General features: G+C 44.5%; 4 protein-coding genes, 3 long non-coding RNA genes and 1 other non-coding gene across 34 annotated transcripts; 5 read left to right on the top strand and 3 right to left on the bottom strand.

The window, feature by feature from the left end:
- Positions 1-16,213: 16,213 nt before the first annotated feature.
- Positions 16,214-16,347, bottom strand: LOC146397433 (small nucleolar RNA SNORA35). The gene has a single exon (XR_014825405.1). It is a non-coding gene; the product is annotated as a small nucleolar RNA SNORA35 (small nucleolar RNA).
- A 19,989-nt stretch (positions 16,348-36,336) lies between these two features.
- Positions 36,337-113,055, top strand: RAF1 (Raf-1 proto-oncogene, serine/threonine kinase). 12 transcript variants are annotated; one of them, XM_021069348.2, is made up of 19 exons: positions 36,337-36,624; positions 69,241-69,359; positions 82,568-82,800; positions 86,914-87,026; positions 89,623-89,725; positions 90,031-90,188; positions 92,121-92,219; positions 94,402-94,555; positions 95,143-95,202; positions 98,334-98,361; positions 98,472-98,599; positions 99,083-99,200; positions 106,891-106,975; positions 107,715-107,891; positions 109,056-109,102; positions 110,784-110,902; positions 111,288-111,419; positions 111,539-111,673; positions 112,013-113,055. In XM_021069348.2, exons 3-19 carry the CDS (start codon positions 82,594-82,596, stop codon positions 112,154-112,156), a joined length of 2,007 nt encoding a protein of 668 aa, XP_020925007.1. In that variant the 5' UTR covers positions 36,337-36,624; positions 69,241-69,359; positions 82,568-82,593; the 3' UTR covers positions 112,157-113,055. The 12 variants fall into 12 exon arrangements, 8 of the variants coding, with proteins under 8 accessions (XP_020925007.1, XP_020925008.1, XP_020925006.1 ...); XM_021069349.2 differs by having other exon boundaries at positions 69,241-69,375; XR_014823829.1 differs by lacking the exon at positions 95,143-95,202 and having other exon boundaries at positions 109,056-109,674; positions 110,764-110,902.
- On the bottom strand, positions 112,951-147,533 carry MKRN2 (makorin ring finger protein 2). The gene is made up of 8 exons (XM_021069355.2): positions 147,442-147,533; positions 129,207-129,335; positions 127,428-127,606; positions 125,981-126,285; positions 125,016-125,230; positions 123,064-123,174; positions 114,554-114,698; positions 112,951-114,393 (listed from the first exon to the last, which is right to left on the bottom strand). Exons 1-8 carry the CDS (start codon positions 147,465-147,467, stop codon positions 114,256-114,258), a joined length of 1,248 nt encoding a protein of 415 aa, XP_020925014.2. The 5' UTR covers positions 147,468-147,533; the 3' UTR covers positions 112,951-114,255.
- Positions 140,858-147,508, top strand: LOC146397432 (uncharacterized). The gene is made up of 2 exons (XR_014823845.1): positions 140,858-145,226; positions 145,986-147,508. It is a non-coding gene; the product is annotated as an uncharacterized LOC146397432 (long non-coding RNA).
- Positions 147,534-151,435: 3,902 nt separating the features above from the next.
- TSEN2 (tRNA splicing endonuclease subunit 2) lies at positions 151,436-213,063 on the bottom strand. Of its 13 annotated transcripts, none has more exons than XR_014823834.1 (15): positions 213,023-213,063; positions 210,760-210,845; positions 206,580-206,795; positions 205,150-205,231; positions 196,762-196,798; positions 191,977-192,493; positions 190,786-190,863; positions 187,139-187,189; positions 184,548-184,686; positions 177,152-177,188; positions 175,931-176,042; positions 175,074-175,163; positions 174,392-174,527; positions 157,213-157,817; positions 151,436-151,532 (listed from the first exon to the last, which is right to left on the bottom strand). XR_014823834.1 is itself a non-coding variant. In XM_013981990.3 (14 exons), exons 4-14 carry the CDS (start codon positions 206,766-206,768, stop codon positions 174,468-174,470), a joined length of 1,392 nt encoding a protein of 463 aa, XP_013837444.2. In that variant the 5' UTR covers positions 206,769-206,795; positions 207,406-207,446; positions 210,760-210,845; positions 213,023-213,063; the 3' UTR covers positions 173,541-174,467. The 13 variants fall into 13 exon arrangements, 4 of the variants coding, with proteins under 4 accessions (XP_013837444.2, XP_084845630.1, XP_003132420.4 ...); XR_014823836.1 differs by lacking the exon at positions 151,436-151,532 and adding an exon at positions 155,580-155,715 and having other exon boundaries at positions 157,673-157,817; positions 212,525-213,063; XR_014823839.1 differs by lacking the exon at positions 151,436-151,532 and adding an exon at positions 155,580-155,715 and having other exon boundaries at positions 157,673-157,720; positions 174,397-174,527; positions 212,525-213,063.
- On the top strand, positions 159,364-169,656 carry MKRN2OS (MKRN2 opposite strand). Of its 3 annotated transcripts, none has more exons than XM_084989515.1 (4): positions 159,364-159,657; positions 167,289-167,338; positions 168,291-168,453; positions 169,315-169,656. In XM_084989515.1, the coding sequence occupies exons 1-4, from the start codon at positions 159,440-159,442 to the stop codon at positions 169,340-169,342; spliced, it is 459 nt and encodes a 152-aa protein (XP_084845641.1). In that variant the 5' UTR covers positions 159,364-159,439; the 3' UTR covers positions 169,343-169,656. The 3 variants fall into 3 exon arrangements, with proteins under 3 accessions (XP_084845641.1, XP_020925005.2, XP_084845640.1); XM_021069346.2 differs by having other exon boundaries at positions 169,247-169,656; XM_084989514.1 differs by lacking the exons at positions 159,364-159,657; positions 167,289-167,338 and having other exon boundaries at positions 167,709-168,453; positions 169,247-169,656.
- Positions 213,064-213,113: 50 nt separating the features above from the next.
- Positions 213,114-230,128, top strand: LOC146397431 (uncharacterized). 2 transcript variants are annotated; one of them, XR_014823847.1, is made up of 2 exons: positions 213,114-213,478; positions 223,554-224,841. It is a non-coding gene; the product is annotated as an uncharacterized LOC146397431 (long non-coding RNA). The 2 variants fall into 2 exon arrangements; XR_014823848.1 differs by lacking the exon at positions 223,554-224,841 and adding an exon at positions 229,415-230,128 and having other exon boundaries at positions 213,160-213,478.
- A 7,847-nt stretch (positions 230,129-237,975) lies between these two features.
- LOC106505677 (uncharacterized) lies at positions 237,976-246,609 on the top strand. Its single transcript, XR_002337659.2, has 6 exons — positions 237,976-238,132; positions 238,657-238,735; positions 239,300-239,401; positions 241,691-241,785; positions 242,913-243,007; positions 244,368-246,609. It is a non-coding gene; the product is annotated as an uncharacterized LOC106505677 (long non-coding RNA).
- Positions 246,610-258,927: the final 12,318 nt, after the last annotated feature.

The raw sequence follows: 258,927 nt of genomic DNA, 5'->3' as shown, positions 1-258,927 counted from the left end.
GTTTTCTGGATTATTTACAAAACAGAATGGTTTAAAATAAATTAGTAAATAGGTATATTTGAAGCTAAGTAGGGGTAATAGTAACGAATACACGCAGAAGAATACAGTGTGAAAAAAAAGAGCTTTCCCACACTTTGAATGCTTGATTTCACAGTCACTCGGGAGTTGGTCCACTTTGTAGATGTAGAAACTGAAGCCCAAAGATGTTAAAAGGTGAGAAGTCCAGAACTTTCCTCCCAAACTCATTTAAAAAGGAATAAGTAGTTACAAGCTTATTTTTATAGGGGAAAATAAAGCTGTTGTCTCCAATAAAGAAATGAAAATGAAAACTGCAGGAAAATAACTTATTTTCTCCATTAAATTAACATAACTATTTTAAACCATAATCCCTCACATAGGGGAGGCAGTTTAGAAACTGGCAGTCTTTACCAGTACTTAGTGGCAGTGGAAACCAGTAGCCACTCTTTGGAAGAGCAATCTGGCAACACCTAAAAGGAGCTATAAAAGTGTTTCTACCCTTTGATCTGGCAACCCCATTTCTGAGAACCTATCCAAATAACATAATTTGAAATTTGGGGAAAAGCATATGCACAAATACAGCATTATTTATGATGGCAAAAAACTTAAAACACAGGACAACTGTTAGGTGGCAAAGGAAACAAACATAAGTAACATTAATGCCTCCATTTAAAAAGAGGATAATTTTGAAGCTTGTGGCGTCATGGGAAAAACTGCTGTGTGATATTATATGGAAAAAAAAAAGCACCTACAAAATGGCCTGGACACTAATCAAGCTTGTAAATACATATGATCCAATTGACGTGAGGTAGAAGTGGCAGAAAGAAAAAATGTTAGGGAAGTGGGAATGCTTTTTTTTTTTCTTTTTCTTTCTTCCTAATTTATTGAAGTACAGTTGATTTACAACATTAGTTTCTGCTGTACAGCAAATTGATTCTGTTATATATATACATGCATACTTTTTCATATTATTTTCCGCTATAGTTTTAATACACAATGCTGAATATAGTTCCCCTCTGCTATGCAGTAGGACCTTGTTATTTATCCATCTCATATACAATTGTTTGCATCTGCTAACACCAAACTCCCAATCCTTCCCTCCCCCACCCCCAGGGAATGCTTTTTTCCTGTTTTGTTTTTTTCACAACATTTTCCTCCCGTTTCACTTCCACTCGGAATTAGTTTTTCTTGTTTTCCTTTTTTTTTTTTCTTTTATGGAATAGCTTTCTCATATCAGTTGGGTATGTAATGCTTACTTCAGGAAATTCAGAAAATATAAGAATAGGAAATACTCTACTCACAAAGAAACAATCTCTGGTAACATTTTAGAGCAGTGGTTCTTAAACTTGAACATGCATCAGCTGGAGGCCTTGTTAAAGCCCCATTGCTGAGTCCTGCTGGGAATTTCCAATTCAGTAGGTGGGGGTGGGGCTCCAGAATTTACTTTTTTAACAAGTTCCCAGGTGCTGCTGATACTAATCGTCCCCAGACCACACTTTGAGGACTACTGCCTTAGTGGGTAGCCTTGTAAAGTCTTTCTGTGTGTCACATGTCTAGGTGCGTCACCAACAAACGACCATTTAGGTTGTTTTTCCAAGAGCAATCTTTGCTGCGTCCTTAATTGTGAATAACCTGAATAATTAAGATGCTCATCATTATGTATTCATTAACTTAATTATTAAAATTATTAGGATTACATTTCCAAATCTAAAAGTGGAATCGGGTCAAAAGACCTGTGTGTTTTTCAAGCTTTGAAAACATTGTCCAGGACTTCCCGTCATGGCTCAGTGGTTAACGAATCCAACTAGGAGCCATGAGGTTGCAGGTTCCATCCCTTATCTCTCTCAGTGGGTTAAGGATCCGGCGTTTTGCCGTGAGCTGTGGTGTAGGTCACAGACGCGGCTCGGATCCCACATTGCTATGACTGAGGTGTAGGCCGGCAGCTACAGCTCCGATTGGACCCCTTGCCTGGGAACCTCCATATTGCCACTGGTGCAGCCCTAGAAAAGGCAAAAAAAAAGACAAAAAAGAAATAAAACATTGTCCAACTACCACCATAGAATCTAAAGTTTGTCATGTGCTGTGCAAATTTATCATTTCATTAATTGCTAAAATCATTAGTTCATTCAGCATATATTCACTGAATGCCACTTTGTGCCAGGTACCTTAGGGACTCAGAGATGAACAAGACACAGCAATCCTATGAGGGAGAGACTATTACTAGTTCCACTGTTTAAAGATGGAAACTGAGGCCCAAAAGATGACTTGCCTATGAAGATACAGCGGGTAATTGTACCTCCAGGCTGCTTGGGCATTTGCACAAGAAAGTCACTGTCAGCTCTGGGCAGCCTCATGCTACATTGTTCCACATGGAAGGGAATATTTTAATTTAGGGTGGCAACTCTTTTCCCTTTTTTTTTTTTTTTCCATCACGCCCCTGGAAAAATCAAATGAGGAAACATCCTGGCATAGAGCTTAGGAAATAAAGCTCATCCAAAAGCTGCCAGGACTAAAAGCTAACAAAACTTTCTCAGTTGTGTTTGGTTTCCCACTCTTCAAAAATTAGGTAGAACTGATCTCCTTGAATCCCAAAGTTAGATTTGTTAGGAAAACTTCTAACAAAAAGCAAGATAGATGTGTGTGGACATGTAGCAATTCTGTGAGATCTTGTTTTGCACTTTCCTAAATAAATGCTAATTACAACTGTTAGCTGGGTAGCTTACTGGTTAAGTGCAAATGCTTTGACTTGACAAACCAGAAAGTTTTATAATAAATAAACTATTTTTTAACTCTTTAAGCCCCAGTTTCCTCATTGGCCAAGTGGGTCTGAGAATACTTTTTTCTTCAGAGATCTCTATGTAAGATCTAAAGGATTCTGGGATAGTGGTCACCATCTGTCCCCCTTTTAATTCACGAATCTGACCCAGGCAAAAACCAGATGGGTCCTGGAAGCTGACATTGAACTCCTGAAAACCCAACCACATAGTAGGCCCAACTGCACTGGCTGGGTTGGATGTGGCAGCTTTGCTAGTCAGAGTAATATAGCTTCAAGTTCATGGTCTCCAAACATTGACATTCTTTTCCATCCCGAACAGGAAAAAAGACCAGAAACAGTTCACTTTTATGTGGGGCAGACAACAACATACATTTACCATCCACCTCAAGCGATGTTAACTCTCCTGCCCACTGCCGTAAATAGTCTGAAGGGACTGGACCATCTGGACATTCTGCAGATCACCAGTGTTCCATTCTGCTGTTGAAATTGTGTGAATGGGGCCAGGCAAACAAGACATGGTTCCAGAGAGAAGGAGGGAAACCCTATAAGAATTCAAGGACTCCAGGAGTTCCCGTCGTGGCTCAGTGGTTAAAGAATCCGACTAGGAACCATGAGGTTGCGGGTTCCATCCCTGGCCTTGCTCAGTGGGTTAAGGATCTGGCGTTCCTGTAAGCTGTGGTGTAGGTTGCAGATGCAGCTCAGATCCCCGCGTTGCTGTGGCTCTGGCATAGGCCAGTGGCTACAGCTCCGATTGGATCCCTAACCTGGGAACCTCCATATGCCACAGGAGCAGCCCAAGAAATGGCAAAAAGACAAAAAAAAAAAAAAAAAAGAACTCAAGGACTCCAGAATATGGCCAATTAATGCTATTATGTTTCAGGGGCTTACCACATCAGTGGGTTTTTTTGGAGGGGCGTTGGTGGGTGGTCTAGGACATGCTGGACCACCCCTCTGAAGTAAAGGGCATCTGGTTGCATCTCGTCCTGCCCACCATTCAGCAGGAGGCGCAGCACTCTGCAGGCTGGAATCTGTGAGTCTGATCTTGGGAATTCTGATCCAACCTCTTTGGAAGGCCACCTACTCTGAGCAGGTCCCGGGCAGAAAAGAGCTCAGCAGAAGATCCAGGCCGTGCTGCAAGCAGTTCCTCCTCTGGAGCCACATGGCTTGGAAGAACCTACAGTATTAGAGGGAAAAGATGCCCCATTTTATGGCAAATCCCAATGAGTTTGTCACCATCTGAATGCCTCGAGTGCTGGAGCGAGGCCATTCAGTCTGAAGCAGAGAATAGTCACCATTTGGGAAAGTCCTCCTGGGGTGGGTCCTGGCAAAGACAGAGCACTTGACTGTGGAACATTAAGTGACCATGCCACCCAAACGCCTCTCACAGCAAGGATCTGTCAGCCTCACCATGTCATAAGGTCAGGTGGGCTTGACAGCCATCCAAAGTCAGATGGCACGTCTGGGACCAGGCACAAGGAGGGCAGAGGCACAGGCAAGCTGCACAGGCAGGAGGCCGAGACCCTTGCATCATCTACCCACACTCCCAGAGTGTCAGCCTCATTCCAAAGTGACCCTTACAGGAGTTCCTGTCATGGCTCACTGATTAGCAAAACTGACTGGCATCCATGAGGACACCAGTTTGATCCCTGGCCTCGGTCAGTGGGTTAAGGATCCGGCATTGCCCTGAGCTGTGGTGTAGGTCGCAGACGCAGCTCGGATGTGGTGTTGCTGTGGCTGTGGCCAGGGGCTACAGCTCCGATTACACCCCTAGCCTGGGAACCTCCATATGCCTCGGGAGCGGCCGTAGAAAAAGGCAAAAAAAAAAAAAAGGTGACCCTTACAGACAGTAATGAGGTGGAATCTTCCCAGTTGTCAGGGCTTTGGGCAGGACACATGGGCATCCACTCTGTGGACAAGGGAAGTGATCTGAGGTAAGAATCAGTATAGACTGATGGGCAGTAGCCAAAACAGGAAGGATAACTCTTAGAAGATTGGAGATAGGAGTTCCCTTGCGGTGCAGCAGGTTAAGGATGCAGTATTGTCACTGCAGTAGCCCAGGGCGCTGCTACATTGTGGGTTCAAAACCTGGCTCTGGAATTTGCACTTGCTGCAGGAGTGGCCAAAAAAAAAAAAGATTAGGGACAAAGAGGTCTGGGAAAGAAGGATGTGTGTGGATGTGTGGACCCATAGGAACAGACACAAAGTGTGAAGACTGCACCACATGTTGGTGTCCACGAGAAAGTATTCGTCACAGAAGACATACTAAGAAGTCAAGTGGAAGGAATGAGTCATTGAGGTCAGCAGTCAGCTTCTGGCATGGGTCACCCAGTTTTGTTTTGTTTTGTTTTTTCAGGGCCACACCCATGGCATATGGAAGTTCCCAGGCTAGGGGTCAAATCGGAGCTGTAGCCATCGGCCTACACCACAGCCATAGCAACACTGGATCTGAGCCGCATCTGCAACCTACATCACAGCTCACAGCAATTCCAGATCTTTAACCCACTGAGTGAGGCCAGGGATGGAACCTGCATCCTCATGGATAGAGCATCAGGTCTTTAACCTGCTAAGCCACAATGGGAACTCCTACGTTAGTTCTTTTTTTTTTTTTTTTTCTTTTCTTCTTTTTGTCTTTAGGGCCACACCCACGGCATATGGAGGTTTCCAGGCTAGGGGCTGAATCAGACCTGTAGCCACTGGCCTATACCACAGCCACAGCAATGCCAGATCCAAGCCATGTCTGTGAACCATACCAGAGCTCATGGCAACACCAGATCCTTAACCCACTGAGTGAGGCCAGGGATCAAACCTGTGTCCTCATGGATACTGTTCAGATTCATTTCGTCTGAGCCACAACAGAAACTCCATATGTTAGTCCTTAATACTTTCTGAGTTGTGTCCTTTCTCTCTTGCATACATGCAATAAATGTTGCCTGAAAGCTAATGTACCACCAGGCTCACTTGAAGACCATTGGCCACAAGCTGCTTCCTACAGACCCTCCACCTCACCCCCCTTGCAAGGTTCCAGCCCTGTTGGGCCAAAGGCACTGTCATTCCCTCCTATTCCAAATATCTGAGCAGAACAGGGCTCTAGATTTCTAGAGTCATAGGCAAGATATCCTGCTGGGAGGTAGGTTCACATTTGATTTCTGTTCTTTGCCCAAGTGGATTTTAGCTCTTTTCAATCCAGCAGTCTCTAGAAAACTCTATTCTCTGCCCAAATGGCATGATCAGCAAAACACTGAGGAATGACAAGGTTCCTCTTAGAAACAACTGCTCTCCTCTTGTCTCCTGACTGGGTCTGGCTTTCTGGATATGTGGCAGTGATGCCATGATGGAGGGGTCAACTGCACCCAGGCCACATTTGAGTGGACTGTGTGGCCCCCAGCCTCTGGCCGAACTGACTTCCCCTCTGCGAGGGCCATGTTCTCATAGGCAGCAAGGGTGATCTGTAGTGAGGGAAGCAGAAGGAATCTAAAAATCTGCCCTTCCCCTTCATGCCCCCTCCCTGCCGCCCCGCCCCTGCCCTGTTCTGTGGATGCTGTTGTCAAAGTTTGTGTGTTAAAGAATTTTTTTTTTTTTTTGTCTTTTTAGGGCCACACGCAAAGCGTATGGAGATTCCCAGGCTAGGGGGTGGAATCAGAGCTACAGTTGCCGGCCTATACCACCACAGCCACAGCAATGCCAGATCCGAGCCATGTCTGTGACCTATACCACAGCTCATGGCAACACCGGATCCTTAACCCACTGAATGAGGCCAGCGATTGAACCCTCATCCTTATGGATACTAGTTCAGTTTGTTAACCTCAGAGCCACGACAGGAACTCCCCCATATTAAAGAATTTTTGTATTAAAAATGCATGAGGAGTTCCCGTTGTGGCTCAGCAGTAAGGAACCTGACTAGTACGTGTGAGGACATGGGCTATGGTGTAGGTTGGCAGGTACAGCTCCAATTCAACCCCTAGCCTGGGAACTTCCCTATGCTGTAGGTGCGGCCCTAATAAAAGACAAAAAAAAAAAAAAAAAAAAAAAGCTTGAGGAGTTCCCTGGTGGCTCAGGGGTTAAGGATCCAGTGTTGTCACTACTGTGACTCTGGTTACTGCTATGGTACAGGTTGGATCGCTGGCCTGGGAACTTCTGCATGCTGCAGGCATGGCCAAAAAAAAAAAAAAAAATGCTTGATAGCTCTGAAAATAGCTAGAAAAAAAGAGATTCAACTAACCAACTCAGAAAATGATACTGTTCATGGATGGAACGTTGTCTTCTAGGATCCACCTTAAACCCAAAACCACGAATGGGTGCTGCCTACAATACATCAGATAAGCATATCTGGGTGTCAGGGTGTAGAGGTGAGAATGGCTTTTTTCCCAGGACTCCAAGTGAACCCCTGGGAGAATCTGGGCTTTCCATCCTCACATTTCAGGGCTCTGTCAGTCTCATGCATCAGGTGCATGGTGCCAAGAGACCAGCAAGCAAGACAAGGCATCACCCTCCCTGGGAGGTGAATTTAATGTGACATCAGAAGGAGACAGGTCTGTTGTTTCACAACAGGACAGAGAAGAATGCATTTGACATTCCAGATGACCCTCTTGAGTGTTTCTTGTTTCTTTGGCCAATTTTAATGTTAAGTAAATGCAGCAGCCATGACTAAGACGAGCATGGTGACCAGGGTCTCAGACTGGGCCACCTGGCTAGGAAAGCCCCCAAGGCCAGCAGCAGCCAGCTGACATTTGGGTCTAGAATAGGTAGTCAAGGAGGGAGGTAATGAATATACCCACTGTAACATGAGAGCTGTAGCTATTCCCACTAGCCAGAAGTAGTAGCCTGGGAAAGAGATGGATCAGAATCCCAGAGGAGGAGTTCCTGTCGTGACGCAGTGGTTAACAAATCTGACTAGGAACCATGAGGTTGCAGGTTCGATCCCTGGCCTTGCTCAGTGGGTTAAGGATCCAGCGTTGCCGTGAGCTGTGGTGTAGGTTGCAGACATGGCTCAGATCCTGCGTTGCTGTGGCTGTGGCGTAGGCTGGCAGCTGCAGCTCCGACTAGACCCCCAGCCTGGGAACCTCCATATGCCACGGGAGCGGCCCAAGAAATGGCAAAAAAAAAAAAAAAAAAGAATCCCAGAGGAGAGGTTCTCAGGTGGCATTAACTTATTTTGTGAAGCAGGAGATCCAGATGATATACGGAATTGTAGCGAATGCTGTGGTGTGCATAGATCTCCTGTAGCACCGAGGCACCAGTCTCCAACTCCAGGAGTCTGGCCCTTTCATGGATGGGGCTGCCTTGTCCAAGGTGAGAACCCTTCTTGGGGCAGCTCCAGCCAATGAGAAGCCAAAGCAGGGGTACAAGGGCCCAACCCTCTGTCATCAGTTCAGGATGGCTCTTAAGGTCCATCCCACACTGTTGGTGCTGCTGAGAGCACTCCCCAGTATAGCTCCTGCATGCAAACCTCCTCCTCAGAGTCTGCTTCCCGGGAATCGGACCCAACCCACCTGCAATCCTCAACCACACTAGTTAATATCAAGCCATTGCCAAGATGGTTATACCAACTTGCATTCCTACCAACAATGCATGAGCATTCCATTTGCTCAACATCCTTGCCAAATCCTGGTATTGTTAGGCTTTTTATTTATAGCCAATCTGGTGGGTGTGAAATGGAATGTCATTGTGGTTTGAATTTACATTTCCCTGATGACTAACGAGGTTGAGTACCTTCTCGTGGGTCTACCGGCACTTTGGATTTTCACTCTTTGGGAATAACCCCTGCACCTTTGCCAATCCTGGTTTCACAGACCCCCTGACTTAATGCTGTCTATTGAGGGCAGGGTGCAGGATTAAGTCCAGGGAGAGCGGAACTGGCTTTCCCAAAGGCCGGCAATCCCAAAGAATCCTTGGTCCTCCTCTGACTTGACATCTGAGCTGAGTGACATCTGAGCTGAGTGACATCTGATGGACTGTGCCCTCCTCCCATCACCTTCCACTCTTGGCTTGCTTGATGGTGCACGAACCTAGTATTCCCTGCCCCTCTGGCTGCCCCTTTCTTGTCTCCTCCACGGGCAGGACCTCCTGCAAAGGCTGAACTGAAATTTTGGGGTTTCTCAGGGTGCCTTGGCTCTGTTCTCATCTTATTCTGACCTTCTGTCTCTCTGCCAGATCCACTCTCCACCCTTCTCCATTCTGCTCTCTGCCTCAGGAAGCTGAGTATGTGGACACTTGGAGGGGGCTGCAGGTGCCCAGGTGTAAGTAATACAGACACCAGAGTGGGATTGTTCATTCTTTCCCTGAGTGGGTTTTGGTTATGGCCACATAACAAGGTACCTCACAGTTTAGAGGCTTCAGAATGACACCATTTTATTTTCTCTCACGATCCTGTGGGTTGACTGGGGTTATCAGGGGCCAGATCTGGTCTCAGTGTGGTGGTATCCACTGGGGACTCAACTGGCACATCCAAGATGGCGCGCTCATGTCTGGCAGCTTGGTGGGGATGGCTGCAAGTCTGGCTTCAGCATGACTGGGAAGGCCACAAGTCTGTCCCTTTCCAAGTTGTTTCAGGGTCTCTCCTTCTCCCTAAGGCCTTTTCTTCCTGTGGTCTTTCCGGTACAAGGGAGCCAGACTTCTCACATAGCAGCTCAGGGTTTCTCAAACTGCAAAAGCTGAAGCTGCCAGGCCCCCTTAATTCGTGGGCCCTGAGCCAGTGCCACGTCACTCTGCTGCCTCTTGTGGGTTAAATAAGGTCACAGGAGCAGCCCAAAGACATCGCAGGAGGGGACTGCAGGAAGGCACGCACAGCAGGCAGCCTGATTCCTTTGGGGTCATCTTTGGAAACCAGCCACCATCGTCTACTGCCTCATCCCCAAGCCTCCTCTCTCATGCAGGATGAACCTTTTTCCCCACTTCCCATAACCCCCAAACTCCCACCCCGTTTCAGTCTCGGGGGCCGGCCTGAAGTCGGGTTTCTCATCCACTTGTTGATGAGGCATTGGGCATGTCTCCTCTTGATCTGAAGACTGCGGACTCAAGAGAAGTGATCTGCCCCCACGTACCCAGCATACAAAGGTGAGATGGGAACTGCACCCTCACAGTATATGCTCCCTTCACATGAGGACACACAGCAGGCTCAGGTCCATCACACTTCTGGAGTCCTGCTGGGTACAGTTCTGCCCCAGTGGAGGGAATGTGTGTTGATCAGGGTCCAGGGCTGCTCCCTGAATGGTTCTGTTGGCTCTTGGCTCCAGCCTCTGAGTCATCCTTATTTTCCTTAAGAAATGGTTCAAGTTTGCCTGATCCCTGCCCTAGGCAGTTGGGAATCTCCAAGCCCACTTTTTGTTTTATAGTGTTTCTGTTCCTTTCCTTTTCTAATTTTAATTTTTAATTTTTTAAAAACTTTGGCCCCCTCCATCTGTGAAAATATGTGTTTATATGTATGCCTGTACACATACATGCAGTTGGCCTTCCATAGCCACAGACATTCTGTATCTGCACATTCAACCAACCATGGGTTGAAAATATTTGGGAAAAAAATTCCAGAAAATTCTGCTAAAAGCAAAACTTGAATTTGCTGCATTCCAACAACATTTTTTTTCCCCTGCAAAAAGCTTCATTGTTGGGACTTCCTGTCACGGCTCAGGGGTTACAAATCCGACTAGTATCCATGAGGATGCGGGTTCAATCCCTGGCCTCCAACAGTGGGTTAAGGATCTGGCATCGCCCATGAGCTGTGTTGTAAGTAGCAGATGTGGCTCAGATCTGGTGTGGCTGTGATTGTGGCTGTGGCTGGCAGCTGCATCTCTGATTCGACCCCTAGCCTGGGAACTTCCATATGCCATTGACACAGCCCCCACCCCCCCAAAAAAAGAGCTTTATTGTTTCCATTGGTCCAGGGCTTGGGACCTCACTCCAGAGTGGTTAAAGAGCTGCCTAGCAGCTGCAGCAAAAGCCATGCCACCAGGGGGTTATCAGATGGGCTGTCAAAGACCACTGGCCCCAGAGGTTCCTAGTCGTTTTTCTTTCTTTCTTTCTCTTTTTCTTTCCTTCTTTCTCTCTCTCTCTCTTTCTTTCCTTTTTTGGCTCCCCTGCTACATGTGGCATTCCCCAGCAGGGATCAGATCCAAGTCATACTTGCAACCTAAGCCACAGCTGCAGCAAGAATGGATCCTTAACCCACTGTGCTGGGGTGGGAATCAAACCTGTGCATCCCAGTGCTCCCCAGATGCTGCAGATCCCACTGTGCTACAGTGGGAACTCCTCCTAGTTGTTTTGGAAGGTGATCCTTTCCTAGATACCAGCTGGGCCCAGCTGGGGGGCAGACAGGCAGTCTGTGGAGGTTTTGGTCACGTGGTCGCCCCTCCTCTTGATGAGTTTCACCTGCTCATCCAGGAAGTGGCTCTCCCGGAAGTCACAGAGAGGAGGGTCTGTGCGGGCGGAACCCAGCCCGATTCAGGTTCTTCTGCGGGAACATGGGGGCTTCCATAGCATGCAGGTTTTACCCTATTCATCTTGGGGTGGCTTTGGCACGTCCTGGAAGCGAGTGTGGGAGACAAGCCACTTTTGCACCTGCAGGAGACACTGCTGCGCCCTTGTGCTTTTCTTCCGCCAGCTGGCACTGGAAGCGGCCCAGTCCTCCTCAGCCCAGTGGTTGAGGGGAACACTGAAGCCCAGAGAAGTGGGTGTGGGTGGCCACAGGGGCCGGTTGACCAGACTGCACTGCGGAGGAGTAATTCTCACGAATCCGGAAGCTCATGGTTGATCTGCAATAAGGAGCTAAGCCCAGAAGATGGTGTTGGCTGGTCCCGGAGCCCAGGATGGCCCAGAGGTTGGTGCTGAAGGTTGTGACTGGAAAAGAGTTGGAGGGTGGGCGGAAGCTGGGACAAAGCTAGAGACACATCCATGGGCCTGCCCGCATACTGCTCCTCCAACAATTACTTCCATAGCATTTGACTTGTATTTGCAGCTATTTGCATAGCATTGAGGTTATATTAGGGAGCATAAGTAATCCAGAGAGGACTTAAAGAATATGGGAGGGTGTGCATAGTTTATATTGCAAATACTAGGCCATTGTGTATAAGGGAATTGAGTATCTCTGGATTTTGATATCCTTAGGTATCCTAGGATGTGCCCCTCGTGGATACCTAAGGACAGCTGTATATATGCAATGTCTGTTCCTCTCAGTCCAAATTACTTTGTGAGTTTCCTATATACCAAATGATCTGCTCTTAGATGAAAGCCACACATCAGCCCCAGTCAGACCGTTTGGGCCACATGCACGCTGCCTTCAGAGATTCTTAGAGCCTTTGACTGAGTACCCTGAAATGGTCTTGTGTCTACCTCCTTGATCTGATCTTGACCCCAAGACCACAGTTGACAGGCAACACCCTAGAATCAGTCTTTGCCACCAGGTTTCTTCCCTCCCCTGGCTTCTTATTTTCTTTGAGGATCTTTATTGGGCTGCAGAGGTAGGGAATGAGAAACAGTTTCCTTTTCCAACCCATCAAGCCTGAGGTGAGACTGTTTCTTTTAGATTGCTTTGGAATACGGAACAGTTCTTTCTTTAGCTCATCCTTTCTCCCTACCTCAAGAAATGAACCCGCTGGCTCTTTCACCATTCTGCCTTGAAATCTCCTCCACCAAAGCAACAAGACTATGAGCTATATTTTCTCTTTTCCATGTTATTACAGGGAACAATTTCACAAAATTGTTCTGCCAATTCTGAAGTCGGGTTCTTTTTACTCAGGCTCCATAACAATTTCCTCACAATCTTCAGGTTCCAATAACAATCTCTTCAAGGCCTCCCCACCACTGCCCACTGCCCTCCTGTTCCCAAGCCCATGTCCCATGTTTTGGGGGAAGTTTATGGAAGTCACTCTTGGAGGACAACATTAGATTACTTTGGTTGTCTCTGGCCGAATAGCAGTTCCTCCAAAGTTTAAAACAGCAACAATTTATGATCTTCCAATTCTGTGGGTGGACCGGCGCAGGTCCCCATAATGTTGGCTGGGGCAGCGATCCTCTGGGACCTCAGCAGGTCTGGACCATCCAGGACTCACATGGCTGCATCTTGGTGGGGACAGCTTGGACATGGAGCTGAGCCCTGTGCTTGGAACTGGGCATGTATTTTTTTTCTCTTAATCCTCATGGCACTTCCTGGTAGGGATTGCTTCCTCATTTCATAAAACTGAAAGCTGTTAAGTGACTTGCCCAAGCTCATGGGACTAGACAGGAACAAAGCTGGACTAGAATCTAGGTCTACCTGACTCCAGAGTCTTTGCCTCTTTAGTCTGCTGCCTAGGCATCCAAGTCAGTCAGTGAACCAGGGCAAGATTGCTTGAGCTGAGGAGCTTCTGAAATTTGTGGAACACAAAGTGAAATGCATGAAGCACGCAAATCTTCCATGGAACCTCACTGATCTTCACACATGGGCACACCTGTGCAGCAAATCCCTAGATCAAGATATAGAGCATCCCCAGCTTCCTGCTAGGGTCCCTCATGCCTCCTCTCGGTCTAGACTCCTCTGACTTGTGTCCTCATCCATTAGCTTTGCATATTCCTCAACATTGTAGAAATGGAATCATAGAGGATGGGCTCTTTTGTTTGACTTCTTTTGCTCAACATCATATCAGCAAGATTCATTCTTGGTAGGCACATAGCTGTAAGTAGTTCCTTTGTATAACCGTGTGGCATTCCATTATATGAAGACACCACAATTTATCTACCTGTTCTCCTGGGAATGGATACTCGGGTTGCATCCAGTTTGGGGCTATTATGAACAATGCTACTGGGAACATTCGTGTATGTTTCTGGATGGACTTAAGCACTTGTTTGTCTTGGGAATATATGCAGGGGTATGATATAATGCTAAGGTAGGTATAAGCTTAACCTTACTAGAAGCTTCCAGTCTTCTAAAGTAGCTGCTCCATTTCACTTTCCCGCCAGCCATGGAGGAGAGCTCCTGTTAGCAGATGGGGAAGTAATTCATGTCTCCTCAGATCCATCTTTTTAAAGTGTAAAATCCAGTAGTTTCAGAGTACTCACACTTGTACAGCCATCACCACTGACCCAGAACCTTTCATTACCCCAGAAAGAAGCCCCATATTCATGAGCAATCGCTCCCATTCCTTCCTTCTCCCCTCCTCACCCCAGCCCCTGGCAACCACAAATCTACTTTCTGTCTCTATTTGCCTGTTCTGGACATTTTATGTAAATGGAGCCTTACAATAGTAGCCTTCTGTGTCAGGCTTTTCTCAGCATAATATTTTCCAGGTTCATCCATGTTGTGGCATGTGTCAATACTTTTTATTGCCAAATAATATTTTATTATATGCTGATACCATGCTTTGTTTATCCATTCATCAGTTGATAGATATTTGAGTTGTTTCCACCTTTTGGCTACTATGAATAATGCTGCTATGAACATTGGTGTGCAAGTTTCCATGTGGACATACATTTTCAACTCTCTTGGATAGGCACCTAGGAGTGGAATTGCTCGGTCTGCCTGGGTCTTAAAGGATCTGGGGGGAAATGCTCCCTAGTGAAGGAATTCCCATCATAAAGATAGTCCACCTCAGAGTTCCCACTGTGGCACAATGGGATCAGCATCATCTCTGGAGCGCTGGGATGCAAGTTCAAACCCAAGCCCAACACAGTGTGCAGTTGGCACAGGTCACAACTGCAGCTTGGTTCTGATCCCTGGCCTGGGAACTCCATGTGCTATGGGGCAGGCAAAAAAAAAAAAAAAAAAAAAAGAAAGAAGGAAAGAAAAGATAATCCACCTGTCATCTGGGCCTCATCATCCTCTACACTGCAGAAGACCATTCTCAGCTGGGGGCATCTAAGCTCATCATGATCAGTAACAAAGATAAAATCTAGACATCTTGGAGACAGCATGCATGACATCGTCCCAGGATCATTGTTTGTCAAAGCAGACAAACCTGAAATCACTGTTCACTATTTTCCACTTGAATGAACTAGGGCATGATTCTTCTCTCAGCCTCAGTGTACTTATCTGCATGATGGACACAAGTAACACCTCTTTTTACAGGTAGCTCAGCTTTTGGCACATGGATGCTGACCAGCATGAGGGGCACGGACCCAGTAAGGACTAGTCCCTTCTCCCCCTTTCCTTCTTTCAGTTGATTCTTCCTCTTTCTGAAAAATGTGGTACAAAGAGAAAACAAAATTAACTTTAGGCAGGAACAGTGGTTCTCAACCCTGGCTATGCATTCAAATCACACATGGGGAATCTTTTTTTAACATACCAGTGGCCAGACCAGTGGTCCAGTGGTTCTGATTTAGTTCATCTGGGTTAGTCAGTGGGCATTTATTTTTCTCAAAGCTCCCCAGGTGATTCTAATGTACATCCAGAGCTGAGAGCTACTATGCTAAAGGATTACCTGTGTTTAAGAGGCTAGAAGAAGGGTATTCTTATCAAGCATTCCTTTTTTTTTTTTTGTATTTTGTCCTTTTAGGGCTGCATGCATGGCATATGGAGGTTCCCAGGCTAGGGGTCTAATTGGAGCTATAGTCAATGACCTACGCCAGAGCCACAGCAATGCTGGATCTGAGCCATGTCTGCAACCTACACCACAGCTCACGGCAATGCCAGATCCTTAACCCACTAAGCAATGCCAGGGATCAAACCTACAACCTCATGGTTCCTAGTCAGATTCGTTAACCACTGTGCCACGACGGGAACTCCAGCACCACTCAACCTTGATGTGGAGTTCCCAATGTGGTTCAGTGGGTTAAGAATTCAGCTAGCATCCATGAGGATGTGGGTTCAATCCTCAGTCTCAATCAGAGGGTTAAGGATCTAGTGTTGTCATGAGCTGTGGTGTAGGTCGCAGACATAGCTCTGATCTGGTGTTGCTGTGGTTGTGGTGTAAGCCCGCAGCTGCAGCTCTGATTTGACCCCTCGGTTGGGAACTTCTGTATGCCTAAAAAAAGGAAACAAACAAACAATAACCTTGGTGTGCATGAGAATCATTGCAGGATCCTGAAAAATGCAGCTTCTGCCCAGCATATCTGGGGTGGGCCTAGACTATTATGTATTTGTTTTTTTTTTTTTTCATGTATGTATGTTTTATTTGCTTACAAGTCATTATGAATATTTCCACAAAACAGTCATTTGTTGCTTTAAAACTGCAAGGATAAAGTTAAGTGCAAAACTTCTGTTGGTCCAATTGTCACTACTCCAATATTGAAAATGTGGCTAAGAGTGAAAAAAATTGCCATTGTCTTTAATTCTTTCCTGATGGTAAAACATGAAATATGGCTTTCATGTGGGGTAGGTGAGGCAGGTGCTATTACAAGCTGCTATTAAGCTGATTCAGACATAGTCACTGTTATCTAGTAGTAGCAGATGCTGAGCTGCTTGATTTGTCTCTCCATCTCCTCACTTTTCTTTGTCAGGGTCCCAGGACCCAGGAGATATGTACCCACCTGCATGCAGGAGTAGCCCACGGCATGACTCTCCCAGCTTTGTGGTGGGATTTGCTTTTGCACTGCTTGATGCTAGACTATTATGTATTTCTGCCAAACTCCCAGGTGACTCTCTAATGCTGCTGGTCCAGGGACCATGCTTGGAGGAGTGAGAGTCCAGAGAGATATAACTTCTATTTTGCAAGGCACAGAAACTTGGGGAAATTCCTTCTTCTTTTAGACCTTCCAGTTTATCAGCTATAAAATGGGGATAATAATACCTGCATCACAGGTAACTCCCAGGAAGTTTCACAATAGTTTAGAAGTGGGCTGTTGGGAGTTCCTGTCTTGGTGCAGTGGAAACGAATCCGACTAGGAACCATAAGGTTAGGGGTTTGATCCCTGGCCTCGCTCAGTGGGTTAAGGATCCGGCGTTGCCATGAGCTGTGGTGTAGGTCGCAGACTCGGCTTGGACCTGGTGTTGCTGTGGCTGTGGTGTAGGCCGGCGGCTACAGCTCCAATTGGACCCCTAGCCTGGGAACCTCCTTATGCCGTGAGTTCAGTCCTAAAAAGACAAAAAGACAAAAAATTTAAAAAAAAAAATAGAATAGAAGTGGGCTGTTGGAAGTCACTGTGCCTGGCTATGAGAAGGGGCTGATTGAATGTTCTCTCTCTTTCCATCCCATCGCCACCCAGCTATAGCCCTTCCTGCATTTAGGGCTCTGATCCTTTTCTTAACAGTTAGCATAGTCCTTCAAGGAGAGTGGGCAGCTCAAGAGTGGCTGATGACTTGTGCAGAGAAATACTATGTGGAGGCGGGTGATGGCAAGACAGGGCCCGGGGATGGGGAGCTGCCTTCAATCTAACTATCTGTGTGCTCTGCAGAGAAAAACCTCATTTCATTTAGAGATGATGTTGGGAATCAACAGTTGTTATCTCAAGGCAAATGGTTTCCAGGCCAGGAATCAAATCTGAGCAACGCCAGATCCTTAACCCCATGAGCTACCAGGGACTCCCCCGACTCCCGCAAAAAAATTAAGAGAAGAAATGCTACAGGGAGAAAATTTTTTTCTTACTGTTTTCAGAACCTTGAAGTTGGACGTCCTGTTCAAGAAGGAAAGTACTAAACTAGTAAGTAGCCCTAGAAGTACAGACTTTGGAACCAGAAATTCCTGGGTTTGAATTCTGGTTCCATCAGATGCTAAACTGTATGGCCTTGGGCAAGTTGCTCTCCCTCTCCTAGCCTCAGTAAACTCATGTATAAAATGGAGATGACAATCCCTACCTAGTTAGCTAGAGCCACCTCCCTCCAAATATGGGTATCTGTGACTCAGGCCACCTCTCACTGTCAGCTGCTGGGTGTCAGGGTTCCTCTGGGGACCAAGGACCACTGAAGCAGGGGGCCAAGAGAGCAAGGCTGCAGGCTGGCAGCCTGGGCTAAAGGGCTATGGAGCTGATTTTAGTTGTTATTGTTCAATTTGAGCCAATATTAAACTCTAAGGGACTTCATAAAATCCTGGGGTTACATTTCTTTCAGAAAGTGCATTATATCTTAAAACTGCAGCCTCTTCCAGCCACAGTTTTGCATTCTCTTGATTGCCACAAGCCTTACCCCTTGGCGTACTGACAGCTGCTGACCCCTGAAACCAGCTAGCACCCCCCTCCCCTGCAAATCTTTGCCTTTCCTCTAGAGTCCAGAGGTGTCAGATGATGGCAGGCCCTTCTGGAGTCATTGCTGTGTGTCAGACACTGCCTCCAGCACTTTCAACATGTTTATCCTCATGTCTGACCTATGACGTAGATGCTATTATTAGCCTTCCTTTCAAGGGTGAGGAAACAGAAGCACAGAGAAGCTAGATGAATTACCCAAGGTCACACAGCTGGGAAGTGGCAGTGCTAGAGGAGGGGCTGGCCCCTGAGTGTGTGTGCTGTTAATCCCTGTATATGCTGCCTCTGCCACAGACACTGAGTGCTGGCTTCTGTTTGTTTTTCTCAACCAATTGTTTTTCTGATAATAAAACTGATACATGCTCATTAAAAACAAAACAAAATAAAAAACCAAAACCAAAAAACAGGAAAGTTTAAAGAAACAAGTAAAAAGTGTCTCAGGCTTTTACTCCCTATCCCTCTCCAGAAGCAGCATTCGGGGGCAATGTCAGCAGATGGTCACAATAATATATAATACAAGATGGGATAATTTCATCTGTACATAATAAAAACCTACATTGATGAGAGAATGATCTAGAGCTCATACTGGGAGCCACCCAGCTGGGTTCAGGTCTCCCAGCCTGTCCTCTGACTGGGTGAGCCTAAAATTCAGTTTTCCCTTCTGCCAAATGGGAACCTCATAGGCAGTCCTAAAAATTCAATGAGATAATACAAGAGAACGTAGCATGGTTCCTGGCTTTTTCAGGAATTTAAATTTTTAGGAATTTGGTTGTGATTATGATCATTCATTGGGGCTGATGTTTGCCCCTTAGGTTGTGGGCCATAGGCCAGGGCCACATCCATGGACCAGGGCCACGTCCATGGACAGGTCACACTTTGGCCACAGAGAGAAGCAGTGGGTGAAGGCTGCAGATGATCTGAGGGCTGAGATGAGCTAGCATACCAGGAGCAGTTTAGAAATGGAGGTGCAGGGGGCCCAGGATATGGATTGTGTACTGGGTAGGGATAAAGGCTGGGGCGCCTGTGGAGTAAGGACCTAGGACCCAGCCCTCTGATGAGGAGGACTGTCTGCCCATGACAGCATGCACTGCGTCTCCAGTCCAGATAATCACCCAGGCCTGAAACAAGCCCTGCAGTCTCCGCCCTCCAAGTAAATAGGTGTTGCTATTCTAAGCAGCCCTGTGGTAAAAATACTCGCTTGGCTTTGGAAGGATTTTTTTTTTAAGCCGTGAAAATAACAGGGCAGTAGGCTGACTATTTTAGGTTGGGGCCTTTGGCTCTCTTTCAAAGTCTCGGCCCAAAGGAGATCTTTTTAGAAACAGGTCGCCCTGCACACTTTGCACGCATTGATCGTCCGGTGGAACAAGCCTGGATGGAGGCATCTAAGAGGCTCTGGGCCTGTGCCCAAGCGGCAGAGTTGGAGAAATTGCCGCCATTGTTTATGCAGGGCTGTAAACTGGGACTGCCGGCTCAGTCTCTCTGGGGGCCCGGAGCCCTCCTTCCACCCGCCCCACCCCCACCCCCTAGAGTTCGCAAGGGGCGAAGCCAGCGGTCTGCCTGCTTCTCTCTCCACTTTGGGAATCCCGGGTCAGGGTGGGGTTGGAATATGGGGAATGTTCCCCACCTTCTTTATAAATCAGCGGAGCCAGGGAGGAGTTTGCAGTAGGGCTGGGGCCTGTCGGGCTGGGGCCTGTCAGTCTGGAACCCGGACAAAATTTTCCATCCTCGGTGGACCAAAGGATGACATTAGGGACTGAGGAAGACACTCTGGAGAAGATGGCCAGAGACGGAATAGCAATAACCTGAGAAAATTAAATTTGAATCTTGACCAGGGCCCTTACCAGCTGTGTGACCTTGGGTGGTAACTTTACCTCTCTGATCCCTTGTTTTCCTATTAGTGAAATGGAGATAATGAAGCAAACCTTCTGGGAAGATGAAAGAAAATAATGTATTTGAAAACATCTAGCACCTATAGAATGGCCACTAAATCTGGAAACATAGAGGAATTTTCAGAAAAAGGTGTTTATTGATAATACATAATAAAATTTTCTCTATTTCCAGACTTTAAGGTCACCCTTAAAGTGTAATGGTTAACTGCCTGGGTTTGATTCTTGGTTCTGCCGTTTGCTAGCTGTATGACCCCAGGTAAGTGGTGTAACTATAAGCCTCAGTTTACTCAGCTATAAAATGGGGATGACATAGTGCCTACTTCACAGTTATTATAAAGAATTAATGTTAATCTATATAAAGCATTTAGAATAGTGCCTGGAACATGGTATCATATAAGCGTGAGTAATTTTTTATTTTTCATTTTTTATTTTTATGTATTTATTTATTGTTGCTTTCTAGGGCTGCACCTGAGGCATATGGAAGTTCCCAGGCTTGGGGTCGAATCTGAGTTACAGCTGTTGGCCTATGCCATGGCCACAGCAATGCAGGATCCTAGTCATGTCTGCAACCCCCACCACAGCTCACAGCAACGCTGGATCCTTAACGTACTGAGCGAGGCCAGGAATCTAACCCTCATCCTCATGGATACCAGTTGGATTTGTTTCTGCTGTACCACAACAGGAACTCCGAGGTCTCTTTATTAAAGCAATCCTTTGCCCATGAATTCACTTGCAAATATTGCTTACCAGTGTGCCATTTGACCTTTGATTTTGTTGAAAGTCTTTATTACCATGTTGAAAGCTCACTTTTATGTGGTTCAATGTATAAACCTTTTCTTTTACCGCTTCTGGCGTTTATATAATGCTTAGAAATGCCTTCCACGCACTGGGAAAAAAAATTGTTTCCCACTCTTTCCTCCAGTATGCCTGTAGTTTCATTTGTTACATGTAAAGCTTTCAATCATTTGGGTTTTATTTCAGAGTAATTTACAAGGTAGAGACCAAACTTTCCCCCCTTTTTCCTGGTGTTAGAAGAATAGCGTATTTTTTTCTATATGCCTGGCACTTCCACATTTATCATGGGCAACTAACTTTCTGTCCAGTTCTCCTTGAGTCCAGTTTTAATACGAAAGTTTGGCTTTAGTTTAGTGTATCTGTTTCCAAGGCTGCCATAACAAAGTACCACAAACTGAGTGGCTTGAAACAACGTAAATTTATTCTCCCAGTTCTGGAGGCCAGAAGTGCAAAATCAAGGTGTCAGCAGGGCCATGCTCCCTTGGAGGCTTTGGGTAGAATATTTCCTTGCCTTTCTTTTGGCTTCTGGAGGCAGCTGGCAATCCCCTGCACTCCTTGGTTTGCAGCTGCATCACCATCCTCCCACCCCCACCCCCACCCCACCCCACCCCACCCCTCTCTGTCTCTGCTGCTGTTGTCACATGGCCTTCCCTCTGTGTTCCTCTGTCTTCTCTTCCTCTTATAAGGCTGCCGCCAGTCATATTGAGCAGTGCCCACCCTACTCTATTATAACCTCACCTCAGCTTGATTACATCTACAAAGATTCTATTGCCAAATTAAAGCCACATTCACAGGTTCTGGAAGGTTAGGGCTTTACCATCTCTTTAGGAAGGACACAGTTCAACCCGTAACATTTGGTGTGTCAAAAATATCTAACCTTTGTAAATCAACTATGCTTTAATTAAAAAAAAAGACAAAACCAACAAATAAAAAACAGCCTAGGGGAGAAAGAAGAAGGCTGATTCTAGCATCAGCAATAAAGTACTGTTTTTGTCACAAAAAAAAAAAAAGAAAAGAAAAAAGGAGTTCCCATCATGGCTCAGTGGTCAACGAACCCGCCTAGTATCCATGAGGATGCAGGTTTGATCTCTGGCCCTCACTCAGTGGGTTAAAGATCCAGCATTGCTGTGAGCTGTGGTGTGGGTTAAAGACTCAGCTCAGATCCTGTGTTGCTGTGGCGCAGGTCAGTGGCTGTAGCTCCAGTTCGACCCCTAGCATGGGAACTTTCATATGCCGCGGGTTCGGCCCTAAAAAGACAATAAATAAATAAATAAGTGTCCAATCCTCAGGTGGAACAGCTTAAAATTTAAAGAATAAATCATAAAGAAAAACATAAGTATGCAGATGAAAGACTTTTGTGGCTTAAAAAACTACCAGGGCAATAGGAACCATAATAACAAAAATCAGTACAAACAAATGAAAGAGCTTAAAGAAAAAGCAAACAAAAAACTAGGAACACACATTTGCAGTCAATATATAAGAAACTGATTTATTTATTACCTAAAATAATTCACACATATTGATAAGAAAAAATTGCCAATATCCCAATATCAAAGTTCATGAACCAATAAGGCAGAAAACAGAGAATTTATTTATTTATTTATTTATTTATTTGTCTTTTGTCTTTTTAGGTCCACACCCACTGCATATGGAGGTTCCCAGGCTAAGGGTGGAACTGGAGCTACAGCTTCCAGCCTCTGCCACAGCCACGGCCACAAGGGATCCCAGCCACATCTGTGACCTACACCACAGCTCATGGCAACGCTGGATCCTTAACCCACTGAGCAAGGCCAGGGATCAAACCCGCAACCTCATGGTTCCTAGTCGGATTGGTTTCCTCTGCACCATGAAGAGAACTCCAGAAAACAGAGAATATAGATATGGCAAAATATTCACCTGCTGATTGATGGATGATATAAACTTAACATGGTGATACAGTACTTTTCTTTTTCTATTATTCAAAAGGGGAAAAAATAATATCTTAGGCTGGCAAAGAAATGGTGAAACTAGCAACTTCACATACCACCAATGGCAGCACTCTTTCGGAAAATAAAATTGGCAATCCAGATCAAGGGCCATCAAAATATTTCTTCCAGTTGAACTGGTAATTCTACTTCTGGGGTTCTATTCTGGAGAAATCTTCTGAAGTATGGAAAAAGCTATTTGAAAAGGTAGAGAAGGAGTTCCCGTTGTGGCGCAGTGGTTAACGAATCCGACTAGGAACCATGAGGTTGCGGGTTCGGTCCCTGCCCTTGCTCAGTGGGTTAACCATCCGGCGTTGCCGTGAGCTGTGGTGTAGGTTGCAGACGCGGCTCGGATCCCGCGTTGCTGTGGCTCTGGCGTAGGCCGGTGGCTACAGCTCCGATTCAACCCCTAGCCTGGGAACCTCCATATGCCGCGGGAGCGGTCCAAGAAATAGCAACAACAACAGCAACAAAAAAAAGACAAAAAAGAAAAAGAAAAAAAAAGAAAAGGTAGAGAAAAGGAATATTTATTAGATCCCTGCTAAATGCCAAACTCTTTTCAAGCTTATCTCATTCACTCTCCATAACCTCCCGAGGTCTGCATTCTTAGCTCTGTTTACTGGCAAGGAGACCAAGTTTCTGTGAGGCTAGGCCCTTGTCTAAGGTCACAGAGGCAATAAGTGACAGAGCCGAGCTTCCCTGAGCGTTGACCCCGTTCTAAAGCCCCTAGAGGAGTTCCTGTTGTGGTGCAGCAGAAACAAATCCAACTAGTAACTATGAGGTTGTAGGCTCTGTCCCTGGCCTCTCTCAGTGGGTTAAGGATCTGGCGTTGCTGTGAGCCGTGGTGTAGGTCACAGACGTGGCTCAGATCCTGCATTGCTGTGGCTGTGACATAAGCTGGCAGCTGTAGCTCTGATTCGATCCCTAACCTGGGAATCTCCATATGCCATGGGTACAGCCCTAAAAAAATCATAAATAAATAAATAAACAAAGCCCCTGGATTCTCAGCTCCCCATGGTGCTTGGGAGGCAGAGCACCCAGCCCTTCCCTCCCCTCCCTCAAGCTCACTCTTCTGTTAAGTGTGGGAGGTGGAGGGGAGGGAATGTGCACTCAGGGTCTCTAAGATTTCTCTAAGTTCTGGGCTTTCGTGAGTCTATTTATTGCTTTAAGTAAACCTCAGGAAGAATAAATACAGAAATGAGTAAGAATTGTGCAAAAAATATGAGACACCCTTCATTTTTCCTTTTAGCTTTGGGGCTTTCAGCCAAGATTAATCTTTGTTTTGGATTTTCATTTTGGGTATACTGGTGTTTTCTTAATTAAGATTAGCTACTTGCCATGTTTGAGTACCTATTTATTCATTGAATAAATATATTATAATGGTTAAAAATGCAAGTTCTATATATGGGAGTTCCTCATAGTGTTATTGTGAATTTTCTCTTTGTTGGAAATTATATCAAAATAGTTATTTTCTTAAAAATAGAGGGAGGTGGAGTTGGACTGCTTGAATTCTGCCCAGAGCTCATCTGCCTTTAGAGGTATGTTCTTGCCCAAGTTCCTCACTTGTGAAACAGAGTGGCAATGGCACCTGTCTCATAGGGTTGTGAGGCTAGGGCCTTGTCCAAGGTGACAGAGCCAGTAAGTGACAGAGCTGAGCTTCCCTGAGAGGTGACCCCATTCTAAAGCCCCTGGTGGAGTTCCTGTTGTGACGCAGCAGAAACAAATCTGACTAGTAACTATGAGGTTGTGGGTTTACTACCATATGCCTTACTGAATTGTGCCTGATAGCTCTCAATCACATTAGCTAGCTGTTGCTGTTATTATTCATTTCCTTTCTATGTGAACCAATTTGCTCTGGTGTTGTTTGGCTTTTGAAGTTGTTTCTAAAGAAAAGCATTGACTTTTCTGATGGAGCAAATGTGGACAGGCCACCAACATTACCAGGAGGAATCCGAGGAGAAGATAAAACTGCAGTTACCCAGAAATTTCCTGATGAGGAAATGAACTAAGAGAAAACAATCCCTAGAATTTTAAATGTGCAAACCATATTTGAGGCTGAGAACAGGGCTGCATGGATGGCCTGATTTCTACCAATCTGGTATTAGGAGCTTCTAGCTGAGGTTGGCCTCATATCATCTCTAAGTCTTTCCCTTTTGGAAACGTAGGTGAAGGGGTCTAATTGGAAGCTGGTTGCCAGAGTATCCTGTCCCACCTACTGAATAGAGAATGCCCCTCAGTTCCCACCTACTCAAAGATATGAGGCCAATGTCTACTTATAAAGAATGCAGATATGGCTAATAATAATAATACCAAAGTTCTCATAACATGGGGAACCCAGTCTGGCAGGGATGGCCAGTTGGCCTCTCCAGTACCAAACCATGAATCCACAAGAGACTTGGAGGCTGGCGGGATGAAGCAGGTCATCCAAGGGCACAGAGCTGCAGAGAGCTGAAAGGTGCTGGGTGACCTCTCCCTTCAGTTCACAGGTGGTCGTTCGGTTCACAGCCGCTCTGGAAGTGTGTGCAGATCCCCCCAGTGAATTCCATGTTCCAGGAGATCTCTCTGCAGAAGAAGGAAGAGAAGTGGCCTTAAGTGAATATCAATATTGCCAAAGAGGAAGTCAGGTAATCCCCATGAACATCCATTAAGACTCTGTTATAAGGAATGGAAAAACTAACTCATTGGTTTTAAGTTCAGAAAAAGGTAATGTCATGCTTCATGGAACTGAAAAGCCCAAGTCCAGCTGGTTTCAATGCTCAGCAGAGGTCAGGAGGGACCCACAAGGTCTCAGGCTCAGCTCTCACTATACAAATGTAGATGAAACAGCCCCAGTCTTTCCTCAGCCCAGCGATCAAGTCCAAGGGAAAGCTCAGAAGACCTGTTTGGGACTTCTTTAGAAATCCTGAGATTCACTTTGATTGGATCCACTTGGGTCATGTGTCCATCCCTGAGCCAATCACAGTGACCCAGGGTGTTTGCTACTTTGTCCAGGCCTGAGTCATGTGCTCTGGGAAAGGCTGAGCCCTGTATAGACTGTGGTGTTTGAGTTGTATGCACGTAGTTTCATTTGTTCCTCCCTCTCCCTCAACTGCACAATGAGCCCCTGAGGGCAGAGACCACACTGGGCATCTCTGCATCTCCAGTGGTGAGCTCAGGGCCTGGGCCCCAGCATGAGGTACTTTCTCTCTTGGTAAACAGTCTTGAAATAAACTGAGTTGTAGGTAATGGAGAATGAACTGGAGAACTGAGATTATGCATGTGATGTATGCAGAACAAAGCAAGGCAGGCATACTTTGGCCCTGGCTTTTTTTCTCCCTTTGAGATCAGCCAACCCAAGCCAATGAAGGAAATTGTACCCATTTTAGACTCTGGATGATGGTGACAATGAAATTAGCTGAAATTAAATTTTTAGTCATCCACTAAGCTTTGTTTCTTTAGGTTTGCTCAGCGCTGGAGTCACAGTTTCTCTTCTGTCTTACTAAGTAGTGAAATAAGTGACTATTAAGCACCAACTGTGTATTCAGTGCTACACTCTTTGAGATTAAGGTGGTAAAATATTACAGGAGTTCCCGTCATGGCGCAGGAGAAACGAATCCAACTAAGAACCATGAGGTTGCAGGTTCAATCCCTGGCCTTGCTCAGTGGGTTAAGGATCCAACATTGCTGTGAGCTGTAGTGCAGGTCACAGACATGGGTCGGATCTGGCATTGCTGTGGCTGTGGCATAGGCTGACAGCTATAGCTCTGATTAGACCCCTAGCCTGGGAACCTCCACATGCCATGGGTGCGGCCCTAAAAAAGACAGAAAATAAAATAAAATAAAATATTACGAAAATAAATAATAAGGTTCTCATTCCAGAGATTGAGAGAGGCCTGAGACACTTCCTTTTTTTTTTTTTTTTTTTTTTTTTTGTCTTTTTGCCTTTTCTGGAGTTGCTCCCACAGCAAATGGAGATTCCCAGGCTAGGGGTCTAATCAGAGCTTTTGCTGTTGGCCTATGCCAGAGCCACAGCAATGCAGGATCTGAGCCGCGTCTGCAACCTACACCACAGCTCATGGCAACACCTGTTCCTTAACCCACTGAGCAAGGCCAGGGATCGAACGCACAACCTCATGGTTCCTAATCAGATTCGTTAACCACTGCGCCACGATGGGAACTCTGACACTTCCATTTTTTGAAGCTCCTGATATGTTTTTTATTTAAAATTTTTTTTTCCATTATACTTGATTTACAGTGTTCTGTCAATGCTATATTTTAAAAAAATAATGCCAAAGAAGCTATTAAAAAATAGTGATTATGGAGTTCTCTTGTGATGCAGGTGGGTTAAGGTCTGATGTTGTCACTGCAGTGGCTTGGGTCACTGCTCTGGTGAGGGTTCGATCCCTGGCCCAGGAACTTCCACATGCCACAGGCACAGCCAAAAAAAATTGGTGATGATATATTTTAAATGTTTCTATTCAACAAATAGTTTTGTTGAATACAATTAATATAATGCTTTTCAATCATAATCCCCCATTACAAACATAATGCAAGTTAATGATGCTCTTTACAGATAATTACAGAATTTATTTTAAAACTTAATTTATACTTGTAGCTGATTGTACTTTTCAAAGATGGCTGCAACAATATATCCCATCCCAACTGAGTTTCTGTAACCTTGTCAGGCCCCTTTCAAGAGAAGGAATCTGTGTCCCTTGCCCTTGAACCTGGGAGGGCTTGTGACTGCTTCAACCAGTGGAGTACACCATATGTGACCCTTGGTGATTAGGTTGTTAGAGATGGTGCAGCTTCTGCATTGTTTGCTGGCACTCTGAGCCCCGTAGGAATTTCAGCTACCCTCAGGCCACCATCCTGGAAAGGCCAGGTGGAAGTGCTTGGTCAGAGAGTCCTGGCCAATACACACACACCTTCCAACCATCCCCATGATCATGCCAGACATGGACTAAAGAAACCATCTTGGAAGTGGACCTTTCAGCCCCAGCTGGTCCAGCCCCCAGCCATTCATTTCACCTCCAGCCACTGGAGTCCTTCCTCCTAAGGTCCCAGACATTGTGGGGCAAGCTGCTTCTGCTAGGCCCTGTCTGCGTTCCTAACCCACAGAATCTGTTAGGCATAATAAAAGAGCTTGTGTTTTACACCCCTAAGTTCACAGTGTGGCTTATTACACAACAGTAGTCAATTGGAATAATAGTCTGCCACAGATGGTGGGTCTGGGGATGAGGCTCCAGGTTAAAATCTTATGATGAGTAGTTTCTCTTTATTCTCATCACTGTATCTCTGTAACCTGGTTTGGGGAGAAGTGGTAATTTTTAAGATGGCTCTAGGGCCATATAACCCTGCTGGCTCCTCTCCAGGGTCATCTTTGTAATTTCTAGGGCCCAGTGTAAAGTGAAAATGTGGGGCCTCTTGTTCATGAAGCAGCGAAAGTTGCCATTAAAAGTACTAAAATGTTGGACTTTTTTCCTTTTCTCTAGACCTGTCTTGGCGCTGTGTATTTGTTATTTAATGTTGGCCTCTCTGTGGTGCAGGGACACTCAGAGCGTGAGTGCAGACCCCAACAGGGGCTTGGGTGTCTCCTGGCTGCAGGAGTTCCCCCCAGGGCTGGAGGAGAAGGACAGCAGAGGTTGCTGCCTGGAGGAGGGGATGGGTGTCTGGGCAGGACATAGTGCAGGCTGGGAATGAGGAAAGTGCTAGAAAGGAAGGGAAGCAGCCAGCTGAGAACCCCTGAGAGGCAGGAGCAGAAGGCACAGTGGTGGGTGAGCAGAGGCTCCAGGCCCCTAAGTGCAGCTCCATTGTCCTACCAGAGTTCATTTACAAAATGCAAAATTGAAGATGGCATTATCAAAGGTGATTTATTATCCATTCCTGTAGCTATTTTATTTATTTTCTTGTTGTCTTTTTAGGGCCACATCCATGGCATATGGAAGCTCCCAGCCTGGGTGTTGAATTAGAGCTGTAGCTGGTGGCCTACGCCATAGCCGTAGCACCCTGGGATTTGAGCCACATCTGTGACCTATGCTACAGCTCACGGCAATGCTGGATCCTTAACCCACTGAAGGAGGCCAGGGACCAAACCTACATCCTCATGGATACTAGTTGGGTTCGTAATTGCTAAGCCATAACGGGTACACCTTAAAAATTGTTTAAAATTTCATTTATTTATTTTTTGGCCACACCTGTGGCATGTGGAAATTCCTGGGCCAGGGATCAAACCTGAGCCACAGCAGTAACCTGAGCCATAGCAGCAGCATTGAGTGCTTTACCACCAGGCCACCAGGGAACTTCCTTATATATATCAAAAGTAAAAAAATGCTACCTGAATTTTAAACTAGTCAATATATTAGGAAAATATAAGGAGTTTCCATTGTGGCTCAATGGTAACGAATCATAACTATATTATGAGGATATAGGTTATCCTCATAACGCTATGAGGATATGGGTTCAATCCCTGGCCCTGCTCAGTGGGCTAAGGATCTGGCATTGCCACAAGCTGCAGTGTAAGTCACAGACACAGTACAGGTATGGCATTGCTGTGGCTGTGTCATAGGCGTAGGCTGGCAGCTCTAGCTCTGATTCCACCCCTGGCCTGAGAACTTCCATATGCCTTGGGTGCAGCCCTAAAAAGAAAAATAAATAAATAAAAATATTAGAAAAATAAATGAGTAATTTAGAAAAAAAAAAAGAAACTATCAAAAATTTGAGACCACATAGCATTAAACTTCAAGTGCTAAAACTGAGCACAGGGGGCCCTGTGAGACTACTTCGATGTCTTGCTCACACAGCCCACCTTGCCTCTCAGGAACATAAGATGCTTTATTTTATTTTATTTTATTATATATATATATATATTTATATATTTATCTTTTCTAGGGCCGCACCCATGGCATATGGAGGTTTCCAGGCTAGGGGTCTAATCAAAGCTGCAGCTGCCAGCCTATGCCAGAGCCACAGCAACTCGGGAATCTGAGCTGCGTCTGCAACCTACACCACTGCTCAGGGCAACGCGGGATCCTTAACCCACTGAGCAAGGCCAGGGGTCAAACCTGAAACCTCATGGTTCCTAGTCGGATTCGTTAGCCGCTGAGCCACGACGGGAACTCCTCAAGATGCTTTAATAAGGATCTCAGCTTGCCCAAGCCCTGTGAGGTGGACGTTATTATCCTCATGCACAGATCAGAAAACCTCTCATGGAGTTCCTATTGTGGCTCAATGGGTTAAGTACCTGACACAGTGTCCATGAGGACATGGGTTTGATCCCTGGCCTTGGTCAGTGGGTAAAGGCTTGACTACAAGCTGTGGTGCAGATTGCAGACATGGCTCAGATCCTGCATTGCTGTGGCTGGGGCTGTGGCTGAGGCTGTGGCTGGCAGCTGCAGCTCTGATTTGACCCCTAGCCTGGGACCTTCCATATACCATGGTGTGGCCCTAAAAAGACAAAAAAAGAAAAAGGAAAAAAAAAAAAAAAACCTCTCAGACAGGTGCATTGGCCTATTTGCCTGGCCCAGTGTCTCACAGTTAATAGGAGAAGGAGATGGGAATTCAACATCTAGTTCCAAACTTTGTGCCTTTTCTGCCAGTTGAAGCAGTGAGAGCCTGAAAAAAGGCAGCCCAGTGAGGTGTGGACTGAAATAGAAAATGCATGAAAATTTGAAGAAACGACAGAACACTGAAGGCTGCCGATGCTAGGGAGGCTCTGTGGAGACATGGCCCTGGAGCTGGGATCAAGAGTAGGGAAGAGCATTCAGCACAGGGAATTGCATGAGCTGCTTTGACAGGTGTGCTAGGTTCCCCAGGCCTAGGAGGAAAATGGGCGCTGTGCTTAGTGGAAGGATAGATGAGAAAACTGAGCCTGAGCTTATGCCATTTTTGGATAAATTTGATCCTCAAGGTTTTGGAAAGAAAGAATTAGGGTGGTAACTGGAAGAGGGAAAGGGATATTTGAAAGTGCGGGTGTTTTTCAAGACCTGGAAGACTTGTCTGTTCAGGGCAGAAAGCAACAAATCAGGAAGAGGTGTTGGAGAGGGGATGAAGAGCAGTGCTCCCTGAGCACCTACTGCGTGCCAGGGCACCTACTGTGTGCCAGGACCTCTACCTCCCTATTTTGTTTCCTCTCAATAACCCTTGTAGGCAAGTGTTTCTACTCTTACATCACCCAAGGGAAAGGCCAAGCATCCACTGCAGGACTGGGATTTGCTCTTATATTTGCCAGACTTCAGAGCCCATCCCTACTCCTCTGCAAGGAGAGGTGGGGTTGGGTTTACCAAGGAGAAAATAGGTGTTCTCCTTATTGGCTGCTGAAGTAGGAAAATGGTAGAAAGGAGGCAGTGAACAGGGGCTTCAGGTCTTCTGCCCAGAGGTGTGGTCTGGGGCTGGGAAGAAGCAGGTGGAAGGCAGGCAAGGAGGGAGGTGGTGGGAGAGGCTCTCTGAGGCTGTGCTTTGGCCTCGGTCAAAAGGCCAGTGGGGAATTTCCCTTGCCCTGTCACTGCAACAGCTCTGGTTGCTGCTGTGTGCTGTTCCATCCCCTGACTGGGGAACTTCCATATGCTATGGGCATAGGCCCTCTCCTGAAAGATAGGCAGGTGGACCCCCTTTCATTCACTGTAGGTGGGTCAGCATTTTATCTCCAGGCTCTGTAGCTGCAGAGCTGGAGTAGGAAGGCTGTGGTCCTGGGAAGTGTGGAGAAGCCGATCAAGCATCTGGGGGCCCAGGCATCCCTGAGGGCGCAACCTCAGAGTCCTGGGGGGTTGGTGTCCTGGTGACAGGCACGTCGAATGTGTGGGTGGGGAGACTGTAAACAGTGCAGAAGGTGGTAGGGCTGTTGATCCTGCTCCATCTCTTATTCCCCTGTTCCCAATGTCTATTTCCAGTGTGGACCATTCCATTTGACCTCCAGGGTGGTTTTTGTTTTTGTTTTTTTAAGTTAAATTTTTGAGTGGGTAACATCACATGGTTCAACAATTTAAAATTATAAAACGTTCAAGAAAAAGAAAGAAAATGAAATGAATAAAAAGCAGATATAAAAAATAAACAAAAAATAAAATTAAGGGAGTTCCCTGGTGGTGCAGTGGTAGGGACTTGGTGCTTTGACCACGGTGGCCTGGGTTCAATCCCTGGTAACTGAGATCCCACATTAGGCTGCTGCATGCGGCCAAAAAATAAGTAAATTAAATTAAGAAAAAACAAACAAACAAAAAGAAACAGAAGGAAATAAACATTATGAAAAGTTAGCTAATTTTTCCACTCTGGTACTTCACCTACCTGGGTCCCACCCTCCCGCTAGCCTGATCATCGTTGGTGGCATTTTGTACGTCCTTCAGCGCTAATTTAAGCCTTTACCAGCAAATGCTTTCCTTCTCTTTCACAAAAAGTGGCATACAGTTCACACAGTTTTGTCCTTGGGTTCTTTTTTTCCTCCTTCATTAAGCAGTATTTCTTTGCACATATTTCCATACACATATGATTTTACATGTTTACATGTTTACGAATCCACTGTAAGGAGTATTTCTTTGCACATATTTCCATACACATGATTTTACATGTTTATGAATCCACTGTAAGGAGAACTTCTGGGGCAAAAGGTTTATGCCTTTATAATTTTGACATTGCCAGACTGACTTCCATAGTGACTGTTCCAGTTTATAAGCCCCAAGTAATTGACAAGAGGGCCCAGGTCTTCATTTGCAACTGGTTTCCAAGATGACTGCACTAGGCTTTCCTGCATGTGACACCATAGCATGGAATGTGGTCAACACCCCAGGAGCCAGCCCCTCACCGCCCCCATTGGGACTGCCCCCTAATGGCTTGAGGGAGGCTGACCCTGGCCAGACAGCCTTTGTCCTCCAGGCCTCCCTTCCACCATTTTCTCCAGGCTCTCTGCCCCTGCTTTAGTTTCCCAGGCATATCATGCTAAGTCAAAGCTCTAGGCGCCATATTGTTCCCACCTTCTGCTCTGCCTTCCCTCTCTTTTCAGTCTGGAAAATTCTGACTCCTCCTTTAAGACTTAGCTTAAAGGTTGCCTCTGCAGAGACTTCCCTGACCCTCCGTGGCAGAACCGGTCATTCCCTCCCTCCCCTGGGCGCCCTCGCATGGGACTCAGGCAGCTCCCATTAGGGCACATTTGGATCAGCCCGTGGGTTAACTGTTTGTTTACATGGCTCTGTCTCTTCAGCACTCAGCCCAGGCTGGGCCCACACTTCAAACTCATCTGTGTCTAAAATTAGACTCCTGGAGAGGCAGGATGGCATGGAAAGGGCAGGCGTGGGAGTCTGACTTGTCTGACTCCAAGCTCTGTCCTCTGCCCATCATGCCAGCCCCAGCTCCCCGCTCCTTCTCTGTGCTCTGACCACACCGGTACCCTTTCCTACTTCATGGCCCTTTATGTGCTGTTCCAGCTGCTTAGAATGCTCTTCCCTGGGCTTTTTCTCACCTTCAGTGCCCAGCTTAATTATGATCTCCTCCTTTTTTTCTTTTTGGCCACCTCCTATGGTATGTGGAAGTTCCCAGGCCAGGGATGGAACACACACTGCAGCTTGGGTTGCTGCAGTGACAACACTGGATCCTTAACCTGCTGCATCACAGAACTCCAGCTATCACCTCCTAAGAGAGGCCTTCCTCGGCTCCCGAGTCTAAAAGCACATCCCCTCCCATTCCTTCTCTAGTCAGTCCCTTCATGGATGTACCTCAATCCTGAGTCTCAAGTGGATATATTGGTTTACTTGTTTGCTGCTTGTCTCCCCCCACCCCCAACCCAACTAGATACTAAAGTCCTTGTGGCTAATTTTCTGCTATGGGCCCAGGGCTAACACAGGGCCTGGCATATATTAGGCTCAATAGACTCTTCAGCAACTGGATCAGGAATAAGCAGATGAACAGGTTCCCTGCTCCACCACTTCCCAGCTTTGTCCTTGGATTAATTATCCTCTCTGAAGGCTTCCTCATTTGAAGATTAGGCCTTTCAAGTTGTGATGTGGATTGAAGACTCTGTGAAATGCCTGATCGCATAAAGAGGCCCCATAAATGGTAGCTATTATTTGTGAACTTTTTCATTCCTTCATCCAAAAATGTACCCCTTTTTGCCAGGCTTAAGGACCTTATTGCCCATCTTTCAAAATAATTTTTTACTGAGGTATAACAAATGTACAGAAAACTATGTACACTGATTTCTACACACACCCACCCACCCATGTAACCACCTCCCAAATTAAGAAGTAGAACAGTCCAACACCCAGGAAAGGAAAGTTTCCATCTTAGTCTCCCCTCATCCCCTTCCCCCACCAATGGACACCTCCCATTCTTTCCCTCTTCTCTTTGACCTGAGATCATGGCATATCCATACTTCCTTTAAGCCACTTCTAACTCACTTCTTTCTCCATTTCTGTTCCTCTTCTGAGATCTTTCCTAACAACTCTAGTTCTCCTGACCTCTCCTTCCATCAAATCAGAGGTCCCCAAAGTAAGAGACATGCAACGCAGTGGAGTGCAAGATGGTCCAGCAGTACCACTCCTAGGTACATGCCTGAAAAAACTGAAAACAGGTACTCAGACAAGTACATGTACATGCATCCTCATAGCAGCAGTGTGTACAATAGCTAAAAAAATGGAAACAGCCCAAACGTCCATCGATGGAAAATGGATAAACAAATTGTGGTCTATACTTACATATTCAGCTGGAATGCCGTACTGCCCCGTGCAGTATGTGGATGAACCTTGAAGACAATATGCTAAGTGAAAGAAGCCAGAACAAAAGATCACATAGAATATGATTCCATTTGCCTGAAATATCCAGAACAGATAAATCCATAGTGATAGAACACATATTGGTAGTTGCCAGGGGCTGGGTGGCGATGGGAGGGGTAGAAACTCCTAACTTTGTAGTGATGGAAATGTTTTGAAACTAGAGGTGGTGGTTGCATAACGTTGTGAATGTACTAAATGCCACTGAACTGTTCCCTTTAAAATGGCTAATTTCATGTTATGTGTACTTCACCTCAGTAAATTATTTTTGAAAAAATGAAGAAGCCACTCTTACTGGTTGGCCAAGGAGGTTTGAATGAGGAACAGGGTCCTTAAACTTTCTGTGATGTGCTGGGCAAATACCAGCTGGAGGAAGGATTGGCCTAGGGGTCAGCAAGCATGGCTTTGCTGCTCTGACCTGAGTAGTAATGATATAAGAGAGAACTATAATAATTACAGCTAACACTTCCATAGTGTTTAATATGAGCCGGGCACTGTTCCAAGTGCTTTACATCTTGAACTCACTAAATCCTTACAATTCTAAGAAGTGGGTAATAGCAATTTTTCATTAGATGAGGAAACTGAGAAACTGAGGTTTAAGTGACTTGTCCAAATCACAGATGAGGAAGTGGAAGAGTCCAAATTTGAACCTTGGCTTTCAGCCTCAACCCCCAGGCGCTGTGGGAAGTACTTTCCATGTTTTATCTCATTTAATCCTGTCAGGTAGATATCACCGTTATTATTCCTAGTTTAAAAAAAAAAAAATCCCCTCATGGTCCTTCTGTATTCAGTACCTTCCAGTCTTTTCTGTGCATTTACTTATATATATATATTTGTGTATTTACATATACATATATGTATTTACTGGTATTTATATATATTTATGTTGGCCCACATACACCTGCCATTATCTCTTCTTACTTCATCTTCATTTTCCTTTATACTGTACATATGATCACCCGAATTTATTATTTACATTTTCTTTTGGTTTCTCATCATCACTAGAAGACAGAGCTTTTGATTATTGCTGACTTCCCAATACCCAGGACAATGTGTGGTACACAATAGGCACTCAATAAAGATTTAAATGAAAGAAGCATTGTACATGGTACTGGGTAGTTTTGTATGCCTGTATTTGAATAAATAAAATCATTCTGTACATGTTCTTTGTAAAATTTAAAGTCTTGGATTAAAAAAAAAATTAGTACATGGATATAGACATCTTTATCAGAGGGATAGCCTGTACCGTGGAGGGAGCAGACTTTAACCTGTTTCCTATTTCATTTTCCCTAGTGTTATCTTTAACTCAGAACAACATGGCAAAAACATCTTAGCACATGCCTTTTTGTGCTACGCGTATTTTTCTAGAATTAGTGCTATAAGTGCACTTGCTGTGTATACGCATTAAGATATCCAGAGATAACCCAAATTGCGCTCCGGATATCCATTCCCTCCAGGGCAGAATGAAGGTACATAGCACGTTTTCACGCATCTTGGACCAGGCTAGATATCATCAGTCTTTTTAACTTTTTGCCAGTCTGATGGAGGAAAAAGGACCCCCAATTTACAGATGAGGAAATTGAGACGCAGAAAAGTTTAGGGACTTTCCCACATGACGGGTAGGCGGCGGAGTCGCGATTTGACAACAGATGTGTAGGGCTCCAGGGAGGACGCGCCAAAGCTAGACACCGTCCTCTATGCTTCGAGTTCTCAAGCACGTCTGGTTATCTCTGGACTCTGTGATGCCGGCAGGCTGGCCTCCTCTAGGCCTTAAACTTCTTCGGGGCAGCTAAACTCCAGCCCCTCCCAATTGCCTCTCCGGGGACCAGACGACACCCGACCTACAGCTCTGACGGCAAGGAAATGGCGACGAGCGCGGTTAAGCGGCCACGCCCCCTGAAAGGCGGGGCCCAAGTTCAGGCCAGAGCGGTGGATGCCAGAGCCAAATTGAAGTCGCCTGCCGAGCGAGCTCGCGCAGAAGCAGAGAACTGCTGGCGCCGCAGGTCGAGGGGAGGAGCACCGAGTGGAGGGCTCGCTAGCCGGGGCCGCCCGAGAGTCTCTTCATCGCGGGCGCTGGGGCCGCCATCTTAGATGGCGGGAGTAGGACGAGAACGAGCGTGAGACGCGAAGGCTTTCTGCCGCTCTTCTTGGGCCCCAAAGAGGGCCAGCTGGCCGGGCTTTGGGGCGTGTGCCCTGAGGCGCGGAGCGCTTGTGCAACGATGCGGGGGCTGCCTGGGGTCCCGTCCCCTGGGCTGGGGACGCGCCGAATGTGACCGCCTCCCGCTCCCTCACCCACCGCGGGGAGGAGGAGCGGACCAGCCGCCACCGCTGCCGCCGGACGGCTGGACAAGGAGGCGGCCCGGCTCCCTCAGGTAGGCGGTAGGGCCGGGTCCTGAATGCCGGGGATGCCGGGCGGCCTGTTTGAGGGGGCCGAGTTCCCCGGCGGCCCGGCCTGCGCGGCGCTGACGGGGCGGCCCCGCGGCTGCGGGGTGGAGGGCCCGGGCCAGGCCCCTGTCACCCCGGCTGGTTCTGGGCGGGCGGGGGCCCCGGGGCCCGGTGTCATGGCCGGCGAGCCGAGTTCCCACAGCCCCACTCAGGTTTCCTTGTGTTTCGGGGAAACATGCCAGTGCCACCCCTGTACCCGGTGCACATTCCTTGTATTTTGACCACGGGAAAATCTGCCCAGAGCTGCCTCGGGTCTGTGTTGTCACTCAGTTGGGCTCATTTCATTTCTTGCCGCGGAGTGGGGGACCCAGGCTTGCATCTTCTCTCAGCGTCCGTCACTCAAGTGACAACCCTTTTCGGGGAAAATGGGAGCAGTCGGGGAGGAGAGGAGGAAATAGGTCAGCGCCCCACCACAAAGACCTAGGGGCCTCCGGTTGGGTTTCAGGACTCTGCGGGTTACTAATGAGAGGTTTGGGATGCTTAGACTGACGGTTGGCCCCGGGAGGCTTTGGAATGAAGATCTAGGGCTGTCTTTTGTGTGAAGTTAGAAGCGCCTGGACGCTTCAGTTCTGCAGCTGCAGAGGCTCTGCAGAGCTAGTCGATGCCGAGAGGCGTTTGGACCTCAGGAGAGGTGAGGCAGCGGTGTTCATTCATTGTTCTCTTCCAAGGGCTCTGGGTGTGCCCTCTGGTATTTTTTCTCTGGTGCGAAGAAAGATAGGATCTCCTGTGTCTCCTTGAGATGTGACCGGTTTCTAGAGGATCAGCCAGTCTCGGGAGGGAGTGGATTCAGCGCACGTTCATTGAGTATTTCTGCATGCCTTGTTCTCTTTGGGCTGAGTGGAGGGAGTCCGCCCTCTGTTTGCTCGCAAGGCGTGAAAACAATGCGCTGTGATTAGGATGGACTTACCAAGTGCCGTGGGAATTTGGATCTAGTTTTGCCTGGGGGAGTTGAGGAAGCTTGTACACTGGAGGGGATTTTTGTGCTGAGTTTTGGACTGATGAGTAAGTGCTTCTCAGGTGAGGAGGAGGGGGAGAGCATGCGAGGCCAAGGGAACAGCTAGTATAAAGGCAGAGAGATACATTAGAGTTGGGATGAATTTGGGGAGAGCAAGCAGTCTGGGGTGCAGGAAGAAGGTGGTGAGAGATGAGAGTCTAAATCAAAAGTTGGCTAGATTGTGAAGGATCTTTCTTTGTTGAAGGTAGTGAACTAGTTGATTTAGTTGGGATTATTTTGAATGAGTATTGCTGATTCTTTTTGCTTCCTGCTACTTTCCCCCTTCTCTTGATGATGTTAAAGCTGATAGTAATTGCAAAACCCCCAACCCCCCCCCCCACAAAGATTGACTTTGTTATACCCAGTTAAGAACATTTTGATGAGTGCTTTATGTCACATGTTTTGCATTTACACTGTGGTCAAAGAACTAAAGTCGTATTCCTAGGGATTCTTGCGAAAGATTCTTCTAAAGTTATACTTGCTCACAAAAATGTTGACTTTATAAATGTACTACCCTCTACTAATACAACATTTTAAATGGTTGTTGACAGTGTAAATCATGCTCCACAGTCATATAGAAATTAGCAGTTTATTTGAAATACCTGAAAAATTGTAGAATGCAAGTATTTTTAGTAAATTTTTCTGTGGTAAACTGTTTCTTTGGATTGATTTTGTGGATTCTAATTCTGTTTTAAAGTCTTTAGCTCTGTGAACACAATTTTCCCCCAAAGAGCTGTGTTGTTGTGATTGATGCCTGTGTTAAAGTGATTATTATGATATTAGCAGACTTCAGCTAGCAGTTCCTAAATCTTTCCTGGGTTGTAAGGATTGTGTACCCCTTAAGAATATTACAATTCTTTTGTGTTGCTTTCAGTTATCACTTCAAGGGCTAAGCTGTGTAAAATGCAACAGAAACCTTTGACTCAGCTGAACACTGGATACTTGGAGAAAATTAACCTGATACTGTTTCTGTTGTAAAAGCTTATCTTTTAGATATGTGGAGTTTGTGATTATAAATTGTAGTGGAATTAACTTAGTCTTGTTAAACTCTTGTCAGTAATTTAAAAAATGTGTATGCCATTAAAGTAGAAATCTTGAAGGGTTCTCTTGTGGTACAGTGGGTTAAGGATCCAGTGTTGTTGCTCTAGTGGTGTGGGTTGCTCCTTTGGCATAGGTTCCATCCCTGGTTGGGGGAATTTCCACATGCCACGGGTTGGGCCAACCTCCCGCCCCGCCCCCCACCAAACAAAAACAAAGTAGAAGTCTTCATTAAAATATGTTAGAATTTATTTTATGGGATTCAGTGTTGCCAAAGAGAACAGTGAGAAGCAGATTAAGCTGGCTGTTTATGATGAAAAGTATCTAAAAAATGAAATGGAGAATGGTTAAACATAAGGTATTGTATTACAACTGCTTTGAGACTAGTTGCTTTTAGTTTAAAACATGCTGTTTGTGAAATCCAAAGTAGGTAGGTGGCTGGCTCCGAAGATTAAACAACAACTTCTTGGAAATAAAATTTGACTTTTCCAGAAGCAATGGATTACTTATTAAATGGAAAATATAATTAATAACTTCAAATTACTATTTCAAATGCCTATTAGTAGTAGGTATATGATTCTATCACATTTTAATTATGGATAAAACTGTTAATAACCTACTGCCTTAAAATAGAAAAATGTTATATGGGGGAGTGCCTTTATTTGCACGTTAACATAATAGAGCACATATTATAATCCTGGTCTTGGGAAGAGCTTGTTAGCTGAATAGCATGCCTTAATGTTGACTTGCAGAAGAGAATTTTAAGTAATGCCTTTGAAAGACAGTGGACTAATGTGACAGTTGGGGGTTTATGGAACCACAAAATTGAGCTTAAAAGATCTTTTGTTTTTTAAATTGTCCATGTTGTGGAAATCAGTTCTCCAAAACAAATGCCTGTAGTTGGAAAATTGCTCACCTTGACTAAAGTAATTGGGAAATCAAGGAACACTTGGGATCATTTAGGATGAGGTTGTTTAGCATTTAGGTTGTCTTGTGTGTGTTAATGGATGTGCGTGGATGTATAAGAATTCTTATTTGCTAAACTGACTAGGTTGAAAATGTGATACTAGATATTCGTGTTACAATTCAGTTAGTATTTCTGGTATGAGGCTTAACTACTTTGCTTCTAATCCTCAAAACAGTAATGGCTGCATATTTTATGCTTGCCGTAAAGTTGTGAGTAAAAATTCCTTAATTACATATCAAAGTTTTCATCTTTAATTTTACAGTGGTTTAGTCATTCTGTTCCTCCTTCTCTCCAAGAATACATGTATAGCTCTCAATGATTTTGGTAGTTAACTTCAGATCTGTTAGCCTTCCTTCTAAAATTACTCCTAGAATCTCAGTTTAACCAAGGAAAATGTCAAGTGGGTGTTGTTTCTTTGTTATTGGTTTTGGCCCAGGCTATCTCAAATCTCTTTGGCAAATCACTCAAGAAGTGTGTTAATTGCTTCACATTCCAATCAGTATACATAGCTTTTCTTGAGGAACACTTGACACATAGTTTTATTTTTAGACCAGATTCTAAGGGATTTTACTGGGTGGGGATTGACAGTCTTAAAACTAGTTTGGAATCAAAGCCTTTGTGATGTAGAGATTGTTTACATTTTTGCTTAATGAATGGGAAGCTGCAGACAATCACAATCAATGTTTTGGGGGAACTGAATATGTCTAATTGCTTCTGAGCACCCTTGTGAACTGTACCGCTGACATCTTTCTTTCTACTTGTTTGGTTTCATTTACTATCATCCAGTAGCAAAGAATAAGTACATCTTGACTATTTTAGTCAAGATATTCTTTCATATTTATTTATTTTCTTCCAACCTGCTAGGGAAGGCAAAACTGGTCTGATTTATTTGAAGCTACTTAATACTAGGCATCACTTCTGGACAAAGTATTTACCTTTCTCCATCCATGTACATTTCTGATGGAAGCGTCAGGCTAGTTAGCATTTAACTAGGTTAATATGTCTTTACATTTTGACTTTTCTGTTTCTTTTTGTCTTTTTAGGGCAGAACCTGCAACATATGGAAGTTCTCAGGCTAGGGGTTGAATCAGAGCTGCAGCTGCCAGCCACAGCCACAGCAACGTGGGATCCTTAACCCACTGAGTGAGGCCAGGGATTGAACCCACATCCTCATGGATCCTAGTCGGGACCATTAAATGCTGAACCACAAAGGGAATTCCCTCAGATAGCTTTTAACACCTATCTTTTACCTAGTTTTGGGGTAGAAGAAATTTTGAACATGACTCTTATTCTCTGTGGCAAATTTAATTATGAAGCTCAGAGAGTCTGGGAGAGGCATTTCCTTGGATCCAAATAGATCATTCAGAAAGGAGCTCTTATTTGCATTTTCAAAAGTTTATTTACAGTAGAAAACACTGGAAATAGTTAAAATATCCACCTTACTTAAAGTGGTTAAGTAAACTGAGGTAGCCACTCAAAGGGTGCTGTGCCTTTCATTAACTATGGCATGTATGAAGCATTTATGACATGGTAAATGCTATATCTGAATGGCAAATGTTGTGTTAAAAAACACAAAACTTAATACAATGGAATATTATTCCATAATAAAAAGAAATGATGTACTTATACATTCTCCACCATGTATAAACCTTGCAAACATTATGTTAAATGAAAGAAGCCAATCAGAAAAGACCCCATGTTGTGTGATTCCACTTATATAAAGTGTCCAGAATAGGCAAATCTGCAGAGACAGAAAGTAGATTAGTGGTTGCCAGTGGCTTAAGGGAGTGGGGAATGGGCAGTGACTGTGATAGGGCTTTCTTTTTGGGGTGAGGAAAATGTTCTAAAATTGATTGTGGAGGTATTCGAATGTACAACTCTGAATATAGTGAAAGCCGTTGAATTATACACTTTCAATGGGTTTTATGGTATGTGAGTTATATCCCAAGCTGTTTAAAAAAAAAAAAAAAAAAAAACCTCAAAATCTACACATAGGAGGAAAACACATGTAGATGTTAGCAGTGTTTATTAAACACAAATGAGGGTAATGTTCCTCTTTATGCTTTCCATATTGTCTGAATATATTGCTTTTATAATAGAAAAATACATATAATAAAGTTAAAATATTCATGGTATGGGCCCTTATGTCCCTCCAAACATTCATTTACTCTCAGATTACATTGACAACTGTATCTTTGAGCTTTTTTTTTAATTAATTTTTTTATATTAGGAAGCACTTAAATTTTATTCTATGCAATATAAAACATTATGCATAGATTGGTACATAATTTTTTAGTTCGTACTATAGGAAAAAAGACAATGAAGAAAAGGTTTATAAATCTCTCACTTTTATAAAAGTTGCCCCAGCAACCCCTTCCATGTACAGCCATAAACTCTGACTGCAACATGAATTATACCTAGGATTTGGTATTTACCAAGATGAGTTCTGGATGGTCTTTTAAAAATACACAATTATATCATAGAACACTATGGCTTCTACAAAATTTGAGACACTTTTGAATAGAAAACTTGCCTCCATAATATAAGGAAACAAGAATACTCTTTCCATAGCATCAAGTATAAAAAATCTTCACAGTCTGATTTACCTTTAACAAAGGTAAAACGATTCACTGATACATTTCATGAATTATTTTGATGCTTAGCAGTTCTGAAACACAAAATAAATTCTGCGTGAATTCTTTTCTGTTTGGGTTTTCCAAGGCAAGACATAAAAAAAATTTTATGGCCTCATCCAAGCCATATGGAAGTTCTTGGGCCAGGGATTGAATCTGAGCCACAACTGTGCCATACAGTGCAGCTGTAGCATTGTCAGTTCCTTTAACCCACTGCTCCAGGCTGGTGATTGAACGTGAACCTCCGTGCCTGCTGCACTTGGATTCTTAACCCACTGACCTATGGTGAGAACTCGCGCTTTAAGCTTCTTTCAGCTGTTTTCTATTTCCTCCAAATTAGTTCAGGCTTTTATTACTATATTTGCCTTGACTGTTAGAATCTCTGAAATGAACTCCTTTTTCTTATCTCTTCCCATGCCAGTGCATTTTCCACATTACTGCCAAATTTCACTTTTTTTTTGGACCAAACCTGTGGCATATGGAAGTTTCCAGGCTAGGGGTCCAATCAGAGCTACAGCTGCCAGCCCCAACCCCAGCCCCAGGAACACAGGATCTGAACCCTACCTGTGACCTACACTGTAGCCTGTGGCAATGCAGGATCCTTAACTCACTGGGCAAGACCAGGGATTGAACCTGCATCCTCACGGAAACAGTGTAGGGTTCCCAAGCCACTGAGCCACAGTGAGAACTCCCAGATTTCACTTTTTTAATGTGTAGAATCTTTTTTTTGGTAGCCCCATGGTGTATGGCCCCTGGGCCAGGGATCACATCCGAGCCACAGCTGCGAACTAAGCTGCAGCTGCAGCAACGCCGGCTCCTTAACCCACTGTGCTGGGCAGGGGATCTGAACTAGCATCCCAACGTGGCCCAATGCTCCCAAGGTGCTGCTGATCCCATTGCACCACAGCGGGAGCTCCTTAATGTGTAGAATCTTAAAAATTAAGTTTTATTAATTTTTGTATTTGTAACAGTGATATGCCTCAAAATTCAAAGTATATAGAAAGTTAGACTGTGCAGAGTAATTCTACTTTTTCCTGTTTCCCAGATACCCAGCTTTCATAGAGGGAAATATATTATGGGGTTCTTATGTATCCTATTTTGTGATGATACAAAAATATTCAAGTGTAGATGTGTTGGCCTTGCTTCCTTTGGCAAGTAGTCCAAGAGTCTCCATTGCTTTTCAGACTGAATACACAATTTCCTTGTCTTGCTCATGTGGATTCCTCTTAATTATCTTCATTGGAATTCAGAAGCCATTCTTTTTAGCACCTAAGTAGAAGCAGGCTGGCGTGGTGAAGGGTGAATAGGGCAAGTTGCTTCCCTTGGTGACCTTATCTAATGAAGAGAGATGGACGTGTTTTATCTGTTCCTCTTTTAAGAGCTATTTTGAACACCATCTTCTAAATATCATTTCCTGATCATTTTCTCTTCTTGCTCATTATTGTTAACCCTGTCTTAAACCCTTTGCATTTGTTTTTCTTATGGCTGTTATCGTATAGTCATTTGTAAGCTTATTCCATCAGATCATAAACTCAAATTAATGCCTTCTACTGGTACAATTCCTTATTTATTGATATTTGTGAAAAAATGGAGGTTCCCAGGCTAGGGGTTGAATTGGAGCTGTAGCTGCCAGCTTATGCCACAGCCACAGCCATGAGGGATCCAAGCCATGTCTGTGACCTACACCACAGCTCACGGCAATGCCAGATCCTTAACCCACTAAGTGAGGCCAGGGATCCAACCTGAAATCTCATGGTTACTAGTCAGGTTCTTTAACCACTGAGCCATGATGGGAACTCCAATATTTGCGAAAAAATTTGAGAGGCTGAGGGACCAGGCCTGTGCGCTTTGGAGAAAGCATTGCATCTAAATTACAACATTAAATACTAATGTTTTTATTTGTTTTGTTTTGTGAGGCAATTAGAGAAGAGAGAGAAGATAGGTGTGGAGAAAATACAGGAGCAGGCAGTGGGGGGGGGGAGAAGGGAGAGAAAAAAAGAGAGAAAGAGCAAGAGGAAGAGCAGTACTAGGTTTTATAATAAGACCTTTTTACAAAATGTCCCTTTTTCGGCTGCCCCTTGGTATGTGGAGTTCCTGAGCCAAGGATTAGGTTCGATCCTCAGTTGCAGCCTAAGCCACAACTGTAGCAAAGCTGGATCCTTTAACCCATTGTACTGGGCCGGGGATGGAAACTGTCCTGGTGCTGCAGAGAAGCCACCAATCCCATTGTGGCACAGTGGGACCTTTTATTTAAATTTAAATAGTTTGTGTACATACTTTTTTGGTACTATGCACTGTAGACTTCATATGTTTTTATTACAGTATTTGTTTACTTCTCTCATCTTTTCTCAGAGAGCTGTATATTAATCATCTTTGAATACCCAGAGTTTAGCACAGTGACTGGCCCCCAGTGATGGAAGTTCAGTTTGTTGAATGGCTGGGAATGATGTTTATTGAATTGAATTTTTGTGTAGGTGTTTTATATCTCCGGCTAGACCAAAGCTCCTTAGAGGTGAGGCATGTCTTGTTTGTTGTTGCTTTTTAGGGCCACATATGGGGCATATGGAAGTTCCCAGGCAGCTAAGGGTCAAGTCACAGCTGCAGCTGCTGGACTTTGCCACAGCCACAGCAATGCAGGATCTGAGCTGCCATCTGCGACTTGCACCATAGCTCATGGCAACGCTGGATCTATAACCCACTGATCGAGGCCAGGGATCAAATCTGCATCCTCATGGATACCTAGTTGGGGTCGTTACCCACTGAGCCACAATGGGAACTCCGGTGAGGCATGTCTTATTTATAAATCTCAAGTTCTTAAAACTTTGTCTTGAATACATAATAAACATTAATTGAATGAGAGTCACAGGTTAATCACCTGTGGATTTAGTTCCTTCCTACTGTCCATATACAAACAATGCTTATAATTAAGAGGATATACTACTTAATAAACTCATACTCAGAACATTGTAATTTAGGACATCTGTTACACTGAGGGGATTACCTTGCTTAGCCTCCCTCTCTGTTGGTCATTATCTGTAGAGTGCTCTGGCTTCTTACTGCCAGAAGAATTGGATCAAGCTGCTTTTGCCATACTGGCTATTTTCTTCTGCATTCATGGAGGAAAGTTACAGCCAGAGAGAATGAGGGGATAAATGGTATTCTTGTATCTTCTTTCATCTTAGTCTGGACTGGGAGTAGAGAAGTGTGCATGTGAGAATAGCGATCATGTCCTTCCTGACTAGTATTTATCTAGCTGATAATTTTAGCCATTTCATAATGCATAATGGGCCTCCTGAGCTTTTTGGGGGGTGGCAGTGGTAAAATATACATAACATAAATTTTACCATTTTTAACATATTTAAATGTACTATTCAGTGGCATTAAGTACATTCATAGTGTTGTGTAACCATGATCACCGATCTGTTTCCAGAACTTTTTCATCATCCCATAACAGAACCCTGTACCAATTATATAATAACTGCCCATTCCTCTCTACCTCCAGCCTGTGGTCAACTCTATTCTACTTTCTTTCTGTGAATTTGCCTATTCCAAGTATCTCATGTAAGGAGACTCATACAATATTTATAACTTTTATCCAGCTTATTTCACTTACTGTGTTTTCATGGTTCATTCATATTATACAGTATATCACTAATTTTTGTTACTTTCTATGGATGAATTATATTCCATTTTGTGTGTGTGTGTGCATATGTGTAATAGACTTGGGTTCCACATTCTGGCTTTTGTGAATAATGATGCTATGAATATTGGTTTGTAAGTGTCTGTTTGAGTTCCTGCTTTCATTTCTTTTCAGTGTGTATACCCAGGAGTGGAATTGCTGGATCATATGGTAGTTTTGCTTAACTTTTTGAGAAACTGCCAAATTATTTTCCACAGCCACTGCACCATTTTATATTCCCACCAACAATGTAAGATGAGTCCAGTTTCTCCACATCCTTGCCAACACTTACTATTTTATGTTTTTCTTGATAATAATTATTCTTAAGGATGTGAAATGGCTCTAGGCTCTTTTCTTATTGCTAATTAGATGGAATGGGCAAATTAGAAGCTTAGGAAGTTGGTTGTATTTGCATCTGATGGGACTTTTTCCCTCCCTTATAAATGTATTTGTATATAATGTTCTTCAAAGAGATAAATTAATTACACATTTAATGACTCCTTTTTTGAAAAAAAAAGTTTTTTGTTTTTTTCTATTTATGGCTGCACCTGTGGCATATGAAAACTCCCAGGCTAGAGGCTGAATTAGAACTGCAGCTGAGGCCTATACCACAGCCCCAGCAATGTCAGATCCTTAACCCACTGAGTGAGGACAGGGATTGAACCTGCATCCTCACAGAGACTATGTTGGGTTCTTAACCTGCTGAGCCACAATAGGAACTCCCCCCAAAATAGATTTTTGATAAGCTGGTACATGTAGTTGTTGTAGTTAACTTCTTTTTTCCTTCATACTCTTTTAATCTAAAATGTATTCATCAATCTGTAAATGATGATTTCATTTAACCTTGGATGGTAAGATACATTAAGTGAAAAAAGTAGGTTACTAAAATAGGTACAAGTAATACCCAGTTTTAATAAAGAAAAACATTTATAGGAGTTCCTGTCGTGGCTCAGTGGTTAATGAACCTGACTAGCATCCATGAGGATGCAGGTTCGACCCCTGGCCTTGATCAGTGGGTTAAGGTTCCAGCATTGGCCGTGAGCTGTGGTGTAGGTCGCAGATGCGCTCTGATCCCAAGTTGCTGTGGCTGTGGCATAGGCTGGCGGCTGCAGTTCCATTTTGACCCCTAGCCTGGAAACCTCCATATGCCATGGGTGCGACCCTAGAAAAGACCAAAAAAAAAAGAAAGAAAGAAAGAAAAACATTTATATGTGTTGGTCTACCAAAATGTTACCCCTTCAACTTCAGATACTATAGTGAAATTATCCTTTATTGCCCACCTCTTCCTCTACTCAAACTACAAGTGACCTTTCTATGCGATGAATTTTTAGTTTTCTTAAGAAGTTACTTCCCTTCCCCCACAGTCACCACACCAAAAAAAAAAAAAGCTTGTTGTAGGCTGGGCTTGTCATTCTGAAACCTCTTAGCACATAGTCTTTGATAAATGATGAATTTTTTTTTCTTCTACTTTTAAAAGTCTTGAAAGACAGGAGCTGTTTTTCTGAACTTTATATTCTTCAAAGCAGCTAGCAATTGAAATAGATTCTTAGAAATTATTAAATGATAGTGCTCCTCATTCTTTTCCACTCATTTATGTGCCAGATCGCAGTATAAAGAAGCATTCTAGTCCTTTGGATTATATATATCAGTGCTTTTATGTGGTAGATAGTAATTCAGTTATCTATAAAAAAAAGTTAGGATAAATATTGTATTATATCCTTTCTCCTTTAATATTTTATTTAGATACCTGAGCATTTAATGTGCAGTTTACTATACTGGATAATAGAGTATAACAAGATGTAGGAAATACAAGTAGTTCTTTTCTTTAAGGCATTTGTACTTTGGTATATAATTACATAGATTACATTTTAATATTTTGTGTATTTAATCCTGTGGCAAAGTAGCTGGGTATAATTTAGAGCTTGAATGATTAATGGTTTGATTTATAGAGAAAACTTAATTGTTTTCAGAAAATTATTCTTGAAAAGTTGATTTAAAATATTTTTTGGAAAACAAATGATACTATTGGTTTTACAGGTACCTATTAGTTGACTCTCAGGTACCTTATTGTAATTCTTACAATAAGTTCTTAAAGCAAATAAGGTGCTTACCTTTGGGGGTATCTTTAAAGACGAGGGAATCTTTCTGTATGAAAGCTGTTGACTCCAGAAGGAGTTATAGGAGAAATGGGTGATTCGGATGGTTATTTCTTCAGATAGTTTTGGCAAGTCATAAACACGGAGAAGTACTTTCTATCTTGAAAATAAATCCCAGTGTCTGTCCAAGTGGGAGGTGCCAGTGTGCAGAATAGTACACTTATTTTTCGTATCTTTATTTTTGAGGAAATAAATAAAATTCACTTAATTTTTCTATCTTTATTTTTGAAGAAAGCTAATGCTATTTTTAAATCACTTGTTGATTATGCAGGACTTGCCGTTAAAATTGATGCCTTTTATGTGGAACAGAAATTAGTGGTACAAGGTTAAGCCAGTGGTTCCAGGTGTTAATTTAGCTGGGTGAGATGTCTGGGTGGTTTTTATTTCCCTTCCTTTCCCTTCCACCATGTAACCATTTTTTATTCCATTATTACCTGGTCATCAGAATGATCATACTTAAATCATATTTTATTTATGCATTGTATATTTTCATATTTGTGTTAATGGTATACTTACTTTATAAATGTCTGTTTATTTTAAAATGAGCATTTGCTGCCTAAATGAAGAAATCATGATTGATGTGGAGATGAAAAGTAAAACTTAGGTTAAAAAGGAGTTCAAAATGGCTTAAAGTGAAAATAAGGAAAAAACAGTTAAAAATAAAATTGGTTCAAAATGGCTTAAAGTGAAAATAAGGAAAAAACAGTTAAAAATAAAATTGGTTCCAAATGTCTTTCATTGTGGATTGATTGCTTTAACATAATTGTTTGAACTAGCTGATTTTTAACTTGTATTTTAAAATTAATCTTTTTTTTAAAAAAAGTTAGAATCTTTATTAAATTTAGGCGGCTCTGCTTCCTAACTCTTAGAAGAGTAGAGTATCACATTTCTTCATGTGTGTTTATGCTGGCCAGTCATCTAATGAAGTTACCAGTTTGTGGTCAGAAATTGGGAAAGAGGAGTGAGGAAACTGAAATTATTGACACACACACCACCTTGCAGTGCATCAGAGTGCCCTTTTGGACTGTTTAGGAAACTGTAGCCAAGCCATTTCCAAACTGAACATATTATTGTTTCCTAGCTTGGATGAGATGACATTTTATTTTTAAGTGAGTGTTCTGCAGAAACTTTTTATGTGTGAGGGTGCTTTTTTTTCTCCAGTATCATGTGACCGATTGAATTAAAAATAAAAGGGGTGGGGGTGGGGAGACAAAGCACTTACTCCTTAAAGGAAGTTTGGAGTAATACTGAGAAATTGATCACCCAGTCTCTCCGATGCACCAAGGCTGGATTGAGCAAAGGAATGAGCTTAAAGGAGAAACAGTGATGGTACCTTATAAGTACATTAAAATGAGGATCAACTATGTTTTTGCTCCTCCACAAAAGGTATTTTTTTAACAGAGCAGGTAATGTTAGTTACTATTCTTCACACTACTCAGTATATGTTCTTGTGAGATTTTTATTGTAGTTGAAGAAGGTGAATCTGTTCTTTTGTCATTCTCAATTCTCCCAAGCCTTATAGTTTGACCATCTCACAATTGTGATTCTTTTGTCTAAAGATAGATTTTAAAAAAAGCCCCCAAAGATAATAGTTTACTTTTATTTACTTATGGCCTGTGGAATTTTCCAGGCCAGGGGTTGAACGTGTGCCACAGCGAACTTTGGCATAGGTTGCAAATGTAGATTGGATCCTGTGTTGCTGCGGCTGTGGCATAGGCCTTAGTTGCAGCCCCAGTTTGACCCCTTGCTTGGAAACTTCCATATGCCGCAGGTATGGCTGTAAAAAGAAAATAAAAGAAAAAAAGGATGCTTAGAATTTTATATGGTAGGTAATACTGGGAAAAGGGAGATTAGTGGAAAGATTTTTTAAATGATTTATTGGCTTTTGTAATTTTATTATTGATTTTTGTCTTTTTAGGGCCGCATGTGTGCCATATGGAAGTTCCCAGGCAAGGGGTCACATCTGCAGCTGGCCTTACCACAGACACAGCAGGGCGGGATCTGAGCTGCGTCTTTTTTTTTTTTTTTTGCCTTTTAGGGCCACACCCATGGCATATGGAGATTCCCAGGCTAGGGGTCTAATTGGAGCTGTAGCTGCCAGCTTACACCACAGCCTCAGCAATGAGGGATCCACGCCTCCTTTGCAACAACACAGCTCATGTTAGCCCTGGATCCTTAACCCACTGAGCGAGGCCAGGGATTGAACCCGAATCCTCATGGATCCTAGTCAGGTTTGTGAACCACTGAGCCATGAAGGGAACTCCAGCCACATCTTCCACCTACACCACAGCTCACGGCAATACTGGATCCTTAACCCACTGAGTGAGGCCAGGGATCAAACCCATGTCCGTGTGGATATTAGTCCACTGAACCACGAAGGGAACTCCTTGTCTTTTGTAATTTTATTTTTTTTTAATTTTTTTGATTTTTAGGGCTGCACTCACGGAACATAGAGGTTCCCAGGCTAGGCATCGAATTGGAGCTACAGCTGCTGGCCTACACCACAGCCACAGCAATGCCGATCCAAAGCACGTCTGCGACTTACACCACAGCTCATGGCAATGTTGGATCCTTAACCCATGGAGTGAGGCCATGGATCGAACCCAAAACCTCATGGTTCGTAGTCAGATTCATTTCTGCTGCGCCACAATGGGAACTCCAGCTTTTGTAATTTTAAAGGTTCATTATACAATTACGTAATCAAAACTGAATAGACCCAAGTCTTTGAAATAGTGTTAGTATTCTCATCAGAATGGCTATTGGAGTAATTAAAATTATGGGATAGGTTGGTTTATTTCATTGCTACCATTCCTCCTACTCTATACTCTCAACGTGTTTTCAAATTTATCAGGAAGGTTCCAGTGTTAGAATTTTTTTTTCCAGTGTTAGAATATTTTAATTAAACTGATTAAAATATAAACTGACATCTTTTGATAAACTTGTGTACCATAAATAGTTAATAGAGCTTCTTTTAACTGTATTTTACTTAAAGAACAGTGAAATAGTATATTTTATATTTTTCTGAAGCATTGTCTCTGTAAGTTGTATATTTGGTTTATTTCTCTTATCTTTGATATTAAATCTTGTTTAATCTCTCCTCTATCCTAGAGAAATAAAAATAAGTTTTTTGAGGAAATGATAAGTCCAAGTAGAGAGAAAGGTGTTTTCCAAAAAATTGCATGGGTTAATTATAGATAATTTAGAAGTGTGCTGATAATACAGTTTCCAAATTATAGACTAATGAGTAAAAACATTGAGAGTTACTACTCCATGCAGGTTAGGCAGAGGATCCCTGGGAGTATGGAGATGGTTTGCAAAGAGCAAATGAATGAGACAGCATATAGCTAGAGTTATTCACCAAGTAATGTGAGAGCTAAGCAGTTGATCTGTACTTTGAAAACTGGGACTTAATTTTGGGACACAGTAATGGTAGTGGTTAAGAGCTTTAGGCTTTAAACTCAGAAAAACCCAGGCTAGAGGTTTAAGGGCAATCTAGAAAAGTTCACAATGGTTGTATATCATGATAATAGATAACATTCACTATCTGAGCCCAATACTGTGTGGTTCACATACATTATTTAACCCTCACACTTTATAAAACATGCCAAGTAGAGGAGAGTGAAATTCAGATAAGTCATAAATTTGGATGTCACCAAGTAAACAGCTGTTTAAAACTATACATATACACACTTTATGTATTCAGGTCATTTATGTCCGTCATAGACTTAAAGCTCTTGCTATAATTTCCTCCTCCTTTTTCTGCTTTCAAACCAAGGAGAAGTTCACAGCAGTTGGATAATACAGTAGATAGGGCAGTGCCCATGTTATTTTGATGTATAGGAATTCCTTTGTTTTGAGTTATGGTCATAATCAGTGAGTCATGGTTTGTAGTTGAGCAGTCTTCTAATTATATAGAGATTTATCTTAAGTCCTTATCCATTGCTGCAGATTATAAGTTAGCTTTCTGAATAAATTTTTTTTTTTTTTGCTTTTTAGGGCCATAGCCGAGGCATATGGAGGTTCCCAGGCTAGGGGTCTAATCGGAGCTACAGCTGTCAACCTATACCACAGCCACAGCAACTCTGGAACTGAGCGGCATCTGCGAACTACACCACAGCTCACGGCAACACCAGATCCTTTACCTACTGAGCTTGGCCAGGAATTGAACCTGCAACCTCATGGTTACTAGTCACATTCCTTTCTGCCGCACCACAGTGGGAACTCCAAAAGAATATATTTTTGATACATTCTCTATTCTATATCATTTAATGGTGAAGAAGAAAGGCCATGTGAGAAAAAGTAGTAGATAATGAATTTGAACTAAATCATTTTTTTAGAAATGAAGTAAAAATCGTTTAAATAACAAAATATAAACTGCTTATGATAAATAAAACATATTTTTCTTTCCTCCACATATAAATCTGATGCATTACTTATAAGCAATATTTATTTCCATGTGTAATAATAACAATGTTAAATAATTACTTTTTTTTAAATCAGTGTTTTAAAATAGGGCTATAATTTAGAGTCTGAGGACCTGAAATTTTTTTTGTTTTTTGTTTTTTTTTTGCCTTTTCTAGGGCTGCTCCTGCGGCATATGGAGGTTCCCAGGCTAGGGTTCTAATCAGAGCTGTAGCCACCAGCCTACACCAGAGCCACAGCAACTCGGGATCCGAGCTGCGTCTGTGACCTACCCCACAGCTCACAGCAACGCCGGATCCTTAACCCACTGAGCAAGGCCAGGGATCGAACCCTGAAACCTCATGGTTTCTAGTCAGATTCATTAACCACTGAGCCACGACAGGAACTCCTGAAAAAATTTTTTTTTTTTTTTTGCTTCTCTTATTGTCACTAAACCTTTGAACTTCACATTCTATCTATAAAAGAGGTAGGAATAATACCTGCTTTAGCGTGTTTAATTCTAATAGTCCTATGAAATAGTGGAGAGGAATAAACTAAAATTCTGTAAAATTGTACATTCTCTTAACTGAAGTAAACTTTCTGCAATCAGTTTCAACCACAGAATGTATTGCTACATACTCAGAAACTATATTTTAGGTAGACTGTTTAAGAATTTCTTTAAAACCTCGTTTTATACCAAAGTGTTGGATACCTTAGGTATTTTTGCTCTCCCACTTTACTGTTTTAAAGTGCAATAAAACATTATGCCTCAGATAAAGCTGTAAGGTGAAAGATGGACCTTAAGCATAGGACTCAAATCACTTAAAATTGTATTCTAAGTATACTGGTAGTTACATTTTCATAACTATAGTCTTATCAGATTTGAGTTGCCCTGGGGCTCTTTAATAGTACTTGGTGTGCTGCACCCTAACAATATTGTGCTTTGAAAACATTTTTTATAGCATCTGGTAAAGTTAAAAAGCAAAAACAACGAGCCCGCCCAGGGTAATTAATTTCTTATTAATTACTATTTTTTATTCTGATGCTCTGTATTCATTTTTAGAAATTCCTGTGAATGCAGCAATTCACTGAAATTATTGCTCAAGCTGGGTCACAGGGTGAGAAGGCTGGAATGAACGTATTGAGTTTAAAATGGCTTTATTACAACCTGGTATTCTGGATTGTGAGTACTTCAGAGTAAATTATACAAGTATCCTTTGTAAGATCAGTTCCCAACAGCTTGTTAGGAATTGTACTAGGAAATAACTTGATTTCTCTAAATATATATATATATATATTTGCTTTTTAGGGCCTCACTTGGAGCATGTGCAAGTTCCCAGTCTAGGGGTCGAATTGGAGCTGTAGCTGCCAGACTACGCCAGAGCAATGCAGGATCTGAGCCACCTCTATAACCTACATCCCAGCTCAAGGCAACACTGGATCCCTGACCCACTGATCAAGGCCAGGGATAGAACCATCATCCTCATGGATACTAGTTGGATTGATTCCACTGTGCCACAGTGGGAGCTCCCTAAAATTTTTAAACAAGTCACTTTTCACAAACATGGTATGGCCTGTGTTTACTAATCTCTTTGTTTGCATATCCAAGAGTGTTCCTACCTGTTGTAACAGTTTCCCAGTCACATGGTGCTTTGTGTAGATTGGGGCAAGAGGATTGTGGAAAGAGTGCTCAGGCTTCTGCAGATTCTGGAAATACAGTACAGCTTTTTGCCTTAGCCAACAGAATGTGAATTCTCTGTGAATGCCTGGGAGTTGAGTGGTAGGTATTGTTTGTGCTCCTTCTGGGCATTCAATTTGTTGCCTGAGGGCAGAAGTGCAATATTATGGGGAGGATTTGTACCTTGCTTTACCATTGTTTCGACTTTTTAAAATTTTTTAATGGCCCCACCCTTGGCACATGGAAGTTCTCAGGCCAGGGATTGAATCCATGGTGCAGCTGCAACCTCTACACTACAGCTTTGGCAACATTGGATCCTTTAACTCACTGTGTTGGGGCAGGGAATCAAACTCACACTTATTCATCGACTGGAGCTGCTGCAGTCGGATTCTTTTTTTCTTTTTTTGTCTTTTGTCTTTTTAGGTACGAGGTACATGGAGGTTCCCAGGCTAGGGGTCTAATCAGAGCTGTAGCTGCCGGCCTACACCAGAGCCTCAGCAACTCGGGATCTGAGCTGCGTCTGTGAACCACACCACAGCTCATGGCAACATTGGATCCTTAACCCACTGAGTGAGGCCAGGGATCGAACCTGCAACCTCACGGTTCCTAATCAGATTCGTTTCTGCTGCGCCACTATGGGAACTCCTGCAGTAGGATTCTTAACCCATTGCCCCACAGTGGGAACTCCTCCCAACGCTTAGATTTTTAAAATGATAATCTTATTTCTTGAAAGTTTAGGATTGAAATCACTGGCTTTCTGCTTCTGTTCTCTTTCTTCAGAGCTTTCTGCTTGGCATATAAAAGAAAACTCGGGACTTCCTGTCGTGGCGCAGTGGTTAACGAATCCGACTAGGAACCATGAGGTTGCGGGTTTGATCCCTGGCCTTGCTCAGTGGGTTAACGATCCGGTGTTGCCATGAGCCGTGGTGTAGGTCACAGACGTGGCTCGGATCCCGCGTTGCTGTGGCCCTGGCATAGACTGGTGGTTACAGCTCTGATTCGACCCCTAGCCTGGGAACCTCCCATATGCCGCCGGAGCGGCCCAAGAAATGGCAAAAAGACAATAAATAAATAAATAAATAAATAAAATAGGTTTTAAAAAACTATGAATTTGCTGTAAAAGTTGATTTTTTGCTGACATTCCTGTATTTGAATTACTAAAAAAAAAAAAAAAAAGAATTTGAGAAATTTATCATTTTAATTATCTAACTAGCTATGGCCTGAAAAACATGTTGAGATTCAGCAGTCCCCTGTTTTTATTCATTGAGAAATTGTTCATCCTTTTACTAAAATGGAGACTGATTTTTAGGGCTATAGCATTGTGGTCTATGCCATTTGACCTATAGCAGATACAGAGGAAGTAGTGACTGCTGTCTGATTCTAGAATTATTTGGAAACCTGATGTGAAAATGTAGCACTTTTCCTACATTTTAGCTTTTCCATGTTCTGAAGTTGTTGGAAATAGTAACAAAATTTTGTTGTTTTTCCTTCTAATTTTGCTGATTGGATTCATGGTTGACAACTTATGTATATGAGGAGTATTTTAAATTAACATCCAAGAATCTAAACTATAACTAATGTTATTTGATTATGCATAAGAAAGCATTCTCTTTTTTCTGTCTTTTTAGGGCAACACCCCTCCGGCATATGGAAGTTCTCAGGCTAGGGGTCTAATCAGAGCTGTAGTTGCCGGCCTACACCTCAGCCACAGCAACTCGGGGTCTGAGCCTCATCTGCGACCTACACCACAGCTCATGGCAGTGCCAGATCCTTAATCCGCTGAGTGAGGCCAGGAATCGAACCTGCGTCCTCATGGATACTAGTGGGTTCGTTAAATGCTGCACCACGACTGGAACTCCAAGAAAGCATTCTTAATTTGGGGCATGTATCCCCAAGATTTATTAATTATTGTATTTCCTTTGAGGTGAACAACTCCCTCCTCCCATCTGAAATCCTCTTTCTGCACATTCTTTTGCATTCTACATGGTCTTAGGCATGCTTAAAAAACACATTTCTACCTTTCTTTAATAGGGGCACTGTGATGTAAAACCACTTTTTATTTTCAGGAATGTATGTTTAGAACAAGTTGATGTGTGTATTTAGGTGGAACATGGTTACAGTTCACTGAGACCAAGCTGGTGAACAGGAATGGTGCTCGGTTTTATTTTTAAGGTAAAACAACTATGAAAGAAAATGCCAGATAATACTAGTAAATCAAACTGTGGAAGCATAGTAAAATTCCATGATGGCTTCAGTTGGTTTTTATCTGTTTGGTTTTTGTCTGTTTGGGCTCTGTCTGATGGAGCTGTTATTAAGTCAGTTACTAGCTGACTGCACTTGTACTGTGCCAGTTCTACAGTTGCAGAATTCCAGTTCCATGTGTCAGTGTTCTAGTCCTAGGGTATAGCCTTTCAGCATAGTGTGGTTCACAAATGGCTGCACTGCTGATTTCTGTTAGAACTCAGATGCCCGCATTTGTTATTCATTCAGGAACTATCTGAAGGGCCTACTGTATGCTAGACATTGTTAAAGGTGATGGTTTTTTTTTTTTTTTTTTTGCTATTTCTTGGGCCGCTCCCGCGGTATATGGAGGTTCCCAGGCTAGGGGTTGAATCGGAGCTGTAGCCACCGGCCTACGCCAGAGCCACAGCAACGCGGGATCCGAGCTGCGTCTGCAACCTACACCACAGCTCACGGCAACGCCGGATTGTTAACCCACTGAGCGAGGCCAGGGATCGAACCTGCAACCTCATGGTTCCTAGTCAGATTCGTTAACCACTGCGCCACGACGGGAACTCCAGGTGACGGGGTTTTAAGGTGAACTGAACTTAGCTTCCTGGAGTGTACTATCTAGTTGGGTAGGCAGACAATAATCATTGGGCAGGCATATGTCTAATATAATTCAGAGTATTATATTAGGTTGTGTAAAGTATTATGAAAACAATTAAGCTGAGTAAAGAGAAGAATGATGGGGAGGGGCAGAATACATTTAATCAGGATGGCCAAGGAGGTCCCCTTTGAGGAGTGACATTTGAATGGTAACATGATTGACAAATAGCTAGCAGCAAGAAGGCCAGTGTGACAGAAATAGAGTGAACAAGAGAAAGAAGGGTAGAAGATAAGGTGGAGAAGGGAGACAGAGTCCAGGTCATCAGGTAGGGCTTGTAGGTCGTATGAAAGAATTTGGGTTTTATTTTGAGTGTGATAGGGAACCAGTAGAGGATTTTAGCAGAGAAATAATGTGACCAGATTCGTGTTTTAAAGTCACTGGTAGAGAATAGATTTAGAGGGATTGGGAGTGGACATGGTGAATCTGGAGTAATCTAGGCAGGAGATTATGGTGCTTTAGCTTAGATTGGTTGGGTCAGGTTACAGTAGTTGGATTTTGGAGGGTCTGACAGGGCATAATGGATGATTAAATGTGGTGAGTGAGGAAAATAGAGGAATCAAAGATAATATCTAGGTTACTTTCTAGTGTGAATAAATAGTTATTACCAATAACAGTAGTATAACTGTCAGGTCGTAATAGCCATCATAGATTAGGTGCCCACTATGAATCAGACATTGAATTTTGCATTCTTTGTAGTTTTTCATTTATTTCTCACAACTACCTCTTAAAATATAGTTGTGCTTATTTTGCAGATGTAGAAATTAAGGCTTAGATGTGTTTTGCCCAGGTCCACACAGCCAAGAAGTTTATTCATCAAAAGTCTCAGACTTCAAAGTGCATGTGCAGCTTAGTCATTCAACATGTACTTGTCTAGGAGTTAAGTAGGTAGAGGTTATCAAAGCTGAGTCACTGTTCTCATGGATTTTTGAGAATTTTAAAATTGTGTTAATTTTTTTTTTTAACCATAATAGTCTATACAGTTTTGTTGTCCAAGTGTGTAGGAGGGCCTTGCTTATCAGAATGTTGGATTTTTGGTAGCCTTAATCTTCTGGAATGAAGCTTTGGCCTTGCAAATAAGTCTGTACTGAAGCCTTTTCATTACTCAGTCACTAGGTTCTGGTTCTTTCTCTTCCTGTTGTGCTCCTTACTACGCAGGCTTGATTATCTCTCTTTCTTAAGTCAGATTATTAACAGCAAATGCTGAGGAGTTAGGGGAGTCAGTAGAGGTATAGACTGACTCAATATCAAGTCAGAAGTGGCACTGGCAACCAGAGTGCAAGAAGTATCTAAAGAATAGAAAAGACACAGAACTCTCTTGTCTATTACATTCATTATCACTATTGTTTTTGAAACTTTTCCATCAAACTACCACCGCAATTTTAGATTAAATACCTACTCTTTAAGCTTGAAAGTTCTTTGAAGTCTTTCTGTTTTTTTTTTTTTTTTTTTTTTTTTTTTTTTTGTCTTTTTTGTCTTTTTGCCTTTTCTAGGGCTGCTCCAGAGGTATATGGAGGTTCCCAGGCTAGGGGTCCAGTCGGAGCTGCAGCCGCCAGCCTACACCAGAGCCACAGCAACGTGGGATCCGAGCTGTGTCTGTGACCTACACCACAGCTCACAGCAATGCCAGATCCTTAACCCACTGAGCAAGGCCAGGGATCGAACCTGCAACCTCATGGTTCCAAGTCAGATTTGTTAACCACTGTGCCACGACGGGAACTCCAAAGTCTTTCTGTTTTTTTTTCTTAAATCTTTGGTTTTTGAGTTTTACTTCATAATAGGTATATTATAAAAAATATATATACGTATATTTTTTGTCTTTTTGGGGCTGAACCTGCAGCATGTGGAGGTTCCCAGGCGAGGGTCAAATTGGAGCTGCCCACCTACACCACAGCCACAGCAAAGCCAGATCCAGAGCTGTGTCTGTGACCTACACCATAGCTCATGGCAACACCGGATCCTTAGCCCACTGAGGCCAGGGATTGAACCTCTGTCCTCATGGATACTAGTCAGATAAGTTTCTGCTGAGCCACAATGGGAACTCCTAAAAATATTTTAAAATATTAGTTAACTTATTAACCTCCCTCACTCAAGTCTGAGTAAAATTGTTGTTTTAGGAAAATCTATATATATTCTGTCAATAACCAGAGATTACTCATTATAGTGACTTATAAATCATTAAGAGAAAGTTCCAGTGTCATCTATTTGGAAAGCTAGGGAAGGATATTCTCTATCGGAAAATTTTAGTATGTGCTGGGTTTTTATGGCACTAGAATCATCACAAGATGTTAGAGCTAGAAGGATCATTATAGGTCATCTCTTCAACTCCATGTTTTGTAGAAGAGGCAGGTGACTTGAGGTCCAAAAAGTGTGCCTTATTTTTGCTCACTTTTATAGTTGGTTGCAGAACCTGGATTTAAACTCAGGTGAGGCAAATTATGTAACTTTTTGAATCTTCTCCTTAAATGAGATTGAGAATATTTACCTCAGAGTTATGTGGATTAAATAAAATAACATATAAACACCTATATGCTCAGGACCTAGCTCATAGTAGATGCCTAAAAGATGCTGCTGGTTTTTGTTTTTCTCTTGTCTCTCAGATCTATTCCTTTAATATTATTTTCTCATATTTCACTTTCTGGAAATTATATTTTCGTGGTCCTAGTGATGGATGTGTTCCAGAACAGCAGTTGAAGAAGAAAACTTCTGGTGTCATGTCCCTTGCCTGCTCAAGGATCTTGCTCTGAGATTGCTGAAGAACAGAGATGCAAGGGTTTAGGAAGACCCATGTTGCTTGCCTGATTTGTCATGTGTGTATGGTTTATAAACAGTGGCAGTGTCTGAGAAACTTGAAGTTAAATCTGTCACTTGAGTTTTGATTATACCTTTAAGAGTATGCACAGTACGGCAGTTTAAGGATATTTCTCTAAGCTCTCTCCTTCAATCCCTTGATCTTAGTGATTGTCTGTCACCTGTAAATCAGTGAAGTGGATACCTCTTGTTTGTTTCTGCTTCCCCCTTTTATTTTAACTGTATCCCATATTTCTCTCTGAGGAACTGTCAGCCCTTATTCCCTATAACATAGCCATTCAGTTTTTTGGTTTTTTTTGTTTGTTTGTTTGTTTGTTTTTGTCTTTTTGCCTTTTCTAGGGCTACTCTTGCGGCATGTGGAGGTTCCCAGGCTAGGGGTCTAATCGGAGCTGTAGCCACCAGCCTACGCCAGGGCCACAGCAACGCGGGATCTGAGCTGCATCTGCGACCTATACCACAGCTCACAGCAACGCCGGATCCTTAACCCACTGAGCGAGGCCAGGGATGGAACCCGCAATCTCATGGTTCCTAGTCGGATTTGTTAACCACTGAGCCACGACGGGAACTCTGCCGTTCAGTTTTAATTGAGACATCATTAGCTCTGGTGGAGAGCCTGATTAGCTTTAACTCAGTCAAGTCCAACCATTTGGGCATAATGATTGTTCATAGTGACACACTGGAGGCCAATGAGATGTGAGGTCATGTTTGGGGTTCCCTACTCTGAAGAGCTTCCCTGAGAAATACTGTTTACCTGAAAGCAATACAAGAAAGTTCCAAAAAGCAGAACTTGAGTTTGCCACATGGCATAACTATTTACATAGCATTTACATTGTATTAGGTGTTGTAAGTAATAGATGATTTGAAGTATATGGAAGGGTATGTGTAAGTTATATGCAAATACAAGACCATTTTATATGAAGTACTTGAGTGTCGTTGGACTCTGTTATCCTCAGAGGGTCCTGGAACCAGTCTTACAGATATCTAGGGACGATTATACCATATTTTATTTATTCACTCATAAGTTGATGGCCATTCAGACTCTTTCTTCCTTTTGAGTATTAGAGTAATGCTGCTCTGAACATTCTAAGGTTCTAATAACTTGCACGTCTACCGTCAAGTCCTGTAATTCCAGTCTGGTGGGAAGAGAGAAGTCTGGCGATTTTTGTTGCTCTGGTCAGGCTTTTGAAAGATAGAAGAATGATTTGTTCTTTGGAAATATTAAAAGTAACCATAAGATATTATTATTATTATATTTGTAGTTCACAGGTGTCCCTCAGGACTCCAGTATAGGAGTAAGTCTGATTTAGTCCTTTGCACTCATTTTTAAGGTGAAGCCACTGAAATCCAGGGAGGTGCATGGGCTTTCCCCGTGCCTCCAAATTTACCATCAATGACTTTAATGGTGTTTTGGCTTATGGTGTTGAACATGCTATTTTTTTTTTTTTAAATGGTAAGTTTAGGCAACTATAAACATCCTTTTTACAAATTTTTTGTGGTACCATATACATAGCGTAAATTACCACATAGTTCCATGGCATTAAGCACATTGACACTGTTGCAGCTACCACCACCACCATCACCATCATCCATCTCCAAAACTTTTTCATCATCCTGGATTGAAACTCTATACCTTTAAACCCCCCACCTCACTGCCCACTCCTGCCCCTGCCAACTCCCATTTACATTCTTTATGATTTGACTACTCTAGGTTAGTCATGTAAGTGGAATCATACAGTTTTTGTCCCTTTATGATTGGCTTAATTCACTTGGCGTAACATCCTCAAGGTTCATCATTTTGTAGCATGTATCAGAATCTCTTTGCTGGAAGTTCCCGTCGTGGCGCAGTGGTTAACGAATCTGACTAGGAACCATGAGGTTGCGGGTTCGGTCCCTGCCCTTGCTCAGTGGGTTAACGATCCGGCGTTGCCGGGAGCTGTGGTGTAGGTTGCAGACGCGGCTTGGATCCCACGTTGCTATGGCCCTGGTGTAGGCTGGTGGCTACAGCTCCGATTCAACCCCTAGCCTGGGAACCTCCATATGCCGCGGGAGCGGCCCAAGAAATAGCAAAAAGACAAAAAAAAAAAAAAAAAAAGAATCTCTTTGCTTTTTAAGGCTGAATGAGATTCTCTTGAATGTATATTTAGCATGTTTGGTTATCAGTTCATTGGTCAGTGGACACTTGGGTTGCTTCCACCTTTTGGCTGTTGTGAATAATGCTATGAATATGAGTGTGCAACTGTCTTGAGTTCCTGCTTTCAATTCTTTTGTGTCTATATCCAGATATGAACTTACTGGATCATATAGTGGTTCTAATTTTAATTTTTTTGAGGAACTGCCATACTGTTTCCTGTAGTGGCTACACCATTTTGCATTCCCACCACCAGTGTGCAAGAGTTGCTGGCTCTCTATGTCCTTACCAACATTTACTTGTTCTTTCCTTTTCTTTCTCTCATTTGCTTTCTTTTTTTCTTTTTGATAATAGCCATGTAAAGTGCTGTCTCATTTGATAGCAGTTTTGATTTTAATTTCTCTGATGATTAGTGATGTTGAGCCCCTTTTCATGTTCTTCCTGGCTGTTTTCTGTACCCTTTTTTTTTTTTTTTTGTCTTTTTACCTTTTCTAGGGCCACTTCCCGCGGCATATGGAAGTTCCTAGGCTATGAGTCTAATCGGAGCTGTAGCCGCCAGTCTATGCCAGAGCCATAGCAATGCGGGATCTGAGCCGCGTCTGCGACCTACACCACAGCTCACGGCAACGCCAGATCCTTAACCCACTGGGCAAGGCCAGGGATCGAACCTGCAATCTCATGGTTCTTAGTCGGATTCATTGTTAATGAATGAACCGCGCCACGACGGGAACTCCCTCCTTCTGTATCTTTTTCCGAAAAATGTCTTTTCAGGTCCTTTGCCTATTTTTAAATTGGTTTGCCTTTTTTATTACTGAGTTGTAAGAATTCTTTATTCTGTATTATATAGGATATTATTTATTCTAGATGCAAGTCACTCATCAAATTCATGATTTGCATATTTTCCATCTTTCGAGTTGTCTTCTTTTTTCCTTTTTATGGCCACCCCATGGAATATGGAGTTCCTGGGCCAGGGACTAGATCTGAACCGTGATTTTGACCTATGCCGCAGGTGCAGCAGTGCTGGATCCTTAACCCAATGTGCTGGGGATCGACCTATATCCCAGTGCTCCAGAGACGCTTATCCCATTGTGCCACAGCGGGAACTCCTTTGGGTTGTCTTTTCACTTTCTTTTTGGTGTCTTTTGAAGCACAAAGGTTTTTAATTTTGATGAAGTCCAGTTTGTCTGTTTTTTCCTTTGTTGCTTTTGCTTTTAGTGTTATATATCATAAGTACCACCGCCAAATCCAGGATCATCAAGATTTACTCCTTTGTTTTCTTTTAAGTGTTTTATAGTTTTAGCTCTTACATTATTTAGGTCTTCATCCATTGGATTAATTTCTGTTACATATTCTGAAGTAGAGGTCCAACTTCATTCTTTTGCATATGGATATCCAGTTGTCCCAGCACCATCTGTGCTGGGACCACTGAATTGTTTGGCCCTTCTCAGTTCTGTTCTGTTGATCTGTATATGTCTTTCTCTATGCCAGTACCACACTGTCTTGATTATTGTAGCTTTGTGTAATAAGTTTTGAAGTTGGGAAGTATGAGTTCTCTAACTTTGTTCTTTTTCAAATTGTTTTGGCTATTCTGGGTTCTTTGAATTGCTTTATGAATTTTAGGGTCAGCTTGCCAATTTCTTCAAAGAAGCCTTTTTTTTTCTTCTTTTTATGGCCACACCTGTGGCATATGGAAGTTACTGGGCTAGGTTTTGAATCTGAGCTGCAGCTATAGGCATATGCCACAGCCGTAGCAACACTGGATCTGAGCTACATATGCAACCTATGCTGCAGCTTGTGGCAACACCAGAACCTTAACCCACTGAGTGAGTCCAGGGATCAAACCCACATCCTCATGGATACTCGTCGGGTTTTTAATCCACTGAGCCACAACAGCAACTCCTAAATTCTTTTTATTTATTTATTTTTTGGCCCTGCCTGAGGAATGTGGAAAATCCCAGGCCAGGGGTTGAACCTGAGCCGTAGCAGCAACCCAAGCTGCTGCAATGGCAGCGCCAGATTCTTAACAAGGGAACTCCCCAAAAGACACTTTTTTTTTTTTGGTCTTTTTGCCATTTCTTGGGCCGCTCTCATGGCATATGGAGGTTCCCAGGCCGCCAGCCTATGCCAGAGCCACAGCAACTTGGGATCCGAGCTGAGTCTGTGACCTACACCACAGCTCGTGGCAACGCCTGATCCTTAACCCACTGAGCAAGGCCAGGGATCGAACCCGCAACCTTATGGTTCCCAGTCGGATTCGTTAACCTCTGTGCCACGATGGGAACTGCAAGACACTTTAATTTCTTAATAAATATATACCTAGTACATATAGAACATTTTTTTTTTTTTGGTCTTTTTGGGGCCACTCCCATGGCATATGGAGGTTCCCAGGCTAGGGGTCCAATTGGAGCTGTAGCCACTGGCCTCCTATGCCACAGCCACAGCAATGCAGAATCTGAGCCGCATCTGTGACCTACCCCACAGCTCATGGCAGCGCTGAATCCTTAACCCACTGAGCAAGGCCAGGGATCAAACCCACATCCTCATGGATGCTAGTCGGGTGTGTTAACCACTGAACCATGACAGGAACTCTGTAAATATAGAACTTTAAAAGAAGTGAAGAAGTTTGAAAACTTTGAATTATAGAGATAAGAGTTGAATGATAGCATCATCCTAAATTGCAGGTGCAGACTTCTTTACTGGAAATGTGGTGATGTATCAAAGGTGGATGGCTGTGACTCACTATCTTGTGTTGCTTTCTTTTGCAAAAAAAATGGAGGGAGCTAGGAGTTTCCTTATGGCACAGTGGGTTAAGGATCTGTTGTCGTCACTTCTGTGGCCTGGGTTCAGTCCCTGACCTGGGAACTTTCAACATGCCTCTGACATAGCCAAACCAACAAACAAAAAAAATGGAGGGAACTATGTTATAAGCACTTCCAAAATACCCAGTCAAAATGAACCCAGAAGAAGCTGCCAGGAGACTAGGAATCACATATAGTAGATTCTTTTGCTGCTATTTTAATAAAACAAAAACAACAGTATTAATTTTTAGATATTATGGTCAGTGGCTTTGAGTTTGAAAAAAAATTTTTTTTTAAAAGGGAGATTGAGAAGTGTTAGAGGCATTAAAAATGCTAAACTTATAATTCTTCCATATCATAATCTTTGTATGATTGATTCAGTATTATTTTATGTCATGCCCACAAATTCTCTAAAATCATTTTGTAAATCTTGAATAATATATGCCTCATGCTTTGGGAAAGTGCTGCTAGACTGTTTTATTCATGTTGATCGATCACCTAGAATGTTTTAAGACTCAGTACAGGTCTCACTAACTCTTCTGTTAGGAAGAGTATACCTAAAGAGCTATAAGATCATGTAAAACTTTAAAACTGAGCTGTTTCCTTCCATCCCTCCCCCCCCTTCCCTGCCCCCTCCCTCCCATCTCTGAAGAAAAGAAAAAGCCATTGTGTTGGTGCTAGTTTGAGGTTGCTAGAAAGGGTCACATAATTAAGGATTCTTGTCCCTGATGCACAGTTGTCATCCAGAGGTTTCCCTCCTCTGGCCTCTTGGGGATTTTGTTTGTTTCTTTCCTGTGTTGGATGCCCTTTTTCTTGTATCTCATCTCTCTCTTTTTAAATTAAAGTATGGTTGATTTTTTGTCTCTTTCTTGATTTATCCTTATTCACGTAACAAATCCCTTGAGACAGGGATCATAAAGGGTAAAATATTTTTGATAATGAATGTCAGAAAATATCTCTCCTCTACATTAGTTTTGCTGATTATTCTAAGTTGGGAATAATTTTCTTTCAGAATTTAGAAGACTTTGCTCCATTATGTCTTTTTGCTCCCAGTGTTGAGAAATTTGAAGCCATTGTGGTTCCTGATCCTTTGTTTCGTTTTTTTTCCTCTGGACATTTATAGACACTTCTGTTATCCCATTATTGTAAAATTTAGTGTGATAGGCATTTGATTGGTTCTGTTCTGATAATTCCAGTTAATCTGATAGTTGAAGTCATTCAGGTTGTGTGTGTGTTTTCCTGTGTATTTTGGTCTTTTTCTTTTTTCATGTTTTTTTGTTTTGTTTTGTTTGCCTTTTCTAGGGCCACTCCCGTGGCATATGGAGGTTCCCAGGCTAGGGGTTGAATCAGAGCCCAGGTATGGAAGAAGCCGTTGGTCTCTGCATTCAGGCATTTAGTTAGCGTAGTTTTCAGAACAGCATCCATGCTCTCAGTTGTACTTGAAATCCTCCAGTCTAGAGACCCTCCATTTTACCTTTTCCAGGAATAAAGACCTGGGCCACCTTATTAGAAGGGTTTCAGAGAGCTCTTTGGAAACTAGGCTGTTCTACTTTTCTTTGAAGGAGTTTATAAAAAACACACAGTAATCTCACTGAATACTTAACCTGATGATGGAAAGCTGACCTAATGTTAAATTCTTAAGAAAGTTACACTCACTGGTGTTGCCTTTATCAGTCTGTATCTTTACCCTCTCTAAACTTTTAGAAGTCTTTGTCACTTCTAAGAAAATGAAATAGCATACCCCTCCTTTTCCGGGTTAAGCCTACTCTCCCCCTCTTCTACCCAAAAAGATCAGAGAAAGTAGATAGCAACCAGTTGCTTCAGAAAACAAGCTTATCTTTTGTTTTTTTTTTTTTTGTCTTTTTGCCTTTTCTAGGGCTGCACCTGCGGCATATGGAGGTTCCCAGGCTAGGGGTCTAATCAGAGCTGTAGCCGCTGGCCTACGCCAGAACCATAGCAATGCAGGATCTGAGCCGCGTCTGCAACCTACACCGCAGCTCACGGCAGCGCTGGATCCTTAACCCATTAAACAAGGCCAGGGATTGAACCTGCCACCTCATGGTTCCTAGTCGGATTGTTAACCACTGAGCCACTACGGGAACTCCACAAGCTTATCTTAAAAATAAAAATTCACCCAAGACCAATTTTAAATATTAAAAACATGACAGTAGCAGCATTCATACATAATTCTTAACTTTTGACCCAGGGGTCTCACACCTTAGCTGTTAAGCAAAATACCTGTATATTTGATGGTGTTCATTTCAGGTTCTCTGTTAGGACAAATAAGGCACATCATTGTTTTAAGCTATCTTCTGATTTCAGAGATTTTCCAATCTGAAAAAAATATGTGACTTAAAAATAGATTAAGGACGACATATCGAACATGTTGAGGGTTTGATTTAACTATCAACTATTTAAAGTTGGAAGGAGAATAACGTAGGATTTGGACTGAGAATGCAATTTTGCATATGTACAGCATATGGACAAGTATTAAGGCCACAGTTAGCTCCAAGAGCAACATTGCTAAATAGCAAAAGGTCCACAGCTCAGCTAGCAGAACTGTACTCTTCATGTGATTTGGGAGAATGCCCTTCTTTCAGGCTGATGCTGTCTATATAACCAGACTTACTGAGGCATAGGCTCAATTTCTACCTTCTCTCATTTCCTATGCTGAGTATCCTTGTCTAAGGCAAAAGCTATAACAGTATCACTCAGCGTCAGGCACAGTGCTAAATGCTTTACAAACATTGTTGAACAGTTTTCATGACAACCCATTGAGTTATTATTCTTTTTTACAGTTAATTCTTGGGCCCAGACATCTTATGAACTCTGTAATTGTGTATTTACTACCTGTGTAGTTTATTTGCAGTACAACAGTTGGACTAGTCCTTTTACTACAGATTTTGTGTCTCCTCTGCTCAAAACCTATTTTGGCTTCCCATTTCACTCAGTAAAAGGGAGAGTCCTTATATGGTACAAAACACGATGTTAATTGCATTCCCCTCTTCCACTTGTACTCTCATTTCACTGAATTCTGTGATCTCTTTGCTATTCCTTGAACACAGGACACTCCTGATTTAGGGTTTTCACTGGCTGGTCTTCCTGCCTTGAAGTCAAACTCCCTAACTTCTTGGCTCAACTGTTACCTCCTCATTGAGGCCTACTCTGACCTCATTATATACATTGCAGTTTTTCTCCTTTCCCCCAGCACTTATCATCCACAATTATATTACAGAATTTACTTTATTCTGTATCCCTCCACTGGAAAGTTGGCGTCTCTTGAGATTGGGGGTCTTTGTCTCTAATTCACTGAGTTAACCCAGGCATCTAGTAGAACAGTAGTAGTTGCTCAGTAATGTTTATTGCATGAGAGACAGAGTGAGAAAGTTGGTGTGGAGGAAGTTAGCAAAAATATCCCAAAAATGTTTTATTAGGATGAATAAGATTATGTGTAACTTTTCTCCTTTATTTGTCTCCCATTTATAAATTTAATTATATCATTTAAAAATAAAAACATAGTAAAAACAAACTACCAGAGTAGAAGGAAAGAGCCAGTATCAGGAAGCTAGAGCAGGCAGCCACAAGGTTGAAATCTGGCACCTCATCTTAGCAGCAGCCTGTCCCACAAATGCTCTGATCTTATCTACCTTAAGAGTAAAGACTGATGATGTGATAAAGCTCTGGTAAAAGTTTTGGGTTCTTTTGACCTTAGATATTCTGTCAGTAATCTTGGCTGTCTATCTTACTTATGTAACCTTGGACAATTTTTTTTTTTTTTTTTTGTCTTTTTGCCTTTTCTAGGGTCGCTCCCGAGGTTCCCAGGCTAGGGGTCTAATCGGAGCTGTAGCCGCTGGCCTACACCAGAGCCACAGCAACTCGGCATCTGGTAATCTTGGACAATTTTAGTTAACGTTTTTGGTCCTCAGTTTCTTCATCTCCAAAATCAGGATAATATCTCTCAAAGAATTCCTAGGAGGCTTATATATTTTATTACATTTAAAGAACTGATACTTACATAACAAAATGTGAAAAACTCATTATTACTATACTGTAGTATGTACTCAGTAGTATTGTACACACTGAAAAGAAAGAACTCAGTAGTTGTTAGCTAATATTATTGCTGTTTAATTGGTATAGAATTTTAAGAAATTCATTTTTTGGTGAATATATTTTGTTTCCCAGTGAGTTTTGGCAGTGTCAAAATAGAGGACAAGCCAGTGTTGTTATTGTTCAGATAGCCAGAGTTTGTTAGGTATTTGTATTTTTCATGGACACTTGCTTGTGGTTATAATTTTATATTATGCATTAAAATTAGCTGTTTACCTTAATAATTTACATAAATTTAAATATTTAATATATTGTGGATTCTGCAGCAATCATCACAGTGATTTTGAAGTCTTGGTTGAATAACTCCTATGAGTCAGATGGCGTGATCAGTTCTGGGAAAACAAGAGGCATGTGTGTACTCTATCCTCCAGGAACTTATGGTCAGGTAGGGAGGCAGACATGTAAGTAAATAATTACCATACAGGGTGGGAAGGGCTGTTAATATACATGTGAATAATATAAATATGAAAAACAGGAGGGAGCGGTAAATTCTTTATGAATAGGGAGCAAAAAAGGGAGGCCTTATGGGAAGAATTTTACCTGAAGAACATCACAGAGGACCAAAGCCTCATAGAGACATATAGAATTCTATGCAGGGGCTGCCCTCAAAGAAAGACATTCAGAAACCTTCTTTGTACATTTTAAGGTTCTTATGCTATTCAGAGGTTAGATCTCTGAAACTATCCAGAAGAGAAGATTTTTTTTTTTTTAAAGTTACCAGACTGAATGAGTATAGTTTGTTGTGTGTGCTTTGGAGAAGGATTTAAATTGGAAGTGGAATCTACATTAAGTTCAGTGAAATAGAATTAACACCTCACTCTTATTTGGTATTTTCTTTAAAAGCAGAAAAGAACAGGAAACAGAAGACCTCATAGCAACAAAGATCATTATAAGAAGTGATAAATGAGGAGGTATAGAGGAAGGGCTTTTTTGAAAGAGAATGAAATATTAGAATTTCAACATAGGGTAAAATAATAGAGGAAATGAGACTGCATAGTGTAAGACCCATGGGCGTATAAGTTCTGTGCCTTAAAAATGTCATATTATTTAGAAGTTAGTGAGCCATGTAACCTAATCAGCCATGGAGAATAGTCTCAGATTACTATCAGTGAATCCCTTAATGTAGGTATTTTCACAGTAAATTTGAATGATCAGTAAGGTCACAAAATAACTAATGGTGCCTGAGAAAAGAATGAAAACTTAGTATACTGAGTTCTTTTGAGTCTACTTGGCAATGAAATACGTAAAAACTGGAAGAATTACATGAAGTAGCAGAAATGACTATTTTGAAATGTAATGGAAGATGGAATTAGCACCCATGGAGAAAGTTCATTGGTAGAACTAAGAAAGACAGTTTAAGACTAAATGGATCCTTAAGTTGATCATTCAGTGCAAGAAGATGTATTTTGTATGGAAAAATACATTTGGGAAATCATTGGAAGCTCTGGTAAGGATTCTGGGCTTTAAATTACACCAGTAGCTTTCAAACTTAGTAGTGATCCACACTAAGAAATATGTTTTATAATGTATGTGTACCTGAATCAAAGATTTCTCAAAATAATTATTACCTGTGCTGTGTGGATATATTCTGCTTTTAGAATATCTATTCTAATTTTTTAAAGAAAACTGATCTTGAGTCACCAAAATGGTTTTCTGAACACTAATGGGTCATACTCCACAGTTTGAAAAAGTTACAGTCTAGGAAAGAAAGAGACTTGAGTTTTTGAGTCTTAAAAGAATTTGACTGTTAAAGAAGGTAACTTCACACCACCGGTCAGAATGGTTATCATTAGTAACTCTACAAATAACAAATGCTGGAGAGGGTGTGAAGAAAAGGGAACTCTCCTACATTGTTGGTGGTACAGCCACTATGGAAAACAGTATGGAGCTTCCTCAGAAAACTGTAGAGCTACCATGTGATCCAGCAGTTCCACTCCTGGACATATATCTGAACAAAACTATAATTCAAAACGATACATACACCCCTGTGTTCATTGCAGCACTGTTTACAATAGCCAAGACATGGAAACAGCCTAAATGTCTATTGACAGATGACATATATACAATGGAGTCCTACTCAGCCTTGAAAAAGAATGAAATAATGCCCTTTGCAGCAACATGGATGCAGCTAGAGATGCTTGTGCTAAGTGAAGTCAGTCAGAAAGAGAAAGGCAAATACCATATGCTGTCACTTGTATGTGGAATTAAAAATGGCGCAAATGAACTTAGCTACAACACAGAAACAGACTCATAGACATAGAAAACAGACTTGTGGTTGCCAAAATGGGTTGTGGGTGGGATGGACTGGGTGTTTGGGGTTAGTAGATTTAAGCTATTACATTTAGATTGCATAAACAATAAGGTCCTACTGTATTTAGCACAGGGAACTATATCCAGTCTCCTGGGATAGACCATGATGGAAAAGAATATTAAAAAAAAAAAAGAATGTATATGCATGTATCACTGAATCATTTTGTTGTATAGCAGAAATTTGCACAACATTATAATTCAACTATAATTAAAAGAAGAAGGTACCTGTTCTGTCCTTGTTTAAAACCATATTGGGTGCTATTTTAGTTATACAGTAGTCTCCCCTTGTCTGTGGGGGATACTTTCCAAGATCTCTAGTGAATATCTGAAACTGCAGATGGTATTGAACCCTACTTCTTATACATACATACGTATAAAAAAGTTTATTTATAAATTAGGCACAGTAAGAGAATATCCGGATTGCCAGCATCACTATTCTTGCACTTTGGGGCCATTGTTATTAAGTAAAATAAGGGTTACTCAAACACATGTACTGTTTTACTGAGACAGCTGACCTGATAACCCAGAAGGCTGCTAAATGACTAAGGGGCAGGTAGAGAATACAGTGTGGATGTACTGAACAAAGGGATGATTCACATCCCTGGCTGGAGGAAGCAAGTTGGTGTGAGATTTCATCACACTGCTCAGAAATCAAAAAGCTTAGAAAGGTGTACACTTTATTTATTTTTATTTTTATTTTTTATTTTTTTAGGGCCACTCCTGCAGCAAATGGAGGTTTCCAGGCTAGGGCTGACATCAGAATTGCAGCTGCCAGCCTATGACACAGCCATAGCAATGCAAGATCTGAGCTGCATCTTTGACTACAACACAGCTTGCAGCAACAGCCAGGTCCTTAACCCACTGAGCGAGGCCAGGGATTGAACCTGTATATTCATGGATAACTAGTCAGGTTCTTAACTTACTGAGCCACAATGGGAACTCCAAGGTGTGCAATTTAAAACTTAAGAATTGTTAATTCTGGAATTTTCCATTTAATATTTTTGGACCATGGCTCTCCATGGGTGACTAAAACTGTAGAAAGTGAAACTTTCTAAGGGGGAAGACTACTTACTGTACCAATCAAAGGGCCAAAGAAGGCAACTGAAGTGGATCTCAAAATAGAGCCTATCAGATTTTTAAGGGGTTTGCCCTTTGACTTTACCTTGAGTCCCCTTGCTGCATAATTCAGAGCTATGTATCTTTCTACTGTGGTTATTTTGTTTGCTCTCAAAGTCAGTACTATGTAGAATCTATAAACCCCCCCCCCCTTTTTTTGGCTGCACTCATGGCATGTGGAAGTTCCAGGCCCAGGGATTAAACCTGTGCCACAGCATTGATAATGCCATGTCCTTAACCTCCTGAGCCACTAGGGGACTCCAAAACCATGAAAAGAAAATGTATCATTCTCTAAATTTCTAAAAAGAAATATTCATGTAGAGAGTAAGTGAGTTTGAGTGATTATGACAGGTGAACTATGATAGTAAAAATGAACTTTTTAATATAGAAAGGTAGAGCTTTAAAAAGAGTTTAGACTATAAAATCATGAATTACATGGAGTTCCTGCTGTGGCACAGTGGGTTAAGAATCTGACTGCAGGAGTTCCTGTTGTGGCTCAGTGGTTAATGAATCTGACTAGGAACCATGAGGTTGCAGGTTCGATCCCTGGCCTTGCTTAGTGGGTTAAGGATTGGCGTTGTCACGAGCTGTGGTGTAGGTTGCAGACTCGGCTCAGATCTGGCGTTGCTGTGGCTCTGGCGTAGGCCAGCGGCTACAGCTCCGATTCAACAGTCAACCCCTAGCCTGGGAACCTCCGTATGCTGTGGGTGTGGCCCTAGAAAAGACCAAAAAAAGAAAAAAAAAAAAAAAAGAATCTGACTGCAGTGGCTTAGGCTGTGGAGGTGCAGTTCCATCCCTGGCCCAGGAACTTCCATATGCCTTGGGTGCAGCCATAAAAAAAATCATGAATTACATGACTGAAGAGAACGTATCTTCAAACTCTGCTATGACAGAATGAAGCATAAAATCAATAAAAGGCAGACTTCTTGCTGAAACTATGGAAACTGCCATGCTCAGATATTATGCTGGAAATAATAAAGAGAAATTTTGATCAACTCGAGATTGATACATGTAGTTCCCATCTTCGCTCAGTGGTTAAGGAACCTGACTTGTATCCATGAGGATGCGGACTCCATCCCTGGTCTTCCTCAGTGTGTTAATAAGGATCCCACATTGCTGTGGCTGTGGTGTAGGCCAGCAGCTATAGCTCCAATTGGACCCCTAGCCTGGGAACCTAAGAAGACAAAAAAAAAAAAAAAAAAAAAGATTGACACATAAAGTGGGTGACTATAGAAAGCTAAGCTTTCTAGCAGCTAATGAGTTGCCCCTTTTTCTGTCCACATCCATCTGCTGATGTCTTTCAGAGACCGAATCTAGGATTGAGCCCATTGTGGCAAATATTTAACTGAAGAGTAGTGAGAGGATCTAGGCTTTTTGAGTTCTTAGGTGCTCTGTAATGAGGATGAGTAGGGGTGGGGGAGAATGCAGAAGGAAGCAGCTTGGAGCAGCTGCACCTAAAATATTCTAGCATAGGCTAGAATTTGTATTAGATAAATTGTAGGTTTCCTAAATTTATAGAATCTAGCTGTCACAGTAAGTGAAATTCTGAATATGCTATGTCCTTTTTGGTTAAAAAAAAAAAAGTAAATGTTTAGTCTGTTGAATACAAATTCTCAGGCTGTCTCACTAGATAGATGTTTAAGGTCAGGGAACTTTGGTCATAATAAAGCTACTGTTGGAGTTCCCGTTGTGGTGCAGTGGTTAGCGAATCCAACTCGACCCCTATCCTGGGAACCTCCATATGCCTTGGAAGCGGCCCTGGAAAAGGCAAAAAGACAAAAAAAAAATAAAAATAAAAATAAATAAATAAATAAAAATAAAGCTCCTATTTTGTATATGTGAAGAGGGTTATCTAAAAAATATTTTTTTAAATCATTGGGCAGAAATGAGCTTTTAAATTTAGATTTCCTATAACCATTTTGTCACAAAAGTTTTCTTCAGAGGGCATTCTGAACAATCCTCTTTTAAATAATACACTTTTATGTAAGGGCTGAAAAGTTTGGGTAAATATCAAGAGATACTTAATGCATTTTTTTTTAATGTTTGGTTTACTTTTGGTATTGTACAGCACGTCATTTAAAGTATTTTTAAAATCTCTTGTGACAGATGATGGTGGCATTGGTCTCATCTTGCATTATGAGGAATAATTTACAATTTTAGCAGTAAAGTCCAGTAGTTTTTCTGCTTAAATATTAAAGTGTGAAATACTACCTATTTAAAGCTTAAAAGTTTTCTTATTAATTTTTAGGAGTTCTTTTTATGTTAAGAATAGTAATCCCATTATTATTATTTCCCTGTCCTATTATAGGGAAGTAGATATGTCTTGTTTTAAATGATTGATTTCTTCTAACATAATGAATTTCTCCACTGATAATGCATGTATTTTGAAATTTCTCTTGAGTACTGTGAAAGACCTTTTACTGTCAGAAGCAGATTTCTACTTTGGATTGTTTAATTTTATTGTGCCTGTGTGTGTGTGTGTGTGTATTAGCACATTTGGTCAACAGATCAGAGGGAGAGATCACAATATTAGAAGCTAGATTTACATTTTTGTTATGTATACATTTACATGTGAGAGTAGTATCAATGAGGTTTCTGAATTTCTCCATTTAAGATTGAAGTATATTGCTGCTGTATGGTTTTTATTTCATTTTTATTTATTTGTTATTATTGTTATTTTGCTTTTTAAGGCCGCACCTGCAGCATATGGAGGTTCCCACGCTGGGGGTCCAATTGGAGCTACAGCTGCCGGCCTCTGCCACAGCTACAGCAGTGCAGGATCTGAGCTGAATCTGCGACCTACACCATAGCTCACGGCAACGCCAGATCCTTAACCCACTCAGCAAGGCCAGGGATCGAACCTGCAATCTTATGGTTCCTAATCGGATTCGTTTCCACTGCACCACGACAAGAACTCCTTATTTTTATTTTTTTGCTATGCCTGCAGCATGTGGAAGTTCCCAGGCCAGGGATTGAAATCATGCCACAGCAGTTACAGTGCCAGATCCTTGACCACTAGGGCAGCAGAGAACTCTGCTGTATGGATTTTAGAAGTTGCTTTCGTCTTGTTTTTAGATTTGTACACTTCCTCACAAATTGATTATGTAGTACCTTGGCATAGAGCTTCCCATGATCAGGTTAGGGGTATAGGCATCAGCCTTGGGGCATCTGATAGGGCCCTTGGACTGAGTTTGTTCATGTAGATATGTTTTAAATTAAAATAGGATTTTTCTGTGAGTGACATGGAAAAATATTGGGAGGCACTATCTTAGCATGCTTCTCAGCCTATAAGTGGTCTTGATATAGACCTGGGAAAATAAAAATTTGAATGATAAATAATGAAAAACTTGAAAGTTAAAGTGGGTTTGCTTTTATTTTGCCAGCGTTTATTATTTATTTATTTTATAAAATTTACTGGCATGTAGGTGACTTAAACAGTGTTGTGCTACTTTCAGGTGTACAGCAAAGTGAATCAGCCACACATATACATATATATCCATTCTTTTTCAGATTCTCTCCCCATATAGGCTATCACAGAGTATTGACTAGATTTCCCCAAGCTGTACAGTAGGTCCTTGTTACTGATCAGTTTTATATATAATAGTGTGTACATGCCAATCCCAACCGCCCGGTGTGTGTCTCTCCCCACAGTTTCCCCTTTGGTAACCATAAGTTCAGTTTTAAAATCTTTGTGTCTGTCTCTGTTTTGTGAATAAGTTCTTTTGTATCATTTTTTATTAGATTCCACATATTAATGATCTCTTACCATATTTGTCTTTCTCTGACTTCACTTGGAGAGTGTGTGTGTGTGTGTGTGTGTGTGTGTGTGTGTGTGTGTGTGTGTGTGTGTGTGTGTATCCGCACATCTTCTTTATGCAGTCCTCTTTAGGTTGCTTCCATTTCTTGGATATTGTAAACAATGCCCTGGTGAGCATTGGGGTCATGTATCTTTTCGAATTATAGTTTGCTCCGGATATATGCCTAGGAGTGGGATTTCTGGGATTTTTTTTTTTTTTTTTCTTTTTTTTTTTTCTTTTTAAGGCCACACCTGTGGCACATGGAAGTTCCCTAGGCCAGTGGTTGAATCAAAACTGCAGCTGCCGACCTATGCCACAGCCACGGCAATACCAGGTCCAAGCCACATTCGTGACCTACAGCTTGTGGTAAGTCAGATGCTTAACCCACGGAGTAAGGCCAGGGATTGAACCCGAATGCTCATGGACACTACGTTGGGTTCCTAACCTGCTGAGCCACAACTGGAATTCCTATATATATTTTTTTCTTTTCATTTTTGGCCTTGGCCTATGGAGTTCCCAGGCCATGGCTCAGATCCAAGCCACAGTATGTGTTTTTTTTTTTTTTTTTTTTTTTGGTCTTTTGTCTTTTTAGAGCCGCACCCATGGCATATTGAGGTTCCCAGGCTAGGTATCTAATCAGAGCTACAGATGCCAGCCTGCACCACAGCGACAGCAATGCAGGATCCAAGTCACATCTGTGACTTACACCACAGCTCACAGCAACATGGGATCCTTAACCCACTGAGCAAGGACAGGGATCAAACCTGAAACCTCATGGTTCCTAGTTGGATTCATTTCCACAGTACCACGATGGGAACTCCCTAAGCCGCAATCTTGACCTAGGCTGAAACTGTGGCAACACCAGATCCTTAATCCACTGTGCTGAGCTGGGGATTGAACCCACATTCCAGGGCTCCCAAGACTCTGCCAATCCTGTTTTACCACAGCTCCGTTTTTAGTTTTTTTTATAGTACCTCCACACTGTTCTCCATAGTGGTTGCACCAACCTACATTCTCACCAGCAGTGTAGGAGGGGTCCCTTTTCTCTACACCCTCTCCAGCATTTATTGACTTTTTGATGATGGCCATTCTGACTGATAGGAGGTGAAATCTCATTGTAGTTTTGATTTGCATTGCTCTAATAATTAGTGATGTTGAGCGTATTGTCAAGTGTCTTTTGGCCGTCTGTGTGTCTTCTTTGCAGAAGTGTCTATTTAGATCTTCTGCCCATTTTTTGATTGGGTTTTTTTTCTTTATTTAAAGTTTTATGAGATGTTTGTATGTTTTGGAGATTAATGCCTTGTCACTCACTTCGTTTGCAAAGGTTTTCTCCCATTCTTGTCAGCTTTTATTAACAGTTACTGTAGTGTGTTCTCTACTAAGCACCAGCACTGTTATTTTCTAAGTGCCTGCAAGACTTAGAATTCATCATAGAATAACTATGTTCTTGGACTTAGGCTACAGTTAAGTCTTATAAGTGGCCTCTTTAGCCAATAAAATATAATACAGTCTTCCCCCACAACTAACTACAGAATGCAATTTATTGCAGTTTGTTTTTTGCTGAATAGTAGATATTTTTTAAAGGTATACTGCCAAACAGATTTAATTCATATTTTACTAGTTCTTGACAGGTTTTTTTTTTTTTATATTAAAAATGATTTTTTTTGCCGCATTATTCTGGTACCTAACTTAACTCATTTAATCAATATTTGAGTTCCTTTATGTTCTAGTTACTACGTTAAGGACTAAGAATGTAGTAGTGAGGGAGTTCCTATCGTGGCACAGCAGAAGTGAATCCGACTAGGAACCATGAGGTTGTGGGTTCGATCCCTGGCCTTGCTCAGTGCGTTAAGGATCCGGCATTGCCGTGAGCTGTGGTGTAGGTTGCAGACGCGGCTCGGATCTGATGTTGCTGTGGCTGTGGTGTAGTCCGGCAGCTGTAGCTCCAATTAGACTCCTAGCCTGGGAACCTCCATGTACCACAGGTATGGCGCTAAAAAGAGGAAAAAAAAAAAAAAAAGAATACAGTGAGTAAGATTGGCAAGAGATACTGGCTAGATTGGCAGGGGCAGAAAGAGTGTGGGAGGTACTGACCAAAATCTGTAAACAGTTAACATGGTGGTAAGTGGCATGAAGAAAATAAGACAGGAGTTCCAGTCATGACTCAGCGGGTTAACAAATCTGACTAGAATCCATGAGGACGCAGGTTTGATCCTTCACCTCAGTCAGTGGGTTAAGGATCGGGTTGCTGTGAGCTGTGGTATAGGTCGCAGACACGGCTCAGATCCTGTGTTGCTGTGGCTCTGGTGTAGGCTGGGAGTATGGTGCAGCCAAAATGAAGATGGGGAACGAGGTCCCTATGAGGCTGTCACCCAGGGGACTTAGGAGGCCCCCAACGCCAAGGCCCCTCCCCTGTCAAGGGTGTAGGTCCAAAATGGAGCCTGAACCACTGGCCAGGAAGGCATAGGCCCCCAAGGGCCCGAGAAAGCCTGGCATTCCCACCACAGCCTCCTCTTCCAAGGTGGCCAGTAAGAAGGCTGAGGCCAAGAACTGGAGGTGGGGTGGCGAGAGACTGAGATTCTACTTTTTTATTCCCCTAAAAACTTTTATGGTATTTATTTCACTGTAACCTATTTATCAATGAAGACTGCCCCACCCTACCCCCCCAAAAAGTCTTGGGCAGCCTTTTCCATGCCTGCATATATAGCTCCTATTGGACCCCTAGCCTGGAAACCTTTATATGCCACGGGTGCAGCCCTAAAAGACAAAAAAAAAAAAAAGAAAGAAAATAAGACAGAGTCATTTGATGAGGGTAGGGGAGTGAGGTCTTGTGGTGAGGGTGGAGAGAGAAAATGTCTCCAAAGAGGTGTTTTAGGTGAAGACTATAATGATTTGAAAAGGCCAACTTGCTTGTTTCTGGAGGTTTTAGCCTTCCAGGTGAAAGGAACAACTCGAAGTTCAGAAGTGCTGAGGTGTGAAGTTTGACTGTTTAGAAAGGTGTTTAGCTTTTATTTTGAGTCTTATTTTGAGTCTTAAAACAGAGCAGAGAAATGATGAGTTGCATTTTTAAGATTGCCCTGGCTGTGCTATGTCTATACACTGTATGAGTTACATCATTTCAGATTAGAGAGATGCTCAGGTGAGTCTTCCTTTTTAGCTGGGAAAAAAGATCTAGGGAAGAGAAAAGCTATAGATGCTCCTAATAAGTGACCTCATGGTAAATAAGAAATAGAATTAGGAGTGTGTTGGGGTCTGGGTATAGGTGCTAAAAGTGGGAGGCAGTGTATCATGGTCCTGAAGGCTCTGGGATTTGTCCTGCTCTTACCCCTTCCAGAAATAAAATAGGCTTATAGAAGTTTATAGTGTAATAGTAAAGTACAAAGCAAAAAGTAGAAATAGGTGATAAATAAAAAGGAAAAATTTCCTCACCACCTTGCTGAAATAATCACTGTTAGTATTTTGTTTATTCTAGATTTTTCCTTACTCATTTATCACTCCAGATTTCCTCCCTCTTTCTAGATTACTATAAAGAAGATTCAAACTACATTTTTCATTTTTCATTTTGTCTTGGGCAGCCTTTTCCATGCCTGCACATACAGATCTACTTCATTTTTCTTTCTTTTGTTTTGTCTTTTTAGGGCTACACTCATGGCATATGGAGGTTCCTAGGCTAGGAATGGAATCAGAGCTGCAGCTGCTGGCCTACACCACAGCCACAGCAACGTGGGATCCAAGACACGTCTGCAACCTACGCCAGAGCTCACAGCAATGCCGGATCCTTAACCCACTGAGCAAAGCCAGGGATCAAACCTGCGTCCTCATGGATGCTAGTTGGATTCGTTAACCCCTGAGCCACAATAGGAACTCCAAGTTACTTCATTTCTTACATGAGTATTAACATGTTTGTTTACTTTGCTATTAAGTCTTTGGTCTTTTCTCCAGTTTTTCAAGGTTATGAACAATGCTATAGTGAAGATGCTTGTACATATATCTTTATATACTTTCCTTATACTTCTGAAGGATAAATTCTTACTGATATTGAATTATTAGATCATTCTTTAAGAGGTCAAATTTTTGGGAGTTTCTGTGTGGCTCAGCTGAAAACGAACCCTGCTAGTATCCATGAGGATGTGGTTTTGATCCCTGGCCCTGCTCAGTGGGTTAGGGATTCAGTATTGCTGTGAGCTGTGGTCTAGGTCACAGCCGTGGCTTGGATCCTATGTGGCTGTGGCTGTGGCTGGCAGCTGTAGCTCTGATTCACCCCTGGCCTGGGAACTTCCATACGCCACACCTGCGGCCCTAAACCAACCCCCCCCCCCCAACAAAAGAGAAGAGTTCAAATTTTTAACAGGTTTTTTTTTTTTTTTTTTTTTTTTTTTTTTTTTTAAACCATATTCTCCTCCAAAAACCTTGTGCCAAGACTGAGAGTAATGCCAGGTCGTGATCTTAAGTCTCTAACTTCTCAGGTTTCCTCAGCTGTTAGCTAAGAATAGTATCTTTCATCCACTTTTGATTCAGGCATGTGATATGAGAAAGAGCTTAGCACATAGCAGCTATTCAGGCAGAAACTTCTGGTTAAGATTAATAAGACATTTGAATTAAATGATCTTTATACCATTTTGGCTCTAAATGGCTTATTTTAAGGGTCAGAGTTATATATAAGAAGGTAAGGGCTCTGGAGTCAGACACAGCTGCCAGATTCTAAATCCCACCTCTGCCAGTAAAAGCTCATCTGTAAAACGGGGATGTAATTCCTGCCTAGAGTATCCTCTAAGGGTCAGGTTAGATAATATGACTAGGATATATGCAGTTTACACTACCTCATAATAGTAGGTACCTAGTAAATGGTAACTATTGCTGATAATGTTAACAATAAGATAAAACAAGTTCCTAAAGGAGGAAGGTTTGAAAAGAATGGGATTCCCTTTCAACTTCACTGTTTTCTAAAGGAGGAAACACCTCTCACTTGTGCATGGTTCCTGATTCCCAGTCAATGTCAGGGCATTGCACATCCTTACTGCAGAGTATCTGACTTACTGTCATTGTGTGGCTATCTATGGACTTTGACTGCAGTTTTCTTGTAGCTTGATTAAAACATGATTATTTCTTGTTAGGTGACTATCTCTGCTTGCTTCTATTTATAAGCTTTGTTTCTGCACTAAAACCAAACTGTGAATGTTATGTTGGAAGATTCATGTACTTTAAATATAAACAGAATTTGGCTCTTTTACCTATCACCTGGATGTTTTTTTTGGCAAATAGCATGGTTTTTCTGTGCCTTATTTAGGCACAGAAGTAAAATAAAGGGTGGTTGGAGAAAGGATTTAAGATCTTTTTGGGTTGTTACACAAATAAGATAATTTTTTTTTTTTTTTTTTTGTCTGCACCCCTGGCACATGGAAGGTCCTGGGCCAGGAATCAAACCTGTGCTGTAGCAGCAAACCAAGCTGCTTCAGTGACAATGCTGGATCCTTACTCTGCTGTGCCACAAGGGACCCCCAGATGAGATCATTTATGTATAAAGTGTCTTAATATGCATCCTAGAAATATTAGTTCCTTTTCCTTCCTCAAAGGCAGAACATTACAGCTTACGCTTTTTTTTTTTGTACTTCTCATAAGGTGTTACTAATACTCAAGGGTAGTTGCTCATACTTAATACACAGTAATCAAAGAAGAAGGGAAATGGAATTGAAAAAGTATTAGACTAGAAATTAAGAGACCTGGGCTTATGTTCCAGGTTGTCTTTTAACTTGATATATATGCTTTGGTGAGTCTTTTGATCTCTAGTCCCCATTTTGCATATTTCTGAGTTGTCTATGAAATATTTTATAGTAAAGTAAAAAGAATGTGTATGTATATGTATACTGAGTCACTTTGCTGTACAGCAGAAATGGCACAACACTGTAAATCAGCTGTACTTTAATAAAAAAGTTAAATATAGGAGTTCCTGTCATGGCAAATCAGAAACAAATCCAACTAGGAACCATGAGGTTGTGGGTTTGATCCCTGGCCTCGATCAGTGGGTTAAGGATCTGGCATTGCTGTGAGCTGTGGTGTAGGTCGCAGACATAGCTCGGATCTGGTATCGCTGTGGCTTTGGTGTAGGCTGGCGGCTACAGCTCCAATTAAACCCCTAGCTTGGGAACTTCCATATGCTGTGAGTGTTGCCCTAAAAAGACAAAAAAAAAAAAAAAGTTAAATATAAAAAAGTATACTAAAGTAGAAATTTTCTGAATAATATATTTAAGCAGAAGATATTATCTATAAGAAAGCCCACATACAACTGTTTTCAAAATTACTCTATTGCATTGTTAACTACTTTTCAAAAATTATAATTGTCTTTTTTTTTTTTTTTTTTTTTTTAAACCAGGTTTAGGTATTTTGTAAGCTGCATCAATGGAGCACATACAGGGGGCCTGGAAGACGATCAGCAATGGTTTTGGATTCAAAGACGCAGTGTTTGATGGCCCCAGCTGCATCTCCCCTACAATAGTTCAGCAGTTTGGCTATCAGCGTCGGGCATCAGATGATGGCAAACTTACGGACTCTTCTAAGACAAGCAACACTATCCGTGTTTTTTTGCCAAACAAGCAAAGAACAGTGGTACGTGAACATTCCTCTCAAAATGTAGCTATTCATTAGCCTATAGAAGACATTATGGATCATGCTGATCATCTTATAGACAGGCACAATCTGTGAATTTCTTTTAAATGGCTGTGCCTGAGACATGTGGAAAGTCCTAGGCCAGGGATTGAATCCTAGCCACAGCTCTGACCTATGCCACAACTGCAGCAAGGCCAGATCCCTTAACTCCCTGTGCCAGGCCAGGGATCAAACCTCTACCTCTGCAGTGACCCAAGTGGCTGTAGTTGGGTTCTTAACCCACTGTACCACAGCAGGAACTCCTTTTTTGTTTGTTTTTTAATATAGTTATAGTTGATTTACAATATTGGTTTAGTTTTAGGTATACAGCAGAGTGATTCAGATATATATATTTCAGATTATGTTCCATGATAGGTTGTTGCAAGACATTGAATATAATTCTCTGTGTTATACAGTAAATCCTTGTTGCTTATCTATTTTAAGAAGAGTAGTTTGTGTCTATTAATCCCATACTCCTATCCTCCTGCCTTTCCCCTTTGGTACCCATAAGTTTGTGCTTTATGTCTGTGAGTCTGTGTTTGTTTTGTATATAGACTCATTTTCATACTATTATATAATATTTGTCTTTCTTTGCTTAACTTCACTTAGAATGATATTCTCTGGGATATATATACACACACACACCCCACATCTTCTTAAGCCAGTTGTCTGTTGATGGGCACTGGGGTTGTTTCCATGTCCTGGCTATTATAAATAGTGCTGCTGTGAACATTGGGGTGCATATATTTTTGAATTAGAGTTTTCATCTTTTCTGGAAATATGGCCAGAAGTGGGATGACTGGATCATATAATAACTCTAGTTTTAGTTTTTTAAGGAACCTCCATACTGTTTTCTATAGTATATGCACCAATTTACATTCCCACAAACAGTGTAAGAGGTTCCAATTAGGGTCTTAATTAATTGGCTTTCCAGTTGCAGACTTTATTGCTTTATATTTCTTTCACATTCCTTGCTTTTTCCCACCTCTTGGCTTTCCTTCTGTTATTAGTCTTGCCTGGAATGTCTTCTTTTCTGCCATATCATCTAAACAAATAGTACATTCAAAAGATGTGTTGAAAAGCTCCCTTGGACATTTCCAGCTAATTAAAAACTTTTTTGTTCTGAATATTAAAGCACACTGTTTAAAATTTTTCATGATATTACAGTAGTATATATAGAGGAAGATAAAATTATCTAGAAAAAATTATTTTGGTAAATTTTCTAGGCCCTGGGGCAGAGCTGGCGGTAGCTTAGAAATCACAGCTCTTTTGTGGGGCACTCACTAGCCAGTTATTCCTGCATAATTTCTGGCCCTAAACCCCAACTTTTCTAAGAAATTGCTGCTCAGAAAGTTTCCTACTATCCTGGGAGGGAAAACAAAAAACAAAAACCACCAGGTTGAAACGGAAAAGTGAAGTTGTGCTAATTTTGCTTGGTGGGAGATTTGAGAAAACCTTAGTTCAAAACATCTATACCTCCTCCTTTCCCACCCTCCATTCTTTGTATAAAATCAGTGTATTGTGTTTATTCTGTGTACCTAGGCAAGGCAAGATTCCAAGGTTGGGAAGTACACTCCAGGGTTTTCTCAGTTTTCTAACTATTGCACTCTCCTCAGTTTATTAAAACTTTCTTAAAACAAAACTTCCTTTATACTACTTTTGTGAACCTGAAGAGCCTCCTAGTCATAGTGTTGTACATTTAGGTACATTTTGAACTGAAGGCAAAACTTGAGTAAATTTGTTTTTGTTCCTTTCCTAAAAATGAAAGTTTAATGGCTGACAGAATAGATAATAATAATCCCCTTGTATTTCAACAGTAGTCTTTCATTTGCAAAGTGATTTTTACTTATATATTTTCTTATTAATTTTCTTTCAAACTTTAAGTGGGGAGCCCAGGTGGAAAGTGTGCATGTGATGGGAAGCTGAAGACCATTTGGTGGTGCTGCTGCAGAGTGTTATTGTGGTTTGCCTGGGAGACTGGGAAACTTAGGGTGGCATAATAATTAAGTGTACGGAACTTTAAGACAACCAGGTCCAAATTTAATCCTCATATTGCCCTTTATAAGGTGTATCATCTAGATGAGTTATGTAATACATTGAGCTATTTTCTGACCTTCATGAAAGGAGGCTTTTGCTGACTATGGTGGTTAGTTCATAAGTAAAATGGTAATTGTGATTATTTCTGAGTGTTTTCTACATCTTTGTATCCTCGACAGCCTTCATTTGAGCACTCCTAGTGGTTAGGGACCAGTGAGTGGTTTGGAAGCTTGGCCAGCTTTTGAGAAGATTTTATCAGAGAAAGTTAGTTTCTCCTTTTTCTTTGACTGAAGATGGACTGTATGTCTCTGAAAGAACCACCTTCTTTCACCAGGCATTCAGCTTCAGGAGAGCGTTGGAGGAGGAAGGAGTCCCTTGCTGGCCAGCAGCATCAGTTAGCTGTTTCTAATCATCCCCAGTTGTGTCTGTGCTGGAGCCCAGAATGACTATCATAATCACTTAGTGGGATCCCAGAAACCAGTAGATTTAACTGATTACAGCATGTATCCATGGGGAGTCGTATAGAAGAGAGTGACAGAATATGTCTGTTTAAATAATTTTAGAAGTATAATTAGTAGTTGCTTGGTTTTTTTTTTAATTTTTTAAATGATTTTAATTTTGCTTGGTTTTTAATTTTTTTTTTTTTTTTTTTTTGCTTTTTAGGGCTGCACATGCAGCATATGGAAGTTCCTAGGCTAGAGGTTGAATCGGAGCTGAGCTGTGGGCCTATACCACAGCTACAGCCACCATACACTGTGGCTACACCATACGGTAAAGGCCACAGCCATATGTCTGCCACCTATACCAGAGCTCAAGGCAGTGCCAGATCCTTAACGCTGTGGCTCAGTGACCCACACCATGGCTGTGGCAACTTGGGATCCCACTGTACTGGGCCAGGGATTGAACCTGTGTCCTGGTGCTGTAGAGATCCTGCCAAACTTGTGCCACAGAGGGAACTCCACTTAGTTGAAATTTTTATATAGCTGCCATTATTAGCACCCTGGGCTCCCATGCTTTCTCTTGGGCCTTTCTGAGTGTCTTCCTAGCTTTTGAGGATTGAGTACAGGTGCATGTGGAGGGGCAGGGGTGTATACTGCTAAGGCTGCCTGGAATGGGTGTGTGTGTTTATTTAAACTATCAGTGATATTTGTCCTTACAGCAGGGCAGAGGCTCTGTTTCCTCCGCTTCCTGCTTGCCCTCACTCATGTGAAGTGCATGTGAGATGCAATTTTTGTTAGGAAGATCAACCATTTTGTTGAAAATAGGTTGAAATACAAATTTTTGACCAGGAAGACCCATAATTGTTTACAGATTGGATTGGCTTATTTTCCTTGTTGGTGGATATTTATGCTGCATGAACATTCCCTTGCATCAGACAAATGAGAGATGTACGAAGGGAAAGTTTGACCATTTTCTCTTTCCCAACCATTTTGCTAACATCTGAGTATATTTCTTTTCTCACTCATACAACATATATAAACCCTTTAAATAACTTTACTCTTTTATTCTGAAGACTATTTTCCCCCATTAACATATGATGGACACTTTTCTGCCAGGTCATTGTAAGTAACATAGTAGAGCACAGTGTGATACTTACAGACATTCCATACTTTATTCAACAGCACTCACCTGTTGCTGGACATTCCAGTTGTTTCCCCTCTGTGTGTGTTTACATTATAGTTGACCCTTGAACAACTCAAGGGTTATAGACACCAAGCTTGTGTTCAGTTGAAAATCTTGAGTATAACTTACAGTCAGCCCTCAGTATATGTGGTTGCTCTGTATCTGCTGTTCCATATCTTCAGATTCAACCAACCACAAATCATGTATTTCTGTTTTTTTTAAAAAAAATCCATGTATAAGTGCACCTGTGCAGTTTAAACCCATGTTATTCAGGGTTCACCTATACAAGCAATGCTATCATAAACTTCTGTATGACACCTTTGCAAACTGGTGTATTTATTTCTTTGCTCACCTTTCCAAGGGGTGCGTATGTTCACCCTGTGTTGGTTCTAAAGGGTTGTCCTTTGTTTGTAGGTCAATGTGCGGAATGGAATGAGCTTGCATGATTGCCTTATGAAAGCTCTCAAGGTGAGGGGCCTGCAACCAGAGTGCTGTGCAGTGTTCAGACTTCTCCATGAACATAAGGGGTAAGTTCTCAAAAGTCAGCCAGTTCTACCTTCATATTAGTAAGGATCTCCTAGCTTCAAATAATAACTACTTCATTTAAAAAAGAATTTGGGAGTTCCCCTCCTGGCTCAGTGGTTAACAAATCTGACTAGGAACCATGGGGTTGCGGGTTCGATCCCTGGACTTGCTTGGTGGATTAAGGAGCTGGCGTTGCTGTGAGCTGTGGTGTAAGTCACAGATGCGGCTCAGACCTGGTGTTGCTGTGGCATAGGCTGGCGGCTACAGCTCCAATTAGACCCCTAGCCTGGGAACCTCCATATGCCGTGGGAGCAGCCCTAGAAAAGACAAAAAGACAAAAAAAAAAAAGTAAATAAAAAATAAAAAAGAATTTGTACTAGCTTCCTGTAGAATAGTGAGTATTTGAATATCCTTGTCTACAAAGAGACAATTCAGAAGAATAAAACACTAATAAGAATGTGAATTTTTTGCTTGGATATTACATTGAAAAATAAAATACATGTTAGGTGTTAGATAGTGTTTCCATAGAAGGAAATAGTAATGTGATGGTATCTTGAGAACAATGATTCTTGTCTTTGCTGTAATTCATTATACAGAGTGGTTACTCAGAATGTATTTGCATTATTATTTATAGTTAAAGAAGGCTGTCTTTAGGGATTGATTTTTTATGATTCACTCATTCATTTTTATTCAGTCAGTATTTACTGAATCACAGCAGTTTGACAGATACTGGGCTAAAAGATGCAGGAGAATTCTGCTTCAAGGAAGATCCATAGCTTATCCTATTTCTAATGGTGGTGGCAAGATAGCAGCATCCCCACAAAGTCTAGGAGTAACACCTCATAGCAGCAGAGCTATCTACAACTATGGTATTGTCATGCTCCCCCCTTAAAAAAAAAACAATCTGGGGTTATAATATTAACTTTGTTCTTGGAAAGTGCTAGTTCTGTTATTGATCTTTAGCTTACGTTTTTTAATATTTCAGGGGGCTCCCCAGTTTGAGAGACTAGCCTAGGGAGTGAGTCTGCTCAAAAGAGTGAGCATAAATTCATTGGTATTATTCCTCTCAGCTTAGGAGGCATTTTGCTGAAGTGCAAATCTTTGAGCACATGTCAGCTTTATCTGGGTACAGTCCCAGGCTGGTTCCCAAGGCAGTGTATAGTGCCTCTTAAAGTCTAGAGAGGCTCTGAGACAGTGACAGGCTTGAACCATTCTCAACCAAGGCTGCATTTGTTGGAGCTACCCTGCATTCTCTCTGGGATGGACACCACCTGAAGACTGACCCTCTCCGTCTTTGTTAGGGCAAAACAGGACTTTGGAGTAATGTGGGATTTCCCAGGCTTTTTATAGGGAATTATATTAAGGGATAGGTTATTTACTGTTAGATAATCAGAAAATGCCTCTAATACACTTCTGGTAGGTAAAGGGAGAAGTTTGAATGGTCTATAGATGTAGTGTTCTCTCCCTGTCTGAGAACATTCTTCCTTCCAGAGAAGGGAAGGGAACTGGGCATTACTTTTTACTTAAATGTATCTTTTTCAGTCTTGTTTACTCTAGGCAGAGAAAGAATGGTCTCAAAGTAAATTTAAAGACAGTTAAGTCTTTCATCAATTTGTATTTACAGACCCTGCAAACAATTCTATAGATTTGAGCCTGTTATTAATAGAAAAGTAGATTTCACTTGTGATTCCTTTCTATTTATGTATATTCTAGATTGATGTAGGCAAGTGAAGCCTAAATTTTGCTACTGTAACAGTATTTATAACCCATTTGGTAGGATTTTAGGATTTTTATAGGATTTTACTGTCATGAAGTCCAATTTACTGCATATTTCCTTTATTGTGAGTTTGTTTTATTTCATTGTTTAAAGAAAACTTTCTCTTTTTTTTGTCCTTTTGCCTTTTGCACATGTAGGTTACCAGGCTAGGGGTCTAATTGGAGCTGTAGTTGCTGGCCTACACCACAGCTCATAGCAACGCCAGATCGTTAACCCACTGAGCAAGTGCAGGGATCGAACCTGCAACCTCATGGTTCCTAGTCGGGTTCCTTAACCACTGAGCCATGACGGGAACTCTGAAAACTTTAAGAGTATAAACCTTGATGTCTGACTGACCTAGATTCCAAATAGTCCTTTACACTCTCTGTGTGGCCTTGAGCAAGTTACCTTCTTAGAGCTCCAATTCTCTCATTTTAATAATGGGGATGGGAGTTCTCTCCATGGCTCAGCGGTTAACAAACCTGCCTAGTATCCATGAGGACGAGGGTCGATCCCTGGCCTTGCTCAGTGGGTTAAGGATTTGGCATTGCCATGAGCTGTGGTGTAGGTCACAGACTTGGCTCGGATCCCAAGTTGCTGTGGCTGTGGCATAGTCCAGTGGCTTTAGCTCCGATTTGACCCCCTAGCCTGGGAAACTCCATATGCCGCAGGTGTGGCCCTAAAAAGACAAAGAAAAGTTGGGGGGGGGGAATAAATAAGTTAATGTTGTATGCGATATAAGTTAAATCTTATGTAGCATGAGCTAAATGGTAGCTGTTATCGAACTCTTACTTAGTTTAAATATTTTTCTTTTGTGTTCTGTTTTTTAAAATTCTTTTTAGTAAAAAGGCACGTTTAGATTGGAATACTGATGCTGCCTCATTGATTGGAGAGGAACTTCAAGTAGATTTCCTGGATCACGTTCCCCTAACAACACACAACTTTGTGAGTTACAGATCTCTTCTGTCTTTGTAGTATGTTGGGTGCTTTGGCTGGCATAATAGGAATTTCTCAGAGAAAATAAGCATATATGATGTTGGATTGTTTAAAACTATCTATGCCATTGTTTACAATAAGGCAGTTTAGGTTTCGTTAGATCACAGATGTCCTTTAATTTCTGTGTATGAGTTTCACAAGTGTTGGAAGTATCATTCTTGATTCTAATAAAACCTCTTGGGGCCAAAAAGGAAATTATTTTATCTTTTGTTATCATTTATTAAGCATAATTCATACCTGTGTTCTTGTTCCAGGCTCGGAAGACCTTCCTGAAGCTTGCTTTTTGTGACATCTGTCAGAAGTTTCTGCTAAATGGATTTCGATGTCAGACTTGTGGCTACAAGTTTCATGAACACTGTAGCACCAAAGTACCTACTATGTGTGTGGACTGGAGTAATATCAGACAACTCTTGTAAGGCATCACTCTTTTTTCAAAGAATGTAAGAGGGTAGGAAGGTATGAACTCTTTTGAGGGTTCTTACAGTATATTTGACTGACATACCTGGGTTTTAGACTTATTTAATGAATTATCACGATCTGGAAATGTTCTACTTCAGAGACATGACAGTTTTGAAACTATCAAGTTTTAATGTGTATAATTCTCTGAAACGAGCTGGTAGGACTATTACCTGTCAAATAGAGATTGATATACTGTGATTCAGTAAGGCAAAGAGCAAAGGGATATGAACTCCCTCCCCCCAGTTTTTTTTACTAGGTTGCCAGTCAACTCTATTCCATATTTTTTTAAATACACAGAACAGACCTTTGACATTGAGAAGGAACACACAGTATGGTTGATTCTGTTTTTTTCACCTCAGGGAAAACATTACACCTAAAATGATTTTACAGGAGTTCCCTCTGTGGCGCAGTGGGTTAATGATCTGGCCTGTCTCTGTGGAGGCGCCAGTTTGATCCCTGGCCCAGCAAAGTGGGTTAAGGATCTGGCGTTGTGGCAGCTGTGCCGGAGGTGGCAGCTCTGGCTCAGATTTGATCCCTGGCCCAGGAACTTCTATATGCTGAAAGTGTGGCTTAAAAAAAAAGGTTTTACAGTAGACCTTAAAAAACACACGTATCCCTCGGAAGACAAACCAGTTACTAAAATAATTCATTCCATAGAGACAAACTAATTTTTTTTTAAGTACGGTTTAAATTAAAAGTACTTTTTAAAACTGTTAACGGGGATATGAAAAGTCACAGTTGAGCTTTTTTTTCCTTTTTGAGGGTACTAGAAAAATTAAGGAAGTGTTATTAAATCATGATGGGAACATCTTTTTTGCTTTCCTGGTAGTCACATGTTGTTTTTGCAAAGAGAGTTTGGGTAGCATAAATAGCACAGACTTTGGAGTCCAGCAGACGTTTTTGGGAGTTCCTTGGTGGAACTTGGCATTTTTACTACTGTGATCTAGGTTGAATCCCTGGTATCCTTGGTCTGGGAACTGAGATTCTACATCAAGCTGCTGCACACTGCAGCCAAAACCAAACAAACAAACTCCTCAGTGTTGTCACCTCTGAGCCTCAGTTCACTCATCTGAAAAAAGGGAATGTTACTATCATTGCAAAGTTTTTATGAGGATTAAGTGAGGTAATGTGAACTTGCTGGGCATTAAGTGCTTATCTCATGAAGGGAGGATGTCCTGATTAGTATTAATATCTCTTTCCTTATTTATGACTGTTGGTGATAAAGATGATTTATTATTCATATTTGTCTTTTTTTTTTTTTTTTTTTTTTTTTTTTTGCTTTTTTAGGGCTGCACCCACTGCATATGGAAGTTCCCAGGCTAGGGGTCCAGTTGGAGCTTCAGCTGCTGGCCTAAGTCACAGCCACAGCAACGCAGGATCCGAGCCGCGTCTGACCTACAACCACAGCTCATGGCAACACAAGATTCCTGACCTACTGAGCGAGGCCAGGATTCAAACCCACATCCCCATGGATACTAGTTGATTCGTTTCTGCTGTGCCACAACGGGAACTCCCTCAGTCTTTTGATCAAGACATAATGTTTCCAGAAAAGCTCTGCATGATTTAGGTTAGTTATAAAGTGCCCTACTGTGTATAGCTTTTGAAAAAATTATTTTGATACAGCTGGACATTGAAGCAGCATTTCCTAAAAATGCACATTAGAGACTCTGTGTTCACTGGCAAGTCAGGATTTTTCACATTCCGTAGTCATTCATACTCAGTCACTTGGTTTGGTAGTCCCTTTACTCTGGTAGCCCAAATGGTCCAAGAAAATGTGACTAGGAATAGTTCGGCCTGAGTAGTTATGAGTTTGCAAGGCCAGGCAGGCTGACTGTAAAATTATTACCACAAGTCTATAAACCAGTCTTTCTCTGATTTCATTTAGATTGTTCCCAAATTCCACTGTTGGTGATAGTGGGGTCCCAGCACTGCCTTCTTTGACAATGCGTCGGATGCGAGAATCTGTTTCCCGGATGCCTGTTAGGTATTTTTTATCTACTGCTTTTCTTTTGGAAGGTTTTATTGGTGTGGGTGGGATTGAAAGCATGGATGCAAAAGACAGGAGTTTCCTTGCGTTCCTTCCGCCCTGTGTAAACCCTTTGCTGCTTCTGTGGACCCCAGTGTTGGTGTTAGAGCAAAACGTAGTTCTTTGTGGTCCTGTAGTTCTTGAATTCTGGAAAGTGACTGTGACTATAGTTTATTCTGTTATCCTAGCATGTCCCTTTGTTCTCATTACGTTTTAAAGAACTTGAGATTTTTGCCTTCCTCATTATGCATGTGCAGTGAGCCTCAGGGAAAGGGTCCCAAAACAGTAAATAGTGATTCAATAAAAGTAAAACTCTCAACTTTGAATTACTTATTGTAGGCTTACATTGCTAAAACCATGGTACCTAATAAACTGCTCTCTTTAAAAGCATCTAATTAGATGTTAGTATAATATCTATTTTATTTTTATTTATTTATGTGTCTTTTTAGGGCTAACCTGCGGCATATGGCGGTTCCCAGGTTAGGAGTCCAATGGGAGCTGCAGCCACTGGCCTACACCACAGCCACAGCAACACCATATCCAAGCCGCGCCTTCAACCTACACCATAACTCATGGCAATGCCAGATCCTTAACTCACTGATTGAGGCCAGGGATCAAACCCTCATGCTCATGGATCCCAGTTGGGTTCATTAACCACTGAGCCACAAAGGGAACTCCTAAAAGCTGTTTTAAGCTTTGAGTTAACATGTCTCAGTGTTACACATGAATTTGGAACCAAAAACAAATCTACGTCTTTATTCAAAGTATCTGACTTTATATATATTCATAATTTTTTTTTTTTGGGGGGGGTCTTTTTAGGGCTGCACCCGTGGCATATGGAAGTTCCCAGGCTAGGGGTTGAATTGGAGCTGAAGCCACCAGCCTACGCCACAGCAACATGGGATCTGAGCTGAGTCTGAGACCTATACCACAGCTTATGGCAACACCAGATCCTTAACCCACTGAGCGAGGCAAGGGTTCGAACCCACATCCTCATGGATGCTAGTCATGTTAACTAACTGCTGAGCCATGACAGGAACTCCATATTCATAAAACATTTAATGGCCTTTGTAAACCTATCATGAAATTTGTTAAAGGTAGCATATTTTAGAACAAAGAATCTGAATTGATAATCTAGATGTGTTTGTATATGACTTCTATTTTTCTTGATAATTTGAAAAGCAAGTCTGACTGAAAAACTGTAATTGTCAGTTCCCTGGTGGTCTTGTTAGTGGTCAGGACCTGGTGGTTTCACCACTGTGGCCCAGGTTCACTGCCTGGTCTGGGAACTGAGATTCCTTATCATGCCGCTGCATAGTGTGGCCAAAAAAGAAAGGAACTGCTTGCTTTTGAAGATTTAGATACATTTAGATGGAAGAAACTGGGGTTCTGAGAGCATTAGTGTTGAATTGCCTGGAAAGGCAGTCTTTCAAGGAAGTAAAGCAGTTTCTTTTAGAAAAACCATCTTTTTGTCCCTTGAATTCATGCATGGTGCTGCTTGAATCTGAATAGAACTCAGAGTAATCTTTTGAGCAAATAATGAAAATCGTATACCTAATGCATGTTCCCAGTTTGGTTGGTGGGAGAGTGGTTTTGGGTAAAAGAGGCCAGTGATACATTTCACAGTTAGGTATTGAAACCTAAAAACTCAGCTCACGTTAATTGACTTTGTGAGCTGTTTATGGGGGAGAGGATTCACAGTGGATAAAATTCTGGCCTGTTTGTAGACATGCTTAGTAGGTCTGACCATCTGTTTAAAAAAAACTTCTTTAAAGTTTTCTAATTTGGTCTCATAATTAACCTGAATAAGTCCCAGCTAGCTTAGTAGAGGGTAGTATGGTTGGTAACTGTTAATCTCTCTCAGAGGTTGTCTAAAAATTTAGAGTATTCTGTAGAGGTGGTTTATTAAATAGAAGAAAACTAATAATGTATCATTTCTTTTCACATGAATTCCAAGCATGTATATTTCCTTTTCTAAAATAAATGGTGCATATTGAAAAAAAGGAACATTTTTTTGTCAAAGGTTGTAGTTCAAGTAGGGTTTGTCCCAAGTATCTTAATGAAGTAGATACTCGAAAGACTGCCTGTACAGAAAGCTCAGTATCAGTCACGGAATTTTCTTTCTCCTTCTCTCTACTAGTTCCCAGCACAGATACTCCACACCCCATGCTTTCACATTCAACACCTCCAGCCCTTCCTCTGAAGGTTCCCTCTCCCAGCGGCAGAGGTCGACGTCCACACCCAATGTCCACATGGTCAGCACCACCCTGCCTGTGGACAGCAGGATGATTGAGGTAATGGGGCCCCTTGCGGGTGGTAAAGATTATCAGTCAGCTATTTGATTGGGGTTTACTGTTGTGTCAGAGAGTTCTGGGTTTTAAACCTGATAAGGAATGTTGTAGCACTTTCTCAAATTCCTGGACTTTTAAAATTTCTTTTCTTATTCATTACATCTTGAAATTGGTTTAATAATCTGGTTAGTGTATCAGTCGAGGGGAGAACTAAAATTTCAAATTGAATTCATTCTTTCCATATCAGATTAGAGTAGGATTTCAGTGAACTAGTGAATAAGGTCTATAAGGAGTAGTTTCTTTCTGGTTTGGAAAAGAAAATAATAGTGGTAGAGAGGTACAAACTCTCTGAAAGACTTTTAAGTGATTTTATTTAGAAATGAAAGGGTAGAGTTATAGGATTTTAGGTATTTAGGGAAATATAAAGGTGCCTAAAGCCTGGTGTTTTCAAACTGCTTTTTCTTTTCTTGGCTTTTTTTGTATGTTCTATTTGTTTGGTTTGCTTTCTAGTTCATCTTTAATAACAACTGAATACATAAAATACTTCCTTTGTTCTTTATTCTTCTTTATTTCTCATTGCTTTGGACTAGAATAACAGCCTGAATGCTTCTCCCAGGGCGTGGTCCAGACGATTTTGTTTGAGGGGAAGAGTAGGTATTTTTCTTCATGCCTTTGCTTTCTTGTAAATTAACAGGATTGCTAAGACTGTCAGACAGTAGACTATCAAAAATGAAACAATTACTAAACTTACTGTTTCTTGTCAGACTTGTTTTCATGTTTTCTTTCTTGGCAATAGCATAATTTAGGAGTAAACAAATATTGTATGTGATATTGCTGATAGGTGAAGTCAGTTTTCTCTGAGATTTTGAGGCCAAGGGTATGTATGTATGTATGTATGTATGTATGTATGTATGTATGTATGTATGTATGTATGTATTGCTTTTTTAGGGCCATGGCCACAGCATATAAAAGTATCCAGGCTAGGAGTCCAATTGGAGCTACAGCTGCTGGCCTACACCACAGCAACAGCAATGCGGGATCTGAGCCATGTCTACAACCTATATCACAGCTCACGGCAGTGCCGAATCATTGACCCACTGAGCAAGGCCAGGGATGGAACCCACATCCTCATTGATACTAGTTGGATTTGTTTCTTCTGTGCCATGATGGGAGCTCCCAAGGCCAGGGGTATTAAAAAATTAAAAAAAAAAAAAATCATTTTCCATCAAAGACTGATGCTAGATTTATTTAGTTGGTACTCAACAGCATCACTATTTATATTTTGTTTAGAAACCAAATGTGTCAGTTTGGTTGCTATGCCCTGAAAATTCTTGGATAAACTTTTATTAGAGACACCTTTGCTCTCTCTACATCATGGATTGTTTCATGAAAAACTTCAGGGCCACCTGCCACCTCAGGCACAGCTTACCTCACTCAGACTTCAGATCATTTTCAGTATACTTTTCTTAGCCATGAGAGGTGGCTAAGGTCTGAACATAAGAGTTGGCTTTTGAATGTGGGGCCTAACCTGGTCGTTTGGGGGCACTTTTGTTATCACAAGATTATTGTGAGAAGGTCATATGTATGCAGGCTATGAACTTTATTTCTATTTTATTGTGAGAAGCCCTCATAATATACAATGATATATATACCACTTACTTTTCTTCTAGTGTATTATTTATTCCTGTGTATATATATACTCTAATACTTAGAGGGAACACTGAAAGTGAAAAATTTTGAATTTTTATTATAGAGTAACTGGCACATCTGTTGTGCTTAATCCTCTCTGTACTTTAGAAGCAGAGCATCTCTGATTCCTGTTTTTTTTTTTTAATTCACGTATGATTCATCATTTAAAAAGTAAAACATCCTTGCTTTGTTTAAACCATTTTAGTTCTCTTTAATATTTAGATTTCAAGATGATGAAAAGTTTCTCTCAGGATAAATGAGTCCAACTATAGAAATTAGCACAGAATAAAATATAAGTTATATAGTGCATGTAGGGAAGAAAATTACTATGACATTACAAAAAAATCCTAGTGTATGGGAATGTAATTCTGGTCAATAAAAATACCTCATGCCATACTTTTACTGACAACAAAGAATAGATTAGTTGGATAATAAAGCTATAGCTGCTGGATATTCTATTGAAATTCAAGTTATTTTTGTACAAAGTTTTGTCCACCTAGCAGTCATCCTGTTGCACTTAAAAACATGGAGATTCTTAAAAAAAAAAAAGATTCTTTGACTTCTCACCTCCCTCCCAGGCATAGTTAAATTAGTCCTAGTGGGGTGGGGACGCTTGGGAATCTGTTCTTAAACACTTCTCCAGGTGATTCTGAAGATTAGCCAGGTTTGGGAACCCTAGAACCACACCTTGTTGTTAAAATCTCAAGATGCTTGGGTGGGGCTGCCAAAGTGAAGGAGGGGCAGCTTGGTCTCTGATCCTTCTTATCTCTTGTAAAAATGTCATAGAATTCAAGCATTCTGGTAATAGTTGGATGAAAAAAGTATTATGTCTTTACTGTGGTTACACAGAGAAAACAGAGTGGGACTTCTGAGAAAAATACTTTTTGGAGGATATGGGGATCAAGTGGTTTTATATTATTATTATTTGTATACTCCAAGTGAGAATTTCTAAAATGAGGATTTAGGTCTCATGGAGGGGCCCTGTAATTTTTACACGTTCCACCCAGTTTCTAATAAATACTAATGGTAGCCTTGACCTCTCACCTGAGAAGAATGACTCAGATCCATGGGGTGGTGATTTTTGGTTCTGTTTCTGTCACATATTGGTTGTGTGACCCTGGCCATGTCTCTACTCGTTTACTTGTGTTTTCTTATATGTAAATGTAGGTTTTGGACTAGGGGATTTTTTTTTTGGTGTGTGTGTGTGTCTTTAGGGCTGCTCCTGCGGCATTTGGAGGTTCCCAGGCCTAGGGGTCTAATCGGAGCTACGGCTACCAGCCTACGCCACAGCCACAGCAACGCCAGATCCGAGCTATGTCTGTGACCTACACCACAGCTCACAGCAACGCAGGATCATTAACCCACTGAGTGAGGCCAGGGATCAAACCTGAAACCTCGTGGTTCCTAGTTGGATTCATTTCCGCTGTGCCATGACGGGAACTCTGAATCCCTCATTAAAAATTTTTTTTTTTTTTTTGTCGTCTTTTTGTCATTTCTTGGGCCACTCCCATGGCATATGGAGGTTCCCAAGCTAGGGGTCGAATCGGAGCTGTAGCCACCAGCCTACACCAGAGCCACAGCAACGTGGCATCCGAGCTGCGTCTGCGACCTACACCACAGCTCATGGCAACGCCGGATCGTTAACCCACTGAGCAAGGCCAGGGATCGAACCCACAACCTCATGGTTCCTAGTTGGATTCGTTAACCACTGCGCCACGACGGGAACTCCCCCCCATTAAAATTTTTAAAATGATTATTTTGAGGTTCACTGGAGCAACCATTGGAAAGATCTCATCTGGATAGTAACTTTGCTAGCCTTCCTTTAAAGGGTATCAATTTGCTGTTGCCTTGCCATTTCCATCGTATGTGAGAAATTCACACCAGTCCTCCTAATATTTGATGATCTTGGAGATATTGGCCACAGACATTTGATGAATTTAATTAAAGAAAATTTAGAATATATAATTATACCTTTTATATTCTAGAGGTTTTATAATCTAGTTTGCTCCTGCAAATCCTCCTCCTCCCTTTCCCTCCCCCAGAGAACATCTTTTCTAGAGCAGAAACTGACCAGCTTCCTTTTCTATTTCAGGATGCAATTCGAAGTCACAGTGAATCAGGTACTTGTTGATTAAATCATTTAGCAAATAATAATGGGCTTTTTCTCTTTATGCTGTGTATCTTCTGTTGGCTTATCCATGTGTGGATTCTGTTTGTCTTGTCTATTAAGCCTCACCTTCAGCCTTGTCCAGCAGCCCCAACAATCTGAGCCCAACGGGCTGGTCACAACCGAAAACCCCTGTGCCAGCACAGAGAGAGCGGGCGCCAGGATCCGGGACCCAGGAGAAAAACAAAATTGTGAGTATGGCTAACAGTACCTCCTGTGGGTTAGGATGCAGTAAGAAAAGCTGAGTCAGAAATGAGCATGCCTTTAATTTTAGGGGTGAGGTGACTAAATTAATATATTAAAAATGTCAGTGCCATTTTTGGCATGCTTGCATTGGAAAACTTGATGATTTGTTGCAAGACAGGGCACAACTAAAATGATACTTTCTCTCAGGACATAAATTGGAATTATAGTTTATCTTTAAAAGAAATGGGGGAATTCTCTTGTGGCACAGTGGGTTAAGGATCCAACATCACTGTAGTAGCTTGGGTTGCTGCTGTGGCACAGGTTTGTTCCCTGGCCCAGGAACTTCCACATGTGGCAGGCATGCCCCTTTCCCCCCCCCCCCAAGATATGGGAATTGGATGGAATTGGGTTGATCTTTTCTTTGACACCCTCATTAGATAGGCTTTTACCAGTCCATGAAATGTATTTATGATCTCTGCTTGTTTCAGAGGCCTCGTGGACAGAGAGATTCAAGCTATTACTGGGAAATAGAAGCCAGTGAAGTGATGCTTTCCACTCGGATTGGGTCAGGCTCCTTTGGAACTGTTTATAAGGGCAAGTGGCATGGTAAGTTTGGGGCCCTCCCTTTTACTGCTAGGGTGAAGTCAAGTCTCAGTCCAGAGAGGGCCAGGCAGGCTCACAGTTGCACTCTCCAGGGGTATTGGATTGCATCTGAAGATTAAACTTAACTGGAGTTCCCATCGTGGCTCAGTGGTTAATGAATCCGACTAGGAATGACGAGGTTGCGGGTTCAACCCCTGGCCTTGCTCAGTGGGTTAAGGATCCGGCGTTGCCCTGAGCTGTGATGTAGGCCGTAGACGTGGCTCGGATCTGGTGTTGTTGTGACTGTGGCACCGGCTGGCAGCTACAGCTCCGATTCGATCCCTAGCCTGGGAACTTCCATATGCCATGGGAGTGGCCCTAGAAAAGGCAAAAAGACCAAAAAAAAAAGAAAAAAAGAGAGAGAGAGAGAGATTAAACTTAATAGCATCTCAGTGAAATTTCATACTATTTTATTTTTTCTTTTTCCACTGTTCCACAGCATATGGAGTTCCTGGGCCAAGGATCAGATCCGAGCCACAGTTTCGACCTAAGCCACAGCTCATGGCAATGCCAGATGCTTAACCCACTGTGCCAGGCTGGGGATTGAATCTGTGTCCCAGCACTCTCAAGACACTGCCAATCTCATTGTACCACAGCAGAAATTCTCATACTGTACTTTTTAAGACAGTGCTGTAATTGGTATGAAAAGTTTTCAGGATAATTAGAAAGTGGTGAGCAAGTGTTCAGTCAAATGTCACAGACTCTTCTGCACTTTTTTTTTTTTTTTTTGACCACCCTTGCAGCATGTGGAAGTTCCTAGGCCAGAGATCTAACCTGTGCCGTAGTTGTGACCTGTACCACAGCTGCAGCAGTGCCAGATCATGAGCCTGTGGGCCACAAGGGACCCCTCAGTCTCTTATAAAATAATTAAATAGTGTGCATGTGGGAGGGACATGCTTTTTAAGTTCCCCAAATGAGTAAGATACTGCTGCTATTAGAGGCGGGCATGGATTCTGGAAACTTAATGTTGGAGAGGAGCTTAGAGATTTTACATGCAAGAAAACTAAGGTCCATAGAAAGGGAACTAACGTGCCCATGGCCATACAGTTGGGCTCAGGCAAGCCAGGAGCCTCCTAAAACAGGTTTTCTTTGCTCTGCCTTGGGATTGGTTGTGGGACTCCCTATCCAACAGGGAAAGCAAAGACTTTATTATTATTATCTTTTTTTGGTCTTTTGTCTATTTAGGGCCACACCCAAGGCATATGGAGGTTCCCAGGCTAGGGGTTGAATGTTGAATCGGAGCTGTAGCCGCTGGCCTACACCAGAGCCACTGCAACGTGGGATCTGAGCCGCATCTGCAACCTATACCACAGCTCATGGCAATGCCAGATCCTCAACCCACTGAGCAAGGCCAGGGATCAATCCCTCATCCTCATGGATACTAGTCAGGTTCGTTAACCACTGAGCCACAGTGGGAACTCCAAAGACTTAATTGTTAAATCTGTGTGGAGTGTTAGTGTTCTTATTTTAATAGAAACACTTTGTCACTTGGGAGATATTTACTATTTTAATGTCTGTAGCCAGTTTGTATACTTAGGCAATATAAATAACATTTATCTGTCAAGTTTTTAATGCCTTTCGCTTTAGGATATCAGCAGAATATTTTCTTTAAAATGCTGCATGTTCCCCGAAAGACATCTCTTCTAAATTTAGATTTTAATAAACCAGAAAAATCACACACAAAACGTGGAGTGTCTCAGTGCCTGTATTTCTGCTTTGGATGCCACATTTTTCTTTATACATTAATGGGCAAAGCTTGAGAGAATTTAGGAGCATAAAGTGCATGGAACATTAAAATTCAAGGTGTTAAAAACTGAGAAACCCCTCCAGTATTCTGAGTAGCTTAGTAGTTCATTAACATATGGGTTTTCCCCTTGTAACTAATCATCTGACAAATTTCTGATTCTTTGAGGGAACTGGCAGAGGAGTGAACATTTGTAAGTTACATGTAGGATGTTGATTCCTTTTCTTTTCAAAATTGAATCAAATATACTTCTGGCCTGCCTCCTGGGTCACTGAGAAATTACACTATGGTAGAGTATTTTCCAAATAGATGTCATAAATGTCTTGGTGATCCCTTAGAAAGAAAAATACAGTTTTGAGAGATAGAGTGCTTGTATCTGAGACAACAAGGCTGGAAGTAATTTCAGGAAGTAGAACAGTAAATACTGCTTTTAATGCTTCCATTAGGAGCATTTTATCATTTTTATACATTTTAAAGCCTTAGCTAAAAGCCAGTAGATGAAGTTGTGCCACAATTTAAAGCTCCCTCTGATTGAGCACTTTTATATGGGGGTTTCATAATTTTTCAAAGCGTTAGTTACATTTGTGGCAGTACTGCCTTTGAGCTTATGTTTTCTCTCAATCCTGAGCTTTTAGACTATGGTGAGATTTATTTGCTGCAGGGTTACTTCCATTAAGACAACTGTTAGCGTGTAGATAACATCTAATGCTTTTTTTCTTCCTTCTTTCCTTTTTAGGGCCACACCTTCGGCATATGGAGGTTCCCAGGCTAGGGGTCTAATCGGAGCCTTAGCCCCCGGCCTATGCCACAGCCACAGTAGCACCAGATTGGAGTCACGTCTGCAACCTACACCAAAGCTCATGGCAATGCCAGATCGTTAACCCACTGAGGCAGGCCAGGGATTGAACCCACTACCTCATGGTTCCTAGTTGAATTCATTTCCATTGTACCCCCTTTTTTTTCCACCTTTTCTTTTTTGGCTGTCCAGTGGCATATGGAACTCCTGGGCCAGGGATCAGATCTGAGTCGCCGTTGTGGCAAAGACTGGATCCTTAACCCAGTGTACCAGGCTATGGTTTGAACCTGTGTCCCAGTGCTCAGGAGATGCCACCAATCCCGTTGTGCCACAGCGGAAGCACCACATCTGATGCTTTTAAGACTCCTTTTTCTAAGCTAAGAGTCTAAAAAGTCAGAGTGAGCAACAGTGGGCTTTTATGTCAGCCCCTCAGAAAGCAAGCTATGGTCTGTGAATAAAGAGGAGAAATAAGAGGGTCAGGGAACCCATAATTTGTAGATTGTTTTGTACTATACTTCCTTGCTTTTCTGATTCCTATATATAATGTTTTACTCAATTTCTTAAAAATTACAGTTGTTTTGGTGACTTTTAGATTTTTGATTGTGCCCAGTGTCTATGAACAGAAAAGGTCTCAAAGCAGCCAAGATGGAGGCTTCGGGTCTGTGAACTAAGCTCACTTACTCTGTGTACAGAAGAGACCCTTGGGCCCAAGTACAGAGTCTCCTGTTGAGCATGATTTTGGGGTCTGATTTGCCAGTCTCTACTAATTACAAACAGCACATTAAAAGAGATGCTGTCAGACTAATAGCAGCAGGGTCAGTCATGGACAGCATGAGAAGGCTCAGAAACCACTCAGGAGCAGAGCTTCAAACCTGAGAGCACTCTTGGGCCATGGTGTGAAGTCAGCAGCCTGGTATAACCATGACTGGGGGTCCTCATCCCAGGCTAATGCTGAAGGTTATCATTTTGACTGAGTCAATAGGAGGAGGAATAGTGTTCATTCTGTTCCGTTCTAGAAAACAGGGGTGCATATAAGTTTTAGATAATCCCAAACAGTTAAAGCAGGGGAATTAATTGCTGATCAAAAATGCAAAACATTCCAGGTTCACCAACTGATGATAGCTCTTTCTTCTTCAATGGTGGATGAATGATACCAGCTTAATTTCTCATTAAGAATATGATAGGCAATAGCAGTATGTCTTAATTTGCTTGTACTACATTTGCCTGTGACTTTACTATGAAGGAAAAGTAAGAAATTATGTTTGATGAATAATAACTGATTAGTTATTAAGCTGTATTACTGAATGCCAGTTGCATGGAGTGCTGGGGGCGTGGATTTGGTCATGACGCACTCAGCCCCAAGGACTGCTGAGGGCAGTTTGGAGAGCAGCCTTTGTTTTGGGTTTAGACCTAATTATACAGAGGTTGGGCCTACCAAGGCCTGGGAGCCTCAGGCTGGACCCTTAACTCATGACTTCCCCTGTCAGAAACTTAATTGTTGACCTGTGCTGTGAGCAACTAAGTCACTGCTATTCCCTGCCAGAGGCTGTGCCCACTTCCCACTCGGGAGCCTCAGACAGCTTTTCAGTTCATGCCTGCTGACGGATGCATCTTAGACGTCACTCATTTCTTCAGCCAGTGTTTCCTGAGCATTCTTCTAATGCCAGGCATTCTTCTAGGGGCTAGGAATGAGGCTGTGAACAAAATAGATTAAAAATTCTTTCTCTGGAGTTCCCGTGGTGGCTCAGTGGTTAGCGAATCCGACTAGGAACTGTGAGGGTGCAGGTTCGATCCCTGGTCTTGCTTAGTGGGTTAAGGATCCGGCGTTGCCATGAGCTGTGGTGTAGGTCGCAGACGTGGCTCAGATCGCATGTTGCTGTGGCTCTGGCATAGATCAGCGGCTACAGCTCTGATTGGACCCCTAGCCGGGAAACCTCCATATGCTGCGGGTGCAGCCCTAAAAAAAGACAAAAAAAAAAAAAATTCTTTCTCTTAATGTAGTTGATATTCTGGTGGGGATAATAACCAGGAAAAACAAAATATGCAATGTGTTCTAAGTGCTAATGAGAAAAACGAAGGAAAAGCAGGTATAGAGTGGCAGATCTTGTTCACAGTTTTTAGTAGGATGGATGAGGAGTCTGCTGAGGAAGTGGCATTTGGGAAGCAGCAACAGCAGGTGTGGGTGGGCCACTCACTTGGCCTGCCCGAGGAACTCAGGGAGCTCTGAATGGCTTCATTAGGGGGAGGGAGGGAGAGGCTGCATTGAAGCTGATAGGAGTGAGGTCTGGAGGTTGCATTATAGGGTCCCACAAAGACTCTGGATATCTTTAGGGTGAAATGATCTCAGATTGTACAGTATCTTCAGGAGGTTTGGCCAGCCTTGGCCTGAAAGCCAGAGTAATGGGGAGCTAACGAGTTACCTGAAAACACATTCTAGCCCTGGGCACTTCCTGCCAGTAGAAAACCATTATGTGTATGAGTTGAAATCAGTTTTTCTATAATATTTTCCCATTGTTCCTATCAGACTGGATCCCTATTGTGGCAGTTCTTGGAGGTAATACATATAAATTAGGGGATGCTGTAATGTAGAGTCTTGTCTCTGGGATTAATAAGAAAGTGCTAACTGTGAGCCGGCTGGCCTTTTGGTCCCTGTGGTGCTGTTGGGCTCTGGTTTTGGTTTGATTCTGTTCAGTCTTCCCATTAGAGACCTGCATAATTCAGGTATTGCGGATGATTTACACAGTGGTGTAATGCAGATTTGGAGAATAGAATTTAGAAAGAAGATTGAAGGGGCTATGATGATGGAACAAAGAAAAGATGAACTTTTAACAGGGATAAGTCCTGTTCACTGTTCCAGAAAGTAGAGGCTAGAGTTGGAGGCTGTTCAGCCAAGTCCAGGTCAGAGTAAGTCACTGAGAACAGGCTTTGGCTGCTGATGGATTCTCTGAGCTCTGAGGTTGCATTACTGATCAGGTAGGTGACACCGAGGGTGATGACTGGAGCATGTCCAGAGAAGAGCTGTGAGACAGGGAAGGGATTGCCAAGTTCGACTTATGAACTAGGAAGCAAGCCCTCTAACATTTCCCTTCTTCCTGCATCCCTGTCTATCCCCACCCTGTTCCTTTGGACGCCTGTCCACTGCCTGGCTGTCTCGTGGCTCTGCCCTTCAAGTTGACTGAAATATTGGGTCAGTTCGTCTTCATAGGGTTTCTTGCCTCCATCCCCTCCTTTCTACCTCTCCTGTCACCACTGTGCCTGCACTGCACCTGGGGTCTTGCAGCAGCCTCCTCCCTTGCCTCCCTCCTGTCTTACAGATGTCAAATCACATGCTAGAGTTTCTCATACACAACTTGGGTTTATCTCATCCCCCTTGCCTCACCTTTGTTCCTGGTGTTCCTGGTCTAGAATAGCCTCTTCCCTTGGCTTACTTCCAATTTCCTTCAGAAAACTTTTTCTACATCCTTTCTGCAAAGATATTTACTCCCCTCCTCTGTCATTCCCCAATCTCTACCTGCTCCTGTCTTGGCTCAAAATGCTCCAGAATGGGTAATTATGCAAAAGACTCTTGTCCCTCTTCTCAGTCATGAGGAACTTGAGGTTGGGGCTGCATAGTTTGCCAGCTCCATCTTTTTAGAATAAAGCAACTCTGCCATCCAAAGTCAGCAGCACCTTTCAGGCAGCCCTGCACTCTCAGTAAATTCATGTGCCAGTGAACTGGGTGAGAACCATTTTGGTGGGTGCTGTTTCTTGGGAATTTTAGCTTTAGGTGATATAAGCAGAGATCACAGGGCAGCAATTAGGGACCTGTCATAAGAACCATCTCTACCAGTTGGTACTGTCCAAAAGTAAAACGAGTGCTCCAACAGAGGCTGCAGAGGGATGCTGCCAAGGGGATGTGCTCAGTGTGTGGAAGAACCAAGTCATCTTTAAGGTGCCATTGAACCTAACTTCTACTGAGAGGCTAGGTTTTAGTAAATTCGTTTGTCATGAAAATCTGAGATTTTTTTTTTTTTTTGGTCTTTTTTTTTTTTTTGCCATTTCTTGGGCCGCTCCTGCAGCATATGGATGTTCCCAGGCTAGGGGTCTAATTGGAGCTGTAGCCGCCGGCCTACGCGGGATCCGAGCCACATCTGCGACCTACACCACAGCTCACGGCAACGCCGGATCGTTAACCCACTGAGCAAGGGCAGGGATCAAACCCGCAACCTCATGGTTCCTAGTCGGATTCATTAACCACTGCGCCACGGCGGGAACTCTGAAAATCTGAGATTTTAATAAGGGCTTCAAGTAATTCAATTGCTGTTATGACATAACACTTCTGAAAGTGGCTTCTAAATCAGTAACACCTATAAAGTAGAATTGATCTTTGGATGTTTCGAAAGTTATATGAAGAGGCTGGTTTGACTGAACATTAGTTATCAGTCTTTTAATTACAAGTATAGCTGTTGGAGTCAGACTAGGGTTCTAATCTTGGCTCCAGCACTTTTTTCTTCTTTTTTTTTTTTGGCTGTGTGACCTTGGGCAAGTGCCTAAACTTGTTTGTTGCCTGTAGAATGAGGATAATAGTGTTAACGTCATAGGGCAGCTATGAGGATTAAAGGAGGTAATAATACCTGTGGAAGAACAGATGGTACCCAGGGTATAGTAAGAAGTCAGTATTAATCTTTGGGATTACTTTCTAAAGATATTGAAAGCAAAAGAACCTGATTTCAATATGTATTGAAATGTCTCGTTGAAATGTGATGCTAAGTTTATTAGCATCTGATCCTTGCTAACTAGCCAGCTTTGGAGCACCAGCCTTCTGGCTCCAAACATTCAGTATCTGCTGGGCAATTAATATGTACCTGCTTATGTCATCCTTACAGGCCCAGGGGATGCCAGGCTTGATAGGAATAGTTTAAGCCAGTTCAAGGCCTGTGAGGTGTTATTTTAAGGATAGTAATATAATCTATTTTTTTTAGCCATTTTAATAATTTAGAAATTTGCATAGAATTTGTTCCACCTTAGTTACATGATACTTGAACAAGTGATTCATTATGTTCCTCAAAACTAGTGTATTTGAGAAATAACGTGGTAAGATCACTTGACTGCACTGATGATAAACTAATTTGCAGGAGATGTTGCAGTAAAGATCCTAAAGGTTGTTGACCCCACACCAGAGCAGTTGCAGGCCTTTAGGAATGAAGTGGCTGTCCTTCGGTGAGTAGAAGGCTGGCCCATTCAAATCCCTTGGTGTGGCAGGAGCAGGGCGTGGGTGGTGGTACAAGAACTACAGAGGAAGCGCGAGACCTGTCTCTCAGGGCCTATGGCTGGGACTGGTGGTGAGTGTGTCACTGTGTAGTCCTGTGGTTGAAACAACTCCCTTAGAAGTGAAAGGGAGTGGAAGGTTTCTTTCAGCTTATGTGGTGGTTAAGCTGTTAGAAGAGCCCCTTTGATGAGCTCGTTCCCTTCCACTGCCTCAGTCTCTGGGCTCACTACACTCATCAGCCAGGGTGTGTCTCTGGGTTTTGGTTTGACATAGGGAGAAATAGGTTCTACTTTCATATTTATTGCCAAGAACTCTTTAAGCCAAGTTGCCTTATCCTGGACTTCAAAACTGTCAGCTTTCAAATCTTTGAGTCACTCATTAGACACACAAGGAATAAATTGAACAATGATGGATTCCACAGATGAGGGGTCCTTGTGACCCCTGTGAAGAGATTAATTCGGGAGTAAAATGCTGATGAAAGAGAATATCCTCTCTAGGGTTGAGGGCAATAATGGTGGCCCCTTTGTCAGCTCAGAGCCTCCTGTGTCTGCTTTGCCAGCCCCTGGGTTGTAAGCACGGACATTGACAAGAACACACAGGGGTGGGGTGGAGACAGCAGGGAGGAAGAGCAGATCTCCTTGTTCTGCAGGAGTGCATGGTTCAGAGCCTCTTCTCACCTCCCCTCTCCAGCAAAACTCGGCATGTGAACATCCTGCTGTTCATGGGGTACATGACCAAGGACAACCTGGCGATTGTGACCCAGTGGTGTGAGGGCAGCAGCCTCTACAAACACCTGCATGTCCAGGAGACCAAGTTCCAGATGTTCCAGTTGATTGACATTGCCCGGCAGACGGCTCAGGGAATGGAGTGAGTGGATGGGGCCCTAGCATCAACTTGTCCCTAAGTCAGAGCCAAGATTAGGAAAAGCCAAGTCTGTTAAGTGATTTCTGTGGCATTTTTGCACAGCTGGTAATGAACCTGTGGGGTGGGCTGACGGAACAAGAAATTCAGGTTTCTCACCCAAGCTGAGGCTGCCTCTTCAGGGTTCAGATTCAGGTTCTAACTGCTGCTGTCAAAATTCAGCCAGACACCCAAGAACACAGTGTGGGTTGGTACCTTCTGGAGGGCATTGGATGTCTATAGCCCATCAGCAGGTGTGCTTATTCCAGGTAAGGGTTTGATCACATGTCACTTTTTTGGAAATTTTTGTTTTCCTTTGAGGGAATGCTTAAAGGTCATCCATGGCTTCTCCATGAAATTCTATTCTTTTGGGTCTTTGTGCTTGACACCTTTCTCTGTGAAAGAAAGGTGTGCATGTGTCTCATTCTTGGTTAGCCCTGAGGTAGTGTTTCTCAGACTTTGCAAGTTCCCCTAAAGTGGAGGAGGGGGAACTCTTCACACCCCCCCGATGTCTAGGAACTTAACCTAAAGCTGTGCTTGCAAGTGGTTTATAAAATCTCATGTTGTACCTTTAAAATTAATATGGGATTTGCATTCTATACATATTAAATAGTCAATTACTTTTTAGAGATAAAATGCACCTCTTAAAAGTGTACAATGTTTCTTAGTTTATTCACAGAATTGAACAGCCATTTCTAATTTTAGAACATTTTTAAGATAGCAGATGAAGTCTGTATTTGGTTTCTTTCACTTAGCATGTTTTTTTGAAAGGTTCCTCCTGGTTGCAGCTTGTATGGATCAATCAGTACTCCATTCCTTTCTATGGCTGGGTAATATCCCATTGGATAGATACACTGTGTTTATTTGTTCATCAGTTGATGGACATTTGGATTGTCAGAATTAGTTTTTAGAACTGATGCTTAAGGAAACCTACCCTATTTGTGCTGTGGCCTCACCTTCAGTTATAAGGCATGATGTGGACCAGGCTGAACCAGTGCAGGGCAAATCCCTGAAAGTAACTCCTCACTGGGAGTCAGACCTTCAAGTGGTTTGTTTCCTAGATGTAATTTGAAGCTGCTTTCCACTAATGTCTCTCAAACTGGTTTTAATAGATTTGTTTTCCTTTCGCAGCTACTTGCATGCAAAGAACATCATCCACAGAGACATGAAATCCAACAGTATCCTTTGGGTTGTTTCATCTGACTAAAACTCTAAATTTAGACTTTCTAAGTTTACCTCCACCAAAGTGACTTTGGAAAGAATTCCACAAAAAATGGAGATAAGTTGTTTGGATTTATGTTTGAAACAGGCCTGTTTTTTTTTTTTTTTTTTTAAATGCTGTTTATTACTAAATTTAACTTGGGAGAATGGGTCTTTTATTTCTAGTTCGTGGACTGTGAATTTGGTCAGAAAGTAGGTGCAAGCCAAAAAAAGTTGCAAGATTTTAAAAATTACTACTTAAGACTGTCTTTCTTGAATGTACAGAAGTGGTTTCTTCAGAGATTACTGTTGGAATCAACCCCTTCTGAGACTTAATATGCTTTTACAGAAGGGGAATGAATAAAGGTATTTTTTGTGCTGCAGGGCATGAAATGGACCAGCTTTACATCTGCATCCCTCCTCTTTGAAAGGAGTGTGGCATTATAGCTGAACTTTGCTTCAGTGAGAGGCACAACAGTTATGTTGAGTTGGATTATGGGACATGGCCTGTTTTGGGCACATGTCTGAGGCATTTGAACATCTTTTAGTGGTGAGCTTTGGGGACCAACACATATGCCATAAAAGCAGACACCGCAGATTTTAAGGTTTGAATTACTGGCCATCAGCAGATCACACTAGTTGGCCTTAAACTGCCTGACTTCTTTGCTAGGAAAAGAGGTCTGAGTTTGGTTCTGACTTTATGTATTGATGTTTGTCTTTTTGCTTTTTTTTTTTTTTTTTAAGGGCTGCACCCTTGGCATATAGAGGTTCCCAGGCTAGGAGTTGAATCAGCCTACACCACAGCAACACGGGATCCGTGCTGTGTCTGTGACCTGCGCCACAGCTCATGACAATGCCAGATCCTTAACCCATTGAGCGAGGCCAGGGATTGAACCCAAGTCTTCATGGACGCTAGTTGGCTTCATTAACTGCTGCACCATGACGGGAACTCCATATTTTCTGGGTTTTTTTTATGGCTGCACCTGTGGGATATGGAAATTCCCAGGCTAGGAGTCAAATTGGAACTGTAGCTGCCATTCTACGCCACAGCCACAGCAGTGCAGGTGGAGTCTGTGCAACCTACACCTCAGCCACAGCTTACAGCAATGCCGGGTCCCTGACCCACTGATCGAGGCTAGAGATCAAACCCTCATCCTCATGGATACTAGTCAGATTCGTTTCTGCTGCACCACAATGGTAGCTCCTGGTTCTGATTTTAAAGTCATCAAGTGGTACCTGTTCTCATGAGAAATGTCTTAGGATAGCATTCAGGACTCAGGGTGTTCTTATTAGTCATTTGGGGGCAGAGTGAAGGCAGAAAAGATGTGATCAGTTAGCAGGCCACGCTGAGCTGCACCTACATTATGTGAGAAGGTCACAAAGCCAGAGACCTGGTCCTTAGATGTATAAAGAAGCAGCAGAGAGAAAACTGGCTTGTTTGTGGCTGGAGCCAAATAATCTGGCAGCCTGAGTACACCTCCTGGGAGGAGGAGCATTTTAAAGCACTTTTTAAGACTTCAGAAACCCTAGCAAGTCCAGTGTAGAGAAGGCTGGGGCATATGCGAGGAAGAGAGATGTGTTGCTAATAAGTACTTTGGGAAGTTTTTCACAATTAACTTGGCCATTCTTTTAAAACCAGAGTCCTTAACAAGCATTGAGATATATTTCTCCATGAAGGCCTAACGGTGAAAATTGGAGATTTTGGTTTGGCAACAGTCAAGTCGCGCTGGAGTGGTTCTCAGCAGGTTGAACAACCTACTGGCTCCATCCTGTGGATGGTGAGTGAGGCAGCAAGGCTCCCTTAGCAGGGTATAGAGCAAGAAGGGGTGCCTGGAGGTCTGTGTGCAAACATAAAAGCATTTCTCCACATTTCCCCAAAGTCAGACCACCTCAGTGACCCCTTTAGTGTCATCAGCCTGGGGCCAATCTGGATTTCCTGGAGGGAGCTGGGGTGAGGACCGTGCACAAGCATAGCTTGGAGTAGTTGGGTGATAGAAGTGCTGGGTCCCAGAGACTAGGATTCCTGAGCCAGAATCCTTCAGGGTAGAGCTCTACTGCGGCTGAGGACAACTTTCATCCTCAATGGAAGGGACAGCTAGGCTTAGGCTGACTCCTGGATGTCTGTGGGGCCCAGGTAGTGACAAATGCACTTTGCCCTTGTAGGCCCCAGAGGTGATCCGGATGCAGGATAACAACCCATTCAGCTTCCAGTCCGACGTCTACTCCTACGGCATTGTGCTGTACGAGCTCATGACGGGGGAGCTCCCTTACTCCCACATCAACAACCGTGATCAGGTGCGTGTGCTGGTCCCAAGCGAGCCCCTGGGCCACTGCCCTCCAAGCAGGAGGAATAGAAGGTGCTGCTTGTGTAGGCTCTTCATCCAACCATTCTCTCAACTGCTTCTTTCCGTTAGATCATCTTCATGGTGGGCCGAGGCTATGCCTCCCCAGATCTTAGTAAGCTCTACAAGAACTGCCCAAAAGCAATGAAGAGGCTTGTGGCCGACTGTGTGAAGAAAGTTAAGGAAGAAAGGCCTCTTTTTCCTCAGGTAAGTCTTAGCTCAGGCACTAGAACTGATTCAAGCAATTTTCTTTTATTTTTGGCTATGCCTGTGGCATGTGAAAGTTCCCAGGCCAGGGATTGAGCCTGAGCCACAGCAATGACAACACCAGCTCCTTAACTGCTAGGCCACCAGGGAACTCCAAGCAGGTGTTCTTAATGATATAAACAAGGAAGTTTTTCTTTCCACAGGGAGGGACTTATGGTTCTCCACAAGATGTTGCAGGTGGGGTGGGGAGCACAGCCTGTGTCTTTGGGTTGGATGGAAGGCTACTGCTGTGGAAACCCCACCCCCACCTGATGAGACCATTTTGTGGCCTTGTTTCAGATCCTGTCTTCCATCGAGCTGCTCCAACACTCTCTACCGAAAATCAACCGGAGTGCTTCTGAGCCATCCCTGCACCGGGCGGCCCACACGGAGGACATCAATGCCTGCACTCTGACCACATCCCCGAGATTGCCCGTCTTCTAGCTGACTCTGCACCTGCGCTCAAGCCGCTGTGGGAGAAGTGAAGTCAGCAGGTACCACCTTTCTGCTCCCTTTCTGTGGGGACAGAGCTTATCTTCAGAGAAGCTGCTGCTAAGGACCTTCTAGACCACTCACAGGGCCTTAACTTCACGATGCCTTTTCTATCCAATTCTGGCCCTGGGAGAAGGAAGCCATTCGCAATGCTGGTTTGTCCTGCTCCCCCTCGAGGTCCCATGCTCCTGTGCTGAGCCTTCTCCAGATGCACCAGTGGCTGCTGATGGCATTATGGGATCTGGGGCCCCAGCTATTGATTGGCTAAATGAGTAATTTGAGAGCAAGAAAAAAAAGCACTCAGAGGGGAAAAAAGTGACTGGCAGGCAAACCAGCCATGACATGGGGGACATGTTGATTTCGGGAATCAGCTCCTATGAGCAACACTTATTACAGAAAGACTTCTCTTCAGAGATGAGATGAGTGGTGTGGCGCCAAACAGGTAGTTTTGCACATAATGCACCAAACAGCCCAGGACTGTCGAGACTGTGGCCGCCTGGAGGAGCCTGCTTTGGTACTATGGACTTGACTTTGGGGACACTTACCTTTCTTGAAGGTCTCCAGTGCTTTAGGATGGTTTTCCACAAGAGGCGCTTGGCCTGCCCCTCCCAGTCTCCACCCTCTCAGGGAGCAGTCTTCCATTGTGCTAAATTAGTCTTCCAGGAGCTGCCCCTATGGGGCGGGGCCGCTGGGCCAGCCTTGTCTCTACATCACATCATGTGTATGCAAGGAAGCCAGAACACAGGTTTTCTTGATAATTTGGGTTTTAATTTTGTTTTTATTGCACCTGCAAAATACAGTTATCTGATGATTCTTCAATTATGTTATTTTAATAAAATAAATTAAATGTAGGTTTAATGGCTGTTTCCTCTTTTTAAAGTGATCCTGAGTTCACAGCTTGAACTCCATTTGTTCAAGAAGTAGGAAATGGGCCCAGAGCCTCTGCTGGGAATGAATGTAATCCAGCCTTTGTCACTCTTCACTAAAGAGTTAACTAGAAAAATGATGCAAAAAGCACTCTAAACTCAGTGGGTAGAGTTTCTTCTACCCACACTTTAAAGTAATGCATTTTATAAAATATTTGGTTATCTACAGCTGTTTATAAAAATAGATTCAGGCTTGGATTGAGTTTTAACTCACAAGGTTATGCTCCTGCAATTAAAGTTACATCTGGTGACAGAAGATCTGTACACAGTTCTCTGCAGGATCACTGCTGGGTGAAGACTTAGAAACTTTTCTTGGGTGCTAATGAATTATAAAATTTTAAATCAAAGCTAGGTTTTACAGAGGAGAGCACATGTGGGCACCGAGCCCTCAGGTATGAACACCCTCAGGGCACAAGCCAGCAGTTGAGAGCCAGGGGGGCGTGTTTCCCTGGAGGCACGTGTGCAAGGTTCTCCTGTGATTGTGACCCCCTTGCACTTCTTGCCACTTCAAGAGCCCTCCTTATGGGGAAAAGCCCTCCTTATGGGGAAGAAGGTTTATACTTTGTTTACTCAACAGAGCAACAAGCCTCCTGCTCTGATCTGGGACACTGAAGAGCCCTAAATATAGAGTTTTGTGCTAAGGTGTGAAGCACCCACTTTGTTTCTTGAAAAGTAATATACAAGTCAAGTTTTTGACCACACACTACTTCAATACTCTAGGGGGATGCACCACACAGGAATCCTTTTAAGGGCTAAAGAATCCTTTGGTATGAAAACTGAATCTGCTGCATGCTGACTGTGTCTAGGGAGCTAAAGCTCAAGGACAGGAGCCAGGTTGGTTTGAAGCAATCAAGTAAAACCCTGGCTGGTTAAGCTGGTCCCCCTGAGGAGCTTGAGGTGCAACTAAGTTAGCAACTATCAAAGTAGTGATTCCACATACTTGTTAGGTTATTTTATATCCTTCACTCCTCCCATGGCTGTAACTGTGAATGAGACCAAGGTTAAGTACAACCCCATTCAAATCCAAGAGACACGCCACCTCTGGCTACCGTGAAGGAAGCTCTGCAACCCTGACTTGGGAAGGCTTGGCCGGTGGAGCCCAAGATGTGGGCGGCCATCTACTCTTCAGGGTTCTGACGGCTCCACTCCAGACAGGTGCATGAAGAGGTCCCCGAGCTCTGTCATGTCAACCTCTTCAGTGCTGGGGACATGCCGGCTCTCTCGGTTCTCGATGAAATCCCAGAGCCGAACTGAATTAAAGAACTGCAAAAATAGCAAGCAAACAGGCCTGGTTATTGCCAAAGGCAGCACACCTGCCAACCCCACACCTTCCTGCCAAAGCTGTGAGAACGGGCCAGGAGAGGTCCCCAGACATGGCCACAGGCAGCTGTTCCTGACTCGGATGGCCAGGTCCTTAACTCACCCTCACAGTGCCTTCAGAACTGAGCTGTTTCCGGGGTTTCTCAGGCTCTGCTAGCCGCCCATCAGGGTAAGCATGGCGGTAAAGGCATTTGCTTCCAAATGGGCAGGTCCCTTTGCCTTGCTCAAAGTATTTACAAGCTTTTTTTCTGAAAAGCAGAAAGAAAAGATCAAGAGGATGGGTAAGAGAATCTGGGGTTTAGGTGAACCACTGCTTTTCTCATCCCTGCCAGAGCCAGGTCAGCCTCACATTAGCGGTAGGGAAACAGAGGCTCGGAGCAGCTGGATGCTGATTTCCAAGCTGGAAATTTAATTCCCTCACAGGCAGTTTAACTTGTGTTTTGACCGGCAGTGGTCTGACCACTCCTCTGGGCCAGCTGTCTGGGCTCCAAGGTTCTGAAGCTGAGCTACTTGCCTCAGCTCAAAGTCCCAAAAGGAGCACCACCCAGAAAAGTTTCCCTTCCTCCTGCTCAGCAGTGACACCAAGGTGACAGCCTTGAGTTAGGAGTCTCAGGGGAAAGCAGTGAATTTTAGCAGCTGCCTTCAAGTCACAGGCCTCATTTCATTTTCCTTGGTCCCCACCTTCCAGAGCAGAGCTGCTTAACTACATGCTACAAACCCTCCCTCAGAAGTGTTTTATTTAAGACACACAGGTCTTCTTCCCCTGTCTTAATTCTAGCTACAGACCCCTATGGGAAGAACCCCTGCTCCTGAAGAAACTCAGAACCAAACTGAGAATTCCCATCCTTCTTGCTAAAATGAAATTAGGACCGATGCAATCCTAAATGATCCCAAGACGAAGAGGAAGAGATGTTCAAAGGTGGAAAGTGTCTGGGAGGGGAAGGTGCAGAAATGAAGCCAAACCTCAGCAGACAGGGCCAGCTGCTGCCAGGGGGGCTGGGGTACATCACAGTGGCAGACGACAAGGAAGGGGCTTCCTTGACTCCAGTGCTTTCCGTTTTCTCAGAGCAGGGGATGGCAAAGAGGGTGGGCAGAGTCTCTGAGACAGGCCTCAGCAGCACAAAGAGAAGCTCCCCAACAGCTGTCCCCTCCCACCAGGTCTGTGGTCCAGACACCTTCCAGGGTCCCTGGTCCCCAAAGTTCTGAGCAGATCTTCAAATGACCACTCAAATGGTGAGTTCTCGGAGTTCTCGTCATGGCTCAGTGGTTAACGAATCCGACTAGGAACCATGAGGTTGCGGGTTCAATCTCTGGCCTGGCTCAGTGGGTTAAGGATCTGGCGTTGCCATGAGCTGTGGTGCAGGTTGCAGATGCAGCTTGGATCTGGCATTGCTGTGGCTCCGGCATAGGCCGGCGGCTACAGTTCCAATTCGACCCCTAGCCTGGGAACCTCCACATGTCATGGGAGCGGCTCAAGAAATGGCAAAAAAAAAAACCAAAAAAACAAAAAAAACCCAAAATGGTGAGTTCTTACCACAGTCTGCAGGACACTGGCTTTACTTAACAAACTCATCAGGATACAAACATTATTCTCTAGCCTCCACCCCCAAATCATTTTCCTCCCAGCCTTATTTGGTCACCAAGGACAAAAGCCTCCAGTTCACTGGGGTTCCCTCTTTGTTCTCAGCTTTCATATCCCGTTGTTACTTCTGTCACAAAGCACCTCCCCAATCGACCATCCTCTGCTGCCCACCTGCCAAGGTCCTGCATGACCTAAGCCACAGACGTGGCAACTCTGGATCCTTCACCCACTGTGCTGGGCTGGGGATCAAACCTGCGTCCCAGCGCTCCCAAAACATTGCTGATCCCACTGCACCACAGCAGGAGCTCCATGTCACCCTGTTCTTAAAGACCACGATTAGGCTGAAGCGCAAGGATGCATCAGACTTAACTCATGTCTGTGTCCCAGTAGGTCCCACATCCTTCCACACACCTTTGCCAGCCCCAGGGACCACTGCCATTGCTCCACAAACAAAATCTGTCATTCCCCTGGCCCCCCATCCCCAGGACACACAGGCTATCATGTTTCAGGGCTCAGGTCCTCCTCCTCCTGCTTTCTCTGACACCCCCAGGGGGATCCCAATGCCTTCTTTGTTACCACCGCTAGATGGGTCTCTCATGAGGAATATGTCACCAAAAAACCTGTATAACTACTTTTTGCAATTTCCCATGAAATTTCTTAATGATTTTTACTCTATATTCCCCACTGGTGCTTAGCTTGAAAGTGCCTGGCCTATTGCCCTGTAAAAGTGTGCAGAATGCATAAAAACACCATCCTCAACAGAAACCAAGGCCAGGAAGACCTAAACAGCAATTACACAAGAACAGCAGAGCTGCCTTCTCCAGGCTGGACCCCTCTGCCTCGCCACTTCTGCCCTCTGGTGGACACAGAGTAACACCACAGGAGAAAAAAATGGTGAAACGAGAAATTATCAAGCCTTTAGTAATCAATATGCAACTTAAAGGAAACCATTTAAAAAGATGACATACAATTATGCTTTTAGTACCCTTCCTACAGATTAACTAGAAATACAGACAGGCAGGCATTGGAGAATGAAGAGAAGCAGGTTTAAATTATTTAGAAGGATGGAATTGGCAAGAGGTTAACTTTTTTAGGGGGAAAAAAAAAAAAAAAAAAAGAGTTCCCGTCCTGGTGCAGTGTAAATGAATCTGACTAAGAACCATGATGTTTCGGGTTCAATCCCTGGGCCCGCTCAGTAGGTTAAGGATCTGGCATTGCTGGCATTGCTGTGAGCAGTGGTGTAGATCACAGACGCGGCTCGGATCTGGTGTGGCTGTGGCTGTGGCATAGGTCGGCGGCTGTGGCTCCGATTAGACCCCTAGCCTGGGAACCTCCATATGCTGCGGGTGTGGCCCTAAAAAGCACAAAGAAAAACAAAACAAACCCAAAAACGTTTAGCCTAGAGCAGGTGCCTGTTAAATATCTACGCAGGGTAGCTAAAACTCCCGTGGAGAGAGAGCCAAGTTTTTCTGGCTCTAAGAACAAAGAAACAGAGGAAATGAACCAGTGAGGAAGCAGCCCCTGCTCACCCCCCGCCTCCCATAAAAAAAGGGCCTGAGAGGGACCCACCGAAATGCTGTGTATCAACTTCATCCAAATCCCCAACCAGCCCCTGACCCACACACACATCAGTGGAGCAGGCTCATGGCAACTCTGCAAAGGATAAAAAACTGAGATTTGAACTGCTGCCCACAAGTTTGAATCTAAACAATTTATCTATTAAAATAAAACAATGCTTCCTTTATAGATGTACCTAAAAAAATCCAGAATTTCTACTGGGTAACATTTACAGTGTCTAGAACACAACCTCAAATGACTCATCATAATGAAGAATCAGTAAAATGTTACCCATTCTAAAGGGAAAAAGAGTCAACAGAGACCAACTTCAAATGACAAGGATTTCAAAGCAGCTACTATATGTGTGTTCAAGAAGATGAAGAGAGGGGAAAAAGAATGAAAACAAAACAAAACAAACTACATACACACCACAAAACAGAGCCCCAAACTTTGCAGAACAATATAAAAAAGTCCATTACCTGTGATTAAGAGTCCCAGAAGAAAAAAACAGGGTAGAAAAAATATTTGATGAAACAATGGCCAGAATTTCCCTACTTTTGGTATTACATTTGGTAAGAATTTTCCCTTACAAACTCAAAGAAAACCACGCAGTTAAATAGGAAAAATCACTCCCAAGGCAAAACATCAAACTTCTTAAAAACTAAGATAAAGACTCAAAAATGACACTACCGTCTGAACAACCACTGACTTCTTACCATAAACCAGAGAAGTCAGATAACAGTGGAACATTCGCAAAGTGCTGAAAGAAAAGTGGGGGGAGACCCCCAATCATTTCAGAATTCTGTTCATTGAAAATGGAGCCAGAAATTGAAACAAAAACAAAAGACCGATTTAGTCAATAAAAATATCCCTCAAGAATGGGGGAGGGGAGTGATTTCTGATAAAAAGAAAACTAAGAATTCATCATTAGCAAATGAGCAAAATGTTAAAGGCATTCTTGAGGCTGAAGAGAAATTACATCAACTGGAAGGAATTACATAACAGATGAAAGAGCACTGGTAATATTAAATATGTTGGTAAATATAAACAACTTATTTTCCTTTTAAAAAATACACAAGTTATGGTGAAAATTACATTACCTTGTACGGTTCTAATGTATGTAAATATTACAGCTATACATTCCAGTAAAGGTGCAGGATACAAAATCAATGTATAAAAATCAGTTGGTTTTCCATGTACTAACAATGGATTATTACCATAAAGAGGAATTACGAAAATCTCATTTAAAATTGCATAAAAAAGAATATAGTACCCAGAATACCACAAAGGTGAAAGATCTGTATGTTGAAAACTGTAAGACAGTGGTGAAAGAAATTGAAGTTGACATAAATGGGAAGATACTCCATGCTCAAGGGTTAGAAGAATTAATATTGTTAATTCTTTACCCAAAGCAATCTAGAGACCACTGCAATCTCTATCAAAATTCCAATGGCATTTTTCATAGAAATAGAAAAAACAATCCTAAAATCTGTATAGACCCACAAAAACTTGGAATAGCTAAAGCAATCCCAAGAAGGACGAATGAAGCTGGAGGCGCCACACTTCCTGATTTCAAACTGTATTACAAAGCTAAAATGATCAAAACAGGATGGTACTGACACAAAAACAGACATACAGATCAATGGAACACAACAGAAAGCCCATCAACAAACCCGTACATACATGGTCAATTTACAACAAAGGAGCCAAGAACATGCAATGGAGAAAGGACAATCTCTTTAAAAAATGGTGTTGGGAAAACTGGACAGCCACATGCAGAAGAATGAAGCTGAATCACTATCTGTTCCACACACAAAAATTGACTTGAAATGGGGAGTTTGCATCATGACTCAGCAATAACAAACTGGACTAATATCCATGGGGACGCCAGTTCAGTCCCTGGCCTAGCTCAGTGGATTAAGGGATTGACATGAGCTGTGGTGTAAGTCACAGACGCAGCTCAGATCCAACATTGCTGTGGCTGTGGCATAGGCTGGCAGCTACAGCTCTGCTTCGACCCCTAGCCTGGGAACTTCCACATGCTGTGGGTGCGGCCCTAAAAAAAGACACACACACACACACACACACAAAATTCATTCAAAATGGTTTAAAGCCTTGAATGCAATACATGAAAGCACTGGCAACAAACTTCCTGACATCTGTCTTGAATATGATTTTTTGGATTTGACACCAATAGCAAAGGCAACAAAAGCGAAAATAAGCAAGAGGGGCCACATGAAACTGAAAATCTGTAGAGCAAAAGAAGCCATCACAAAAAGGAAAGACAATCTACTGAATGGGCGAAAATACATGCAAATCACATATCTGACAAGGGGTTAATATCCAAAATACATAAAGAACTCATGCAACTCAATAGCAAAAAACCACAATTAAAAAAAGGGCAAAGGAATTTAAAAGACTTTTTTTTTTTTTTCAAAGACACACAAATGGCCACCAGGTACATGAAAAGATGTTCAATATCACTAAACATCCAGGAAGTGCAAATCAATGAGATACCACCTCATACCTGTTAATAAAGACATCTGTACCCCTGCATGTTCACTGCAGCATTTGTAACAGCCAAGATAAAGAAACAAGCTAAGCTGTTTAACAGAGGAATAGATAAAGATTAATGGAATATTAATTCAGCCAGGGAGAAGGAAGAAAATCCTAGCAAAATCCTACCACTGTGACAACACGGATGAACCTTCAGGGCATTACACCAAGTGAAATAAGTCAGAGAAAGATAAAACACACATGGCATCACTTATATGTGGAATCTTTTTTAAAAAGGTCAGGAGTTCCCTGGTGGCCTACCAGTTAAGGATCTTGTGTTGGCACTGCTGTGGCTCAGGTTTGATCCCTGGCCCGGGAATTTCTGTATGCTGTGGACACAGCCTCAGAAAAGAAAGTCAAACTCATAGACACAGAGTAGAAAAGTGCTGCTGGGGCAAGGGTGCAGGGAAAATAGGGGGAGATTCGTAAAAGGGTGTAAGGATCTAGCAGAAAACATAGTGACTATGGTTGACAACACTGTATTGTACAGCTGAAATTTGCTAAGATGGCAGGACTTAAATATTCTCATAAAAAGAGAATATGTGAGGTGACGAATGTGTTAATTAGCTAGATGGGGGATTCCCTTCACAAGGTCTAGCAAGTCACCACAGTGTATTCTAAGTCGCTTCAAGTACAAGATACTTTATAAGATACTTTGTCTTGTCAATTATACCTCAATAAAGCTGAAATTAAAAAAAATATTACTTTGTGTGGTTCTAATGTACAGAAGCAATGTATTATGCATTGTATCTGTAGCACAAAGATGGTAATGAGGAAATAACTGCACGTTACAGAATACAGTAGGAGTATTAAATCTGAAAAGTTAGGAGTAAACTGTAATCCCAAGAAGAAAATATTTTTAAAAAAGAGAGGTAAGCTAAAAGGCTCTAAATTAGAATGGAATTCTAAAAAAACCCATCAATGGGGGAGCAGATCAAATGTTAAACAGGCAGCCCTTGCTTTGCACAGTTCTGATATGTGTAAGTTTCAGTTACCATGTGTTAACTGACTGAATGTTTGGACACACCCCCTAAAATTCACATGCTGAAATCCTAACGTCTGACATGACAGACAGAATTAGGAGGCAGGTGATTAAGTCATGAGGGTGGAGCCATCATGAATTGGAAGAGACCCCCAGAGAGCTCCCCTACACCTTCCACCACAAGGAAGCAGTGAGAGGTGCTGGCACCTTGATTGTGGACCTCCCAGCCCCCAGAACTGTGTTGTTGATAAGCCACCCAGTCTGTGGCATTTTGTTACGGCAGCCAGAACAGATGGGGATACCATGTATGGTGAGTTAAATGGTGGCCGCCTAAAGACAGATCCTAATCCGATGCCCTGGTACCTGGGAATGTTGCTGATGTAGTTCAGGCTCTCAAGATGAGATCATCCTGGATTAACAGGAGGGTCTTATAGAGTCAGAAGGGAAAGAAAGACACAGAGGAGGGAGAGACTGGAGTGATGCTGCCTCAGAAGCCAGGAGAGGGGCCTGGAGCAGATTCTCCCTCAGAGCCTCCGGGGAGAGCCAGCCCTGCCCACACCTGGATTCTGTATTTCCAGCCTCCAGAACTGTGAGAGAATAAATTTTTGTCTTAAAAAACAAATATTTCATCATGGTTTGGTTAAATAACCCTTGTCCCTCAACAGTGCAGTTCCAATCTCCATGGCCATGACACAATTGAGTGATGCGTAAAGCACACAGTCAGCTCTTCAGTCCAAACCACCATGTGAGTAAAGTGTACACCTCAGTCAGTGACGGTCATTGTGTATCTGCTACTCAGGGTAGCTGTGCTGCCTCCTCATTTCCCAGTGATAAGTCCACAAGGCATCTTAGAAAATTTGATAACTGAAAAAGGAAAGACATAAGCGCAGCAGAGAAAAGTGCTGACACTGGATTGAAACTGGAGTCCTCAACCCCCCGACCGCCTTCAACGCATCCCCACTCTCCTCAGTAGATCCAGAATGCGACCACCTGCCATCCGCTCCACGCCTCCCCACTGATCCCAGTCACTGCCACAACTCACCTGGACTATTTTAATAGCCCAACTGGTCTCCTCATTTCCACTTTTTCCTCCTCTTTCAATATATTCTCAATGGTTCAGCCACAGAGATCCTTTCAAAATACCCACATCAGATCATGAAGCTCCTCTGGTCATAATCCTGTGATGCTGCCATATCATCCAGAATAAGAGGCCAAGTCTACCCGAGGGTCCGCAAAGCCCGATGCAATTCGCCCACTCCCCTGCCCTCGTCTCCAGTATCCTTCCCCACTCGCTCCTCTCAACCAGGTCCTCCTTGCCATTCTCGAACAGCCTGAGTCTGTCTTCCATCTAGAACGTTCTTCTCAGTCACAATGACATGGCTCGCTGCCTGCCTCCCCCGAGGCTCCGTTCACATGTCAGCTTCCTGAGGCAATCTCTAGAAACCCCTTCGTTTCCCATCCCCGTTCCCAGCTTTATTTCACTCCTTAGTCCCACCATCTATTTATTATACATTTTCCCATTTATCTTGTTTGTTTATTATTCTTGTTCATTTTCCTTCAGTTGAATGTGAACTGTGTTAAGGGCTGGGATTTTTCTCTGATTTGTTTAATGCTCTATCCCCAGCAATTAGAAAAGGCCTACCATATAGATCTTTGGTCATTATTTGTTGAGCAAATGATCAGAGATGAGATGACAAGTCAACCTTTGCATTAGAAGCAGGATTTCCAAGGGATATTTATTGCTCAGCTTATGAACCAAAAAGCAAGTCCACTTCACCATGGCCTTGTTCATCTCTGCATCCCCAAGCCCAGCATGATGCTGAGAAGAAAGGCACTGAGAGTGGCCTCTGGCCCCTGCGGGGGAGGCCCTGCACTATGCAGAGTGAAATGAGAACCAGGCCAGCACCAGGATCAGGCCTGAGTGCAGAGCACTTACCCCATTCCCTGTTTGAAAGCTTCAATCAGCTCATTCTTTTTATTCTGATCTTCTACCCAATACACACTTGGAATTACAAATTCTGATATCACGCGGCATTCTGGACAAGACCTGAAATAAAAATCAGGTTGTAAGGGAAAGGTTGAGTTATGTTCTACCACTAAACTTCGTGCTCAAGAGCAGGACCAGTCCAGGTGTTCCCTATCCCCCAATTCCAAGAGGGACAATCACACACCCTAAACCTGACTATTAAAACATGTCCTTCTCAACGATAAAAAGACAACCCAATTTTAAAATAAGGAAAGGATTTAAGTAGGCATTTCTCTAGAATGGGCAATAAGCACAGAAAAAGATGTTTAGTACCATTAATATATCATGGAAATGCAATCAAAACCCTAACAAGGGACCACTCCTCACTTACTAAGATGGCTAATATCAGAAATAAAGACCAACATGAGTATCTAGACATAGTTCTCAATGCTATTCAGCAGGATCTCCTTGTAAATCTATTCTAAGTTGTGTCTGATAAGCCCAAGCTCCCAATCCCTCCCACTCCCTCCCCCTCCCATCAGGCAGCCACAAGTCTCTTCTCCAAGTCCATGATTTTCTTTTCTGAGGAGATGTTCATTTGTGCTGGATATTAGATTCCAGTTATAAGTGATACTCATGTTGCAACAGAAGAAAGGGTGGGGGAAAAAATGTAATTGTAATGTATACATGTAAGGATAACCTGACCCCCTTGTTGTACAGTGGGAAAATAAAAAAAAAATTATTAAAAAATAAAAAAAAAATAAAAAATAAAGAAATAAAGACCATATCAACTGAAAGCTGAGCTCCCACTGTGGTGCAGTGGGTTAAGGATCCAGCATTGCCACAGCTTTGGTGTAGGTCTCAGCTGCAGCCTGGATTTGATCCCTGGCTTGGGAACTTACATATGCTGTGAGTGCAGTCAAAAAAAAAAAAAAAAAAAGGAATAAAAGAAAAAAACAAGTGATGGCAAAGATACAGAGAAACTGGAATCCTCGCACATTGCTGAAGGGGATGTAAGATGGTTCAATCACTTTGGAAAGCAGTTGGGTGGCTTCTCAAATGTTACACAGTCTCCATGTGCGCAGCAACTTCACTCCTAGGTGTATACACACCCAAAGTACTGAAAATAGGGATTCAAACACACAAATGTTCAGAGGAGCACTAGCCAAAATAATAAGCAAAAGATGGAAACAATCTGAATGTCCATCAACTGATGAATACATAAACAAAACGTGCTCTAGGCCTACAACGGATATCATCCAGTCATTAAAAAGGAATGAAGTGCTCATTCATGCTACAACATGGGTGAACTCTGAATGCGGATAACAGGGTCTCTGAGAGAACCAGGACCTAGCGTGTGCAATGGTTCTGACTGTACATGCATGTGGCGAGCTGCTATAGCACTGGCTCTCCTCCTGCCCACTACAGAACTTAAAAATCCTGTTGTTATGTGCCAAGAAACTCTCAAAGCTGGGACAAGCCCTGTGCTGACTAACTGGGTATGTCCCATGTACCAGACATTACGTGAAATGTGTTACATGTACTATTCCATTTTCTTCAATTAACCCTATTTTACAGATGAAAAAAAAATGAAGCTAGAAAGGCAGATAGGCAATCGGCCTAAGGGCAGACCACCAGTAACTGAGTGGCAGAGTCAAATGGGCCTTCTCACCCTGCTGCAGATCCCCTAGCACCTTAAGCACCCGGCAGGAACTGTTGCCCATACAGTAAAGGAAAAGGCTCTTGGGCTTAGGGAGTGTCTGTGACTTGCTCAGGTTCCTTCAGCCAAGGGTCAGGACTCACTGCTCACCCTTGCTTGGACCCACTTCTGGAGGACAAGGGAAGGCCTCAGAGCAGGTGGAAGAAGGGCCCAAATCAAACTCACCCTGATTTCTAGAGTTAAGCACCCCAGCTGCACTCACTTGATGATGGGGTTCTCAAACTGCTTGGCACACCTCCACTGCCTGATGCAGGACAAGCAGTACGTGTGGTTGCAGTTGGAGAGGATCCCGAACCTTCGCTCCGAGGCCGACGCCTTCTCAAGGATCACCTCCATGCAGATGCTGCACACTTTGTCCTGACTGGCCTGGAAGGCAAAGGCCTTCTCCATCTCGTGTTCGAAGGTCGACATGCAGGTCTGAAGCAGAGGGAGGAGGAGACCTGAGCTTCTGGGTTTGGGCACCACGGGAGCCTGGGCAGCTGCCGGCCACATGGCACAACCAGGATCGGGAAGGAACAGGAACTGTGCTGCTTTCGGCGGGCCCAGCAGCCCCTACGTTGGGGACGCAAAGCTCTCGAACCACAAAAAGGACTTCAAGCCACCACTGGCTCGGCTCTTTGCTTGCCAGCACTGATATGGTCACCTCCAATTTTAAGCCAAGACCAAAAGCCCAAGGTTAGGAGCCACTGTGGGGTCACAGACATCACAAGGACTGAGACCCTGCTCTCCTGGCCCCTCTGGGCCCCACATTTCCCCACCCTGAACCACACATGAATAATCCTTAATGTGCAACATCAGACTGGCAGCTCAGTTAGAGGTGACAGCATCACTTCTGCTCAAGAGAACAAGTTACTGAATGAATCCCTTCATTTACGAAGCAGGTGGCACCTCCCACAGTGTCATGGTATCAGGTGCTGGAATCAATGCAAAGGATACGCACGCAGACCTGGGCCCCCGCTCAGCGAGGCAGACACAGGCTACACCCACATGTAACACTAGGATGTCACCCCCTGAGCTCCTAGAATTCTCTGGAACTCGGCCTGGCTGGTCAGGTGGAGAATACAGGTATTACTGGCAGAAAGATGCTTAGAGAAATACCAACAATTTTGCCACTTAGTGCCCTTCACATTTCTTAAAATAAGTTCATCTAAAGGCTTGCAACTGTACCTTCTCGTGAGCCTTCCTTTGCTCTGGGTTGAAGGGGTGCAGGACTCGTAACCTACAGATCTCACATACTTCCCCATGCAGGTAGACACACGCATCCCCAAAGCGGCACTCCCCAGCGGCCGCATAGGGGCACAGCTGCTGCTCGCTGCTGTAGGAGCTGCTGGCCTCTAAGTCGTCCAGACCACTCCTGATGGCATCCAGGTAAGAATGTGGCTTCATCTCTGGGCTATTCGGCAGGTCACTGCAGCCTCCTGGGTTACTCAAAACACTTGGGCAGGTCTTTTCTTCAGCTAGGCCAGAGAGGTCTGAAGACAGACACATGTACACACACCAATGAGGGTTGGTCCAATCTTTCTGGTAAGCAATCAGTCGAAAAGTGACAAACTCACCCTGGCTTTGGGAATTTCACTCATAGGAATATATAGAAAAAACAAACAAACAAAAAACAGGCCAAAAGGGGGAAAAAAAAAAAAGGAAAAAATGTTGAGTGACATTACTTACAATCACAATAAAAAAATACAGAAATCATAATTGGCAACATAAGAGCAAAGCAGACCATGCACAGTATACTTATACAAAAGAACACTCCAGTTGCTCTTAAATATTGACAAGTAAGGAAATGTCAACATTGGACCAGTTACAATTGGAAAAAAAAAAAAAGGAAAACAAAGTATAAGTTAAAGGGAGTTCAGAATGACATCAAGAGATTATACAGTGGTTTCCTTCTTACCAGTAGAGTTACCAATCATTCTAAAGTGGAGAAGGAAAATCTGGAGCAAGTCTCTGGGTCCTGAGGCCAGAGTCAAACTACCATTCGCTTCTCACACAAGGAGCTGCTGCCTCCTCATCACCCACTTCTAACCTTTGCAGGGGGATGGGCTTCTTGTTTGCTTTGGATGGAATCTACCTATCTTATGCTGAACAAGTCCCAGAAGTGGAAAACCTTCACCTGGTGAGGACCAGCCAATACAAACAACTCTCAGTTTGCAGCCTCCTACCCACACAAACCAGACTCCACTGTACAGACTACTGCCTAAACCCCAACACGCTATTCTATTTCCAAAGACGTGGCTGGCTCAGCATAAGAACTAAGACTATGAACTAATAACCGAGAAGGTCAACAGTGAAACAGGCTCTTTATCAAAATATGTAGCTTTGAAATAAAGAGCTTGGTGCTTCTCAAAACTGGGAAACTACCCTGTGTAGATGGCAGTTTGTGGTGACGAAAAGGTCACTCTTCATATTTTGCCAGGCAAACCTGGGGCTCTGTCCCAACATGGGCACAAAGTCAAAAGCATCATCTGAGCACCTGGCAGCCAGATGAAGTCTGTTCTCAGGACGGTTCTGGGTATGAGGTTAGGAGCTCCCTTGACAAGAGAAGGCCAGAAAGGAGCAGGAAGAAAATCAAGACTGCTTTTTAAAAAGGCAAAAGGTTCTACCCACTCACTTCGGTCTCTAAGTACCAATGTCCTCTTCTCACGTTTCCCAGGCTCGTGTAAGTTGGTTTTCACGATTGACGCAGTAAGGTCAGGAGGATGAGGACTGTGGAAAGCTGGGGATGGCACACCGTGGGGCCCGGTGCCCACGGCACCACCAGATGCAGCAGAGGGCCTCGTGTGATCGTATCTACACAAGAGACACAGCAGATGCATTACAGACATGCCACACCCACCAGCCTCCCACACTCCCCAGGCCCAGAACAGCCATCCTTCTGCTCAATTTGTGAACATGGAGAATCAATCTTTTCCCGTAGTTTAACTGACAAAAGTCTTATCGGTTAGTCAGAGCTGCCTGGAAGTTCAGAGTGCGTGGTACACAGCTGTCTATCACCCACGCTCAGGTGTCCCAGCTGCACTTGAGTGGGACAAATGTGTACTGCCCGACCACACAGTGCCCGACAGCGCTGGAGATGTTGAGTGGCATCTCCCGGACTGTCCCTCGGGGGTGCCCACCAGTGCGGGGAAGGGAGAGTAGACCAACTTTCAGGGTCCCAGGCAGCACAGAGTCAGGACTGATGGGAGCTTTGCAGCCCAGGAAAGCAGATCACTCTTCACTACAAAAGCACAGGATCAGGTTTTGGAATGTTCTTCTGTCTAGAAGTTACAAAACTTGCCTACAGAGTTAAGTGGAAAAGAGGAAGACTGTATATGCATATGAAGGTTCACTGCAGGGGTACTGATGGCAAAAAACTGAAAGCTACTTAAGTATCTAATACAGGAATAGTAATAAAATGATGGTATGTTAATACGATGAAACATTATAAAATCACAGTTAAAAGATAAAGTAGCAGCACTGGAAAGAGCTTTTGACATGTTACAAAAAGGCAACATACAAAATCTTATGTAGGAGTTCCCATTGTGGCTCAGTGGAAATGAATCTGACTAGTGTCCATGAGGACGCAGATTCAATCCCTGGCCTCGCTCAGTGGATTAAGGATCCGGCATTGCCCTGAGCTGTGGTGTAGGTCGCAGACGCGGCTTGGATCTTGCGTTGCTGTGGCTGTGGTGTAGGCAGGTGGCTATAGCTCCGATTTGACCCCTAGCCTGGGAACCTCCATATGCTGCAGGCACAGCCTTAAAAAGACACACCACAAAAAATCTTATGTATACTATGAGTGCAATTTTACAACTACAGGCTCTTAAGAATAGGCCTGAAAAATGATTTTTGAAAAATTAAAATTATTTTTAGGGTACTGAATTTGAGGTTTCAAAGTTACTTTTTTTCTTATGGCCGCACCTGTGGCATATGGAGGTTCCCAGGCCAGGGGTCGAATCGGAGCTGTAGCTGCTGGCCTACACCACAACCACAGCAATGCAGGATCCCAGCCAAGTCTGTGACCTACACCACAGATCACGGCAACGCTGGATCCTTAACCCACTAGGCAAGGCCAGGGATTGAACCTGCATCCTCATGAATGCTAGTCAGATTCATTAACTACTGGGCCACAATGGGAACTCCTCAAAGTTACTTTTGTAATATTGTCATATTACTTTTTTCTTTCTTTTGGCTGCCCACAGCATATAGAGCTCCCAGGCCAGAGACTGAACGTATGTCCCAGGGCTCCCAAGACACTGCTGATCCCATTGTGCCATGGCGGGAGCTCCTGTCACCCACATTACTTCTAAAGCAAAATTTTGCCCTCATCAAGGCCCGTGCTCCAAATGAAGGATTTAAATCCCTAAGTAGTCAAGTCAGTATTACAGCTGGGGACAGAATCAGTTCTTGCCTGCAACGAGTTCCATAGGCACAATAGCCTTTCTGGTAGTATTTGCAGATGGTAGATGGCTTGCTGTTTGCCAAGTCATGAGAGAACAGGCACTGGTTTCCTTCCCGACACACACCATGCATAAAATACCTGCAGAGACAAGCAGAGGCATAAAACTTTTAGAAGCACACTTTGCTTTATAAAATCACCATATTCTTGGCAGTCATCTTGTGGAGCAGCAGATCGCTGCTATGGTGTCGGTTCAGTCCCTGGCTCGGGAACTTCTGGATGCTCAAACACAGCCAAAAAAAAAAAAAAAAAAAAAAAAAAAATTCACTACATTCTTGAACCCAACACACAAATATACACTATACATATGTTACATCTTAGGGCTCTCTCGGGATTTGGAGACATACTTATGTTCTTGACTCTAGGGCAGAGTGATTTCAGATGCACCACAACTATTTCAATGACAACTTTTTTGGAAGGAAAATTATCCTATAAATTTCTATCTTAAGATAAATGCTCTTGGTTTGAGGTATGTTATATACATAAAATGTGAGCCTTGTAATTGTGAAAATAGACTGAGAAACTGCTCTGTTCTCACGGAGCCTAAAATGTATGGTTGTAATGGAGTCAGAGAGACCTGAGCTCAAGATCCAGCCCTGCCACCTATAAGCAAGTCACAAAACAAACTTCCGTGGGACTTGCTACTTTCATCTATAAAATGAAAATTATACTACCGATTTTACTGAGCTGTGGTGAGGACCAAGTAAGATAGTGTAGCACCAAAAGATTTACATATAGGAGTGATCCACAGAGTTGTCCAATTCTGGCCCTGAAGAAACAGATGGGAGGCATTGTAGTTTTGTGTGGCCAGAGCAGAGAGACCTGGCTGAATATTCAGAGGAAACTGGAGGGAGAGTCCAGAAGGACATCCTTTGGCATTAAGGGTAAGTCCCAAAATAAGAAGACTTCAGGTCTGCCCTAATAGAATTTTTCGTTGTTTTTTAAATACAAGCTTCAAAAGGATCTAGCTGATAGCTAACAACTTACTGTCAGCTGAAACAAACTTTTAACACTCTGAAGGAAGACAATTAAAATCCAAATGCTCAAAACCACTCACAATGTTTGGCATCTAATCAAAAATTACTAAACATACCAAAAGAGCAGAAAAATGTGACCCTAAACCAAGAAAAAAATTAGTCAATAACAGGAATGACAGAAGACGGACTCAGTAAATAAGTACTTTAAAAACAGCTACTACAGGAGTTCCTGTCATAGCACAGTAATAAACGAATCTGACTAGGAACCATGAGGTTGCAGGTTCGATCCCTGGCCTTGCTCAGTGGGTTAAGGATCCGGCATTGCCATAAGCTGTGGTGTAGGTCGCAGACACGGCTTGGATCCCTCGTTGCTGTGGCTCTGGCGTAGGCCAGTGGCTACAGCTCCAATTAGACCCTTATCCTGGGAACCTCCATATGCCATGGGAGCAGCCCTAGAAATGGCAAAAAGACAAAAAGACAAAAAAAAAAAAAAAAAAAAAAAAAAAAAAAAAAAAAACACCCAGCTATTACAAATATTTTCATGGAGTTCCCATTGTGACTCAACAGGTTCATTACGAATCCAACGTAGTCTCCATGAGAATGTGGGTTCAATCCTTGGACTCGCTCAGTGGGTTAAGGATCTGGCATTGCCGCAACCTGCAGCATACGTCATAGATGTGGCCTGGAACCGGTATTGCTATGGTTGTGGCATAGGCCTCAGCTGCAGCTCTGATGTGACCCCCAGCGTGGTAATTTCCATATGCCTCAGGTGTGGCTATTTAAAAAGTTCAATATTAGAGTTTCCGTCATGGCTCAGTGGTTAACGAATCCGACTAGGAACCATGAGGTTGCGGGTTCAATCCCTTGCCTTGCTCAGTGGGTTAAGGATCCGGTGTTGCCATGAGCTGTGGTGTAGGTCACAGATGCGGCTCGGATCCCACGTTGCTGTGGCTCTGGTGTAGGCCAGTGGCTACAGCTCTGATTCAATCCCTAGCCTGGGAACCTCCATATGCCGCGGGAGCGGCCCTAGAAAAGGCAAAACAGACAATAAATAAATAAATAAATTAAATAAATAAATAAATAAATAAAATCAAAAGTTCAATATGCTGAAGAATTTAAGGAAAACACAAAAATAATGGGAGAAATGGAAGATATAAGAGAACCAAATAGGGAGTTCCCTGGTGGTCTAGTGGCTAGGACTCGGCACTTTACCCCTGCAGCATGGGTTCAATCCCTGGTCTGAGAACTGAGATTCCACATCAAATAACTGCAAGCTATGTGGGGGGAGCCACAAAGAACTTCCAGAAATGAAAATTAGATTGTAATGGCAGTAGTGTAATTACACTGTATAAGAAAATGGAAAACCTGAAGGCAAAGCAATAGAAACTGTCCAAACTGAAGCATGACAGGAAGAAAGACTTTTGCTTCTAGCTCTGAAGAAGCATGGAATTTGCCCTCCTAATGAGAAAAAACCTAGAAAATAGAACAAAATACACGAAACAACTGCTTTCAGACATGGAAACAATGCAACACAAGACTGGCACTTGAAAGAAGGGAAACAAGAAAGGTGAGCCTGGCTTTCTGGATAGAGGAGTATTTAGACTTTGGAGCAGGGAGGGGAACCCCAAACAGAGCACTGCTATTTGCTGAGGTGAAGAGAGAGATGGAGTTCAAGGGGGCTAAGATTCTAAATAGAACCACACATGCATGATAAACTGACTTTTCATAAAGATGTCAAGGTAAGTGAACAAATGATCCTGGATCTATACGGGGAAAAAAATGAAACTCAAACATTGTGTCCGCTGATGTTACCAAATATGAATGAAGTATACAACACAGTCTGCAATGTATCCTAGCCAAAAAAATTTAACTTTACCAACAAAACTGCAGATCTAACTCCTAGTTTATAGGAAATACGGGGGATTCGGAACAAGTTAAAAGCCCTCATGAGGAAGCAACCAGATAAAAAGAAGAGGCAGTATATGGGCCTGGTCTCTTTACTAAGGAACTATCATGGAAAAATGGGCGGGGGGGGGGCTTGGGTTTGGAAAATAGTTTGGTGGCTTCTTAAAAACTTATAAATTAACCATTTGACTCAACAATTTCACTCTATTTACCAAAGAGAAATGAAAACATATGTTCACGTACATAACTGTACATCAATGATCATAGCAGCATTATTCACAACAGTCAAAAAGTGAAAACTTGGAGTTCCCGTCGTGGCGCAGTGGTTAACGAATCCGACTAGGAACATGAGGTTTCGGGTTCGATCCCTGCCCTTGCTCAGTGGGTTAACGATCCGGCATTGCCGTGAGCTGTTGTGTGGGTCGCAGATGCAGCTCGGATCCCAAGTTGCTGTGGCTCTGGCAGAGGTTGGCAGCTCAGCTCCGATTAGACCCCTAGCCTGGGAACCTCCATATGCCACAGGAGTGGCTCAAGAAATGGCAAAAAGACCAAAAAAAAAAAAAAAAAAAAAAAAGTGAAAACTTCTACAATTCTATCAACTGGTGAATGGATAAACAAAAGGTAATATAGCCATACAATGGATATTTTTTGGCAATAAAAAGGAATGAATAATGGAACTCGAGTTCCTGCTGTGGCTTAACGGATTAAGAACCCAATACAGTATCTGTGAGAGTGTGGATTTGATCACTGGCCTTACTCAGTAGGTTAAGGATCTGGTATTGCCACAAGCTATGGTGTAGGCCTCAGATGCAGCTCAGATCTGGTACTGCCTTGACTGTGGCATAGATCACAGCTGCAGCTCCGATTCGGCTGCTAGCCCAGGAATGTCCATATGCCACAGGAAAAAAAAAAAAGTAGTTCCCTCTATGGCTCAGCAGTAACAAACCCAACTAGTATCCATGAGGATATGGGTTTGATCCCTGGCCCAGCTCAGTAGATTAAGGATCAGTGTCGCCTCGGGCTGATGTAGGTCACAGACGTGGCTCAGATCTGGCATTGCTATGGCTGTGGCACAGGCTGGCAGCTCCTCCAATTCCATGCCTAGCCTGGGAAGTTCCATATGCCACACATGCAGCCATAAAAAGATTAAAAAAAAAGGGGAGGGGGAATGCAACAAGAATGAGCTACAAACACATTATAGTAAGTGAAATAAATTGGACACAAAAGGCCACATGTTGTATGACTCCATTTACATGTAATATCAAAGGGCAGATCTATAGGAACAGACTAATCCCTATATAGACCATTAAATAGTCTACACAGACTACACAGACAGAGTCCCTATATATGGTATGTCAATTATACTTTACTAAAGTAATTAAAAAAAGAAAATAAAAAAGGAGGAAACCATACTAGGTTAGTAGACAAAATATAAGGTACATAATAACCACATGCAATATTTAGTCCTAGATTATTTTACAGTTTGGACAAACTAGCCGTAAAAACCATTTCTGGAACAAATGGGGAAATTTGAGTATAGACTAGATATTAGATAACTTATTGACACAGAAAGTTGAAGATCATTATTTTATTTGTGGCCACGCCTGTGGTATGTGGAAGTTTCCGGACCAGGGGTCAAACCTAAACCACAGCTACAGCAGTGACAATGCCAGACCCATAACAGCTGAGCCATTGGGGAACTCCTGGATATTATTAACTGAAAAAAGCAGATTATAAAACAGAATATATAGTAAAACGGTGCAGCTGCTATGTAAAACAGTACCACAGTTCCTCAAAAGATTAAAAGTAGAATTACCATAAGATTCTACAGTTCCACTCATGGGTATATACAGAAACAAACCGAAAGCAAGAACTCAAGTATTTGAACACCCCTGTTCAGAGAAGCATTATTCACAGTAGCTAAAAGGTGGAAGCCATCCAAGCATCCATCAATGGATTAAGAGATAAAATGTGGGTACACATACAATTAAATATTACTCAGCCTTAAAAGGGGAGGAAATTTTGAAACATGCTATGACACAGACAAACCTCAGGACATTGTGCTAAGTGAAATAAGCCAGTCACAAAAAGACCAGCAATGTGTGATTCCTCTTATATGAGGTACTTAGAAGAGTCAACTAACAGAGAGAGGAAATAGAATGGTGGTTGCCAAGAGCTATGGGGAGGCAAAATGAGGATTTAGTGTTTAAAGGGGACAGTTTCAGTTCAGGAAGATGAAAACGTTTTGGAGATGGATGGTAGTGATGGCTGCACAATAGTGTGAATGTACTAATCCTACTGAACTGTGCGCTTAAAAATGGTTAAGATGGTAAATTCATGTTATGCACATTTTATAATTAAAAAATTTTAAAACAGCACATACATCATGCTGTCATTTTGGTAAAAGCTAATTATGCATATTTATACATACACATACCTTCATTTTAAGAAATGTGGAAAGATAATACAATAGTGTGTTAAGAGTGGCAATCCTTAAGAGTAAGGCATAGGGTTTTTTTAAAAAAATAATTTCTTTTTTTTGTCTTTTTTTTTTTTTTTTTTTAAAGAGCCGTACCTGAGGCACATGGAAGTTCCCAGGCTGGGGGCTGAGAATTGGTGCTGTAGCTGTAGGCCTACACCACATCCACAGCAATACCAGATCTGAGTGGCATCTGCGACCTATACCACAACTTGCAGCAACACCAGATTCTTTTCGTCTTTTTAGGGCCGCACCCAGAGCATATGGAGGTTCCCAGGCTAGGGGTCAAATTGGAGCTGTAGCTGCTAGCCTACGGCACAGCCACAGTAATGCCAGATCTAAGCCGAATCTGTGACCTACACCATAGCTCAGGGCAAAGCCGGATCCTTAATCCACTGAGCGAGGCCAGGGAATGAACCTTCGTCCTCGTGGATCCTAGTCAGATTAGTTGCCGCTGAGCCACAACAGGAACTCCCCTAACTCGAGATCCTTAGGCCACTGAACGAACCAACATCTTGATGGATGCTAGTTGGGTTCCTAACCTGCTAAACGGGAACTCCACTGGTATGTTCCTGTACTTTCTAACATCTCTACCATGAACATATACTGCTCTTGTAACAATAACTAGTTGTTTTAGTTTTTTAAAAAATTATAAAAACTATCAAATACTGGTAAGGAAATGGTTAAAAAAAATACAGAAAATGCTCAGTACAGTACCAATCTCACAGGAGGCACCTCCATAATTCCACTCTGATCAGAGCCTAGTAAAGAATGCTGACATAAAGCGGAGTCACAAGTGACCTGACCCTCATCACAATGCATGCGCAGGGCTGAGCCAACACGTCTCCTGCACGAGGGGGGCTGGGCTGCCATGCCAAGCAGGCTTCAGGGTGGAAGGGCCAGGAAGGGACAGAAAGGTGAGGGGCCAGGAGGCCCCAGAAGGGCACCGTGGTCCTGATGTTGGGGCAGCAGAAAGGTGGAGAGACACTAACCCCTTTCCAGACCTCTTCCAGAAGGCTCCCCTGCCCCCACACCCACCCCAGCCCCAAGCTGTCTAAGGGCTGGAGAGGCTGGAGGTGCAGATGAGGCCTGGCAGTAGGCTATTCTGTGAACCCATGATTTACTTATTTTAAAAACTATGTTATAGAAAATTTCAAGCACATTACAAAAGCAGACAGAGTAGAGGACAAGCTCCCAAACTGTTCACACTAGCTTTCACCTTGTCAACTCCCACCACTCTGGTTTACCCAATTCCCCACCTCCTATGGCTCTGACAGGGTATCTTTTTTAAAGAGGGATAATGAAGACTTCAGGGCAAGGAGGGCCCTCCCTCTCTCTGACAAGTACGTAATGAGAAATATATGAAATGAGGAAAAATACAGCAGATCTGATGAGCAGCACGATCAACACTCTATGGAGCACTTTCACTTCTCTGGTTGTTTGTTTGTTTTTTTAAGGGCTACACCAAGGCATATGGAGGTTCCCAGGCTAGGGGTCCAATCGGAGCTATAGCCACTGGCCTACACCACAGCCACAGCAATGCCAGATCCAAGCTGTGTCTTCAACCTACACCACAGCTCACAGCAGCCCATCCTTAACCCACTGAGTGAGGCCAGGGATCAAACCTGAATCCTCATGGATCTTAGATTTTTTTCTGCTGAGCCACGATGGTAACTCCTTTCACTTCTTTGTTGCACTGAATCCTGACACTTACTCACAGTGTTAGCATAATACCCATGATGCAGACAAAGAAATACCTAACTGCTGGGGAGGGGACCTGACTCTGATCTCCCTGATAGCTCTGATCCTCACCCAGCAAACTGACAGGCAGAGTCCCTGTCCCTCTGCCTGTGTGCAGACCATGGCCCTTGCCTAAAACATTGTACCCATCTTTCCCCACAACAAATTGTGCTAACCCACTTCCTTCATGGACCTGTATGAGTCAGAATGGACCAGGGAACCTGCCCACCGTTTCAGCCTACAACATGCTTTCCTTTCCCCAACCCTGCAGACTTACTGGTGGCAGCTCCATGGTGTGGTGCTTCCCCATCCGCACCCCTGACCCAAGAGAGCCAGTGCTCTTGAACATGTGGTTGGCAATATCTGGTTAACACCATATACAAAATAAACTCAAAATGGATTAAACACCTAAATGTAAGACCAGAAACCATAAAACCCCAAGGAGAAAACACAGGCAGCACACTCTTTGCCATAAATTATAATAATATTTTTTTGGATCTCTCTCCTGAAGCAAAGGAAATAAAAGCAAAAATAAACAAATGAGACCTAATTAAACTAAAAGCTTTTGTACAGCAAAGGAAACCATAAATAAAATGAAAAGACAACCTACTGAATGGGAGAAAATATTTACAAATGATATGACCAATTAGGGGTTAATATACAAAATATATAAACAGTCCATACAACTCAACATCAAACAAACAATGCAAACAAATAATGGGCCGAGATTTTAGACATTTTTCCAAAGAAAACACATGCAGATGGCCAAGAGGCACATGAAAAGGTGCTTAACATCCCTTATCATGAGGGAAATACAAATGGAAACAATGAGATACCACCTCACAAGTTTCAGAATGGCTCTCATCCAAAAGAACGCAAATAACAAATGCTAGTGAGGATGTGGAGAAAAGGGAACCCTCATTCACTGTTGGTGGGAATGTAATTGGTGCAACCACTGTGGAAAATAGCATGGAGGTTTCTCAAAAAACTAAAACTAGAACTACCATATGCCCCCAGCAATTCTACTCCTGGGTATGAATCAAAAGCAAAAACATTAATTCGAAAATACACACTCACACTAATGTTCCTAGCACCATTATTTATAATTGCCAAGATACAGAAGCAACCTAAGTGTCTATCAACAGTTGAATGGAAGAAGCATATATATGTATATACACACAAAGGAATACCACTTGGCCATGAAAAGAATGAAATTTTGGTCTTTGTAGCAATATGGATGGATATGGAGGGCATTATGCTAAGTGAAATAAGTCAGAGAAAGACAAATACTATATGATATTACTAATATGTGGAATTTAAAAAATACAACAAACTAGTGAATGTAACAAAAAGGCAGCAGACTCACTGATAACAGAGAACAAACTAGTGGTTACCAGAGGGAGAGAGAAGGGAGGAGGGGTAACACAGGGGTAGGGGATTAAGAGGTATAAACTATTTTGTATAAAATAAGGTACAAGATATATTGTACAATACAGGAAATATGGCCAACATTTTATAAAAACTGTAAGTGGAGTATAACCCAGAGAAGTGTGAATCACTATACTGTACACCTATAATTTATATAATACTGTATATAAGTATACTTCAATTAAAAAAAAACGGATACGAATGTGTGGACTACAGTGGTAGCAATAGTGAAGAGTGGTCAGATCTGGCGTGTATTAGAAGGCAGATTCAACAGAATTTGCTGGTACAAGGAGTTCCCGTCATGGCGCAGTAGAAACAAATATGACTAGGAACTATGAGGCTGCAGGTTCAATTCCTGGCCTCGCTCAGTGGGTTAAGGATCCAGTGTTGCTATAAGCTGTGATGTGGGTTGCGGACGCAGCTAGGATCTGGCGTTGCTGTGGCTGTGGCATAGGCCAGCAGCTACAGCTCCAATTAGACTCCTAGCCTGGGAACCTCCATATGCTGCGAGCGTGGCCCTAAAAAGACAAAAAAAAAAAAAAAAAAAAAAAGAATTTTCTGGTACACAGTTTATGAGAAAAAACAGAGTCAAGAGTGACTAAATTTTTTGGTTTCTGTATAGGATTTAGAAAAATACATATAAAATATATATACTTGGGTATGACTACTACTCACACTGAAAAATGGCTTGGAATCCTGAGCCAAAGAGACCTTGCAAGTCACAAAATGTCCTCAATTGGGACCTATAAACCTTCAGGTTTCTAAGGCTCCATAAAACTCCAACACTACAAAGAATTTCACTGCAAAAAAATATTAATACTACTATAGTGTTACTAATTCCCACTATTATTTGTAGAGATTCTTATACATTTATGAGAAATTTATCCTCATAAATCACTGATAACATATTCCTTAGTTCTCTTTTTTGTTTGTTTTTTTGTTTGTTTTTAGGGCCGCACCCAGTGGTATATGGAGGTTCCCAGGCTAGGGGTCGAATCGGAGCTGTAGCCACTGCCCTACGCCACAGGCACAGCAACACCAGATTGGAGTCACGAGGCCAGGGATCAAACCTGCATCCTCATGGCTCCTAGTCAGCTTCGTTTCTGCTGAGCCATGACAGGAACTCCAGTTCTCACTCTTCTTCATTTTTTTCCTTTTTAAGGCCACACCCACGGCATATGGAAGTTCCCAGACTAGGGGTCGAAAGGGAGCCGCAGCTGCTGGTCTATGTCATAGCCACAGCAACTGGAGATCCAGGCCGAGTCTGCAACCTTCACCACAACTCACAGCAATGCCTGATCTTTTTCTTGTCTTTTTGGCTTTCTAGGGCCTTACTTGCAGCATATGTAAATCCCCAGGCAAACTGAGCTACAGGTGCCGGCCACAGCCACAGCCACACAGGATCCCTGTCACAATGCCTGATTCTTTAACCCACTGAGGGAGGCCAGGGATCAAACCCACACCCTCATGGATACTAATTGGGTTCATTACCGTTAAGCTACAACAGGAACTCTCAGTTCCTACTCTTTCTTCTTAACCTCTCTGGGCAAGCAGAGAGGGCCAGCCCTCCTCCTTGATGAAATTCCTCTATGAAGCTTTCCTGAGGTCCCTCCCGCCTCTTCCCGAGTCCTCTGTGATCTCACTTTCTCACTCAAACACCCAATGCTGATCTTATCCAATTTTATCTTCGTTTGTCTTTTCCTCCATCTCAACAATTGTGACCACTTCGTGCAACAATCCCCTCAAGGTGGAGAGCACACAAATGCCACCTCCAGCATGACTCTGGATCAGTTCCCAGTTTCAGGTTGCATCCCTGACATGTCCACTGAGTATCCTGCAGCCCCCTAAACTCACAAAGCCTGGAGTTCCTGTTGTAGCTCCATGGTAAGAAACCCAACTAGTATCCATGAGGACCCGGGTTTGACCCTTGGCCTTGCTCAATTGGTCGGGGATCCTCATTGCCATTAACTGTGGTGTAGATCCCAGATTCGGCTCAGATCTGGCATTGCTGTGGCTGTGGTGTAGGCTGGTAGCTAGAGCACCAATTCAACCCCTAGCCTGGGAATTTCCATATGCTTCAAATGTGGCCCTAAAAAAGAAAAAAAGAACCAAACTCACAAAGCCCTAAAATGAGCATCTAATCTTCACTGCTTTCTTGGGCTAAAGCCAGAGGGATGTGATTCTAAGTGACAGGCTCCACATCTTGGGCCTCACTCAATGACTAATATGGAGCAAAATAAGATCCATGAATCTTCTGATAACCTTTCCTTATCTCTCCCCTGAATTTACATAGCAAGTTATGTTTTCTTTTTATGGTACTTTCTACCTAAGGTAAGAAGTGACAGATTCTGTTGGTATATCTATATAAAGTGTGTACACACACAAACACAATTTATCATCAATCTGACTGCTTTATCATCCCTGCCCCAAAATATAATCATTCAGGACCTATTGATTCGCTTTACGTAACTTCTGCCAAGCACCGGTATACAGACTTTGAACAAAGAAGGGCCACAATAAGTATTTGCTGTATAACAAACAAATGCATAAATGACAATGGAAATTGACGGAATATCCGCACTAGCTCATTAAAAATTAGTAAATGTAACAAAACAGGAGTTCCTGCTGGGGCACAATGGGATCGGTGGCCTCTTGGGAGCTGGGATGCAGGTTCCATCCCTGCCGGGCACAGAGGGTTAGGGATCTAGCGTTGCCACAACTGTGACTTAGGTCATGATTGCAGTTTGGATATGATCCCTGGCCCAGGAACTCCATGTGCCTTGGGGAGGCCAAAAATGAAGGAAAAAAAAAATTAGTAAGCGTAACAAAACACATTCAGAGGCACAGAGAACAAATTAGTGGTTACCAGTGAGGAGAGGGGCAATGGAGGGGTAGGGGATTAAGAGGTACAAACTATTAGGTATGAAATCAGCTACAATGATACACTATACAAAATGGGAAATAGAGCCAATACTTTGTAATATCTATAAATGGAGTATAACCTTAAAAAATTGTGAACCACTATACTGTACACCTGCAACATACCATTTGGCATATCAACTGTACTTCAATAATTTTTTTTTTTTTTTTTGTCTTTTTAGGGCCATACCCGAGGCATATGGAGGTTCCTAGGCTAGGGGTTGAATTGGAGGTGTAGCTGCCGACCTACACCACAGCTCACAGCAGCACTGATCCTCAATCCTCTGAGCAACGCCAGGAATCAAACCTGAGTCCTCATGGATACTAGTTGGGTTCGTTAACCACTGAGCCACTACAGGAACTCCTACTTCAATAATTATTTAAAAAGCCTGGGGATAACTTGAAGAAGGTACAGCTGGAACATCACTAAGTGTGACTGAACACAGCTTAAACCTAACCAATTAGCTCTGCCTGGAGCTGGAGAAAGGCTTGACAATAGAAGGAAGGGAGTGGTCTCTAAGGAAGGTCAGAAGGCCCAGACTGTCCTTTCCAGAGAAAGGGTGCCACAAAACACAGGTGTCAATTCATGCTGCACCTAGGCTCTACAAGAGGCCTGGGAGGCTGCCCCAGGTGGAGACCACAAGATGTGGAGCCCTTCCATCCTTCCTTGCTGCCAGGCATACTCTCATTTTCTCCACTTGTCCATTCCCAAAAGCAGAGTGCTGACCAGGCCCACCTGACAGTTTCTTTTCACCCAGGAAATGTTAAAAGGGATGTACTTTGTATGTCAGTGTCTACTGAGTTTGGCCAGCATGAGCCACCTCTAAGTACAACAAAATCAAATTTCTGAGCCTACAAAGATGACTGGACCTGTGACATAAGTGACTATACTGAGGTGCCATCCACAGGGTCTTTTCTAGGTGGTCAGCCAGGCTTTTCCCAGAAAACATCCCCTGGGGGTCTTCCATTTGATCAGAGACTGTACAATAACTTGATATGAGGCTGCTACAGGTTTACTTAAAAAGAAATAAGGCCCAGGACCTGACAAAGTAAGGCTATTCTTGTTAGAAACTTTAAAGGGACTTAAAAAAAAGGGGCCCATACAAAAGGGATCTTGTTATTCACAATGCTGATTTGAAAAGTGTGCAGAATTGTTAATACAGCAATTGTGAGCCACCTGTGTACAGCACCTGGGACTTGGCTGGAAAACAGTTCCCTAGGCTGATATAAACTGTCTGTCCCTAAGTCATAACAGTGGCTCACTGTGCCTATACTGTGTATAAACAATGTGGTTTATGCTGAACACCTGCTTTCCTTCTGGGAGTCTGGTCTGGGTACAGGGCAGAGGGGGACCAGCCTGGGCACTGAACCTCTAACAGACTTTCCTGGGCACATGTTGCTGCCTTTCTGCTGCAGGAGGAAGACTGTGCTGTGGGATGCTTTATGGGAGGGAGTGAAGGTGGAAAGCCTGTATGGGTTTCTCCAGATAACTGCCTGAGTCTTTCTCCCTTATGATTCAGCCATGATTCCCACAACACCTCAGTGATAATCATGGCCTTGAGTCTCCTGGGTCCTTCTGGCCAATTGCTGGTGGTAGGGCTGGGCTAGGGATCCTGGACACAAAATATATTATACTTCTAAACGGTGTGATAATTGTTCTTCAAGAAAACCACTCAAGGGAGTTCCTATTGTGGCTCAGTGGTAATGAACCCAACTAGTACCCATGAGATTGAGGGTTTGATCCCCGGCCTCACTCAATGGGTTAAGGATCAGGCGTTGTTGCAGCTTCAATTTGACCCCTAGCCTGGGAACTGCCATAGGCCACAGGTGAGGCCCTAAAAGGAAAACCAATGACACTACTCAAGAGTGTGACATTATTCCAATCTTTCTCAAATATGGTGATCTTTGATCTTTGAAAGTATAAAGATTGTTCTAAAAAGTCAGTGCCAAAAGCCACACCTGATTAATCAGGATTAGTAAACTCAAAAAGAGTGGAAGAAAGGAGATTGCAACTGGCTTATATATGGTTCCATGAAGGTGACAGCTAACAAATACTTCATTAATAGTTTCTTTTGGAGAAACTAAACAAGATTTCCTACAAGAATCAACGCAGGAGACTACCAGAGGTCCTCTACCAGATACTACCTGTTAACCAGGCATACAAAAGGAAAGATGTTCAGTAGTGGTCCTGCAAATGTCTTTTACCACCTCCCCCCCATAAGTCCTGTTCAGAAAATACTCCTTCCAAACTGCATTCACAAATTACCTTTCCCACCCCAAAACCAAGATTAACCACCACCTAAAGCATCTGATTTTATCACTTAAAAGCTGGTGACTTCATGCAAACCATTTCACTTCTGTGAATGAGCTGAAATTTATTTATTTATTTTTTTTAGGGCCAAACCCACAGGATATGGAGGTTCCCAGGTTAGGGGTCAAATTGGAGCTACAGCTGCCAGCCTACACCACAGCCACAGCAACACCAGGTCCGAGCCTCGTCTGTGACCTACACCACAGCTCACTGCAACACCGATCCTTAACCCACAGAGCAAGGCCAGAGATTGAACCCACAACCTCGTGGTTCCTAGTTGGATTCATTTCTGCTACACCACAATGGGAACTCCTGAGCTGAAATTTAAACAAGTTCAAAAATACTTCTAGACCACTGTCACTGCCTTCAAGAAAGGTGAGTGTGAAACAAGTGTTCTAAGCCAGCCTATCCTATTTTTGTAGCATTACGTCACCATTTTCACTTTCCACTGACAACATAAAACTACTTTGAGTGCATCCTGCCTGTCCTTTGGGGCATCTGCTGATGGTGGTTCCTCACATCTATGTTACACTAAGCTCAATCCAGGCCTCTCTCATGTTACTCCAGGTAATGAATTTCCAACTGCTTGGCCTTCCCAATGGCCAAACCATCTCTTTTACCTTCCTGGAGAGAAGACAGAGACATGAACTGGGGAAGGGCGTGGGGCGCTGATAGTATGGGGGGAGTGCAGAGCTGGAGACTCAGAGTAGGGCATTTTTTAGGGGACACTCCAGAGAAAGGTCTGTTATTGTGGGTGACCTTAAGACCATTTCAGATAGCATGGCTATTATATATTGAAAAGAAGAGCAGGGTCACTACTAGTCACAGAACCACCAGCAGCTCTAGCTGTGGCTAGAGGCTGAACCAAGCAGAATCAATCTGGTTTCTTACAGGTCTTTCAAGGGTGCCTGTCTCTAGCAAAATGCTTTTGCAAATCATTTCCAAGTATATGGGTAATTTGCATTCTGTGTCAATTTCCTTTACCCCCCCCCCCCATATTTTCACAGACTTAAATTTATGGCTGTACTGCTTGTGATAACAGATCCATCAAGAGGGAAAGCAGTTAATGCTAGGCATGGTGGTAAATTTGAAATAACTGATTAGAAGTGAGGATGGAATAAAGTATAGTGGTTAAAGGAAGACTCTGAAGTTGGCTTCCTATGTGATCCTGAGCAAATTATTTAAATCTTCAAGCCTGTTTCCCCATTTACAATATGATTATAATTGTACTTCAGAGACTGCAGCAAGACACTACTGTGAGGTTTAACTGAGACTGCATGTAAATGCTTGGCCTAGCACATCATAAATGCTGTTAGAATGGTTTGTTATTATTATCTAGGCTCTTAACCAATCCTGCTGGTGAGGTATTACCATCCCCGCTTTACAGATAAGGAGGCTGTGACACAGGTGACACAGATAATCAGAATCCAGAACTGCCCGAATCTAAGATCTCAAGTTCATCCTACCCCACAATGGCCACAAGATCCCCCATATTTTGTGACTTTCAACACCAGGGCTTTAAAAACAGATTGGAAGACATAGGTAGATGGTTTGTAAAAGGAATCAGCAAAAAGTGATCTCCAGGCTGAGATTCTGGACAGAATAGCATGTCAAGGAACGTGGGGAGCAGATGGACACTACAACTGTATGAGTGGCCATTCTTACATTCCAGGCAGTAAACATATGCAGTGTCTTTGTCATTAAGTTTGGGAATTCTAGCATTTCACATTCATCTCTTGGAGAGAAATAATTTATATTAGAACGGAAGCAAAACTAACACTCTGTCTTGCTGCCATTCAGAATAAGCATGTATATCACATCCCACAGTCAGGAAAGCAAACCAAAAACAGCCGATTACCTTGTTTAGGTGTAGTCTCCCCAGTAAATCATGCCTTGAACATTTCCTGTAAGTTACTAATATCTGGATATAAGACTTGAGTGAATAAGATGATGAAGTGAGAAAAGCATTTGCCATCATAAGCACATTAATGTAAACTTGGTACTCTTGGTAATATCGCTGTTTTTCCCATTTAAATACACGTTCTGGTTTTTGGAGTTCCCACGGTGGCACAGCAGAAACGAACCTGACTAGAAACCATGAGATTGCAGGTTTGATCCCTTGCCTTGCTCAGTGGGTTAAGGATCTGGCGTTGCCGTGAGCTGTGGTGTAGGTCTCAGACACGGCTTGGATCTCCAGTTGCTGTGGCTGTGGTGTAGGCTGGCAGCTATAGCTCCGATTCAACCCCTAGCCTGGGAACCTCCATATGCCATGGGTGCAGCCCTAAAAAGAAAAAAATATAAATAAATAAATAAATACATGTTCTGGTTTTTATTTGGCAAGGTAGTCCTTATGAGGTCAGACTCCTTCACATCCCTTTATAAGCGACCTCTTTTTTTTTTTTTTTTTTCTTTTTTCGTCTTTTTAGGGCCACACTTGCGACCTATGGAAGTTCCCAGTCTAGGGGTCAAATTGAAGCTATAGCTGCCAGCCTACACCACAGCTCACAGCAATGCCAGATCCTTAACCCACCAAGCGAAGCCAGGGATCAAACCCATATCCTCGTGGATACTAGTCAGACTCATTACCACTGAGCCACGACAGGAACTGAAGTGATCTCTTTTGACTTTCTCTATGGATTTGGATGGGCCATAGAATCTACAGGAGCATGAACTCTGAAGCCATACTGCAGCCACCTGGAAGCTGGATAACCCTGGCAAGTCACTTTAATGCTGAGGCTTTGTTTCACAATCAATCTATGCATTGGTGCATAGTGCTGGATTGTGCCACGAATTACAGCTGGTAAAGAACCTCAAAGAGCACCTAGCACATTGCAAGCCCTACAATGAACATCAGTTAGTACTTCAACAGAACTAATCCCTTCCCAACATGCCAACCCATTCTAGATTCTAAGCACTAACTTTCTGCAGGGCATCCCTGTTTGGGAAACACAGAATTAAAGTTTTCAGGTCAGTGTAGAAGGAAAAACAAAAAACAAAAAAAACCCCAAGATGATCTTGACTTAAGTTTTTGTTCCTGTAGTTAGATGTAAATTAGAGACAAGCTCTAAGTCTGAGCATTAAGGTTTCCTCACCTGTAAAATTGGGTACCACGAAGAGCTGAGATTCAGTTATAAAGCATCATATAAACAGGCAGTTTTGTTGACATATCTTAGGAGCATCAGCCATAAGTACAGTCCACAATGACTAAGAATACTGCTTTGTCATACAAATAAAAATAAACACACGAATAGGTCTTCACAAGAGACCTTCTAGAACAGATAACCTGGTAAAAGTCTTTTGTATAGACACTAAGTGTAAATTTCTGACAACTGCTTAATATAAGTTAAGTTATCGAGGGCTGGATAAACTGGCTGAACAGTTTAAACAGTTTAGCTGAAACTTTTTACACAGTCACTTCTCAACTATTCATACTAATGAAAAGAAGTAACAACATAGATGCTACTTACATACACTGTTCATTACATAACCAAACTACAACTGTGAGCTGTTTTTTTTCCTCTAATCAATGTTTCCCATACAGATTTAACTGAAACCAATTAAAATAAAAACTATTTCCCAAATTCATTAAGACTAGGATCCCAATACCGTCAAACCACATGCTTACCAAGGAAGGAAGGTGTTAACCAAAACCAAGCTATTTCTATTTAACAGGAGCAGTGAAGTCATACAATTTTGAATTTTTTACAACCATCCACCCATTGCTGTTGTATTTCTCCACGGAAATGGATCCCTCAGTAAGATGAGGGCATCATTTATTCCCACGCTGTAAAATAGGAATAACATCTGCCCAGAAACGTTACGGTGAGGGCTAGTGACAACGAATGCAAGAGACCTGGAAATATGCAGGACAAAGAACGAACTTTCAGTAAATGCTACTTTCCACACAATTCTTAACTTGCTAACTCTCTATATAAGTTTAGGTTGCACCGAAGTTCTTCAAACTCTTAGGAAACGAAGGCCGCTTACGGGGCTCCAGTTCTTTGAGGCCCTAACCGACGATTAACAGCCCAACCCTGCGTGGCATCTCCATTTGCAAACGACCTCCTGGAACCTCTTTCCTCCAAGTCACCTCTTCCAGCTACACCCACAGTCCTGGGGTCGCCTCCAGGGCCCAGCACCCTGCACGGCCCCGCCAGCACCCCTTCCTTCCAGGGCAGGGACCACGCTTGGAACCCGTAGACAGCCCCCCGCGCCGGCCTCGACCGAGTCTCCGCCACGAGACTCGGCCACGCCCCGCCGGGTCCCCGGCTCCGGCCGCACCGACTCCGTGGGAAGTCGGATGATGAACCGGGAGCCACTTTCCACGAACCGGCTCCAGCCTACTTCCCTGGCGCAGGACTGGGGCGCACCCTTGGAAGGGCCCGAAGCGACCCGGCGCTCTGGGACCCTGCGGCGCCGCGCACTGACCTGCAGGTGACCTGCTTGGTGCTCATGGCGGTCGGTTTGGGGAGCCGTCGTCTCACAACAGCCTCTCGCTCTAGCTCTCGATCTGGCAAGCCGCCGCCGTCTTGGCCCCGCCCACTCCGCGCGGCCGCGTCACGCCGGCGCACTCCGCCGCTCTCGGGCCGCACCTTTGTAGCGCCGGCAAGAAACCTCGCAGCCGTCACAATTGGTTCCGCCCCAGAGGTGAGGCGGGGCCGCAACTTCTGCATTCCTAGGACAGCGTTTCCAAGCCTCGTGGGCGGGGCCACACTAGAATCCTGGTCCTGCGGGTCTGTCCGGGTGCCGACAGTTAGTTCCTACGGGTCTGACCCTATCTCCAGCTGCGTTCCTTAGCGACTTCTCGCTTCCCAAGAATCACCTCCCCAGTCCCGAGGCCAAGCTCCCGCCTCTTTGAGCATCTTAATCCCGCATACCCCTGCCCATCCTCATGTGCAGTCCCTCGGGCCCCTTTCCCAGACCAGCCTCTACTGTTCCTGCCAAACCTCGCCTCCCGTTTACGGAATTCCTTAGCCCAAAGTCTCTACTCCCACCCCAAGTTTTAGAGCTCATTTTCTGTCTCGGCATTCCTCAGCTGTTCTTCCATTTCCTATGGTAGTCACCCAAAAAGACGTTCGTGGCTCTTTGGTCTAATTGCCTATGTCCTGCGAAGCCTGCTTTCACACCTTTCTCCAACGCGTCCTCTTCATTTCCACGGTCGTGGGTCCTGTCTAAGCAAACGTCACTCCTTGCCTGGGCCACGCAGTGACCTCATAACTAGTCTTCTGGCTTCTGCTCCTGCCCTTTTCTTGTTAGTCACACAAAACCTGTTTTTAAAACATAAATCGGGTCGTGTCATTCACCACCGTTAACCCTTTCAATGCTTTCCCATTGCTTTTTTTTTTTAATTTAATTGTAAAAAATTGAGCCATCATAAACTACAGTGAGGTGCACAAAATACTCATGCCTGTATGAATTTTTACATATCCGCTCTTGAAACCACAGCTAAGATTTAGAGAGAGAACTTTGGGAGTTCCCCTTGTGGCTCGGAGGCAACGAACCCCACAGTATCTATGAGGATGCGGGTTCAATCCCAAGCCTTTCTTAGTGGGTTAGGAATTCGGCATTACCATCAGCTGTGGTGTAGGTCGCAGAGGCGACCGCAACTGGAGCGTTGCAGTGGCTTAGGCTGTGGTGTGGACCAGCGCTGCAGCTCCAATTCGACTTCTAGCTGGGGAATTTCTATATGCCGCAGGTGCAGCCCTAAGAAAGAGTGAGAGAGAAAGGAAGGAAGGAAGAGGAAAGAAAGAAAGGAAGGAAGGAAGGAAGGAAGGAAGGGAGGAAAGGAAGAAAGAAAGAAAGAAAGAAAGAAAGAAAGAAAGAAAGAAAGAAAGAAAGAAAGAAAGAGACAGAAAGGACGGACTTTATCAACATTTCAGAGGGCTTCTTTATGCCACCTCCCAGTCAATACTTCCAAAAGGTAACTACTTATTCTCACCTCCACCACCATGAATTAGTTTCGATCGTTCTTGACCTTCACATAAATGAAAAAATTCCGTGTGTACTCTTCTGTCTTCTTCTGACCAACATTCCAGTGAAATCCACCCATGTTGTTATAGATAGCTGTATTTTACTTTGCTGTAAATACTGTAAATACTGAGTCTTTTGAGGAATGAGCATGTATATACTTCCTGTATATACTTCCAATTACTTGGAACTTTTAAAATTTCTCTCAGAAATTTAGGAAGTATATTGGATAATTTGTGCAATTATCAGTGTACAAGTCTTCAGAAACTTTTATTAGATTTATTCCCAGGTGCCTAGATGAATTTTTTTGATGCTGTTTTAAATGACTTTTTTGGTTTGTTTGTTTTTTTAGGGTCAAACCCATGGCATTTGGAGGTTCCCAGGCTAGGGGTCAAATGAGAGCTGTAGCTGCCAGCCTACACCACAGCTTACAGCAACTGCACCAGATCCACTGAGTGAGACCAGGGATCAAACCCGCATCCTCATGGATGATAGTCAGGTTCATTAACCACTGAGCCATGACAGGAACTCCTTAAATGACATTTTTTAAAAATGTCCTACTTGTTGCTTGCTCCATTGCTAAATTCATGTATTAATTCTAATGATTTGTTTGTTGTTTTGGATTTTCTACACACACAATCATGCCATCAATAAATAATGAGTTTCGTTCACCCTCTCAAATTTCATGTTCTTTATTTCTTTTTCTTACCTTATCTCACTGCTGAGAACCTCCAGTGTAACCTTAAATAGAAGTGGTAACAGTGGACACCCTTGTCTTATTCTTGAATTTGGGTACTTAATATTTCATCATTAATTAAAATGTGAGCCGTGGACTTTTTGAAGCTATCCATTATAAGATTAAAGGAGTTTCTTAATCTTTCTAGTTTTCTTAGCATTTTTAAACATGAACATTATTTATTTATTTACTTATTTTGTCTTTGTCTTTTTTTTTTTTTTAGAGCTGCACCCATGGCATATGGAGATTCCCAGGCTATAGCCGCTGGCCTACACCATGGCCACAGCAACACCAGATCTGAGCCGTGTCTGCGACCTACACCACAGCTCATGGCAACGCTGGATCCCACTGAGCAAGGCCGGGGATCAAATCTGAAACCTCATGGTCCCTAGTCAGATTCCTTTCCGCTGTGCCACAATGAGAACTCCGATGAACATTTTTTAAACATCCTTTATCCCTTTCCCCCCATCTTTTGAAAAACTATACTGTCGTATCCTTTATTTGGTTAATTTGAATTATACTGATTGAAATATTAATTTTGAATGTTAAACCATCCTCATATTCCTCAGACATACCCCTACTTGGCCATGATATATTATTTCTTCTATGAATCATTAGAGTCTACTTGTTAATATTGTGCTTAGGAGTTTCACATCCTTATTCATAAAAGATATAGGCCTGAAGTCTGCTCTTCTTGTAATGTCCATGTCAAGTTTTGATATCTGAGACAGCTAGCCTCATAAAATGAGTTTGGAAGTCTTCTCTCTTTTCTCTTCTTTGGGAAAATCTGTGTAATGCAGTTATTATTTTTCTTCCTTAAATATGTGGAAGAATAAAAAAATAAAAGAACACTCCATGTGTGTATGTATATATGTATGTGTCTATGTATGTATGTATGTGTGTATGTATGTATGTACACATATATATATATATGGAGGAATTTTCCACTGAAGCCATCTCAACCTGCAGTTTATGTCAAGAATTTATTATTTTTTATTTTTTTATTTTGTTTTTAGGGCTGTACCTGTGGCATATGGAGGTTTTCACGCCAGGGGTTGAATCCAAACTGTAGCTGCCGGCCTACGCTACAGCCATAGCAATGCAGGATCTGAGACATGTCTGCGACCTACACCACAGCTCACAGCAACGCCAGATCCTTAACCCACTGAGCAAGGCCAGGTATCAAACCCGCAACCTCATGGTTCCTAGTCAGATTCGTTTCTGTTGTACCACAATGGGAATGCCTATGTCAAGAATTTTTAATTAAAAGGTTTTTTTTTAATAATGATTTTAATTTTTTTTCCATTATGGCTGGTTTACAGTGTTCTGTCAATTTTCTACCGTACAGCAAGATGACCCAGTCACACATACATGTATACATTCTTTTTTCTCACATTATCATGCTCCATCATAAGTGACTAGATACACAACGGAATACTACTCAGCCATAAAAAAGAACAAAATAATGCTATTTGCAGCAACATGGATGGAACTGGAGACTCTCACACTAAGGGAAATAAGTCAGAAAGAGAAAGACAAATACCATATGATATCACTTATATCTGGAATCTAATTAAAAGTTTAATTGCTATATTACATATCAGACTATTCAGATTTTATCTTCTGTCAGGTTTGGAAAGCTTTTTTCCCCCAGAGTAAATTGGTCCTTTTCATCTAAATTATTAAATTCATTGTTATGGAGTTTTTATTAATATCTTCTTTAATTTTTATTTATTTTTAGTTTTTATTTTTTTGGCTGTGCCCATGGCATGTGAAGTTCCTGAGCCAGGGATTGAACCTGTGCCACAGCAGCAACCTGAGCCACTGCAGTAATGACACCTGATCTTTAACCCAATGCACCACAGGGAACTCCAGTAATATCTTTTTTAAAAATCTGTAATGGTATCTCCTTTCATTATTGATATTATAATTTGTGTTTTATGTTTTTCATCCAACTTATTGGAAGTTTATCATTTTTGTTAATCTTTTCAATGGACATGTTTTTGGCTTTGTTCATTTTCTCTATTGTTCATGCTTTTCTATTTCACTGATTTCTGCTCACATCTTTACTCTTTCCTTTTTATGTTCTTTGAATTCAGATTGCTTTTGTTTCTGGGTTCTCAAGATGGAAGTTTAGAATTAACACCAATCCTTTACAGATTTTCTCTCTCTCTCTCACACACATACACACACACACACACACACACACACACACACACACGCACACAAAGAGAAAAGGAGGGAATACTTTCTGATCATTCTATGAGGCCAGTATGGTATCTTGATATAAAAAATTAGACAAAGACATCACAAGAAAACTAGAGACCAATAAACTTTATAAATATAAAAATCCTTAACAAAATGCAATAACTGAATCCAGCAGTATATAAAAAAGGATTATACATCATGACCATGTGAGATTTATCCCAGGAGTGCAAGACTGGTTGTAAATCAATGTAATTCACCACATAAATAGAAAAAATAATATGGTCATTTCAAGAGATGCAGAAAAGAATTTGACAAAATCCAAAACCTGGAGTTCTTGTTGTGGCTCAGCAGATTAAGAACCTGACTAGTATGAGGATTCCAGTTCGATTCCTGGCCTCACTCAGTGGGTTAATGGATAGGTGTTGCCACAAGCTATGGCATAGATTACAGATGCAGCTCAGATCCAGCGTTGCTGTGTCTGTGGCGCAGGCTGAGAGCTGTGGCTCTGATTTGTACCCTAGCCTGGGAACTTTCATATGCCGCAGGTGCAGCTACTAAAAACAAACAAACAAACAAAAAAAACCCAACAACAAACAAAAACAAAAAACCCAACATCCTATCCTAACAAAAACACTCAAAAAAACTAAAAAGAGAAAGGAACTTCCTCAGTCAGATAAGGTCATCCACCAAAACACCACAGTTAACATCAGATTTAATGGTGAAAGACTGGAAAATTTCCCTCTAAGATCAGGAACAAGATAAGAACGTTCACTCTTACCAATTCTAGTCAACATTATACTAGTTTCTAGCCAAGGCAGTTTGGTAAGAAAAAGAAATAAATGTTATTCAGATTGGAAAGGAAGAAGTAAAACTATATTTACTTGCAAGTAAATATGACCATGTATATATATATTTACTTGCATATATATGACCATGTATATGGTCTCTTAGAAGAAAGCATAGTCATAAATTCTCATGACACTGGCTTAGGCAATGGATTCTTAAATAGGACACCAAAAGCAGAAGAAACAAAAGAAAAAGTGAGTAAATTTGATTTCATCAAATGTTTTAAAATTTGGGAGTTCCCTGGTGGCTCAGTAGGTTAAGGACCCAGCACTGTTACTGCTGTGGCTTGGGAAGCTGATGTGCAGCATGGCCAAAACAAAAACAAAAAACAAAAAACAAAAAACCCAAAAAACAAAACTGTGCTTCAAATACCATCAAGAAAATTAAGATAGTATTTAGAAAATATATAGAATATATATCCATAATATATAAAGAATATTTACAAACTCAACAATAATAAAACCAAAAAAAAACCAATTAAAAAGTGGGCAAAGCATCTGAATAGATATTTTTCCAAAGAAGATATACAAGTAACCACTAGGCACATGAAAAGACCTTCAACATCATTAGTCAGTAGGGAAATGTAAATCAAAACCACAATAAGATACTACTTTGAAACAACTAGGATGGTTAAAACAGGAAATGCAGACAATAACAAATGTTGATGATGTGGGGAAATCAGAACCCCCTTAAATTACTGGTGGGAATGGAAAATGATAAGGCCACTTTGAAAAAGTTTGGCAGTTCCTCAAAATGTTAAATATACAGTTACTATGTGACTCAGAAATGCCTTTCCTGGGTGTATATATATATATATCAAGAGAGTTGATAACATACCCACACAAAAATTTGTACAGTAATATGAAACATGTTTATAGCAGCATTATTCCTAGTAGCCCAAACCCAAATGTCCATCAACTGATGAATAAATAAAATGTGATATACACACACTGTGAAATATTACTCAGCCACAAAAAGGAATGGACAACAAAAACATGCTACAACATGGATGAACTTTGAAAACGTTATGCTAGAAGTTCTCTTGTGACACAATGGGTTAAGGATCCGGCATTGTCACTGCAGTGGTGAGGTTTTGATCCCTGGCCCGGGAACTTTCACATGCCACAGGTGTGGCCAAAAAAAAGGTTGAAAACATTTTGCTAAGTGAAGGAAGACAGATACAAATGATATACATTGTATGGTTCCATTTATATGAAATGTCCAGAATAGACTAATCCATAGACAGAGAGCAGACTAGTGGTCCAGGGACTGGTGGGAGGGACTGACTGCTAATGGGTATGGCGTTTCTTTTTGGGAGTGATTAAAAAAAAAATGTTCCAAAGTTAGATTAGATAAAAACCACAGAAATGTATACTTTGAATTTTATAGGAAAATTTTAACCTCAATTTTTTATTAAAAGTAAAGAGTATTGAAGATGGACAAAGGGACACAGCATACAGAACTTCTTGAAGTAGAAAACCAAAGCAAAGGCAGGAGAACAAATTATAATTATATAATAATTAAAATTATAATTTATGAAAAACTGCCTAAAATAAAGAAATGCAACTACATATTCAAAGAACATACCATAGGGGGTTCTTGACGAGGCTCAGTGGAAATGATTCTGACTAGTACTCATGAGGACTCTGGTTTGATTCCTGGCCTCGCTCAGTGAGTTAAGGATCTGGTGTTGCCATGAGCTCTGTTGTAGGTCTAAGACATGGCTCAGATCTGACAGTGCTGTGGCTGTGGCTGTGGTGTAGGCCACTGGTCACAGCTCTGATTTGAACCCTAGCCTGGTAACCTCCATATGCCACAGGAGTGGCCCCTCAAAAAAAAAAAGACAAAAAAACCCCACAACATACTATAGAATATAACAAAAAAGAGGCAGACACAGATAAACAGGACAAATTAGTGGTTACCTGTTGGGAGAAGGAAGCAGGGAGGGGCAGTATAGACGTAGAGATTTAGAGGAACAAACTGCTAGGTATAAAAGAAGCTATAAAGATATATTGTACAACAGAGGAATATAAACAGTATTTTATAACTATAAAGTGTAACCTTCTTAAAGAAATTGAAGTGGAGTTCTCACCATGGCTCAGTGGTTGATGAACCCAACTAGTGTCTATGAGGATGCAGCCTCGATTCCAGGCCTTGCTCAGTGGGTTAAGATCCAGCGTTGCCCTGAGATGTGGTGTAGGTCACAGACTCAGCTTGGATCTGACATTGCTATGGCTGTGGTGTAGGCCAGCAGCTGTAGTTCCGATTGGACCCCTAGCCTGGGAACCTCCACATGCCATGGGTGTGGCCCTAGAAAGACCAAAAAAAAAAAAAAAAAAAATTAACTTTAAAACCTCAAATTTAGTACCCTAAAAATAATTTTAGAAGTGGAAGTATAGTTGATTTACAATGTTGTGTTAGCTTCAGGTGTACAGCACAGTGATTCAGTTATGTATATACACATACATACCCTTTTTCAGATTCTTTTCCCTTATAGGTTATTATAAAATATTGAGTATAGATCCCTGTGCTCTACAGTAGGTCCTCATTTGTTATCAGAATATAAGCTTTAAAAAATGAAGTTTTATGTTAAAAGATAGATTACACCACAAACCTGAGTAAATAAATCCCAAAAGACCAACATCAAGACATACTACAATAAAATTATGGATCTTAAAAAATAAAGAAAGAAAAATCCTTTGGATATATTGGCAAAAAAAGAACACATGACTTATAGGAGAAAGAAAATTAGTTTGTCATCAGACTTTTGACAGCAGTGCTTTATACCAGGAAAAAAGGGAGTAGCATATTAAAGAAAACGTGAGCCAAGAATTTATTTTTTTTGCCACACTCACAGCATATGGAAGTTCCTGGGCCAGAGACTGAATCCATGTCACAGCTGCGGCAACTCAAGACCAAGGATTTCATATCTGGCAAAAACCAACCTTCGAGTATAAAGAATAGAGATAAATTATTGACATACAAGAACTTGGGGAATATTCTTCCTATAAGCCCTTCCTAAGAAATCTTCCAGAGAATGGCAATCATAATTACTAGAGTGATGAAAGGACTAATAGTGAACACTAACTGATGTTTGTGTGTAAAACTAATCTTTTTTTTTTTTTTTTTTGGTCTTTTCAGGGCCGCACCCGTGGCATATGGAGGTTCCCAGGCTAGGAGTCTAATTGGAGCTGTAGCTGCCACCCTACGCCACAGCCACAGCAATGCCAGATTGGAGCTGTGTCTGTGACCTACACCACAGTTCATGGCAACGCCGGCTCCTTAACCCACTGAGCAAGGTCAGGGATCAAACCTGAAACCTCATGGTTCTTAGTTGGATTCGTTTCCACTGCACTACAACGGGAACTCCTAAAACTAATCTTATCATTAAGAGGGAGAGATTATTGTTTACCAGGGCAGGTGATCTGACAATTAAGATATAGAACAACTTTATTTATTTGCTTTTTTGGGGCTGCACTCAAGACATACAGAGGTTCTCAGGCTGGGGGTCAAATTGGGGCTACAGCTGCTGGCCTATGCCACAGCCACAGCAATGCGGGATCCTAGCCTAGTCTGTGACCTACACCACAGCTCACGGCAATGCTGGATCCCTAACCCATCGAGCAAGGCCAGGGATTGAGCCCACATCCTCATTGATCCTAGCTGGGTTCATTAACAACTGAGTCATGAAGGGAACTTCCAAGGACAACTTTAAATAAATGAGAGAAAAATAGGGAGAGTATGTGCAAAAAAAAAAATTTTTTTTTTTTTTTTTTTTTTTTTTTTTTTTTTTATAAAACTCTAAACACGAGTTCCTGTCATGGTTCAACAGGAACACATTTGACTAGTATCTATGAGGATGCAGATTTAATCCCTGGCCTTGACCAGTGGGTTAAGGATCTGGCATTGCTGTGAGCTGTGGTGTAGGTAGAAGATGCAGCTCAGATCCCGAGTTGCTGTGGCTGTTGTATAGGCTGGCGGCTACACATCTGATGCGACCCCTAATTTGGGAACTTCCACATGCATGGGTACAGCCCTAAAGAGACCAAACAAACAAAAACCCTCTAAACATAATTGGAAGTGGTGGTATTACTATTGTTACTCTGAGATTGTGTGAAGTGAGGTAAACATATACCCTGTATCCTTGAAAACTAAGATTTTTAAGGAAGAAAAAAGATACAAGTGCAATAGAAAAGACATTAAGTAAAAACAGTGTAGCCCTGAACTTGAACTGGAAGTAGCATTTTATCTTTATGTGTATGCATGTTTCTTGTGTACTTTACCCTGCTCTGTTCACTGGGGAGGTCAAGAAGTGATTAAAAAAAAAAAAATGCTAGAATGCCAGGAGTTCCCTTGTGGTGCAGCAGCTTAAGGAGCTGGCATTGTCACTGCAGTGGCTCAGATTGCTGCTGTGGCACAGGTTTGATCCCTGGCACAGGAACTTCCACATGCCATGGGTGCAGTTAAAAAAAAAAAAAAAAAGAATGCTAGTGTATTTATTTACTGTATTTAGTGTAAATGTCTATTAAGTCTATTAAGACATAGTTTTACCATTTCTTTTCATAGGATTAAAAATACCTCTTGGTATCGGTGTCATGAAGATGAATGTATTTGAAATATATTCTATGGAAAGTAACCCGGGTCACTCAAACAATAGCAGTGGTTCATGTTAATAATGAACAATCTCATATCCTTGCAATCTGAGCTGGGTGTCTGGCTATAACCCGTCTATCTTCATGTAACAAGAGAAGGGCGGTTGAAATGATTTATAAGGTTTTTTAAACTTCTGAGAGTCTGATGATCATTTTCATATTGTTACAATGAATATACACTTTTCTGCATTTCAGCCCACTGTAGTTTATTTAAATGCACATTAGGAAACACTTCTCTGACGCACTTTACCTGCCAAGATATCTTCTCTGTGGGTCTTCTTTCTACAATTGCTGTTCTCTGGAAATACAGGATCAGATGGGGATTGGCTAAATCACGTGCATTGCAACCAAACTGCAGGCATCTGAAAGGCTAAGCTGGATTGCTATTACTGATACTGTGGGAAAACACAAGATGAGAGAATAATACAAGTTTCAAAACCATATACACTATAACAACATCAGGGTTTGAAAAAAATATATTGTGCCTCAGCAGTAATGAACCCAACTAGTATTCACAAGAATGCAGGTTCAATCTCTGGCCCTGCTTAGTGGGTTAAGGATACAGCATTGCAATGAGCTGTGGTGTAGGTCGCAGGCACGGCTCAGATCCCAAGTTGCTGTGGCTGTGGTGTAGGCCAGCAGCTGCAGCTCAGATTCAAGCCCTAACCTGGGAACATCCATATGCCACAGACGCAGGCCTATAAAAAAGCAAAAAAAAAAAAAAAAAAAAATTCATTTACTTTACCTCTTAGATTTTCCCCAGGAGTACAATACTTTGGGTAGAAAAATGTTATATTACATTATGGAGGAACAGGGGGCATTACCTTTTTTCCCATATATTTTTGTGCCGTTACTTAAAATTATTTTAAAGCTGAAGAATAATAAAGTGATATAGTGGCAGTGGCTCAGTGGGTTAAGGATCTGATGTTGTCAATGCTGTGGATTGGGTTTGCTGCTGTGGTGTAGGTTTGATGCCTGGCCCAGGAACTTCCACATGCCACAGGTACGGCAAAACAAACAAACAAAACCCCAAGCCAACAAACCAAAAAAGTGCATATAGTAAAATGTACAGTTTGGTGAATTTCCTCAAACTGAATACTCATATAATCAGCATCTAGATGCTGAGTCAGCACAAGCAAAGACCCAGAACCCCTCATGCCCTCGTCAAGGCCATACACTATGCAGCGTAACCTCCATCCTTATTCCTAAGTGTGCAGTTAAATTTTTATGAGCAAGATAACTTTTTTTTTTTTGGTCTTTTTGTCTTTTTAGGGCTGCACCTGCAGCATATGGAGATTCCCAGGCTAGGGGTCGAATTGGAGCTTTAGCTGATGGCCCACGCCACAGCAACAGCAATGTGGGATCTGAGCTGTGTCTGCCACCTACACCACAGCTCATGGCAACACCAGATCCTTAACCCACTGAGCAGGACCAGGGATCGAACCCAAATCCTTGTGGATCCTCGTTGGGTTAGTTAACCACTGAGCCATGACGGGAACTCCGTGCAAGATAACTTTTACAACATAAAATATCAAAAGAAAAATTGCCTCAATGTAAGGATCCCATTTATTTGTTCAAAATCCAAACAATATATTCTAGAAAAACAAAAACATATGTAGGTCCCTGACTCCAAGAAACCCACAGACAAATGACTAAATAACAGCTCTGGTAGAAACAAATACAGCACTGGTAGCACAAGGAAACGCTGGGGAAAGCTGAGGAAGTTTTCGAAGAAAAGTAGGGCTTTAGAGGATGAGTGGGAGCTGGCTATTGACGGGTGCAAAATGTTCAAAGGCTAGAAAGCATGTTGTGAGCACAAATGAAACTAGCTCTTTAAGACGCCTGCTTATGGGGAGGCCTGGTTACAGGTTAACCCTAGCTGGTTTGGCTTTGAAGCCGCCAGTCAGAATGACATCACTGTGATCAGGTTCCCTGGATGGAAGGCATTTGCTGGCTGTGTAACAAGGAAAAGGAAGTCCCAGAGAAGTCTCCCTTGCTTGCCCGGGAGGGGAGAACCATGCAGGGCACAGAGGCTGGGAAGCCTATAGTCAAATTCAACCACTGTCAGAAGTCCATCTACAGCTTCAGTGTGCCACCACGCTGTCCCCTCTGCAGGCATGACGTAGGCTCCAGGAGGCTGGAGGAAGCTCCTATCAGCATCTCCAATCCGTTTACCAACGGGCACCATGAAAAGTGTTCATTCCTCCTCAGACCCACTCAAGGGACCTTTCTTAGGTATGGTGTTTTAAGTGTGGCATTGGATTGTATAAAACTTTTCCTCCTGTGTTGTAGTCACTAAAAGTTCCGTTTTCTTTTCTTCTTTTTGGGCCTGCATCCATAGCATGTGGAAGTTCCTGGATCAAACCCGAGCCACAGCAGTGATTCGAGCTGCTGCAGTGACAATGCCAGATCCTTAACCTGCTGTGCCACAAGGGAACTCCTTAAAGTTTCTTTTTCTAACATGTGCTATATTGTGTGAGACTTGGTGGATAATCTTTTCAGTGTTTTGATGTTAAATCCTAAAATCTAGGCCAGTTTGCTTTATCAGAATAAGAGGGGGTGCACTTTCCTGGAATGAGACGTGTAAGAATATGTGAAGGTTGAACCTCTTAGACAATGTTGAGAGGAATCGATCACCTGGAGAATTTTTTACTCATAGATTTTTGTGCTGAGGCTAACTGGGAAAATGACCCAGCAGATAAATCTCATCAAAAGAATACTTTTACTTTGAGTTAGTTTCTTTTTTTATTTTTTATTACTCAATGAATTTTATTACATTTATAGTTGTACAACAACCATCACAACCCAATTTTATAGCATTTCCATCCCAAACCCCCAGCACGTCCCCCTACCCCCCGTCTCATTTAGAAACCATAAGATTTTCAAAGTCTATGAGTCTGTATCTGTTCGGCAAAGAAGTTCACTGTGTCCTTTTTTAGATTCCACATGTAAGAGATAGCATATGATGTTGGTGTCTCACTGCCTGATTGACTTCACTTAGCATGATAATTTCTAGGTCTATCCATGTTGCTGCAAATGCTGATATTTCGTTCCTTTTAATTGCTGAGTAATACTCCATTGTGTATATGTACCACTACTTCTTTATCCACTTCTCTGTCAGTGGACACTTAGGTTGTTTCCATGCCTTGACTACTGTATATAGTGCTTCAATGAACACTGAAGTACATGTGTCTTTTCGAGTCATGGTTTTCTCTGGAGAGATGCCCAGGAGTGGGATTGCTGGATCAAATGGTAATTCCATTTTTAGTTTTCTGAGGAATCTCCATACTGTTTTCCACAGTGGTTTTGCCAATTTACAATCCCACCAACAGTGTAATAGGGTTCCCTTTTCTCCAGCATTTATTGTGTATAGACTTTTTGATGATGGCCATTCTGGCCAGTGTAAGGTGGTACATCATAGTGGTTTTGATTTGCATTTCTCTAATAATGAATGATGTTGAACATCTTTTCATGTGTTTTTTGGCCATCTGTATGTCTTCTTTGGAGAACTGTGTGTTTAGATCTTCTGCCCATTTTTTGATGGGGTTGTTTGTTTTTTGGTATGGAGCTGCAGAAGGTGTTTATAAATTTTGGGAGATTATTCCCTTGTCAGTTGCTTCATTTGCAAATATTTTATCCCATTCTTTGGGTTGTCTTTTTGTTTTGTTTAGGGTTTCCTTCAGTGGGCAGAAACTTTTACGTTTAATTAAGTCCCATTTCTTTGTTTTTATTGTCATTACTCTAGGAGGTGGATCTGAGAAGATATTGCTGTGGTTTATGTCAGAGAGTGTTTGGCCTATGTTTCCCTCTAAGAGTTTCATAGTATCTGGTTTTATATTTAGGTCTTTAATACATTTTGAGTTTATTTCTGTGTATGGTGTTAGGAAGTGTTCTAATTTCATTCTTTTACATACGCTGTCCAGTTTTCCCAGCACCACTTATTGAAGGGGCTTTCATTTCTCCATTATGTATATTCTTGCCTCCTTTGTCATAGATTAGTTGACTGTAGGTATGTGGGGTTAATTCTGGGCTTTCTATCCTGTTCCATTGCTCTATATTTCTGTCTTTGTGCCAGTATCATATGGTTTTGGTGATTGTAGCTTTGTAGTATAGTCTGAAGTCAGGGAGCCTCATTCCCCCAACTCCATTTTTCTTTTTCAGGATGTCTTTGGCTATTCTGGGTCTTTTGTGCTTCCAAACAAACTTTAAATATTTTGTTTTAGTGCTGTGAAAAATGCCATTGGTAATTTGATAGGGATTGCACTGTATCTGTAAATTGCCTTGGGTAGTATAATCATTGTGATAATACTGATTCTTCCAATCCAAGAGCATAGTATGTCTTTCCATCTGTTTGTGTCATCTCTAATTTCTTTCATCAGCATCTTATAGTTTTCAGAGTACAGACTTGGTCTCTTTAAGTAGGTTTATTCCTAAGTATTTTATTCTTTTTGATGCAAAGGTAAATGGGATTGTTTCCCTAATTTCTCTTTCTGATCTTTCATTGTTAGTATATAGAAATATAGTTGATTTCTGTGTATTAATTTTTTATCCTGCAACATTGCCAAACTCATTGATGAGCTCTAATAGTTTTTTGGTAGCATCTTTAGGATTTTCTAGGTATAGTACTACATCATCTGCAAATAGTGATAGTTTTACTTTTTCCTTTCCAATTTGGATTCCTTTTATTTCTTCTTCTTCTCTGATTGCTAGGACTTCCAAAACTATGTTGAATACTAGTGGTGAGAGCAGACATCCTTGTCTTGTTCCTGATCTCAGCGGAAATTCTTTCAGCTTTTCACCATTGAGAATGATGTTAGCTGTGGGTTTGTCATATATGGCCTTTATTATGTTGAGGTAGGTTCCCTGTATGCCCACTTTCTGAAGGGTTTTTATCAGAAAGGGATGTTGTATTTTGTCAAAGGCTTTTTCTGCATCTATTGAGAGGATAATATGGTTTTTATTCTTCAGTTTGTTAATGTGGTGTATCACACTGATTTGTGGATACTGAAGAATCCTTCCATCCCAGGGATAGATACCACTTGGTCATGGTGGTATGATACTTTTCATTTATTGTTGGATTTGGTTTGCTAGTATTTTGTTGAGGATTTTTTCATCTATGTTCATCAGTGAAATTGGCCTGTAAATTTTCTTTTTTTGTGGTATCTTTGTCTGGTTTTGGTATCAGGGTGATGGTGGCTTCATAGAATAAGTTTGGGACTGTTCCTTCCTCTGTAACTTTTTGGAATAGTTTCAGAAGGATAGGTGTTATCTCTTTAAATGTTGGATAGAAATCCCCTGTGAAGCCATCTGGTCCTGTACTTTTGTTTGTTGGACGTTTTTAAATCACAGTTTCAATTTTAGTACTTGTGATTGGTCCGTTCACCTTTTCCATTTCATCTTGGTTTAATCTTGGAAGATTGTACCTTTCTAAGAATTTGTCCATTTCTTCTAGGTTGTCCATTTTATTGGCATTTAGTTGTATGTAGTCATCTCATGATCCTTTGTGTTTCTGTGATGTCTGTTGTTACTTCTCCTTTTTCATTCTAATTTTATTGATTTGAGTCCTCTCTCTTTTTTTCTTGATAAGTCTGGTTAAGGGTTTATCAATTTTGTTGTTCTTTTCAAAGAACCAGGTTTTAGTTTCATTGACCTTTTCTATGGTTTTCCTCGTTTCTATTTCATTTATTTCTGTTCTGATCTTTATGATTTCTTTCCTTCTGCTACCTTTAGGTCTTGTCTGTTCTTCTTTCTTTAGCTGCTTTAGATCTAAAGTTAGGTTGTTGGAGTTCCCATAATGGCGCAGCAGAAATGAATCTGAATAAGAGCCGTGAAGTTGCAGGTTCAATCCCTGGCCTCACTCAGTGGGTTAAGGATCCGGCATTGCTGTGAGCTGTGGTGTAGGTCACAGATGAGGCTTGGATCTGGCGTTCCTCTGGCTATGGCATAGGCTGGCAACTGTAGCTCTGATTAGACCTCTAGCCTGGGAACCTCCATATGCCACAGGTGCGGCCCTCAAAAAACAAAACAAAACAAAAAGATAGATAAATAAAGTTAGGTTATTTGAGCTTTTTCTTGTTTCCTGAGGTAGGCTTATATTGCTATAAACTTCCCCTTAGAACTGCTTTTGCTGCATCCCACCGGTTTTGGAGTGTTGTCTCTTTGTTGTCATTTGCTTCTAGGTATTTTTTAATTTCCTCTTTGATTTCTTCAGTGATCCATTGGTTGTTTAGTAGCATGTTGTTTAGTCTCCTCGTGTTTGTGCTTTTTGCAGTTTTTTTCTCGTTGATTTCCATCCGTATAGTGTTGTGATCGAAAAAGATGCTTGATATGATTGCAATTTTCTTAAAGTTACTGAGGCTTTGTGGCACAAAATATGATCAATCTTAGAGAATCTTCTGTGTGCACTTGAGAAGAATGTGTATTCTGCTGCTTTTGGATGGAATGTCCTATAAATAGCTATTAAGTCCATCTGGTCTAATGTTTCATTTAGGGCCTGTGTTTCCTTGTTGATTTTCTGTCTGGATGATCTGTCCATTGCCATAATTGGGGTGTTAAAGTCCCTTGCTATTATTGTGTTATTGTCAATTTCTCCTTTTAAGGTTGTTAGTGGTTGCCTTATATATTGAGGTGATCCTATGTTGGGTGCATATATATTTAAAATTGTTATATCTTCTTCTTGGATTGATCCTTTGATCATTATGTAAAGTCCTACCTTGTCTCTTAAAAGATTCTTCTTTTTTAATGTCTTTCTGCCTTTTTCTAGGGCCGCACCCGTGGCATATGGAGATTCCCAGGCTAGGGGTCTAATCGGAGCCGTAGCCACCAGCCTATGCCAGAGCCACAGCAATGTGGGATCCGAGCCGCATCTGCAACCTATACCACAGCTCATGGCAATGCCGGATCCACTGAGCAGGGCCAGGGATCGAACCCGCCTTGGTTCCTAGTTAGATTCCTTAACCACTGTGCCATGAAGGGAACTCCCAGTTCTGGCACCTTTTTTTTTTTTTTTTTTTTAAGGTCTGCATGTGCAGCATATGGAAGTTCCCAGGCTAGGGGTCAAATTGGAGCTGTAGCTGCTGGCCTACACCATAGCTCACAGCAACACCAGATCCTTAATCTACTGAGGGAGACCTGGGATCGAACCTGCAACCTCATGGTTCCTAGTCGGATTTGTTTCCGCTGAGCCACAATCGGAACTCCAAAATATTCTTTATTTTAAGGTCTATTTTGTCTGATATGAGAATTGCTACTCCAGCTTTCTTTTGATTCCTGCTCGCACGGAATATTTTCTTCCATCTTCTCACTTTCAATTTGTATATGTCCCTAGAAGTGAAGTAGGTCTCTTGAAAACAGCATATATATGGATCTTGTTTTTCTATCCATTCAGCCAGTCTATGTCTTTTGGTTGGGGCATTTAGTCCATTAACATTTAAGGTAATTATTGATACGTATATTCTCATTACCATTTTATTAACTGTTTTGGACTAGTTTTTGTTGCTTTTTTCTTCCCTTCTTCTCTTGTTCTCTCCTCTTCTGGTTTGATGACTATCTTTAGTGTTGTATTTGAGTTGATTTTTTTTATTTGTGTGTGTATCAATTGTAGATTTTTGGTTTGCATTTACCCTGAAGTTCTGATATGGGAGTCTATATATATACAAGATTGTTTTAAGTTGTTGGTCTCTTAATTGCAAGTGCATCCCAGTGTCCTGCATTTGTACTCTCCTCTTCTCATAATTTCTGACTTTGGTAGCATATTTATGCATGGATGATTTCCTACCTTTACTGTATATATGAGCCAGTGAGCCTTGTCATTTGTGGTATTTTTGTTTCTAGTTGTGACCGTTTCTTTTCTGCCTGGAGAAGTTCTGTAGCACTATTTTTTCTGCTTCACAGCACTTATCAATCTATTTAAAACCTGTTAAACTAAAACTAAAAAAGTCTTCTCTGGAAGCAAGCAAACTCTGTGAGGACAGGAGCCTCACTTTATTTCCTGTGGTGTCACTAGACCTTCACATAAACTGACAGGCCCACAGCGGACCTCTGTTACATGACTGGGAAATAACTGAAGGTAAGGCAAGAAGACTGGAGTGGGAGGGAATGGCTATGGTTTAGGCAGGAAACAGAGGGAAGCTGTACCCACAGGGTGTGATCTTGCCCGGCACACATCAGGTTCAGCTCCGTAATCAGTCAGACCCAAGACTTAATGTTTTTTCTAGCTTCTGTTCAACCTCTGAACCTGCAGGGTCTCAAAAACTCACATTGGCTGCAACAAGATGGCCTGAGACAGCCTTCTGAAGAAGGTGGGGTAGCTGTTTGTATCCTTGCCCATTTTATTTATTTTTCTTTCTTTTTCTTTCTAGGGCTGTGCCTGTGGCATATGGAAGTTCCAGGGCCAGGGATCAGATTAGAGCTACAGCTGCCAACCTACTTTGCAGCCACAGCAATGCCAGACCTAAGCCCCCTCTGTGAGCTACACCACAGCTCATGGCAATGCTGGATTCTTAACCCACTGAGGGATCAAACCTGCATCCTCATAGACACTATAATGGGTTCTTAAACTGCTGAGCCATAACAGGAACTCCTCCTTGGCCACTTTAAAGCCCGGGACTACTCGCTTTAATGAGGGTGAAAACATCCAGACCTGTGGTCTGACAGAGGGGCTTTGTCATTTACAAATTACCTCTAATTTACCTGACACCTCTATGTGGTGGCACTCAACAGGCATTTTATTCTTATGACTGGCTTGCTGGGAGGCTTATGATATTTCTGCTTTAGATAAGGAAGCAGATATGAGAGAAAATTTCAGGGTGAGTAAGTGATGGCCTGGGATCATATATGGAGGTTAAATTACCTGGAGATATCCATCTGACATGCAGTCTCAGGTAAAGGATAATTTCTAGGAAGTTCCCATTGTGGCTCAGCAGAAATGAACCCAACTAGTATCCACTAGGATGCAGGTTCAATCCCTGGCCTTGCTCAGGGGGTTAAGGATCCAGCGTTGCCGTGAGCTGTGGTGTGGGTTGTTGAGGGGGTTCGGCTCTGGCATTGCTCCAATTTGACCCCAGGCCCAAGAACTTCCATGTGCCACACATGTGGCCCTAAAAAGCAAAATAAGTAAATAATTTTAGAGAATAAGGGCACTCTAGGAAAAGTGGCTGTGGCCATGGGCTACAGGATGGAACTGGGCTGTGTCAGTGTTAGAGGCAGAAGGGCACTGCTATGCATTCAGAATCCTCTCAGCCATGCTGGCCTGAAGGAGCAGGCTCACCTCACAGGTAAGGAGGAAAGAGTAAGAAGCTGATGCCGGGCGAGTCCCTCTGCCATGGGGCCTGGCATCAGGCTGACCTTATTCTAGCAGGGCTGGCCTACTGGGTGTCCTCATTTGGTGCTGGGGGGTTGGGAAAATCCAGAGTGGGTGTGTGACAGTGTTTTCTACTCTCGGCTCAAGCGGCTCTGAAACAGGGCTTCCACTAACCTGGCAGTTGGTGCCAAGACCTGGCACCATCCAAGACGGGAGGCTCACGGCTCTCCTTTATTTATTATTTATCTTTTTAGGGCTGCACCTGATGCATATGGAAGTTCCCAGCCTAGGGGTCGAAGAGGAGCCATTAGATGCCAGCTTACGCCACAGCCACAGCAATGTGGGATCTGAGCCGCGACTGTGAGCTACACCACAGCTTATGGCAATGCTGGATCCTTAACCCACTGAAAGAGGCCAGGAATTGAACCTGCATCCTCACAGATTCTATGTTGAGTTCTTAACCCGTTGAGCCGCAATGGGAACTCCTTTCCTCCTACTTTGAATACCAACTCTACATGCCAAGTATGTGCAAATGAGAGGACAAAAATGCATGTGTTTCTTTCAGGGAGTATGACGGAAGGTCTGATCTGCATGTGGGAATAACCAACACAAAAGGTAAGTGCATTTTCACAGCTTAAAAAGTTCCCACAATACCTGGTTATCAGACAGTACTATTTCTGGAGAAAAAATACTGGCAACACTAATAATACTTGTATTTGAAAGCTCTTTAATGTTTTCTCAGCCAAGAGCAACATAAACCTGTGTGGGGTTTTTTTGTTAGTTTTTAAAGAGAGGACAAAGAAACAGATGTCCAGGGAAGTTGAGTTGTCCAAGACCTCAACTTGTGCTAGAAGCAGAACCTCTACTCCCCAACCCTATACTCAGCCCATGGCCTCTGGGTCCTCCCACTCCAGGGTCTCCAGGGGCCAGGCAGTGGTCCCAGGGATAAACTGGGGGGGGGGGGTAGCCCCTGAGCCCGTGGGGGACCTGTGATGGTTTGCATTAAAAAGTAAGAAAAGCAGCACATTTAAACAAATGGTACAGGGTGCAGTCTGCAGGAAAAGGCCTGAGTAACGCCACCTGCAGAAAGGTGTAGACCTGGGCCGGTGAGGGAGACCAGCCAGGTGCAGCTGAGATCAGGCCTCACAGGCGATGTCTCATACAGCCCTTCCTCCTCCCCGTGAGGCAGGAGGACACTGGGAAGAAAAGCCTAGGACTTGGTTTTGAACTTGGTGACTTGGGCACAAGCAGGCACATATGCATCAATCTTTGTCAGCAGGAACCTGCTGCTTATCTAAGGAAAGAGGAGGGACCCTTTGTAAATGGAGAACTTCCACAAAAATACTTGGAGATGACTCTCCTGCCTCTGCTCCCTGGGGCTACCTCAGGTGCTGGGTGCTGGGGCAGGGGAGGCAGAGCTTCCTGGAGGAGAGGCTTGACTGCGTGCTGACAGCGACTGGCAAGTGCGGGCTGGGTGTCTGGGGGGGTGAAGCTACCAGGTGGCTGCTGTCAGGTTTACCGGGTGCCTTTTCCCTTATGCTTTGCCTGCCTTTGGCTCTGGCGGCAGGAGTCGTCTATAATTACACGGTGCACGGTGTCCAGCGAGACAAAGCTGGCTGGGAGCAGAGTGTAAGCATCCCGCTCCTGCAGCCTGGCATGTTTGGACTGATGGACCAGTGGGACAAGTACCTAGAAGACTTCTCCACCGCGGGGGCCTGGCTACCTCACAGGTAGGACGGGGCTGCAAGGACCACCACATCCTGGTCCTCATTTGCCCCAGGTGTGATCCCAGCTCACAGGGGACTCTAAGCTGCCCTGAGTTTCACATTGAGCCTGTCCTGAGATAGTAGTGTCTATAACAGAATTAAGCAGGGGTTGAGTTACTTGGGGTTTTCTGCAGAAGTGAGCCAGCACACACTCATACCATAGAATCATAGCACTGGATGAGCTGAAAGGACCAGAACTTAGTGCTCTAGTTATTTTACTTATTTGTCTAGCTATTTTTACATACTTGGCCTTTAAATAACATGTCCAACAAAACGCACAGTACTATAATTCCCTTAAAACAAAAAACTTTACATGATGTTCAAAATGTAAACCTATTTAAAGCTTCCCCCCTTTTAGTTTCAGCTTAAAATTAATTTCTTAATTCCTTGCTCTCTCATCACTGTAGATGTATACAGCATACCTGTGGACTTAAACTGTCTTGATGCTTCCCTTGAAATAAGTTTAGACACTGTGGTGTAACGTAAAACTCAGACATAGAACTCTACTTCCAGAATCTAGAATTTCAGTGAAATTAAGTTCTGCAAATGGGGGTTTGTAGGCAGCTTAAGTCACCACTCTGGACCATTTGGGAGAGTCCTAGCTGAACTTAGGTTGCAAGTGGAAATAGCCCAAGGTGCCAAGCGTCTCTCAGAACTGCACCTCTGGTGGCTCTGCCGTCAAGGGGGCCGGCGCACATGTGGGCTCAGTAAGCAGCTCAGGCTAAGCCTCGTCTCCTCAATGTCTCTGCCCTGTAAGGTATGAAGAAGACCACCACAACTGCTACAGCTACACCCTCATGTTCATTAATTGTGTCCTGACCACAGAGGGCAAGGAGAGATTGGACAAGAATGAGTTCACGGAGAAGTTCGTGGTCCCAAGGACAAGGAAGGCTTCCAAGTACATCACACTCTACCGGGCGATAGAAGAACGAGGCTTCTATGTCACTGATGCCCCTGATCCTGGGAGAAGCCCACCTTCTGGGAGCGGCTTATGCTGAGTGCAGAGATGGCACCAGGACGTTCTAGGCTTATTGTCTTTAACAGCTACTGGGTCTCTAATGTGTGAAGTGTGGCTAATAAAAAAGTGTTGGAGCTTCCCTTTATGCATATTTCAACTTACTGCAGCAGAAGAATTTATGAAATAAAAATTGTCCTGGGTTTTCAAAAGTGTATGCATTACAACTCAATTCTTTTCATAGTGGTTCGGGGTCTTTGTTACAGCATAAAGTGGCAAGAACTTTCATTCAAAGAGCAATGAAAACACTTCCTATAAATTAATTAGCGCTGAAAAAATTCATCTTTCAATGTTAATCCTGAAAGTGGGGATTCACAGGGAGGTGCATGAGATCCTTACAGTTTGTGAAGAAATGAGTGCCTTTACCTCCTCGCTTTTATATAAAAAGCACATGGGAAACTTTTGACAAACAGTAATAGCAGAAAAACAAAAAAGTGTCTCAGAATCTGAGCTGGGAACTGAATCAGCCTTTCTGCACCCACGCGCTCAGGCGGGAATGGCGATTCCTCAAAGAGCAGAATCACGGCCTGCTTCCTCCTCATCTCCTGGTCTCATGTGGAGCCAGGGCGTTGGGGCTACCATGGCTACACACCCCCTCTGCTCACGTCAAGTGCAGAATTCGGAAAAGACACAATGCCAGTCTGCCTTCTCTAACACCTTCAGGAGGAGGAAGGGGAGGTCTGAAGACTGTTAACAAGCACATGAGAAAGTTTTTTTTTACACCCACATAATCATCAGATGTTAAACAGCTGATGAGCAAAACATTTCAGAATCCCTCTTTGGAAACTGCTCCCAGAACTCTGTTTTTGAGCAAATGTGATGTACTATATCCACCTAATGTTATTCCCCAGCGTGGTCACCAAGTGATGTCTGATTTCCAAAAACCAAAACCATCTTTTCAAGGTACGACTAACCACTTAGAAATAAAGATATTCGGAAAACTTCCTACAGATCCTTCAAACTTGTTTCCAAAGAGGTGGTCAATGCTGTGGCACTGACAGCTTCAGTAGGGAAAAAATGCAAAAAATTACAAAAAAACATTTTTAAGTGTTGGGACTCTTCTTTAAGAAACAAAACTTGTCACTTAGAAAATGAGACCACTTTAAACATGGTGGTGTCTGCTATCCTATGGTGTCAAGGAATCAAAAGACCTCAGTGGGTCAAGATGAAAGGAGCCTGGAGTTTGGGGAACATCCCAATTTGCCCCATTCTCTTTATACTGTTGTAGGACTCTGCTTTTCTGCCCTGGTTCTTTGCTGGATTTTATTAGTAACATAAGAGCTGCCTTTAACAAGTATTCATAAAAGACTCCACACCAGAGTAAATGCTTCTTACTCTTCCCTTTTTATCCCTAAGACCATCCTGTGAGGTAGGTACTGACATCACATCCATTTTACAGATGAGAAGAGAAAATGACTTGCCCCAAAGCATACAGTGGCAAAACTAGGTAGGGTTCAAACCAGCTTTGGTGGCAAAGCCTATGCACCTAACCCCAGTACCCTGCAAGCAACCAGTTGTACGCAGGTTGTGTGGCAACTTGCCATCGTTAGAGAAGGTGAAGGAGAAGATAAGAATTCTGCTTTCATTAGTGTCCGCATGTGGACAGGAGGTAAGCAACATGTCATAAAGCAATTCAAACAAGACTTGCTAACACTAGAAACACCAATTCCATGCTACTTTCTCTTAGTGCCGTGTGCCCTTGATTTTCTGACAAAGCTCTTATGATCCCCATTCCCTTATTTTCAGGACTGCTCTGTGCCTGGAGGTGACTTGGGCAGCAGTTGGCCTCAGAGTCTTCTTTCACTTCAGTGGGCTACAAATTCCCTAACTCAGGGCATCACAGTACCAGCCTACAGGTGTCACCCCAGTAAAGGAAGTTAAGCACTGGGATATGGGAAGCAAACAGAGAGCAACAGGGCTCAGTTCTGTAGACGTGTGAACGGTTAGGTCTCCTTCATGGCACCTGCTAAATGCTAAATTAAGAATGAGGAGGTTCAGCCTTGGCACAAGCGATGCACCCAGACGAAGCCTCCAAGACCCCGTCACCCCCGTTACCCCCAATGTCAGGCACACAGCACAGCCCTGGGCACATCTGTCTCCAATAATGCCTGGCTGGGCTTCTGTCACAAAAAGGTCAAAGTTGGCCTCAGGGTTACTGATTAGAAAGACAAAAATAACCCACACCAGCTATTTTTCCATAGCTTCCAGAGCATGCAGGGATTGCTCATAAAACCAGAAAAAAACCAACAAATGTTATTAAAAAACCCTACAACCCACAATGGCTGCATCCAACGCCCTTCATGCAGGAAGTGCTCACCATAGGCCCCCTCTCCTGTCTCCAGAGCTGTCTTCACCACTTGTCCTCAAACTAGTTTTCTGTCACCTCTGCCTCCTTCACTGTGTGACCTACTAGGGCATTAAATAGGCTTTTCACTTCCCAGAAAAAAAGAATTATGGCAATGCTCACATTTTGGGTTCATATCAAAAGGAAAAAAGTGCACCTGTCCTGTGCCAGACCCTTCCACACACCATCTCACTGAGTACAAGAGAGGAACTCAGGTGGTCATAATTATCCCCACTTCACAGTTGAGGAAACGGAGGTCAGAGGGACTAGGCAATGTTCCCAAGGCCACCACTGTTCTCCTAGTGCAGATCTGGACTTCGGACCCATGTTTCCTGCATCTCTAATATAGCCTTTATTCCAAGGAGTCCCCACACTGTCAAGGCGTACGAGCTGGTGACACTGTACCTGTAGTGCTGAGAGGATGATAGTACTTGGAGAAAGGATTCATGGCACAGTGTTTACCATAAGGGCACTCAATGCACTGATGAGGCTTGGCAAGTTGTGTCTTTCCAAACGATGAAGGGAACGGGAAAGAAAGAGCTCTTGGAGTTTTTTGCTGACTTTCAAGGTTTTGAGAAAGTGATTCAAAGCCAAGTCTTTTACTTTGTAAGAAGCCCAGAGTGAGCAAGGTGGACGGTAAAAATGCTGACTGAATGTTCACATCACTAACAAAGAGCAAAGGGCTACCAGAGGCTCTTTCAAAGTGAAGGGCGTCACAGGTAGAGCAGAAGGAGGAGCTACATCACATCTTATTACCATTATTTTTGCCTTTTTGTCTTTTTAGGACTGCACCTGCGGCATATGGAGGTTCCCAGGCTAGGGGTTGAGTCAGAGCTGTAGCTGCTTGCCTACGCCACAGCCACAGCAATGCAGATCTGAGCCTCGTCTGTGACCTACACCACAGCTCATGGCAATGCTGGATCCTTAACCCTGAGTGAGGCCAGGGATCGAACCCACGTCCTCATGGATGCTAGTTGGGTTTGTTAACTGTTAAGCCACGACAGGAACTCCTGGACACCACATCATGAAATGCAGGTGGTGTGGGTAAAACAATCTGGTTTCAGGATTGTGAGAGCAAAAGCACTGCATTAAACACACGGCCACAGGAAGTTCCCATTGTGGCTCAGAGGTAATGAGCCTGACTAGTATCCATGGGGATGTGGGTTTGGTCCCTTGCTCAGTGGGTTAAGGATCAGGCATTGCTGTAAGCTGTGGTGTAGGTCACAGATGCAACTTGGATCTCAAGTTGCTGTGGCTGTGGTGTAGGCCGGCAGCTGCAGCTCTGATTCGACTGCTAGCCTGTTAACCTCCATGTGCCGCAGATGCGGCCCTAAAAAGCAAAAAACACAAAAACGAAAACCCCCAAAAAACCACGGCCCAGCAGAATCTTCTGTTGTCCAGGGTCCAAGACCATGGGCAAGGGAATGCAAACAGGAGCCCATTTTGGTTTTTCATCTCACAGCTTCCAAAGAGTGTTCTTAGCTGTCTGCTTCTGGAATGTTTAGTGCCAAGAAGCCTGCCTGCTAGTGACGTGAATCTGGGCACTGGATGGACTCAGATAGCACCCCAACGTCAGTTACACCCCTTCCTCTCACCCCTCTGGCCACTCTTCATTATCATCTAAGCAGTTTTAAAAAGGGCTTTGTTTATTGTGTTTTACCAAAGGTTAATTGCATTCACTATCTCTGTACATTATTTTAGCAAACATTTTTATTTTACAAGTTCAATGAAGCTAGATGCAATCTTATCTAATACTGTACAATACTGTGTACTCTATACAACATGCCCACCAAAGAGTTCACTGAGAATTAAATAATTAAGACAATTCTTGTTCTTAAATGCTCCCTAGGATACAGAAATGCTCGGTAGGTAGTAAACAGAATTTCCTGCGACTGAGTAACTGACTGAAGTTCCTGGACAAGATGAGACACGTTATTGTTTTCTCCATTTAAGATAATGGAGCAGCAGGTCCTGCAATGTCCAGATCCACGCCCGGCCTCTTCCAGGACAGGCTGGACGTGGGTAATGAGACAGGCATGTGCCCCAAAGTGCTCTGGAACTGCAGAGTGCTGGCCGGAGGTAAATCGTCACTGTTTTCAGGTGAAATCAGAGAGTAACAGAAGTTCCTTGCTGCTGAAGAGTTCTTTTGGGCTTGTCTAGTCCTGCCTCCTTGCAGGACGACGATGCCCAGAGGGGAGGGGTTGGGGTCAGCCAGCGCTGATCTGGGGACAGAATCTGCAGGCCTGGCCCCCGACTCTCCTCCCCATGCAAGTGTAACTTGCATTTATTTCTTTGCAGGACCATGTGAATAGCATAGATTCTTTTTTGTTGTTGTTTGCTGTGTTGTGCAGTGGCTTGATGTGGGATCTCAGACCAGGGACTGAACCAGGCTGCAGAGGTGAAAGTACTGAATCCTAACCACAAGACCACCAGGGAACTCCCCAATTTTAACTTTTAAAACACTAACACTTTCCTGTGGTGGAAGTGCCATGCCCTTGAAGACTTTTAAACTAGCGGGTGATTACAAAAGAAGGAGTCTTTACCTCACCCTGAACTTGGTTTATCATAGGAGACTCAGTAGGTATTTGCTCGTGAAATCAGACACCTGAGGCTGAGTTGTTAAAGTTCGTCTTGGTCGCCCCTCTCTCGTGAAGAAACCCAACGGCTTAGAATCACCTCCTGTAACCAATCAAAATAAAAAGGCAGCTGAACTTCAAAACTAGCAATGAAGGAATGTGCAGGCATAAGGCTTCCCCTTAACACTCACAAAATACTGTCTGTCTGCACAAGGATGACACCTGCTCCCGTTCCTGTCACCAAACATCTGGAGAAATGTGGACCAGCAAACCTTATGTGGGAACACTGGCCACAGTTACCCCCTAAAGATGTGAAAAGCCACTCCTGCTGCAGCTGTAGTTTTCTGGTAGCGCATTTCAGGAAGAGAACGCCAGTGCCAAGCCAGTGTTTAACTCAGAACTAGGTCCAAGCTGGCTGGGAGAGTGGTTTCAGCAGAGTGGTGGGTGGGGACAAAAACCAGAGGACACTGCAGGACAAGGAGTGGCAGGAATTAGGGGGAGGGAGGCCGGGCGCATCGGGGAAAGGGCCTGAGAGGGCTCTCGCCACGGCCAGACGGTTATCCTGTCTTGTCTCGGGACCACGTGTTTCAGAGGACACGTGATGGAAAGAGCTTTGGGATGACATGAATTTGTCTCTGAGTTCACCTACCTGAACTTTAATTTGTTTCATGCATTCTGGCGACTCCATTTCTCTGTCAGTCATGGTGGAGGGTTTAATCACATAGCACAGCATAAGTTCCTATTGAGACATGAAAAACAACCTCTGTATCCCACAAAACAGAAATAAAAATGGGGTGAGTGTGCAGGAAATGGAGGCCATCTTCATCCCTCCGAGCCATGTGCTCTGGGAAACTCAGAGCATGCCTGTTTCCTCCTGGGAACATAACTGGGCCCACATTGCAGACTAAAGACCTGTCATTTAGTCATCATTGACATGGCAAGAGAATGCAAGTAGAGCACATAGACAGATTATTAACACAGCATTACAAATAGTAAATACAAGCAACAACTCCTATAATATGGGCATAAAAATCCCAGGGACATTTCTCTAGAACAAAACTACTTTTATAGGCTAAAGCCTAAGCAACTTAACCTGTCAGCAGGGAGCTGGCATCTGGTGCCCACTGGCCCTTCCTATTTCACTGGCCATCACACAGGGGGACAGAGAATTTGAGGAATTAATGAGCAACAACAAACACAGACTTTCATTCTTCACAGTCCTGGAATAAGGTGAAATTTCTTTCCTATTTTGATGGCAGTGGAACACAGAACACAAGCCAGAAGGTCACAAGGCTCTGGGTATGAACCCCAGCTCCACACGTGAGCTGTGTGATCTTGGGTTGGTCACTCAGCATCTATGCCTCTGACTCCTCACCAAGCGGTGAGGAAGACCTACTTCCGGGGCCTCCCTGGCAGCTGGATGACTTTTCAGCTTCCAGCACACTTGGGACACAAAAATCCAACCCATTAAGCAACATGTGAACACCTAGGCTGATGCTGCGTTACCTTGGAGACGCTGACTGAAACTCTGCTCAAGGCAGCCAGGGACCTCCAGCTGAAAGGTCTTCGAAGAGTGCCCTCAAAACGGTCGTCAACCAACTCGATGATGACAGAGTAACTGGAAAACAAGTAGAGGGCATTTTAAAAATAAAAAGCATGGGAGTTCCCGTTGTGGTGCAGAGGAAACAAATCCTTCTAGGAACCATGAGGTTGCGGGTTCAATTCCTGGCCTCGCTCAGTGGGTTAAGGATCCGGCACTGCCGTGAGCTGTGGTATAGGTCGCAGACGCGGCTTGGACCTGGCGTTGCTGTGTCTCTGGTGTAGCTTGGCAGCTACAGCTCCGATTAGACCCTGAGCCTGGGATCCTCCATGTGCCGTGGGTGTGGCACTAAAAAGACAATAAATAAATAAATAAATAAATAAAATAAATAAATAAAAATAAAAAGCATGAAGTCAAACCATTTAAAAAGAAAGAACATTGTCTGTCCTACCAAGAATGAAAATACAGAAAATAAAACATACATCATTTGATCCTAAATTCCTAAACTATTACTGAGAAAAATATTAATCTAAAACTCACACTTGACATTACAAACTGTCAGCCTGATTGCAACACTTACAGGAAAGGAACAGAAATATTTCCCTCAACATGAAAGCTGTGAATTCACACAACTGTTTAGATACTAGTGCTCACTGATATTAAGATAAACAATTACTATATAGTAATAACTAAACAGATTAACTCAATGTTTAATACTGAAACATACATCATCATAATCTATTTATTATCTTGTAGATAGCAAAACAATATTAACATCTAAGGCACAGACAGAGTATCTATTCCTACCAGGCCAGGAGGAACCTGACTCTAATTGTGTGCTTCTGAGAATTAAATTGGAGCTCAGAAATTTCCTCCTGTCCCTTTAAGCCATTAACTTATTTAAAAACCACTCCAGGAGTACCCATCATGGTTCAGCAGTAACAAATCCAATTAGTATCCATGAGGACTCAGGTTTGATCCCTGGCCTTGCTCAGTGGGTTAATGATCTGGCGTTGCCCTGAGTTGTGGTGTGGGTCGCAGACAGGGCTTGGATCTGGTGTTGCTGTGGCTGTGGCATAGGCCAGCAGCTACAGCTCTGATTAGATCCCTGGCCTGGGAACTTCCATATGCCATGGGTGTGGCCCTAAAAAGCCCCCCACCCCACCACCAAAAAAAAAATTCCAAACCTTGCATGGTAAAATGGAGGGCCTTTTCGGTACAACACTGCAAAGAAAAAAAAAGAAAACGCATAATCATTTGAAATCAAATTCTTCTTTTATTATTTATAAAGTGTTTTCTTCTCCAAAGGGACACAAACATCCAGTGCTCAGGATGTGGGTAATTTATAATATGCCTGGTGGTGTTTTTATAACCCAGACTGCCCCCTGCCACAGAACAAAAAGCAATTAACAGAGCAAATCTGTTGCGGAGACCCTAATACCCTCGTTCCACCCTCACTCCACAAATGAATCCCAAAATACAAGTGTTTTAATCCTCTCTTGTCTACACTCTCCAGAGTGAGAGCCTGAAATCGTGTCAAGTATGTGAAGCTGGTATAACATGGGCCAACACTGATTCATTTCAAATCTTTCAAATTGATGTGATTCAGTGTCTCAGCTCCTCCAGCTGGTACTGAAGGGTATTGGTGCTAGAGATGAGTGACACATGCCTACTTTAAAAAAATTCAATGTCAAATGGGGGGAAATATCACATAAGCACATAAGCCACTCAAAGATCCGTCTGCCTGTCTCATTCAGCCTGTGGAGGAAGAGCAGCTGCCTGGTGAGGAGCCTGGCTGGGGTCTTCTGTGGGTGTGGATGTGCAGGGGACCCTATGGAGGGGAGGGGCACAGAGCCTGCAGCAGGAATTGGGGACCTACCACCAAACTGGTCTCCCCTCTTTCTGGGCATGTGGAAGATGCCATCCCCGCCTCCCAGGCAGCCAGCATGCTGCGGGCACCTCCAAGCTGGCCTTAAACCTTGCCTGGCACCAAGCCCTTGCCTGTCCCTTTCTGGAGCTGTGTGAAGACTGTGGGGCCATGGGAAGAAGCCAGGCTCCTGCAGCCCCTCTGGGAATTGGTCCACCCACCATTCAGACACAGGCTTTGGATTCGACATGAACACAAGTTAACTTCTAGTGTTAAGCTCTTGAAATTTGGGGTTTATATCTAACTACAGCTACAGGAATGATCTTAACTAATATACAATTATACCTGTAAACTCTTGACTGTCCCCTGTGCAAAAACCAAGACTGAAAAGCTTGGTTTCCTTTGAGGAGCTGGTAGTTCATCACACTTCCCTTTGGTTCAGGCACTGTGAGGTCAGTAACCAGGTAGGATGTCATGGATGATAGAGTAACCCTTCACTGATGTTTTCCATGTCACATTTTCTTTTTTTGGGGTTGTGCCCGTGGCCATGTGAAAATTCTTGGGCCAGGGATTGAACCCACACCACAGACAATGACAGCAGCTCCTTAACCTGCTGGGCCATTAGGGAGCTCTGCATTTCGTTTTTATTAATGGATTTCTAATTGCACTTAAAGTATTTGACAAGTCAGCTCAAATTCACTGTGTAAGGGCACACATTAAACACATGAGTAACAGCTTTTGGGGCTGTGGTGCAGAGGAATGAGACCACATACCAGGATGAAACTGAGTTCAAAGGCCCTGCTTCGGTCTCGTCTCTGTCACTCCTAGTTGTGGCTCAGTCTCCAAAATTATAAAATGCATGAGGGGAAATTAATATCTTTTCTATCCCTCACAAGCCATGATCTATGATCAGTTACACATCCATCAGCTAATATGCACCTGGGACATGCACAGCCTGAAATCAGCTCCAACCCCCAATTTGGACCCTCAGACAACTGACCACGAATGGAAAGGTGGCTCAGGGGCTAAAAGCATGAACAAGGATATCTGTCAGACCCCAGTTCAAGGCTCAGCAGTGCCAAGACCACATGATGATGCCCTGGCTTTCGATCGCCTTATGGAAAACAGGAGTAATAATGCAGATAGAGGTGCTCAAAAAGTTACGGATAATAGTGATTACAATGATGGCACCGTATTCGGAGAGAAAAATGAAATAGTTTTACAAAAATGCCTCCCCAAGTAGAAAGACAAAAGCTTCAGAAGTCTAAGAAGTAGTGGGTGCTTGGAATTTCTTGGTCGCTCAGTGGGATAAGGATCTGGCGTTGTCACTGTTGTGGTATGGGTTTGATCCCTGGCCCAGGAACTTCAGCATGCACTGGGCAAGGCCAAAGGAAAACAAAAACAAAAAACCCAATAAAGAATAGCAACAAGTATAAAGTCTGAAAGAAGAGGGTGAAGGGGAAAGGTGCTTTCTTACAAAACGCCAGACGTGATGTGCTGAAGGAATGACAGAGCCAGAAAATGGTGATCAGCGCAGTAGTAAGTTTAGGCAACTGCTCTAATTACTGGGGCACCAGATGCTCAGCCTCACTCTACATACAAGTTGTGAACTACAAAGGGTAAACCAAAATTTTATGACAGACATCTGACAACAACTGCCTCAGCCCAAGGGTCAAACAGCATCACCAGCAGCAGGACAATGGGACACGTACCCCTGGCTATGGCCCCATAAGCACACATTGCTGTAGGTGCTGAACAATGGTGAGCCTCCGTCTGATCATGAGGAAGCAGTTGGACACAACCCCCAAACTGGGACACCCCACAGGATTCTTCGAGGTCAATGTCACAGAAACACACAAAGGAGAGGGACTCTTTCATTAAAAGATCAGACTGAAGTGGTGAAATGGTGGCCGCCCAAACACATCCACGTCCCAACCTGGAACCTGTGATTGTGACCTTACTTGGAGAAAGGATCTCTGCAGGGCGTGGATGATGCAGCCACAGCCAAGGAACGCCTGGCACCGGGGAGCTGTAAGAGGGAGGATGGGGTAGGGGTATGGGTGGGAAGGGTGTGTCAGGATCCGCCCAATCCTTGCTTCTGACCTCTGGCCTCTAGACCCCAGTTTGTAATAAGCACTCCTGGCCTCCCTAGGAAACTATAAGAGTGATAAATGCACTAAATGTGATCAATGAACCTGAATGGAGCCGGACAAAAATAAATCAAAACCAAAACAACCATACAAGACATTGTGGGGACAAGTGGGGACATTGAAATATGGACTAGATATTTAGATGATATGAATGAATTCTCCTAACTTCTCACAGGTGTCATATGGTGCTATAATTACAAGGAGAATATTCTCAGGAGCTGCATGCAAAAATACTTATCAAATCATTTAAAAATTAAAAAAGAAAAAAGAAAAATAAGCCAAGAGGATGGCTTTGGAAAGAACCAAAGATGGGGGTGGGACAGAGGTGCCCCTCCCTGCTCTGTGAGGAGCAGGGCTGATGCCACCTCCTTCCCTGGAGGAAGGGGAGGGGCAGGTGGGCAGTGGGGTTCAGGGGCGGGGAGCCAGTCACCAGCTCTGGGCTGGATGTCGTGACCTGTGGCCAGTGATGGTCTGAAAGCCCTGGACGCTATGACTCTGCTGGCTTCTGGCACCTCCCCTCCTTCTACCTGTTTTGCAACTTGTAATTTGCAGGGAGCTGTGCAATCATGCGATCAGACTTAGCATAAATCCAAAAGTGGAATGGGTGGAAAGAAAGCTCAGGAGTAACTAGAACTTTGGGTTAAATCAAGTTAAATCAGCCAGTAACTGCATATATAAGGCAAAAACATAAACCCAGAGTTGGTGTTTAGCTTTCTGGCTGGCAACATCAGTGAGGTGTGTTGGGAAGTATCCAGAGCTGGGACTCAAAGAGCCCCAGTCATCACAGTTACTAGCTGTGGGGTCCATAGCAGCTTTCCTGACCCTTCTAAACCTCAGCTACAGAAGTAGGTGAGTGCCACCAGCCTCAAGGGCGGGGGCGGGGGTGGGGAGCTGTAAGGAAAGGCTCCCAAGGGGTTTCTGGCCTGGTTTTCATCAGTGGGCACTCAAGGTCAACTGGCCAACTGACCCAGTGGCTGCACCTGTTCCAAGTACTGCTCCTGGTATGAAATTTGATTGACAAGACTTAGTCAAGGGAAGAGGTTCCCTGATAAGATGTGGAATTCATCATGGCCCTTTTGTCAGGAGTCATTACCTCTGTGAGCAGAAACTTCCTTCACTGGCCTTCAAAACTAAAATAATAATTTTAGCTGTGCCTAGAAGAGAGGTCAAGTTTAGGAAGCCACTGGTCTTGTCCCAGGCTAGCACTGCTCCTGAACTCTGCTAAAGCTGGGATGTGAAGACAGTCCCCAGGGTGCTGTTGGGCCAGAAACCTGAGCTCATGTTAATTACACAGGGGCTCCAAGTGCATGGCGCGCCCCTCCTGGGGGGACAAAGGCCTTAGGGAGGTGGGAGACAGCCACTGATGTATTTATTTCCTTTTAAAAAAAGGTCTATCCAGGAGTTCCCATTGTGGTTCAGTGCGAATCTGACTAGCATCCATGAGGACACAGGTTCAATCCTTGGCCTCGCTTAGTGGGTTAAGGATCCGGCATTGCCATGAGCTGTGGTGTAGGTCACAGCCGTGGCTTGGATCTGGTGTGGCTGTGGTGTAGGCCAGTGGCTACAGCTGTGACTTAACCCCTAGCCTGGGAACTTCCATATGCCTAGGGTGCAGCCCTAAAAAAACAAAACGAACAAAGTCTATCCATCTGTTTGTCCTTTCATCCATCCTTATAAGGTAGTTTATTTATTTATTTAGTCTTTTTTTTTTTAGGGCTGCATCTATGGCATATGGAGGTTCCCAGGCTAGGGGTCTAATCTGAGCTATAGCTGCTGGCCTATTCCACAGCCACAGCCACACCCACACCAGATCTGAGCTGCATCTGTGACCTACACCACAGCTCATGGCAACATTGGATCCTTAACCCACTGAGTGAGGCCAGGGATGGAACCTGCAACCTCAGGGTTCCTAGTTGGATTTGTTTCTGCTGCGCCATGACGGGAACTCCTGTTTTTATATTTATTTATTGGCTGTGCCTGCAGAAGTTTCTGGGCCAGGGATTGAACCCGCACCATAGCAGTGACAATGCTGGATCCTTAACACATGGAGCTACCAGGGAAGTCCAAGGCAGTATATTTTTAAATTAGGATAGTTCTCTCTACCCACCATCCACAAAATTGGCTTGTGTACTAAAAATACATGCTTACAGGAACTCACCAAAGGTCTCCTCCCTTTGTAACATTTTTTTATAAAAATGTTATCCATGTTACATGATGAGTGAATGGAAGCTCAGAGAGATGAAGTAACCTCTCTGAAGTCACACAGTCAGGAAAAGGTAGAGCCGGCTGTGAGCCCAAAGAGTTCTTTCTGTCCCCTCCCCCACCTCTTAGTGCATCACTGCAGCCTTGTGGACTGGAAAATCCTGCTCAAATTTCACCCACATAATGAGCACACTGGCCAAGGCCTGACAGGCATTTACACTGAGAGGCTATTCTTACAGGAACATGAAAAGGAGAGCAGGGCGGGAAGCCAAGGAAGGAAAGAGGCACATCACTTATTTAAAGGACGTGACCTGTGGGCAACTGCAATTGTCTGGAAACCTAGCAGACTGACCTTGAGCTGATCCTGACCATGTGTGTGCTGACCCCGAATGAAGGTATCTCTACCTGAAATCCAGGCTTGGAAGCAAGAATAGGAACCCTTTATCTTAGAGGAATGGGCACTCTGTAACCTTTATTTATGACTGCTGACCCCCTCTGAGAATTTAGTGAAAGTTACAGACTCTTGACACAGAAAAATACACCAATCTACAATATACTGAATAAGATTTCAGGGGCTACTGGGACCATTCTATGATTCTAGGTTAAGTACACTCAATTTTAGAGCATTTAAGGATCTAAAAGCTTGAACTGGCTTTCTTTGAATATTTAAAAAGGCAAGGCTCAAAAGCATATGGAACAATTATGGGACAGCTCTGAAGACCTGGGGGGCATGACTTCCTGGAAGGCCTCTCATATACCTTGAAATTGTTGTTTGAACCTCACACACAATTCTGAAGATCACCCAGGAAGCACCCTCGAATGGTGGATGTGGGAAAGGTTCAGGGATTTAACAAAGGAGCAGCATTGGGGCTGAAAGGAGCCCCAAGGGTCTATGCTCACTCACCCAGTCCGGAGGCTTCAGGTGCCCCTTACACAACCCTCCATGTTTACACCTCAAGGCTCTTCTGGGCTCCAGAATCGTCCATCTCTGCACTAGCTCCACCAGGCTGACTTACTACGTCCAAAACACAACTCCAAATATCCAGGCATTATTCTGAATTCCTCTTACAGCAAACCTGATATTCATCCCTTCTGTAGGCAGGTCAAGGTCAGTTTCCGAACTATTCCCTCTGCTTCCCTCCCTGCTGCCCCTATTAGCAAGAAAGCAAAGGTCCTATTAAATTGTCATTACATTTAAAACCACTCCTTTACTTAAATCTCCCAAGACTTCCAACTACCAGAATGACATCCCAGGTCTTTGTCAGGTCCTACATGACCTTCCCCAGCTGAACCCTGACACCACCTTCTGTCACTACTCCCTGGGGTCTCTTAAGTTCTAGACGCACTGTCTTTGTACTGCTTCTGAGACTGGCCAGGCTTATTCCTGCCCCAGGACCTTTGCACTTTCTGCTCCTTGATGCTTCCTGTGTTCTTCCCCAGACTGTATGTGTTCCATTCTCTCACTGTGGTCACATTTCTGAGGCTGATGTTTGGGGCACATCTTGCAGAGAGTCCTTCTCTAACCGCCCTGACTGCCCCTTTACTCTGCTTTATTTTAATTAGTTCCCTGAAATCACAGTACATGTAATTTCAGGTGCTGGCTTCTTGGTCTCCCCTGCCAGTAGCTCCACCCAAGCAGCTCTATCTGTTTACCTCTGTGTTTTCAGCACCTAAGAAGGTCTGGCTCACATGAGACCCTCAGCAATCACCCGGCGAAGGAAGCGCTCACCTGTATCCAGACTCCTCACCTTCACAAAGATCAGGGAGGTAGGACTGTGTAGGAGTTTCCAAGACCCTGGGCTCCAAAAGTCAGAGCCCAGCTCTGTAGTTACTGGCCCTGGAACCTTTTAGGGGCAAATGACCCTTTCTCTCAAAACTACAGTCTCCCTATCAGAAAATGGAGGGTCATGAGCACTGACCTCATAAAGATGCCGTGAGGATTAAAGGAGTTCATGCATGTTCATCACTTCATACAATGCTTGGCACACAGCAAGGGCCCAGTAAGTGACAGCCGTGATTACTACCATGGTTACACCACCACTAGTAATGGTACTGTCACATCTGCCATCATCTCCAGAGGATCAGGGCTGCCTGACACAGCTAGACCACATGCTAATGAGAGGCCGTGGGCTCTTCTAGGATCCCAGAGCAGATAAGAAGAAAAGCCTGACTTGCTGCGGGCTTCTATCCCAGGCTTTTCCCCTTGACTGTTTTCTTGATCATTCTGGACACACCCTCCACTGCAATCCAAACATTCTTATCTAAGCCAGGACATCATTTTAGAAAAAAAACCCAGCAATAGTGCATATAACTCATCTGATGCCAACCCTGGTTCTTGCACCTGCCAAGCCAAGAATCACTTACGTAAATCTGTTCCATACTTAAGTCCCACTTTGGGCACCCAGCCCTTGCTTCGGAAGTGATGGTAAGCCATGTACGTGGTCCTGAACGTAGGCTGGACTCTGGTGAAAGCGTTCCAGAGTTTCACAATCGTTAAAGGCTCCTAAAGTTGCAGGGGAAAACAAGGCATTAATACGTATGTGTCCACCTGTTATCTGGCCCGGGAATCAATGTCCACACTAAGTATGAGCTGAAGATAAACAAGCACGGGGCCCATAACAAAGGGTTTAACCAGAAGATCCAGACCTGTGCTGTCTGGTGCGGTGGTTGCCAGCCTGAACTGAGACATGCTGCAGCGTAAATACATACTGAATTACAAAGACAAGAATGGGAACTATCTCAGTAATTTTGACTGTGTTGTATTAAATAAACTATGTTGATAACAGAAATCAATTTCAGCTGACTTTGTATTTTTCTTTTTTTAAAAAAACCCTTTTAATGTGCATCCCAGGAAATTTACAATTATGCATGTAACTCCCGTCTGAGGCTCCCCCTGCCACCCCGAGACAGCAGCACTGGAGATGGGAGCAGCCAAGCACTGCGTGTTGGGAAGAGGGCAGTGCTGGAAGGAGAGGAAAAGGAACAAATGTCCAGGCAGAGGAACGGGGTGGCCAGGTGTCACCCAAAGCTGGGGGTGCACGTTCCAATGGCCACAGACCTACCTATGCTATGGCAGGCCACATCCAGAAAAGTCAAAAAATAATTCTGATAAGCTTTAAAAAAAAGATGCTCCATTTAGTCTTTGGAACTAGGGAATTTATCGCATGACACAAAAAACCTAACTGCTTAGAAGAGAATCTTGTTTCTAAGGTGGGACTTGAAGACACTGAGACCGGTTCAGTTCAAAGAACATTCTGATATGTCAAAACAGTAACAGAAAAAAAAAGCTAAGTTTGACAAGTTTTCAGCACTCAGTAACTAGATCAGTTCTTCAGTTGGTTTATGGTTCAGTCATGCAGTGAGACTCACTCAGTGTGTTTTAGCCTGGGACGTTAACACCATAAATGTGAACTAGAGTTTGGGTGCTGTTTTTTTTTTTTTTTTTACACAGTTGTTCCTAAGGTGGAAATTCTGTGTGTGTGATGTTCAAATCCACACCCCACCCCCATCCTGCTGCCCCCAGACAAGGAACAGTCTTGTAGAGAAGACTGAACTTCCACTTTGGGCAGCCCCTGAGTTTCCAAGGCCGAGGAACAGCTGTGATGCTCTGACAAATGTCAGCTGAGGCCCAGGGGAGGGGGCAGGGTGGGCTACAGAGGCCACCATCTGGAAAAATGAGTCACCCATCAGTCAGACACCTGTTTCCAAATATGTGAAGAAGTTGTATATAGTTAGAATCTGAGGAATGATAAAAAGATGTACTCTGAAGAACAGACTACAATTACTTTCTTTGTTTTTTTCTTGGCTTTTTAGGGCCACACCTGCGGCATATGGAAGTTCCCAGGCTAGGGGTCTAATCAGAGCCGTAGCTGCCGGCCTATAACATGGCCACAGCCATATGGGATCCGAGCCGAGTCTGCAACCTACACTGTAGCTCATGGCAACACTGGATCCCTGACCCATTGAACAAGGCCAGGGATCGAACCCGCATCTTCATGGGTACTAGTTCTGCTTACCTTTTTCCTCTTAATTTTAATGTGAATTATTTTGATTAGGTAACATGTTCACGTGGTCCAATGGGCCAAAGTTCAGAAAGCAGAGTAGAGTGAGCTGAAGCCCCCATCACTCCCTCACCCTGCGCCACCATCCCTAATCCTTCTATCAGAGGGAGGCCTGGCACAGACCTATGATGGGACTAACGTTCTTCTCAGGGCAGCAGTTATAGCACAAAACCACGGGCACTGGAGCTGCCTCCAACCAGGTTCAAACCCAAACTATCCAGACCAGCTGTGTGACCTGCTTATTTCCTGAGCCTCAGTGACCTCAGCTATAACTCTTAGAGATAGAGATAAGGATCAGAAGTACTGCAGGTAGGGAGTTCCCATGATGGCTCAGTGGTAACAAATCCAACTAGTATTCATGAGGATGTGGGTTCCACCCCCGGCCTTGATCAGTGGGTTAAGGATCTGGTGTTGCCATGAGCTGTGGTGTAAGCTGTGGACATGGCTCAGATCTGGCGTTGCTGTGGCTGTGGTGTAGGCCAGCAGCTGCAGCTGTGATTGGACCCCTAGCCTGGGAACCTCCATATGCCTTGGGTACTGCAAGTGAAGTACCCAACTCACAGCCCTTCCTGAAGCAGGCGTTAAACATGAGCAGTTTTCGTTCCTGTGGTTTGTGTCTGGTACGACTGTGACACAGGTTTCTTGAACGCTATGTAAGATACTGCTCTCCTCCTAGTCTCTGGGAATGGTATTTAGTCTAAAAGGGTCAAAACTGGCTTTTGCCTGAACAGTCCCAATTCAGGACTCAAAGCCTAGATTTAGAGAAAAAATTCAATCTGATTTTATCCACTGAAAATAGACACATTTGTATTAAAGCAATATGGAAATTACTACAACCCACTTTTAACATCAGGGAGATTTCTACGTGGATTGTGTATAAATAAATTCTCTTACCTTCTCATAGTAAATACTCAGACATCCCAGAGCATAGACCAGGAAGAAGGCCTAAAACAAGACAAGCAGAAAATGCTCATCAGAAACTGCCCCACTTTCTTCAGAAGTTATTTAACATACTGATTTCTCTTTGCCTTAAATACAAATTAATGTCCTTATCACCATCCGATGGTCACATATTTTAAAACATACATGATTCATTCAAATTTCAAGGATTAAAATGGGAATGTCACAAGATGGTTTAGAATCAGTAAAAAACATTTGTATGAAATTTTCCATGCATTAACCACATAGCTAAACTGAAAAATGATGTAACAAAACGGTCTAACAACAACCTTTGCTCACTGGATTTTCCTTCATAAAATAACCATATTAAGCTGAGGAAAAAAAAATTATAGAAAGAACTACGTAGAATTTGTGGAGAGTGGGCAGTGCACATTTGGCTTGTGTAAGCACATGAGTTTCTTGGTCACCACTGCTGGAAAGGGATTTCCTACCAAGTAAATCCCATCTTTCTGTTAACTTCATTATGTGGCACCATGTTTCACTCACTCGGGGAAGCAGGAGAAATGGTCCTAGCTGAGTAAAATCACACCTACATGGAAATAAAAATAACTTTCTGATAAACACAAGACGATGCCAAGAACGGGGACACCAGCAAACAGGCCCCCGCTGTATGCTCTGCTCCTGGAAGGGGTTTAGGATCCATGTTTCACCAGAAGAGGATCGAGTGCAATTGGTCCATAATAGGCAGTGACTAAATGGTTTTTCTCCATGCAACTGGTTTCCTTTCTCTTTAAAAGACAGGGCAGGGAGTTCCTGTCGTGGCTCAATGGTTAACGAATCTGACTAGGAAGCATGAGGTGGAGGGTCCGATCCCTGGCCTTGCTCAGTGGGTTAAGGACTCGGCGTTGCTGTGAGCTATGGTGTAGGTTGCAGACGAGGCTTGGATCCTGTGTTGCTGTGGCTGTGGTGTAGGCTGGCGGCTTCAACTCCAATTAGACCTGTAGCCTGGGAACCTCCATATGCTGCGGAAGTGGCCCTAGCAAAGACAAAAAAAAAAAAAAAAGAGAGGGCGGAAGATGAGATTTATAACCATATGGTCTCATTTAGAGTTAAGTCATCAGTGACAGGGGAGGTCTGTGGAGGCTGTTTTTACTTTGATAGTCCTAATAAGATGAGTGAAATGACGGTTTTAATGTCTTATCACAAAATCTGGTCAGGGCCCAAAGCAGTGTAAAGAGAAGCAGCTCTCAGAGACAGACCTCTAAGTCAGCTTGGCATTACCATTCTCAACACCTAAGAACTGCTTTGAACCCCCACGGCAGGTCTGCCTGAGCTCCTGATGGACATTTTATAGAAACACATTACACTGAACAGGTGGTGCCACCAAACATGGTGATTCATCCGAGGGAAGCTGCCAAAACGGGGTGGGGAAGCAGAGCTGGGTTTAGCTACATGCTCCATGGACGCTTCTGCAACACATTCCTGGAAGAGTCTCAAGAACCAACTGGCTTCTAAGCATGACAGCAACCTCATCTATCTCCTGTTACTCCAGCATTTCTTTGGGGGTGTTTGGGAAGAGGGGGCAAGACAGCAACACTTTTTTTTTTGTCAGTAAAAAGCATCAACTGGTCACCCTCCTGGAGCCAGGAGGCTGAACCCCTAGCTGCTGACACCTACTCCTCCCTCTCCTCTTACTGCTGCCTCCCCATAGCAGAGAGGTTGGCCAGCTCTCCTGCCTGCACTCACACTGATGCCGGCTCTGGTCCTGCCCCGCCCTCACACAGACACCTGCAGTGCCCCGAGCTGCCAGGACCAGTTTAGACCCCTACTCGCAGACACATCCTCCTCAATCCCACCTCACCTCCTAAGCTGCTGCATCCAGGGCTGAACCGCATGAGAGGGCTGGCTGTTCCCGTGTCCATCTGGCAATCTCTTACTTATTCTTTAACAGGTGTAGGAGTCACCGAAGCTGTTAAATCTTTCCAGCTAGCTCGTGTCCCCTTGGATCCCATCAGTTTCCGGTCAAATTCTATACCTACCTTGTACACATGCATTTAACAAATAATTACCAAAGGCCTGGTAGATATCAGGCACTAGGTACAAGTATACAAGAGGTGCCACGCTGGCCCAGTGTACACACTACACTGAACTAGCGCTGGGCCATCTACAGGGCCAGAGCCATACTGTATTCACCTCTCTGCTGTTAGCACTTAGCCCAGAACCTGGCACAAAGTAAGTACTCGGTGAATATTTTTGCTAAATATTGATTGGAAAAGAAAGGATTCCAACCAGCCCCTAAATAGCTTTTACAAGTAACTTGATGATAATGATGAGAAGAGCAGGCCCTAACACTTACTGAGCATTTACGATATACCAGGAGTGGTGCTGAACCCATCACGTGCATTATTTAATTCCGGAACATCCTACGGATGAGGTCTTACATAACCCTCCCTTTATAAAGAAGAAATGAGAGGCTCGGAGAGGTCAAGGACCTAGAGAATGGGTAATACAGCACTGTCCAATAGAGCAGTTGCTAACCACACATGTGCCTGCTGAGTGTCTGAAATGTAGCTAGCACAATCAAGAAAATAATTTTTAATTTTGTTCAATTTTAAACAGTCACATGCGGCTAGTGGCTACTGTATTTGACGACAGACAACGTTGTCTCATTTGTGACATGAGAAGATGAAGTAAATAATTCCAAAGATCCTTTCCTGCTGTGAAATCCTGTTTTTTGTACCACTGGCCTCGTTACAAGGAAGGAAGCAGAGGCCAGGAGATGAAGGGAACAGAGACGCAATGGCTTCTCTGCAAACACATTTATGAAGTGACCAGCGTGGATGTGCTGAACAAGCACCCACAGATTTACCCAGATCTGCACGCGAGGCTGCAGGAGCTGCCCAGGTGGGCAGGGCCCCTCCCAGGGAAGGGCAAGGCCAAGGACTCGAGTGTGGTGTCACCATCATCAAATTCACTGTCCACAGTATAAACATGAGCACCGAGGGGGTGCTGCACTCGATGTGATTACAGGACAGAGGAACACCAAAAAAAGAGGGAAAATATGAGCCACATTTAGAAAGTCACATGCAGCCAACTTTTGAGGATGCAGGTGTTGCATTAAGAGAACACACGCTGGTAATCCTGCAAAGGGACACACTTAGAATCTGTGTACTAGTCAGCAGTCGCTACATGACTTGAGACACACATCACAGCTTATGAAAAGCTGGTGCAACTCCACAGAAACGCTAAAGCCCATTAACCTGCACACTTTAAATGAGGAAATGGTACAGCATGTGCACTATCTCAATAAACCTGTGACACTAATGCCAATAAACATTAACTAATGTCAATAAACATTAGTGACACAATATCTGGACAATGTGGAACCTCGATGTGAAAAGAAGTGCTCAGACAATGGCCTTGAGGCCTCTATGGGATGACACAGGGAAGACGTCCCAAATGGACATGTGAGAATCGAAAGGAGGGCTGAGGAGTGAAGTGCAAGCAGGCCTCCTGTGGAGGCTGCCTGTGGCCATTTCAATACTGAACTGCAGACAGGACTGTGTGTAAGGTGGACTCATCTATATGCTGTTGCCCAGGCCCAGAGTTCAACAGATAAAACGAACATGCTGGAAACATACCTCTTCTAGGCTAAGCTGTAAGTACTCAAAGATCCTGTATGGATTTCTTCTGCATATCAGTCTCTTCTTTTGTGGCAACTGAAAAATAAAATACATACAGAACCAACGGAAGCACTATATATATGTATGTAGGGGAGGCTGCATTTTAAAGTGAACATTTTTCTTCTAAGTTTCCCAGATTCACATGTGTTGGATTAATTCTGTTAAAAAACATTTAAAAATTACTTACGCAGGAAAGGAAATTTTAGTTTTTCTACCCCAGCTGACCTGTGAACAAGGTGGGTGGGGCCCTGACCCTCTGCGCAGTTGAAACTCTGCACAGAACTCAACCCAACCCCCACCCTTGGATTCAACCACTTGTGGGCTGTGCAGCACTTCAGTGTTTACTATGGATCTTGTATAGTAAGTGGACCTGGGCAGTTCAAACCCATGTTGTTCAAGGGTCAACTGTATTAACATTTTGACTTCTTCCCTCTCTCTTATCCCCCATGAGTTTTTTCTACAGTTGTGATCATTGTGTTGGTCAATTTTGTGTTGCCTTTTTTCACCTGACTGCACCTCAGAGGCATGCGCCTAGGTTCTCAATGAGACTTTATAAAGGCGAGAGAGTATTTTTTCAAATGGCTGTTTTATATATTATTTGTTACACTGCTTCTCACTTTTAGCTATTAGTTCTGGGGCAGTCATCCTGTCCCTCCCGTAACGAAGTGGCTCTTGTTCTGCCCCCACACCCCTCCTGTGACCACTGACCACTGCACCTGCACCCCACCCCATGGCTATACTCAACTGTATAACGACTGCTGCGTTTCTTCTCCTCAACAAGGGAGAGAACACTATTGGACCTGCTTTATATATGTATGTGTGTGTGTGTGTGTGTGTGTGTACACACACACACACACACACATATACATATACATATATATAAATTTTTTTTTTTAAGTTAAATTACTAAAATATGTTGAGGTTTTAGCTGAAAGAGCCCTCACAGCTGAGTTCAAGGGCTGGGACCCAGGGCGGCTGGATCCCTCAGAGGGTCTGCAATGTGTGTCTTGCACCAGCTTTCCCACCCTGGGTGACTAGGATGGGCCTGCTACCTGTTCTGAGGAGGGACAACCCAGTTGGCCAGCATCTCCTCTGGGCCAGAAACAGATGGCTTTGGAGAGAGTGGTCAATCCCTTTTTTCCTACTTACGTCCCTGGCTGGGGCGTCTTCCCTCTCACTCCCGTCACACACGGCTTCCTCCACCAGCACGTACTCATGGTCAGGCCCTCCCTCTCGGGCACAGACGAGACTGGCCTGTTGGCTGTGGTCCTCAGGCTGAGTGCCACCCATGGGAAGGAGCGTGGCCTGTCTGTCATGGCAGATAGGAGGCAGGGGTGTGGGGACCTCCATCATGCATTCACCCGCACCTAGTGGGTCAAGCCCAGAGCTCTCCTGCTGGTGGTCTGATTGCTTGTTGGGATCCTCCAGATCCTGTGACTTTCCTGCAACACCATTCGTGGCAGAAAGCTTCTCTCCATCGGCCGTGCCTTCCATTTTGGCAACCATGTCAGAGCTCAGCTCATCACACAACTGAACCCCGTCGCTCCTTTCTGCTGGAGGATGCTCTAGGGGCTGAGTGTAATCCTCCAGGACCCTACGCACTGAGCTCTCATCCTGGCCTTGCCTTCGCAGGAGCTCTGTGGCCCATTCCACACGGCGCTGATACCTGCAGAACAGAAAAACACTTACTAACAACACTTAAATGTCAATATTTAAGACAGGAGTTCTCTGGTAGCCTGGTGGCGTTGTCACCCCTGTGGCACGGGTTTGATCCCTGGCCTGGGGAACTTCCACATGCTGAGGGCACAGCCGGAAAACAACAAAACCAAAGTGGAACATGTGAAAATACAGGAAGGCAATATGCTGAAAAGTTTACAGCAGTTTGTTTTTTTGGGGTCACACCTGAGGAATGTGAGGTTCCAGGGCCAGGGATAGTATCCATGCCATGGCAGTGACAACAGGGGATCCTTAACCTGTTGCCCCACCAGGGGCACTCCTACAGCAGTTTTTCTCAATAATGAGTTACAGGTAAATGTTTTCTTTACACTTTTCAGTGTTTTCTAACTGCTCTGCAATAATTATCTATTACTTTTTGTTTGGTTTTATTACAGGGTTTCATTTAATTTGCCTAATTTGAAAAAAAAAATGATCCTAGCTTAACACAGTATGAAAATCTATGTAATTTAAAACTGGTGGACCAAATGATTTAGGTAAATATAAAGAGAAAATGGCCTTTATCAGGGTTTTTTTTGTATTATTTTCAGTTTTGGGTATCACGACATTTGCAGATATATATCCCATTCATCACACATAGTGTCTTTGTTCAGTACTGTATAGTATTGGAAAGCAAGGTGAGAATTTCAATGGTCATTTTTCACAGTATTTACCGATGTCTCTACTGCATATGGAAAGAAATGGTTACAGTCATACACATCCAAGCATCCTAACAGAAATGGCCTTTCCCCCCATAACTTTTCAAAGTATATGTTTCCTTTTCTTTTTTTTTTAGCTTTTTAAGGCCATACTTGCAGCATACGTAGGTTCCCAGACTAGGGGTTGAATCAGAGCTACAGCTGCCAGCCTGCGCCACAGCCTCAGCAACACAGGATCCAAGCTCTGTCTGTGACCTACACCACAGCTCACAGCAACACCAGATCTTTAACCCACTGAGCAAGGCCAGGGATCGAACCTGCAATCTCATAGTTCCCAGTCGGATTCCTTTCCACTGTGTCACAATGGGAATTCCTCAAAGTATATCTTAATGAGAATACGCGATTAGTTTATTAAACTTGAAGGCAATCCCTGAAGACTTGCCCAGTTACAAAAAGTTACAGGTGAGACAACAGAGTTCTGCCCCTAGAGCAGCACCACCATCTGATGTGGCTGCTGGGCTGTATCAAATGCCAAGTCCCAGGATCACTCACATTCCTGCCTCTCACAAGCTCAGATGTTCTGCTCCTGGAAACTCAATGCGACAGAGGCTGCAAAAGCATGTGGACGAAAGGACAAAAGCCTCTGATTCAGACTGGTGACACAGGAGCCAGCTACACAACAAGTCAACAGGTCACACAGCAGGTGTCCTCTCATTGGCTGGTAATGCCTTAAAAAGCCCTGCTGCGATTAACCAGAAAAATGCTGGAGAAGCGGCAGGAAGAGGAAAGTAAAAGTGGGAAAACCTAAGGGGAGAGTGGCGGAAGGAGACGGGAGCCACTAAGATTAGAAGCAGGAACGAGACTGGTGATGCAGGCCCATCTCAGGGCCCAGGAACACGGAGTGGGGCCTGAATATGCCTCAGCTCCATACGTGCCTCTGCCCTGGAGTACATCTCTTCCACCTGCAGAGACACCCTTCTGCACCTCTTACTAATGCTTATTTACTGTCGGAAGTTTACGGCACAATGGTTTTGAGCTAGGCTGCCTAGGTCTAAGTACTCAAGAGAGTAAATTAACCTCCTTTGGTTTTGTTTCCTTACTTGTCAAAGACAGATAATCACAGAATATAGCTCTGAGGGATGACATGAGAATGTAAGGAGCTAATCCATAAAGCCATTTTTAGCACAGCCCCTATTACATGGAATGTGCTCAAGAAATGTCAGTACGTACAACCCCTACTCCCCAGGCTCTGGTGCTGGACCACCGGGCTCAGCTCATGGACTTGGGCAGCTCTGCATAGCTTTCCTACATCCAGGATGGAAACGACCACACCTGCCCGACATTTCCTAAGAAGATGGACTGAGATGATATGGCTAAAGCACATGGACGGGTACCTGGCACTGCTGGGGAATCAGTACCACTGGCTGTGACGATGATGATGGTGACATTCCATCACAGTATTTATTACAGCAGAGTCAACTGTCTTCACTTCCTCTCCCACTAACTGTAAATCCCCGAGGGGAGAACCTTTACCTCCCCTTCTTCCAGCACCCACCCAGTGCCTGACCCATGGTGCCCACAGTAAGTGCAGGCTGAATATGGTCACAAATGAGAGGTGGGGGTAGCACCTCCTTCAGAGCTGGCCCCTCCAGGACACAACTTACACACTTGACCCCCCAAGTGCATCACCTTTGGGTCTGGATGCTGCCTCCAGAAAGGATCACAGGAAGGTTTTTATCACCCAAGGACAACTGATGCCCAGAAAAGACCCATTAGGGTGAGTCCACTTGAAAGATGGATCCAACTTTCAGAGGGAATAGTAAAGAAACAATTACAAGTACTTAAGGTGGAAAATAAACTAAAAAAATGAAAATGAGCCTAATTTTCTAACATTTAACAATATTTAGGTGATTACAAGTACTATGAACAGATGATGAATCAAGTGTTGATGGGAGAGGGGCAGGGAGGGCATAATTTCCTGACAGAATTGTCAGATGTGGCCAGCTGGAACACATCCGATATCTGCAAACGTGACCTTATCTGGAAACAGGGTCTTCGAAGATGTAGTCAAGTTAAGATGAGGTCACATTGGCTGGTGTCCTTACAGACACAGAGACATGCAAAAGAGGCCACCCTATGATGATGGAAGAGGGGACTGGAGTGGTGGGTCTGCGAGCTGAGGAAGGCCAAGGGCTGCTGGCCACACTGGAAGCTGAGACAGGCAGGACGGACCCTTCCTAGAGCCTTTGAAGGAGCACGGCCCTGCTGATGCCTTGATTTTGGACCTCTGGCCTCCAGAACTGAAATAACATTGCTGTTCTTTGAAACAACCAAGTTTGTGGCGCTTTGTCATGGCGGGCATAGGAAACTGATAAACGAATCTGTAAAATTCCTAGAGTGTGGCACATTCTACACTGGCTCATCAAGGGAAAACCTCCAGATGGGGGGCCATCCCCGCACCCACCTCCACACCCAGAACCTCACATATTCAAACTGGCTGGCTCTCAAGTCACCAGGATGTGGTTCTGGGGGAGGGGCTTTTGTGTCCTAGTGCTGGATGCAGCCCCCACTGTGATGGGGGCTGGGCCAGGTTCTCTCAGGCCTCCTTACCCCCAGCCTGCAGCTATAGCCAGAGAAGCCCTGACATCTCCTAGGTGCCATTGCCTCCTGGAGCTCCCTAGCCATGGGGCTGGAGACCAGAAGCAGCTGTCAGATTTGGCCAGCACGTGCAAGAGGAAGAGTCAAGGCAGCATGAGCGCTTTCCAGGGACTTCTCAGAAGAGCTGCAGTTTGAGCTGTACCTCATGGATGATGAGGACTCAGATGGATGGCATTTACTCAACAAAATCCTGCTGAGGGACCCTTAAGGGTGCGGCTCAGAGAGGAACCAGGCATGGTCCCTGCCCCCCATCAACACTTGGTGTTGACAATACAAGATCAGGTGTGTGATGGACATGATGAGGGAGCTGAGACAGACCACCGGGAGCCCAAGGAACAGCCTGCCTCCAACAAGGGCTGGGGTGGGTGGTGGTATGGAGGGGGGTGCTCCAGCAAAGCAGCAAGTAAGCTGGGTTGTGGGACATGCAGGAACGGCGAGGCAGTGTGCGTGCCTAGTGGGTGAGGGACAAGTGTTCTGGGCAATGGGAACAACATAAACAAGCCCAGAGAAGGAATCATGTCTGTGAGAGGATGAGGAAAGGATTCTTTCTCTAGTCCCACCAGTGCAGAGTGAGGGAGGAGGCCAGGGCCACTTATGCCCACACAGGGCACGGAGGCCAGCTCCAATCTAAGTTATCCCAGCACCTAGAGACAACATTCATGACAGGAAAATGGTCATATTGCGGAAGAAATTTAACTGGCAAAGGATATGGCTTAGGATTATTTTTTAAAATAAACTTAATGCATCTCAAATATGATTTGACAATTACATTCAGACATAATTCTCAAGGACACATCTACTACAAAGAAAAAAAAAATTGAGAACCATATCAGAAAAGGCTACCTAAAAATAGATGTGATTTAAACCATAATTTTGACCATGTCCAAAGTCCACCAAGACTTACTTCTCTGAGGTGATTACAGGCATGTCTGTCTTCATATCTGCAACAACAAAGAAGTTCTATTAGTTCAGACAATTTTCCTTAAAGGAAAAAACAGTGACAGCCTAGAAAAAAACAAAGAATTTCAAGATTCACAAACTCTCACGCCTGGAAGGCTGAATAGACCTGTTCAAGCAGCCACACTTTACACACCGTCACCCTGTGCCCAGCCCTACAGGTGCTGATCTGCTGGTGTTCTTGCTGGGCTCAGGAGTGACCTTGGAATCCTTCTTAACACCATGGCCAGCAGCACAGGCACAGAAGGGAACTCTAGCACCTCTGAATTCTCACGCCCCTTCTGGATGAGAGGATCAAGGCTGGAAAGTTACACTTTACCTGGGGCTCCATAAGCACCTCGAGGGAAAGCCCCTGCATGTGGCTGAGGAAGGGGCTGCTGAAGCAGACTTCATGGCAGCATCAGTTCTGGGTATGGGCTTGGGAGTTCTGGGCTCGAGGTCCAGGTCTGGGCATCTATGTTAACCACGTCACCAAATGGTGTGGCTTTAGTCCTGGTTCTCCCTGACTCTGCTCTGGGCAGGCTGTGTCTCTTTGTCCAGACCTGGCCTCCTGTCCAGTGCGCTAAAGGCCTGGAACACCTGTTCAGCTTTAAAGTCCCAGGGAAGGGAGTGCAGACTCCTGTCTTTTCAGGAATGTGACAGTTTTCTCTGTGTTGTGACCTCCTTCCCCTGGTAATTTAACAACAGACAACAAATTGGCAAGTTGTACTGACAGCCGCCCATGTGTCAAGTACAAGCCACACAAGTGATAAAGCAAATCCCCTCTTGTGAGTCACACTCACAGTCTAACGGAGGAGACAGACCTGATATGATTGATTCTAACCCAAGTTGATATCTGAGCAAATAAAGAGGGTATTGTAAGGGGACTGGCTAACTTTACCTGGAAGGGTTAGGAAAAAAATGCAAAGGAGAAGGAATAATTGGGCAGGGCTCTGAAGAATGAGTAATAGTTTGCTAGGTGGACCACGGTAGAGGAAGAGGAAACCAGGCACCAGGCTGGGAGACAGCAGAAGCATGGTAGGGTCAGGCAGTGGCAGCAGCCCTAGGTGCCGTGGTGCCAACAAGGTAAGGCTGAAACCGAAATGTTGAAGAATCTCTTCAAATGGACATGAGCTGCCCACAGCCTTTATCTGTTTCCTCGACATAAACTCATTCCCTTCAAATTACAATCACAATTTAAAACTTAGTTACCATGTAGGTCAGGAAAAGACTCTCAACTGTGAAGATTACACTATTTGAAAACTTTCTATTTTGGGGGCCAAATATTAGTAACTGCCAAAGCTGGGTGATGGGACAGAAAGGTATTAGGCTATTTGCTTGACTTTTCTCCCCCCTTTATAAAACTCTAAGGAAGAATTTAAAACATATAAGGGTAGAGAGAATAGTATAATAAACTCCTATGTGCCCATCACGCTGCTTTAACAATTAACTCATGGCCAGTCATACTCCATCTCTTGTGCCTACTTCCCCTGGGCCCCAGATTATTCTGAAACAGATCCCTTGATGGACTTCAGGTTTAAATGGTTCAGTATGTGTTTCTCTGAGGACTCTATTTTTTTAATGGCCACACCTGTGGTATAAGGAAGTTCCTGGGCCAGGGACTGAATCCGAGCTGCAGCGGTGACTAACGCCACAGCTGCGGCAACTCCAGATCCTTAACCCATAGCACTGAGCCAGGGATCGAACCTGTGCCTCCGCAGTGACCTAAGCTGTTGCAGTTGCATTCTTAACCCACTGTGCCACAGCAGAAACTCCTCTGTGAGGACTCTTCAACAGGGACCTGCTATAGCACAGAGAACTCTACCAAATATTCGGTGATAATCTATGCAGGAAAAGAATCTGAGAAAGGATGTGTGTATGTGTATAATTGAATCACTCTTGTACTGCAGAAATTATCACAATCTTGTAAATCAACTATACCTCAGTAAAACTTAAAAAAAAACAAAAAAACCCAAAACCAAAACTGGAACCATAATACTACCATCACACTTTACAAAGTTAAAATTAAGGAGTTCCCGTCGTGGTGCAGCGGAAACGAATCTGACTAGGAACCATGAGGTTGCAGGTTTGATCCCTGGCCTCACTCAGTGGGTTGGGGACCTGGCGTTGCCATGAGCTGTGGTGTAGGTCACAGACTCGGCTCAGATCTGGTATTGCTGTGGCTCTGGCATAGGCTGGCAGCAACAGCTCTGATTAGACTCCTAGCCTGGGAATCTCCATATGCCAGAGGTGCAGCCCTAAAAAGACAATTAAAAAAAAAAAAAAAAGTTAAAATTCCTCAGCATCATCTAAAATCTATGCATTGTATTAAATGTTTCTTTTAAAGTCTATTTGACTCAGAATCCAAATAAGGGCCAAACAATGCAATTGAGTAACTGCTCTGAAGTTGATTCTAATACACAGGCTTCCCTGCCAGGCCTTTTTTTCTCTGTGATTCATTTGTTGAAGAACTGGGTCCTCTGTCCTGCAGAACCTTCCCTGGTCTGGCTGCTAAGGGCGCTGCTCCAGGCTGGGCACAGGCACTTTGCTGCCTTCAAACTAACATGGACATTCCAGTGGGAACATAAGCCTGCTCAGTTTCACTGGTCCTGCTCTTACTGTCTGGTGAGCGGGGAGAAGGTGGTTGAGGGTGAAGAGCTGCGGCCGCAGGGTCCACTCCACTGCATGTTGGTACCCAGAGCAGCATGGTGAGCACCTCTCTCTGTCCCTGTGTTTCCTGTGAGCTGGTGGGACCAGCGGCTTGGTCACATTCAGCCTCAACTTTTGAGGGACACCTGCTTTTTTCTTTTCTTGTCTTTTTGCCTTTTCTAGGGCCGCACCCGCGGCGTATGGAGGTTAACAGGCTAGGGGTCTAATTGGAGCTGTAGCCACCGGCCTATGCCAGAGCCACAGCAACGTGGGATCTGAGCCGCGTCTGCAACCTACACCACAGCTCACGGCAATGCTGGATCCTTAACCCACTGAGCAAGGCCAGGGATCGAACCCGCAACCTCATGGTTCCTAGTCGGATTCATTAACCACTGCGCCACGATGGGAACTCCGAGGGACACCTGCTTATAGGTGGTGCTGCATTTCCATCAGAAGACACAGAATGTCTTTTGGTCTCTTTTTATATCATCAGCGTTGCTGCTGATCGATGCCTGTAACCAATCAGGACCCTGAGGCCTTCCCAGAGTAGACCCCCAGTCATGTCCTCCACCTGCCTTATTATCTATAGAAAAACTGTAGTCAAAGAACCAATTTAGGAGTTCCTGTTGTGGTGTAGCAGAAACGAATCTGACTAGGAACCATGAGGTTGCAGGTTCGATCCCTGGCCTTGCTCAGTGGGTTAAGGATTCAGCATTGCCGTGAGCTGTGAGGTAGGTTGCAGACGCGGCTCGGATCTCATGTTGCTGTGGCTCTGGCGTAGGCCGGTGGCTACAGCTCCGATTAGACCCCTAGCCTGGGAACCTCCACATGCCGAGCGAGCGGCCATAGTAAAGGCAAAAAGAGGAAAAAAAAAAAGAAAAAAAATTCAGTCGTTCAACAAAGTCCAGGACCTTTAGTAGGTTCTTCTTTAAGGACTATAGGTAATATGCTGAGCCATGTCCTCGGAGCTGTTTTGGAGGTGCTGAAGCCTCCACCAGGTGGAGAAGTCAACTGTGTGCTCCCCATAAGCACGCAGACCCCAGACCAGCTGGAATGAGAAAGTTGATGATGCTGATTCCCAACCACCTCAGCACCCACCAATCAGGAAAACATCCATGAGCTGATCACCCCCTGCTCCTCAAACACTATAAGATTCCTCATTACCCCCTCCAAGGTGGGGCGGGGGGGGCATAGTCCTTGAGGCCCCAGCCTGCTGCGCTCCCCTCTTTGCCTGGGAATTAAAGCTACTTGGTCCATTTCCTCCAATTAAGTCTCCGTGTTTCTATTTGGTATTGGTGTACAGAGGCAGCCAAGATTTTGCAAGACGCCGAGGCCCAGTAATTCATTAGAGGTCCCAAAGCAGCGACATTCCCATCTTATCATTTCTTCTTTGTTTGTCAGGGGTATTTTCCTTTAAAGAGAATAACCTTCCTATAACCTTCGCTGTTTGGTTACCCTGAGAACCAGTTTCCAAATGATGAATCTTCCACAGCTGAATAATAACTGCTACTGCAGTGTATCACTAAGAACTAAGGATTCAAGCATGGTGTGGAAGGGGTTATTATGAATGAATGGATTTTATTTTATTTTACTTTTTAGGGCTGCACCTATGGCATATGGAAGTTCCCAGGCTAGGGGTGGAACTGGAGCTGCAGCTGCCAGTCTATGCCACAGCCACAGCAACGCGGGATCCAAGCTGCATTTGCGACCTGCACTGCAGCTTGCAGCAATGCCACATCCTTACCCCACTGAGCAAGGCCAGGGATCAAACTCACATCCTCATGGATACTAGCTGGGTTCTTATTCTGTCGAGCCACAATAGAAACTCCATGAATGGATTTTAAAATAAACTGCAGTATTACTCTTACTCATGCCTAAACGATTCTACCTTTGGCTAGTGGGAGCCTCTTTTGAATCAAGCCTAGGAGTTTCTTTAGCTTCCTTGCTTCCTGGTACAAGGTGTTTCATGAAAAAAACCCTGGCCCTCAACCGTGCCAATACAATTAGTCATTCGTTTTCTCACATACTACACACATAACAGTTTCAGCATAACAGCATCACCACCACCACCTTCAAGGTGACTGCTGAAAACAGCCTCAAGATGCCCCTTCCTTTGGAGTATCTGGCAGGCTGACAGCACTGATGGCCCTGGTCCTTCAGGTCTTCCATCAGCCAAACCCCAACTCTGGGTCCATGGAATAACGCAAACATGATACAAGGGGAGGCTGGAAAGCACTGGCCTGCTTGTGACCCTAATAACTGTGAGAACATGCCGAGGCTGCCTGTGGAAGACGACACCACGATGCCCTTCACCCCCATCCCACATGACGCCATCCGAGAGCAGTGGACAGCCAGACACCAGTGAGTCAGGCCGGATCCATTACTGGGCGGGTCCTTCGGTGCAGCCTACGGATCTGGACCTAACCAGCTGGATGAACACATTCTGCCACCATCAGTGGACATACTCAGCAAGCCGGTTGACTTAAATGGAGCAGCTGGTTGCTGGTCAAAGCCACTCCATCTTGGGGGTGGTTTGTTAACTAACACTGTGGCAGGTGATACAGAGTCTATCCTGTTATGACTGGACAGTCAAATTACCATGTTTTAAAGTCACTCAAAATAGCTTCCCTATGGCTATACCACCAACTTGATATACAGATTCCTTGTTACTGTTGATTTTAAGAGAACGGCTTTTAAAAATTTAACATCATTTTGTCATCGTGTAATACATTTACAAGGTCCCAAGGTCACATCTATAAAGTCTCACCTCTCCATCCTGTTCCATTCCTCCCCACAGGCATTAACAACAATTGTAGTTTGTCCTTCCTTATATTTCAAATATATATATTCCTTTCCCGCCAGACAAGCCACAGCACACATGCCAACTTCCCTTTAACTTGCTTTCTTTCCTGAAAAATATATCTACTGAGCCCCCATTCCTACTTTGGTTCCACAGCACTTCATTATATGAACACACTATAGTTTATTCAGCTGGTACTCCCATGCTCATGGACATTTCGGTTGTTTCCATTAGAAGCAGTGTGGCAGTGAATAGCTTTGAGCTCTTTCTTTGCATATTTTTGCCAGTTTATCTTTTTTTTCTTTTTTCTTTTTGGCTGCACCTAAGGCATGCGGAAGTTCTTGGACCAGGGACTGAACCCATGCCATAGCAGTGAGCCGTGCTGCTGCAGTGACAACACTAGATCCATAACCTGCTGTGCCAAGAGGGAACCCCTGACAATGTATCTTCAAAACAAATTCCCAGAAGTGGAACTGCTGGGTTAAAAGTAAATGCGGCTGTACAGTAGAAAATTGACAGAATGCTATAAACCAGCTATAATGGAAAAAAATAAAAATCATTATGTAAAAATTTTAAAAAAAGGTAAATGCTTTACTGGACAACTGGACAGCCACATGCAAAACATATGAAACTGGACCCTTATATCATCATATAAAAATTAAATAAAAAAAGATTAAAGACCTAAATTTAAGAGCTGAATCTATTCAACTCTTAGAAGAAAACATGGAGAAAAACCTGCAAGACCCTGGATTTGGTAATGGTTCCGTAAATATGACACTAAAAGCATGTGCAAGAAAAGAAAAAAAATGGATAAACGAGGTTTCATTAAGATGAAAAACTTTACCACTTCACATCCATTAAGATGGCTATCATCAAAAAAATTCAGAAAATAACAAGTGTTGGAAAGGATGTGGAAAAATTGGAAAACCTTATGCACTGCTAGTGGAAATGTAAAATGATGCAGGTGTTATGAAAAACAGTTCAGTAGTTCCTCAGAAAATTAAGACAAAATCATCATATGATCAGGCAAATCCGCTCCTAGGTATATACACAAGAGAAATGAAAACATATGTTCACAGGGAAACCTGTGTGTGAATGCTCAGAGTAGCATTATTCGCCACAGCCAAAAAGGAGAAATGACTCCAAAAATCATCTTTGGATAAATGGATGGACAAAACACAGTGTATCAATACAATGGACTAGTAGTCAGGATGAGGTGCTGATACGTGCTATGGATAAACCCTGCAAACACTGGCCAGGGTGAGAGACACAAAAGGGTTCCTCATATAGGAAATATTTAGAACAGGCAAAATCAAAGATGCAAAGCATCTCAAGGCTCTCAGGGGCCAGGAGGAGGGAGTAAATGTACATGATTTTTTCAAGACAGTACTAAATTTCCCTCAATAATGGCTATACCATATGTATGTCCATGTGCAACACGTAAGAGTGTTTCTTAGGGCCTTACCAAAAGGGCCTATTGTCAAACTTTGGGATTTATGCCATTCTGAATGCTGAAATGGTATCTCAATGCAGCTTTAATTTGTATTTTTTCTTGCACTAGTTTTTTGTTGTTTTTTTTGGTTTGTTTTTGGCCACAGTGTGCAGTGGCATGATGTGGGATCTCAGTTCCCAGACCAGGGGTTGAACCTGGGCCACAGCGGTAAAAGTACTCAGTCCTAACCACCAGATCACCAGAGAACTAATTCCCTAAAATGTTTTTTAAAATCCTTTCTGGAGTTCCTCTTGTGGCTCAGTGGGTTAAGAACCTGACTAGTGGAGTTCTCATCGTGGCTCAGTGGAAACGAATCCGACTAGGAACCATGAGGTTGTGGGTTTGATCCCTGGCCTCAATCTGTGGGTTAAGGATCCGGCGTTGCTGTGAGCTGTGGTGTAGATCTCAGATGCAGCTTGGATCCTGCGTTGTTGTGGCTGCGGTGTAGGCCGGCAGCTGTAGCTCAGATTTGATTCCTAGCCTAGGAACCTCCATATGTCTCCAGTGTGGCCCTTAAAAAAAAAAAAAGAAAAAGAAAAAGAGAAAGAACCTGACTAGTGTTCGTGAAGATTCGAGTTTAATCCCTAGCCTTGCTCAGTGGGTTAAGGATCTGATGTTGCTGCAAGCTAAAAAGAAAAATAAATTAAAAAATAAATAAAAATTGGACCTTAAAAAAAGATCCTTTTTAATTATGGTTTAACCTGCTGGTATCAGTTATGTAAATACAACAGGATTTATAAATTAAAGAGGAATAGCAAATGAGAATTACACAGATTAGTATGTTTTAAGAAACACATCAGTGTCATAGTTATTGTTCTCAATTCCAGTTCCAGAAATAAAACATAAAACTTAGCTTGCATACAGGTGAGCAGGCATGTAATCTTCAGTAGCTTCAACATAAACAGGACTATGTTAGGCACAGCTAACAGAAAAGCCTGTTAACACTTTTTTTTTTTTCTTTTTTTTTAAGGGACGTACCCTCGGCATATGGAAGTTCTCAGGCTAGGGATCGAATCAGAGCTACAGTTGGAGGCCTACACCACATCCATGGCAACTCAGGATCTGAGCCGTGTTTGCAACCTACCACAGCTCATGGCAGTGCTGGATCCCAGAAGCACTGAGCACGGCCAGGGATCAAACCTGAATCCTCATGGATACTAGTCAGATTCATTTCCACTGAGCTACAATGGGAACTCAATAACCCTTGGTGATTCCAGAAATTGGAAGAAACACATACTCACCATTCACAAGAATCTTTTCACTTTGATTAGAGTTATCCTAGTTGCTATTTTTAGCAGTAAAACTGCCAGTGTCATGTTACATCTCCTCTAGAATTTTACCATATAATCCAGTGTAAGATCAAAAATGAAAGAAAAAGGGAATTTGCCGAAAGAAATGAACTTTGCACAGTTTACCTTTCCATTTAGCAACCAGCTTAGGATCTGAAATTGTGAAGTTTGGACGGCTTCTAGATAGGATGCCTTTTCCAAAATAACCCTGCAGGGAAGAGAAAAAAGTTTAGTTATCAATTTTTCAGCTGAGGCAGAAGAGTCATTTAAGTTAACAAGAGCGTCACTTGCTTCACAGCCTCTGATTCCCTAACGATTACTAGTGAGGACCTAGCATTTTTTCTCTCCCATTGCTGGAAGGAAGCTGAGGAGTTTCCAGGGCACCCGTTTGTCTCCTAAGTACTAGTGTCAGTCCAGGTCTGGTCACCTGAAGGCCACAGGCAGGCAGAGGCAGGGCTTTCTCCACACATAGGTCAGGAGCCTAAAAGTAGGAGCCACGTCCACCAAGTGCAGAAAGCTTCCCTGATTCTCTTCTTCCCAGAACTGAAGTACTATTCCTCTCCTTCCTGCTGATTCCAAAAAACAACATCGATTTCGCCTCCATTTCTTAAAATGAGAAAATACTTAAACCCATAGAAAACTGAAATAATAATAAAACAAACACCTTTTATTTACCCTCCACCTAGATTTAACAATCAGAATAAATCATGTGTCTACACTTCACGAAGCCTCTTAATGTTACATTGTGAATGTGTCTAGGCCCTTGGCCTAGACCCTTATCTCACCAGAGTCAATGCCACCTATTGCATCCCACTTTGGAAGGTGGCTACAACATGCAGTTAATATAAAATGTCTAGAGATGGCACATTTATAGACAGGAAGTGGATGAGGAGTGCCTCAAGCTGGGAGTAGGGACAGGCATTAAGTACAATGGGCACCAGGGAACTTTCTGCAACTGGACTGGGGCAGCGGTTGCACAACTGTATGAATTTATTACAGTTGCTGAGTTGTACACTTACAATGGGTGAATTTTATGGCTGTAAATTATACCCCAATAAAGCTATTTTAAAAATGTCCGTAATGCTGAATCAGCTATAGGGCAAAAATAAACAAGTTTCCAGTTTCAACCCAAACCTATCATTGACGGAAAAAAGCAACAAGCGGAACTCACCCTCATCTAAGAGGTCCTCACCCAGGACTGAGGATCTGTCCCTGAGCCAGAACAACCTGCAACCCTTCAGTTACTTCTGGGGATGGGATTGGAAGGAGTGGGAAATGTTCACTTTTTACCCACTACATTTCTGCAAAGCACTTGAATTTCTTTTGTTTTTTTTTTTCTTCCTTTTTACAATGAACATGCGTTGCTCTTCTAATCAAAAGGCACGAAAGATCAATGTGATGACCCAACCTCATTGCTGAAATATGGCTCTGGGGCCGGCAGTGATCCTTGGGCTTATGGCTCTGGGGCAATGGATCCTGCTCCTACACTGGATCATTTACAGTCTGTGTCTGGGGGTGGCTGGGGAGGAGGCTGGCTCAGGGCTGCCCACACATACTTTCCTGTAGAGCTGTGCCATGTCTTCTGCACTCCTCACAACCACGCTGTTATTTATCATCTCGGCCTGGAACATCTTGAAGTCCTTGTTCGGACCACAGTCCTGACCAAGCGGGATTGGCAGCGGAGACACATAGCTCTCATACACTCTTCTTTTCCTCTTTGGGGGACGGAAAACTGCCTCTGCCATTTCCCAAGTGTGACTGTTCTTTCAGGACTGTCATAGGGAGAAAGAAACAGAGTCAGTAACCACATTGATCAAACACACTAGTACATTTGTACCCAGGCTCAGAAAACTTTGTGGCCTGTGGGAAAAACAAAATATCAAGCAATGGGGAGTTCCCGTTGTGGCTCAGTGGTGACGAACCCAACTACTATCCACAAGGACGCCGGTTTGATCCCTGGCCTTGCTCAGTGGGTTAAGGATCTGGTGTTGCTGGGAGCTGTGGTATAGGTCACAGACGTGGCTCAGATCTGGCGTTGATATGGCTGTGGCGTAGGCTGGCAGCTACGGCTCTGATTTGACCCCTAGCCTGGGAATTTCCATATATTGCAGGTGTGGCCCTAAAAAGACAAAAAAAAGGAAAAAAAAAAATCAAGCAATGAAGGGTAACTCTGTGTAGGAGCAGTGCAAACCCACTGGCCTAGAGCATCTCAACCCTGCAGTAGCTCCCAGGAAGCCTATGGTATTATTTCTGGTTACAGTGGACTGAGACCTAGTGACACATCTGTGTTACAAGGCTACAGGCAGGTCTGCTGACTGTTAGCACAAAGGATTTCCGCCCGCAGATTCCTTCCGCTCACTCATGTGGCCAACAGACACTTACCAAACACCGACCAGGTCTCTTAACCATCAGAGATGTTGAGGCTGTAAGGAGAAAACCATGAGACCATGTCCTCAAACAAATAAATCTAGGGAGCTCTGCATCTGCCAAAAAAGGACCTTAAAGTACCTTCCAAACATTAGGTCAATCATTCCCAATTTTTAAGGTGAACTAATAAATAACAATAACAACAAGAGAAGCAGTTACCATTTCAGGGTCTATCCACAGCAAGTGTGTGAGGCTAAGAGCAGGAATGTGAAGCCAGGTGCTGGGACTGGAATGAGTTTCACTACGGCCCAGCCATGGGATCTGGGGGAAAAGTTACTTGATCTCTTTGTGCTTTGGTTTCCTTATCCACACAGTAAGGATAAAAACAAACTCTATCTTATAGTTAAGACCCATAAGGTGCTTAGAACAGCACCCGGCCTAGAGTACCAAGCACTCTGCGTGTTCACTATGATTATTATTACAGGGTGAGCACCACCAACATCTCATTACAGGTGAGGAAACAGAGTCAGGCTGATGAGATCTTGTCAGAGGCCCAGAGGGTGGGGGCGCTGGATGACCCAGGTCTGCTGAACCCCAGGCTCTTCTCGCAGGTTCTGCTGCGAGCACAGGCAGCATCTGCCCCTTGCCTGAAGGCTTACTGTTTCTCTAGGTTAGGAGCTGAAAAATTACGAGGGGTTAGAGCGAATTACGGAGAATCACGGAATTACTGAGCTCCAGTGCTATGAGGGAGTAAAAGAAGGCAAAGTCAGTACCTCCACTTTCCAGACTTCGAAATGAGGAGACAAAATAAGGACAAAACACACACAGGCTATGATTCAATAATGGCTAGAGGAAGGAAGTCCAGTTGAGTTCATTGTGTGACAAAGCAGCCACGGCAGATGCATTAACTTGGGAAAACTCAACAAAATGCAAGGGAAAAAAATGAAGACAGTGCAGGACAGGGGGTCAGCCCCCCCATCCACGGAGCAGGTGTCCTGGATGGACACAGGGACCTTTATCTGCTGCTCCCTTAGTCCTGCATCTGGACCTGACTGGAGCTGACAGCACATATGGTGCTTGAAGATATAGTGAGGCTGTGTCACACATGTGTTCAACCTCCTTGGCACCAAATCCTCATAGGGAAAAACGTAAGACTGATTATTTCAGGGCCTCCTGCACTCAATACCAGCATCCCACCGGGCAAAGGATGCAACCAAGCCTGAAATAGCCAACAAAGGAAGCCAGAGCTAAGGCAGGAAGCTGAGTGGCTTGAGGGTTTAGAACCATTAAAAAGAAATTAAAAGCCTGATGCAGACTATTACATATGGAAGGGATAAACAATGAGGTCCTACTGTATAGCACAGGGAGCTATATTCAATATCCTGAGATAAATCATAATGGAAAAGAATGTTAATAAAGAATATATATATGTATAACTGAATCATTTTGCTGTAATGCAAAAATGAACACAATGTTGTAAATCAACTAAACTTCAATTTAAAAAAAGAAATTAAAAGCCTTGTCCAATGTATAATGATATCTTTATCCACCCTCCCACAGATACTGAGGAATTAAATGAGGACAAAGAAAAACAAAGATCAAGTAAGTCAGAGAAACTGATAAATCAGTAACAAAAGTAACTATAAAAAATAAGAATCAGGAGTTCCCTTGTGGCATAGCAGGTTAAGGATCTGTCATTGCCACTGCAGCAGTTTGGGTTGCTGCTGTGGTGCGGGTTGGATCCCTGGCCTGGCCTGGGAACTACCACATGCTGCAGGTGTGGCCAAAAAAAAAAAGAATCAGCAAGTTGGAATCTTCACAGAATTGCCAAAGTGATATAAGCAGCAAAATGCTTAAAATAACTTACTTTCTAAATGAGATCCCTTCCATGAATCCTGAGCATGAAGTACACATTTTACACACACTCATGCACACACACTGCTGTAGAGTGCTTGTAACAAAACTATACATATCTATGTTAATGCATAATTAAGAGATTTTCTTCCAAGGACATTTTATTTATTTTTTTTGGCTGCACCCAGAACATATGGAAGTACCCAGGTCAGGAATCAAATCTGAGCCACAGCTGAACTTCAATACAGCTGTGGCAATGCCAGATCCTTAACCTACTGCAGTGCTGGGCCAGGGATGGAACCCGTGCTGCCACAGAGACAACAGTACCGCTGCAACACAGTGGGAACTCCCCCAAGGGCATTTTAAGTGGATTTTCACTTACAAACCCTCACTCAACCCAAGCAACTACAGCTGACCCTGAATGACTTGGGACTGAACTGCACCAGTCTACTTAGATCCAGATTTTTTTCAATAGCAAATACACCACCCACAGTTGGTTGAATCCGAAGATTTGGAACTTTGGATATGAAGGAACCAGGAGAGCCAATTATAAAATTACACTCAGATTTTTGACTGTAAAGAAGGTCATGCCCTTAACTCTCTGTGTTGTTCAAGGGTCAATTGTATTGCATTTAGCATTCAAAGTAAGAAATGGCAATTTATTCTAAAACTTAAAATAAGTTAGCTTTTTTGAGGCAGGATATTGGTCTCTAGTGAGGAAATTTCTAGGGATTTTCAGGAATAATTTGAACTTATATGAGCACTTCCCTTTTATAACTTAATTTCTGATTAGTATTTGATTTGTATATATTACACTTGAAATTTTTTAAAAAGAGAAAATACTTAATGGCTGACTTCAAGAACATCCAATTAAATTCTCCCAAGTAAGTGAAAAATAAAAGCTGTTTTATTTATTTGTCTTTTTGCCTTTTCTAGGGCCACTTCTGAAGCAAATGGAGGTTCCCAGGCTAGGGGTCTAATCGGAGCTATAGCCATCGGCCTACACCAGAGCCACAGCAATGTGGGATCCGAGCCACATCTGTGACCTACACCACAGCTCACGGCAACACCAGATCCTTAACCCACTGAGCAAGGCCAAGGATTGAACCTGAAACCTCATGGTTCCTAGTTGGATTCGTTAACCACTGCGCCACAACAGGAACTCCAAGAAAAGCTGTTTTAATCTGCCTAGCTTGTTTAGGATTTTCCCTTTCAGATGGCTGCTACTACAAAAAAAAAAAAAAAAAAAAAAAAAAAAAGGTAAGAACCAGTAATGACACTGAAGGCAGGAACTCTGTACTCCAACCCCAGTCTGTGTGATAGAAGGTTTCTGCCACAGAAGATGCCTTGTTTTTCACAAAACCTCAAAAGCTGGGATCTAGTGTCAGCTCTGTACATGGGACAACACACACATCAAGAATTTGGCTGTAGTAGGCCTTCCATATATGCAAAGCTGCTATCATGACCACGTGACCTTAACAACCCTCGTAGGCTCCCTGAACCCAGTTTCATTACCTTCAAATTGAACAGGACTAGAAAACAGTCTGGAAGTCACTCAAATGTTAAACACTGAATAATCATATGATCCAGCAATTCCACTCCTAGAGAAAAAAGAAATCATGCTCAAACAAAAATTTGTACATGAATGTTTACAGCAATATTGTTTATAACAGTCAAAAAGTAGAAACAACCCCAAAGACTATCAATAGATGAATGGATCAACAAAATGTGCTGTATCCACATAATGGGATATTATCAGCAATTAACAAAGGAATGAAGCCCTGACGCCTGCTTCATGAACCTAGAGAGCATTACCTTGAGAAAAGCCAGTCACAAAGGACCACACATTGTATAAGACCATTAATATGAAATGCCCAGAACAGGCAAATCCAAAGAGACATAAAGTCGATTAGTGACTGCCAGGTGCTGGGGCAAGGGAGGTATGGGGAGTGACTGCCAACAGGTATGGGGTTTATCCTGAGTATGATGAAAACGCTTTAAAATTAGATTGCAGGGATGGTGATGATGCATAACTCTGATATACTGAAACTGCTAAACTGCACATTTTACAGGGGTGAATTTTATGATACATGAATCATCTCTCAATAATGCTGAAAAATATCAGTAAGACAAACCAGAAGATCTCTAGTTTCATAGTTTCATGGAAGAGATGTCTTGTGCAGAACTTGGAAGGCAAAGCAAAGGAGAAAGGTTTGAGTTTGCTAGTCTCCACATTTTGAAAGGTTTCTTCAGCACCATGATAGGAGAACAGCCTAATGGGAGATTTAACACAATGATAGGAGCTCACCATCACCAAAAGGTACAACATGCTGACTGTACCACATGCCAGCCACACGCCACATACATGGGTACTACCATCCTTACTTCACAGACTAGGAAACAGAGGGGGCAGGTCATTTGCCCACAGCTATAACATGAAAGGCCAGGACGGCAGGGACACAGGGCATGGTAAGATAGACTAACAAAAGGACCCATGACTGAAGCACATACAAATGTTTAGGAAAGACTGGGCCAGTGGTCAGGTGGGATGTGAAGGCTTGGGCCCAGTGCAAGTTTTTCAGCAGGGAATGAAAACAGCAAAGATTAAGAAAATTAACCTGGGGTCTGAAAATTAACTGCAGCTCTCAAGCTTGGCTGCCTTTGAATCACATGGGGAAATTTTGAAACTCCAGGACTTAGCTGCAACTACATCAGAAAATCTGGGGTAGGACCCAGGTGATTTCAACATGGAGCTAAAGTTGGCAACCTCTGGTGATAGGATGGCCTATTCAAACTCAATCCCAACAACCATCCCCATTGTGAAGGTGAGGAAAGGAACTCAGAAGGGCTGAGTGCTATGTACCTGTAAAGGGCTGTTACTTTTCCTTTCCCAAACCTGGGCATACTGACTCCAGGCGTCCATACCGTTAAGTATATTTACTTTTCTATCAAAAGCAATGCTTGTTCCTAATCTTCCCTTGAGCAGACAAGCTAACACCTTTTAGGTGTTCAGTATACGTTTATTCCAAACAAAACAAAATAAAACGAGTGGGGGAGTAGCTTCATTTAATTTTTCCAACCCTCTGGGCCGACTTTGCCAAACCAGCCTGGTTAAAACCTCCCACCCAGCAAAGTTCAAAGTCTCCCAATTAAAAAACCTCCAAATAAGTACCTCCTAGGCTAGGAGAGGCAAGGATTAAAGGGGCAAGGCAAACAAGCCTGCTTCTGGGAAGCTTTCAAGTTAGAACACGAGACTAAGACAGGTAAACAAACAGCAGACCTGGGAAGGCTGTTGTGAGGATGAAACGGGTGACTGTGCAAAGGAACCTGGTACTGGACCTACTACGTGTAAAGTGCTAGCCAAATGCAAGCTGCAACTGCAGCTAATGACCAAAGTGGTAAGTCCGTGACTCGCTGTTACAACGTATTCCTTTGCTGGTTTCCTTCCCAGCGGCTAAGGCTCCTCTCGGGCAGAGCCAGTATCGAAGTCCGCCGCCCCCAGCACAGGACGTGGAGTCAGAGCTCCCAGAAAGAACACAAAAAACAGGGCTACAGGTACAAGAAGAAGGAGGAAAAGGGCTAATTCCGGTTGAAGTAGGAAGGCTGGCCCCTCAGCCCGGCCGTCTGGTGCGGCTGTGCGACCGGAGGAACGTCTCTGGGCCGTTTCCGCTTTCGCCCTGGGGGTTTTCGGAAAACAGGACGTCTCTCCCCAAGGCGGATCCCTCAGTATGCAGCTCAGCTTCCCGGGACACCAGCGGCTCCCAGTCCCGCGCCTTACCTTCCTGGGCCACATGCGATCGCCGTTACCCCGGTAACGCCAGCTGGCGGTCGGACACCACTGCCGTCAAGCAGTGCGGCCGCAAAGCGGAACAGCTGCGCAGCCGCAGAGCACGGGGGAGGACTCACCGGGTCTTTGTAGAGCGCACCTGCGCAGAGCCTTAAGGCGGGTGCTTTGTGTGTACCGCATGCCCTTCACCGCATGTCCTCTTTCCTGCACACACCGTGATTGTACTGACAGCCTCAGTGTATACATGCTGTTCTCATCCCCACAATAGTCCCGCAAGATCTGTTTTAACAGATGAGATCGAAGTTACATGTCCATATACACATAACTGGGAGGTATTGGAGTTAGAGAAATATGACAAAAATGGAACCCAGGTCTTCAGATGTCGGTTCTCAGCCGCGGGGCGATGGGATGCTTGAGACGACCGGACTTGAAATGACCCCAGCCCTGGTAAGCAATTCCTCTGAACTCAGCCTGCAGACTTCAGCTTTCTCCATGCTTTTAAGTGCAGCACGCAGGGAAACCTGTAAGAAAGTGCCCTCTCGCAGACACCTGACTCAAAGCCACTGTGGGCACAATAGGCCGGCAGTTAGACCAGTATTTGCAGCCCTACCCCGCCCCCCACCTCCTCACCCTGTCACCAGCTGTGTGGTCTCCAATGAGTGACTTAATCTTTCTGAGCCACAATTTCCTCTACTGAAAAAAAGGGTCGTCAGGATTATGAGGGATGAGCAAAACGACAGTGCCTTGGGAAGAGTAAAAGATTCTCCTGACCAGGAGGCTTGGTAGGGAGTCCAATATATACCTTTCCACATATGAATCCCAGGGTCCCCAGCACACAAACCATGAGTGCAAGGCGGGTAGGTGACAGGGAAGGATGGCAAATAATGCCAGAGAGATTTAAGGGGCTAGGTGTGACAGGCCTTGAAATCTGGACTTTTCCCAGCTTTCTCTGGTCTCCAGGGCTTCCCACACACTGTTGCCACTTCCTGGAACATCTTTCTCCTCTGTCTGCAGCAGTGATTCCTGGTCACCCTACAAGTCTCAACTCAGATACCTTTTCCTCAGGAGACCTCCTCTTGCCTCCCCATGCTGGCTTGGGTGACTGTCCCCTGTGTTCTCATGATAGTTGGGGGAACTCTGTGTTGTCCCCGTTCCCTGGTCCTCCTTAACTGGACTGTGAGCTCCTGGTAGGAAGAGCTCAAGACGTGGTATTCTGTGGCTGGTCAGCCTGTAGGAACCTTAACTGCTCCCTAAAGGAGTTCAGACTTCAGAGAAATCAAAATCAGAATTAGCTTCAGCAGGAGTTCCTGTCCTGCTTCAGTGGTAATGAACCCGACTAGTATCTGTAAGGACTCGGGTTTGATCCTTGGCCTTGCTCAGTGAGTTAAGGATCTGGCACTGCCATGAGCTGTGGTGTAAGTTGCTGATGTGGCTCTGATCCCGTGTTGCTGTGACTGTGGTGTAGGCCGGTGGCTACAGCTCTGATTGGACCCCTAGCCTGGGAATTTCCATATGCTGCAGGTTTGGCCCTAAAAAGACAAAAAACAAAAGAAAACAAACAAACCAAAAAACCCAACAACAACAAAACACAAAAAACTTTAGCAGTAGAGCCTTGAAGAAAAGGGAGAACTTCAGCAGGGTGCACAGAACAGTGATAAGGGGATGGAGTGGGGAGGGAAGAGAGCTGGAGGGAGGCTGTGATATTGCACCAGAACATGCCAATTTAGGCTTTAGAATTGGAAGGTTTTAAAAATGAAAGGGAACTCAGAGGTTGTCCAGTTCAACTTCCTTATTTAACTGATAAGAAAAAAGGCTCAGGAGTTCCCGTCGTGGCGCAGTGGTTAACGAATCCGACTAGGAACCATGAGGTTTCGGGTTCGGTCCCTGCCCTTGCTCAGTGGGTTAAGGATCCGGCGTTGCCATGAGCTGTGGTGTAGGTTGCAGACGCGGCTCGGATCCCGTGTTGCTGTGGCTCTGGCGTAGGCCGGTGGCTACAGCTGTGATTCAACCCCTAGCCTGGGAACCTCCATATGCCGAGGGAGCGGCCCAAGAAATAGCAACAACAACAACAACAACAACAAAAGACAAAAAAAAAAAAAAGAAAGAAAGAAAGAAAAAAAGGCTCAGAGGTGCTGCAAGTCGCCAGAAGTAGCAGAGCGAGTGTGAGGTGGGGTTGAGACTAGAGCCAGGTCTCCTCAGTGGGTGCTCTGCTGTCAAGGGCTTGGGATGTGTCCATAATGGGGTTTCAGGGGCTGTCATCTGAAGGCCTGTCCCCACATAGGGGCTAGAGCGAAATCTCATGAACAAGATATCCTTCCCCCTAGATTTACTTCTCAGTGTGTATCTTAAAGCTTTGTTATGATCATTTGCAAACATACACAAAAGCAGAAAGAACAGCCTAATAACTCATCATTTCCAGAATCTTCAACCTTTAGTACCTTTTTTTTTTTTTTTTTGGCCGTCCTTGTGGCATGCAGAAGTTTGAACCCGACCTGAGCCACAGCAGTGACAATACCAGATCCTTAAGCGCTAGGCCAGCAGGGAACTCTAACCTTTAGTGTCTTGTTTCTTTTCTTTTCAAGTCAAGGCAGCATGTTTAGGGCTCTCTGCACTGGACCCTGCTCCTGACGCTTGGCGGGACAGAGGGGGGACCAGCTACCCAAGGCCAACTGAACCCCCACCCCCACCCCCGTGCTGCCTTATCTTATTGTTCTGGCTGGGCGGGATTCTGACTTACAGGCGTTCAGTCATAATCTCACAGATGGTAGCTTCGCCCTGTTGGCTCCTCAGCCAAGCACATACACCAAATGTCTGAACCTGCGGTTCCTCTCATGCTGAGTAGGATTACCATGGCAACAACACATCATCAGTAGGGTAAAACTAACCTGTCTCGTGCCAGTCTAAACCCATCTCATGTTCCCTGTTAGTGGGTGAACAATCCAATGCTTGGTGAATTCTGCTTCATGATGATAGGAAAGAGCCGGCATTGAAGGATCAAAAAGTGACGTCGCTATGCAGTCTTGGCCACCACAAGCCAGTTATCCCTGTGGTAACTTTTCTGACACCTGCTTAAAACCCCAAAGGTCAGAAGGATTGTGAGGCCCCTGCTTTCACGGTCTGTATTCATACTGAAAATCAAGATCAAGCGAGCTTTTGCCCTTCTGCTCCACGGGAGGTTTCTGTCCTCCCTGAGCTTGCCTTAGCAGTGTCTTGTTTCTTTTACGCTCTCCCGATATACACCTTTATCCCATTGCTGGTGTGTTTTAAAGCAATTCCAGACATCATATAACTTCACTCATAATATTTCAGTATGTATCTCTAATAGGTGTGAATTTAAATTGTATTACATAGATATTTATATAGTTAATTCTCATTACTCACAGCAGTTCTAGAGCGGCCAGGAACACTGAATTACTGACTACTTAACCACTGCTCCTAGGGGAAATACAGGGACAGGTTCCTGCCAGCCTCTGGACACAACATTTTCATCAGCCAATCAATACATAACCTTGTTTTATGTGTGCTTCTGTTTAAAGACACTGTAATTAGTGTCTGCTGTCGATTCGTTAATATTGAACTAACTCAGGGCCCACATGAGTATAACACACACCTGAACAAAGCTCATCTAATATGTATTTTCTGTGCAAGGCACATCACGGCCTTCTTGGCTTAGGAACACTAGACAGCACTCTGAATTTGAATTTCAGATAAATGATTTTTTTTAAGTATATCCCAAATAGTACATGGCAGTACATCTAACAAAATACACAATAATCCTTAACATCATATGTCTGTGAAAGGCACTCGGCTTGGGATCCACCTTTTAAAAAAAATGTTTATTTTTAGGGCCACACCTGCAGTATATGGAAGTTCCCAGGCTAGGGGTCAGACTGGAGCTTCAGCTGCTGGCCTACACCACAGCCACAGCAATGCCAGATCCAAGCTGTGTCTGCGAACTATACCACAGCTCATGGCAACACCAGGTCCTTAACCCACTGAGCAGAATCAGGGATACTCGTATCTAGCATCCTCATAGATACTAGTCGGGTTCGTTACCACTGAGCCACATTGGGAATTCCTGATTGGGATCTATTTTAAAATCACCAACACAAAGCACAAAAGTGTGGAAAAGTGGCATTAGCATACTTGTTTATGAAATGAGAGCTGAAATAAGACAGTATCTGTGGACTTCAGCATGCATATTGGGACCCTCAATTTTTCTCTCCCCCATGCAGGTGCATGTCTGTAGGTGACCAAGCCCTGTGAGCATTGATTTTTGGTATTACAAATAAATTTTAGCCAGTAGGTGAATTTGCAAATGCAGAATCTACCAATAATGAGGATTGACTGTGTATGAGTGTGTATGTGTATGTATATATATACACGTACTGTGTATGAATATATATATATACATATATATTCATTCTCTGTATCATTAACACATCTAACAAAATACACAATCCTTAACATCATATGTCTGTGAAAGGTAACATGGAACTGCCATGTACTATTTGGGATATACTTATACTTAAAAAAAATCATTTATCTGAAATTCAAATTCAGCTGGGTATCTTGTATTTTATCTGATCACTCTACAATTTATTGGGCCTTTCTAGGTGCCAACCACTGTGCATCCTAGCTTAACTCTCACCACAATCCTGTGAGACAGGTGTTCTCACCAGCAATTCCCTTTTGAGGTTCCCGCTCTGCTTGGGTCCTGGGAGCTATGACCTAGCAGAGGCCAGGTGAGGATCCAAATTCAGGAGGCTACAGAGTGTGCATTCGTTTTAATCCAATGTACTGGATATGGAGGGCAGCGCATGGACAAGGCACAGCTTTAAATATGGAAATAATAAAAACGACCTCAGCAAGTGTTGGTGGGAGGCCAGGAAAGACCCAGATTGGTTGAATGACCTAGGAGGCTTCTGAGCTGAGCCTGGGAGAAGAGGGAGCCCTGGGACAGTGTGTAGGAGGAGGGAGATGGCAGTCGGGGGCTGAGGGCACGCCCACGTGCCAGGAGTTGTGGGCCTGGAAGTTCTGGGGCGGGAGGAGCGGGGCGGGGCGAGCGGTGCAGGAGGTTGAAGCGGCTGATAAGGTCTGATAGGCAGGGCGGGGCCCGATCGAGCAGGCGCTTGAATTCCAGGCATGGCGTTTGGACTTTACCCCGTAGACAATGGGGAGCCACCAGCGTTTCTGAGCTGGGCAGGGCGGCCCCAGCTGTCGCCGCATTGTTTTTCCCAGACGAAGGCCGAACCCTGCAGTGCTCAAGCGAGGCCACTAGATGGAGATATTTTAGCAAATTTAAGCACCCAGCCTTAGGGGACGCCAATTTACAGCAAGAACAGCGACCCAGCCAAGGCTCCAGGTGTTTCACCCACGGCATCCGCAACAGAAAATGCAAGGGGTTAAAAAACCAGGCTTTAATTTTTATAAACAAAGATAGGCAATAAAAATAGGTTGTTTTATGGTAGCAAACAGACCGATCTTTATGTTTTGTGCAATCTTCCTGTTTTAAACAACTTACTTTTGAATGTCCTGGATTTGTTTACTTTAAAAAATTAGGAGTTTCTGCTGTGGCGCAACAGAATCGTTAACACCTCTGGAATGCTGGGACGCAGGTTCAATTCTCAGCCCAGCACAGTGGGTTAAGGAACCAGCGTCGCCACAGCTACAGTGTAGGTCACGACTGTAGCTTGCACCTTCTGATCCCTGGCCAGGGAACTCCATATGCCGCGGGGTGACCAAAGTAATAGTAGCAGATTCTCTAGGTAATGTAAATTCTGACATTCTACAAAACAGAATATGTAATATTAATTTTCCCAGATTCCCATATGGAGCCAAATTCAAAGAAATTCATCTTGGACTTTAGAATACAAGTTTTTTTTGTCTGGGGGGTTTTTGTTTTGGTTTGGTTTTTGGTGTTTTTTTGGCTGCACCTATGGCATGTGGAGGTTCCCTGGGCAAGGGACTGAACCTGCACCACAGCAGCAACCTTAGACACTGTAGTGGAGAGACAATACTGGATACTTAACTTGCTGTGCCTCAAGGAAACTCCCTAGGAATTAGTTCTCAACATGAAGTATAGTATATAAAAATTTAAGTAGTTTATCATATACTAACTACACTCTAGATAAGACTTGAAATCAGCATAGATACTGTTTAGGGCAAAGTTGTCAAAATACACATAAAATGAAGATTAAGTACTTTTAAAGTTTTCTTTGAAATCTTCTATTAAAAGACTTGCAGTAGTTCTGTTCATTACAATAAAATCTAGAACCCTAAAAAAAAAAAAAAATGCAAGGGTTGGAAACCAAAATCAAACCAAAGATACAGCCCAGCTTCCCCCTGCTGGGGAGACAAACCAAAGATAATTTCTCAGCTTTGAAGGGAAAAGAAAGTGTTCAGGATATGCTAGAAAGGGCATTCAGTTTTAACAAGTGCCCTGCACAGACATTCTCTAGCATTTAAATCTCACGATAGGTAGGTGTTATGTTATTATCCCATTTTACAGGCGAGGACGCTGAGACACTGAGGGGCACATTTGCTCAATTATTTACCAAGCTGACAGCAGGCTGGGCAGGGAGATGGTTGGCCGCAGGTGGTAAGGGGTGGGCTGGACAAGCCCCCAAGGCAGTGCTTTGCTGGGCCCAGGGTCTCAGGTGCAAAGGGTGGGGCACTGCCTTGAAGTCCTGCTTTGGCTGCTAGAAAAATCTGTGGCATGGATGATGGGAGCTGCTGGCCTTCTATCATTTGCTCAGTTCCAGCTGCTTTTCAGAGACAGTCTCACTTATTCTCTGACAACTCAGGGAGTCAGGGATTATCACACACCCATTTCACAGGTAAGAAAACAGATGCAGAGAGGTGAAATGACTTGTCCAAGGTCACACTGGAGTTAAGTATGGGGGGGGGCAGTGGATCCCAGGTAAGCCTACTCCTCCCTGTTATTTATTTATTTATTTATTTATTTGTTGTCTTTTGTCTTTTTAGGGCCACGCCCAGGGCATATGGGGGTTCCCAGACTATGGGTCAAGTTGGAGCTGTAGCCACTGGCTACGCCAGAGCCACAGCAACACAGGATCTGAGCTGCATCTGTGACCTACACCACAGGTCATGGCAATGCTGGATCCTTAACCCACTAAGCAAGGCCAGGGGTCGAACCCTCAACTTCATGGTTCCTAGTTGGATTCATTAACCACTTAGCCACAACAGGAACTCCACTTCTCCCTGTTATTATTCAAACACATTTGGCTTCTGGGTAAACTGCCTAGAGAAACTTGGGCATAGAAGCCCAAAGAAACACATACAAAGTTGTTTTGTTTTACAATCAAAGCATGATGGTTTATTAAAAAAAAAAAAAGGAGATAATTTAAATGTCTGCCCTTAGAAGAACGGACATATAAAGTGTGGTACAAAGGATTCATAAAGTAGAATACTATTCAGCAATGAAAAAGGAATCAATTAGCTTTTCTACACTTAGGACATAGAAAGATTTCAAAAACATGTTTGGTGATAAAGACAAGAAGTAGAACAGTATTCTATGATAACTTTTGTGCAAATTAAAAGAGCATCAGGAGTTCCCGTCGTGGCGCAGTGGTTAACGAATCCGACTAGGAACCATGAGGTTGCGGGTTCGGTCCCTGCCCTTGCTCAGTGGGTTAAGGATCCGGCGTTGCCATGAGCTGTGGTGTAGGTTGCAGACGCGGCTCGGATCCCGTGTTGCTGTGGCTCTGCCGTAGGCCAGTGGCTACAGCTCCGATTAGACCCCTAGCCTGGGAACCTCCATATGCCGCGGGAGCGGCCCAAAGAAATAGCAAAAAAAAAAAAGACCAAAAAGAGCATCAAGTACTGAGTGTATGTACAAGTGTTCTAAACTATTTTAAAATAACAGAAAAGATGACTTCCCATCATGGCTCAGTGGTTAACAAATCCAACTAGGAACCATGAGGTTGTGGGTTCAATCCCTGGCCTTGCTCAGTGGGTTAAGGATCTGGCGTTGCTGTGAGCTGTGGTGTAGGTCACAGACGCGGCTTGGATGCCACATTGCTGTGGCTCTGGTGTAGGCTGGTGGCTACAGCTCCGACTTGACCCCTAGCCTGGGAATCTCCATATGCTGCTGGAGCGGCCCTAGAAATGGCAAAAAGACAAAATAATAATAATAATAATAATAATAAAATAAAAATAAAATAACAGGAAAGATATGCACCAAATTAATTGGTTATCTGTGGAACTTGGATAGTAGATAAGGGTTTTTAGCTTTATGTTTTATTTTATTTCTTTTTCTTTTTAGGGCTGCACCTGTGGCATATGGAAGTTCCCGAGATAGGGGGCAAGTTGCAGCTGCAGCTGCTGGCCTACATCACAGCCACAGCAATGCCAGATCCAAGCCACATCTGTGACCTACACTGTAGCTCACGGCAATGCCAGATCCTTAACTCACTGAGTGAGGCCAGGGATCAAACCTGAATCCTCATGGATACTAGTTGTGTTCTTAACCTTCTGAGCCACAGCAGGAACTCCTATGTTTAATTAAAAACAAACAGGAGTTCCTGTCTTGGCGCAGAGGAAACGAATCCAACTAGGAACCATGAAGTTGCAGGTTCGATCCCTGGCCTCGCTCAGTGGGTTAAGGATCCAGCATTGCCGTGGGCTGTGGTGTAGATCGCAGACACTGCTTGGAACTTGTGTTGCTGTGGCTGTGGTATAGACCGGTGGCTACAGCTCCAATTCGACCCCTAGCCTGGGAACCTCCATGGGTGTGGCCCTAAAAAGACAAAAAAACAAAACAAACAAACAACAACCTATTAGCAAATATAGGGTGGGAATATAGGTGATTGTTAAATTATTTGCTGTATTTCTCTAGTTTCACTTTTGCACAAAAAGACACTTGAAGCAAACAAATACAAAGATAGAAAAACAAAATAATTTTCCTGTTTAGGGTCAACACTTTGAAGATGATGGTTGCCAGTCCTCAGGGAGGGGTGGAGAGGAACCTGGAAGGAGGTGATCAGAGGAAGTGGCAGACAGGTTTGGCCTGGAAATGCACAGGCCTGGCTCTGTTGTTATGGGAATGTGGCTGGTGGAGCCAAATTCACCAGCATTTCCAGCATCCCATGGAGTCCCAGCACCCTATGACTGTTGTCCCTGCCAGGGAACAGGAGGTAGCATGTGAAGCTGAGGGAACCCCACAAGGAGGACAGAGAGGTCTGGGAGATGGGGGCAGTGCAGGGACCCCGAGGACGAAATGACCCCCGTGTGGGATCACGGCGGCAGGAAGTGACTACTCTCCCTTCCTCCCTTTCGTTTGGTCATTTTCTCTGAACTCATGGTCACATGGACCATTTAATGTGTGGCCTTGAGGGGTCACGCCCACTTTCCTGCAGCAGATGCTGTAACCAGAAACTAAGGCGGTTCTCACTTTGCCCAACTCTCAGGCTGAGGTGACCAGCACGTGAAGTCATAAGTGCTGACGATCTTTGCAGATCATCACTCACCACAAAGAAATAATAAGAAATAAAGTCTTCGCACTTCTCCTCTTTTTCCTCATCCTTTACACTTGTCATATTACATAAAACAATAAGAGACACAGGTAGAGCCCATCATTCTCCTTGTACTGGCTCATTTTCCTCCTCATTTTTTCCTCCTAACAGCTCTACTAGTGCATACTTGTATTCTCCCTGTTTTGAATATGAGGAAACTGAGTCAGAGAAGTTAAGTAATTTATCCAAGGTAACCCAGCTAAGAAGGGACAGGGGTAGGATTTAACCTCAGGTCTGCCTGACTATAGGGCCTCTGTGCTATATTGATACAAAATATTCTATGGTCTCATATCTTATCCTGAAATGGAGGTAAAGAGAACATTGGTGGTTTTTTTTCCCTCTCTTTCTCATAAAAATCTTCTTTGTTCCATGTTGCTTTTGGCTTGTGTGTGACCCCTTGCAGGTCCCACCTCTGAGCTCAGGACTGTAATTTCCTGGGTGGTTGAAGAACTCTTTGGTTTGCTAACAGGAGGGAGGGGAGAAGAGGACCAACATGGCTCAAACCTGGCTTTCCCGCTCTCCTGGGTCCCTCTGCCTCTGTTGTCAAAAGGACTGAATTCCAGGCAAACCAGGAATAATGCTCCAGTCATCAAATTTGAAACCAAAATTCAGCAAAGACATGTATTTGCTGCCAGAAAGAAAATAGCTTTTTCTTTTCTTTCTCATTTTTTTCCCCCAAACAAAACATCCTCTTATGAAATATGTCCAATTTGCAATATTTACTTTCCCTTTATTTAATAACAGGAAAGGGTTTGCTGGACTTGTGTTGATTTTTGCATTTCTTATTAAAATTCTTAAGGGGGTTTTGGGGGAACTTGATCAGCAAAAAAGGAGGAGGAAAAAAAAAATCTCAGCTGCATTCCACAGGCCTTATTAATGGAGGAAACTTGCTGTTTGTTTAAGAGCCCTTTCTGGTGGGAGAAGGCAAACGGTCACGTGCTCCAGAGCCTCCCTCTGACTCCTATTCTTGACTGTTTCCTTTTCAGCTGTCTCCAGAGCTCTGAGTCTCTTGTTCCAAGCCTTCTTTCTGCCCAAGAAGATGGAGCTGGGCTTTATGCCCCCTGCCAGGCCGGGAGGGAAACTAACATTCACCGAACATCCCAGCACAGTTCCCGGCACCCATGGTCTCTCCTCCCCTCAAGCCAGAGCTCCTGGCAGCCCTCAGATGAGGAAACTGAGGCTTGGAAGGAGGAAGTCCCTTGTCCCAGCTCCCTGTCCTTATAGCTGATAGTCTTTGGGATGAAAAGAAAAGGAGTTGTTCCTAGTATTCACGGAGCCCTACATCCAATGAGTCCTCACAGCAACTCTCTGAGATAGCTTGATCATCTCCAACCTTTAAGGCTCAGAGAGGTAAAGCGACTTGCTGAAGGTCACACAGCTGGAGGGCTGCAGAGCTGGGCTCTGCCTGACTCTCATACCCACACTGATTTTGCTTCACCACACGCTGCCTCTTGGGGGCCAGGAGCAGTAAAATGTTTCTTTTTTTTTTTTAATTTTATTTTTTGTCTTTTTGCCATTTCTAGGGCCACTCCCACGGCATATGGAGGTTCCCAGGCTAGGGGTCTAATTGGAGCTGTAGCTGCTGGCCTACACCAGAGCCACAGCAATGTGGGATCCGAGTCGTGTCTTCAACCTACATCACAGCTCATGGCAACTCCAGATCCTTAACCCATTGAGCAAGCCAGGGATCGAACCCTCAACCTCGCGGTTCCTAGTCAGATTTGTTAACCACTGTGCCACAACGGGAGCTCTGCAAGATGTGTCTTGCAATGAAATACATGGCTCCCCTCAAGGTAAAACTCTTCCCTGTGGGAGTTCTCACTGTGGCTCAGAAGGTTAAGAACCCAACTAATATCTGTGAGGACGTGGGTGCCATCTGTGGCCAAGCTCAGTGGGTTAGGGATCCAGGGTTGCCTCAGGCTGTGGTGTAAGTCACAGATGGAGCTTGGATCCGGAAACCAGGTTGCTGTGGCTGTGGTGTAGGCTGGCAGCTTTAGCTCCGATTTGATCCCTAGCCTGGGAATTTCCATATGTCACAGGTGTGGCCCTAAAAAGACGAAAACAAAACCAAAAAACCCCCCAAAAAACAAAAACTCTCTATGTCTAAGTCTTGGTCCCACCTTCCTTGGTTCCAGAATTAGATTGCAAGTAACTTAGAGGACTTTGTTTTTATATTTTCATTCTTCCAGAAATATTTATGTACACTGTTATTACTATTATACGCATTATGTAATTATTAGTAGTACTATAATAATAAATTGTAGTTTATTAAAACTGCAGTTTATAGTTTATTATGAAAACTATAAGTTATAGTTATAGTTTATAATAAACTATAACTATTATAGTTTATTTCTAGAATAGTGCCTTCTGCAGAATAAGGTTTTTTTTTTTTTTTCAGCTGTGTCCGCTGTGTGTGGAAGTTACCAGACTGGGGAGTGAACCTAAGCCGCAGCAGTAACCTGAGCCATAGTAGTAACAAGGCAGAGTCCTTAACAACTAGGCCACCAGGGAACTCCCCCAATTAAGTCTTAATAAACGTTATCACAGAGAGTTGAGCCCCAGAACTTTCCTTCTGTGGAGAAGGGAACTGGGGTCTTGAGAAAATAAGGAATTTGCCCAAGGCTCCAGAGTGCCAGAGCTAGGTCCAGCTCTCCCTGTCCTCTCAGCTCGGTGCCCCCCCACAAGCCCAGCCACCATAGCCATCATCTTGTTCATTCAACCCCTGCTCCGTGTAGCACCGAGCTGCAGGTTAAGACCCTCAGATGAATGGGACACAGTATCTGATGTCAAGGCGCTCAGGGTCCAGCAGGAGAGGATGTTTGGAAAAAGTGACTCTGGCAAATGTGCTAAATGCTCCAACTAAGGGTTGCAAGGGAGGAGGGAGCTCAGGGAGGATTGGACATTTCAGCTGTATCTTCAAGGATGAGGATGAACTGGCCATGTCAGGAAGGGCAGCCTGGGCAGAAGGCCCTGCCCGAGCAAAGGCCTGGAGGTCTCACCATGCACAGCATGCTCAGGAACCACCTGGCAGTCTGCTGGGGAAAGAGAAGCACATCCAGAAAGGAAAGTGGAGGCTAGACTGTGAAAAGCCTTGAATGCTAAGCATTGGGAATTTGGATTCTATCCCACGGAGAGTGGGGATGCAGGAAAGGTTAAAGGATTTGGTTTTGGAAGGTCACTCTGGAGGCCCAGGGAACAGGAGGATGAAGAGGGCCGAGAAGCACCAGGAAGAAGCCTGCTGGCTGCCAGATCCCCAGGCCTTGCCCATCTAAGATCCTCTTTCTCTTTCTGCCCTTGTCCTCGAAGGAAATCTTTCCTGTCCTTCCTACTCCAGGCACCCTTCCCAGACCACACACTCACCTGGAGCCCCTCTGACTGGTTCCTGGAGTTCTTATTCTTTGGGGAGCTCCGTTGGACACTCAAGGTCATCTCAAGCCATAGACCTTCATCGTGTGGGGGGGAGAGCCCAAAGCCTGAAAAATGCACAAATACAGCACCGAGGACGGAGTCTCACATGCTGAAGCTGTTTTCACTTATGGGAGGGGGGCGGTTCCAAGACAACCAGGGAGGCAGATGCCCTAAAAGTTATCAGCTACACTCTGTCAGTCCCTGAGGAATGCCAAGGTGGCACCAGGAGGTAAAGGACTTAAGAGGGAAGGCCTCTTTGAGAGCTCAAGCATCAACCGAGGAGGGCTCCAGGCCAGAGGGAGCCCAAAATGAAGGTAGTGATGTTTCTAAAGACTGTGTCCATGCGAACGGGGCTGGGCAGCTGGGAGGCAGAGGACAGAGAAAGGAGGAGGGTGCCTCCTGCCAAGGATTCAGAAGACCCGGCGGTAGGTCTAGCTTGCTCTGACGCCTGGAACCCCGGAATCATAACCAACCCCTCCCCTTTCTCATTCTGTACTCACCAAGCCTCGTTCTGATTAGGATTTGGCCTCCCGTGCGGTGTGCCTACAGGGAGCTGGGGTGTTGGCTGAAGGACACGTGTATCCGGTCCCTTTGGCAGTTGTGTTTCTCGCTGTAAATTAGTAAATTGGGAACAGACAATTCAGAGAAGAAGCAATACAAATGACTAAGAAGCACATGAAAAAAATGCTCACCCTCACCAGTATTCAAAGAAATGTAAATTCAAACCAAAACCGAGATTGTTTTCTGCCTATTAAATGAGAAAGGATTCCTTTCTTTAAGTTAATACATATTGCTGGGAAAGCGGTGATGCGTGGGGCACCCCCATGTGCTGCTGATGGGAGCGTAGTGCTACCTGCTGGGCTGGGCTGGGTCTGCAGACTCCTGCAGCAGAAAGTCCTGCAGTCCCACCTCAGGAGGAAGGGCTAGAGGAGCCTCTGTGTGAACCTGTTCACCAAATGCTTCCTGAGCACCCAGGATGTGCCCCACTTATGAGACACCTGTCGGGGGAGGGCCACACAGACATCTTATCCCACATGCCAAATGGTCCGAGACCAAGAGGGAGGCTGGAGGCCAGTTTCTGGTGGGCTGGAGGAGGGAGGGAGAAGGGAAGGTGAGGGGGAGAAGAATCAGCTAAGCTCCATCCCCCCTCCCTCAGCAAGAATTCAGTTCTTCCCTCCTTCTAGGTCAGGCTCAGATCCTGGTGGAACACAGGGAATTTCCTAGAGGCCAGGTCTTCCATCCTGTCCACTCCCGAACATGAAGATGGATTTAACTGGTCTGGGATGGGCCCGACCACGTAGAATATTTAAAAAAGCATTCCAGGCATTTCACACGTGGGCCTGGGCGGAGTACCACCAAGAAAGTGGAAAATAAGGAACTCATCCAGGTCGAAGTTAAGAGCTCCAGCTTTAGGGCCCCCAGATCTGGTTCAAGGGCTCACCACTTACTGCCTGGGTCACCTGTGGCAGGACCTGTCCCCTCTTGGAGCCCCAGTTCTCTTCTCTGTCAAATGGAGATCAAATATGCTGTTGTGGTAAGGATCACACGAGGCAGGGCGTGCAGAGAGAGTGTGCTGCTCCAGGCTGGGTGATGTTCACGGTCGTGGTGGTCAATTAATCAAATACCATCCTTAGCCGCAGGAATAAGGGGCACGGGGCCCCCAAGTCTTCTGGAAACTGCACAGGAGAAAGATCTGCAACAGAAACAGCTCTGACCAACCACTTGGTTTCTATCCTTTGATTGGGAGACAATCCCTATGGTTTTACTTGAGCTCCAGGAATTCTTGTTCCAGCTGACTGTGCAGATCGGGAAAGAACAACGTGATTCTAGCCCAGGAGTCGTAACGCAGGAAGGGATGGAGCAGGACAGCATCAGGACCAAGTGGATTTTCCAGCTTATTGCCCCCATTTCTGTGAAGACACCGGCCCTCAGACCCAGCTCTCCTAGATCCTGCCTCTGACTAACTGTGTGACCTCGGGCAGGTGGCTTCACCTCTCTGAGCCTCGGTTTCCTCGCTAACGTGGGAAGAACACTGGGCCCCACCCCGACCAGCTTTGGAGGAGGATGAAAGGGGGTGGGATTTGGGGCACACTAAGTCCTCTGCGGATGGTGGCGGTGGGGGCCTCTCTCCCCTCCAGGACCCACCTGCTACAGCAGTGTGAGTCCTTCCTGACACACTCCCCACATGTGGGGCCTGGGGCATGACTGTGACAGCCGTGTCTCACCAAGGTCCAGGCCTGATGCACATGTTTCCTTCAGCCCCATGGTTCCCCGTCACATTCAGCCGTTTCTCAGGGGACATCTGACCGGCCTTCCACCCCAGAGAAGAAAACGTTAGGCTGGTGGAGGCGATGGCTGGGTAGCTGAGCTCCTGAGCCTGATGCTCGGATTGCTGGGTGGGGAAGGCTTCTCCAAGGGGTCCTGCCTGGGCAGAGGGCTGGGCTTTCTGCTGCCTTCTTGGACAGTGAACTTTAATGGGGGGGCGGGTGGAGGGAAAGGTGACCATGGATACCCCCGGGAACACCAGCTGGCAGTGGTGAGGCTTGGCAGGTGGCCCCAGGACCAGAGTGAGCAAGTGGGGGTGCCCAGCAAGTAAAATTCAGGCTTTTACGGGCAGGGTGACTCATCTGTGCCAACAGGTTGGTGAGACATAGAGAAACTTGGGTACAGGAAGATCAGATGGGATAAAGAGTTCGAAAGTTCTCTGAAATTGGTACCTCAACCTAAGAGCGAAGGTTCGGGGTTCCAAGGAGTGGGATTCACAGCCATGTCTGCGACTCTCCTGGAGCTCTGGGAGCCTCAGCTGGCTCATCTGAAAGGAGGGCAGGAGTTGGACTTGCCTCCACGGCCGCTCTGGGGACAGAAGGACATACGTGGGTACTGTGCTATCGGCATGGGGTTTAGCACAGCACCCCCTCACCTCCCGGGGTGCCCGGTGCCGCAGTGCCCTTAAAGAAGACGCAGGCCCTCAGCTAGGACATCCTTCCTCACCCGTCTTCCAAACCAGCTCCTCCCCATCCTTCATCCTCGCCCCACTCCCCTCCCTTCTCCACAGTCTCAAGACATTTTATCTTAGCCTTTCCCACAGCCCTTATCAGCCCAGGCCTGGCTGCCACGGCTGTTTAATGAGCATGCCTTATCTCCCCCAGTGGCCTGGGTCTTACTCATCTCCGTACCCACTGTGCCCAGTGCACAGCCTCCAGCCTCCCCAGAGACGTGTTGGTGAACACCTGCGGATGGGTCAGGAGGCAGAAACGGCAGCTGGGTGGTAACTGTTGGTCTTGATACCAGAAAAGGCTCTGTCCTTTGCACTCATGAAAAGAGGAGGGAGGATTGTGTAAATACGAATGTTTTCAAAAATTCTGCAGACCTCTTTTGATTGGTACCCTTGAAATTCATTTTCGAAGCAAATACAGTTTCCTGCTTCTTTTGTTTTTAGGCTGGCATGTAAATTAAATGCATGAGAACTTCCTGCAGGATGATAAGTCCACCTGGAATGTCTGTTGAAGAGCCAGGCAGGGAAAGCCGGCTTGAATGTAGAAAGCCCTATCACCAGCCATCGGCAAAGGCCAAAACCGATAAAAAGAAAAGGCATCCACCCTCAAAGTCTGAAGAATTCTAGGGCTCACACCTGTGTGTTCTTGTGTGACATGACTCCTCCCAAGGCCGCCCTGTAAAACAGGGGTGGCGGGCAGAGCTGACCTTGGGAGGACATCGAAGGGTTGGAGGACAACATGAAGAGCCTCATGCAGCACCTGGCAGGTGGTGGGCGCCCAAAGACGCCCACCGCTCTTACCTTCACTGCTTGGCGACGGCACACAGACTTCTTTCTTGGACCTGTTCCGTGAAGTTCAAAGGAACAGGAGGAGGTACATAGGACAATGGTCTGAATCCGTCTCTAAGAGTGAGCCCAGCCTGATCGCTCTTAAATGGATAAAACCAAATGGAAGGGAGCATGGAAGACGCCCCTCGTGGTGGTGGGGTCAACCAAGAGTTGAGCATGCAGGATCGCGGGGAGCTAACGGTCTGGGTGGGATTTTCTTCAGTGAGAAAGTTCAGGAACTACTTCACACAGGCAACTGAATCTCTGCTTGGACCATTATTGATGCCCCCCAAACCACCAGCTAACCAGGAAATAAAACCACTCATCTACAAATATTTATTGAGACTTTCCTCCCTCCCCACCCCCCACCCCCATCTTCTCTATCCGTGTGCGGTCCCTTTTCTGCCTGGTAATTTTCTAAACCTAACTCTTCAGGTCAAAAACACCCATGCTGCTTCTCTCTCCTTCTTCTTGTCTGTCATGGGTTAAACACCCTGCTCCTCTGAGCTTCTGATCCTCAGCCAGTCTAACAGGCCTGAGGATCACGGGGCGAACAGTGTAGCTCTTGCTGCTGACCCTCAGGCAAGCCCTGTGTCCTCCCCGCCCTCTGCTTTTTCCTCCTGCTGCAGTTGCGGTAGGAGCAGGTGACACTCCGGCCCTTCTGGCTCTGCCCTTGTGACCCAGCAAGGCCACCTGGGGGTCCGGAGCCCGACTGATTGGGGTCCCTTTCCCAGTCTACACTTATGGCTGGGTGGCCTTGAGCAAGGTCCACAACCACCTGTGGGTACACAGGGGACCATGCTGGACTGTCCCCTTTAGGGTCGTGGTGGGGATTAAATGTAGTGCTCTAGCCTCAGGTTCATGCTGGTGCTGGCATAGGAAGTGGCCCATCAGTGGTCTCTACTATTGCTACGATGGTGCGGCCCGTCCCAGGATCTGCTCTCCACCAATTTATAAATGCAGTGGCCCTACTGGCCAGCTTTGTGGCATCTTATAATGAGACTCCTGTGAAAGGACAAGGTGCAGTGGCTTCCAGGGGCAGCCAGTCCAGGCCAGGGCCATGTCCCCACAACCCTGGGCATGGTGCAGGGATGGACATGTCAAGCTGAATAGGTTCAGTAAACAAGTCAATCCTGAGTGCCTACCAGGCCCTGGAGAGCACAGGCCCAGCCCACAGGCAAAGAGATCAAATGAGGTTTGCAAAGGCCGCCAGGCAAATGAGATTCCATTGCCCGATCCAATCTGCGGGCCAAATGATGGGGCTCCTCAGGCTGGGAGGTTGCTTTCATGGTCCTCCTCACCACTGGGTGCCTCTGTGTCCCACGCAATTCACCCTCAAAGCAGACGACCATTCTTAAAACAAGTTCAGAGTTGTGCAACCACCACCACAATCACTTGTTGAACATTTTCAGCATCCTCCAGGGAAACGTCTTACTCATTAGTAAAATCATTTCTCATTCTCTCCTCCCTCCCACTCCTGGCAACCACTAATTTACTTTCTGTCTTTAGAGCTTTGCTTATTCTGGACATTTCATAGAAATGGGAGCCCACAAAACATGTGGTCTTTTGTCACTCCCTTCTTTCACTTGGTGTAATGTTTTCAAGGCCCATCCATGTTATAGAACAGGATCTATATGTCATTCCTTTTTTCTGGCCAAATAATATTCCATTGCATGGATTGACCACATGTTGATCCATTCATCTGTTGATGGACCTCCTGGTGGTTTCCACCTTTTGGCTACTGTGAATAGTTCCACTAGGAACATGTATGTATGTGACTGTGTAGATACAGGTTTTCATTTCACTTTTGAAAGTACCTAGGGGAGGATGGCTGGGTCATGTGGGAAAGTGTATTTTTAACCTCATAAGTAACTGCCAAAGCGTTTCCTAATGTGCGGTACCATTTGCATTCCCATCAGAAGTGTATGAACATTCGAGTTGCTCCACATCCTCACCAACACTTGCTATGGTCAGACTTTTTAGTTTCGGTCATTCTGATGGAAGAAGATAGGTGTCTGTAGTTTTAACCTGCACTTCCCTGTCTGCACTCTGAACCACACGGGTCAGCTGCCTGGCCCTGCAGGGGAAAATGGGATGAAGACGAGGCAGCACCAGCTCTCAGGGCGGGGGGGCGGTGTCCACAGTTTGTGCCAGGGCTCCGATTATGGCATTAGCCTCAGCTACAAAAGCTGTCTCCATGGATTCCTCAGGGTAAACAGAGGCGAGTAGGTGCTGGTGGTGGAAAATCAGGTGAAGAAAAGACTGTTTGGGTGGAAGGGTGGGGGAGCCGGATGGAACGAAGAGGAGAGCTGACTCTGTGTTTCCAGGTTGGCTGTCTTTGTTTTTTCAGCACATTGGAATCTCCCTGCTACTAGTCCTTGATTTCCTTTAATTAGCCTTCCCCAGTGACAGCGTCAGGTCAAGATTTCTAGGAAGTGCTCTAGACAACTGCCTGACAGACATCCATCCCAAGGAGCTCATTCCTTAGGGCTGAAGTGCATCCTCTCTGATCCTTAGGACTGCCTTAGGAGCTGGCAAAACAGTATACGTCGGTGCTCTGACTTTCCACTGAAACTTAACCTCCAACACCAAAGAAGCATATTATCTGCAAAATATCTCTATCACCTAGAAAATACCTCCTGGGAAGAATTAAACAGTTACACATTAAAATTTCTTAAAAATGTAGGAGCACACCAGCTGCCTTTAGTGCACTGGCTGCTGCAGACCAGTTTGATGTCTATTTGGTAGAAAAACAAGCTTCTAAAACTTGAAGGAATAATTGGCTCCCTTGATGGACATTTGGTTGAAAATCTGGGCACTTTCAGAGATTCCTTAAACAGCAACAATCCATGCACTTACCATATTGGGAAAGGAAATTTCCTAAATGTGGTGAGGAAACTTTAAGAGTTTGGAACAAAATACTCAGAAGTCAATTCCTAACTGATTATGCTGCTATTCTCAGGCAGGAGACAGGTTTATAAAGAAGTAAATGATAAGACAGCTTGAAAGCTGATATGGAAGAAAGAAGGACAGGCACTATGGAAGCACAGGGGAGAAAGCAACTGTTTGGAGGAGTTTTAGGGCTGTCAGACAGAAAGGGGACACTGAGTTGGGCTTTGAAAGATGAATAGGAGTTTGTTGGAAGGTAAGAGAAGGAACAACCTACCAACCAGAAGAGCACATATGGCCAGAGCTCAGCCGAGACGACAACAAATCAAACACTCCAGGTACCACCTCCTTGGTCCTTGAACCCCTCATGACCAAGTGTCCTAAGCCTCATTGACAACTCACCTCCCCTAATAGCTATGTCACACCCTGGGAGGCAGGCAGGTCAGGGTGGTTAGACCCCTTGCTTTACCAGGAAAGGAAATCAAGATACAGAGAGGGGCTGGGGCTTGTCCATATTCCCAGGATTAAGAAATCATAGAGCCCAAAGTTTAGGAGTTCTCACTGTGGCTCAGTTGGTTAAGGATCCGGTGTTGTCTCTGTGGTGGTGTGGGTTTCATCCTTGGTCAGGGACAGCGGGTTAAGGATCTGGCACTGCTGTGGTTGTGGCGTAGGTCGCAGCTACAGCTCAGATTCAGTCTGTCACCAGGGTATTTCCACATGACCTAGGTAAGGCCAAAATTTTTTTTCCTTAAATTTGGGAGTTCCCTGGTGGCCTAGCGGTTAAGGATTTCCCATGAGCATAGACAAAAAACAAACAAAAATTTTTAAAAATTTAAAAAAGGAAAAAAAAAAAAAGGCAGAGTCAGGACTCAGATGAAGGTCTTAAGATCCTCAAGTTACTTTTCCGAGGTGCTTCTCACAAAGGGTAGCAAAACAAACGTTGTGCTGTGTGTTAAACCTACATTTTCTTTCTTTTCTCTTTTCTTACTTTTTAGGGAGCACCTGTGGCATTTGGAAGTTCCTAGGCTAGGGACTGAATTGGAGTTGCAGCTGCCAGCCTACTCTATAGCCATAGCCACACCCGATTCAAGCCACATCTGTGACCTACACTGCAGCTCCAGGCAATGCCAGATCCTTAACCCACTGAGCGAGGCCAGAGATGGAACCCGCATCCTCACGGATACTAGTCAGGTTCTTAATGCGCTGAGCCACAACGGGAACTCTCACATTTTCTTACTTTAAGTCTCACAACTGCTCCCATTTTACAGATGAGGAAACTGTGGCTCCAAACCAGTAGTTTACATGCAGCAAGAGACCTGTCCACCTGAGGCCTTGCTGATGTACCACACTGCCTTCCCAAATCTGAAAACACACTAGGTAAGGAAAAAAAAAAAAAATTGGAGTTCCTGTTGTGGCGCAGCAGAAATGAATCCATTTAGGAACCATGAAGTTTTGGGTTCGATCCCTGGCCTCGCTCAGTGTGTTAAGGATCCAGCATTGCCATGAGCTGTGGTGTGGGTCACAGATGTGGCTCGGATCCCTTGTTGCTGTGGCTATGGTGTAGGCTGGCAGCTACAGCTCGGATTAAACCTCTAGCCTGGGAGTCTCCATATGCCGCAGGTGCGCCCCTAAAAACACAAAAGACAACAACAACAAAAAAAATCGGAAAATGAAAATTTCCACATTGGCAATGGTCAAACTTACTTTGCTGAGCAAGGATTGATGGAGACACAGGCCCCTGGAGACGGTAATGTTTTCTGCACTGACATGGCAAATCACTTGCAAAACACCACAGTATTGAGAGGGGTTTTTGCAACAGAGCTCTTGTGACAAGGCCAAGAGGCCATAATGCTCTGGGACTTGTGCTTCTTCTGAAAAATAATCATTTCTTTCTCTTTTTGACAAATAATTCAGATGCCGGGCCAGCGTCAGAGCAGCGGGGAAGTTGCCCTTGCCCCTGGCTGCACCCACTTCCTCCTGAGCCCAGGAGAGAGTGGGCCCGGCTGCCGTCTCCCTGGCCATGGCTCTCTGAGCTGGTCCCAGGTACCCGGGGTTTGTTTTATGGATGGGTCTGTCGTGAGTCAATATGACAGTGTTTCCTGTGAGCACTTTATTTCCCTGCATTGTTTGCAAAGTTTGTGTGTGTGTCTGAGCACGTACTCCTGATCGCCACAGAATCTGTGAGTCTGAGCCCCGGTTACAGGACACCTCTGGGGGTTGGGTAGGGGCCCAGGGAGACAGGGGTTGTCCCCGTTGCCTGGGGTGGCAGGGAGAGGTGGGGTGACTCATAAGCTCAGGTCTGGCCTGCAGCCTGTGGTAGGCTGGCTGTCCTTCTGCTGAAAGCCACTTAGGTCAGTCATCTTCAGTGGGACATCCTCACTGAGGGCCTGGCTGTACCGGCTGCACCTGCCCTTGGCCTCTGGGGCTGTCTGGGGTGCTTCCGAACTGTCTCACTAGGGCTGGACCCATCTGCTCCTTTAGCTCCTAGCTTCTTGGTTTGCAGATGGGGAAACCCAGAGATGTTGCAGGACTTGTTTGAGACACATGGTACGGCACAGAGCTGGCTGGTCCCAAGCTCAAATTCTGACTTTGCTACTTGTCACTGGGCATGTCACGGTGCCACTTGTAGCAGCTCAGACTGCCAAGTGGGGTTAACAAGACTCGCCCAGCAGTCTTGAATTGTGCATTTAATTAATTGTGCATTAAATCAGAAAAGCGGTAACAGCAGGTGCCACAGAAGTCTGGAGGCCATTCTTTCTTTCCATCTTTTCTCTGAAGTGCAAGTTGGAGCGAGAGCAGCAGGCAGGGGCTAGACACAATGCCTCAGGGCAAGGTTGGAGGGCCTCGGGGGGCCTTGGCGCACCCTGCTCTGAATGGTCCTCTGACCATTTAATCAAAGCCAGTGGAATCCTGAGGCTTCCAGAACAGAGAGGAAATGGCCCCAGTGTGAAGAGATGGCTATCAGGATTAGTCAGTAGCTTGGCCAAGAGTTTTAAAGAAGAAGAAACTCTAAGTTGCCTTCATTTTCCTTAGCTGCTGCTGCTGCTTCTTTTTTTTTTTTTTTTTTTGCCTTTTTGTCTTTTTAGGGCTACACCCACACATATGGAGGTTCCCAGGCTAGGAGGCGAATTGGAGTTGCAGCCGCCAGCCTACACCACAGCTCACAACAATGCCAGATCCTTAACCCACTGAGTGAAGCCAGGGATCGAACCCACAACCTCATGGTTCCTAGTCGGATCTGTTTCCACTGCACCATGGTGGGAACTCTTTCCTTAACTTCTTAGTCCACTGCCCACCCCCTTCTCTGCCCCTTGTCTGCCCGGCACTCAGATATGGCCCCGCATTCACGAGTCTGAGCTCACCTGTCTTGTCAATTCTTTCAACTCTCATTTCCATCTTTTGCAATCAGGGAAACCTTCCACTGGACATTGGTTCTTTTGCTCTGCCTGACCTTATCGCTCCTCCTTCTAGAAGGGTTTTGAGCCCCTCTCCCCCTCGCTAAATGCAGTCTTTATAGACCTTCCGTAGAGGGGCCCCACTATTTTTGGCCAAGGGAGGGCATCTGACCCCAGCCAGGCCAATCAGAGCCCTTCTCCTGGGATCCAATTCTCCAGGGGGAGTAACACAAGGATTGAAGATGGTTAGAGCAGCCTCATGCCACAGAGGCATCCTAAAGACAGGAGCCAGGTCTGCTGTGTAGATCAGGGAGGTGCTTTTGACCCTCCCCACACCTTCCCAGTTAATCCCATCTACCTTCACATTATATCCTATGTAATACACAGTGTGCACAGGTCCAGCAAAACCTTGCCACCTCCACTGCTTCCATGAGGTGGGCCTGAGCTGCTCACTTATTTATGCAAGAGGTACTGTTACTAGCTACCTGCTCTGCACGTCCACACTGGGATCTGGGGGTCAGAAGTGAAAACCCAGTGAGGCCTCCAAGCAGCCCCAAGTCCGGTGAACGCTGTAGGAACCTGCAAGGGTTCCCTCCCATGGTGCACCCACTAGTCTAAGGACCCCTGGGGGGTGCCCACTCCGGGCCAGATGCTGTGCTGGAGTGGGCAGACAGCAGAGACAATGGCAGCCCTGTCTATACAGGATCCACAGCCAGCACAAAGGGAGCGAGGATGACCTCAGAATTCTAGAAGGTCAGAGTCTGAAGGTCATCCAGAATCCACACGGCCCGGCGGTTTTTAATAATCCTGTGGGGTCCTGGGGTTGAACGTCGCTGTTTCATAAAACATTCTAGTTCTTTACAGCTTGATTGAGGTGTAATTTACATACCATAAAATTCACCCATTGTAAGGGTACAATTCAAGGCTCCTTAGAAAAACACATCACCACCATCCACGTTTAGAAGGGCTTTCTCACCCTACAAAGTTCCTCGTGCCGTTCGCAGTCAGTACCTGCTTGAAGCTTTTTCTATTTTTCTTTTTGTTCCAAAGTTAAAGCAACATTTGAGAACCTGTGATCTGTTCTAAGCTACCGATTCTCCGGATGGGGAACCTGAGCCCCAGAGAGGAGACAGGGGCTGCAGAGGATGTAGAGCGAGGCAGGGGCAGGGCTGCGGTCAACGCCAGGCCAGCCTGATCTCAAAGCCAGGTTTTTGGCCTGTGCGGAGGGTAGCATGGATCAATGCTGAGGAGCCTGGGTCAACCAGGGCAAGCTCAAATTCTGGCTCCACTATTTCCAAGCTGAGTGGCTGGGGGCAAAATGTTTAGCCCTCGGGGTCTCAGTAGCCTCCTGGGCCAGGGACGAGGAGAACGGTCCCTACCGCCAGGGCTGGGCTGTGGATTTCCCAAGGTCACATCCGCGAGGCCCTCCACACAGGACTCAGGGGACATTGGCCAACAGTGATCCTTTCTCCATATCGCTGGCTCCCAATTTGCCCTCAGAAATTTGGAAGTGAAAAAAGATGGTGATTAAACAAAAGCAGCCCAGGCCCCAGATGGAAGTGCATGTACAGAGGCAGCTTTCTAAGAACGTGGTGCAACACCCACTCCAGGGCAGATCACCCTGTTTGCAGATGGAGCAACTTTGGGGGGTGGGGGTGGGGGGGTTGCTCAAGCAGCCTGGAGACTCAAGGCCTTCCTCTGCAGTCTTGTGTTTCCCAACAGGCCCCAAACAGACATGTTTCCTCAGCGACCAACCGGAAAGCCTGGCTCCCCTCCCACCTCCTACTCAGAGGGACCAGATGTGTGATCCTCAGGGACCTCAGGAAGACCGGGCCCTGCCTCCTGCCCTGCCCCAGCCAGCACTGCTCAGCCGTCTGGGGCATCTGGACCCCGTGCGGACAGTGCAGGGCACCCAGGAAGGAAGAGTACTTCCCACAAGGCTGCATGCTTTGTGTGCGTTACCTCTGTCTGCCCAAGAATGAAGCGATGAATGCCATGTGCCTTAACAGTGGAGGAAATTGAAATTCAGAGAAGTGGGGTGTCTGCCCAGGTAGGGAGCTCAAAAGAACGCGCGGTCCCGTGAGAGGTGGGATTAGGTTCCATAACACTGTGAAACAGTGATCTGTTTTTCTGTTTTGTTTTGTTTTTTCTTTTTAGGGTCACAACTGCAGCATAGGGAAGTTCCCAGGCTAGGGGCAGAATAGGACCTGTAGCTGCCGGCCTACGCCACAGCCACAGCAACACCAGATCCAAGCTGCATCTTCGACCTATGCCGCAGCTTGCGACAACACTGGATACTTAACTCACTGAGTGAGACCAGGGATCGAACTTGCATCCTCATGGATACTAGATGGGTTCTTAACCCACCGAGCACAAAGGGAATTCCTAATCTATTTTTTGAGGACACACACCATTAGACATATTTTGGGAAGAGTTCTACTAAGTGGACTCTGGGTCGGTCACTTAAGATTGAACCTTCACTTGGGGGGATGCATGGCCAGGTTGCAAGGTTGCCATGGTGACCAGAGCATCAGGCGTGGTGATGAGTATTTGCTGGGTGTCTCCTGAATGCAGGGCATGGAGGATTCCCAGCTAGAATGGCACCTCCAACCCCAGGAAGTTCCAGTCTGCGATGGAAGGACAAAACCCGAGGGTAATCTAATTGCACTTTGATGAGGCTTAGAATACAGTGCTACTGGGGAGGAGGGACCGAGGAGGGTTTGGGCCTTGAATGCCAAACAGACTGCGGACAGCCGAAGAAGGCTTTGTGTCCCTTGTTGAGGGAGTGGGAGGTGAGGCTGGAAAGGCCAGCTAAAGTCAGACTCTGAGGGTCTTGAGTGACCTCCTGATTATTACTATGGTTTAACCTTATCACATAGGTTACAGGGAGCCATCGACGGGGGGAGAATGGGTCTCCTTTAGGCCCCTTCCCAGGGCTCCCTGGCTGAATGAAAGCATAAATGCCGATTGAGAACCTTCGATGTGCTGGCACTTGCTGGATTTAGAAGTGACTTAAACACATGTAAGACTTTAACGAGGTGATGCCTCAGTGACCAGAGAGCAGATGATGACGTGGGGAGTGGGGATCACTGCTGAAACCTGACCCTCATGAGAGGTGCAGCTCTCAGCAAAGAAAGAAGAAGTCCCTTGACCCAGGACGGGGCAGAGGGGTGGTTGGAGGAGGGGGGTAAATTCTCTCTCAGGCTGTTTCCTTTAGGGGAGAGAGCTTTGCAGTGGCCACTCTGCTGGAGTTCAGCATGATAGATGACAATGGCAATGAGAAAAAGCCACCAATGGTCCGGACACCGTGTTTGCCAAGGTAGGGAATTGCTCCTTGTATGACCACTGTGAATCAGTATGCAGTGAGCAAGTAAAAAGAAAGGTGATAGTAGCGGTTCTGTCCTCCGGGTCCTTCCTCTTGACTACCTGCCAAAGCCTGGATTAGGCTCCAGCTAAACCAGGTTAACTGGGTGAAGCCACAGGAGGGGCTGAGGTGCTGAGAAGGCCATTCTTTTGCCACTGGGGTTGCTGATTAGCCATGGCCCACCCATCATCCACCTTTGCTTCCACCAGATACTCCAAGGTCTCCCAGTTCCTTACCACCTGGTCTTGGGCTGCCTTGCACAGATGGTACTGCTGCTAACTGGGCCACTGACCCCAGGCCTGCTACTGGCCGGCTTTCTAGGTTTTGCCAAAGCTTCTCTCAGGTTTTCCACATCGCCCCATGGCAGCTGCAGACACCAAGTTTTCCCCCAAGCTCTGGCTGACACAGGCTGCTCTGGCCCCAGAGGTACATCTGAGGAGCTCTTTGTTGTGCCCATGGACAGGAGGTTTGGGGACAGATGTGTTCTGCCCAGCTTCATGACTCTCGGTCAAGAGCGGCTCTTACTCAACCACGGGACGCTTCCTCCCAGGGTACACCCGGGCAGATGCTGCCCCTGAGCCCATAGTACTTGAAGCCCAGCCTCGTGTGCACAGCAGTGTCCTGAGTCGCCTCCTACAGGTCCCTACGGTTGATGATCCTGCAGCCTTAGGAGTTCAGAAGAGGGCGAGGCAACTGAGGGCTGGAGTGACCAGGAAAGGGTAGGAGAAGAAGAGCTTGAGCAGGAGAGAAAACATTAAGAAGAGAGTGAATGGAGTTCCCGCAGTGGCTCAGCAGGTTAAGAACCCAACTAGTATCCATGAGGCCATTGGTTTGATCCCTGGCCCTGCTCAGAGGATTAAGGATCCTGCATTGCCATGAGCTGCTGTGTAGGCTGCAGACATGGCTCAGATCTGGCATGGCTGTGGCTGTGGTATAGGCCAGCAGCTGCAGCTCTGATTTGACCTGTAGCCTGGGAACTTCCATATGCCCTACAAAAAAAAAAAAAAAAAAAAAAAAAGAGAGAGAGAGAGAGAAAGAAAAAGAAAGAGAGATTACCAAATAGTGCAGTCATGTATCTCTTTGGTGTGGGTATTTGCTTTGGGCACGAAAACATGTTGGCACATTAATTCCTGACTTGTTCTTACTCAGGGAAGAGATTCAAGGAAGAAAGGGAGGTAGCAGCCCCACCCTCCCCATCCACGTTCTCCTGGAGAATTTACCAGCCTTTTCTCCCCAAAAGCCTGTGCTCCAGGGGTGATAGTGCTAGATGGCCCTGGATGGACAGGAAATGGCCAGGTCTCTGGAGTGTGGGGACTGGGAGGTGGGCTGGAGGTGGCTGAGCCACTGATGCTGAGGCCAGGGAGGAGGGGTAGATGCTGGAGCAGTGACTGGGACATGAGTCAGGGACCCTCCACCCAGGCTGCGGCTGTGGGATGGAGCCACCTGCCTCTGAGACCAGCCAGTCATGCAGACAGAGCCACGAGAGGGTGAAGGCCAGGGGCCCTACTTCACTCCCCACGTTCCCCCACCCTGAAGTCATCCCTCTTCTGATTTAGAAGAAAACGTTGACCCTTAGAGTCCAGGGCTGCGACCTGGTCTTGTCTGTGTGCTTCTGCAGCAGAGAAATGCCTACCACATGTCGGCAGGGGTGGTGATGCTTGCTTCTGTCCTCTGTCATCCACAGTTTGTACTTTTATATTGGACAGGAATTGTTTTTGTCATAACCTTTTATTGTTTTTTTGTTTTGTTTTGTTTTGTTTTTTGTCTTTTCGGGGCCACGCCTGTGGCATATGGAGGTTCCCAGGCTAGGGGTTGAATCGGAGGTACAGCTGCCGGCCTACACCACAGCCACAGCAATGTGGGATCTGAGCCGCATCTGCGACCTACACCACAGCTCACAGCAACGCCGGACCCTTAACCTACTGAGCAAGGCCAGGGATCGAACCCTCAACTTCATGGTTCCTAGTCGGATTCATTTCCACTGTGCCACGACAGGAACTCCTGTCATAACCTTTTTTAAAAGACGACAAAGCAGGTTTCCAGCTTGCGTTTTGGTTCAAAAACAATATACGTAAGGGTGTGTATGTGTCCATTTAGAGTGGAAGCTTGGAGGATGTTAATGGCACTTACCTCTCTGTGTTGGGTTGTGATTGATTCTTCTCATTTTTCACTCTGAAATGAATATTTGAAATAAATAGAGAATTTCCTTCTCTACTGTCTTCTTTTTTTCCTCTAAACTAAAAGGAATTGCAGAGTAAAGAAAAATAAATGAAAGATTTTCACCTCCAGCCCCAGAAGAAGGACACAGAGGTGGTGGTGTTCTAAGTAAAGGTCCAGAGGTAAGGTGGAGCCTGGCTGGGGCTGGGGAAGGTCCGGTCCCCATAGGAGCCTGTGTTGAGCCAAGGGAGTTGGGCTGGGCAGGGAGGGAACAGATTCCAGAGGCTGTCTGTCCAGCAACCCCCATCCACCCCCGCATAACCATCTCCATCAAACCTGGGAGAAAGTGCCCTTATTTGCCCCTTCAAAGCACACAGCCCCAAGGCCTAAGCACACCTGCTCCCACTAGGGGCTGGAGGCTCTCCTGCGTCACGGCCTGAGCCTGGGTGGTGATCCCTGTCAGCAGGCATTTCTCGGGTCCCTGTCATGCTACAGGGATGCCGAGATGAATGCGATAGGTTTGGTGGAAGGCGCTGAGCTCAGAGGACCAGTTTCACCTCTCCGTGCTGTATAGCCTTCGGCAAGTTACTTCACCTCTCTGGGCTTCAGTGCATTTCTCTTTAAGAATGAGGAGAATGCCACCTGCCACCTGGATTCAACAGGATCACAGCACATGGGGGGCTCCCAGCATACAGACAGGCACATGCTAGATGGTCAGCAGAGGTCAGGCTCCTGTCCTGCCCTTGGGTCTCCTGCAACTTCCCTACTCAGAGCCAGAGGGAGAAAGGGTCGGGCCAAAGACCATTTGCACAATAGCACAGTAATGATGGCTGCAGTGACGATGAGGATACCATTTATTACTCATTTGTTTTGTGTCTGTCCCTGTCTAAGCGTGTGAACAGCATTTTGTTCTCATAATTACCCTGAGAGGACAGGGGAATTATCACTCCTGCTTTCAGGAAAGGATGCTGAGGGTCAAAGCGGTGGAGTCTTTTGTCTAGGGCAACACAGCTAGAAAGGCAGAGGTGGATGGGATCCTGGAAAAATCGGATAGAGGCCAACACAGAGGCCTGTCCTCTGTTAAAGGGACACAGAAGTGAGGACATGGTGAAGGAGGCCGGTGGAATCAAGAGAGGCTCCTCAGAGGTGATGACATTTAAGGGGCACCTTGAGTTCAGAGTGCACCAGGCTCCTTGGCTGGCAGATGCGACGTTGATAAGATGGTGACTGTCCCACTAAGGGGTCCCCAGGCTCTTGTGGAATTCAAGATCCCAGCTTCGGAGTTCCTGATCCCCCATGTTCCTTTCAGGACAGTGGCCTAAACTCATTCAAGAGTACCCATTGGGGAGTTCCTGTGTCGTGGCTCAGTGGAAATGAATCCGACTAGTATCCAAGAGGATGCAGGTTTGATCCCTCGCCTCCCTCAGTGGGTTAAGGATCTGGCATTGATGTGAGCTGTGGTATAGGTCACAGACGTGGCTCAGACCTTGTGTTGCTGTGGCTGTGGTGCAGGCCGGCAGCTATAGCTCCAATTTGATCCCCAGCCTGGGAATCTCCATATGCCGCAGGTGCGGCCCTAAAAAGACAAAAAAAAAAAAAAAAAAAAAAGAAGAAAAAAAAAAAAAGAAGAAAAAAAAAAAAAAGCACACATTGGGCCCAGGAGTATTTGCCAAGTCCTTCCAACACCAGGCTCTGCAGAGGCATCAGCTCCTCAAGTCCTCACAGAGCCCGCAGCGCAGTTTCCTATCCCATTTAAGCAAGGAAACTGAGATGCACAATGGCCGGGAGGCTTGCCCAAGGCCAGAAAACCTATGGGACCTGAATGCTGGCGTGTCAGGCCCCTAATGGCCCATGTGGCCCTAGCAACACCACCCATCTGGACAATTGCTGCAGGAGGGATCCTGTCACAAACCCAGAGAGAGGGCCTCCCCTCAGACCATGTATCCTTGACACAGAGACCCGTCCTTGGAATGGGGTAGCCACCTGGGGTGGGAGTCTGAGAGTCACGGAACCTGAGTTCCACTCTGACTTGGGCTCCTAGTAACTCTGTGACTGCAGATGCCCTTTGCCCTCTCAGCCTCAGTTTCCCCAGCTATCAGAGAGAGAGAGAGTGATGGCACCACTCCCATCCCAGTAATGCTGCAAAAACAGGAGAGAATGTCTGTGCAGTGCCCTGGCCCATGGCTGCCACTCAATGGATACCCAACAGAAACTTGTTGTGTGCGTATCTAAGCAGCCCCGCACTGTTGATCAGGGCCTCTGACTGGCAAACCCTTGACCCAAACGGTTGCACAACGTTGGTCCTGATCATATGAGCCTTTGCACCAGAGCTCAGGTCCCCTGGGTCCCCGTGGCCTTATCCTAAGATGCTGAGCCCCAGGCGTGTGGCAATCATCATCTCACATGGCGGCCGCCCTTCTTGCAATCGGGAGTGTGGAGGCAGCCAATGGCTTGGTGCTGTCACCACCGCGTGCTCCGTCCCAGAGCGGGCCCACTCTACTCGGGGATTGCTAAATGTGGCCATATGGCCCTGGCACCATTCAGGGAGTTCACACCAGGGCTGGAGGGGGCTGGGGATAAACACAGCCCCCAGAGCCCACCGTTGGTAGGAGCACCATCTTCTGTTGGTTCACCTTCTACCCTGCAAGGCCTTCAGGGTTGGAGAGACCAGGGTTCAAATCTAGGCCCCCCCCCCCCCACTTCTTAGCTCTGACCCTGGACAGCTCATTTTTCTTCCATAAAATGGGGTTTATCATTCCTACAGTTCAACGTTGCTGTAAAGATTAAATGGCTGTGATGGGGGTGAAGGGTTCCAGCACAAGGCCTGGCTCAAAGTAGATGCTGAGGATGTGTTAGCTTCCCAGTGACCTTAGATAACCCCCTTTCCTCTCGGGACTCACTTTCTTCATATCAGGCATTGGACCCAATGGCCTTTTGGGGGCCTTTCCAGCTCTCAGCCTCCAGGCTTGCCCCAAACTGGAACCACAGTCTGGAGGGGTGCCAGCCATTGGGCAGCAAACGGAGGCAGAATCAGCTTCACGTCACCTGGCCACCAGCTGGAGGGTCAGGACAAGCCACAGGGAGTCCTAGGGTCTCCTGCCCCCAACTTCTGCACTGTAAGGAACTTCCACTTGCCGGGTCAGAATGGGGGTTCAGTTTGCTGTGCCTGCCACTAAGGTGCCTGACCCTCTCCTGGGCCACTTTTAGCCCCTTGAGCCTATTCATGTATGGTTCTCTTGAGACCTGGCTTGTGCCAGCCTCTCCTTATTCATCTCTATCTTAAATTTCCAAGAATAATATAAGCTCCTGGAGGTAAGGACTGTGTCAAGCCTTGCATGACACTGGGACCCAATCAACACTCGCCAAACATTAACTGGGTACTTGTACATGCCAGGCTCTGTGCAAACACCAGGGTGGCAGCCGGCCTCAAAGACGCCCCCCTGCCACCCTCCGCATGATCCCAGCCTCCTGGTATTCATGCCTGTGTAGTCCTCTCCCACGGTGAAGAGGGCTGGCCTGTATGACCAATAGGATCGTGTGGAAAGACAGAATGTGACTTTCAAGTCTCGGTGATAAAAGGCATTGTGGATTCTGCCTTGCTCTCTGGGATCACTCACTCTGGGGGAAACCAGCTGTTATGCTGGGAGGACACGAGCAGGGAGCTCTGCGTAGCGAGGAGCTAAGGTCAATAACCACGTGTGTGCGTGCGCCATCTTTGAAGCCAATCCCACAGCCAGCATCAAGTCTTAATGATACAGCCACAGCTGACAGCTGGATGTAATCTCACGAGACACTCCAGGTCGAAACCTGCTAACTGAGCGGCTTCTGAATCTGACTCATTGGTACTGTGAGAAATAATAATTGGCTATCCTTGCTTTGGGCCACTGGATTTGGGGGGTCCCTTGATGTGCAGCAGAAGATAACGGATGCACTCTAGGTACAAAATGATCAGAACAATCAACCACTCATTCCCCCTTCTGAGGAACACTGACTTGCTCACAGTCCCCCAGTGCCCAAGACAAAGTGTTTTATCCTGTGTGGAAGTTTCCCCAATTGTGGATTACCGACTGTCTTTTTCAGGAACACCTGGTGTGTACACCCACAGTGCAGATGTGGGGCTCCACACAAGACCCATTTGGCCCCTGGTGCCCACGCCGCATCCCAGGTTCACTTCTGATTATTCCCATGCCTGTAATGCACAGAACATTTTTCCACATTCTGCCCCAGGATTTTCTTCCAGGCTGTGGGAGCCTTTGAGGCCCACATTCAAACACGGTCAGGATATCCTCAGGGTCAGTTCTCAGCTAACAGACAATGGGAACCATCCTTCTGGTGGACAGTCTTGGGAGGCCAGCAAGGTTGGCACTGCACACTTACGCTGACTTTTCCTCCTTCCCTGTCTGGTTCCCCTCACGTTCTTACTGTTGCTTCCTGCAGCCACCTCCTCAAGGGCCAGGTGAATCAGAGTCTGGAAGCTGGTCCCAAGAAAGGGTACTTGTGCAAGTTCCCTGAGTGGTTCTCAAGCACCCTTAACATTGAGAATGCTGCCTTAAGTGGAGTTTCCCAGCATGAGAACCAGGGTTCTACTTTCAAGAATTGCTGAACTTGACAGAAGGGTTGGATACCTTTCATCTGCCTCCCCAGGTCCACACCCCAGCTTCCCCCCCGCCCAGGAGGCTGACCTGCGCGGCTCGTATTCACAGGCATCCTTGCTCCGTGGTTTCTGGCCAGCCACCGTCAATGGGACACACACCAGAGACAGGGAGAAAGAGAGCAGGATCTGGAGTTCATCCCCCTGGTTCCCTGTCCTCTCGTGTACTGGCTACCTCCCTGGACCTAAGCCACTCTCCTGTCATACTTCTTCCCACGACTCTCTCCTTCTCCAGGTTCTGGTGACTGCTATCTCTCTGTCACTGGGCCTTGCCCTGGGCTCTGCACTGGCCTCTGTGGTCACTCTACCCACCCCTTTGTAAATAACCCCTTTATAAGTTCTCGTCAAACTGCCCAGTTGAGTGTGCCTGCTGTCTTGCTGGTGAGACTGACACAATTCTATACATGCTCCAAGCCTTACTGTGGATGGAATGGATCACGTTTCCCTCATAGGACTGTAGCAGTCACCGGGATTTGCTCCTCCAGGATCCACTTCCTTTTCTTTTAGCAATGGCCCCTGGTTTTTGCTTGGAGATGTTCCCACTTTCTCAAAGTAGTGGAAAGGGGTTCCACCTCGTGCTTCAGGATGGGCTGTGACACAGGAATAAGCCCATGGGCTTTTTGCATCCCCTGGATGCAGGGATTGGTTAGGTGGTGTGTCATGTGACTTTGGTGGACCAATCAGGTTGAAGTTCCAGATGTTAGCAGTGCTACCTGAAAAGAGTGCTATTCCTGGGGGTGGCCTGACTGTAATGGACTTCTTGGTGGGTGTCAGGGCTTGACCAGGGGCTGAGGTGCAGTTTGGAAAACTGGCTCACTCCCTTTTCTGTCAATTTAAAAATAGGCCCTTGGGCAAATTACTGAGCAATTCTGAGTCTCACTTACCTCTTCCTAAAAAGGGGCATAGGAATTTTACAAGATTAAACCAGAGAACTCATGAAAAGAACTAGGAACAGAGATTTATTAAAGCTCCTTTAGGCTTTACTCAGAGACTTTTACTTTCCTAGGACCCAGACATATGTCAGTGGAGCAGGGCCAGGGAGAGATTTAAGTGACAGTCCCCTGCTGAGCTCAGAACTTCACCTCCCCCCACTGAAGGCTTTGTTACCCAAGGGAACTGGCTCTCTGTGGCTCCATTCCACCGGCACACCTGACAGTGCCCAGGAATGTCTGAATCACCCCTCCTCCATACTTACATGCATTATCATCAAAGCCTGATCTTCCCATATTTCTAACAGACAGGGATCTCTGAGAAGAGTGGGAGCTGGGCCTCAAGGGAGGGGTTTTCTGGGCTGGCTTCAGCTGGCCAGAGAGGGGAGCCCAGCACTGTCCTGCTTTCCTCTGGTCTAATCCGTCCTCCAAAGCCTTGTGTCCCTTTGCAAACAGACATCTGGTCACAGCCAGGCCTGGACCAGCAATGAAGCAGGAGAAGGAGGAATGAAGGACTTTGCTTTGACAACTGCCCCCCTGGTGCCTGAAATACACCCCTAGTAGAGCTTCCTTGCCTGGGCTTAAACATTGCCCTAATCAGATTCACGTTTAAAAATGCAAGTGTTGGAAAATGAGAGGCCTTTTAGGATCCGGATTTGGCCTCATTTCCTACTGCTCTTTCCTATGAGCTGTGTCCCATCCCCAGTGGACTCAGTGTTTGCAGAACCAGGCCTGCTGGCTGTGTCTTCACCTACACCGTTCCTGACCTGGAACACGCTTCCACACTTTCTCCTACAGGACTTTTGAGACTCAGCTTGGTGGCTGCGTCTTCCATCCCCCAGGCTGTTAGGGGCTCTCTCCTCTGTTCCCACAGCAGCCTGGACTACCTTCCATCACTGCTCACATCAGTCTGACTGGTCATCGCTGGTTTATCTGTCTGCCTCCACCACTGGACAGTGTGTTTCTTGAAGGCAGGGCCCATGACCGGGTGGCTCCAGAGTCCTCCGCACTCAGAGTCTGGTATCCAGTAGGCTCTCAGGGTGGTCTCTCTGCCTGTATGGATGGGTGAATGCCTCTGTTATTGCCAATTGGGGGTCTCAGTCTGGGTTCCCCAACAAGCAGATGCTGGGCGAGGCTCTAAGTGCACATGGTTTACTGGGGAGGTGACAAGAGCACCGTAGGCGGTGAACAGGTGGGACATAGAAGAGAAGTTGGGCAAAAAAATCTGTGTCTTCAAGCTGGTTACCATGGTGGGAGATGGAATCTTCATTCCACTGGGCAATTTGGGGAGTCAGTATAGACTGCATCCTACTGGAGGGGTGGGGAGCTTGCCCCCGACTCCCATCAGCCCTTGACTGTGGGCTGCTCCTGGGGAACATGAAGATCCCAGCAAATCCCATTAGGCAAAGTGGGTGGCTGGATACCAGCCAGTGGTGAGGGCCAGGGATGTGGGACTCCTGTACAGGATACCCCTATATCCTGCTACAGCCTCCCAGATGGGCTCATACCTCCCCCTTCCAGTCTGGGCTTCGCCCTCCCTGAGGGCAGCAATGGGCTCATTTACCTTTATGTTCCCAGCATTAGCAACAAGCCTGGCACAGAGGGGATGCTCAGTGAGCCCTGAACGAATGAACGAGTGAGCCAGTGAGGGGTTGGCTGGAGTGGCTACCAGGTAGGCAGTTTTCTTGTCCCTGGAGAGAAGGAGGGTGGGGTAGGGATGGGGCAGGAGGGACGGAGGTAGGCGGTACCTGGAAGGGGGAAGACTGTCCCATGGCTTTGAGGCTGGCCGGCAGGTAGCCATGAAGAAAGGCTCGGTTCATGTACTTTACGGGGTGGGGAGGCTCCTGGCTCGGCCTGGCCAAGCTGCTGTTGGAGTCGGTTTCCGCCCTGGGCTTGTGGGGTTGCGTGACTCCCGGAATGCTGGGCCCAGGGCGTGGAAGCGAGCAAACGCCATTAGCCGTATCAGTGATCTACTGGCGCAGATATGGAAGTTTGAGGAGGCCCAGCCGGCTCTGCCCGACTGTAAAGAGACGTGATTGAGGCGGGTCATGGGGAGGTGGCGGTGATTAAGGGGAGCTGAGTCCTGCAGACTTCCTGCCCAGCAGGTAGTGGCGACCCAGGGAGTGAGATGGGATATTAGTCATAGTGTAAACCCTCTCTGAGCTCATAAAACCTGGGCAGAGGCTTGGCTCCAACAGCTCCAGGGAGAAACGCTGATTCCCTGGGTGGAAATGTAGCCCCTGGGCTTATCTTTCTGCCTCAGACCCAGTCTTGAGAGCACCTGCCCTGGGGCCAGACTCAGGCAGGCAGGTGGGGACGCGCGGCTCTTAAAAGAATAACAGTAACTCGGTGGCACCAGGATTTCTAGTTTACGGTGTTTGCAAAGCACTTTCTCTTTCCATTATCTCATTTGATCCTCCAAACAGCCTTGCTAGGTCTGTAAGCTGGCAATCACCTCCATTTTATTGATGAGAAAACTGAGGCCCCCAAGATTTCAGGCCTGGAAAAAAGGGAGTGGAAAGAATCCCTGGGGGATCAGATCAGAGGCTGAATTTCAACCATGGTAGGTCTAGTTTGGGCTCCAGCTGAGGTCCAGGGACACAGATTGGGGTGAGGCTGGCAGGGGCTGGGGACGGGGGCGGGGGGAGGTCTCCTAGGCTGGGAACCAGAGGCAGAAGAAATTTAAGAGTGAAAGGACTCCGGCCCTCGGCCCTGCCATCTGTCTGGGCCACTGCTTCATGATAATAAAAGGCTCCCTAAAAGGAGAGATGGGAGCCCAGGAGAGGTTTCAGTTGAGTTATGGGAGAGAATTGAGCCCTAAGAAGGGGTCAGAGCAGAGTGCCTGTTAACTAGTGTGTCTGTGTGTAGAGACCGTGCTGGAACAGCCTGGGGGACCCATGCATGCAGGCATCTCACCACTGCTGGAGGTGAGAGTGACATGGGGAGAATACTGTTCATTCCCAACAGTCACTGTCAGGAGAAATGAGAAGGTGTGTGGCTTTGCCCAAGGAAACTCTGAAGAATTGGCCATTGAATGGAAACCTATTTCTCCAACAGCCTCTAGTATGGGGCAGGCACTCAGTAAATATTACAAACCAATGGATAAAAAGAAAACAGAGAAAATCACCCCCCCCCCCATTGATCCTGGTGGCAAAACAGGGCTTAGGGAGTCAAATGGATTTTTGGATATATACATTGGTCTCCTTTACTGTTGCTGTCCTGGGGGTCTTCCCAGACTCCTCATGGCTCCAGCCCACCTGACCTCTTGGCTGCAGACACCCATGGATCTAACAGCTAAGGGGACCTCTCTGCCCAGATGTCTAACAGGTTTCCACCTGCAGCATTTCTCAAAGAGAACTCCGTGATGCTTCCCTCAGACAAGCCCCCATCTCAATAAAGCCCATGGCCCTGTGACCCCAGGTCCCAAGTCAGATCCTGAGAATCACCCTGTCACCCCCCACATTAAGCAGAGCCGGGACTGATTCTCAACTCTGTATCCTGTCCCCACTGCCAATGCCCTCCGCTCACTCAGGGCACCATCCCCTTGTCACAGGTCCATCACAGCTTTTAGAGGTTTCCCCACCTTCCCATCAAGTCCAATGTTCTTGCAGCTGACACATGGATTGCTAGAGTGAATATGTTACCTGCCACCTCATCGCTTGAAATCTCGGGAGGCTCTGCGCTCCCCCCTGGGATCCAGTCCAAACCTCTTCATCTGTTAGTAGAGGCCCCGCCCTAATGTGAGTCCAGCCATTTCTCCTACACCCCTCACCCTCGCCCCCCCTTCTCTTCCAGCCACACTGAAACACCCTTCCCAACATGCCACATGCATGCATTTGCCTGGACAACCCTCCCCTGCCTGCCTGGACGAGCCTCCTCTCAGTCCCTCTCAAATGTCACCTCCTCAGTGAAGCCTCCTGGGCCCCCACCCCAGGCAGAGTTAAACTTCTCCCACAGTTCCACGGCAACAGACACCACAGAATTCAGATCATTGAGATTTAAGAGAACCTCTTCTGACATCATATCAAAAGTACAACCTTTGGTTGGGAGAGTGTAACTGTCCCCTCCACACAGCCTGCCAGCCCAGCGGTCATGATTGCAAGATGACAACCAGTTCACACGTGCTGTGTGCTTCTGGGCGTCACCTCACACTTCTTTCCAGTAGCTTTCAGAGGTAGGCAGGAGCCAGCCTGGTTGTAAAAGAGGAAACAGAAACCTAGGAGGGTTACAGGGCTCGCTCAAGGTCATACGGAGAGAAGGCAGGACTGGGGCTTTGAACCCACCTGCCTGCCTCTAGCCCTCACTGCCTCCCACTTGCTGGGTGGGGCCGGCACTGCCAGCGTCTACACCAGTCTTCTCAGGGAGTGTGTGCTCCTTGAGGACACCAGCCATGCCAGGCTTCTCTGAGTGTCGCCAGAGCTGGGGACAGAGAACCCTGGGACCGTTTGCTGACGTTGAGCTCAAACCTCTTCCCCCTGGCCAATCTCAGACTGACTGCTGGGGACCATCTCTCTTTTTGAGACTCTCCTGGGCTCCCTTTTAGCCAGATTCCCTTTGTCTCAACCATGCAGGGAGCAGGGCCTCCGAGCATGATTCTTAGCCACGTGACATTGGGCAAGTAACTTCTTTCCCTAATGGACATTAGGTCCTGTGCTTCACAGAGTTACACAGCCCTATCCCAGGGGTACCTGAAGCCGCAGAAGAAATGCAGCAGCCCTCTCTGGAGGGTCTTTTTCTCCTTGAAGTTTTGGAGTAGGGAGAAATAAATTATCTTTTAAGTGATATTTTAAACAAGTTAAAACTTTAAAGATATAGATATGGGGGGGGGATAAACTACAACGCTTGCATTAACTTTAAGGATAAACCATGAATGGAGTCTTTAAGCTACATTCCTCGGGTCTTCAGGGAACATGATGGAAACAGGTGGGAAGCACCCCACTCCCAGGCTAGGAGATGCTGATTGTGTCAGACCCTCCCACTCCCTACCCTCTCTTCTTGCCCTGGTCCCCTGGGTCTGCCGCTTTAATACAGTAGGAAGAACTAGGGCTCTGGAGCTGGACCCATCAGACTTTGATTCCCAGGATGGACAGTGACCTCCATGAGTTCTGTGACCTCAGACTTGAGATTCTCTGTTTCCTTTCTGAGTATCATGGGTTTAAGGATACCTCCTACCTGTGCTGCCTTCTGCTTGCCTTGCAGATTCAGCCTCTACCCTGCCTGTGTCCCAGGGCTGAACCCTAGGGGTCATGGGTCCTATTAACTGCTCTTTTGTTCTCTGGCTTCTGTAGGATCTGGATGCAGAGGGTGGGTGGTGTGTGGTGGGGGGTGGAGTTGGGGGGGGTACTTCTTCCCCAGCTGCTCTAGAGGGCACAGGGGTGGGGTTCCTCAGTGCCTGGGCCTCAGCTCCTGCAGGGAGCTCTCTGCTCTACCTGCATCTCTCAGGTTCTAGTGAGCTTCCCCCTCCACCTGGCTGTGGGTGGGGCTGGTAGAAGCTTTCAGCCCTGGGGGTATCTCGCCATCCTTTAGTGGTTTCTCTTAATCCCCGTCCCCAAACTTTGTAAACAGTCCTGCGCTAAATTCTCCCCAGTGGTCCCTCTGAGTGAGCCGTTTGTCTTCTGTGGGGCCTTGACTCATAAACTACCTCACTGGGTTTCTGGAAGGATTAAATGGCTGCAAAGCCGTTTATAAGCAAAGCGTGTATGGGTGTTTGAGGGGAATAATGACCATCATCAGGGGACGAGGCGGGGAGGGCAGAGGCCGCCCCGGCTGCGAGCGAGCGGGGCCCCACGGAGGCAGCTCCTAAAAAAACGTCTTCCTTCACCAGCAGCGGTTCCCCACCGGAGCCCTGGGAGGCCTGGCTGGGAAGAGGCTTTTTCGGGGCTCGGTTCCCGCCGCCGTGGCAGCAGCGGCAGCGTCATCGATGGAGCAGCGGGGCTCCTGGGGGCTGCTGGCCACGTCTCAGCTGGCAGGAGGGCGGCTAGGGAGCCCCAGCGCGGGGCCGCCAGCCGCTGACTCAGCGCAACGCCCCTCCCCGCAGCTCCGGGTGGGATGGGAACCGGCGCATCCGCCTTCCTGCCCCTCGGAGGCGCCCCCTCCGGCTGGAGCGGCCCCAGCCTCTGAGGAGGAGCGCTGGCTGTTGGCCGGTCCAGGCTCCCGCGGAGGGGAGAGCGCGCAGGGGCAGCAGAGAGCACAGGCCACGATGCGCCGCCAGGGACCACTCCCCTGCAGCTCCCCTCGGCCCCCCGCCCCCGAGATCCTGGGGTATCAGAGCTCAAACGGGGGAGCCTCTTCTGTGCAGATGTGCGGATGGGGAAACTGAGGCTCAGGGAAAGGGACCTCCCAAGGGCCTCAGCAAATTGCTGTCAGGAAACGCCGCACAGATAGCATGGAGAACTATATCCAATCGCTTGTGATGGAACACGATGGAAGATAATATAGAAAAAGATTGTATAAATATATGTATAACCGGTCACTTTGCTGTACAGCAGAAAGTGACAGAACACTGTAAATCAACTATAACAAAAAAAATTAAAAAAAAGAAAACGCTGCACAGGCTGGAGTCTGGTCCCCAATGTGCTCTGGTGGGGACAAGTGCCTAGTGTGAGGTTGGAGGTACTTGTCTTTAGAAGATTAACTGTTTAGGAACTCCAGGCACAGCACCTCAGATGACCTTTGCTCCTCACAATCCATAGAGATCTTGACAAATTAGATGTTGAAGTTGAGGCCCAGAGACAGGAAGCAACCTGCCTGAGGTTGCACAGCTAGTAAATGACAGGACCACCACACAAACTTTAGTCTTTTATAAGCCATAAGCTTGTGCTCTACCAACCAGGCTAAACTGTCTTTGGTTCTTCCAGATACGATGCTGTTGTACAAAAGAAGCCTCAACGGGGTGGGCCACAGGAAGCTGGAGGGCTAGCCTCAGCTCTGCCTTTCCCCTTCCTTTTTGTAAGCTTGGGCCAGCTCTTTCACCTCAATGGGTCTCACTTTCTTATCTGTGAATAATGCTGCTCAGGCCTGCCCCGCTTCCTTCCTGTGATAGTTTCTTAGACATGCAGCCTAGGCACTATTATTCCCATTTTACAGACAGGAAAATTGAGGCATGTTCCTTTATTCATGATGAATGTATTGCATGCTGTTTGTTGAGGGCCTTCTCTAGGCCATTTACTATGTCTCCAGAGAGGAAAGTGACTTGCCCAAGGCTACACACCTAGAACATGGCAGAACAGAACCTCAAATGGACAGTAGATACTCATACCCACCTCCTGGCTTCCAGGATTGTGGACGAGGAGCCAGAGGACCACAGTTTTTCAACACTAGCAGAAAGCCACTTGGATCCTCCTGGAGCCCAGCCCATGGCACTAAACAGATCTCAGGAATGACCTTCTCCTGGGAACTTTTGGCCTGGAACATATTTACAAAACTCCAGAGAGGATGGAAATATCCTAACCCACTCCCTACAGACCCAAATTAGCAATTTTCTTATTCTTTATAACCCCTCTGGAAATGCAAACTATGTAATATTAGTCTAAAATTAGGAGCCTAAGTCACAAGAGAAAAGTCCCACTACTTTTGGAGAAAATGTTTTCCTAACCTCATCCCGGCATTTGTTCTAAATCAGAACTTAGCAGTTGTCTTTCAAATAATTATTTTCTCCTAGGACTTATCAACTGAGGGGCAGAATGCTTGTGAGAGGACAGATTTTTACTGTACTGTCAAAGGATGAAATCCAATCTCTTTACCTGGCTTTGAATCTAGAGGATATTCAAGTAAGGCCCAGAATACATGAATAAGAAGAGCCTGTTCTGTGGACCCAGGATGATGTCTAAAATGAAGGGCCCTTTAATAATCACAACGGCAATGTTATCTGTAGCCAACACGGACTGACTGGTTGAGATGTGCCAGGAAACTATGTGAAGTGTTTTACAACCATTATTACATTTAATCCTCATGATAACCCTATAAAATGGGTATTATTATCCCATTTTACATAGGAGAATAATTAAGGTCTAAAGAAGTTAAAAGACTGACCAAAAGCCATGTGGTTATGGAGCCAGTGGGCAGTGGAGTTAGAGTTTTAACCCAAATCAACCTAACTCTAAAGTCCACATGAGGCTGTTGCCTCTCTTAATATCTGCACTTCCAAGTGCCCAACAGTCCCAGGTGACTTATATAAGAATCTTTGGATTGTCACCATAATCACTCTCAGGACTTGGTTATATCATTTTTCTTTGCTTCCCAATGCAGATACTCACACTATCATCGTGTTGGTCTGTTTGAGATTCTCTTATCAAACTGCCATCCCCTCATGGCGCTGTCAGTGTTGCTAAGAGTACATGTGTAATTTAACACCTTGGAGTAAATTAATCCTAGACTCCTAGGACCTTGGGCATCTTGCTTAACTTCTTCTTCTTCTTCTTTTTTTTTTTTTTTTGGTCTTTTTAGGACCGCACCTTTGGCATATGGAAGTTCCCAGGCTAGAGTTGGATCGGAGCTGCAACTGCCAGCCTACACCACAGCCACAGCACCGTGGGATCCCAGCCGTGTCTGCGACCTACACCCCAGCTCTCGGCAAGGCCGGATCCTTATCGCACTGAGCAAGGCCAGGGGTCAAACCCATGTCCCCAGAGATACTAGTTGAGTTTGTTACAGCTGAGCCACAACGGGAACTCTTTGCTTAACTTCTTTGATCCTTAGGGTTTCATCTGCTGTTTGAGTTGGTCGGTTCCTTTGAACCCTAATTTTCTAGAATTTCATGACAAATACAAATGGGTGCGGATGTGTAGGTGCTGACACATGGGGTGGAAATGACCTTGCCATTGAGGCAGAGGGACTCTGTGGTGAGGGGGATGTGAGGCCCTGGCACCTAGGACTGGGAGGGCATGGACAGTGATGGGGAGCGTGGCAGGGTCCTTTAGCTGCCCAAAAGCTTGTCACCTGACCCCGGGAACTCGGTGAGTCAGAACCTCTGGGCGCAGGAAGAGCGTGTGGTATGTGTGACCCCAGGGGCAGAGCTGGGCGGATGAGATGGAGATCAACCTGGGGGTTTGGAAAGGGAGAGCTTCCCGTGCCTGCAGGCAGCTGTTCCACGGTCATTTGGCCATTGGAAGCACTGGAGAGGGGATGTGACTCTAAGAGGGGTTTTCCAAAATGCAAATTTGGTCATGTCCCTCTTCTGTCTGACAACCTCCACTGGATCCCTATCGCCGATGAATATGGTCCCAGGCAGCAACCCAGTGGGGTGAGTGAGGCTGTCCCAACCCCACCCTGACTTGGCCACACTCCCATTGCATCCCCTTGCCAGGGCAGCCATCCTTAACCTCTCGCTGGTTTCTGAGCAAGTTCTGCACTGTCACACCTCTGTGCCTCCTCCAAGGACCCTGTTGCACATCTCTAAGCAGCTCACTGGCTGAGTCATGACAATGCATCTGCTCTCATCAGCACACTGTGGCCCCCTCGAGGACAGGGCCTAGTCACACCCACCTTCCCATGGAGGCACACAGTTGATGAATGAGGTGGGATTTGATGTCTTTTACTCCTAAGGTCCGGCTATTTTACTTTCTTCCAATAAGCATTAAATGGAGGGCTTCCTTTGTACAATCACAGGGTGAAGGCTGGGGCTAGACAGAGAGTGACAGTGATAATTATGTAACAGAGACAGCCAGGAGTCAGGGACCCACAGCCAGCATGTGGAGGGGTGTGGAGGCTAGGAAGGTGGCTCCTTAGTGCAGCAGGCACCGTGGTCCCTTTGTCTCAGAACCCAAACTCTTCCAGCAAAGTCTGCAGGAATTGGGGAAGGAGGAAGCATGGGTGCCCTCCTCCTGAACTCTGGTTCCTTTACTCAGGACTGAGAACTGAAATCAGCTTTCTCAAGGAGGCCCCACCCCCTGCCCAGCTCCCCTTGACTGTGTCTGTGGTTCCAGGGGTCTGAGCTCGGAAGCCATCTCTCCTAAAGAGTCAGGGAGCCTACATTTTCAGGGCCAGGGTCAGGACTCACTTCAGGAACCTGACTTTTTCCAAGGGAACAGATATCTGGGGACCAATCTCCAACCCCTCTCACTCCTGCCCCACTTTCTCAGCACCAACCGCAGGAGACACGGAGCAAGTCGAGGCCTGCTCACAGGAAGGATTTGCCTGGTAGCCTCGAGGGAGCCGAGCAAAAGTTGCTGGAATCCAGGAACCACTAAGTGAACCTACACAGCTGTCCTGCTGCCCTTGGCAGAGCTGGTGTCGCCAACCCCTGGTTTCTCCCCTGCAGCTTGTGAGGAAGCCTCTGCATGGAGGCAGCAGCCACGCTTCTCAACCGGAGTTCTTACCCAAGAGCCCCTGTCCTCTTGGTCCTCACCATTTTTTTCCTTTTTTGGCCATCCCGAGGCATATGGAGCTCCCGGATCAGGGATCAGATCTGAGCCGCAGTTGCCACCTAAGCCACAGCTGCAGCAATACTGGATCCTTAACCCACTGTGCAGGGCCAGGGATTGAACCTGCAACCCAGTGCTCCCAAGATGCCACTGATCCTATTGTGCCACAGTGGGAGCTCCCTCACTCACATTTTAAAAAGAAGCTCTTAACTCAGGTCCCCCATTTCTGCTTGTATCTAGAGAAAGAGTGTGCAGATATGCTTTCTTCTCTGGGCGCGCTGCTGTTCCTGCGCCCCATGGACAGCAGGGAGATGGGAGAGGAGTTGGGTTGTCTTTAAGGGAGGCGCTGGGGGCAGGACCCTCGTGGGAGCCTTGGAAACCCCCCTCCCTTTTTTGTTTGGCTCTTGACCACAGTTACTTTTCTTCCTATTTTTGTTAACACAAATCCCTAAGTGTGTTTGTGTCCGGAGAAAGTGCTATGAATAACTGGTGATACATTTGTTGATTAACTGGTGAATCATCCAGGGGGAAAGAGAGTCCAGAGAACGGAGCGGGAGCTCTGGAGGCTGCACATGATGTGTCGTAAAATATTTAGCGAATGATCGTCCAAACCACAGGGAAAAAGTCGGGGAGATGGGAATGTGAAAGCTGCCAGGATTTAAAAGCTGTTTAATGCTAACCATCAGTGCCAAAGAGCTGAGAGCGGCTCCCTTCCTCCCTGCGCTGGCAACGACAGCTCCCAGAACATGAAGAAGGTTTGGACTGGCTGCAGCGCGCTGAAAGGTTCTTTGTTCCAGCCCTCTTGTAAACAAGGGATCTCCTCAGAGGTGGGATCCTCACCTTGTCCACTGCCTGCACCCTCTTGCTCTCTCAACATCCCCGGAAGATAAACTCTCCACGTGGAAGAGCAACGAAGCCAGATGTGTGGATGTTTCAAACTATGCTGCTGTTTGACATCAAGGAAGGAAGAGCCCTATGCTGTACTGAATTGGTCACTTTCCTTGCCCACATTCTGATGTCACTTAGACAACGACCTCAGTCCGATGGTCCCCAATAAGGTGGTTGTGCCTGTGGTTCTAGAGGTTTGAGCTCAGGAGCTGTCTTTTCTAAAGGGCTAGGGATCCTGCAGGTTTGGGGCTAGGGTCGCGACACACTTCTGTAAACTGAGATCTGTTTATCTGGGGGTAAAGGACGAAAAGGTCTTTCTTGATATTTTGGCTTGAAAACCTCAAATGTAAGGTTATGTCCTTCTCAGTACCAAAGCCACGAGGAGAGAGAAAATGCAGGGAGAAGCGGAAGGGAGATCATTTAGGTTGGTGGAAACAAGCAAGTGAGACCTCAGCATGGTTTGCTTACGAGGACTTCCTGGAAGTTGCCATGTGT

Source organism: Sus scrofa, chromosome 13 (genome assembly GCF_054392235.1).
Source record: "Sus scrofa isolate SSC_HxYL_T2T_F1_AM1 chromosome 13, Sscrofa_HxYL_maternal_Yorkshire_Landrace_v2.0, whole genome shotgun sequence".
Lineage (NCBI taxonomy): Eukaryota > Metazoa > Chordata > Mammalia > Artiodactyla > Suidae > Sus > Sus scrofa.
The sequence above is the reverse complement of the archived record's forward strand: the minus strand, read 5'-3'. Positions and strand labels throughout refer to the sequence as shown.

Excerpts from the sequence above, each read along its gene's own strand:
- RAF1 (XM_021069347.2), top strand. The coding sequence starts at position 82,594 with ATGGAGCACATACAGGGGGCCTGGAAGACGATCAGCAATGGTTTTGGA. Across the intron at positions 95,203-98,333 it reads GATTTTGTTTGAGGGGAAGA|GATGCAATTCGAAGTCACAG; the intron begins GTAGGTATTTTT and ends TTTCTATTTCAG. Across the intron at positions 110,903-111,287 it reads CTGGCTCCATCCTGTGGATG|GCCCCAGAGGTGATCCGGAT; the intron begins GTGAGTGAGGCA and ends TTGCCCTTGTAG.
- TSEN2 (XM_084989504.1), bottom strand. The coding sequence starts at position 206,768 with ATGGCAGAGGCAGTTTTCCGTCCCCCAAAGAGGAAAAGAAGAGTGTAT. Across the intron at positions 196,799-205,149 it reads GCTGGTTGCTAAATGGAAAG|ATATGAAGACAGACATGCCT; the intron begins GTAAACTGTGCA and ends TTGTTGTTGCAG. Across the intron at positions 175,164-175,930 it reads TTTCAGTCAGCGTCTCCAAG|GAACTTATGCTGTGCTATGT; the intron begins GTAACGCAGCAT and ends ATGTCTCAATAG.
- MKRN2 (XM_021069355.2), bottom strand. The coding sequence starts at position 147,467 with ATGAGCACCAAGCAGGTCACCTGCAG. Across the intron at positions 125,231-125,980 it reads AAAGGAAGGCTCACGAGAAG|ACCTGCATGTCGACCTTCGA; the intron begins GTACAGTTGCAA and ends CCTCTGCTTCAG. Across the intron at positions 114,394-114,553 it reads GTTCTGAAGGCACTGTGAGG|TTCTTTAATTCAGTTCGGCT; the intron begins GTGAGTTAAGGA and ends CTATTTTTGCAG.
- MKRN2OS (XM_084989514.1), top strand. The coding sequence starts at position 167,981 with ATGCATCAATCTTTGTCAGCAGGAACCTGCTGCTTATCTAAGGAAAGA. Across the intron at positions 168,454-169,246 it reads GGGGCCTGGCTACCTCACAG|GTATGAAGAAGACCACCACA; the intron begins GTAGGACGGGGC and ends CTGCCCTGTAAG.